The 288,358-nt window shown below is 42.9% G+C and overlaps 1 protein-coding gene across 1 annotated transcript; it reads left to right on the top strand.

The window, feature by feature from the left end:
• The first annotated feature begins 57,313 nt into the window (after positions 1 to 57,313).
• Positions 57,314 to 268,775, top strand: LOC149298595 (rho family-interacting cell polarization regulator 1-like). The gene is made up of 23 exons (XM_089487331.1): positions 57,314 to 57,460; positions 58,088 to 58,197; positions 66,420 to 66,572; positions 69,607 to 69,685; positions 72,300 to 72,323; positions 73,501 to 73,554; positions 73,645 to 73,794; positions 79,946 to 80,009; positions 82,109 to 82,152; positions 89,475 to 89,600; positions 105,027 to 105,175; positions 133,711 to 133,837; positions 147,552 to 147,756; positions 147,799 to 148,038; positions 153,049 to 153,199; positions 166,596 to 166,770; positions 183,991 to 184,126; positions 196,152 to 196,313; positions 196,832 to 196,990; positions 211,227 to 211,423; positions 230,089 to 230,172; positions 252,945 to 253,032; positions 268,678 to 268,775. The coding sequence occupies exons 1-23, from the start codon at positions 57,314 to 57,316 to the stop codon at positions 268,773 to 268,775; spliced, it is 2,922 nt and encodes a 973-aa protein (XP_089343457.1).
• The last annotated feature ends 19,583 nt before the right edge of the window (positions 268,776 to 288,358 follow it).

Raw genomic sequence — 288,358 nt, 5'->3', positions numbered from 1 at the left:
AATATGCTACTCTACTAATCAGATGTCCCCTAATAACACATTTGTATGTGCACCAGGTATTTGCATAGGTCGTCTCACTGGGTTTATTTTCCTCAAAAAACTGTTTGGTAATTTTCTCCGGTTCCTTTTTATATAGTTCATTCGTCAATACATTTTTTTAATCTCCATGGAGGTTTTATAATTTTATTAGTTCCTTTTAATTGGATCATTATTGAATCATGATCGGACCAAGGAATCTCCTTTATCCATATTTTCTTACATTCTCTTATCAATGGAGCAGTAACTAAAATCATATCTATTCTAGAGAATGAGTGATGGCAACTTGAATAGTAAATATAGTCTCGTTCTTCTGGGTGCAAAGACCGCCATAGGTCGTATAATCTGTTTTTCCTTAAAAAGTCTACTACACAGTTAAAATCTCCTGCAACTATTAACATATCTTGGATATATTTCTGATTTTTTTTCATATGGCTATTCAAAAATGATATCTCTTTTTTATTTGGAGCATATATGTTTATTATCGAGTATATTCTATCATTTAATCTACAGATTAGAATAAAAAAACGACCTTCCTTATCTCGGTGGACATACATCTTCTCATATTTTATCTCCCTTGCAATAAGAATTGCTACTCCTCGCTTTTTTTTATTTTCTAATGAAGCATATTCCATCACAGGATATTTCCTAAAAAAAGTTTCTGTGCAAATTGATTTGTCCAATGAGTTTCCTGGATTAGTCCCACCTCAATTTTATTCTCTACAAGATGGTTAATTAATGTTATTCTTTTTGGGGGAAGATTCATACCCTGTACATTTAGTGAAAAAAAACCTTGAAACCATTTCTTTAAAAAACGATTATTCCTTTTAGTTTTTTTTATAAAAGGGAGAAGAAGGCAGTCAGAAACCCACTTCGGATTGAGAAAATTACCATACACCACATATAACATAAATTATACAATAAAAAACATAATTATCCCTACATCTATCTTGTGTAGGGTAACTATTCCCAATTGCCCTATCACAATTAAATAGTTGGTTGAGGCGATGCCAACAAAAACCGGGGGAGAGAAAAAAATAAAAAAAAAATTAATTAGTGTAGTGTAATAAATATAAAAAAATTGTAATTACATTTAAATCAATTATATTTGTGAATTACCTAAATATATTATCAGGTTATTACTTCTATAATTACCAGTGAAAAGGAATATAAAATTTGTGTATAATTAAGTAAAAAGATTAATAAATCTCTTAACGGTGATCCGTGTATCTATTTTATATAAAATGATATATAAAATTATATATTTTTAAATTAGTGTACTGTGATAAATAAAAAAAATTGTAATTACATTTAAATCAATTATATTTGTGAGTGACCTAATTCTATTATCAGGTTATTACTTCTATAAAATATAAATGAAAAGAAATATTAAATTAGTGTATAATCGAGTGAGAAAATTAAATAAAAATCGCTTAGGCACTGTCACCAACCTGGATCAGCGGCCGCTGGTACGGAGGAGAGGGAGACCGCCCTCTGCCAGCCTGCAGCCACAGCAGCCTCCACGGAGGAGAGGGAGACCTCCCTCTGTCAGCCAGCAGCCACAGCAGCCTCCAAGGAGGAGAGGGAGACCTCCCTCTGTCAGCCAGCAGCAACAGCAGCCTCCAAGGAGGAGAGGGAGACCCCCTTCTTCTAGCTACCAGCCACAGCAACCTCCACGGAGGAGAGGAAGACCTCCATCTACCTCCGCAGCCCTCTGGTGGTTAGACCCAGAACCGCAGGCACCTATACTTATAGGCTAAGGCAGGGGCGTCCAACATGCGGCCCGCGGGCCAAATGCGGCCCGCGAGACCTCAAGGTGCGGCTGGCGTAAGATCGGCAGCCAGGGCAACCGATCGTAAACGGGCCGTACCTCGAGCCCTGCTACAACAAGAGCCCTGCTACTTACCAGGCTTTTGTACTGCAAAGGGGAAGCGGAACCCAGCAAAGTTCACGTGACATCACATGACTCTGCTCCAGTCCTGCTTCCTGTGCAGTACCAGAGAACACAGAGGGAGGCCGCGCCCTCTGCTGAAGTCTGTGAGCGGCATCGAGGAGCTGCAGTGCAGGTAAGGGGGTGGGGAGGGTGTTTGAAGGAGTATGCGTGATTGAGGGAATGAATCTGTGAATGAATGAGTATATGAATGAATGAGTGTGTGTGATAGCATGGATGTGTAAGTGCTGGAACCTAGGCATGATGGGACTGTGATTGCTGTTAGCAATCACACTCCTATCATGCCAAATCAGCCAGTACATGCTGAAACCTAGCTAGCTGCCCCCTTTGTGTATTGATCCTGCCAGCAGTATGGGGTCTGCACATCACTTACAGCCACCCTGTACCATCATGTACTGGCTGACTTGGCATGATAGGAGTGTGATTGCTAACAGCAAGCACAGTCCCATCATGCCTAGGTACCAGCATTTACTTGTTGCCTGGGTATGATAGGAGTGTGATTGCTGTTAACAATCACACTCCTATCATGCCAAGTCATTTGCTAATTTTTTTGTCCAATTGTGGTGTGTTACTACTTTTATTAAAAATGTGAGTTTTTATTATTATTTTTAAAGGTGGCTAAGTGAATGTTTTGGTCCAGAATTTTCATTTTGGTGCATCCCTAGAATAAATAGAACTATTTCATTTTTAATTATCCTTAATTTGTGAGGGTAAAGGTTTTGTGTCATTTACTTTATTTTAATCTGCATATTTTATTAAAAGCCATATTTTCTCACAGTGAAAAATGAGTGCGGCCCGTGCACGTATACAATTCTGATGAAGTGGCCCACTGCAGAAAAAACTTGGACACCCCTGGGCTAAGGTCTAGCCACACTCAAGATGGCTGCCGGATTCCACCAAACAGGAAGTGACATCAGCCTGTTCAAATTTTGGCGCCAATTGCTCCAATTGGTGCCTAGTCACTTCCTCTTCCTTTATAAACTCCCAGTGGACATTCAGACCTTGCCCTCTGATGGTTGTACCTATTCCTATAGTGTTACTCCTCAGTGCGCGTTCTGGTTCGTGTTTCCTGTTATTGACCCCGGCTTGTTATTCGTTTCTCCTGACCTCTGGATTCCTGACCTCGGCTTGTTATTCGTATTTCATGATCTCTGGTACCCCGACCTCAGCTTGAACCTGACCTTGTACTTATCTGTGCCTTGTGTCCTACCTGCACCTCCGTCTCCTACCTCGCTGTGCGTGACAGGCGCATGGCAAAGGACAGTATATCAATGGTCAATGTATGTTATACAATTCTATCTCAGTGATATGTGTTGTTGTGTATATATTATTGTGACAGTAGTTACTACTTAGTGTGACATGTGAAAATATTTATAAGGATAATTGCAAAAGTAAATTAAAAGTGAGGAGAAAAAAAAAACTCCTGTATTTCTTCGAGTCTCAAACCTTAACGGTTATTTATTTAGCATCAAGTTCTTTTTCCATCCAGTCTTGCACTTCCTTGGGATTTCCAAATACATTAAGCCTATCATTAATCTGAATATGGAGCTTTAGTGGGTAAGCCCACCAAAATTTTACGTCTTTCGGTTTCATCTGCTGTACTTTATCCTGGAAAAAGTTAAATAAAAAAATAAAAAGGCCAAAAATAAAACTGTAATAAATCAGGATCCAAAAGAGCCACAAAATAATGGGGCGCAGATGCATATCAGGGAAAAGAACAAAAAATAGTATAGAGTGTAAAACCAATAGTATGTATAAATTAAATGTTGCACTCACAGAGAAAATGGATGATTCAGACCCATCTAAGTTGAATGCAAAGTGTCTTTAATATTCTTCGTTGATTCTAAAAAAATTTCTACACCCTGAGGAGGAGTGTTCGTTTTTGGGCCGCTGCAGTCTTATTAGGGAAGTATTATTTGTATTACTTGTTTTCTTTACACACAGCAGGTTATTTTCATATAAATCAGGATCCACTCAGAAATGGTTGGACTGAAACCTGGACTGAATGTATTTTTAGGCAGTGGTATCTTCTGTTTAAGTCCTGTGTAATGCCTCATGTAATTGTGATTACATTAAGACTAACTAGGGCATAACGTTGTAAAGTAGTAGCATGTAGAAGTACATTAAAACTCCATTGGCCTCTGTTTATTATTAAAAAAAAAATCTTCCAATAAATATAATTTGGCTGTTTTTTTAGATGATCCTATGGGAAAATGTGGTTTCCAGGTATTCATTCCATTTCCCATCCACCCTTTTCCTTTTCCTGTCCATTCCCAGTTACTCTGTTTCTTGTAGTATACTATTATATAGAGGTGAGCCTGTCTGCCTGCAACTGTGACTCATGTATATATATATATTATATATTAGGTTACACTTAGTACCATTATTTCAGGAATTAAATATATATATATATATATTTAATTCCTGAAATAATGGTACTAAGTGTAACCTAATTATTAGTTAATAATGCTAAAGGTACAACGTCTACTTAGAAAATGCATATAACTATGCATTTGCCAACCTCTTGAGCATCCACTTTTGAGGACTACAACGCCTATCTCAGGCATTCATATTCTTGCTGACAGTGCTTGGTATAGAAGTCAACAAAAGCTCTTTTTTTGGTTAAAAAAAGTTTGATTTGTGTTTTATGCACACAACAGCACTTGCTGTCGCTTTTCCCCACCCCTCACCCCCAAGATGATCAGACTTATTTCCGTAATACAGAGTTTTCTGTTATTTCCCTTTTTTTAAAAAGTTTACTATAGTCTTAATATTATTAGGCAATTAGTGTTATAATGGAAATACAAGTCAAAATAATGCGAAAACATATGCAAATCATACAGGGCTGCCATCAGTGATGTACAGGGCCCAGTCTCCCCACTCCCTCAACCAGTAACTGAAGTACCCATCGAGGTCACGTAATGTGCATTTCTTTACCCCGTTTTAGCAGAGACGCAATGGTGTGGCAGCTCGCACTCAAGGGAGACAGGACCTAAGAGGAGGAGGGAGCTGATTAAACTGATATGCATACATACATACATACATAGTGTTAGATAGTGTATGTATATGTTTATGTATAGTGTTAGTGTGTGTATTTTATTATTGAAAGTACGGTGATGCTTTATTTTGAACAAAAGTTCTATTGATTTCTTAATTTTTCCATTGCCTATTACTTTTGACTGCTGCAGTCAAATTGACTGAAATTTTGGATTCCTCATCAGACTGCAATTTCATGCAAATCCGTTGAGTAGTTTCTGAGACCCAAAGCGCAGGAAAAAATATTTCCATATGGTGCTAAATACTATAATTCTGCCCCCATGTGGTATTTCCGACATCTTTAAAGCCCATTAAACCATATTTTTTTAATATTAGACACCCCAAAGTATTTCAAATGCTGGTATTTTAACCCTCTCAATGCACAAGATTCTACCATCTGCCTTTGTGGTGGTATTTTTTTTTTCACACAAATTGTACTTCAGGTACGAATGTATAGCTCCTGGTATATGTCACAGTCAAACACTCCAATATGTGTTCAGCAACATCTCCCGAGTACAGTGATACCACCAGTGCATAGGTTTGTCAGGTTGTTTGGGAGTGCACATTTTTTAACTTGGAACTTTAACATCTGGTCCTTCTGCCACCATATCCTATTTGGGATCTCTTTGATGCTGGTCAGTTCAATTTACCCCATCAAATCATATATTTTTGAAAACTAGACGGCCCCAGGTATTTCAAATGCCGGTATTTTAACCCTTTTCATGCACTTATTTTACCAATAGCATTTGTCATAATTTGTGGTATTTTTTTTTCTTTTCGTTTTTTTCCCCACATTGTACTTAACTTACCACTCCTGGTCTGTGCCTATGCCCTATTAGGGACATCTTTGAACCCAGCCACTCCAATTTTCTGAACCAAACCATTTTTGTTAAGTAGACATCCTGTGGGTATTTGAAATGCTAGTATTTTAACTCCTTCCATGTCAGGTTTTTCAGAAGAGAAAAAGAGAGAAGGAAGAAGAAACAAATAAAAATAAAAAAAGAAGCAAAAACTCTGGCGATCAACAATATGTTGACAGGGCTACTGCTCTGACGTGGTGAAAACCTAGCCTCGACTAAAAGGCCATTGTTTCAGGCAATAGATGGACCATTAATGGTCAAAAGGGAGAACTAGCCTTCAGTAGCCCTAGGTGAGGTTAAAATATCTCGATAGGTGGGGCGTGGTCGGCTTGCGGACAAGATGGACGTGTGAGTCCGGAGCTCTGGTACACCCGGCCCGTATTATAGCATTTATTCGGCTGCTAAACGCACGATGGGCAAAACAAATAAGCCACATTCTACCCCGAAGACTTCGGGACCGAGGGACAGGGGTTCGCTTGCCTCGGTTCGCTCGTACTTTGCCGCCTCCCCGGACCGAGATTCGAGGGATTCTGATCACAGGCCGCCTTCTCCCGCCGCAAGCCTGGATAGCGTGGCGACTGGTGTGAGTGCCCGGAGACCGCGGCTGCCTTCCCCGGGTCTGGAGGATCTCTCCTGGAAAGAGAGGTTCGATTTACTCCCGACGAAAGCGGACATCGCCGATATTGTTGACCAAGCGACCAAAGGGATACGCTCAAGCCTTACCGCGATTCAATCGGATATCCGCCATATTGGCGAGCGTGTGGCGACACTGGAGGAAGACCAACCCCGAGTGCATGCGACAGTGGACTCCCTGACCTTACATCTCCGAGAGCAGTCCAGTCTCATACAACACCTGTCTCGAAAGTTGGAGGATCTTGATAACAGGGGACGCAGGAACAATCTCCGGGTTCGGGGATTGCCGGAGTCGGTGGCGCAGGAAGAGCTCCCTGCCACTCTGCGGGCCATCTTTAACAAGATCCTCAACCGGGAGGACGCAGCACCGATTGGGTTCGACAGAGTGCATAGGGCCCTCAGACAGAGGCCTTCTGACTCGCTGCCTCCTCGCGATGTGGTTTGCTGTCTGCAGGATTTCCCCTTAAAGGAGGACATTATGCGGGCGTTCAGATCTCGCCCTACGTTTACGTGGGACTCTCACGCCATTTCAGTTTTTCAAGACTTGTCCCCCGCCACGCTGCAGAACCGACGTGCGCTCCAGCCACTTACCAAGGCTCTTCGCGCAGCGAGCATCCCCTATCAGTGGGGCTTCCCCTTCGCCCTGCTCGTGCGGAGGGGCTCTACCACGCACGTGGTCCGTCGACCCGAGGATGTTCCGCATCTCACAGAAGCTTTGGGTCTGCCGCACTGTGAGGTTCCAGCCTGGGAGTACTCCTTCTCTCCGCCTGCCAGCCTCTCCGACCCTGCCAGGGAGTGGTCCCCGAGGCCTCAGCGCCCTAAGCGCCGACGACGCCCGGACGACGCCATGCCCTGATAACACCCGTTCCGCTCTTCAGTGGTGCAGTCTTCATTCTTCTGGCGGAGCTTCTCGTGGACGCCGTCGTCTCCCTGTTCTGCTCTTTGGAGGATTTTCGCTGTGCGCCTTACCTGCTGGATGTCGCCGTCCTTCGATCATCCTTCCCGTCGCCCTCTTCCCGGCCTCTCTGGACCTTTCCCGGGACTTTTTTCGAGGAACCGTGAGTGGGACAGCGGGTGTGGGGACTGGATGAATTGTGGCTCCCGCCAACTGGAGTGTCCTCTGCGCCGGTTGTTGCCCGTTTGACCGTTGCGGACAGGGGCACCTGTCTGTGGGCACTGTGATGTCCTTTTTATGGCCATGCTCGGGGCGCTGCCCGTTTGTCCATTTTGCTCTCTCCGTTCCTACGCTATGGAGGGGCAGGCTCTCTCTTACGATTTTGTGTTCTTTTGTTTTATTTACCGCCGCGGATCGACTCGTTTCTGATTTTATTTTGCCTTTTTACATATATTTTTCCGTTCGCACCCGTTCGTTTTTCCATACGTTCCCATCCACATTCACACTTGCACTCATTCACGTACGCTCGTTCGCAGGCATTGCCTCTTTCACATTTACGTGGTCGTGTGGCCTATGGCGCATGGCCCTCGTAGCCCTTTCTCGCACACATCGCTTCATGGGTTCGCCCCTACGGTGTTCTGTTGCACTTGGTTCCTGCAGTTAGGCCCTCCGTGTGGTCTCAGGGCCGGGTGTGCCTCTCCTCTCCGATGTGAATCCGTTATGGTTCCCTTCTCCACCCCCCGGAGCCGTCCTGTCTCCCTCTCCTGTTGGAGTGGAGTGCAGGTTGTTGACCTTCTGTTTGGTCGTTGGGCTCGTTACTTGGTGCCTCGGCACCCGGGGTCGCTTGTGGCCCGTGTTGTGTCTACATTTGACTCTCAAGGTTTATGTTTACAATTTTGGTTTTCTTGGTTTTATCTTATTTTCTCAGTTTGTACACTGCAGGAGTCTCATGGCCTCCATTGCTCTCTCCAGGTCTCCTTAGATGGTCCCTGATATAGTTAATGTTGCCTCTCTTAATGTCAGAGGCCTCAATAAGCCCCAGCAACGATCCAAATTGCTTCACAGTCTCCACCTATTTAAGACGCATATCGCGTTTTTACAGGAGACCCATTTCAGGTCTTCACGGGAATTTAAACTTACAGACCACCGCTATACTCAGGTGTTCTTCTCTAGCTCTCCCGACTCCAAGACTAAGGGGGTGGCTATTGTGCTTCATAAGTCGCTTTCTTTTCGGCTGTTGGACCTTTGGAGGGATGCAGATGGCAGAGCTATATTCCTGAAGGGTTTAGTTGGTAATTGTAAAATTACTCTTGGCACTGTTTATGCGCCCAACCGCGGGCAACACCTTTTCCTCTGTCGTTTGTTGTCTAAGTTTGCGGAATTTCAGGAGGGTTTAGCTATTTTTGGAGGGGATTTTAATATGACCCTCGACCCTTTAAGGGACTCCTCGGCGCACTTCTCGCATATTCCCTTTACTCATATTAAGAAAGTGAGGAGGGCCCTGCATTCTTGTCAGCTGGTGGATGTCTGGCGTTCGCAGCACCCCCAGGGGAAGGACTATACGTTCTACTCTGCAGTTCATAACCGTTACACCCGCATAGACATGCTTTTTCTTTCCCATCACCATTTACTGCACTTATATTCGACTGACATCGGCATCCGCTCGCTCAGTGACCATTCCCCAGCCCTTCTCTCTCTGAAGTTGTCTCCGTCCTTTCGCAGGCCCTGGAGTTGGAGGCTTAACGAAAATTTGCTGGATAATCCCTCGTCCTTGGCTGACCTTTCGGGCCACCTCACTAACTATTTTAAAGATAATGACTCAGATGCGGTTCCCTTTCCCACGGTTTGGGAGGCGCACAAAGCATTTATTAGGGGGCACCTCATAAATCTTGGTGCCACGCTGCGGAAGCTTCGCTTAGCCGACATTATGGCCCTGACCGCTCGCATTCACCGCCTGGAGCTTTCCCACAAAGCTACGTTGGACGCGTCTGTGTTGTTGCAGTTACAGGCTGCTCGGGATCAACTGGCCTCCCTCCTAGACGCCAGGGTGAAGCGGTCTTATTTGCTGACCAGGAAGCAATTCTATGAGCTCGGCGACAAGCCGGGCAAACTGTTGGCTCGCGCACTTAGAGCTAAGAGGTTAGCCGCGTTTATTCCTAAGGTGCGCGATTCTACGGGTTCGCTTCGGTTTGAATCACATGAGATTGCCCGTTGCTTTCGTGACTTCTATAGTTCCTTATACGCTTTGCCGCCGCCGGATTTGGACGCGTCCCGTCACTTGGCTAGGATGAGGGAGTATCTCCATAAATATCTGCCTCGGCGTTTAGATGTCGATGCCTTAGCCGTCCTAAACTCCCCAATTACGTGTGACGAAGTCAAGACAGCGCTGAAACTCACCCCTTCGGGCAAAAGTCCGGGCCCCGATGGTCTGACCAGTGGTTACTACAACCACTTTTTCTCGGTTCTAGGGTCCCCCCTAACGAAATTTTTCAACCAGCTCGCTAGCGGTCGCATCCCCGATCCCCACACTAACCTTGCCCACATTGTCGTTATCCTCAAGCCGGGTAGAGATGCGGATTGTTGCTCCAACTACCGCCCCATCTCCTTGATCAACACAGATCTGAAACTGCTCGCCAAGGTGATGGCGCTTCGCTTCCAACAATATATACCGGGCTTGATTCACAGGGATCAGGTCGGCTTTGTCCCCGGGAGGGAGGCCAGGGATAACACCATTAGGGTGCTGAATTTGATGACGTACGCCCATGCCCATAAGCTTCCCTATGCGTTAGTATCCATGGACGCCGAGAAGGCGTTTGATAGGGTTGCTTGGCCCTTCCTCTTTCAGACGCTGGATGCTATTGGCGTGTCGGGGTACTTTCTTAATCTGATCAAAGCCTTATATTCCAATCCCACAGCTCAAATCAAGGTTAATGGTGTCCTCTCCGAAGCCCTACATATTCGCAACGGTACGAGGCAGGGGTGCCCCTTGTCCCCGTTATTGTTTATCCTGACCATGGAGCCCCTTGCATGCGCCCTGCGGGAGAACGCTGACATTACTGGCATCTCCGTCGCCAACCATGTCCACAAGCTCGCTATATACGCGGACGACATGCTCTGCATGATCACGCAGCCACACTCCTCCCTTCCTCAGATTGTGGCGGAGCTTGATTCCTTCCAAGAGCTTTCGAATTATAAAATTAACCTTCAGAAGTCCGAAATCCTGGGCATTAATGTTCCGGACCCGATTAGGGAGCGCCTTTCACGTACCTTTCCCCTTAAGTGGCGGCCGGTGGCGATTAAATATTTGGGGCTGATGCTTCCCTCGGACCTGTCCCAACTTCGCCAGTTGAACTTCGATGCATTGCTTTCCGCGGTTATCGCGGATCTCCGTAAATGGTCGGTCCCGCACATATCCTGGTTTGGTCGCACTGGCGTCCTGAAAATGAACATCTTGCCCAGATTTCTGTATTTGCTTCAATGCCTGCCGATCTCTCTCCCCAGGGCGTATTTCAAGACCTGCCAGAGGGTGTTTCGTAGGTATATTTGGGGGAATCGGAGCCCCCGGTTGGCCCTCGCTCATATGGTCAGACCCAAGCACAGGGGGGGTCTAGGGGTCCCGTGTGTGGAGTGGTACTGGATGGCGGCTCACCTACGCCGCATAGTGGAGTGGTCCTTGGAGGTCCCGAAGCTTTGGGTGCCCCTGGAGAACTCCTTCCTGGCGCATCACATTGCGGCGGTGCCGTGGCTGCCGGACCGATATCACGCTCTGACGGTGTCTACTCATCCCACTATCACGGCTACCTTACGTGTTTTTAAACGGCTGTCCTCCCGTCGTCTCGTTTCGTCGTGCCCCAGTCCCCTTTTTCCCCTCTCGCATAATCCCGCTCTCGATCGCAACATCCAGGCTGGTCTCCAGAGTTTCTGTACACAACTTCGTACCAAGCTTGTACGCATTTATCAACTACTCCAGGGTTCTCAATTTCGCCCCCTCAGGGTCCTCTTGCGACAGGCTCCGTCCTCCTTTTCCTGCGTTTTCCTGCATCACCAAATTAAGCATTTCATTGCCTCGCTGTTACCGAACGCTCATCTCACTAGACCTCTTTCCCCTTTTGAAAACCTATGTGTGGCTACTAACGAGCCCTCACACCTCCTTTCGCAACTCTATAATATTATGGTGGACGAACATTGTACGACCAAGCCGTTCTTCCTTAGCCTGTGGGAGAGGGATCTTGCCTTGCCTGCCCCCTTCTCTGAGGCGGAATGGGATAAGATCATAGCGCTGATACATAAAGGCTCGATTTCAAGCAAGGTTCAGGAGTGCTCCTATAAGTTACTCTCCCGATGGTATAGGGTCCCCCAGGACCTCCACCGCTACGTACCTCAGGTTTCTCCTCTATGTTGGAGGTGTGGCGTGGATGTTGGCTCTTATATCCATCTTTGGTGGGAATGTAGGGACGTCAGGCCATTCTGGGATACGGTGGGCACGGTGATCAGGGAAGTTGCGGATCCCGACTTCGTTTCTTCTCCGGCGGCTTTCTTGTTCCACCACAATCGCGCTTCTTGTGGCTCCTATAAGCGGTCCCTAACCTTCCACCTTATCCAAGCGGCTAAGTCAATTATTCCACGTTTTTGGAAAACCCCGGGTCCCCCCCCATCCAGGCCTGGGTTTCCAGGGTGAACATGGTCTCCCAGATGGAGGATATGGTTGCCTCCGCCAGAGGGGAGGAGTATCGGAATTCCCTTCGGTGGTTACCGTGGTCGATGTTTCTTGCTTCCTCTCGCGTGCGGGTCCTGGGTCTGGTTCAATCACCTCCACCCTGAATCGGTCCTCTTAGCCGTGTGGTGTCTTTGATATTGGCTGGGCTTTTCTTCTCGGATGGAGATTCTGGTCATATTTTATGTGCCGCCCGCACACTGGTGTGGGTCGCCGTGTCTTTACCGAGGCGATCGTGCAGTGTACTTTTTTCCTTTTATATTTTCTCTTTTTACTTTTTCCTCTCTGTTTTGTATTTTCTTTGTTACTCTCTCTTTGTTAGGGTTTCTTTTTGTTTACTCAAATGTCTCCAGCATTCTCCGCGTTTCTCTATGCTATTATACAGCGGCACTTCCATATTTGTGTGCTTCTCGACCCTGGTGTGCCGGTTATATTTTCACGCGACCCGGTGCTCCCTACCTATGTACTGACCGCGATATTTGGCTCTGGGTCGTCTCTGGAGCGTGTTATGTATGTTTGGTTTTTATTGTGCACGTTATCTGTACGACTTCTCTGTACGCTCTTGTTTTTATTGTAGTGCATATTTTCAATAAAGGAGAATTGACAAAAAAAAATATCTCGATAGGTGAAAAATCACAAAACGGGAGGGCGTGGCCAACTGAGCTCCAAGATGGACGTGTGAGCTGTGAGCTCCGTCTACCCTCGTTTCTTAAACTCACCGAACGACTCATTTTCGCCGATGATGGGCAAGCCTAATAGAGCTGTGGCCACCCTGAAGTCACAAGGCTCGAGGGAGAAGCAATCACTCACCTCCGTCCGCTCCTACTTCCACGGAGCCGCCGACCATGATTCAAGGGACTCCTTCCCTAGGCCTCTCTCTACTCCTGGCAGCCCGCAAAGTGGTGCGTCTGAAGAAAATACCTTCACACTTCCACCTGATGATCGGGGAATTACTCCACAGGACTCTTCCTGGAAGGATGCTCTCAAGCTCCTGCCTACAAAAGCGGATCTTCTGTCTGTAGTTGACCGTGCAACACGTGGCATCCATGAGGTCCTCAATGAGATTAAATCGGACATGAAACACATTGGCGACCGCGTGGCCACACTTGAAGCAGACAACACTAAAATCGTCGACAGTGGATCTCCTTTCTACCCAACTCCAAGATCAGGCGAGTACTATTGTGGGCATTACCTGGCACCTTGACGATATTGATAACAGGGGCCGTAGAAACTATTTACGAGTCCGAGGGGTCCCGGAGACGGTAGAACTACCCGATATCATACCTACCTTGTGCACGATTTTTAACACGCTGCTGCAGCGGCCTTTAGACACTCTGATTAAATTCGACCGAGCCCATCGGGCTCTGAGGCCGCGATCGACTGACGCTCAACCACCTCGTGGCATAATTTGTCGGATACACGATTTCCCTACCAAGGAGACTATTTTGGCGCGCTACCACCCGACGAATTCGGTCATGTGGGCAGGCCACAAGATCCTGCTATTTCCTGATCTCTCGCCGCAAACATTACAGTTCCGACGCTCTCTCCGTCCTGTCACTTTTACGTCGTGCTACGATCCCTTATCAATGGGGTTTTCCGGCGGCTTTATTGGTCAGAAGGGACGGGCGTACTTTTTCCATTCGGCAAGTGTCCGACATCCCGGACTTCCTGGACCGTCTCGACCTACCTAAGGTGCACGTAGATGACTGGGAATACAATTTTTCAGCTCCGCCACGCTTATCTGACCCTGCCTTGGCTTGGACCCCTGGTCCACAACGCCGTAAGCGTCAGCGCAACTCGAAGGACCCATCCTCTGCTTGAACGCCGCGTTCTCCAACTCCATCATCCCATTTACGAAGTTCCTCGGCTACTCTTCATTTAAGATGGCACTTACTCTACCCATCTCCACCATCTCCTGGCTCACGTTCCTCTGTTCCTCAGATCCGGACGGATTCCTGTTGTATCCAGTGGGTAGATCTACTCATCTGCACGTTCACACTACACATCTTCTACACCTTCGGCTTTGTTCCGGCCGACCCTACCTGGACTTGTACCTGGAGCGCCCTCCTACCAAGTCTTCTCTACATACTCATCTTGCCGGGCCGTCTTCCACTGTTTCCTTCCTGCACCTCCAGCCTGGTTCGGATGCTCCTACCGGGTCCCGACTATTTGCTCCTTGGAGGACAAGTTGTGAGCATCATTGTTAAGTGGACTCTCTCCTCATTGTTTTATTATTTTCTTATTGTTTTTTTTTGTCCCCCCCCCTTTTTTTTCGATACACCTGTTCATACTCACTATACAGGGGCTCTGGGACCCTTGTCTGTGACCTACTCAGTTACACTACACATGTTCCTTACGCTGTACTAGGAGATGGTTGGTGTTTTTTTTTTTGTTTTGTTTTTGGTTTTTTATATTGTGCCATACGCATACACGTTTTACACTCATTATTTTTCTCCTCCTTTTCTCCCGTTATGTTCCGTTCGGTGATCTTTTTTCCTTTCCTCCTCCTTCCTCCAATAGAGGGTATTTATGCTTTGTACGATGTTTGTACTGATTTCCGTTGGCCTCTGCTGCCCTGCCAGAGCCCGCCGCCTCCAGGCGCTCCGCTTGGTGGTCTTGGTCTTAGATCGTATTCTCGATCTACTGGCTCACTTCTCAATTTGCATTTGACGATTGCTTCGTCTCGGTTCTGTTCTCTTTTATTTTGGGTTTTGTTCTTTTTGCTTTTATTGAGCAGTGTCGATATTGCTCCTAAGGGGTCCCTGCCATTCTCTTTATGTCTCCTGACTTAGTACAATTTATGTCTCTCAACGTTAGGGGCCTTAATAAACCCCAGCAACGCTCCAAATTATTATATGTCCTACGATCCTTGAAAACTAAGGTAGCTTATATTCAAGAAACGCACTTTTTGGCCACCAGTTTAACTTGTCTGATAGATACTTCCACACGGTGTATTATGCTAGTTGTCCGGATTCTAAAACCAAGGGGGTTGCTATCTTGATCCATAAAGATATCCCCTTGAAGGAACTTGAAGTCTAGCGGGACCCTGAGGGACGTTGTCTCTTACTCCAACATTAACAAAGTGAAACGACAACTGCACCTTAGTCAGTTAGTTGATGTGTGGAGGGCACAGCACCTTAGGGATCGGGACTATACGTATTTCTCGGCGCTCCATAATAGATACACCAGAATTGACATGTTCTTTATCTCCCATCACCACCTACCTCTCCTTCTCAAAACAGACATGTGTAAACCTTAAGCGATCACGCCCCTGTGCACCTTTCTCTTACCCTCCCTGACCTCCCAGCCAAGTTGTGGTCCTGGCGCCTAAATGAGAATCTTTTAGGTTGTCCGCAAAGTGTTGAAGCCTTGTCTAGTAACCTTCGTAATTATTTTCAGGAGAATTTGTCTCCTGGAACCCCCTTTCCCACCGTCTGGGAAGCCCACAAGTCAGTTATCCGGGGACATCTGATTAAACTGGGAACTGGAACTGTCCAATATTCTCACTCTCACCCAACGTATTGCTCAGTTAGAGACGCAACATAAACGCTCTGGTGACGGGGCTCTCCTGCTCCAGTTGCAAACACTTCGGGACCAATTGGCTTCCCTTTTAGATGATAAGGTGAAACACAATTTCCTCCTCCTGAGGAAACACTTCTACGAACTACGTGATAAACCCGGTAAGTCTTTGGCCAGGGCCCTTCGTCATAAACGTTCTGCTACATATATATCTAAAATACGGGATGCACACGGCTCTTTACACTACCACTCTGAGAAGATTGCACAGTGCTTTCAATATTTCTATCAAAAATTGTACAACTTACCTTCCTCTCCTGGCGACTCTATGCGGGTTGCGCTGGACGTTCCTGTCACTTTGGATGAAATAGATCAAGCCCTGAAACTCCTGCCTTGGGGTAAGTGCCCTGGTCCAGATGGTTTCACCCCGCTTTACTATAGGAAGTTCTTTCCGGTATTGGGCCCCCAGTTGCTAACCCTTTTCGGTGCCCTTTCCACTGGTGCACCACTCCATCCCTCCTCCTACAGCGCTGTGATTACTGTTGTCCCCAAACCTGGTAGGGACTCTGAGAGTTGTGGCAGTTATCAGCCAATATCGCTGATAAATACAGACTTGAAACTACTGGCTAAGATACTGGCGCTTAGGATACAACCTCTGATTCCCGATTCGCCTACTTAATTTGATTTCTCACTCTCAGTATCAAAAAACTCCCTTCGGTGTTGTTGTCCATGGACGCCGAAAAAGCCTTTGACAGTGTTGCCTGGCCCTTCATGTTTGCTGTCCTGGCTCGGGCGGGCTTGGGTCCGACTTATATATCTCTCATTAAATCCTTGTACTCCAGCCCATCTGCCCAGGTCAGAGTCAACGGGATCTTGTCAGGTCGGGTTGCTCTGTCCAATGGTACCCGTCAGGGATGCCCCCTCTCCCCTTTATTGTTTATTTTGTCCCTAGAACCGCTTCTCAATGCCATCCGTCTTAACCCATCCATTTCTGGCTTGCGGGTAGGGGACATAGAACACAAGGTCATGGCTTATGCGGACGATGTGCTCTGCTTCCTGCGGAACCCTTTTGACTCAGTTTCCCATCTACTTCACGAATTACGTGAATTCCAGGTAATTTCCAACTATAAAATGAATCACCAAAAGTCGGAGGTCCTTGGGCTTGGCATAGCTGACTCGCTCCGGGCCAGATGTGTTACCTCCTTTCCCTTTCAGTGGCGCACTGAAGCAATCAAATACTTGGGCCTCTTTATCTCCCCCTGCCTACCTTGCCAACCTCAACTTCACCAGGTTCCTCTGCTCCATTGACACTGATTTGAAGCGATGGTCATTCCCTCACCTCTCCTGGTTTGGGAGGATGAGTGTCCTCAAAATGAACATCCTTCCCAGGCTCCTATACCCCATTCAGACTCTCCCCATTTTCTTGCCAAAAACCTTTTTTAAGAACTGCCAGAGGATTTTTACGAGATACGTCTGGGGAGGCAGGATGCCCAGGCTCTCTTACTCCCACTTAACTAGGCCAAAAATGCAGGGGGGTATGGGGCTCCCCAATATCGAGCTTTATTGGATGGCCTCCCACCTTAGGCGCCTTGTGGAGTGGTCCCTATATGCTCCCAAACTCTGGGTTCATATTGAGCACTCACTATTCACCCAGCATATCTCTACTGTGCCATGGCTTCCCGAGCCATTGCGACTCCCGCTTATCCCACGTCATCCGACTATTTCTCCGACCTTGAGAGTTCTTAAGCGGGTCCTGGCTAGGGGTCATAGCCTTTCCCACCCTAGCCCTCTCACGCCCATCTCACATAACTCTGCTTTTGGTCCAGGTCTGTCCTCTGCACTGCCCCGGGCTCTGCTGCCACCTGGTGCCCACATTCTCCGACTACACCACGTATTACACGGCTCCTCTCTGCGTCCCCTACATCATCTCTGTAAACTTCGCCCCATCCCTAAACATTTTAATTTTTTTTATTATCAACTTAGACACTTTGTTTCTGGTCTGCTCAGGGATTCCTGGGTGCTGCATCCTCTCACGCCCTTTGAATCCTTTTGTGACGCGGGTAAGGAGACCCCTCATCTTCTATCCCTCCTTTACTCCGCTCTTTTGGACACCACTTGTAAGACTTAACCTTACTACTACAGTTTTTGGGAACATGAGTTGGGCGTCCAGTTCTCTGACCTGGAGTGGAGTAATATTGCCTACCTAACTCACAGGTGGGCCATCTCCAGCAGGACGCAGGAACTAGCTTTTAAAATACTCACCAGATGGTACAGGGTTCCTGTGGACCTCCACAGGTTCCTTCCCCAGGTCTCTGAGTTGTGCTGGCGCTGTGAGTCCCACGTGGGCTCCTACGGCCACATCTGGTGGGATTGTCCCCTGGTCCGTCCATTCTGGTCCAAGGTGTCAGCGGTTATTAAGGAGGTCTGCGACCCTGACTATCACCTGACTCCCCAGTTGGTCTTGTTGCAGGCCCCCCCTATTCCGATTGGCAGCTACAAACGCTCCCTTACTGTGCACTTCCTAAACGCAGCCAGGGCCCTCATTCCTCAATTTTGGAAATCCCATTCCACTCCCCCGATCCAGGTTTGGCTTAAGAAGATAGTCTTCACCTGCCGTATGGAAGACCTTGTGATGTCCTCGGATTTAGCACATAAGCATGAGTTACGCTGGTTCCATTGGAAGGTCTTCCTTCTATCTCCGCGATTCTCCACCATTGTGGGGGTTGACGCCCCTCGATCCACATGATGGGTTTACCTCTGCTGTTTACCGCTATGACCTCTGTTGCCCGTGGACTCTACTTTACCTTTAATTTTTTAATCTTTTTTTTTTTTCATAATGATAATGTCGATGCCGCTCTTGTTTTCGTTTTTCTTTTATTATGATTTGTTAATTTTTGAAGTTATTTCTGTGACTCTGCACACTGAGGCAGTACTCATACACTTGCTGCCAGTGCTGGTCTCCTTTGGCCTTCACATGTATTACCCTTGCTCATCTCATTGAACCACGTTCTGTTATACTTACCTGATGATTTGACGCCGCTGTGATTCTGTGTACCCAGTCATTTCTGACTCTCTCATCTTTTACCATGCAGGCGTGTCTTTCCTGTTGCATTTGTCTTAACACTGCTTTTGATTTCAGTGTCATTTACTCTGTTTCGTGTGTTTTTGCGATTACTGTATGGTTTCCTGTCATTGTGGTTCGTTTTGCAATAAACAGAATTGAAAAAAAAATAAAAAAATCACAAAACGGTTTGGGTGAACATACAAGTCAATAATGTAAAAAACAGCAACGATTAACACCCCAAGATATGGCTGACAGAAGCAAAGTCCTTCCTCTCAATAAGTCCACAGATAAGATCAAGTCAGGGTGTCGAGCAAAAAACATAAATAAAAACTTAGCTGTCCCAATTCCTGGTCGGCTTGGCAAACAACAACTCGCTCTGTCCCAAAAGAACTCTCCAGAGTGTCTTATGCGTGGAAGTCGAGAATGTGTGAAAATCGATTCCTTGGAGACCAGATCGGCGGCAATGTATCATTCTCCCGTAGGTAGTCGGTGTATATAGATCCGGTGCGTAAGTGAAAGGCTTACGTGTAGAGGTGTGTAGAGTGGACTGGTATGAGCCTCTCGTGTCCGTTGATTTTGCCAAGCGGATTGTGCACCAAAGTCGACAACCAGGCATAGGTGTGGATGTGGTCACTCCGATAATCGACTGTCCTCGGTGTTACGCGCGTCTCTCGGTCGGCAGGAATCTCAAACCAATCTTCTGTGTTTTGGGGACACGGTTCTTGTCTACTTCTTTTGCGGCCTAGAGACAGTGGCCGTAAGTCTAGCTCCTGTAGCAGGTCTTTGGCTTCTGTCAGGGACTTAATAGTACTGCTCCTATCTCCCTTAATTGCCTGTAGTGCAAATGGGAACCTCCAGCGGTAGGTGACATTTTGAGCCCTAAGGTTAGTGGCTTGAGGGCTCTGCGTCGCTGAAGTGTTCTAGGAGACAAATCTGAGTAGATCTGAATCTCAGTATTGTCAATCCTGGAAGACATTGTCCGAGCCGCTTTCATAATTTCCTCTTTCACGGAGTAGTCCCTTAGCTTCACTATGATGTCCCTCGGTCTCTCATTGTTCTTCGGTGTAGGTCTCAGTGCTCTATGTGCGCGTTCTGAAATCTGAAATCTGTTTCACCGGAGTATGGGGGGAGAAGTTGTAGAAAGAGACGATTCAACAATTCTTCGTTTCCGGAATCCCTCTCAGGCAAAAGTTTACTCTCTAAGATCTGTTTTCGAGATCTTCTTGAGCATCTTGGTTAGCTTGCACCTCTCTTTTGATCGATTTTGGCTGCATCCATTTTACAGTGGTCGCGTTGCATGGTGGTTTGAGTACGTACCAGTGAGTCGGTACGTGTCCCGAAGTCCGTGATGTCTTGTTTCAATTCTCGCAGTTCGGTGGGTATGTGATCTTTCAGATCATGTTTGACATCGATATCTTGTCTGGTACAGGTCGCCACCGCCATGTCAGCTTGGAGGCCCGAACTCGCAGATGTAGGGAGAGCGGGAAGCTCTGTTGTGGAAGTTTTCCTTTGAAAGATATCTGGTACCATTTTCTGACACTTTATCTGGTACACCATTTTCTACACGTCCATCTTGGTCCACATCCAGCCACGCCCCCAGCTATTTTTTTTTTTTTTTTATTTCACTTATTTTTTTAATTTTTTACTAATCACATTGTGACAGAGACCCGTACTCGGACTGAGTAGCTCTGGTGCAGAGATCTTCCTTGCCACTGAAAGCTTAATTGATCAAGGTATTAACCCTTCATATTCTCCCAAGCACTAGCCGTGACTCCACTTATTGAGGACAGCACAGATATTTATAACATATGATATGATTAGGGGTATAACTCATTAACCACCAGACAGCATGGCACAGCCATACAGTTCTATGGCCAGCAATGCCCACCCAACAAAGTCACTATTTTGGGGTGATCCCGAGGGAGTGGCGTCTTACCCAGTAACAATGGAGAGCTCAGGGTCCAAAGATGTCATAGTCCAAAAATCGTTGTGATCTGAAGTCAGAAACCTGAGTGACAGCGTCGGAAACCTCCCCAGGAATAGTCAGCGTGGTAGCTGGCCAGAGTTCCATAGCCGTGACTGGGTTAACCCCGGTCCTATAGATTGGTAATAAAGCCATGAATTTGCGGCTAGGTTAAGGTCAAGCGCAAAGGGGATGGTGGAATCCGACCAGCATTAGGGGTACACAAGGTCCGTGAACCCTTAATCCTTGGGAAAAACACAGGGATGGGGTGTAACACATGAAAACAGGTATGGGGACAAGTTAACATAGGGAATAAACACATGGGCAGTCACACACAGGGCTGGCCCTGCGAAGGAGCAGAGTGGGGCAGTTGCCCCAGGCGGAACTTTTGAAGAGACGGCACTTTGCCGCCCCAAGTGCATTTTTGTTGTTGTTGTTTTTTTTGAAGCGGAGGAGAGAGAGGGGCGCCGAGTGGTTTTCGCTTATCAAGTGTTCAGTACCCGCTCGGCGCCCCTCTCTATCTCCTCTGCGAGCCCTCTAGCTCGGTCTCGGTGCTGGCTTGTAATGCTTAGCGCCGGAATATGACGCCATTTCCGGCGCTCATCAGTGAAGCGGTGCACACCGCGGCAGAGCAGGGAGACTTGCTGCAGGACTGCTGGAAGGTAAGTGAAGTACAAAGGGGGGGTAGATAATAGGGAGGGGGGTAGATAATAGGGAGGGGGGGGTAGATAACAGGGAGGGGGGGTAGATAATGAGCAGTGGCTCCAAAGACTTGCATGGTTGAATGCAGTACTTGTATTCAACTTGCAGGGTGAACTCAGAAGGGTCTCTGGAGAGAAACTATGTTTCCCCTTGCAGGTTGAATACAGGTACTGTATGCAAGTCAATGGACATGCAAGTCAATGGAGCCCAGCTTTCTTATCACAATGTGATTAGTAAAATATTTTTTAAAAAATTAATACAAAAAATAAAAATTGCAAAAAAAATTGTTTTTTAAATGTGGTCAAAAATAATGATACAGTAATATCACCGTCAGGGGAACCATTCAGTTCCAGCAACAAAACAAAAAAAATAAATCAAATAAAAAACAAAAAAAAGTTATTATGAGCCAGTGCTAAAATTAGTGCTGTATCTTCCCAAAATTCCTGACATGGAAAGAGTTAAAATAAAAGCATTTCAATACCCGAGGATGTCTACTTTAAAAAAATGAATGGTTTGATGGGGTAAACTCGAGTGGCCGGGTTTAAAGATAGACACAGACTGACCAAAATAGAAAAAGCACACTTCCAAATGTGGCCATTTAGCCCCCAAACAACCAGACAAACCCCTGCATGGGGGTATCACTGTACTTGGGAGATGTTGCCGAATACATATTGGACTTGGATTGTTTGATAGTGACGTATACCAGGAGCTATAAATTCATACCTGAAGTACAATTTGCGTGATAAAAACCCCCGAGAAAACCGACGTGACCACTAGAGATAGCCGACCGAACCACATTGAGCGGTAAGATTTACCGCCCTTAAATAACTCTGCCGAGAAATTGAGAACGGTAGAGATGCCAAATGGGGATCAGCCTGTCGTGCATACACCAAGACCGCCAAGCTCTCCAAGCTAACCAGTATGACTTTTGGGTACCAGGTGCCCAAGATTCCCTGAGCAGATCCTGAGCTTGCACCGATAACTCTTGGACTGCTCCTCCTTCCCCGTGACCGTCCAAACCACCAAGGACAAGTGCTTCTCTATAATCAGAGGGTGCACCTGACCCTCTGGACCCACCAGGAGAGTCGAAAACATGGGATCTTGGTAAGATATCTCCAGAAGAGCCGGGAACCATGGCAGAGAGATGTCTGAGTCTGACGGAGATGATAGATCACCCTTGAAATGAGGGTGAAGGGCGGGAACACGTAGGCTCCCTTCAGAGGCCACTCCTGAGTAAAAGCATCCGTTGCCAGAGCCTCCAGGTCTGGTAACTGACTGAAGAATCTCTTCGTCTGGCCCTTTGGCGTGGAATTTCCAGGACATGAAGGCAAGTTGAGATGGCACGTTGTCCTGAGACAATCTATTCGCTCTGGGATTGTCATGTCCCTCTCACCCTTACCTGCTCTCCTCTGCTCCAATACCGTGGCATCTACCCGGAATACTACGGCCTAAAGTTTCAGCAAACCCCAGAGAGGACTTCCAGGTGTTGCCCAAACATCAGCATAATGCAGTACACCTATAGAGGGGAGGTAACACCTGTAATCCCCATTAAGTATCCACCAATGAAGGCCACATACAGAACTAATGAACCAGGTGCTATGGATTCATCCCTGCCTGGTAACCAATCCAGTAAGGAGCTTGCACAGGGGAGGAGTAGATACCTGCAGCACTAGAAAAAAACAACCCTCCAACTGCGAACACTTTACTCCAGTGTTCCAGAACTTTGGTTCATGTATGTCCGTGGACTTCAGCTTCTTGTTCTCCTCTGCTACATACCCTCTATTGGATTCTTTGTTACTTGACCTTTGGCTTCCCTATTGGACTACCCCATTTGTCTGGACTGCCGTTTACGTTGATCGCCACCTGCCCCTGACCTATTGATTTGTTTACTGACACCGTTTTGGACTATCCCCTGCTCTTCAGCTCACAGCCCAATCCTGACAATACACTGGAGTCTGATGGAGCTAGCAGGGATGGTCAATGCTATCACGGCACTGACACAGCAGCTTACCACACTATCCCATACGGTACAAGGTATACAAGAAAACCAAGCTACCTTACAAGCCCAGTTTCAGGGCCTGCAACTGGCCCCAGTACAACCTCCAACACTAAATCAACCACCTCCAGTTCCAGATGTGGGACCTCCTGTTTTCGATGCTGTTACTAGTTCTGAACCACATGTCAAACTACCTGCTTGTTTTTCGGGTGACCGAGCCTTGTACCGACCGTTTATTACTTCCTACGAACTATTATATACATTGAAACCCAGGACATATGCCACAGACTATGTTAAAGTCTGTACTGCCATATCACTGCTCACTGGCACTCCTCTATCATGGGCGCATCACCTGTTACATACCAACAATCCTATCCTTGACCCCTGGATGACCGTTTGTCACGCTATAGGTGCCCTGTACGATGCCCTCCCATAAAAGGGTCACTGCAGAAGCCACAATAAGAACACTAGGACAAGGGCATCGTCCTGTGGAGGACTATGTACCAGACTTCCGGAGGGTAGCAGTAGAAACAGAATGAAACAAACCTGCCTTGCGTGATCAATTTCACTTGGGCCTTTCCGAATCCCTAAAGGATGGGTTGGCTCATACTGGAATTCCGACACATTGGATGATCTGATTGTTCTGGTAACCCAGATAGATCGGAGACTCCGGGAGAGACGTATGGAACGATCTACCAACCTTCCTCTTTGTTCAGTTTCTACACCACGCCCTCCCATGCCTGTTTCCTCTACACCAGTTACCGCTACACGAGGAACCCATGCAATTAGGTGCTACCCGTGGACCTCTTACCGAAGCTGACAAGGCCAGAAGAAGACGGATGAACCTCTGTTTATATTGCGGTGGACCTGGTCATCTTATTTGTCTCTGTCCTGAGTTGGCAGCCAGAGGTAAGCCAAATCCTATACAATACCTGTTACTCCTAGGTGGGATGGCCCCTCATTTATCTCTCCTTGTCTCCCTACAGTGGACGCATAACAAGATTCCACAAAATGCTATCATCAACAATGGGGCCAGTGACTGTTTCTTGGACTGAAATTTAGCCAAAAAATTGAACATACACGACTCAAGAGGCAACCCCTGACGATACTTCTCGTCGATGGCAGCAACATCAGTTCAGGACCTGTTACCACGGAGACAGCACCTATTACCGTATGCATTGAAGAGAAGCATAAAGAGATGCTTAGTTTCAATTTGGTACAATCTCCTTTATTTCCTTTGATCCTTGGACTTCTCTGGCTGAAAGTTCACAACCCCGCCATTAATTGGGCTACGGGACATGTTACTTTTGCATCTCCACACTGTTTCTTACATGCTTTAGTTTCTACCCTAAATGCCACATCTTCTGAGAACCCCGAGATACCAATACCCTACCGAACTTTCAGTAAAGTCTTTGGCAAACAAGAGGCTAATAAACTACCCCACACCGTCCGTATGACTGTCCTATAGACCTACTTCCTGGGGCCCCCATACCATTTGGATGCATATACCCCCTCTCTGAACCCGAATTAAAGACAGTAAAGACTTACATCGAAGAGAATTTAAGAAATTAATTTATCAGACCATCCATTTCTCCTGCCGGAGCTGGCATTTTTTTCGTTGGGAAGAAGGACGGAGGTCTTCGTCCATGTGTGGATTACAGGGAACTCAACAAGGTCACTATCCAAAATAAGTACCCTCTACCTTTAATTTCAGAATTAATGGACAGACTTTCACAAATCTTTTTGCGAAAGACTTTTCACAGAGATTCACAAATTTACACTAAACTAGACTTACGTGGTGCATATAATTTGGTACGAGTAAAGGAAGGACACAAATGGAAAAAGGCTTTCCGATCACGGAATGGCCACTTTGAATAATACCAAGTCATGCCGTTCAAGCTCTGCAACGCCCCTGACACTTTTCAGCACTTCCTCAAACATGTGAAACGTGTCCTTTCCCGTCTCCAGCAACATGGACTCTATGCTAAATTAGAAAAGTGCATTTTTGAAACCACCTCTGTTGAGTTCTTGTGATTCGTGTTAACTCCAGGGAGCATCAAGATTGATCCTGAAAAGGTATCAGCCATCTTGGACTGGCCCGTTCCTACCTCCATTAAAGCCGTACAGAAATTTGTGGGTTTTCCGAACTTCTATAGGAAATTCATTAAAGGCTTATACAGGCTCATAGCTCCCATCGCTCAGTTAACCAAGAAACATGTACCGTTTGTTTGGTCCCCTCAAGCACAGTAAGCTTTTGATGAATTAAAACAACATTTCACTACGGCTCCTATTCTTGTCCTACCTGACCCTAAGAAACCATTTTTTTGTGGAATGCCTCAGAGACTGCAGCAGGTGCTATCCTGTCCCAACGAAAAGGTGATGGAGAGACATTCCATCCTGTATCTTTCTTCTCCAGACAATTCTCCCCAGCAGAGATTAATTACAGCATGGGGGACAGAGAACTATGGGCCATAAAGATGGCACTAAAGGAATGGCGTCATCTTCTCGAAGAGGCTAATCATCCGGTTACTGTTTTTACTGATCACAAGAACTTGGAGTATCTGCAAGGGACTCGTCATCTATGTCCTAGACAAGCCAGATGGGCTCTGTTTTTCACTCGATTTACATTACATATAACATATAGACCAGGTTCACGCAATGGAAAGGCCGATGCCTTAACCTGATTACATGGACCACATACAGACTCTAAGAAAGATACCATTCTCCAGCCTGGTCATTTCTTGATAACCCATAGTTCACTAAGAAAAACCCTGGAGACACACTCTCAAGTGGATTCCTATCTATCCCAATATCCTTTTTTTAATTATCAAATTACCAAAAACAAGGCCTTCTGTACAAAGATGCGCTTCTTTTTGTCCCTCCTGCTGTTCGTACCAAAGTACTACATACGGTACATGATCACCCATTGGCTGGTCATGGAAGTATTAAGAAGACACTAGAACTCACACAACGATCGCTTTGGTCGCCTAACATGAAAAAAGACATTGAACAATACATACGATCATGCAATGTATGTGGGGATCCAAAGGCACCAACTGTCAGGTCCCCACCGCGGTACTCACTGTCTTCCCGCGTCGCGTCCTCCTTCCAACACACGCCGACGACATGGTGACACACGAAGAGGGGTCCGGTGTAGTAGATCCACTCACTCCCGGGTGATGGCGGTGCCGCGATCTCCTTCCCTTGGCACTGCGGTCCTCAGGACAGCCAGAACACGAGTGCAGGGCCGTCCCAACAGAGACAGAGAACACGTTCCATCTCTCGTCCGTCTCTCGCCCTCTAGTGGCGCGCGCACATACCAGACAGGTTTGGGAAGAAGGTTTAAAAGTGAAAGTCTCGCTGACAGAATGGTGCTGGGGAGTCCAGGCTGTCAAGAAAGTCAGGACGTATCGGTACGTCCATAAGAGTTTCTTGCGATGCTTTTTCTGGGCATACCGATACTTCCATAGAGGACTGAAGGGGTTAAGGTGTTACAGGATAGAAGCCTTTCAGTAAATAAATGAGCAATTTTCTTGTCCCTTTGCAAAACGTACCAATACTGACTAACGATCTTGCATACTTGCGATGACCTGCAATTTACCCCATCAAACCATATATTTTTGAAGACTAGACGCTCCAGGGTATTTTAAATGCTAGTATTTTAAATCTTTCCATGCACTTATTCTACCACCAGTCTTTGTTTTTTCACACACATTTTACTTCAGGTATGAATTTACAGCTTCTAGTATATGTCCCTGTCAGTGGCGTCACTAAAGGGTCGCAAGGGGGGGCAATTGCCTCTCTAGGTTATTCCTTGCACCCTCTGTTGCCCCCCGCCGAATTTGGAACCACCCATTGGACACTGTATATCCAGATTACCCGGGACAGTCCGGCAATGGGACTTTAAATCCCGGGCAGCCTCATTGAAAGCGGAAATGAAACACTGTCTTTTTTTAATATATTTATAGAGAGAGAGGAGCGCCGAACGGTTGCTCCTCCGCAAGGCCTCTACCTCCGTTGCGGTGCTGGCATTTCATGCTGAGCGCCGGAATAAGACGTCATATACTGGCGCTCAGCAGTAAAACAGCGCGCGCAGTGGCAGAGCAGGAAGACAGAAGCCTTGTGCTCCCGCCGCAGGACTTAAAGGTGAGTGAACTACAAAGGGGGGTAAATAGTGAGTAGGTAAAGGAGAGGAGTTAGAAAGCGATAAGGGAGGGAGAAGGGGTAGAATTGTGGGAATTCCCGGCAAGGGAGATTGTTAAAGCACATCGTGCAGACGTTCCAGCAGCGAGAGGTTGTTAACGCTTGCATCGCCGCAGCCGGTAAACGTCTGCGCGATGCACTTAGACAATCTCCCATGCCGGCACTCCCCCCATTGAAAGTGCCGGCAGGGGAGGCTGTCTGAGCGTATCGGAGAGTAGGATTCAGGTCCCCTGTACCGCTGCAGGGGATCTGTATCCTAACCCTGCTGCCTGCCCGGCGCCAGGAACTGCATGTCCCGGGCGTCGGGCGCTAGACCCCGAATATAGGCCGCACCCCCACTTTAAAGACTTAAAGTGGGGGAAAAAATGTGCGGCCTATATTCAAGCCAATACGGTATATTTATATATATAAAGTCCAAAGTACACAATTGCACACCAACCTTAATTACTCTGCCCGGTGCATGGTAACTGAAGCAGTAATGCATTTAGATTCCAAAAATAGTTACCGGCACTCCTGGGACTTGGTTTCAATAAATCTCTCAAAGCTGTGTGTTACAAGTCAATGTTTCAGTCTTTTATTTTCAGACTTTCATCAGGACATAACAGAGACATAGCGTGGCTAACATTTATACTATGTGTAATTACAATCATTAGGAACAGAACTTACTGCACCTGAAGTGTTCACAATTACCTAACTCGGCGTGTATCTCAACAATGTGCACATGCGCGTGACGTCATGGCAACGTTTACTAGGATTAACTAGATAATTAGTCTAATATAAATCTGTGCCGATAGGGAGATCTAAGTGAGATGCCCGTGTATTGTTAGTGTCTAGTGATATGATGCCTTATTAAAAAAACTAGGCTCATATATATATATATATATATATAACATAAAAAGTGACTTATGAATTGTAAATCTATAATTTATAATGCTGTGAAAAAATGTGCAAACCTAAGCAAACATAAATTTATACCTGATAAAGTCTACTAGCTTATGTCTATAGACATTTTAATTATAATATACCCAATAACCATCCCCAATTAAAATTATGCACTCACTGGCATAGTGTATAGTTGCAGTGATTATATCCACCAAGCATATACTCTTTGTGGATCAGAAAGGGATGTAAACAATAAATCACTAACCCCTTTAAAGGGGCCCTCATATTTACCATAGCCTTAAGCCAATCTGATATCTTAGCATTCTAGCTATCAATACCACTTCTCAAAGTATTCAAGTGGTTATTCACTTCACACACTTGACTGAACTGTAGTTTCACTTTACATGTATTTAAAAATCACATATCAAATAAATGAGGAAAATTTCAATTTGGCATTCAGCCCTGCTGGGGCCATAGTTTTCGATTGTACAATCCAAAATGTCTCTCGCTGTAATAAGGTTTTACCTCTGTCACCCCCTCTTCGGGACTCGGGGACATGGTCAATCGCTATGAAGCGAAGAGAAGACAACGGATGTTTCCAGGGAACACTTGTTAAGTACTACAGTCCAATCTTTACATACTTGGGCTTATCCAAGTCTATTTCTTTGTTCTTTAGCCGTAATAATTGTGTCCCCACATTTTTACTACTGGTGTCAATCGGTAGTTCCAAACTCGTAGTGTCCCATAGTATTTCTTGTACTTCATCTTCTGTGAAATACAGTGTATCAGCTTGTGTGGCAAGCGCACCAGCCCGTTGCATAAAATCTTCCATCTGTCTCAATTAGTTACACAGGGTCCACAGGAATGTTCATGCAGCAAACAGTTACAAAGTTGATATTTCTCAATGCAAATATACAATATGTGTGCAGTTCAGTCCTGAATTTGAATTAATATATCAATACGGGGGTGCTAATTGTATAAGGAGCTGCCACTCCAAACCAATACAAAGTCCAAAGTACACAATTGCACACCAACCTTAATTACTCTGTCCGGTGCGGGCAGAGTAAAGCACTTTCAAAAGATGGTTAGCACTCCAGGTCTTTAAATTAACAATTTCTCTTTATTCAAAGTCAAGTCGACGTTTCAGTCATTGCTGACTTTCCTCAGGACATACTAGCACCAGGCTTGGGAAATTTGGAATGGTGTGCAATGGACTTTGTGAGTAAATATATACAGTCCAAAATATACAATTGCACACCAACCTTGAATTCTCTGCAGCAGTAATGCATATAAATTCCAACGATAGTTACCGGCACTCATAGGATATATATATATAGTAAGATTAAGTGTAAGGGAATCAGAGGACTGTTTTAGGCCACTGATCCAAGGGACCAATCAATAATCAGTAGTCTAAAGTGTCACTAATAAGTGTATGTATTAGTGTATTAAAAATAAAATGTTTTGTTTTTTTTATTCTTAATTTTTTTCATTTTTACTTTGGATGACCCCTCTCTTATGAGGAGGGACATCAAGTGACTCATCATAATGATTGGGTCACTCCAATTGGGTCGGTGGGGGTGCGGCCTCATTTATTGCTGCTTGCCTGCCTGGACCCTTAGGCGGACAGCACTGTCAACGCCTCTGTGATCGTGGTGACATTTTGTAAAGTAACATGTACTAGGTAGGCCATTGGTCAAGAAAGGGTTGATAACAACTAGTAGGTAGGGTAGAACATTGACTTAACTGGTAGAAAATTCTTACATTGCATTTAATTTAGTGCCAGCAGATTCTGCTGTTACAACAGATTTAGCACAATTTCTTAAAATCACAAACAATAACAAACTGGTGCTAAGGAAGAAGTGAAATGGTAGGAGAAGTGTATATGCTAGCTAAGTGTCACTTTAACCCCTTAACATCCAATGAAGAGTAAGGCACGTCACACAAAAGTGGTCAGTGAACGACCAATGACGTGCCTGTAATGTCATGGCATTAAACAAGATCTACAGCATCAGGGGTGTAAACATCCGCCATACACTGTATGGCAGCGGACGCCCGTATTAAAAGAGTTTAGGAGGTGATATACGTTCAGCTCCTAAACTTCAATAGTGTAGCTGAAATGCCTCGATAGCGAGGCATTCAGCAACACCCACCCCAGGATGTGCTGTGACCACTCCAGAGAGTAGTCACAATCGCCACTGCGAGTAATTTTGCCACTCAAAGATGGCACATAACCAAAATAACCAAGTTGCGAAAGTTTCTAAGAGGATCTCTCCAGACCCTCCTGAGAACTGCATTCAACCTGGCAAGTCAATGTGATTAGAAAAATAGAAAAAAAAATAATTAAAAAAAACTATGGAAAAAAATAAAAATAGCTAAAATAAAATATGGTGAAGTCGCCATCAGGGAACCGTCCAGGTCCAGCAAAATGTAAATAAAAGTAAAAAAATAATAAAATAAATAAAATGTATTATTATTGACATGGAAAATGTTAAAATAAAAGCATTTCACCATTTTTTTTTTTTTTTTTAAAACCAAACGATAGACCATGAAGCGCATATATATGGGGAAAAAATAAACAACAATAATAGTGCAATATGTAAACACCAAAAGGATAAATTTAATAGGGTGTCAGATCCACTTACAAGCGGGCTGGATAAAACAGGCTCGTCAAAGGATTCAGTAGAAATTTAATAGCTTCTACAATCTATAAAAACAAGAGAACCAGGAATGGTGCAGTATTTTCACAAACATGGTCCATTTAAAAAAAAAAAAAATTATTTGATGGGGTAAATTGGAGTGTCTGGGTTCAAAGATAGGGCAAAGGCACAGACTGACCAAAATGGAGAAAAAAGCGCACCAACTCTGGCCTTTTAGCCCCCCCCCAAACACCAGACAAACACATGCATGGGTGGTATCACTGTAATCAAAAGATGTTGCTAAACACATATTGGGGTGTTGTTTGACAGTGACATATACCAGGAGCTGTAAATTCACACCTGAAGTACAATTTGTGCGATATTTTTTAAAAAAAAAACATTACTACCACAAACGTTAGCAAAGGCTAGAGGTAAAATTAGTGCATGGAAAGGGTTAAAATACCACCATTTGAAATACTCTGGGGTGTCTAGCTTTAAAAAATATATGGTTTGATGGGGTAAATTGAATTAACAGTAAGACCAGATGTTAAAAGTTCCAAGTTGAAAAATGCGCACTTCCCAAATGTGGCGTTTTACCTCCCAAACAACCCGACAAACCCATGCATGGGTGGTATCACTGTACTCAGGAGATGCTGAACACATATTGGGGTGTTGTTTGACATATACCAGGAGCTGTAAATACATACCTGAAGTGCAATTTTCATGATAAAAAAAAACACAAAATAAATTCCACAAAGTTTGACAAAGGGTGGTAGTAGTATTAGAGCATGGGAAGGGTTTTCCAGATTTGGAAAAAAATTGGTTTTCAAATAGCAAAACACTATTTGTACTTATTGCCCAATTACTTGTAGAAAAAAGCAAAAAAACAAACAAACGTAAAAACATTGGGTATTTCTAAACTCAGGACAAAAAGTAGACTCTATTTAACAGTTTTTTTGGAAGATTTTTCAAATAAAAGTCAGAAAAAGGGTTTTTTTCAATATTTCATATTTTTATAGGACATTAGATATGATCAAAAAATTTATTTATGTGAAGAAAGTCCTTCTTGTCCTGAAAAAAACAATATATAACTTGTGTGATTTAAATAAAGGGGAGAGGAGAAAATCACAGCTAAACACGCGCACCACAAAAGTGTTAAAACAGCCTTGGTCCCAAATGGTACAAAAAATTTAAAAAACAGCCCGGTCCTTAAGGGGTTACTAAGCACAGTCCTGCATCTGGCTTGGCTTGTGCCCTAAAAAGTGCATATATTGAAAAACATTACTAGTGCATTCTTAAATTGGATGAATATTAAAACCCTAGCTATATGTGGGCTTCTTTAGGGTAAAGTTTAAGTCATATATAAGGTTTTTGCTTATATAAACCGCTAAGAATTGACCTGGCCTACAGAGTGCATAAAACAGGAAATTATTCTGGTTCTGAAAGGGTTAATTAAGGAGAACAGGATGTAAGAAGCAATTTCCACTGTAGATTTGACAGGAGAAAGCTATGACTGCATGTTTTCATTGGTATATGCTTCACTAGCTAAGGAAGAAGGAACACTGGTCTGATGACCCTCCACAAACAAAGGTATGAACTGTGTTATAATGGATGGAATTGTAATTCCCTATTTTCTTTGCTCCGGTTCCTTGGATATTCCCTTTAGTGTGTTAGTGGTTTTGCATGTCCTCCTCTTACCGTGCAATGTTTATGGTTGTGGTTGTGGTAGCGTTTTCGAATCTTTTACCTATTGTATGTGTAGCATTTGTTAAAGCTTTTTTTAGCCACGGTTAGCAAAGGAGGTATCCAAGCTCTAACAAATAAGGATGACGGAAGTGCCAGAATGAGCAGGCATTCTGGATTTCTTGAAGCAGTGTCTCATTCAAAAGGATTGTCCTGCATCCTGGACAATCATTTTCTTCGACTTAAACAGTCCCAGAATGAAAATGAAAACATAAAAACTAACACTGACAGTGACAGAGGAGTGTCAGGATCTGTGTGATCTGCCAGTCGTATACTAGCAGCACGTCCAATGAAGACCCGTGCTGTAGACATGTGTTTTATGCTTGGATGTGTGAGGAAGCAGATTTAGCAGGGTTGTGCCTATAGGAGTTCTGCTTCCTGCTGGTTCGACGGTTCTCGGAGACACAAGAGAGAAATGTAGAAGATGCAAGCTGCGCCAAATGTGAGGTTGCTTTGAGGATGGGCCTTGGCCATTTTTTTGTGTTGTGTAGGGGTTATTTAGCGGTATTCTTTATTGAGTGATATCTTTATGACAAATCAGCAAATCTCTTTGCTCGTATTTGCTTTCCCCGCAGCTGCTAGGGGGATCTGTCTTGTGTGTTTACACATTCCTGATAGCTCAAGCGAGGGGGGGATACGGAAACAGGAAATAAAGCAGCTCCACAACACTATCTAATAGTCTTCATGGTTAGGCATACATAAAACCCAGTCCAAGTGCCCCAATACGTATAAAACTCACAGGATGTGGACCCTTATCTCTTGGACAAGTGACAAACCCTCAGATTCAGATAATCTGCATGCAAGGAGAAACATGATACTATTTAAACAATTTAGGGTTTAAATATATGAGAGCATATGAAACTATATATATATATATATATATATATATATATATATATATATATATATATATATATATATATAGCACTTTGATGTGTGTGTGCATCCTTGCAAAAATTACTGCAGTCAGACAACACATGTGGCGCCAATGTAATCCAAGCATCATGTGACACAGTTTCATCAACATATTTGTTAGAGCTTGGGTACCTCCTTTGCGGAAAGCACTGAAATCATACAGTATGACATTTAATTTAATAGTGGGTGTTTTAACCACGTAAGGATTAAGGTATTTTATACACTACATATTTTTGCCATGTCATTGTTCAAATTGAATGTACGCTCTCATGTGATTACCGTATGTATTGCTTTTTTGAAACCATGTACATCTATAAATTTCATAAAATAGATACAGCTGATTTTTTTTAGATATAAAACCCCCACATTATTGAAAATGAGAAATAAAACCTGAAAACATATTCTCATAACTATCCTGAATTTGGATATACCTCATATGCATACCTGGGAACTCGTAGTAGTAACTTGTACTACTGATTGGAAATATAAAAGTATGATCGTTGGATAGATATTTACTGCCATTACATCGAGGTTCCAGATAGGGAAAATGTGAAGGCTAATTATATTAAACAGAGGCTTTACTATAGTTTTTTAAATTACATAGTTACGTAGTACATAAGTTTGAAAAAAGACATAAGTCCATTAACTTGAACCCTTCTACCTAACCTTCCTACTCTTGATCCAAAAGAAAGCAACAAAAAAAACCCTAATTAAGCTACTCCAAAGGCAATCGGATTTATCCTTGGATCAAGAAGCTCTAAAGTATTAATTCTATTTATAGCCCTGTATGTCATGTCTTTCTAAAAAAAAATATCCAGACTCCTTTTGAAGGCATCTAATGGAATGATAACACCATCTCCCTTGGCAGTGAATTCCATACCTTTATTGTCCTTACTGTAAAGAATCCCTTCCTTTGTCGTCTATGAAATAAGTGCTCTTCCAGTCTCAGAGGGTGACCTCTTGTTCTTTGTACATTTCTGTTATTGAACAGGTCACTGAAGAGCTCTTTATATTGGTCCTGCATATGTTTATATGATGTTATAATATCCCATCTAAGATGCCATTTTTACAGTGTAAATCATTTTAACTTTTTGAGTTTCTCTTCATAACAAGTATCTTTGAATCTCCTTATTAATTTTATAGCCCTCCTTTGCACATTTTCTAGTTCCATAATGTCCTTTTTATGGACCGGTGCCCAGAATTGTACCGCATATTCAAGGTGAGGTCTTACCATTAACCTGTAAAGAGGCAAGATGATATCCTCCTCCCGTGAATCAATACCTCGTTTTATGCATGCCAAAACCTTGGCCCTTGCAGCTGCTTCCTGGCATTGCTCACTGTTCTCAAGTCTGCTGTCTGCCATTATTTCTAAGTCCTTCTCATTGGTAGTTTCCCCCAAGGATATTCCATTCATAGTATAGGTTGAATTTTGATTATTTTTACCATAATGCTGGGGCGTCCAACGTGCGGCCCTCCAGCTGCTGCAGGACTACATCTCCCATAATGCTCTTCCAGCTAAGGGGCAGGCTGAGGAGTATGGGAGATGTAGTCCTGCAGCAGCTGGAGGGCCGCACGTTGGACGCCCCTGCCATAATGCATTGTCATGCCACGGCATGAGTAACTGGAGCTTGGCACTGAATGGGTTAAGGCATTTGACTGATGCTAAGTCCAGTAACATTTGTTCACACCTTTCCTTTTGGAGCCAGAACCCAAAATAAAACTTGATTACTCCATGCTGGGTATTGTCACCTTGGACAGGAAGGGATTCCTGTGGAAGAGTGAAAGGCCAGACATCATGGCAACATCTCCCTGGGGTGTGGAGACAGGGTATCAATAGACACAGGGTAAAATTATTAAATGTATAATGTCTAAAATATGATGGGTACATAACTTTTGGGCCCCATCGTACACTGCATCCTTATGCCTGCAACGTGCTGGTTTCAGGGAGACCAAACACGCCATGCAGGCATGACCATAACAAGTGTTATGCGAACGTGTCCTTGTGCCAACTGATACAGGTGTGGAGTTTGGTATGAAAATGATCACTAGGACCAGAGAATTATGATGATCCTGGTGTCATAATTATGCCAAGCTCAGCCAGCGTCATATTACATATTTTGTGATCCCAGACCAAAGATGAGAAGATATAACCCCGCCTTCAGAAGGTCATAGTTCTGAACCCCCTACTCCCATCCCCTTGCTCAGGTAACAGGAAAAGGGCGGTCTTGGGGGGGGATAAAAAGGTGGGCAATTGGTAATGGGAGAGAGCCTGTTTTTACCATCACAGAGACAACATCAAGGCTCCAAGGAAGTATGGTATGATACTCTGTTTTATCCCTTTTATTTTACACTGTTTTGTACTATCTAAGTCTATGTCTCTTTTTATATGCATTTTTATGTAACAGCACTGTGACCCATTTTATACTCAGATTAAACATTTTTAATCAGTTCTGTCTTTGTTCTCTAATCGAATTCAGCCTGGAGATAGCCTTTTGTATACATATAAATACGTCACGTTACTAAGCGGTTAACTATATAGATATCAGTTTGGGGATTGTGTAGTTATCGCGGTCTGACTGTTTTTGGGTAACCTAAGACGCCCGGTTTTAAAGTTCTTGGTGGTGGCAGCGTGGTTTACACTGGGAGTTTTGGGGTGACTGGTTGGGGTTGGTGGTGGTTGCTTGGTGCCCTGCGGGGAAAGTGACCAAACGCGCCGGAAGTCTGGTTGGCGTTTAACCCTTGGTACCCCCATACTCTCACGTCGCGGCTCGGCCGATAGCCCTGCCCGTGACATGCATAACTTTCCATTTATCTATGTTGAACCTCATCTGCCACTTGCATGCCCAGTCCCCAACTCTGTCTAAATCATCCTCCAAAGAAGAAACACCAAGATTAGTCTGAAATACCCTGCCTAAATTTTTGTCATCTGCAAAAACTGACATGGTTTTCAATGCAGCTTGAGAGATCATTTATAAACAGTCTGAGAAACATCCATTCACAACAACTCTGCATTGTATCTTTTATTCAATTTCCGACCCAAATACAGACATTTGCCCCTAAGCCTATTTCTGTTCATTTGTAGAGTAACCTTTTATGTGGAACCGTATCAAATGTAGGGCTGAAACAACTAATCGATAATAAAAATCGTCAACGAATTTCATTATCGATTAGTTGAATACATTTTACGGACTATAAAATGAGGGTTTTTTCAGAGCAAATGCTCAGATAATAACACTAAGATCCAGATCCCCTGTAGCACTGCAGGGGACCTGGATCATCCTCTATGGCAGCCGTTGGGCGTCCAGACATCCCCTGCTTCTGCCCTCCATTTACGCTGGGGCATCTATGACTGAGCGTCGGCTTCACATGACTTTCCGATACTCCATCATAGAAGTCCCAGCGGAAGTGAAGGGCAGTAGCGGAGGTTGTCTGTCACATTGCGCAGATGTCCACCGGCTGCCAGAGAGGAGGATCCAGGTCCCCTTCAGCGCTGTGGAGGATACTCCTATCTGGCTGCCGGTGGGCAACCTCCTCTAACTCCCTTCACTTCCGCTGGGGCTTCTATGATGGAGCACCGGCGTCACCTAACTTTCCGGTGCTCAGTCATAGAAGCTCTAGCGAAAGTGCCGGCCAGCAGTGGAGGTTCCCCGGCTGCCCCCACTAGACACCAGGGAGTATGGGAGGGGGGGCATAAGGCATATCTGGGGGCAGAGTGGCATATCGGGGGATATAAGGCATACCGGGGGCACATTGGCATAAAAGGATATAAGGCATATTAGGGGGGGGCAGAGTGGCTTATAGGGGGGTATAAGGCATATCTGGGGGGCAGAGTCGCATATAGGGAGGTATAAGGCATATCTGGGGTGGCAAGCCTGGGGTCAGATGTGCATAACTTGGGGCAGGTTGGCAAATAAAAACAAGAAATGCATTTTTCTCCATCATGGTTTTTAATAAATATGAAAAAATAATTTACATGTGAATTAATATTTTCTTGTAAAACTTTTTTAGGTATTAAAACCTAGTTTGAGAAATATTGTGTTTTGGGTTCTTGTACTTGCTTAAAATATAGCTTTTATTTGTTATGTCAGTAAAATAAGAAGGCGATTAGAGAAATGCCATTGTGAAAGTGTTGTGGCACGTTTATGTAAATTTTACTTTTTTTTATTCTGATGCTTGTTTTTAGCACCTAGTTTGTTTATGAAATAATTTTAAAAAAACGAAAAATTAGCATATATTTTTTTAATCCGATTAATTGAAAAAATAATCGGCCAACTGATTGATTATGAAAATAATTGTTCAAGGTGATTGCAGCAATCACATGCTTAAGCTTTCACTCTGCCTTGCTCCCAATGCAGTGAAGATGGTGTCAAAGTGATACACGTGTTTCATCGATCGTTACAATGTCTTGCACGATAGTATGACTCATTCCACAGAATAATTTACCGTATTTGCTCGATTATAAGACGAGGTTTTTTTCAGAGCAAATGCTCTGAAAAATACCCCTCGTCTTATAATCAGGGTCGTCTTATAATCAGACCTCAAATAGGTCTGACTATGAGATGACTAAGATCCAGATGCCCCGCAGCTGCAGGGGACCTGGATCCTCCTGTTGCCCCTGCCCCACTTACCGGTGCTTCTGAGTCCCCGGTGTGCAGCCGGGGCAGTGTGTAGATGTCTACGCGATTCACGTAGACAACTTACGCTGCAGCCGGAAGGAGGTGTGGCTAGCAGCGGGGGTTGTCTGCGTCTATCGCGCAGACTTTCCCCGGCTGTCAGAGATCAGAATCTCTCTGACGGGGGGCAGGGGAGTGTTAAATGGGGGGCATAAGGCATTTCTGGAGGCAGAGTGTTCTATGAAATGCCTTTTAACCCCCTTAATGCCACTCTGCCTCCAGAAATGCCTTTGTAATGCTCTATACGCCACTCTGCCTCCTGAAATGCCTTAAACCTCCCATAATATGCCTTTTAACCCCCTTAATGCCAGAGTGGCATATAGGGGAATAAGGCATTTCTGGAGGCAGAGTGGCACATAGGGGGTCAAAAGGCATATCATGGGGCACAGTGGCATATAGGGTTAAAAGGCATATCATGGGGCACAGTGGCATATAGGGGGTATAAGGCATTTCTGGGGCAGATGTGCATAACTGGGGGGGCAGGTTGGAAAATAGAAGGAAATAAAACCAAAATATTTTTCTCAATCATAGCTTTTATTAAAAAAAATAGTTTACATGAATTAACATTTACTGGTAAAACTTTTTTCCTATAGGGTCGTCTTATATTAAGGCTTTTTCTTTTTTTCCTAAATTAATATTCAGATTTGGGGGGTCGTCTTATAATCAGGGTCGTCTTATAATCAGGGTCGTCTTATAATTGAGCAAATACGGTACTACAAAATTCAATCTGATCGCAGACTTCGAGTGTTCTATTGATTTACCCCCAATTACAGAGATTCCTGATGTCAATAATCACATTGTCACAAATGCGGTGTGCAGGGCCAGACTGGTCATGGTACCATTTGAAAGCCTGCAGCCGCCTGTGGACGTAGGGGTGGCAGAAGGATGGAATTGCGTGGCCACACATTGCATTTTCATTCTCTCACAGATTTGGCACATTTTATGACAAGTTTTACAAACTCACAGAGGTGGCACAGACAGGCTGTTTCAGGGGCAGAGATGGCATAGGCAGGCTGTTTCAGGGGCAGCAGTGGTACAGGCAGGCTGTTCTAGGGGCAGAGGCCTACCATGTCAATGTCTGGCTTAGTGTATGGTGATGAAGGTTATGCTGCACCACCGTGGTCCCCCACTTGGTATACAGTTTTGTCATAAATCAACTCACCCTCTCCCCGGCTCCAGCGTCGGCAGGTCTCGGCGTCGGGTTACCTCTCAGCCTCTGCTCGCCGACACAGACACGAGCAGAGGCTGCGTGCAGGCATGCCCCCTCCACTGCCAGCACAGACCAGCAGGGAGGAGGACGCGTTCCCAGGTTGCTATGGAGACGCGTCCACTCCCTGCTACTGCTGATAGACGCCGGCAACGTAGGAGTTGTGTACGCGTTGCCATGGCAACCCGTCTCTCAGTCTGACGTCATTTTGGCGCCAAATTCAAACTATAAAAGCCCCTTCCGCTGAGAAATCATTGCTCAAGTATCAAGCTAATTATTGCCTCTGTACCTAAGCGTTCCTGATTGATTCTACTAGTGTACCAGACCCTTCCTTCTGATTTTTGACCTACGTTCCTTGCTGCCTGCCTCGACCATTGCGTGTGACCTGACCTTGTTTCTGGATTATCGTTTTGCACCTCGCCTCGGACTTTGTGGTTGCCATCTGCTATTAGGAACCATCTACCTTTTTGGCTCACGGGTCAGCCGTGATAGTATACTTGAGCCATGACCATGGTTCCTGCAGGGCTTCAAAATACGCTTTCTGAAATGAACGATAAAATGGAGAGATTGGCCCAGATGATGATGGATATGCAGGCGCAGTACGGCAGTTTACGCAAAGAAGTCTCGGATTTGAGAGATCAAGCAGCTTCTCCACCTACGCCTCCTGCTCCCCCTGCTCCTGTCGTATCTGGACCTGAACTGTATCATTCATTTGAACCGCAAGTTCCGTTACCAGTTAAGCTCTCTGGGTATCGTAAGACATTCCGCAGGTTTGTCATGAACGGTGAATTTATGTTTTCTGTAAAACCCCGTACTTACAGCACTGACATGGTGAAGATCCGTTTTATGATCCTTCTACTTGAAGGTGTGATTGGGCTCACAGATTGTTGGAGAATGACGATCCTGTTCCTGACTCCTACTCCTCCTTTGTTACGGCTTTGTCTTCATTATATGATGATCCTCACCGCCGCTCCACTGCGTGTTCTGTTATGAGAGCCCTAGTCCAGGGCCGTCGTCCAGTAGAGGAATATATTTCTGAATTCAGGTGTCTAGCCACTGATTCCTTAGTGGAGAGGAATCCCCGCAGGGATAATAATTTACGCCTGTACTGTGGAGGAGATTCCCATCTTTTGTCATCCTGTCCGATACGGCCTAAACAACCCAGGGGTGAGTTTCGTCACATACGCTCTTGTGTATCCTCTATCATGTCTGAGACACCTACTCATTTGTCTATTACTCTACGTCTGCAGAGGGGAACTCGTCATCTTTATATTCAAGCCATCATTGACTCCGGGGCCAGCAGCAACATTATGGACAAATTATATCTCACTAAACACAATGTCCCTACTTGTTCCAAGAAACATGCCGCATTTATTCAGACCATCGATGGCTCCCCTGTGTCTTCAGGACCCGTCGAGTCAGAGACAATTCCGCAGTCCTGTTCCATAGGGGGAAGACATACCGAAAAGGTCTCTTTTGATATTATCCACTCTCCGTTATTCCCTGTCATCCTGGGGCTTCCATGGCTGAAAAAACACGATCCAGCCATCCAATGGTCCACAGGACGTATCACGTTTTCGTCTCTGTTCTGCACATCACACTGCTTGGGCACAGCCCATACCACGTTTGACGCCCCTATCTCAGGGTTACCATCCCACTACACAGAATTTAAAGAGGTTTTTGACGAGAGAGGAATCGAGTCCCTTCCACCACACCGACCCTATGATTGTCCTATAGATCTCCTACCTGGATCTAAAATACCCCCTTTCTGATACCGAACTCAAGGTTTTGCGAGAATATCTCGATGAACACCTGGCTAAGGGGTTTATCCGCCCTTCGACCTCACCAGCCGGGGCAGGAATCTTCTTTGTGGGCAAAAAGGATGGAGGTTTGCGGCCTTGTGTGGACTACAGAGAACTTAATGCCGTCACTGTAAAGAATCGGTATCCTCTTCCACTTATTTCTGAACTTTTTGAACGTTTAAAACAAGCTACTGTCTTCACTAAACTAGACCTTCGAGGGGCGTATAATCTCGTCCGTATTAGGGAGGGTCATGAATGGAAGACAGCCTTCCGTACCCGGTACGGTCATTTCGAATACTTAGTGATGCCATACGGACTCTGTAACGCTCCAGCTACTTTCCAGAACTTTGTCAATGACATTTTCCGAGATTTATTGGATACATTTATGGTGGTGTATCTAGATGACATCTTGATCTTTTCATCTACCCTCCAAGAACATCGTGACCATGTTCGTCAGGTCCTTGCCCGTCTTCGCACCCACCATCTATTCGCTAAGTTAGAGAAATGTCAATTTGAGGCTACCCAGATTGAGTTTCTGGGGTTCTGCGTTTCCTCTAAGGGTATTGAAATGGACAAGAACAAGGTACAAGCTATTGAACAATGGCCACAACCACAATCCCGTAAGGAGGTGCAACGTTTTATCGGTTTTGCAAATTTCTATAGACGTTTTATTCGTAATTTCTCCAAGATCGTCCTACCTCTCACGTCCCTTACATCTAAGACTGTCAAGTTTCTGTGGAATAAGAGTGCTGAGGAGGCTTTTACCACTCTAAAACAAAGATTTGTCTCTGCACCAATCCTCGTTCATCCTGATCCTGACCTACCTTTCGTGGTGGAAGTGGACGCTTCTACGGTGGCTGTAGGCGCTATCCTTTCCCAAAGGCAGGGAAGTAAAGACTTGCTTCATCCTGTGGCCTTCTACTCACGTAAATTAACGTCTCCGGAGAGAAATTATGACGTGGGGGATCGGGAGTTGTTGGCAATAAAGTGTGCATTGGAGGAGTGGAGGCACCATTTGGAGGGGTCACAACACCCATTTCTCATTTTTACCGATCATCGTAATCTAGAATATCTGTAGAGAGCTAAGAGATTGCGCCCTCGTCAGGCCAGGTGGTCCCTCTTCTTCACAAGGTTCAATTTTCATATCACATACAGACCAGGAAGTAAGAATGGCAAAGCTGATGCTTTCTCCCGTCAATTCTCTAATGAACCTGATCATCCTAACCCGGCTCAACCAGTGATACCTCCTACACGTTTCCTGGTTACGAAAAAAGACTTTCTCAACTCCCTTCGGGATTATTTTCAAAGCAGAGAGAATCGTCCGACTCAGCTTCGTACTGTAAAGCGAGAGGGCCTTTTCTATTATCAAGAAAAATTGTTGATTCCACCTCCATTTGTGCATGAAGTACTACAAATGTGTCATGACGCACCTTTGGCGGGACATCCTGGGATAACAGGAACCCTTAATCTACTCCGTCGCCGCTTTTGGTGGCCCCACATGGTATCTACTGTAAGAGACTATGTAAAGAAATGCCAGACCTGTGCCCGCAACAAGTCTTCGCACCAACGCCCTCAAGGGTTGCTACAGCTCATTCACGTTCCTCGCTCTCCATGGTCTTCAATCTCAATGGATTTTATTGTGGATCTACCCGTGTCCAATGGGCATACTGTAATCATGGTAGTAGTGGATAGGCTAAGAAAGATGGCACATTTTATACCTCTGCAACATCTTCCCTCAGCAGCAGAGACGGCTGAAACATTTATTAAAGAAATTTTTCGGTTACACGGAGTTCCTCTCCAAGTTCTGTCTGATAGAGGTTCCCAATTTACATCCAAAATTTGGAGAGCTTTCTGTAAAGGACTAAGGATTGACCAAGCCATGTCCTCCGGTTATCACCCCCAGACCAATAGACAAACTGAAAGAGTAAACCAAAGTCTCAAACAGTACTTACGATGCTTCACTACTTAACTGCAGTCTGATTGGTTCTCCCTATTACCCATGGCCGAATTTGCACACAATAATAACAAGAATGCGTCTACCCAAGAGACTCCATTTTTTCTTTTATATGGCTACCATGCTCCTGACCTACCTACCCTGATCCCATCTGTGCCGGTGCCTGAGATGCAACAAAGGTTAAGAACCTTGCAAAGGGCCCTACGAGCAGCTAGGCTCAATCTGTTACAAGCTCAACAACGATATAAAGGGCAAGCAGACAAACATAGACGGGATGTACCTGTCTACTGTCCAGGTGACAGAGTTTGGTTGGCCACCAGACATATAAGGTTAGCCATTCCCTCCTTAAAGCTAGGACCCCGATTTATAGGTCCCTATACCGTCACACATTGTATTAATCCTGTTACCTATCGTCTCGCCTTACCATCGTCTCTTAAGATTCATCCCGTGTTCCACGTGTCACTACTCAAACCAGTAGTGATTAATAGATTGACCAGACATTCTCCGTTACCTCCTCCGCCTGTTTCGGTTGAGGGACACCCTGAATATATTGTTCAGAACATTTTGGACTCACGTTTCCGGGGAGGTCGTCTTTTTTATTTAATTGATTGGAAGGGTTATGGACCCGAGAATAGGTCTTGGGAACCTGCGTCCTCGGTCCATGCGGCTGCCTTGGTTCGACGTTTCCATAGGAACCATCCATCTAAACCCGGTCCTATCGGTTCCCGGAGGTTACCGTTAGGAAGGGGGTACTGTCATAAATCAACTCACCCTCTCCCCGGCTCCAGCGTCGGCAGGTCTCGGCGTCGGGTTTCCTCTCAGCCTCTGCTAGCCGACACAGACACGAGCAGAGGCTGCATGCAGGCACGCCCCCTCCACTGCCAGCAGAGACCAGCAGGGAGGAGGACGCGTTCCCAGGTTGCTATGGAGACGCGTCCACTCCCTGCTACTGCTGATAGACGCCGGCAACGTAGGAGTTGTGTACGTGTTGCCATGGCAACCCGTCTCTCAGTCTGACGTCATTTTGGCGCCAAATTCAAACTATAAAAGCCCCTTCCGCTGAGAAATCATTGCTCAAGTATCAAGCTAATTATTGCCTCTGTACCTAAGCGTTCCTGATTGATTCTACTAGTGTACCAGACCCTTCCTTCTGATTTTTGACCTACGTTCCTTGCTGCCTGCCTCGACCATTGCGTGTGACCTGACCTTGTTTCTGGATTATCATTTTGTACCTCGCCTCGGACTTTGTGGTTGCCATCTGCTATTAGGAACCATCTACCTTTTTGGCTCACGGGTCAGCCGTGATAAGTTTACAAATGTGTAAAATAAATATTCTGTCCAACATTCATTTTTTTTTGTGTAGGGGGGTGGTCCAACATACAGGATATGCCCCGGGTGCCAAATACTCTAGTACGCCCCTGAACACTAGTTCCGTTGGATGCAATACATGCCCATGCCATAGCATGTTTCACAAATTATGTGGTATGTTCTAGATCATGATTCCCTTCTCCATACGCCTTTAAGTTGATCTTAGTTTTATCTGGGTAGAGGTTTTTATATTATCTAGTCTAGTCTAATATGGCCTTCCTATTCTTGAGGTTTACCAGTGTTTTGCACCTTGTGGCAAACCTGTATTTTTTTCACGAAGTCTTCTTTTGATTGTATTATTTGACAGTGATCAGGGCCGGCCCAAGGCATAATGCCGCTTGGGGCGAAGTTTAAAATGCCGCCCCCCCCCATTATCTACCCTTCCTCTCCCAACCTCCCTATTATCTACCCTTACTCTCCCTCTCTCCCTATTATCTACCCTATCCCCCCCTTTGTACTTACCTTTCATCTTCCGGCGCTCAGCATTACAAGCCGGCACCGAGACCGAGCTAGAGGGCTCGCAGAGGAGAGAGGGTCCCCTCTCTCTCTTCCCCTTAAAAAAAATAAAATAAGAAAAAAAAAAAGGTCTTGGGCCGCCCCTTCAAAAGTGCTGCCTGGAACAATTGCCCCACTCTGCTCCATGATAGGGCCGGCCCTGACAGTGATATGCCTATGTCCTGGAGATATTGACATAGATAGGTGTTGTGAAGGGGGTTTTCTTAGAGAAGAAATAATTGTGCAATCATCCATTACTATTGTTCAGGCCTTTAGATGTAATTGAGCTCACCAGTGCTTTTGTTTTTGGATTATACCAGATTGTTGATTTACCCATTCGTTTTTTTTTTCTGATGGGTTTGGGTTTTTTTTTCCAGCCTAATAGTGGGCCTGCTTTACTTCTTTTGACAGCTCTTTTGGGCTTCATATTGAGAGTTAAGAGCAACAGCTTCCAAATGAAAATGTTACATTTGCAATTAACCCAGACCTTTTAAGTGCTTAATTGTTAATGAAATAATAAGGCACTAGATATAACAAGCATATGACAGGAGACATGACTGGAGGGGTAAACTGGGTCTTAGAAGTAACAATGGTTCATCTAGCTATCAGGTAGATAGGGGTGTTTGTGTTCTCCATGTTATTACAAACATTACCAATTACCCCACAGTTATTAACACAATACCATAATAACAAAATCTGACATATTAAAATATCAGGCATAAATGAATGTCTTATTTTGAATTCATAGCTTTCATAGAAAAACAATAATGTACTTTCTAATTAGAACGCTGTGCTTTTTTTTTTCTTTTACTAAATTGGGATTTTACATAGTTTAGGTAGTTCAGGGGGCTATCCAAGCCTAAAATACCTAAGGCTCCCTTAGGTATTTTCAAAACCTTACGTAGAACTTGGTGGAGGTTGTGAGGTGAACTGGTTTGGGGGATAAAATGCAGTTAATCTGGGCCCTGTACGCTAGTTTTTCTGTTAACGCTTTCACGCCCATGACCCCTAACTGACAGGTAATGGCACCATGACAATGTCCTTCCCCTCATAAATGCAAAAGGCATACCCTTTCTCATATTTGCAAGAGAGCTTGAACTCGTAACTTACCTTCTTGTAAGATATGTATTGCCTCTCTATGTATTGCCTCCTCTGTTAGCCTTACCATGTATTGCATCAGGTACACCACAGTACAGATTCTGTTATGGCGTGTAGACATCTGAAAATAAATTGGACTGTTTATTTACAACCTGCCTGTTTTGCAGCGTGCGGCCGCGCAAATCCATCCTTCTGCCACACCTACATTATCAGGCGGCTACTGGCTTTAAAGTAGTACCATGACCAGTCTGGCCCTGCACACCACATTTGTGGCAATGCGATTATTGATATCAGGAATTGCTGTAATTGGGGGTAAAGCAATAGAACACTCGAAGTCTGTGATCAGATTGAATTTTGTAGTAAATTATTCTGTGGAATGAGTGATACTACCGTGCAAGACATTGCAACACAATCAATGAAACACATGTGTATAACTTTGACACCATCTTCGCTGCATTGGGAGCAAGGCAGAGTGACAGCTTAAGCATGGGTCCCTGCCATGAGAAGCATTGGGTGCATGCATACCACTACTGAATATATGATGTTCTATACTGTAACTATAGGTGAGTTGGCTGCTTGAAGCATTTAATTGGCAGAAAAGGAAATATAGAAAAGGGGGCTGCACATAATCAAGAAAAAAAAGAAATAACACAACCAATAAATATATGCTATAAAAAAAAAAGGTTTTATTCACAGCAAATAGATGAAACATAACAAAAAGTAAAGAGACTTATATTCAATATAGATAACATTTGTGTGTGGCAGAAGAGTGGAAACAACCTAAATATATAGTAAAAAGTAGACTTGGGCACGAGGGAGGTCTTCGTGTTAGTCTTTGTGCTTGTCTTTGGCAAAAAAAAAAAAAAATCTTCGTATTCCTAGAATATTCGCCCGTTCCTGTCGTCTCTTTGGGCGAATATTCGTGGACATTCTTAGTGTTCATTTTTTTGTAAAGGGGGATAATAAGGGGTTAATGCGTACCGCAGCAGCTCTGGCACCAGGAGTTTAAATGTCCGTATGAGCAACTCTATTGGTCGCCAGCAGGGGGCTCGTCTGCCATCAACCGAAATCCTGGTGCCGTAACTTGGCCAGGAGAGACCACTGGTCTCCCTGCTGCAACAGTTAAATGTCCGTACGAACGACCAATAAAGTCGCTTGTATGGACATTTAACTGATAGAGCAGGGAGACCAGTGGTCAGGTTGCACCTTAAGGAGTTAAGGGGCTGTGCGAGTGAGCCTATTGGTCGCTTGCACGGCCCTTTAACCTACGGATTTCCGCTCCCGTTATCTAACGCAGCATTGCAGGGGTTAACGGGAGTGGAAATCCGTAGGTTCGCTGTCAGGCGTTAAAAAGGCTGTGCGAGTGAGCCTATTGGTCACCTGCAGGGTCTTCCTCTGGCATCAACCAATTGGTTGATGCTAGAAGAAGACCCTGCAGGCGACCAGTAGGCTCACTCGCACTGCCCTTTAACCCCTGACGGCAAACCTACGGATTTCCGCTTTCGTCGCCTCCCGTGATGCCGCAAAGATAAGGTAGGCTAGATGGGGAAGGGAAAAGGGAGATTAGTAGACAAAGACAATCATGAAGATTCTTCATGTTGTGTATCTTCGTCTTACTGCCGCTTTCTTCTCTTCTTCATGTCTTCGGAACGAACACGAAAACGCACTCTTCGTGTTCGTTTTCATGTTCGCCCGAAGACGAATGCACAAGTCTAGTAAAAAAAAAGAGTAAAAGGACAAGAAGTTAGCATTTAGTAAATATTAAAAATCCTAAATGAGGAAGATAGACAGATCTTTAAGATTAGGCAGAAAGAGGCAAAGCAAGTTAAAGGAGTTGCCAAAGCACACACACACACAAGAGAGAATTTCATAGTCAGTAAAAAGGAGATAATGTTTTTAGATATATAAATGAAAAAAGGAAAGTAAAACAAGGAGTGGTAAGATTAAAAACAAAAGAGTCATTAGATACATATGAGTTTATCGAGGCGGAGGTTCTACTTCAGTTGTCTATGGTAAAGACAAATAAATCGATGGGGCTTGATGGGATACAACCCAAGTTATAAAAACAGCTTGGTGGTGTACTAGCAAAACCGTTAACGGATTTATTTAACGAATCATTGTTAAAAGGAGTAGTCCCAGAAGATTGGAAATTAGCGAATGTTTTGCCCATTCACCAAAAAGGCAGTAAAAGGAGCCAGGCAACTACAGGACAGTAAGTCTTACATCTGTAGTGGGGAAGTTAATGGAAACTATGTTAAAATACAGGATTATTGAACATCTAAAGTCAGAAAACTTTCAAGATCAAAAACAACATGGGTTTACTTCAGGAAGACCTTCTAGTTTTTTGGATTGGGCGACTTAAAAAATTGATCAAGGTGGTGCAGTAGTAGCTTATCTAGATATCAGTAAAACTCTTGACACAGTCCCACATAGAAAACTTTTCAATAAACTGAAATATCTGAGTTTAGATCCCAGTATTGTTGAATGGAGTAGGCAGGGTTGTAATCAATGGAGTATATTTTGAGCAAGGTCTTGTTACTAGTGGGGTAGCTCAGGGATTTGCACTTGGGCCCTTAGTCTTTAATATTTTTATTAGTGATATTGCAGAAGGTCTTGATGGTAAAGTGTGTATTTTTGCTGATGACACAATGATTTGCAACAGGGTTTATGTTCCTGGAGGGACAAGCCAAATGGCAAATGGTTTAGGTAAACTGGAAAAATGGTCAGAGCTATTGCAACTGACATTTAAGATGGATAAGTGCAAAATAATGCACGTAGAGCATAAAAACCCAATGACAGAGTATAGAATATTTGATACTGTCCTAACCTCAACATGTGAGGAAAGGGATTTAGGGGTAATTATTTCAGAGGATTTAAAGGTTGGTACAGGTTGTAAAAAGAAACTCAAAAAAGACAGCGCTCAGATAAATATAATATAATATAATTTTAATACATATAAAGGCAAAAATACAAAAAGGAATACACAATAGAATCAATAAAAACGACAAAATATAAAATATACATAAAAAATGTCACCAATATAAATACGCAAATTAATAAAAAAAAATTAAAATAGTAGTATAGTAGTCAACCTGCCCACCAAGGGTTAAACAATATACAGGAAGAACAACAACAAAGGTATATAATAAAAAATATATATCTAAATTAGTGGAATTTAGGAGATTTTGTCATTCTTTTTTGCCCGTTTCGTTGGAGACCCTCGTTGTTATTGGCAATTCATACAAGTACATGAAATTAACACATTCAGTTAAAAATTAAGTTTGTACAAATCCGAATGCACAAGTCTATTAGACAAACACCCTTTATCATACTGCGGTATACAATACAGTGGCTTGTGATTTAATCACCCAGCAAGACGCTCTGACTATTGAATGCCTGTGTGGGAAGGGATTTCATTGCATTGGAATAAAGAATTAGCTCAGTGTTGCAATTGTGAAGGGAAAGTGACCCACAATATTACATGACTAACAAAATTAAAACTAAACTAACAAAACTAAATTTGTATTGTGACAAAATTAAACAAGGTTCTATATATAGCACTGTAAGCGTGCACTGAAAAATCTATATTGTTTTCCGTGGGACTCCCCCTTTAATGGTGGAGTGATACAAGTTGACTCTGAGGATTTCTTCTTCACAGGTGAATATTTAGTATATGTACACCAATTACATAAAGTGACGTAAGTGATTGCTTCGGTGTCGGGCTCATCATATTGCAGCCCTTAACTGGATGTTGGAGTCCAGAGCGCAGGAGTGTAAGACAGGGCTTGACAAATTTGTTGTGAATCTAGGCGCCAGGTAAAAAAGTTAGGAGCCAGGATTTTTTTTAAACTAACAGTTGGTTAGGAGTGATCGGATCATCATCAGCCCACTTACTAAACTCACAGCGTTTGACCTGGAAGCACCCTGGACTTTCAGGTCAGTGCTGTTTTTTTTTTTTATTAATTATAATTTTTTTAACTCTTTCGATGCTGATGTTCCATTGGAGCACAGCATTGACTGATATTTAGTCCCCACAAGCTTGTGGGGAAAAATGTTAACCCCTGCAATGCCACGAATGTGTCATACATAAGTGTGGCATTGAAGGGGTTAACGCTGCACTGTCGCTCTCATGGAGCGATCAGGCAGCAGGGGGGTGTTGGGGCTGGCCTCCACACTCATGTGGAGACCAAAGAACCCTCTCCCCTGTCCCTGAAGCTGCCTCTGGCAGCTGGGACTCAATTGCTGGTCTATAGACCAGCCATTGCAGGGAGGGGAGTCTTTGATGACTGCTGTAGGCTTCCATGCCTACAGGAATCATCAAAGGGTTTGTGGGGACTCGTTTTTGCTGTTGCTGGTCTGCCTGGGTTTCCAGGCAGACCACCAGCAGCAGAGCCCCATACAAAACGGGAATTAACCCCTAAATGCCGCGATCGCGGCATTGAAGGGGTTAACGCTGCACTGTCGCTCTCATGGAGCGATCAGGCAGCTGGGGGGTGTTGGGTCAGGTCCCCACACTTGTGTGGGGGCCCAATCAACACACAACCCCCTTACCTGAAGCAGCTGAAAACACGATTGCTGGTTTTGCAGCAACCGCGGTTTCAGCCTACAGGATCACTCCGTGGGAGGGATCTCAGGCTCGGGGGCGGGCTCTGAGTGGCTGTGCTGTCTGCCCAGACTATTGGGCAGACAGCAGCAGCGCCCCCGTGTGGTTACTCAGCCTCTTACATCCACATTTTTTTATGTATGTAAGAGGCTGACAAAACCCAGGACAAAATTCTCTGTCGCCATGGCGACCTGGCGCCTGGGATTTGTCGAGCCCTGGTGTAAGAACACAGTGATTGAAACAAACTTCACAAATGACACAAGCGGAATGTTTGGTCATAGGTTATATTACACAAAGCAAAGCAAGACATCTCACCAAAAGCAGCAGGTAAGTAATCAAAAGGGTCTGGGACAGGTACAAGCAAAAAGGGGAAATCCATTAGGCAGTCCGGGTCAAACAGGTAACAGGCTGGCAAAAGGGTAAATCCAAAAGGCAGTCCGGGTCAAAGAGGTAGCCGGCAGGCAGGCAAATCCAACAGACAGATCCAGCGTCTGGCATGAACTATGGCTCCAAAGAACTTAATGAAATTTAAGAACTTAATGAAAATTAATGGTACAACCAAACATGATGGATTGTTATTGAATTACAATCTAATTCTGAACATCTGTGTGTTTGAGTTATGACCTAGTGATACAGTCAATGGAATGTTTTGCCATGTATTGGACACCTTACATGTAAACTTGGTGATATACCTGTGGCCGAAATATATTGGCCGAAAAGGGCATTATCGGCAAAATGCAGAAACAAAAAAAAAAAACGGCCGGAAATAATCGTCTGCAGGGGCTGCTTACTTGTGCATTAGTTGCACAGTGCACGAGTAACGTCTCTTGTACCGGCCAGGAAAAGCAGGAACTCACCGCAGTCATGTGAATGCACATCACATGACTCTGCCCCCTTCCTTCTTCCCCTGGGGGTGGGGCTAGAGAAGTTGCTCGTACAGCCGGGACCCTGCAGAAGTCTAACACTACTAATATATATATGAGTAACAGCAATCACACTCCTATCATGCCAAGTTAACCCGTACATGCTGGAATCTAGGTATGCCTTGGCATGATAGGAGTGTGATTGCTGTTTAATCATATATATTTAATGTTGTTGATTTTTTTGTCTAATTTTGGTGTGTTACTTATTTTTAATTTGTTTAAAGGTTGGGGTCATTTTCAGGTTTCAATTTTCGGCCAAGTGAATCCTGAAATTTTAATTTCGGTGCATGTTTAGTTAAATGATTTTAACACAATGTTGCTACCTACTATTGAGGCTGATATGCTCTGTTTGAAAATTAGGGATTAACCTAGCCTTGGTGTAGAGTTAATCTAAATTTTATTAAAGACAGGAGGCGAGTATTTTGCATAACCTTCTTTACTGATTACCTCCAGCAGCAAAGGAGTTAACAACAAACAATAAAAAACAACCAATCAGAAACAAGTCTATATCAATCTCAGCAAACTGCAGCTCCTCCTCTTTCTTTGCGAAGATGCCGAAACAGGAACAGAACGAGAATGGAACCGGAACCATCGAAAGTGAAGGCAAAACCTCAGCATCCCGCAGTCAGCATACTAAGTCGCAGAAGGACGGCCTGAAAGGAGAAGTGCAGAAATGAGAGCACCAAGCGAACTGAACAGCCGCGCATGCATAAAAAACAAACATAAGAGCAACCACATGCAAAGCGGCAAACAGCCCGCACGAAACGAGACAAGAGAATATACGCGAAAAACATATTCCATAACAACCAAGAACAGAGAACAAGGGCAGGGCAGAGCAAGTAAAGGGGGGAAAATACTCGCCTCCTGTCTTTAATAAAATTTAGATTAACTCTACACCAAGGCTAGGTTAATCCCTAATTTTATAGCAAGACAGGAGGCTTCATATTTTGCATTTTTAACGCCCCGACAGAAGAGAAAAAGCAGCATGCGCGTCGGGACGAAAATAAAAGGCTCGGAACGTAGATTCCCGAGACCAGTCCGCCGCCGCCAAAACATCCGACAGGGAAGAGCCCGCAGAGAAAGCAGCCGAGGCTGCAGCGCCCCGGACCGAATGCGCCCCAAAAGTCCCGTCGATACCGGCGAGACCAAGGATCCACCGGATCCACCGAGCGAGAGTGGGAGAAGAAACCGGCTTAAAAGGGCGAACATAGGAGATAAACAGCCGACCGCCAGAGGAGGAACGAAACGGAAGAGAGACGGAAAATACGGGTACGAGACCGACAAGGAATGAGACTTGGTCCGGTGCCGGACCGAAACCAGGACGCCCACCGGGGAAAAAGAAAACGAATTAACATCAAAAGCGCGGATGTCCGACACCCGCCGGAAAGACACGAGACACAAGAGAAGCGCCGTTTTAGCGGAGAGTTGCCTGAAGGACAGACGGTCGTTATCCGGCCAACCCTCCAGAAAGTCGAGAACCCGCGAGACGTCCCAAAAGGTAGAGTACCGAGCAGACGGAGGGCGCGCAACGCGAATGCCGCGAAGGAGACGATAAACCGACGGGTCCTTGCCAACCCCGAAACCGTGCAACGGGACATGAGCCGCCGAGATGGCCGAGCGAAATAAATTGATAGTGCGATAAGACTTGCCCTGAGAGAACAGATGGGCAAAGAAATTTAACACCGCCACTATAGGTGCCGTAAAGGGATCGAAGTGCTGTGCCACACACCAGCGACACCAGACGCCCCAAGCCCGGAGGTAGGACCTCCTGGTGCCGGGAGCCCAGGATCCCCAGAGTAGGTCGCGAGCCGCAGACGATAAGCCCGACACCTGCCAGGAACCCCTGAAACAGTCCAGGCCACGAGAAGCAACCGGTCCTGCAGGACGAGGGGATGAGGGTTCCCCACGGGATCCAGGAGCAGATCCCAAGAGCACGGAAGAATCAGAGGATCCTCGCAAGACATCTCCAACAAGAGGGGAAACCAAGGCTGAGACCTCCAAAGCGGAGTCACCAACACAATCGTCACCCCCTGCCGACGGAGAGCGTGGAGAGTCCGAAGGATCAGGGCAAATGGGGGAAAAGCGTAAGCTCCCTGTGGTGGCCAGGGCTGGAGAAACGCGTCCACTGCCAGGGAGAGAGGATCCGGCAGCCAGCTGAAGAAAGCGTCGGTCTGCCGGTTGGCCCGGGTCGCAAAAAGGTCCAAGTGGAGAGGACCGCGAGAGAGGTGAAGGGAGTGAAACACGCTGGGAAGGAGACGCCAGTCGCTCGCATCCCTCCAGTGCCGGGAGAACCAGTCCGCCACCTGGTTGTCCTTGCCGGGAAGGTATTCCGCCCTTATGGACAAGTGGTTGTCCAGGCAGTATTGGTAAAGGTCCTTGGTAAGCTCCGTAAGGAGCTTGGACCTGGGACCCCCGAGGTGGTTGATATAACGCACCGCGGACACGTTGTCCATGCGAAGGACAAGGGAACAGTGGGTAACGTTCTAAGTGAAACTGCGCACCGCGAAAGTCCCGGCCAGCAACTCCAGGCAGTTGATGTGCAAGTCTTGGTCCTCGGGGGTCCAGAGACCCCCGGTAGCAGAGTCGCCGCAAGCCGCCCCCCAGCCACCCAGGCTGGCGTTGGAATCGAGGACGAAGTCTGGGGACGACCCGAAAATGGCCCGGCCGTTCCAGGCGTCCATGTGAGTCAACCACCAGCGAAGCTCCAAGTGGGCCTCGTCCGACAGGGGAATCACACGGTCGTAGGAAAGGGACTCCCGAAGGCGCCGCGTCTTCAGACGCTGAAGGGCCCTGTAGTGCAACGGACCCGGGAATATGGCCTGAATGGACGCGGAAAGCAAACCTATCACCCTGGCCAGGTCCCGGAGGGACACAAGGGGGCGCTTGAGAAACCGCCGAATCTCCTTCTTGATGGAGATGACCTTGGCAGGAGGGAGCCTGAGCACCGCCGCCACCGAGTCCACGGTGAAGCCGAGGAACTGAATGGTCTGAGTGGGGACTAAGACGGACTTCGCCTGGTTGATGACAAACCCCAGGTCCTGAAGGAGCTGTACCGTAAGGGAGGTGTCCCGCCGAAGAGTATCCACGTCGCGCGCCATAAGGAGCACGTCGTCGAGATAGATGATGGAGCGCACGCCGCGGGCGCGGAGGGACTCCATGACCGGCTTGAGGAATTTGGTAAAACACCAGGGTGCGGAACTCAGGCCGAAGAGGAGGCACGTGAACTGCCAAAGCCGGCCCGACCAACGGAACTGGAGGAATCTCCGGTCGCCTGCATGAATGGGCACTGTAAGGTAAGCATCCTTTAGGTCGAGGCGGGTAAACCAATCGTTTTCCCTGAGGATGTCGCGCAACAGATGGATGCCCTCCATCTTGAAATGCCTGTACACAATGTTCGAGTTGAGGGAGCGCAGGTTGATGACAAGGCGGAACTCGCCCGACTTCTTGCGCACAAGAAATATGTTGCTGAGGAAGCACGGGGGCCCCGCAACCCGCTCTATTGCCCCCTTGTCGCGCAGGGAAGCAAGCACTGCGTGCACTAACGCCGCCGCATCGCGAGAAAGTCTGGGGAAAGGTGGAGGGAAGGACTGAAAAGGAGTCGAAAGGAACTCGAGACGAAACCCCCCCACGGTCTGAAGGACCCAAGGGTCCGAGGTGAGGGAAGACCACACATGAGAGAAGTGAGCCAGACGGCCCGCGACAGGTATATGAGGGAGGAAGGGAACAAAGCTTACCAGCTGATGATCTCCCGCGGAAGGACGTGTAGCCTCGTCCTCTGTAGGCGCCACGGGTGTCAGGGTAGCGGTACTGCGTGCGGTACGAGGTGGAAGCCTCCGTCTGGAAACGGGGTCTTGCGCCGAATGAGGCTGCTCTGCTGGCGGCACGACCCCTCTGCCGGCCAGCCTTGGGGGAAAAACGATTCCCAGACCGGAACACTCGCCGCATGGACACCTGCGCCTTGTTGAGAGAAGTAAACGCGTTGACGTGTTGGTTAAGGTCCTTGAGGAAACGTTCACCAAACAACAGGCCGTTGGCGTCGGGAGCCAGCTCCGCTAACTTGGCATCCATCTTAAAAAGGGTCGTTCAGTCGAGATGGCGCAATTGGCATTCCCCAACAGGCAAACAGCGCGTTGGATCCAGTCACGGACCAAGCCCGGGTCGAGCGGTGAACCATCAGTCAGAGCTTCATCGGCCATTTGAAAAACCTGGGTGAGCGGACCAGCTACATCCAGTAGTTTGTCCTGCGCGGTACGCAGGCCCAATTCAATCCCCTTGCGGGGGTCTTTGCCATTCCTGGTCAGGAAGGTCACAAAGGTCTGGTCAAATTCAGGTGTGTTAGACACCTTAGCCAGGATGGTCGGGCGCGGGCACTCAGACCAGAGCCTCTGACGAACCTCTTTGTTGAGTGGGCGACGGAGCCAAAACTTGAGGAACTCCGCGATGTGCGAAGAAGGGGTCCACTCCGCCGAACGAGGATCAAACAGGGGCAGACCAGCCTCATCCGTGATGTTGAAAGGTTGATCCTGAACGGCCGTAGAGGGACCGGCGCGTTCCGGAACGGGGACCTTGGCTGGATCCGCAATAGGAGGGGAGGCGAGGCCCGAGGAACCCGCATGGTATTCATCGAGGGTCTCATATTCCGCGGCCAGGTCGTGGAATGGCGAGGCATCGGGCTCCTGAAAGGAGGGAAGAGCCACGCTCCTGACCTTCTTTAATGGGGCTTTGCCCTTGTCTGCAGTTGGAGGAACGTCATTCCAGGCCCTTTTGCGTGAGCCCTCTGGGTCTGCCGGGGAGAGAGAGGCGTCCGCCTCAAAACCATCGCCCCGAGCGGGGGAGGCAAGTGGGTGATCCGGGCGTGCAGACTGAACCTCGGCCAAAGCAGAGTGGAGCCAGGCCTGAAAGGCGGCAGGAATCTGTGTGTTGGATTCCTCAGACATAACGCACGTAATCTAATGTGATTCTGTGGTGGAGAAAACACAAACAGAACACATGGTTAATGCATGAATCTTGGGGGTTCACCCCTGAAGCGTGCGTGGGGTTCACCCAGGAGAAAAAAGCTTGTGGCAGACAAGGAAAAGAGGGGGGTTCACCCCTGCAACAATTCAGGTAAGGGCTTTAGAATAAATGGCTGCAGATAGACAGGGGCAGTGTGGCGCAAGCTGGGCCGAAGCCTGGACACATACAGGGTATAGGGGTCACCTATATCCATGCAAAGCATGTAGGGGTAGAGTAGAACAAAATGCAGAAAATGAAACCTAAAGAAAAATCAAAACCTGCCAAAGAACAAAAGAAAAAAACAAAATATAAGCAACAGACCCACCAAAAAGGGTCTGCAAAGACCACGTGGGACGAGGGCCAAGAAACGGGAGCGCAAGGCGGCAGATAAGCCCCTAGCGGCAGAAATAAGGCCCAGACACGCGGTGCGGTGGCGGGAACGAACGCACGATGTGCGGCAACGAGGGATACCGCCGACCGCGGTCCGGAGCTGGCACCACGCCGCGGAGGACAACACGACCACGGGGCGGCCGAACAAACGGCCGCGCGAGGGTCGAGGAAGAAACAGTAACAGTAACAGTAACAGTAACGGTAACGGTAACGGTGCCGGTGCGGTCTTAAAAAAGGCCGCGCGGCACTGCACTAGACAGGGGACCTACCAGGGCAGAACACTGCCCACGGGAGGGGAAAAAGAAAACACTCACCACCGGGCGGAAGAGCCGCCGCGGGAGGAGAGAGGAAGAGCACGTGGGCCGCAGGGACCACGGAGGAGACAGATAAGGGTAAGGTAGGTACGATATGACAATTAAACAAATGAAAAAAAAGGAAATAAACGGTAGATGGAAATGAAGGCCAATAGTATATTAAGGAAAAATGAAATAAAAAACGCACAATATACGCAATGTGTCATATATTAATAATATATAGACATGGAAAGTTCTCACCTTTGGAGGCAAGCAGCAAAGAAAGAGGAGGAGCTGCAGTTTGCTGAGATTGATATAGACTTTACTTGTTTCTGATTGGTTGTTTTTTATTGTTTGTTGTTAACTCCTTTGCTGCTGGAGGTAATCAGTAAAGAAGGTTATGCAAAATATGAAGCCTCCTGTCTTGCTATAAAATTATTCACATGTGCATAGTTTGCTATTCCACATTGTAGGTGCGGAAATATATGTTAATACAACTGACGGCAGTAACATTTCCTATTTTTTAGGGATCTCTGCCAAGGCTCATTCTACAGTATCACTCTCCATGTGGCCTCAAAGAAACAGCAACTCTTGCATGATCTCTAGGAGTCAGTCATTCACTGGTGTCAGCTCAAAAAGCGAGAGAACAAGGTATGTACCTTTTGCATCTCATGATATTCTTTGTTTATTTTCAAAACACAAAAGCAGCAAAATAGTATTGGACAGTTTTGAATAGCAGCATAAAAATTGTGAATTCATTAATTTTCCTTGCACTGGGATCAGGGCCGGCCCGACAATGGAGCCGAATGGGGCAACCGCTCCAGGCGGCACCTTTGAAGGGGCGGCAAGCCCTTTTTTTTTTTTTTTTTTAAAGCGAAAGAGAGAGAAAGGGGCACCGAGTGGTTTTCGCTTACCAAGCTGTCAGTACCCACTCGGCGCCCCTCTGTCTCTCCTCTGCGGCGAGTCTCCCTGTTCGTCTCGGTCCCGGCTTGTAATGCTGAGTGCCGGAAAATTACCTCATTTCCGGCGCTCAGCATTACAAGTCGGCACCGAGACCAAACAGGGAGACTCGCCGCAGGACTGCTGAAAGGTAAGTACAAGGGGGGGGTTAAGGGTAGATAATAGGGAGGGAGGGAGAGGAAGGTTAGATAAGGGGGGGGGCGGCATTTTAAAATTCGCCCCAGGCGGCATTTTGTCTTGGGCCGGCAGCAAGTTCCGGAAATTGTATACGCGTATTGTGTAGATGTCCCCCGCCGGCCCCGCAAGACACCCGGGAGTCTGCTCTGGTAAGTCTTGGGGCAGAGGTAAAATGCATCGTGCGGACGTTCACTGGCTGCGGCGATGCGCGTAAACAACCTCCACTGCCGGCACGTCTGCACGATGTGCTTTAACAATCTCCCTTGCCGGGACTCCCCTCGTGGGAATTCCCGGCAAGGGAGATTGTTAAAGCACATCATGCAGACGTGCCGGTAGTGGAGATTGTTTATGCGCGCACTGCCGCAGCCGGTGAACGTCTGCACGATGCGCTTGACCAACCTCCCGTGCCGGCAGGGGAGGCTGTCTGAGTGTATCAGAGAGTAGGATACAGGTCCCCTGCACCGCTGCTGGGGATCTGTATCCTAACCCTGCTGCCTGCCTGGCAGGCTAGACCCCGAATATTCGGGCCCCCTATATTCGGGCCAATAAGGTACTACCACAACAAGAGGACATCGTCTTAAAAAGGTTTAAAAGGTAACATCAGGAAATATTACTTTACGGAAAGGGTAGTGGATGCATGGAATAGTCTTCCAGCAGAAATGGTAGATGTTAATATAGTGAAGACATTTAAGCAAGCATGGGACAGACATAAGGCTAAGCTAGATATAGGATAAGCCAGGTACTAGAGAAAGTATTCAGAGGTTTGGCAGACTAATTGAATCCCTATACACTGTAAACAATGTACTTTCACACTAAACTAAAATATAACTTGTATTGAAACAGCTAAAAACTATTGTGTAATGCCAACAAACTGAGAACAAAGACACCCCTCACATTTATTGTAATGCCACCAGGAACTCACATTGAGGGTGCCATTGAAGAAGCCCGGCAAATTTTTTACATCAATGTGAGATTGATTCTTAGTGTTTTTCCTGTAACACCGTTCAGTAGACATGTGCAAATGGACCAAAAATGGTTTGGACAAATTGTTTTATTTTTGGCAAACTCATTTTCGGACAACAAATTTGTTTTCAGGTGAAACTGGGAGCTTTTTAAATTCAGTGCCGGGAACTCTGATCTCTGACAGCCGGGGAAAAGTAATCGCCTCACCTTTCCAACGGTATAAGGCTTGTGAAAAAAGAATAAAAAATTTTAAGTTAAAAAAATTAAAATGTACAAAAAAAGTAAAAACAATGATTTGGGGGTCTCTAAAGGCAGATAAATAAAGATCAAAATTGCCTAGAGACCCCCAAATTAAATTATCTAAACATAAACTAGTTTAACTTAAAAAAAAAAAAAAAAAAAGTTTAAGTATTCTAGCTAAATGATCACTGTGGTAGCCAATGTTACCACAGTGATCATATAGCTATAAAAAGTCACATTCCCTTTTTAAAAATGGCCGATACTAAATTTCAACCCCATGATCCCTTTGACCATGGGGTTAAATTTAGCCAATGGTAGAGGAAGGCAATTTTTGAAATCCTGATAAACTGTAAATATTATTAAAATCAGCCATTTAGCCTGTGCGGTACGTGAGTAACCATCTCATCCCTGGAACTCCTTGTAAAACTTATTTTTGCTGTAAAAGTGATTTTTTTTTTTCTCCCTTTACCATCATTCCTTTCGGATTGTAAGGGGAAAGAATGGTGTGTGTGTGTGTCTGTAAGTGAATGTATGGAAAGTATGGTGTGTGCTTCTGCGAGTGAATGGAGATATGAAAGGCGTGTGAATGGTCAGTAATTAGGGTTGAAGTAATTAGTTTTCAGAAACTACACCCCTTGACGCATCAAATGAGGGGCTGCATGTATTAGTAGCACAAGACTGGAGTGCGCAAGACATAAATGAACTTGTCGCTTTAAATGTTTTTATTTTATTATTTTTATAAGTGTGATATTCAATTATTTGTTGTGCGCGTCAGATTTGTGATACAAATACAAATAAGACCTCATTTGCTGCGGCTGGGGGTGTAGTTTCTAAAAATATATAGTTTTGTTGGCATATTTTAACATCCCAGGCAGCTAGAGCTGTTTAGTTGAGGGCAGCCATGCATTACATTTAAAGATGTCTTTTGTGATAGTCTAGTAAATGTAACTTTTAGCAATAAAATATTAGAAAAACACAGTCTACTGTTCTCAATTTCTGTTTATTTTAGACCGGTTACTTACTACAAATTTTTGGCTTTATTTTGCAAACCTAATGAGACATACACATATAAAAATGGTATATTTGGAATCTGCTGGGTGTGCTGAAAAAAACAATATATAGTTTGTATATACTCTGCCCCATGATGTGCCTTTTAACCCTCTATATGCCACTCTGCCTCCAGAAATGTCTTATACCCTCCTATATGCCACTGTGCCCCATGATATGCCTTTTAACCCCCTATATGCCCCTCTGCCCCATGATATGCCTTATACCCCTATATGCCACTCTGGCATATAGGGGGTTAAAAGGCATTTCTGGAGGTATATATATATTATATATATATATATATATAACTGCTAACAGCAATCAAACTCCTATCAAGCCAAGGCAGCCAGTACATGCTGGAACCTGGGGATGATAGTAGTGTGATTACAGCCTCCCTATGCCATGCTACCCCCACCACCCCCCTTACACATCCATGCTATCACACACACTCATTCACAAACATTTAAATACTCATTCATTCCATTAATCACACATACTTGCTCAAAAACCCTCCCCCACCCCCTTACCTGAACTGCAGATCTCCCACTCGCAGACTTCTGCAGGGGCCCGGCTGTGCGAGCAACTTCTCTGGCTCCGCCCCCAGAGGAAGGAGGGGGAGGTAGAGTTATGTGAGCACTTTGCTAGCTTCCTGTCCTCCTGCTGCTAGTAGCACAGATGCTGCTCGCGACCAAAGCCCGGTAAGCAGCCTGACCCCAGCAGAATGAGGTCTGATTAGAAGATGACGTCGATTAGAAGACGAGGGGTATTTTTCAGAGCATATATGGTTTGATGGAGTAAATTGTAAAAAAAAAACGGTTTTGAAATTGCAAAACGCTCCTTGCCCTATAACTTGCAAAAACATTGGGTATTTCTAAGTAGAATCTATTTAGCAGGTTTTTGCATTAGCTTTTAAGGATGAGTAAAATATTTTTCAAGAAAAAGTCCCTTTCTTTTCAATTTTTTTAGAACAGTCCTAGGAGCGATCAAATGGGCCTCATGGCTTTTTTGTGTTGCTGAATGCCTTTAAATGCCTTTATAGCCTCCCATCCCACTCTTACAACCGAGATATTAATGCCATTTCTAAAAAAAAAAAAAATTCAAGCTGTTTTATCAATCAATCTGTTGCTTAAATTTGTAGTTGTGTTCTTTTAAATTCATTTTAACACACATTATTTTACTTTGGTGATTTTTTTCCTTCAATTAAAGAGTAAGACCATGGAAACCAAGTTTGCTCCAAGCTACCTAATTTTTTATGTTAATGAGTGGGAACGTAACATCTGGAGTTACAATCCCTTTGGCACCAACTTGGTGCTCTGGATGACATATCTAGACATCACTTGGGATGGGGATTTTGTTTTATTACAGGCATTCACTAGTTATATTAGCAATAATCATTATAATCTAGTATTTATACCGGTTATAGACACATAGGCTATTTATTTTTTAGATTTCACACATGAAGTAGTTAATTCTATTTATGCAAAAATGTTAAGGCTACTGATGGTAATAGCTACATTGACAATTCTAGCTGTCACCACCCTTGGTGGCTTAATGGTTTACCTAGGCGTCAATTCACACAATATTAGGCACAATTGTATAAAATATATAATATAATATGATGAAATTGGAAAAATAAACAGAAATACCTTAGTTGTAGACAAAAGTTGTTTAAAATCAACTCAATATAGTGCAAAACTATTGGGGTGAAAAAAAAATCTTAGAAAATGGTTGGCCTATTATACAACTCTTTGAAAGATATAGTTCCTAATAAACTACAGGTAATTTTTAGAAAACTGAAGAATTTAAAAAAATACATATTTGAGCTCCCAGTGTCATTAAAGAAGAAATCTAAGCAGAAAAAAATAAAAGGTTTCTTTAAAGATTACCGTTGCAATACCTGTACTTTTCCCCTAGATGTACAAACATTTTCTCCAGTTTCGCCACTGGAGAATCATTTGAAATAGGAATGAAAATGTCTTTAGATATGTCAGGCTCATCATATTGCAGCCCTTAACTGGATGTTGGAGTCCAGAGCGCAGGAGTGTAAGAACGCAGTGATAGAAACAAACTTCACAAATGACACAAGCGGAATGGTTTTAGGTATATTACACAAAGCAAAGCAAACATCTAACCGTAAGCAGCAGAGTAGGAGGCATATCATACATACAGACTGCTGGGGAGCATGAAGGTGGAAAAGTCCAGATAAGTATCCAAAAGGTTCTGGGACAGGTAGCAAGCAAAAAGGGGATATCCAGTAGGCAGGCCAAGTCAAACAGGTAACAGGCTGGCAAAAGGGTAAATCCAAAAGGAAGGAAGGTTGGTTGGTCGGTCGGTCGGTCGGTCGGTCGGTCGGTCGGTTGGTCGGTCGGTCGGTCGGTCGGTCGGTCGGTCGGTCCAATAGACAGATCCAGAGTCTGGCATAAACTGTGGCTCCAAAGAACTTAATGAACTCATAACTCTGTTACTGGGAGGCAGAGATATAAAGCATGTTCATTAGGTCAGGTGTGAGTGGTCTAGGCTTCAGGTGAGGGAGGCAGGGTAATAGCATAACAAAACACAGCTGAACAGAAATACACAGCACATTCATTATAGCAAACAAAGGGTAAAACTTGAACTATCCTGCAGTCAGGATAGAATCTAAAAATGTAATTTATGAATGCGTAGGGTGCAGAAAAACACAGTCACTGTTTATCATTGTAAACTGCAGTGTCTGTAGATACAGGGTCCTGGTTTCTCCAGATGAACAGAAGGTAGTGTGCGTTGATCCACGAAACCCTGGCTAGTGCCACAGTTTTAAGGTGTTTTATGCAATTAAGCACTTGAGCTGGTATCAATGCCTCACTTAAATGTAAGTGTGTAAATAAAGCACGTGTATTAACCCCTTAAGGACCAGGCTCATTTTTCGTTTTGTACCCTGTGGGACCGCAGCTGTTTTGACACTTTTGTGGTGCTTGTGTTCAGCTGTAATTTTCTCCTCACCCATTTAGTGAACCCACATAAGTTATATATTGTTTTTTTCAGGACAAGATGGGCTTTCTTCGGATACCATTATTTTGATCGTATCATCTTATTTACTATAAAAAAAATAAAAAAAACATGGTGAAAAATTGAAAAAAAACACATTTTATGACTTTTATTTGAAAAATCTTTTACTCACCTAAAAAAGCAAGTAAAAAAACTAGCTAAATAGATTCTACTACTTGTCCTGAGTTTAGAGATACCCAATGTTTTTATGTTTTTTTGCTGTTTTTTGTAAGTTATAGGGCAATAAGTACAAGCAGCGTTTTATGATTTCCAAATCTTTTTTAACAAATCTGGTCATTCTGCCTCCATCTCCTCTTTGGAATATCTTTGAAGCCGGTTAACTCAATTTAACCCATTTAAACCATATATTTTTGAAAACTAGACACCCCAGGGTATTCCAAATGCTGTTATTTTAACCCTTTCCATGCACCAATTATAGAACTACACTTTGTCAAACTTTGTAATAGTATTTTTTTTTTATTTTTTTTTCACACAAATTGTACTTTAGTTATAGATATACAGGTTCTGGTATATGTCACTGTCAAACAACCCCCCAATATGTGTTCAGGAACATCTCCTGAGTACAGCGATACCCCACATGCATGGGTTTGTCAGATTGTTTGGCTGGTAAAAGGCTACTTTTGGGGCATGCGTAATCCAGGTGGTCATTTGGTCATTCTGCCTCCATCTCCTCTTTGGAATATCTTTGAAGCCGGTTAACTCAATTTAACCCATTTAAACCATATATTTTTGAAAACTAGACACCCCAGGGTATTCCAAATGCTGTTATTTTAACCCTTTCCATGCACCAATTATAGAACTACACTTTGTCAAACTTTGTAATAGTATTTTTTTTTTATTTTTTTTTCACACAAATTGTACTTTAGTTATAGATATACAGGTTCTGGTATATGTCACTGTCAAACAACCCCCCAATATGTGTTCAGGAACATCTCCTGAGTGCAGTGATACCCGACATGCATGGGTTTGTCGGGTTGTTTCAGATTTAAAATGCCACATTTGGGAAGTGCGCTTTTTTTCTCCATTTTGGTCAGTCTGTACCTATGCCCTATCTTTGAGCTAGGCCACTCCAATTTACCCCATCAGCCATTTTTTTTATATATTAGACACCCCTTGGGTATTTGAAGTGCTTTTATTTTAACTCTTTGTTGAGATTTTTGAGAAATTTTAGCACTTGCTCAAAATAATAAACTTTATTTTTTTATTTTATTTTATCTTTTTAATACTTTTTTATATTTTTTTACACATTTTGCAATGTACTGGATGGTTCATCTAGTGACATCACTGCATAATTATTTTTAAATGTTAGCACATTTTTTTTATTTTTTTTCCATTTTTTATTTTTTTTTTAATATTTTACTAATCACATAGTGATTAGAAAGCTGGGCTCCATTGACTTGCATGGTTGAATGCAGTACCTGTATTCAACCTGCAAGTGGAGCCAGAGTTCTCTAGAGGGTCTGGAGACCGTCTAGCTAACTCTATCATCTTTATTGTTTATTTTCCCGGACCGCCGCCATCTTGCTTGATGGCGAAGATCACCGGCAGCTGCGGCTGTGACCGCTCTCCGGAGCGGTCACAGCCCACCCAGAGGTAAGTGTTTGGTGTCGCTGGATGCCTCCTGATTGAGGCATTCCAGCGACACCATTTAAGTTTAGGAGGCGATCGTCGATCGCCTCCTAAACGCTTTTAAAACGGGCGTCCGCCGCCATACAATGTATGGCGACTGTTGACGCCCCGGGGAGGGGCCAGACATGGCCCCCGATGCCGATCTCGGCGTTACTGAATGCCTCGACATCGAGGCATTACAGTAACGCCGTTTAAGCGAAGAAAGTGATCGTTGATCACTTTCTAAGCTTATTTTATTTTATGACGGTTCAGGACCGTCAAAGGTCATTTAGCGACCTTCATGTCATGACGGTCCTGAACCGGCAAAGGTCGCGAAGGGGTTAACTTTACCTACATGTCTGTGCTTTCTTCTCTTTCTCCATATACCTTTGGAACATTTGTGGGAAAAAGTCCGTTTTGTCCATCCATGTAAAATGGAATTTCTCTCTTTTTTTCACCTAACTGTGGACAAGATGGTTTTTTTGCAGAATATTCAGGAATAAAATTGGCTATAAGGATGTCATTAGTTATAGCTTGTTGATCCAGTGAGAAATTAGGTTTTGAAGTAAAGATACATTGGATCAGCAGCACGGTTGAACTTGTGTTTTTTTCCAACCTCAATTATAATGTGTTTTACTATGTTACATCATACAGCCCGGTATCTGGGGATGAGGAAAGAGGAATTAGCATATAGGGAATTCTGCAGAGCACTCTAAGCGCTTAAAGGACCACACAAGACTTTAAAGGAAGCTGTCATATGTATTGCTGAGCTGACACTTAAACTGTATATTCATTTTAGAGCTAAACTGGCTTTACTCTGTTTTCCTTTACAGACATTTAGCAGCCTTCCACACCCCAACGGTTTCTCGAAAGGCTGGTTCTAGAGTACGCAGGATGTTTTCAGTGTCACACAAGTCACCTCTTCCGAAGGTGCCTCAGCCTGAGAGAGTGGATGAAGTGTATGATGCCCTAAAAAAGGGCCTGGGGTAAGAAACCTGTATATTGTTAAGGCTTTCTAATATAAGGTGACTCCGTAGAAAATATTTAGCAAAGAACAGGATTAGGATCAACTGGGACTTGTATAGACCTCTGTTTAATGACAGAATAGTAAGGTAAAAGCTAGGTGTTTTTCATACAAAAATCTCTTTTGTATGAAAAAAAATCCAGCGTTTACCTAAACATCAGGCACACATGGTAAATTATTTTTGTGCAAATGTTCGTTTTTCATGTTCGAGTGGATGTTTAGAGACACCACAAGTGGTCTTATCAATAGGATAACATCACAATTGAACCTGTCAGTACCATACATCATTAGAGAATGAACGCAGAGCAATTGCTTTGCACGGCTTCATAAAGGTTCCTTAATGGTTCCATTGCATATTGCAATGATAACGCAAAACCACACTGATAACCAAGACTTTTCAACTGCAACATCAGATTTAAAAATAAAAAAATATTGATGTGGTAATTTGTAGTGCAATTAGTGTACATTTTAAAGTGACATTTGTGTTGTACCACCTGGTTTACTAAATGTGTGAGAACATGCAAAACCTTGTAAGTTCTCATTTTATTTTCCTCTAGCACAATATTTACAATTGAACCCTTCAGTTGGCTAGCAACTGTTAGAGATAGGTGCTCTTTATGGTTGTGCCATAACACTAACGATGACACATACTTTTGGATTCTGGCTGAATTTTAATTTAAACATTTTTGTTAAATGTGTTAATTCATATAAATGTACGAAAATGAAAACAAATGAAATAAGTTTATTATTTTTATTTTTACACTTTGACTGGGTGTTTTCAAAGAACTCAACAATCTCTTGTAACCGAACTATGTGCTTTAAAATATCGTGGTGACATGGGATCCGTAAATTTAACTGTACTGTATTGTACTATATTTAAAACCTTTTTTTAATTTTTTTATGAAACTTTGCTTTTCCTTCTTGTCACTTTGACCTCCACTGTGCATTACTCATTACAGTAGCTGTGACCACTCAGCATTGGGGATCTGAGCAGGGTCTGGATAGCAATTCTGAGAACTAATTTTTCATTATAGAGAGATTAACCCCTGTATCAACTGGGACATTTAGTAGCTAGTGCAAAGACCTTATGACATAATATTATGTTCTAAAGTCCTTCAGGACATTATTGTACCTCCTAAGGAGTAAGGAGTTAAGTAAAGCCTTTATAGTTCGGTGTAGTAAATACACCTATGTCATGGTATTCCTCATTAAGTTATTACTTGCCCATTCGTGAGTTGGTTATGGTTTCTAATTAGCTCTAGCAGATAGAACACATTGTTCCACCAATCTCTGCATTCTTGTGATAAAGTCTTTTATTTAAAATGATTAATTATTGATGAAATAATGCAAGTAATCTCTGAAGGTTGAAAATTGTCTTTAACCTATTGTGGCCAATGACATGCTAGGTACTTTATGAAGAAATGGTACCATGATGCCGTGATTACATGGCCATCAATGTGCCTGCTTGCTCAGTGTGTCATGTAATTTTTTATGTACATCAGGTTAGTTAGTGGGGAATTAGTTAGATAAGGTTAGGTTTTGGGTTATGTAGGGGTAAAAAAAAATAAAGAAACTAGAAAACCTATATGCCTGTGAAACTGTTAATAATTGTGTTTTTTAACCTCTCCCCCATAAAAGAATGTCTTCATATAAGCCTTATTGTCCCATTGTACCAATATATATATTTATATATTTTTTATATACATATACACTCACTGGCCACTTTATTAGGTATGCATGTTCAATTGCTTGTTAACACAAATAGCCAATCATATGGCATCAACTCAATGCATTCAGGCATGTAGACATGGTCAAGACAACTTACTGAAGTTCAAACCGAGCATCAGAATGGAGAAGAAAGGAAATTAAAGTGATTTTGAATGTGGCATGGCTGTTGGTGTCAGACTGGCTGGTCTGAGTATTTCAGAAACTGCTGACCTACTGGGATTTTCACGCACAACCATCTCTAGGCGACAGAGAATGTCCGAAAAAGAGAGAGTATCCAGGGAGCGGCAGTTGTGTGGACAAAAATGCCTTGTGGATGTCAGAAGTCAGAGAAGAATGGGCAGAAAGGCAACAGTAACTCAAAGACCACACCGGGTGCCACTGCTGTCAGTTAAGAACAGGGAAATGAGGCTACAATTCGCACAGGCTCACCAAAATTGGACAATGGAAGACCGGAAGAATGTTGCCTGGTCTGATGAGTCTCCATTCCAGTTGCTTCTTTAAGATGGCAGGGTCAGACTTTGGCGTAAACAACATGAAAGCATGGATCCATCCTGCCTTGTATCAATGGTTCAGGCTGGTGGTGGTGTAATGGCGTGGGGGACATTTTCTTGAAGCACTTTGGGCCCCTTAGTACCAATTGACCATTGCTTAAACATTACAGCCTACCTGAGTATTGTTGCTGACCATGTCCATTGCTTTATGACCACAGTGTACCCATCTTCTGATGGCTACTTCCAGCAGGATAATGCACAAAGATCACATCATCTCAAACTGGTTTCCAGTTCACTATACTACACATTCACCAGATATTAATCCAATAGAGCACCCTTGTGATGCGGTGGAACGGGAAATTCACATCATGGATGTGCAGCTGACAAACCTGCAGCAACTCCGTGATGTCATCATGTCCATATGGACCAAAATCTCTGAGGAATGTATCCAGCACCTTGAAGTAAGTATGCCACGAAGAATGAAGGCAGTTCTGAAGGCAAAAGGGGGTCCAACCCAGTACTAGCAAGGTGTACCTAATAAAGTGGCCAGTGAGTGTATATATAGTGGGTACACTAAAGGGGAAAGAAGAAAATAATTAAAGAAAGATATAGCAAAAACACAAACAATGCTCTGGCCCCATAGCCGTGGTCTTGAATAGGACATTTAGAGCAGTCATATAAAACAAATGTCAAGATTTAGAATAAAGAAAAATTAATTTTGATCCACAATAACCGAAAAAGTAATGTGGCTGCTGACTTTACTTTTTGTCTTTATAGAGCCTACCTAGAAGTTCACCAGATGGAATTGGATAAACTGACAGGTCAAATCAGAGATTCAAAGAGAAATTCTAGACTGGTAAATATTATACTGACAGTATTTTGCTTCTTATTTTGGCTTCTGTAAAAATGTGTAATATCCTATGACGTCTGGAAGTACATTTTTCCCTGTGATTTCCTGCTCATAAAACTTTGCCTAGAACCTTAACCCTAGAACCCTAACACAGGTGCCAATTTACATGCTGTCTCAGAGCTACAGCAGGTTCACACAAATAAATTTGACCAATGACTCTCTGCAGGCCACTCAAGTTCCTCCACACCAAATTCATCAAACCTATGGACCTTGTTTTGTTCAGAAGGGCAGAGTTTTGCTGGAACAGGAAAGGGCCCTCCCCAAACACAAAGTTGAAAGCATACAATTGTCTAAAATATCTGTGTATGCTATAGCATTAAAATTAACATTACTCTTTACTAGAACTAAGGGGCCTAGCCGAAACACCGAAAAGCAGCCGCAGACCCTTATCCCTCTTCCATCAAACTGTGCAGAAAGCACTATGCATTCCGGTAGGTAGTATTTTCCTGTCATCCGCCAAACTCATATTCATCCATATGACTTCCAAGACGTCGTAGTCTAAAACTAGAGGGTCAGAGACTCAGATGTAAAGTAAGAAAGTTATACTTTACCAAGTGGGTAGCTGATAAATGGAACAGTATCCTAGCAGAAGTGGAAGAGGCTAATATAGTGAGGGCTTTAACCCCTTAACGACCAATGACATGCCAATTCAGCATGGAAAAATAGTTAACAACTAATGGCATTAAAAAAGCTTGGAAAGTGACCTAAGATCCCTTTTTTTGATTGGTATTGCTGTTGCCTTGATGTCAAGGCATTCACCAACAGCAAAATTTACTGCAGGGGATGTGGCCCCTCCCTGGGGCATCAACATCCAGCATATACTATATGGTGGCGGACATCTGATTTGAAAGCTTATGAGGTGATCAACGATCCAGTCCCTACGTTGATTCTGACTGATCATAAGAATCTCCAATATATCGAGTCAGCCAAATGCCTTAATCCTTGGTAGGCTAGATGGGCTTGTTTTTTATCCTGGTTTCTGTTCGTGTTGACTTACCATCCGGAATCTAAGAATACAAAGGCTGACGCACAGTCCTGGATGTATGCGTGTTGCATGGTTCCAGAACAGCTGTCTACTCCAACCTCTCCCTTGTCCTGAGCCGCTTCTGGTGAGAATTTACTAAAACTCTGGGAATATTTCTTGCCTTCTCTTCAGTTTACCTTCCTCAGACCAATGGAGCAGCCGAAAGAGCTAATCAACACCTCGGGCAATACTTTTCATTAATGATCATCAGGATGACTGGGTTCACCTCTTGCCATTTGCAGAGTTTGCTCGCAACTCATTACAGGAGTCCACAGGAAGGTGACCCTTCTACTGCCTGTATGGTCTTCACCCACAACCCTTTCTAGGTCCTCTTCCCGCTCTCTTTCTTCCGGATCTGGATGAGAGGCTTACTACCATCCGCTCTACTTGGATGTCAGTCCAAGCAACCCTAGAACGGGCTGCCCAAACTCGGGAACAACAAGCCAATAAAAGATGTTCTCCTACTCGCTTACCAGGGCATAAGGTTTAGACTAAATGCCTGCAGCTCAAACATGGTGCTAAAAACACTCCAGTTCCTTTTTAAGCTCTCAGAAACCATTGAGGGCTGTGCCTATGTTATAGTGCCTATCCTCTGTGTGCATTTCTCTATACAGTCTTCTGTGTTTGATACCGGTTTGTTATTTCGCTGATCTTGACATCTGGTACCCTGACCTTGGATAGTTATTCGTTCTTCCTGACTTCTGTCTCCCTGACCTTGGCCTGACCTTGTTTCCGAATCATCCTTGTGGTCCTGCCTGATATTGTGTCTCCTATTACATTGAGTGTGACAAAAAATAAAAGCTTTTTTATGAGCAAGTGCTAAAATTAGCTCTGTATCAAAATAAATTACTTACACAATGTTTGAGAAAAAGCTAGTAAGATTAGTGCATGGAAAGTGTTAAAATACCAGCATCTGAAATACCTTGAGGTGTTTAATTTAAAAACATATGTGGTTTGATGGGGGTAAATTGCACTGACCAGCTTCAAAGATCTCCCAAATAGGGCATGGGGACAGGATTGCCAGATTGGATAACATTTTTTGAAATAGCAAAATAGTACTTGTATTTATTGCTCTATAACTTCCAAAGAAAACTTTGGGTATTTCTAAATTGCGGACAAATCGTAGAATATATTTACCGGTTCTCATTAGCTTTTATAGATGAGTAAAATATTTTTCAAATAATAGTAAAAAAAAAAAGTGTTTTTTCCAAATGTTCACTATAGATAGAAAAAAAAAACAGCCTGGTCCTTAAGGTGTTAAACAGGCATGGGTTATACATAAAGCTATCCTCTCTACAGGACCTGACCAAATCCTCTTACATCAAGAACAATGGGCAGACTAGATGAGCCAAATGGTTCTTATCTGCCATCAAATATTTCTGTTTACATGATTATTCACGATTTTCATGATGTATATTTAGATTATCAGTTATCTTTTATTGGATATTTAATTTTTTTATTAGAGAAGTATGGCATGACATATATTTATATACTTAAAACAATATAACTACTCTTATATTTTTTTATTTGCTATAGGGCTTTCTGTATGATCTGGATAAGGTAAGAATATTTCCTAATGAATGCTCAAAGAATTTAGTAAATTTAGTTTGCAACAATTTAATCTAAAGCAGAAAAGAATACACCTGTCACATACACATACAATTATAAAACTGAGCACTGTAGTTTGTCAATTTTTTATCTGTCCTGTGTAGGATATTTTGTAAAGCTGACCTGACTTCTGCGCATTTAATTATACATCATGGCTTCATTAGGATGTAAAGTTTACATTTACATAGATTCAAAGCAAAAGTACGAAGTAAAACACAATGTGGGAACAACATAATTTACACATGCTGTTTTAACACTTTTAACATATGTTTAATGTGTACGTACCGTATTGGCTCGGATATAGGTCGCACTCGAATATAGGCCGCCCCCTAAAAGTTTGGTGCATTTTTAAAGAAAAAGTTTTGTAATAGATATGCCACTCTGCCCCCCCCACCCCCGAGATATGCTGCCACTCTGTCCCCCCCGAGATATGCTGCCACTCTGTCCTCCCCTCGAGATATGCTGCCACTCTGTCCCCCCCCCCCGAGATATGCTGCCACTCTGCACCCCCCCCCCCCCGACTCACCAGAGCAGACTCCCAGGGTGTCTTGCGGGGCCAGCGGGGGACATCTACACAATACGCGTATACAACTTCCGGTGTCGGCACTCAGCTCTGGTAAGTCTTGGGGGCAGAGGTAAAACGCATCGTGCGGACGTTCACCGACTGTGGCGATGCGCGTAAACAACCTCCGCTGCCGGCACGTCTGCACGATGTGCTTTAACAATCTCCCTTGCCAGGACTCCCCTCGTGGGAATTCCTGGCAAGGGAGATTGTTAAAGCACATCGTGCAGACGTGCTGGCAGCGGAGGTTGTTTACGCGCGCATCGCTGCAGCCGGTGAACGTCTGCGCGATGCGCTTAGACAATCTACCGTGCCGGCACTCCCCGTGTGGGAAGTGCTGGCAGGGGAGTCTGTCTGAGCCTATCAGAGAGTAGGATACGGGTCCCCTGCACCGCTGCAGGGGATCTGTATGCTAACCCTGCTGCCTGCCGGGCGCCCGGAAGTGCATGTCCCGGCTGTCGGGCGCTAGACCCCGAATATAGGCCGGAAAAAAAGTGCGGCCTATATTCGGGCCAATACAGTATTTTTCTACTTCTGTTCCTCACTATTTTTTCTATGTTCTTCTAGCAAGTGAAGTCCGTTGAGAGGTTTATCTGCAGGCTAGAATTTCACACAAGCAAGGTTAGTGATAAACGTATAACATAATAACTTATTTACTGTAGTGGCAAAACATAACTGCATAGTTGACCTTTATTATTTGCTCATTTTCAGATTGATGAGTTGTATGAATCATACTGTATTCACCGCAGACTGAGGGATGGAGCCCATAACATGGTAAAAGCTTACAGTGCCTCCCCTGGAAGCAAAGAAGCCCGGGAGTCACTTTCAGAGGCTGGAAAAGGCTACAAGGAATACACAGAGGTGTGGCCAATTGTGTGTATTTGTATATATTTGCTGTTCTTGTGTTAAATTTAAAATCACTATGATGTTAGTTGTGTGAATTGCTCATGCAACAGTCAATTGTGATCTCTGTTGTTAGCCTCTTCTTTACTATGGATATTTTGCAACCCTAAAACCTCGAATTATTGTCATTTTACCGTATGGGGGAAGGATAAGTAAGCAAGGAGCAGAATAAGTTGAAGGGGGAGGGGGAAAGAAAAACATTCTATATATGAATACATATGTATCTTTTACTGTTTCTCTATTTCTTCATCTGTGAAACTCCTGGGGAGAGGACCAACTTAGCTAGATCTCATACAAGCCGAGCGCCCAACCTCTGGGGTAGAGCAGATGGCAGAAACCACCACTCTGTAGTAGTTAAAGCCAATAGAATCATATGGCTCTGTGTTTCTCCATATGATCCTTAGAGTTTTGTGAGATCTCTTCAAAGGGTCAGATCTCCTCCACCTAAATGACCATATCCTTTAGTGTTGGGGGGAGGAGTAGATCTCTATCAAAAGGATATCATGAGTTTGACACCATTCAGTAAGTGTTTAACTATTGACTTCTTACAGCAAGAGATCTGTCTATTAGTGTGGTGTAAAAGGTTTGCTGGACTGAATTGGGGAGGGTTATCTGTCAAAGACATCTCTTATTTGCTCCCAGTATGGCTTGATTCACCTGCAGCTCCATTATATATGTGTCACGGTATAGATAGAAGAGTTGGATCCGACTAAGCAGACAGGTACCTTATCTCCAACAGGAGGACGCAAAAGGCTCCGCTAAGAGACAGATCAAATACACAGTCCGTGGTCGAGGGCAGCGAGGTCAAACAAATCCGAGTTCAGGGCAAGCAGAACAGGAGCAAAACGGTTAAACGGTCCGGGTCGTAGGCAGGCAGAGCAAAATCGTAGTCGAGAAACAGGCCAAAGGTCAGTACACAAGATCAAATTTATAGTAAAGCACAAAAACAGCACACCCAAAAGCAGTATAACGCTTAGAACGGGCAAAGGACACAGCAAGACTGAGGAATTTATAGGAAACAGGTACTCACGTCACGGGCCTCGCCGATGTGTGCATCGGGTGCCATTGGGAGCGGCTCGGGCCGTTGTTACGTCGCCACCGGGTTGCGGGTGTCCATGCGCATTTGCGGCCGAGGGCAATAAAGCTGGGTCGTGATGCCGGCGTGTGTCCGTGTCGGAGGCTGGGCCGCGACGTAGACGTGCGGAGGAGGAGTCCGAGACAGGGTTGCCGGCGGCGCGCGAGCTGGCGCGATCGCCAGAGATCGGAGCCACGGTGCGCGTGACAGCAGCGGAGGTAGGAGCTGCGGCGCGCATGACAATATGTAAAAAAGTTCCCCACTGGGTCACGCTTACAGCTACGGATTGATTATGGAAGGTAGCACAGGGGTTTTATACCAAAATGTGAGACGCTTGAATGCATTTTCCTGTATTAGTGTAAAGAAGAAGCATTGCTGAGTAAGCAAAATTATTTTGTCCCATTGCTATTGGGTCAGTTGGTGCAAGGGTCTCTTCCCATTTCATAGCAAACTTTACGATATATGTGGGTATTTTAGCATATAATAAATGTTGGAGATACTCATGGCTGGAACAAAATCTTAGCAAAGGTTTTCAAAGGGTGAGAGGTCTCTTGTTAATTTATGTCTCTGATTGATGGAGTAGAAAAAAAAATTCAACTTCAGGTATCTCACAAAGACCGAAAGAGAGAGAGAGAGGTGGAAAATGCGATCAAAAGAGCCATCAAGGCCTGAAGGGAACCAGGGGTTACATGGCACTATGCTTATAGGGGAGGCTAAGGTAGTAAGATCAGATTTATGCCAACCCCAGGCAAGAGAGGGTTGCCCACAGGAGAGACCGTGCCACTCTCTCTATGTCAGTAGACAGTAGGAGTAGGTGGTGGCCCTCCCATTGTATTGCCTGCATGGCCTCCAGTGCCTGAACGATGTTATCCTTTGCCTCCCTCCCCCAAGAGAAGCCAACTTGGTCAGCATGCACTAGGAGGGGTATGCAAGGTTGGAGTCTCAATGCTAGTATTTTAGCCAGGTTTTTATGTCAATACTTAATAAGGGAATTCGCCAGTAGCTTTGCAGTAGTTCTGTGTCTTTTCCCTCCTTAGTGGTCGGTGTAATTATTGTCATTATAATCCTCATTTGAGCATCTAGGTGTTAACCCTTTAAATGGGATAATACTTTGGCTAGCCATGGAAATAAAATATCTTGGTGCTTTTCTGTTTTTTAATAATAATTAAATTAAATAATAATTTTATTGGTGTACATTCCAACGTATAGCTGTATCCTTTTAGAAGAATTATAAAGTTACATAGTAGACCACCAGATTACTTTACATAGTAACAGGGACATTGGAAACCACAATGATGAAGGATGGTGAAGTCTGCAACACCACACATTAGGCCAGAGATCTGCAAGCTTATCTAACTACCCACAGAAGAGCCTCCTTGGATCCTGCGGTTACACAGAACCTGGAATTACCCATAACCATTGGAAGAATTAATCCAAGCTTTTAACACCACTGTCTCTGCCAGGACTCCCGATTCGGTTTACATTGACATATTATAAGCCTCTATTGATGTAATCCCTAAACCTGGAAAAGATCCAGCCCAATGCACCAGCTGGCCAATTTCCCTTTTTAAACATAGAGTTTCATGTGAAAATACTGGCCTTACAGATACAACCTCATCTCCCACATTAACCCCTTAAGGGCAGAACTGTTTTTTTTAATTTTTCATGACAATGGCGGTTTTAACAGTTTAGCGGTGCTCACGTTTACCCACAGCAACACCGAAAACCCACCCCAGGGTGCAGTGTGACCGCTCTGGAGAGGTGCCCATTAAAAAAACAAACAGGTTCCCAAGAAGGTCTCTCCAGACCCTCCCGGGAGAACTCAGGTCTCCGAGTCCCTCCACCTTGCAGGCTGAATACACGTACTTTATTCAAATTACGAGTGACACTAGGCAGGGATGCCCTCTCTCACCACTTCTGTTTATACTTACTCTAGAACCCCTCTATAGCTTAAATAAAAAATTAACATTTCTAAATCTGAAATAATAAACATTTATATCGCACTCCCAGAGGCTGAGAAACTCCAATTCCTTTATTTTTTCAGATGGTGTTACCAGAAAAAAAAATATTTGGGTATCTGGCTTACCCAGACACTACTTCACTGTTCACAGGGAACTTCTCTTTAAACTTGTTGATTAAATAAGGGCAGATTGGGCTATTCAAAAAGGGGCAGATATTACCTGGTTAGGCCGAATAACGCATTTTATACCTCTTTCAATGCATCCCGTGCAGGAGCTCTACCAAATTACAATACAGAACTATTTTTTGCCCCAAACATGGGGGAGGCCTTGCACTCCCTAACAGATATTACAAAGCAAATTGATCTCCAAAGAGTAGCCAAATGGATCTCTTACTCGATGCAGAAACATTGGATAAACTACAATCACTCCTTTGGCTCCCTTCTAGTGAAACATACCAAATATAATTCTTACATCCCACCATCACTCCTACAATTTAAAAATGGGGCGACGATTGAACAAAAGATACCAATGGGCGCCCTATCCTTCTCCACTAATTCCTTTACTAGACAATCCTCTGTTATCATCACTCAACTCCAAAACCTACATGAGATCAAACATTCTAAGAGATCAAATACTCAACATGGGGGTCTGTTGTCGACTCTTACTTCCAACTGACAATTTATGGACTTTGAACATTTGGAACCCCCACCCTCCACACACACACACACACAGTGAATCTCCTACTTGTATTGTGTCTGTCTGCAGAATACACATCTCCGGTACCAATGGCAAAATATTGTATACCGTATTTGCTCGATTATAAGATGACCATGATTATAAGATGACCCCCAAAATTTGAATATTAATTTAGGAAAAAAAGAGAGAGCATGAATATAAGACTACCCTATAGGGAAAAAGTTTTACTAGTAAATATGTAAACTATTTTTTCATATTTAATAAAAACTATGAGAAAAATGCATTTTTTGGTTTTACTTCCTTTTGTTTGCACATCTGCCCACAGGCTTCCACTCTGCCCCTGATATGCCTTATACCCCCCTATATGCCACTCTTCCTCCTTGATAAGTCACTCTGCTTATACCTCACTGATATGCCACTCTGCCCCCCCCCCCCCCCAGATATGCCTTATAGAGTAGCAGACTCTGGGTCTGGGAGTAGTGACTCATTTACTGGCCAGGTGCACATTGTGGGAGCATACACTGAGGAGTCAATCCGTAGAATCAAAAAGTCATGTTGGGTCAATGTAATAGGCCCATATCTGACTTTCTCCATTATTGGCTGTATAGCTTGAAGAAATAGTCTAACTGGGATGTGAGTTATGTACATAGGAGAAAAAAGCATAATCTCTGATCTCCATGTGCATGTACCGCCATTTGTCTGCCAGGTACAAGTCTGCCAGTTGTCTTTTCGTTTCGTTTAGAGTTCTGACAGGGACTTTAGTAGGTCTACAGGAAGTATCAAGTCTTAGGTTCAAAGTCTCCCTCAAGAATAAGTGAGTATCAGCAAGTGTGTAAGTATATATGTATGTTAGCATGCATGTGTATGTGTGTGTTAGTTTGTAAGTTCAGATTGTGTGTAAATATGTGTACCTGTGCAAATGTTAGTTATAGAGTAGGGTGAGGGACAGATGCCAGCCCTCCCTTGTATGGGAGAGGCTGTGGAATGACCGTACTAGAGAATATTGTTGCAGGGTCAGTGAAAAAGAAGGGGGATGCCCAATAGTAAAACCTGTTTGTGGTTGTACAAAATAAAGAGACATTAATCATGTTAGGATATGCTCCTGATTTGTTTCAGCTTGTTGGGTTCTCTCAAGCGGTTGTGTATGATGTAGGTTTGGTTGGCTTTTCTATGGTAGGGTAATCTTGATTTATCCTCCAAGGGGGTAAGTACAGCCACCCTTGTATGTGCTTTGGGTATTGGAGCTTTGTAGCATCTGTGGGGTTGTCTTCAGCCTTTTTGCATTTTGAAAGGTTCTTACTGCCAGCATGCCATTATTGCTTGTTGTAGAGTGGCACTGTTTAGGTAAGTCTGTGAGAAGGTCTTAACAACACTGGTACCAATGTATAAATAGCAGAACAGCACTCCAATATTTCTGGTGCTTGAACTGGGCTCCAGCAGCACCCCAAAATATTACAAATAAAGTCGCTCAGCACTCCAGTAGTTCAGTGAGTTATATTTAATTCAGCAACACAGGCAAAGTTTCGACCTTACGATCTTTATCGAGCCATGGCAAACATGAATGCAGTGAGTTTATATAGCAAAAAACAGGTTAATTTCAACAATCCTTAACCATGTGTGCAATTTAAAGTGACAATGCAAACATCAGATTAAAGTAGGTGATTCTATACACATGGGAAGATATTAATTTATAGCAAAGTAATATAATGGCATCAGTATTATTTTATAATATATAGAGAAACAATATATATATAGTGTCAAATATAAGTGATTCTTATTGTTCAAAGTAACAATTGAACCAGGTGATTCTATACACATGAGGAGATATTGATATGTAACAAAGTGATACAACTGCAGCAGTATTATTTTATAATATATAAAGAAACAACATACATATTGTGTCCAATATAAGTCATTCTTATTGTGCCACACACATTTAAAACCATTGCTTTCAGAGATAGGAACTCATATATATATACATACCAACAAGCATGTCGTGCAATATCTAAGAAAAGGACAGGCATGTCTATATGGACATTTAAATGCTTGTCCAAATATATATATATGGGTTTTGAGTATGCAACTGCTTCCCACAGCACAATTTATCAGTCATAACTGTACTGCTACGGGAACAGCTGTGCCGAAGATGAAAAAATAAGGCTGATAACTTCAATCTGTAAAACACAAAAGACAATGTTCTACCTTACTACAGCGTTCTTTTGAAAAATGGACTAACGTTAGTTGATATGCATAAATCAAATGCTATTTAAGACAAGATATAAATGCAGTCTCCTAAATCCTTTTTATCTTCTGAATTATTCAGAAAACTGACATGCTTAAATTTGCTTTTAATACATATATTTTATTACTTACTTAGAAAATGTGCGTGTTGGAGAATGACCTAGAAAGCCAGCTTGGAGAATTTCACATTAAGATGAAAGGTAAGAATTCTTGCTGTCTACTTTTGATATTATATTCTATCCCATATCCTCTCCGATATCCCATCCTATAAGATATATGCTATGCAAAAATAAGACAGACTCTTAGGATCATGTGTTGCATTATGTATATCTTAGCACACATTATAGTGGCACATTCATCTTGCAAGGTATGCTCCAGGTTGGTTGGACATAACTTGTGGTTCACAAGTTTCAAGTTGTGCAATAGATTTTCAGTGAGATCATCTGTTTGTTGGCAAGTCAAAAAATTAGGTAAATACAACCTCAGATAAACAAAAACACATGACATATTACACAGCATCATGATGATATTTATGATATCGTTTACAACATTACTTCAGTTGATTGAGGTTTGCAGGTATTTGTTTATGCGCATCTTTGTTAAGGTCCCGCCACAGGATTTCAATCGGGTTGATATCTGGACTGACTGGGCCATTTCCACAACTTGATTGTTTTCTTTTTCAGCCAATCTGTTGTAGATTTGCCTATTTGCTTGGGATTGCCCTGTTGCACAACCCTATTTTGGCCACGCTTTAGCTGTCAGACAGATGGCCTCACATTTGACTCTAGAATACTTTGGTATTTCATGGTCTACTCAATGACTGCAAGTTTCCGAGGTCCTGTGGCTGCAAAACAAGCCCAAATCAACACCTCTCCACCACCATTCTTGACAGCTGGTATGAATATCTCCACTTTGGTCTCATCTGTCCAAATTATATTGTTCAAGAAGGCTTGTGGTTTTGCAATTTTGCAAATCGAAGCCATGCTGCCTTGAATGTTTTCCTCTTTTGAATAATCTTTCTCACTGTGGAATGATGGACTTACTTGGAATTATTTGGAAATGGCCTTATAACCCTTCCCAGATTGATGGGCAGCAACCATTGCTTCTCTAAGAATATTGCTGATGTCTTTCCTCCTTGGCACCTGTATGCTCCAGACCAGGAAACTGCTAAAACTTTAACTTTTATAGAGGTGGTTCACACTTGATCAGTTAATCAAGAGCATTTAATTAGCACCACCTGTCTGCTACCAGTCTGTCTACATCTTAATTCCTATGGAAGCAGTAAGGGTGTACTCAATTTTTTTTGCACATGGCTCCTCCCCATTTGGGCTTTATTCTTGTTGAATAAATCATGACACGGTGTAATATGCCATATGCTGTTCATCTTAGTTTGTATTTACCTAATTTTTAGACCTGCTAAGGAACAGATGATTGTTATGTCCTTATATGTAAAACCATAGAATTCAAAGAGGGTGTATTTTCTTTTTCATGCAGCCGTATATACACTGTATTGTCCTGATTATAGGCCACACTTTTTAGGCCTATAGTTGGGTTTAAGTGTCCCCCTACCTTTTCTGCTTCCATGTCGTCTCTGCTTTTTATGTTGCATCTTCTTGCTCTTATGTCGTCTTTCCGCTTGTCCCCATGTCTTCTGTAAGGCCATCCGGCACACTTCTGTAAAAACACAGACCATCCGGGTACACCAGCTCTCCCAGTTTAAGAAACAGGGGAGAGGCTGTCCCTGTGACTCAGCTCTTATGCCGAAGTACTCTAAAATAACAGAATATTGCAGACAGATTTGCGGAGAAAGAGAGGTTCAGAAACACTTACCTTATGGAACAGCCTCTCCCTCATTTCTCTATTTGGGGGAGCAGGTGTGCCTTGAAGCTCCGCCCTTTAGAAGAAGTGCGCCTGGTGGCCATGACAGAAGACACAGGGAAAAACGCACCAAGACTGAAGACAGAAAAAAGAAAACAGAACCAGAAGATGCAAGAGAAGAGCTGTGGTGTGGGAAAGAAGACAGGGTCACAGAAGCGGTTGGCGGAGAATATAGGGAGACATCTCACACATCTGTAAGAGAGTATATAGAGACATAGAGCTATAGAGAGGCCTATAATCAGATGTGGACTATAAACAGGACAATATACTATATTTAATTTACTCACATCTCAGGTATGCACAGAATTATTGACTTAAAGATTGTGACAACCTGGTATTTTAGTTAGCTGGAGTTGTAATACAACTTTCAGAATATTTTGCATCATGAAAAAATAAGAAAACTAAATTATTTGTATTTCAGGATTGGCTGGATTTGCAAGGCTGTGTGTGGGAGATCAATATGAGGTAAAGTGGAACAGTTTACATGAGAACCATTTTTAAGGGGAAAGGCTATATCATTTAGCTATTACATGTTAACAAACAGTGCTGTTTATTACAAAGTATTGCAAATTAATTTCATTATTTATGAAGAAGATATTTATAATATATGAGAAGGATATATAAGGTATTATTTTTCATATTTAACCCTTGACGACAGTTGACGTGCCAGACGTGTCACAGAAAAACATCTCTTTGGAGACATTTGATGCGCCTGGCACGTCATGAGTTTAAAGTCTAAGATCGCTTTCTTCTCCCAAGCGATGTCTATTCATTCAGCAACACCCAAATCTGCAGCTGGGGTCCCATCTGATTGGTCCACGGAGCATCAGTGTGTGCGCCATAGTACGCAACAGTGTTGATGAAATGCCTTGATAGCACCATTTTGCTTCTCGCAATGTAATGAAGCAAACAGTCCTCCTTACCTGAACAACCTCATATTCACGACACACAAAATGGTATGACTGTGCACCCTCAGGGGTGCAAGAACCCACGTGTACACGCACAGTGTGTTTCCTGCCCAGGATCAGTGCAGTGAGTGTCTAATGGACACACCCCTGCCTGCTGCAAATTCCATAAGTTCCCACTGATCAGCCACTCCTGTATTCCATGGACAACAGGTTGCGTTCCTTTATTTTGTGGGCTTTAAAGCCCAGCCTGTTCCTTACTTCTTTGCTGAGTTATTCTGCTGCCTTTTACACAGAGAGGCCAAGCACTATAATCTTCCTCCACTCCTGTTACCTTCCCCATATCATTGGATTCCCTAGATTTTCACCCTTGGCTTCCTGTTTTGACCCTGCATCTCTGCTGCCTACATTGACCATGATATCTCTTATGCCCTTGTCTGTTACTACATTCTGGACTATTTTATTTATCTGGTTCTCTGCCATCAGTTTCCGTTCCTGCTATAGGGAAGCTCCCCTTCCGTGACATAATAGCTTAGCTTCTATCATAGAGCCCGCAAGAACACCTGACCCACTTGCAGATTCACACAGCACCTAACTGCTATGATGCGAGCCATAGAGGAATTCCAAGCCAGCCAGAAGGCCTTGCTGCGCAGAGAGAGGGATTTTAAGAGGCAATCTGCTGAAGCTGCTGCTCTGCCTCCTTCCTGCACAGCCTCCACTACTGTACAATGCCGGTGATCCTGCTGTTGCCATGCCTGAAAAGTTTTCAGGCAAGCGCTCATACTACTGTGCCTTCATCGCATCTTGTAAACTCTTGTTGTCTCTGAAGCCACCATGTGCCTACACCTCCTATTGTACGCACAGCCATATCCCTACTCACTGGACATCCACAGACCTGGGGGTACCAACTGCTCCATAATGATAGTCCTGTATTGACAACATGTCCTTTGTGACCCCCTCTATGATGATCCTCTGCACTCCTCCACAGCACATACTGCCCTCAGTTCCCTACATCAGGGGAAGAGGACTACATAATGGAATTTCAAGAATTGGCACCTGACATTGCCCTAAACGATGTTGCCCTCATTGACCAGTTTCGCCTTGGACTAACCAACTTCCTGAAGGATGAGCTGGCACCCTGGAAGACCTGATCCTCTCGGTCACCCATTTGGATTGTCATTTCTGTGAAAGGAGGCATGAAAAACAAAACTCCTTACCGCCGTTACCCTATGGGCTTCCTGTTCCTGTCATATCCCCGTCTGTGGGGGCTGCCGGTCAAGTTGAGCCTATGCAGATAGGCTGGGACTATGGACCGCTTTTAGCAATAGAAAAGGCCAGACAATGAACACTCCATCTCTGACTCTACTGTACCAAACCCAGTCATGTCCTGAAAGACTGCCCAACGAGACCTCAGATGGGTATGTCAGTCTATATGTCTCAACTTGCCTGTATATAATGCATCCGCACATCTTGCCATTCCTGTTACCTTTCAGCTAGGAGACAACTCGACTGATCTTACGGCCATTGTGGATGTGTTGCCAGCTGTTTCCTGGATTCTTCTCTCACTACACAGCTTGAAATTCTGACCTGCCCCAAAGAACACCCCTCCTTGTTAAATGACGGATGGCAGCATGTTTAAAAGCAGACATTGCAAAAATAGCATTTGGGACATCATTATCCAGGGCATCACATAGCTAAAAAAGCATAACCCCTCCATGGACTGGGTAACCGACAAACTGACTTTATGTTTTGACACAACCTGATATGCTGCTACCCTTTTATCTGGAGGCTGATGGGTCTGAAATAGCATTAGCAGCTGTGCTATCACAAAAGATTGGGGCAAAAGAGGTCCTCCATCCCGTTGCCTTCTACTCCTTTAAACTGACTAGTGTCAAACTAGCAGAGGGAACTGCTCGCCATCTAGACTGCTCTGGAAGAGCGGAGGCGCTGACTTGAAGGTACCAGATATCCAATCATGGTGTTTACGCATTACAGAAACCTTCAATAACTGCGGTCAGCAAAACACTGACTCTATGACAAGTCTAATGGGCCCTTTTCTTTTCCCGTTTTGATCGACAGATCACATTCCGCCAGGATGCCACTAAACCAGGATTAACAGAAACCATCCTACAACCCTCCTACTTTCTGGGTTCACACCAGTTCCTCATTGCAGCTTGTAATGATACTGATGCGAGCAGGTTTTGGAGTCCAGCAGGCAGATCAGCAAGGTATTTTGCCAGAAGTAACCACTCGTTACCCAGGTGGTTGAGCTCCTGAGTTTAGATTGGCAATCTGGTCTTTAGCAAAGTTGAGAGGCTGGGCAAAATGTGTAGTCAGGCAAGCCAAGGTCAGTAGGTAGGAGAACGCAGCCTAGTCAGCGGTACAGAATCGATAACAAGTAAGTAGAGATCAGTAGCAGGCTGTCACGGGACTGGGTCCATACAGACGACTGTAATGACCCAGAGTGCCTAAAGATGGTGTTCAGGAGATATTGCGCAGTAGCGGACAGGGCCTGGTGCAGGGTGACTGCACTCTCCAGGGTGTTGAGCACCTAGGGTTCTGCGGCCATATATCAGGGCCCTGACATAGCAGCAGATGTACAGTTCAAAACAAAGTGATATCCTGCAGGCACCCTGCAGCAGGCATGAGGCATAGCTCAACAGAGAAATGTGCAGGATGCTGCAGGCTGGGAGTAGGGAAGCTAAGCAGAGAAACAGCAGAAACATAGCAAGCAAGGGGGACAGAGCACGGAACAGGTGGACAGAGCAAGGAACACAGGGGATGGATTGAGGAGCCGAGATCCTCAGACACGTCTCCTTAAAGCAAGGATAAGACTTAACTGGGACATGGGGAGAGGAACCGAAAACCTCAGCTGATTCAGGGAAAAGAGGGGAAAGGTACATAAAAGACAGACACACATGAATACATGACTAGCCGAGGACTATATGATAATAATTAGAGATTTAGTTACATTTTATGGCCATAGTATGCTTAGCCCACCACTATGCCCATATACAGTGGGTCCTAGTGCTAATCTCTGCCTACTGAATTACTAATAAGATGAAACTAAACACAGAACAGAGATGGACATACCTTTAGACTGCAGACTGAGACAAACATAACAAATGCGTGGAGCACACCTTATAAAGGAAACAGAAGCTGAAGCTAAGAGCAGGACTGAAACAAAGTGTCAGAAATACGGCAGAGCGGCAGAGCACAAGGAAATCCAGGAATGCATTACAGCAAAGGGGGAACTGTAGCGAGACAGTGGAACTGTAGCGAGACAGGGGAACTAGAGAGAAACAGCTCCGTAGCCTGAATGGGACCTGACACAGGCTTGATATAATGCAGACAGGAACCACAATAATCTGGCAATGGTATAGTGACAGGAAGCTGCTTTTTATAGGCAGAGTCAGAGAGTCAGACGCAGCTGAGGAGAGTTGGCAATTATAATAAGGCTTGTATTTTCATGGTTACCAGAACTGAGAGGCTAAGCTGTGAAAGAGGCTGGCGAACTGGTACAGAAGAGAGCCAGTAACATGGAACTCAGGGTTCAAGTCCCGGCAATGTTAGTTCCTGACACAGCTATCAAAGAATCTAGTGTCACTGTTCCTCCCAAAGCCTCCCATTTACTTATCAAATCTATGTACAGCCTATCCATCCTACATCATCATCACGATAACCCTATGGCAGGTCACTGCGGCACCCACAATACCACTGAACAAGTCCAACAAAGTGTCTGGTGGCCCTTTTTTATGCTAATTATGGATGGGGGTATGGTCCTAAGGAGTGTTCATGGGAGCCTGATGATGCAAATGTGCAGGCCTTCCATAGGAGAAATCTGTGACAGGGCCAGGTTAACTGGCTCATATTTTCATGTGAAGTGCAGCCAGTTTGTGTCCAGTTTGTGATACCGTGACCCGGTAATATCTTATAAGGCATTTTATTTTGTAACTGGCCCAGAGACTGGATGTGGCTGCAGTTCCACCCTTCAAAGGAACAATCTTGTAACCTGGCTGGGGCTCTTAATCAGCCAGCACAGCCCTGTTTGCCCAGACGGCACCCTCACTACAGGGGGATAACACAAGTGGGGGAAAAACATTGTATTCCTTATCCCCTCACCTGATACATTGCCTGTATACTGATGGGATTTGTGATTGGATGTGGGTGATGGGATTGGGGGTTGGGTGCACATTGAATTAGGGATATTTGTGTTGGAAATAAAAGAGTTCTTGTTTTACTACAAATGGTGGTCTGACTGATCCTTGGATAGCAGGAGCTATCCGTATGGTGATTCCTTAGCCCTCAAACAGGGGTACCCAGCCTTGGGTACGGTGACCCTGTAACAAAATCCTGACAGACCTGCCCCGGTTTTTTATAGTAAATTTATTATTTCATAATAATAAAAAATGTTAAATCAAACTGCAATGCTGTACAAGGAAAACGAGACCCAGTTGCTTACATTTAGCGACTGAATAGGTCAGTGAGGAATACATTTATTTTTTAAACTTGGCTTCTGGTCATTTACATGGTTACATATTAATAAATGGACATAAGGTCATTATATAAAACTTTTTTCACATCACTATTTATGCATTTGATCTCTAGGAAGCAAAGAATTTTACTACCAAATATGAAAACATCATATTTTCACTTGAATCACCCGCATATCTGCATTTTTATTACTTTTGATATTGTATATTATTTTTCTGGTCTTAACTGATTATAAGATGACCCCCAAAATTTGAATATTAATTTACGGGGGGAAAAGCCTGAATATAAGACTAACCTATAGGAAAAAAGTTTTATTAGTAAATATTAATTCATGTAAACTATTCTTTCATATTTAACCCCTTCGCGACCTTTGCCGGTTCAGGACCGTCATGACATGAAGGTCACTAAATGACCTTTGACGGTCCTGAACCGTCAAAAAGTAAAATAAGCTTAGAAAGTGATCAACGATCACTTTCTTCGCTTAAACGGCGTTACTGTAATGCCTCGATGTCGAGGCATTCAGCAAGGCCGAGATCGGCATCGGGGGCCATGTCTGGCCCCTCCCCGAGGCGTCAACAGCCGCCATACATTGTATGGCGGCGGACGCCCGTTTTAAAAGCGTTTAGGAGGCGATCAACGATCGTCTCCTAAACTTAAATGGTGTCGCTGGAATGCCTCGATCAGCAGGCATCCAGCGACACCAAACACTTAACTCTGGGTGGGCAGTGACCGCTCCGGAGAGCAGTCACAGCCGCAGCTGCCGGTGTTCTTCGCCATCAGCAAGATGGCGGCCGTCCTGTAAAAGAAACAAACAAGTTTTTAAAGTTCGCTAGATGGTCTAGAGAACTCTGGCTCCACTTGCAGGTTGAATACAGGTACTGCATTCAACCATGCAAGTCAATGGAGCCCAGCTTTCTAATCACAATGTGATTAGTAAAATATTCAAAAAAAAAAAATGTGTAAAAAAAAAAATATAAAAAAAAAAAAAGTATAAAAAAAATAAAATAAAAAAATAAAGTTTATTATTTTGAGCAAGTGCTAAAATTTCTCAAAAATCTCAACAAAGAGTGAAAATAAAAGCACTTCAAATACCCAAGGGGTGTCTAATATAAAAAAAAAATGGCTGATGGTCGTAAATTGGAGTGGCTGAGCTCAAAGATAGGGCATAGGTACAGACTTTCCAAAATGGACAAAAAAAGCGCACTTCCCAAATGTGGCATTTTAAATCTCAAACAACACGACAAATCCATGCATGTCGGGTATCACTGCACTCAGGAGATGTTCCTGAACACACATTGGGGTGTTGTTTGACAGTGGCATATACCAGGACCTGTATATCTATAACTAAAGTACAATTTGTGTGAAAAAAAATAAAAAAAAATTACTATTACAAAGTTTGACAAAGTGTAGTTGTATAATTGGTGCATGGAAAGGGTTAAAATAACATCATTTGGAATACCCTGGGGTGTCTAGTTTTCAAAAATATATGGTTTGAATGGGTTAAATTGAGTTAACCGGCTTCAAAGATGTTCCAAAGAGGAGATGGAGGCAGACTGACCAGATTTGTTGAAAAAGATTTGGAAATCATAAAACGCTGCTTGTACTTATTGCCCTATAACTTACAAAAAACAGCAAAAAAAACATAAAAACATTGGGTATTTCTAAACTCAGGACAAGTAGTAGAATCTATTTAGCTAGTTTTTTTACTTGCTTTTTTAGGTGAGTAAAAGATTTTTCAAATAAAAGTCATAAAAGTCATGTTTTTTTCAATTTTTCACCATGTTTTTTTAATTTATTTTATAGTAAATAAGATGATACGATCAAAATAATGGTATCTGAAGAAAGCCCATCTTGTCCTGAAATAAACAATATATAACTTATGTGGGTACACTAAATGGGTGAGGAGAAAATTACAGCTGAACACAAGCACCACAAAAGTATTAAAACAGCCTCGGTCCCACAGGGTACAAAACGAAAAATGAGCCCGGTCCTTAAGGGGTTAATAAAAACTATAGTTGAAAACATTTTTTTTTTTAAATTTCCTTTTATTTACAACTCTGCTTCTTCTTATAATCGAGCAAATATGGTACTTAAGTTATTCATTATTTTAGCTGCTTCTAGTTTAAATAAACCATATTTATTGCTCTTTTCATTGTTTTCAAGTTCTTACATACAGTTTATTAATATTATTGCCCACCTGTGTACTTTTTCTAATTGAAATATACATTTATTTTAAATGTTGTTGTTGATCAAATGCAACTGCTTATGCAATAGCATTATGTTAATAATGAGCCAACCAGTACATGAATATTACCGTGCACGTGCATACCACACACACATATATATTTAAACAAAAATAAGAGACTAATATGGAGCTGTGTTTCTCAGATATTTATGAAGTATGGTCGACAACGCTGGAGGTTGAAGGGACGTATTGAAGTGAATGGAAAGCAGGTGTGGGACAGTGAGGAAATGGTGCTTCTTCCACTCATCACAGAATTTCTTTCCATAAAGGTATAAAATAATAATACATTCCATTTTTTTATCTGCTTAAGAATCCTTTCATTTTAGATCAGTATTTTGCTTCATTTGTTGCCTGCTTTAAGATGGGTATCACCTTACTCTTATTCACACTCCTAATTGCACTCTCACTCACTCCTACTCATGTTCTCACACACTCTCTTTTGCTCTTATTAACTCTCACAAGCTCTCACTCTCTCTCTCAATGTCTCCCTACCTTCTTTGCATTGTGGGTATTTTACCAGCACCGGCTACGTGGCAACCCTAATTTCTGTAAACTATTTATTTGCTCTGCCTTACTTCATCCTCCTCTTTGGACACCCTAATTTTTGCCTACTGTGGGATTAGTTCAGTTTATTAGTCTCCTTGCTTGCAGCACTGCTTTTGTCAACTGTGTCTACTGATTTAACCCACTGTGTGAAATATTGGCCACACTCAGTGTGCTGTCTCCCCATCTTTACTCTGTGGGCACCTGTTTTTCCTAGGCTAACCCTGTGACAGCAGCTTACCAAAGGGTGATTTTAGCTTAATTTATAGAACCCAATGCTGCATGGAAATATCTAAAATATGAAAGTTAAATGTGAGATCTTTTTTGGACAAAAAAAGAAAAGAATGAGGTTGTCACCAAATGCTGTCACTTTTATCTCTTGTTTTCCTGTCCTAATTCCTGGAGTTATGTTAATATGTAAAGAAACAATAAATAACCGGCACTCTGTGGGGTGGCTAAGCCACGTGTGTGAATGAATAAAAAAAAAAATACGGGGGGGCGTGTCCGGCCACCAGGGAAGATGGCCGCTTAACCTCTCTGCTCCGCCGCCGCCCGCCAACTTATCGATGACCGACTGCACGTACCGGCCATGGGTCGCACCAAGAAGCTGCCTGCCGACCCTCCCACCCCGAGTGACCGCTCCCGTGGGTCTTCCTCGTCGCTCCGTGAGTTTTTTCGCACGCCCGCCGACCTTGCTTCCCAGGCCTCGGAGGACCACGAGGCGCGGTCCCCTGCCAGCCTGTCTTCTGTTGATGATGGCGCGCCGGCGCCGCTCCCGCTGCCTGACTCCCTTGCACCGGAGATCTCCCGGATTTTTTCCTCGGCACCATGGAGGAACGACTTCTCCACCTTGATACTGGAGTTAACGCAGGTGGTCCGGGACGAGGTGTCGGCGCTTCGTACGGACCTCACGTCCTTACAGCACAGAGTGGGGGCTTTGGAGGATGCCTCAGCACAGCACCAGCTGGCTCTACAACATGCCCGGCATTCTGCAGATCATCATCTCCACTACCTGCAGCTCATACGGCGCAGGGTCGAGGACCTGGACAACAGGGGCCGCCGCCACAATGTGAGGATCCGTGGGGTGCCTGAGGCCGAGCCTCCTGAGGATATCCATGCCCTTTTGACAACTCTGCTCTCAGACCTCATGGGCAGATCCATTGATGCAGAGACTGCCGTGGATAGGGCTCACCGTTCCCTGAGACCTAGGGGCTCCGCTGCTCACCCCCCCAGGGACATCATCTGTCACTTCCGTGACTTTCGTTTAAAGGAGGCCATAATGGCCCATGCGTGGGAAGTTGGCACATGGCCCTTGGAGGGTCATACCATTTCTTTCTACCAGGACCTGTCTGACTTGACCCTGCAGACGCGCAGAGCTCTGCGATCCCTGACAACAGAACTTCATACCATTGGGCATATCCCTTTGCCCTGTCTATCCGTCACGGCGACTCCTCCATCGTCTTGCGCTGCCATCAAGATCTTCCTGGCATCCTGCAGGCACTGGGGCTGCCAGACCTTCATATTCCTGATTGGGCCCTATTGGGCCTGGAGCCTGGCGGTGCCCCTCCTAGACCTCCTCTGCCGCGTCGCCCTCGCCCCTCTGCAGCACCTGGACGTGCCCCGGTTCGGCTCGGGACTGCCCGCGGCCCTGGATCGTCTCATCCCGCCAGGGAGGCTGAGGAGTGATCAGTGACTGCTACGGTTTATTTTGCCCTAAGGGGGCTCTGTATATATGTGTTTGTTTCCACGTTGATTTCTCAGCTCTTATTGTGGTTTACCACTGCGGTGACCCTTCCATGGGTGCTGCTGATGTTTGCTAAATGCGTTCCTTGGCGCATATGTTTTATCACCCACTTCATGGCTGCTACCGCAATCCTTAATGTGACTCACCATTGTGTTGACTTTTGCGCGTGCGGGGTGCGTTCGCCTGTACCATACCTGCATCATTTCTGCACATTGTTTTTTCAGCACTTATTGTGGTTAACCATTGCGGTGCCTCTTCCAGGGGTGCTATGGATTTTCGCTACACGTGCTCTGCCTCATGCTGTTGATGTTTGCTACCTGCGTTCCTCGGCACGTATGTTATGTTACTCACCTCCTGCCTGCACCGTTGATACCTGCTGCTACCGCAGTTATTACTGTGGCTCGCCTTTGCGTTGCCTTCTATGCGTGCGCAATGCCTCCATTCGCACTGTGCCTGCACCATTTCTGCACATTGATTCATTAGCTCTTATTGTGGTTAATCATTGTGGTCCCTTTGCAGCAAGGGTGCTATTGATGTTTGCTACCTGCGTTCTTCGGCGCATATGTTATATCACCCACTGCTTGGCTGCGCTGTTTATACTCGTTGCTGCCGCAGCCCTTAATGTGACTCACCATTGTGTTGACTTTTGTGTGTGCGGGGTGCATTCGCATGTGCCATACCTGTACCATTTCTGCACGTTGATTTTTTAAGCTCTTGTGGTTAACCATTGCGGTGCCTCTTGCAGGGGTGCTGTTATCCATTGCGGTGGCCCTCGCAGGGGTGCTATTGATGTTTGCTACATGCGCTCCTCGGTGCATATGTTCTATTACGCACCCCATGACTACTTTGTCCTGTCTGTTGCGCGTTGTATGCAGTTGCGGGCGGCGGCTCGCGTTTGGTTCTGTTTGTTGGTTGTTTATTTTCATTTTTCCTTATTTCGCATAGTGGCCCTCTTTTTTCTCTGGGCTGGTTCTCCCCCTTCACGGTAACGCCCGCAAAATACCGGTTTTGTTTCCCGGTGGGCGTGGTTGGTGTTTTCTCTATTGGTTTGTGAGCTACTTGCTCCTCCCCTTTCTCTCCTCTTCTTCTTCTCTCCTCCTTTCCTTCTTATCCTCTCCCCTTCTTTCCTTACCCTATTTTCCCCTCCCTGTGCCCCCTCTTTTTTTTTTTTTTTTCTCCCCCCTCTCTTCCCTCTCTTTCTCTGTTTGTTGCGCATAGCCCATCATGTCTGCTTCGCTTAAGTTGCTCTCTATTAACGTCCGTGGTCTGAATACCCCCGAAAAACGCTCCACCCTCTCTCGCGAACTGAGACGGGGACGGATCGATATCGCCTTTGTGCAGGAGACACATTTCCTCGAGACCCCTGCTCCTAACTTGACCGGCAGGTCCTTCCCCATTGGTTTTTATAGCAATAATCTGTCATCAAAGACTAAGGGTGTGGCTGTGCTCTTCTCTAGTCGTGTCCCCTTTCGAGTGTTGGATACCCATGTCGATCCGGAGGGGAGGTTCCTTTTGGTGAAGGGGACGATTCTGCATCAGTTGTACACTTTTGCGAATGTGTATTTGCCCAATCGGGGACAACATATCACCTTACACACTGTTTTGCGGAGGCTGGAGGGCTTCCAGGAGGGGATTCTGGTGCTGGGAGGTGATTTTAATGTGGCCCTGCATCCTCCTCTTGACACGTCTGCGGGTTCTACGAGAACGCCCCGTCGCGTCTTGTGGTCGATCTCTTGTCTTCTCTCGGACCATAAACTGGTCGACTGCTGGAGGGCCCTACACCCTGCCGATAAGGATTTCACCTTTTATTCTACACCGCACCATTCCTATTCCCGCATTGATTATTTTTTTCTCCCCTGCCGTCATGCCTCCCTTTTACGTAGCTCTTCTATCGGGGTTGCCACCTGGTCTGATCATGCCCCAGTTTCCATATCCCTGGCCTCCTCTCTCGCTCGCCCCTCGGGGCGCTCCTGACGTCTCAATGAGGCAATCTTATCTGATGCCACGGCCCGGGCGGAGGCTTCTAAGTTACTTGCTAGTTATTTTGCTGAAAATTTGGTGCCGGGGACCCCAGGGTTAACTGTTTGGGAGGCCCATAAATGTGGGCTCCGGGGCCACTTTATCAGTGTCTGCTCCCATCGTAAACGCCAGGAGGCGGCTAAGATTGATGAGCTTTATAGTCGAATAGCTAGGGCTGAACAGGCTCACAAGGCTTCTATGTTGGGGGACGACCTGCAGCTTCTGGTGACCCTGCATAGGGAGCTAGCCACAATCCTTAATCAGAGAATGCACCGGTCCTTCCTGCGCACGAGGGCCTTGTTTTATGAACATGGTGATAAGACGGGCAAATACCTGGCGAGAGCCCTCCGGGCCACTCGGAAGCCTGCCTATATTTCCAGGATTCGCTCCCCGGATGGTCAGGTCCGCTCTCTCCCTTCCGACATCTCTGCCTGCTTTCACAATTATTTTGCGCGGCTGTATAATCTCCGCTCCGGCGATTCTGGCCCGACGCCTCCTGATGGGTCAGGGGAGATTCGATCCTACTTGGAGAGGACGATCCGTCGGAAAATCACTGCAGATGAGGCGGCTTCTCTTGACTCTCCACTCACGCTACCTGAGCTTATGCTGGCTATAGCGTCCTCACCCCCTGGCAAATGCCCTGGCCCTGATGGATTCCCTCTGAAATACTATTCGGAATTTAAGGACCTCTTGGGTCCCCATTTCATGGGCTTTTAACTCCATTTTAGACGGCGGCCAAATTCATGATCATACCCTGATGGCTTCCATCACTCTGCTTCCCAAGGCAGGCAAGGACCCGGAGCAATCGCCCTATTTCCCTGCTAAATGTTGACTTAAAGCTATTCGCCAAGATCCTTGCCAATCGAATAAAGCCTCTTATGACGTCCCTGATCCACCACTACCAGACTGGGTTTATCCCTGGGCGTGAGGCCCGGGACAGTACCATCAGAGCCCTGTGCCTCATGCACTATGCGAAACTTAACCGTACTCTGGCTCTTCTGTTGTCTACGGATGCAGAAAAGGCCTTTGATAGGGTGAACTGGTCCTTTATGTTATCCACCTTGACGCATATGGGTTTTGGCCCTGGTCTACTTACCTGGATCCGTTCTCTATATTCCACCCCTTCAGCCCGCATCCGAATTAACGGTTCATATTCGGCTCCCTTTCTTATCCGTAATGGGACCCGTCAGGGTTGTCCCTTATCCCCCTTGCTGTTTGTTCTCTCCCTGGAGCCCTTCCTTCAGGCTGTGCGGTTGAATCCGGACGTCAGCGGCCTTCGGGTGGGGGGCACCCAACATAAGATCCTGGGATATGCGGACGATCTCCTGTTCGTTGTCTCCCGCCCCAACATTTCACTCCCCAATATCCTCCGGGAGTTCTCGCTCTATGGTGCCCTCACGAACTTTCAAATGAACGCATCCTAATCGGAAATCCTTAATGTGACCCTGCCCTGTGGTGAGGTTGATTCCTTAAAGTTGTCCTTTTCTTTTGCCTGGTGTTGCCCTAAACTGAAGTACTTGGGGATATGGCTCTCTCCCGACTTCCCCCAGCTGTTCCATTATAATTTCTCACCCTTACTGTCAACGTTGCGGACGGATTTATTATCGTGGCGGCGTCTGACGATTTCCTGGGTAGGGAGGATTAATACTCTGAAAATGACCATCATGCCCTTTCTCTACCTCTTTCAGACTCTCCCCATATCTATACCCCCTTCTTTTTTCTCCTCCCTATGCACTGCCTTTGCGCGATATGTATGGGGCCCTCGGGCACCACGCATCCGTTTCTCCACGTTGATACTCCCCAAGTCTAGGGGGGGTCTGGCCCTACCTTGTCCCCGCTCTTATTACAGGGCGTATCCCCTACTTCGAGTACTCGAGTGGTCCCATGGACCCCGGTCTAAGCAATGGGTGGGTATCGAATCTGAGTTGTTAGGTCTCCCCGCAGGGGTCTTACCATGGCTGCTCATCCCGACATGAATGTTTATTCATGCTACTTTGGGCACCTGGTTTTCCATTGTCCGGAAGACCCGGCTGTCTACCATCCCCTCCCCCCTTACCTCTGTCAGGGATAATCCTGATTTCCCTCCTGGACAGGGCATTACTCTCTTTTCCACCTCCTCCCCGACGCAGTCCTCGTGTATTCGCTCGTATGTGTCCCCGACCGGTCTTTCCTCTTTGGACCAGCTTTCGTCTCACCATCCACCTACTTTCTCGGAGGTCTTCCGATATGCTCAGCTGCGCCATTTCTATCGGTCTTTGCCTCAGAAACACAACTTGTCACGTGCCCTTTCGGCTTTTGAGGAACTCTATGTGGCCCCTACTCTTCCGGCCCATGGCGTTTCCCGCCTCTATGGTCTCCTCCTTGATGCTTTCAATCCTGCGCCCCCATCGCTCATGGGGCGTTGGGAATCCGATTTGCAGGTCTCTCTCACAAAAGAACAATGGGACAAGATTTGCACTCTTACTCACCGCTGCTCGCGGAGCACTAGAGACCAGGAGATGGCCTATAAACTTCTGGCTCTCTGGTACCGCCCACCTGCGGTCATCTCCGTGTACCGTGCGGATGTGCCCAACCAGTGTTGGAGGTGCGACGCCACTCCGGGATCTCTTCTTCACATATGGTGGCATTGCCCACTTATCACCCCTTTTTGGGAAACTATCTATTCCCAGTTCCATCACTTTACAGATGAGATCCTCCCCTTCACCCCGGAATTCTTTCTGCTCCACCTCACGTCTCACTCAATTAGATGGTTCCGGAAATCGGTGATCCGCCACCTCCTGGTGGCGTCTAAGGCCTTGATCCCTCTGCATTGGGGTGATCCCGCCCCCCCCACCTTCAGAGACTGGGGTCTTCGAGTTGAGCAAATACGGATGCTGGAGGAGTTGAGTCTCTCTGCTGACGGGGGGCATGAGCGCTACTTGGCCACGTGGTTTTATTGGCTGTCGTATGTACAGGATCCTCTTATCCGCCCCCTGCTTGCGTAATTCTTTGTTTGTATTGTCCCTTTCTCTCCCCACTCCCCCCCTTTTTTTTTTCTTCTTTTTTCCCTCTTCCCCTGGTCTCCTTTTGCCTCTTCCCAGCAACTGTACCCCTGTTTCCCCCTTGTGGATATGCTCTTGTTCTTCTTCCCCTGACCTCACTCTGTTCCTCTTGACTCCCTTGTCGTTTTTTCCTGTGGCTGGGGTCATCTTCGTCTCTCTCGTTGCCTACTCCCACGGCCGTGCTTGCCGGTTGGGTCACATTGTTCATCAGTATTGCCTGATGCTCACTTCCTGTTCTCCTCGCTTGTCGTCTCTCTTCGGGGCGCAGCCGCTGCGTTTACACCTGTGGTATGTTCTTGTAACCGTACTGGTTTGATATGTTCTATTTTACGCCAACTCCAAGGTGTACTCCTTGCTATTGTGCACCTGCTCTATTCACTTACTGCCTCTCTCTCGAGCACAAGGACGCTAGGGTTTCGTCTGTTGAATGCTCTTGTGACCGTCCTGGCTAGATGTGTTATATTTTATGTCAACTACGTTATGCACTTCTTGCTATTCAGCTCATGCTGTATTCACTTGCTGGGAGCATTGTTGCTCTTTCTTGTATCTCGATTGAATCCTCATGCCATTTTCCCCTTCCCCTCCCCCCTTTTTTTCTTTCTGTACCCCACTCCCTTCGTTACGAAACTTCAATAAATATTGATTTACCCTAAAAAAAAAAATACATACACAACAAATCTTTGAAGTGCTGGAAGAAACTCAAGTGTATCCAAATGTATAAAAAACAGAACATGAACATTATATAGTGTAGTAAGTAGATAAGTGTGCAGGATATAAATACAAATGCATCCCCTTACATGATATACGCCATAGATTAGCCCTTTCAAAAGGATCTGTGTTCTTCTTGGATATGGACTCCCTGAAGGCAGTATACGTAGAAGACAGAAAGCCGGAAGGTAAGTAGAAAAATATTTATTCGATAAAAAGTAAAGTTTTTTTTATCTTACATTGGAGATTCCACACTTTTTTTTCTCTGCGACCGTATAACTAATCCATATAGTAGCGTCCCGCTAAAGGCAGATATCGGTCCCCAGTGGCTCTGTGTACTTCCTCCTTCTGATGCCGATGCTGCGTCCCTTGACGTCATCACATACCACACAGACGCATTTCGCTGGAGCAGCTCTGTCATAGAAGCTCCAAAGGAAGTGCCGGTAGCAGCAGAAGTTGTCATGTCACGTCATGCCGGTGCTCTGTTATAGAAGCCCCGGTGGAAGTGACGGCAGCATCACGCAGCGGTGTGGAGGACCTGGGTCCTAACCCTTCTGTTTGCCCGCAGAGCAAAATGAAAAAGAAAAAAAAAAAAACTGCCCGGCGCCCGTAACTGCATGTCCTGGGTGTCGTGCATCCTGCGCTTAACCCCGATTATAGACCGCACCTCCACTTTAAGCCTTTAAAAAAAGTGCGGCCTATAATCGGGCCAATACGGTAATAGGAAGATAGCATATAGTAGTTAAGCAGTTATGAACACAGCATTAACAGGCTGAACTCCACTATATAAGAAAGAGTAAACCAATATGACTTAAAGAAACAGGATAATCCAACTAAAATCCAAGTATGGGTTACCACTGGAGCTAGAGGATTAATACAAGTTAGATTTACAAACCTTAAAGTGGGGCTTAGCTGGAAGCCCGGAATCAATAGTTAAATGGTATTAATGTGAAATGCAAGGGTCAATAAAGAGTCGAAAAATTGTAAGGTAATATGCAAGTGTTCATATCTACTATATTCGCAAATCGTTGTAGTTGATTTACATGCAAAGCAGCTCTCTTCATTATGTAGGCATACTTGGCAACAGTTATGCTCCAGCTATCCAGAGCCGTCCCGGTTTAGGGTCTGCTGATGTAAGTCGATTGTCCTGCTGACATTGATGTCAAATGCTGATATGGGTGGGCAGCCCTGCTGAGTGAAAAATGTAAAGTGGTAGGTGGGGATGTGTGGTTTGCTATGAAAAGCCCTCTAAAAGACAATAGAAACAGAGAATCTGATGGCAGATAATAACCATTCAGCCCATCTAGTGTGCCCATGTTTCCTGATCTAAGGGGTTTAAAATCAGTCTTTGTTCAGGTCCTATGGTGAGGAAAGTTTGTGTATCCCATGCCTGTTTAAATTCCCTCACTGTATTAGCCTCCACCACTTCTGCTGGCAGACTGTTCAGTTTATCAACTACCCTCTGAGTAAAGTAGAACTTCCTTATGTTACATCTGACCCTCTAATTTTAAACCATGACCTATTCTTCTAGCATTGCTGTGCCTTTCAAAAAGGCTTGACTCCTTAAGATCCTTCAATCTTTCCAGATAATTTCTGTCCTGCAAAGAATTTACCATTTTTGTAGCACTCCCCTGAACTATATCCTTCTGGAGATGAGGGTCTGCAATAGGGGAGGCCTGACCGGAGATGTGTAAAGTGGCATAATCACCCCCCTCTTCCTGGTGTTAACTATGCAACCCAGCATCCTGCTTGCTTTTTCAAATGCTTTATTGCATTGTCTGCTTACCTTTAACCCCTTAACAACCAATGATGTGCCAGGCATGACACACAAAAACAGTCAGTTAACGGCCAATGACGTGGCATGTCATGGCATTAAACAAGCTTTCTTCGCTTTAATGGTGTTGCTGTAATGTCGATGTCGAGGCATTCAGCAACACTGAGATTGGCATCAGGGCCACGTCTGGCCCCTCCCGGGAGTCAACTTCTGCCATACAATGTATGGCAGCTGATGCCTGTTTTTAAAAGAGTTTAGGAGGTGAATAACGATACAGGTACTGCATTCAACCATGCAAGTCAATGGAGACCAGCTTTCTAATCACAATAAGATCAGTAAAATATTTTTTTTAAAAATGGGAAAAAAATAAAAATTGCATAGACACAGACTGATCAAATTGAAAAAAAAACAGTTTCCAAATGTGGCCTTTTAACCTCCAAACAATAATATAGTGATATATACCAGAAGCTGTTAACTCATAAGGTATTTTTTTACAAATATATGGTTTGATGGGGTAAATTGAATTGACCGGTTTCAAAGATGTCCCAAATAGGACATGGGGCAGTAGCACCAGATGTAAAAGTTCCAAGTTAAAAAAAATGTGAACTTCCCAAACATGGCATTTTACCTCAAAAACAACCCGACAAACCCATCCATGGCGGTTATCAGTGTACTGGGTTGCTGAACACATATTTACGTGTTGTTTGACAGTGACATATACTCCGAGCTGTGCATCCATACCTGAAGTACAATTTGTGTGATAAAAACCACAAAATAAATTACTACCACAAAGTCTAACAAATTAGTGCATGGAAAGGGTTAAAATACCAGCATTTGAAATACTTTGGGGTATATTTTAAAAAATATACAGTTTGATGGGTAAATTGCATTGGCCGGCTTCAAAGACGTTCCAAATAGTACATGGGGCAGAATGACCAGATTTGGAAAAAGAATGGTTTTGAAATAGCAAAACGCTACTTGCCCAAAAAAAAAACAAAACATAAAAACATTGGATATTTCTAAACTCAGGACAAATAGTAGCAGATTTTTTCATTAGCTTTTTTAGATGAATTTTTTTTTTATCATATTTAATAATTTTTTATAGGAAATGAGAAAATCAAAAACAGTATCAGTATCTGAAGAAAGGTTCTTGTCCTGAAAAAAACAATATATAACTTGTGTGGGTTCACTAAATGAGAGAGGAGAATATTACAGCTAGACACGAGCACCGCAAAAGTGGTAAAACAGCCTTGGTCATAAAGGGCACAAAAGGGTTAAGTAATCAGAAATACCGTGTTTGCTGATTATAAGACGACCCCCCCAAAATTTGAATATTAATTTAGGAAAAAAAGAAAAAGCCTGACTATAAGACTACTGTATGGGGAAAAAAGTTTTACTAGTAAATATTACTCTTTTTTCATATTTAATAAAAAAAAACTATGATTGAAAAAAAATATTTTTTTGTTTTTATTTCCTTTTATTTGCCACTCTGCCCCAGTTATCCACATCTGCCCCCCAGATATGCCTTATATGCCACTCTACCCCCCCAGAAATGCCTTATACCCCCTATATGCCACTCTGCCTCCCTAATATGCCTTTTAACCCCCTATATGCCACTCTTAGTAACATATGGCAATCAGAATAAATCCCTGGATCAACGTTTTGTCCCTATTAATCTAATATCCATAACTTGTAATATTATTGCTTTCAAGAAACACGTCCAGGCTCCTTTTGAACTCTTTTATTGAGTTTACCATTACCACTTCCTCTGGCAGAGAGTTCCATAATCTCACCGCTCTTACTGTAAAGAACCCCCGTCTGTGCTGGTGTAGAAACCTTCTTTCCTCCAACCGTAGAGGATGTCCCCTTGTTATAGATACAGTCCTGGGTATAAATAGGTCCTGGGAGTGATCTCTGTACTGTCCCCTTATATATTTATACATAGTTATTAAATCCCCCATAAACCGTCTTTTTTCCAAACTAAATAACCCTAATTCTGATAATCTTTCTGGGTACTGTAGTCCTCCCATTCCCCTTATTACTCCGGTTGCCCGTCTTTGAACCCTCTCCAGCTCCACTATATCTTTCTTGTACACTGGTGCCCAGTACTGTACACAGTATTCCATGTGTGGTCTGACTAGTGACTTGTACAGTGGTAGAATTATTTCCTTGTCGTGGGCATCTATGCCCCTTTTGATGCACCCCATGATTTTATTTGCCTTAGCAGCAGCTGCCTGACACTGGTCGCTACAGGTAAATTTACTGTTAACTAAAACTCCTAAGTCCTTTTCCATGTCAGTCGTCCCCAGTGTTTTCCCATTTAATACATATTCCCAGCCTGGATTTTTCTTCCCCATGTGCATAACCTTACATTTATCTGTGTTGAACCTCATCTGCCACATCCCAGCCCAAGCCTCCAACCTATGCAGATCCATTTGTAATCGTGCACTGTCCTCTATTGTGTTAACCACGTTACAGAGCTTAGTATCGTCTGCAAAGATTGATACTTTACTATACAATCCCTCTACAAGGTCATTAATAAATATATTAAAAAGAATAGGACCCAAAACTGACCCCTGTGGTACCCCACTAGCAACAGTAACCCACTCAGAGTATGTACCATTAATAACCACCCTCTGTTTCCTATCACTGAGCCAGTTACTTACCCACATACACACATTCTCCCCCAGCCCAAGCATTCTCATTTTATGTACCAGCCTTTTATGTGGCACCGTATCAAATGCTTTGGAAAAATCAAGATATACGACATCCAGCGATTCAACCCGATCCAGTCTTGAGCTCACCTCCTCATAAAAGCTGATCAGGTTAGTTTGACAGGACCGATCCCTTGTAAACCCATGCTGATATGGAGTCATACACTTATTTTCATTGAGATACTCCAAAATAGCATCTCTTAGGAAACCCTCAAACAGTTTACACACAACAGAAGTTAAACTAACAGGCCTATAATTCCCCGGGTCACTTTTTGTCCCCTTTTTGAATATTGGCACAACATTTGCTATGCGCCAGTCCTGGGGAACAGACCCTGTCACTATTGAGTCCTTGAATATTAGAAATAGGGGTCTGTCTATTACATTACTTAACTCCCTTAGAACGCGGGGGTGAATGCCATCTGGACCTGGTGATTTGTCTATTTTGATTTTTTTTAGGCGGCACTGCACTTCTTCCTGGGTTAGACAGGCGACATGTACTGGGGCAGTTATCTCATCCTGCTGTATATTACCTGGCATTTCATTTTCCTCTGTGAATACAGCAGAGAAGAATATATTTAATAGATTAGCTTTTTCCTGATCCCCGTCTATAACTTCTCCCTCATTACTTTTTAAGGGGCCAACGCTTTCATTTTTAACCTTTTTACTATTTATATAGTTAAAGAACATTTTGGGGTTTGTCTTACTCTCTTTGGCAATGAGTCTTTCTGTCTCCACTTTTGCTGCTTTTATCTGATTTTTACATATTTTATTTTTTTCCCGATAGCTTTTTAGTGCTTCCTCACTGCCTTCCTGTTTTAGTAGCTTAAATGCCTTTTTTTGCCATTTATTACCCCCTTTACATTTTTATTTATCCACATTGGTTTTCTCTTGTTCCTGACTCTTTTATTCCCATACGGTATGTACCTTTCACAGTGAGAATTTAAGATATCCTTAAAAATCTCCCATTGAGTGTCTGTACTCTTGTTTTTGAGGACATTTTCCCAATTTACAGTGTTAAGGGCTTCTCTTAGTTGATCAAACTTTGCCTGACCGCATTGTCAAACATGGAGGACATCTTGGCAATGGGGATAGCTCAAATAACTGGCAAAAACAGACAGTAAGGTGCAATATATATATATATAAATATGTGGAATCACAAGGATTTATACTTTACCCTCCTTCTTGCTTTTTAACTCCTTCTTTGCTTGTAACTCCTCACTTAGAGATGTCACTTAGGAGATTCGCCCCAGCTCAGGATTCGCTTGTGTGTCCAAGCTAAATGCAACTGCAAAAGCCAAGCAGAACTCACAGAGAACTCTTACCTCCCCATGCCACTCTTAACACCCTCCCCCGACTTACCAGTGCATCCCTTTACTTGCGACCCGTGCTTCAGACTCCCTGGTGTCTAGTGGGGCAGCCGGTGGAGGTCTGTGCTATGCAGACCTCTGCTGCTGCTGGCCAGTACTTCCGCCGGGGCTAGTGCCGGCAGCAGTGGAGGTTGTCTGTGCACATCCCGCAAAAGGTTCACCGGCTGGGGGATGCGCAAAGTTAACCTCCACTGCTGCCGGCACTTCCGCCTGCTCCTCTATGGTAGAGCACCGGAAGGTCATGTGATGCCGGTACTCTGTGCTTGTTGTTGGGCGGTAAAGCACTGTATTTCTATGCTTCTGTATACGACAGTGCCGCTGAGGTTCCTGCTGTCTTCAACGCTAATCCTTCCGGATGGTTGAAGTTTCGTGTGCCCGGTGGCCATGGGGAGAAGGAAGAATGGTCTGGCGGGTGTACTCACCCGGGAACAGGTCGTTCCCGTCACAAGGAGTAAGCAGGCCTACCTCACTACCGCGCACATCAGGATGTAGTCACCCCTTGAACTCCACCCTGGACATGATGGAGCAGATCCTAGAGTAGCAGTGTGTCCTTCACTCCACGTCCTTTGAGCAGAGCATTATGGTGTCCGGCCCATTGGGCAGAGGGCAAGGGGCATTAATGGGGCAGGTGGTGGTGGTGGTCCTGAACGCATTTAGAGATGTGACTGAGGACTTAAACCAGGGCACTGCTACTTTGGGACAGGTCATCCCCTTACTTAACTACCTTGAACAACACATGCATGACTTACTGGAACAAACTGAGGTGTTTCCAGGCAAAAGATTGCAAGTGGAGGTCTCAAAGCTAATTAGTAGGCTGATAAAGATGCTGGCATTTCCTCCTCAAAGTATGTGTTTTAGAAGCAGGAAAAATGGGCAAGCTTAAAAATTTGAAAACTTTGAAAAGGGACAAATTGTGATTATGAGCATTTCCAAAACTGCAGCTCTTGTGTGATGTTCCCGGTCTGCAGTGGTCAGTACCTATCAAAAGTGGTCGAAGGAAGAAAAGGGGGTGAATCGGCGACAGGGTCAGTGGTGGCCAAGGCTCATTTAGGCATGTGGGGCGAAGGCTGGCCCGTGTGGTCAAATCCAACAGATGAGCTAATGTAGCTCAAATTGCTGAAAAGGTTAATGCTGGTTCTGATAGCAAGGTGTCAAAACACACAGTACATTGCAGTTTGTTGCGTATGGGGCTGCATAACTGCAGTCAAGCTGCCCGAATATCGATGTATATATCTCTAAATGTGTTAATCCAGAAAACAATTAAGAATATGCAAATGTTTGTCCTGGCACAAGAAAATTCATTTATGACCCCATACTGAGTTAGAAACATCCCAGGATTCATATATTTAAAATTATCATGTGTGCCACTGAATCTGTACCATTTATTTTTAAAGGCCTCTGCAGTATTTGTGGTTTCCACTTCAGCTGAAGTCTCCTATTTATCTCAATTTGGTAGCTCTTTGTGCTTTTTTGTTTTTACATATGAATATATAAGTGTATAGGAAACAATACATTTTTATTTTCTTTAGTTGTGCCTTAGGTTTACAATTCCCAGTTAATATTTGGGTAGTTAAATCCAACCCATCCAGATATGTATGCTTATAACAAATTATTCATCACGTTATTTCTTTATATTACTACCATTGTTTTTTACTCACAGAACTTTCACGTTATTGTAATGTCCTTATACACAACCTATTCTAATGTTTTCTTTGCTGAAACAAACATATCTTTTTAAATTAACAGAATACATATTAACATATTAAACCAAATATTTTATTTTAGGTTTCAGAAGTGAAGAGCCTTGCAAATCACGTGTTGGTGGGCAGTGTGTCATGTGAGACTAAGGATTTATTTGCTGCTCTCCCTCAAGTGGTAGCAGTGGACATAAATGACCTAGGCACAATCAAGCTCAGTCTGGAAGTCAACTGGAAGTAAGTGGGACTGTGATCTATATTAGAAAAAGTTCTTGAACTTTGTAAAAGCGGGTTTTTATAAGAACAATTACTTTTAAAGGGATTTTGTTAAAGCTTTTCCCAAACAAACAAGGGTTCTCTTAGTCATAGTTTATACCCATTATTGGGCCAACATAAGAAATAAAGATTTGGGGATCTCAGAGGGGCCCTGAATAGTATCTTCTTGAACTAATAACTTCCCTTGGACTAATACTAAGCTATATCCATTTATTCTTGTTTCAAATAGATAGGCAGAGACTTGAAATTATGGAAACTAGCTAACTCTTCCACCTGCTAGACTCTGTGTGGTAAAAGTACCTTTTCCCATACATCCTTAAAGTGTGCAATATATTTATCAAGATATGCAAGTAATAGGAAGATGAAACGTCCATGTGTTCCATTTGTGGCTTCATTTGTGTTGTTTACTGATGCAAATAAATGCTATTACCGGTCAATAAGTTACTCTATAATTGGAGGATGTGTGATGACGCAGATACGTAAGACATAACGTCCTGTGTCTGTGCTGGTGTATTGGCATACCTTACCAGCAAATGTGACATGCGGCCAATGCGGAGAAGCACCCAGAACTCAAGATGAGTTAATTATACTTTCCAAACAGCTTTGACGGTGTGAAAGGGAAGAAAGGGGAGGGAGAAGAAGAAAGGGAAGACAAAAGTGGATGAAACGACTTACCGTATTTTTCGCTCCATAAGACGCAGTTTTTTTCCTCCCAAAGTAGGATGAAAAATCAGCCGCGTCTTATGGAGCGAAGATGCAGGCAGGCAGGGAGGGGGGGGGGGGGGCAACGATATACCGTATTTATCGGCGTATAACACGCACTTTTTTAACTAAAATCCGGAGCTTAAACCCTACCTGCGTGTTATACGCCGATAAATCCGGGGTCGCAACTGAGGCAGGCGGCGGCGGCCGCCAGCAGAGGAGTCCTGGATTTCTGCCAGTCAGGGGGGCCCAAGGGGTGCCGAGCGGTTGCTGAAGACAACCGCTCGGCAACTCTCGGGCCCCCCTGCCTGACAGATATACAGGAATCCTTTGCTGGCCGCCGCCGCCGCCTGCCTCAGCGCTTCAACTCCTGTGTTGGAAGCGTTTGTCTCGGGTGCCGGCGCTTTACGCTGGGCGCCGGCATATGACGTCAGACGCCGGCGCTCAGCAGTGAAGCGCCGGCACCCGAGACAAACGCCTCACGCTTCCAACACAGGAGTTTAAGGTAAGTGACCGGGGCGGGGGGGGGAGATCCTGAGAAGGGGGGGTTAGGGAGTTAGAGGGGAGATCCTGAGAAGGGGGGGGTTAGGGAGTTAGAGGGGAGATACTGAGAAGGGGGGTTAGGGAGGGAGGTCTTACTGTGTGTGTCTTACTGTGTTTGTGTGTGTGTGTCTTACTGTGTGTGTGTGTGTCTTACTGTGTGTGTGTGTGTGTCTCACTGTGTCTGTCTTACTGTGTCTGTGTGTGTCTTACTGTGTGTGTCTTACTGTGTTCATAGCTTATTCAGTTATTGTAATAAATATTTTAGCCCATTTTTTAGCTCAAAATATTTTTTCCTTTTTTTTCTCCTCTAAAATCTAGGTGCGTCTTATCAGCAGGTGCGTCTTATAGAGCGAAAAATACGGTATATAATTTGCCTGTCCCTAAAAAAGCACAACTAAGCACTAAAAATGTACTGCAATATCATCGAAATTAAGTACAAATGAACAAAAGTAATTTGAAACAATCATTTTACAGTCTAGATCCTTTACTGATCTGATTGAGAAAAGTTGTAATATATACCTGTTGTTGCTATGTGAATAATCAACCTCCAGCTACCGCATAGCTGAGTTTTCAGAAGACAATATACATAATCCTTCCAGTTGGAAATTAGACACTCAAAGATACGTTGATAAAACTGCTACTGAAGGTGTCAAAAGGGAGGGATAAGAAGAAAGGGAAGATGAAATGACTTATATAAACTGCCTCTCTTTAAAAAGCACAGTTAAGCATTATAATTTACCACAATATCACTGAAACCATATATAAATGAACAAAAACAATCACTTTCACAGGGAGTTTAGATCATCTATTGATTTGATTGAGATAAGCTACAACACAAACTCACTCGCTGTTATTTGAATAATCAACCTCCAGCTATTGTACAGCTGAGTTTTCAGAAGACAATATATATATAAACTTTCTATCTGGAAACTAGACACCTAAAGACACACTGATAAAATTAAGTTAAAGATGCCTCCGAAAAAATAATAAGAATCATCTTACCTCCAGACAAATCGAAATCTATGAATTTGTTTTATCCCTCTAAGTCTCCCAATAATACACAAAAGGATCTGAGCAAGGATATATCAATCACATTAGAAGAATCCACTCACTGAGTCTCCCCAACCTAGCAAAGTCTCAAATATCACTCAACTATATGACAAACTGAGCAAAAAATTTAGAGGCTCAACTAGATATAATTAAAAAGCTTTTTTTCCTTTTTTTTTTCTCACACACTTCAAACGTTTATTCAATTTACTATTGTACTTAGCTATTTACTAAATTGAAAGAAGGGGAAGAGAAAGGGAATATCACGGAACAATAAGATGCACCTACTTCTCTTCAGTAAGATATGACACTCTTATCACTTAGTATTACACTGTGTCTATATAAACACATATTAAATTCTTTTTTTATGCCAATCACTAAATTACAAGCCTTACACTTTAAATACTTGTTCATTCTTTAAATTGAGTTAGCTATTTATTAATGTAAGGGAAAGGATAAGGGAAACATTATGGAACAATAAGATACATATACTTCTTGCTGTAAAATTATATTCTTATCACTTGGTATTACATGATGTTCACATAATCACTTAAATAATTTTTTTCCCCGAATAATAAGAAACGTTTACTTATCTGCCACAACTATGACACTTTGTCTCTCAGTATTATACTGTGTTTGACATATTTATTGAAAGTAAAGGGAAATAATTTTTTTTATGCTAATTGGAAACTCTTAAATGTTCTCAGTGTCTGTATAGCACTCGAATATGGCCTAATTTACTATCTTATTATATGTCCTGTTATATATATATGCCCTAGTAGCCGCGCCTCCCGATACCTATACCTACATATAAAATGAGACATGGACCGCATAAATCCAATTTGTATGCGGATTGGTTAATTGAGTTGAATGAATGTATAAGTGTGTGATCACGAGGGGGAAGTTTAAAATGGGGAGCCTTTGGAGCAAGCAGAATAGAGATGCTATATAGGAATGGCGATTAGATTTGCCTCAATAAATTCTTGCGGTTTGAATTCCCCATATAAAAGGTAATTTTTATATGATTTATTAATTGAACAAAAAAATAGATATTTGCTTTGCCCAGGAAACTCACTGGAATAAAGCATCAGTTAAATTATGGAAATATAAAAAATTCCCAATAAGATTTTTCTATTCCCTAGAAATAGCTAAGAAAAGAGGTGTTGCAATTTTGATGGGCGATGGGATTAAGTTTGAATAGTTACACAACGTAAAAGACCCTGAAGGTAGATTTCTGATTGTTATAGGTAAAATCAACTATGTAACGTATATTTTGGTGAATTTATATTTACAAAATACTTCACCTATTAAGTTCCTGCAGAAAGTGTGGCCTAAAATACAGAGCCTTCGGAAAGTGTATCTGATTATGGGAGGGGATATGAACTGCATACACGATTATAAATGAGATACATGTGTGAGAACTGGAGTTAAATTGGATCCCAAAAATAAATCATTAGCAGCTACCTTTTCAAGATTTTTGTTTGATAATGATCTATACGATGTTTGGACAGTGCAGAATCCATAAGAGAAGGACAATACTTATTACTCCGCTGTTCACCACTCATATTCTAGAATAGACTTGTGTTTCACAGATGGCAATACCCTTAAGAAATGTAAATCCTCCCATATTGGGAACATTGTATGGTCAGATCATGCCCCAGTCTTTTTTTCAGTTAAAAATAATCCAAATTATAAACTCAGAACAAAATGGAGATTAAATTAATCTTTATTATGTTCGGAGAAATACAAAACAAACTTAAATATCCAGGCGAAAAATTCCTTGAGAGAAAATAAGTCAACAAACAAATCAAATATTAAAACTGTTTCAGACTCAACATTATGGTGCGCCATGAAAGCCACGCCACGAGGCTATCTAATTAAATTAGGCTCTCAAAATAAGAATAAATACGGACTACAACTAGCTGATTATTATTTAGTTTTAATTGTTCTGTTGCCTTCTTTCTTTCTTTCTTTCTTTCTTTCTGTGTAGAGTCATTTTATCTCTTACTTATTTATTTTTTGTGCGTCATAAATAAATATATATATTTTGATAGCTGTAGTGTATCAGCACTTTATGTAGGAGCTAGGCTCCTTTTACACTCCATACCTGTGTATTCCATGAATTGGGGAGCTGGAAGAAACTAAGAAACTTTGAAATCTTGGAACAAGGCTTAGGACAACAGTTAGGGAGCATGGCTTACTAGTGATTTGATATCAGACATTACATGACTTTAGTGGGGGGGTCTATAGCATTGTACCAGTGGATGATCCTGAAGAGAAGTCAAAGTCCCACACCACATAGGTCAAAATAAAACGCAGTACACAGGGCAAAGCTAGTTCAGGGTCAAAGTCCATGCCAAGGGTCAAATCTGGATAACAACACAAATAGTTGTACGCCACGGGATATAACCAGGGCCAGAAACACAATCCACTAGCAAGGCCCTAGGAGCATGATTAGCAAGTCACATGTGAGGCAGAGGCAGGTATGCAGTCAATGAGTCACAGGTGTGCCAGGCAGGCTTTCAATGAGTCACAGGAGAGGCAGAAGCAGCTATGTATCCAATGTCACAGGCGAGGCAGAAGCAGCTATGTATCCAATGTCAATGGGGAGACCAGCAACCTTAAAGCTGCCCCAATGCTTTGGCGGAGTACCTACCAAAGGCATGGCCACTGGCTCAATCCCCAAAGAGTCCTGACACAAAAATATTGGCTCAACCCTCTTATTGTCAACCTCAGCATGCCAGAATAGACACTGTGTTCCCACAAGAGAAACCCTGTCAGTCTCAGAAGGGTTCTTCACCCTCCATCCAGTTCCCCTCCGTAGTTGAGCTTTGAGTGGGCTTGAGTGGTTCCAGGTACACCTGCAGAGTAGTCAAGACAAGCTGTAGTCAGAAAGCTGAACCAAACCATATCAGTGCCAAGGTCAGGTAGTTAAAGTTCAGATTGTAGTGTAACAACGCCAAGGTCAGGCAGCAAGAATACAGAATAGTCAGGATCAAGCTGGGCCGACCACAGGAACAATGATATAGAACAGACTAGGATTAAATACAGTAAGGCATGCACTGATTTGACCATCAGATGGCAAGGTGTAGTGGGTTACTGGGGTTTATATAGGGCTAAGAAGGTGAAAAGGTGTAAGAAGGGAACCATGTTGCTGCAGTGTCTCTGGCTCCTCCTTACAGTGGAAAAATTATTTGATCCCCTGCTGATTTTGCCCACTGACAAAAACATGATCAGTCTAATGTTAATGGTTGGTTTATTTGAACAGTGAGAGACAGGATAACAACAAAAAATCCAGAATAACACATTTCAAATAAATTATAAATTGATTAGCATTTTACTCAGTGAAATAAGTATTTGATCTCCTATCAATCAGCAAGATGTCTGGCTCCCAGGTGTCTTTTTATTTTTATTTTTATTTTAAATATTTATTCAAGAATTTTCAAATAGGGATACAGAAGAAAAGAGGTGAAATGGTGAAGATAATACAGTTCAGTACACCACACGCAGGTGGGAAACCATTCCGCATCACGTTACAAATTGTATTGCCATGAAATCAAAATATGTAAATAAGAAATGGGGAAAGTTCAGCAGAAAGGAGAAGATGGGTAAGAGGAACAAAAAAAAAAAGGAAGAGAAGAAAAGAAAAGAGACGGAAAAGGGGAGGGAAGGGGAACAAAAGGGAACCCTAGAACGATTCCTGAACCTTAATAAACCGAAAAGGGAATTAACAGTCCTGTGATGTCACATGCAATTGAACACGGTGCGTAGTTATGAAGTCATACAACTCCAATGGTATGGCTGTCATGGAATTATACGGCGGCATGCAAAAGAAATTGATATCAAAAAAGAAAGCGATGAAGTAAAATAAAACAAATAAAACACAATAAAATAAATGCTGCATCAATTGCTAGTCATAATATACAGGTAGAAGTGGACATATCTCAGTGGGGGTAACATGTGCAATGTAGGAAAGTGAGGGCCTGTTACATAGAAGAACAACCCCCACCGGAAGTGTAACGTATCCAAGGGGCCCAAATTTTGTGATAGCAATGGTACTTCCTACCCAAGCTGAAGGTGAGTTCCTCCAGACGTCGGATACGCTCAACCTCCGCAATCCATTCCTTGACAGTAGGAGGCTCAGAATGTCTCCAGTGTCTAGGGATAAGTATCTTAGCTGCATTGAGGAGGCGAGGGAGTAGGGAAAATTTATATTTTCGGAATGATAGTGGTGTAAGGTGAAACAAAACGGTTGCAGGAGTGGAAGGCACTTCGAAAGAGGTAATCACTGTAACCAGCTGTCTTATATTAGACCAAAAGGTCCCGAGTGTCGGACATGACCACCATATGTGGGCAGGAGTAGCGGGTGATAGACCACAGCGCCAACACTCAGCCGTCTGTGTCGGGTTCATTTTATGGAGTGTGTCAGGTGTCAGGTGCCATCTGCAGAGTTTTTTGAAATTCAGAAGGCGAGTGTTAGAATCAGGAGAGGAAGATGTCATCATGGATGCCGCCCTGTACCATTGCTGAGTAGAAATGTCACAACCAAGGTCCCGCTCCCAAGCCCTCATATAAAAGGGGGAAGAGTGATATAAGGCTTTACGTATCAAGGCATGGAAAGTGGAAAATGGCCTATTTACCCTTTTGTGATTTGTGCAAAGCCTTTCAAAAGATGTATAATGGAGACCATTGGTAGCACGTTGGAGTATAGGTGTGATAAAGTGGAGAATCTGGTGATATAGAAAGCCTATATTACCTGAGCTCTCCTTGTCACCCAACAGGGAGGGCAGCGACTTCAAGCTCCTATCGTCCACCACTTTATACAAGGAAACATAGGGAGCCTGAGGATCTCGAAAGGGGCCCAGACCCTTAATACCAGGAAGAAAAAGGGGGTTGTGAGATATTGGGTTGAGCGGGGACGTGTCCGTGGACCAATTCATGTCTAGTTTGTGTTTCCTCCATAGCAGCAGTGTTGGTGTAATAGTGGGATGATCGGCTAACCCTAGAGCAGCCGGCGAGGCAGATTGCCAAGGGAGGGACTGTCTGGGAACTGTGGAAAAAGAATCCTCTATATCTAGCCATTGTTTACTAACATCGGACCTAGTCCAAAGATACAATCTAGTAAGCATATTGGCCATATGGTAACACCGCAAGTCGGGTAGATTTAAACCCCCCATTCTCAGAGGGCGGGCCAACAGATCATAACGGACCCTTGGACGTTTATGAGCCCATATGAATCTCGTGAAGGCAGAACAGACATCGTCAAAGAAGGCAGTCGGGATATGTATAGGCAGTGTCTGCAGGAGGTAAAGCAAACGTGGGAGTAGATTCATTTTGATGATATGTATTCTACCAATCAAATTAAAATGGGGCATCTTCCATTTCATGAGATCGGCCTTAATTGAGGAAAGTAGGGGAGGAAAGTTGAGATCAAAGAGGGATTGTGTAATAGCAGATAGTTTGACACCCAAGTATTTCACCGAAGCTTGAGCCCAGGTAAATGGGTATAGGGACTGGATTCGGGACACCTCGCCCTTCGGCACCTTTAAATAGTGCCCGTATCCATGTCTGCCAGCAAGACCCGAAGCCCATGGCCTCCATAACACCGAAAAGGAAGGGCCATCCCACCCTGTCGAACGCCTTTGCAGCGTCAACAGCCATCAACAGAGACGGATCCTTTAAAGATTGGGAAGCATGGATGAGGTTAATGATTTTGGTGGTGTTATCTTTGGCTTCCCTACCAGGAACGAAGCCTGATTGATCAGGGTGAACCAGTCCCCCCAGAAAAGGCCGAAGGCGCAGGGCCAGGATCTTGGCAAATATTTTTAGATGTATATTAATCAGCGAAATGGGCCGATAATTTTCGCATAGTAGGGGGTCCCTGCCAGGTTTGGGAATTACTGCGATTGCAGCTTCAGTGAGACTGTGGTGTAGTGGTGTGGAGGCAAATGGAGTTATAAGCCAACAGGAAGTGTGGGGCTAAGTCTTGTGCAAATTGTTTATAATAGTTAGCCGTGAAACCGTCGGGGCCCGGGCTTTTCCCCAGTGGGGTGGCTTTGAGTGCAGCATAAAATTCGGTTAGGGAGATAGGAGAATCAAGATGTTGTCTCACATTAGGCGGTATGGTAGAGCGCATGTGCTTCTCTAAATATGGTTTGATATCGTGTATGTGTCGCGGCGGAGTTTGAGAGGGCCATATGTTATAGCGATTCCGATAATACCTATGGAAAACCTGAGCAATGTCAGGTGTAGAATGCTTAAGAGAGCCATCATGGGCCCTGATCTTCGCTATGTATGAAGATTGCCGTTGCGCCTTAAGAGCCTTGGCCAGCAGTTTACCACTTTTGTTGCCATGTAAATAATAAGTGTTTTTAGTAAGTAACATGCTACGCTTAACTCGATCAGAGAGCAGTATGTTTAAGTCAGTGCGTGCGGCCGTCAACAATTTGTAGTGATCAATAGAGTGGGAATGTTTGTGGTCGCGTTCGAGTGTAGCTACACGTTCAGCCAATTCTTTAAGTTGCTTTGACCTATGTTTCATGAGTTGCGAGGTAAGTTGGATCAAACATCCGCGCACAACGGCCTTATGGGCTTCCCAACAGGTCATGGGGGTGACTTTATCATTTTCGTTGTAATGGCGTAGTTCCTCAGATACTTTAGTTACAACAGTAGCGTCATTTAATAAGTTGTTGTCAAGTCTCCAGTGCCTCCTAGGCCTAGGTATTGCGGACAAATTTACAGTGATGGAGATAGGAGTGTGATCTGACCATGTGATACTGCCAATCTCAGCCTTAGTCAACATAGGTAAAGCATAATGTGAAAGAAATAGCATATCTATGCGTAAGTAGGTATGTCGGGGAACTTAAAAAAAGGTGTAGTCAGTATCCGTCGGGTGTAATATGCCCCAACAATCAGTTAACTGTGCTTTATGTAGTAGTTCCGTTGCTCGGATAGTAAGGGAGGATGGTTGGCATGGCACGGCCCTGACGGAAGTATAATGTGTGTCTAAGGTAAAGTTGCAATCACCGCCAAATATTAAGTGTCCCTCTGCAAAAGTGTCGCAAATCCTAAGTACTTTAGCCAGTGCATAACATTGTGAACGATTGGGTAAGTATACATTAATAAATGTGAATAAAGTGTCCCCGATCTTCCCTTTCAAAAAGATATAGCGACCGCCCACATCAGATCTATGATCAAGGTACGTAAATGGGAGAGCCGCTCGTAGTAAAATAGCCACTCCACGGGACTTACGGCAAAGTTGGCAAAGTAGCCTTCTGGGTAGTAACGATTATGAAGCGAAGGGGCACTTCCTTCCTTGAAGTGGGTTTCTTGAAAAAATATAATGTCCGCTTTTTGGCGGTGTGCTTCCTGTAAGGCCATAGTCCGCCTTTCAGGGATGTTAAGTCCCCGCACATTAAGAGACATTCATTTAAAGTTGGCCATTTATGGAAAAAAGTTATACAATGGTGGCAAATAAGACCGCCCGGTGAGAACCATACCATGAGTTCTTATGAACCGAAAACATACAAGAAAACAAACAATATGTAAAGAAATTGCAGCGGCAGCTGCCGGAATCAATGTATAATCCCGAGCAGCAGCAGGTAGTGGAGAGCATACACTTCTGAGGGGGGAACTAACAGATATATCAGTAAACATCTCTGCCTCAAAAAACCACACATTCAAAAAGGACCAGAGATTGATAAGTGCAGAAGTATAGAACCCTGTAGTGCGTAAGACCAGAAGAGTCATTCTACAGCTTAAAGTAGTACGTGTAAACAAAAATGTGAAGTAGAAGACCCTCTCTCATTAATCATAAGAACAATAGAGAGAGAGAGCAATCGCTGTAAACACAAAGAAACATGCTGATATCATGGTAATAAACGCAAAAGTCCGTATAAAAAAAAAAACAGAAAAAGTTAATAAAGTCATATTATAGTATACTTGCAGTCGGGTGTTGGAGCCGACGCCAAGTTGGTGCGGTGCATAACCCAGTCCTCACAGGTGTGGAAACTCGCTATTCTCAAGTGGTCTTGGTCCATGAGGAACGTGCAGGTGAAACAGGACGCGCCTGGTACTGAGGTGATTTTCGCTTGCGTTGCGTCGTCTGCCAGCGCTGTCTCTGGGGCTGCGGCTGGAATGAGGACCGTAGTGGGAGATCTGTCCAATCCGTGATAGGTATGTCAGGCAGGTTAAGAGCTTCAGTAAAAGCCGGAACATCTTGAGCCTTAGTAACCACATACGTGCGTTGATGGTGGAGCACCGTGAGTGAGAATGGGAAACCCCATCGATATTTAATGTTGCGTTCCCTCAGCACCTCCATTAAGGGTCTAAGGTGTCTACGTGTTTGAAGCGTGATCCAGGACAAATCCTGGTAGATACGTGCATCAACTCCTGTGAGTGCTTGGATGTCAGCATTAAGGGAGGCTCTAAGGATCGCCTCCTTATCCGTAAAATAATGCAGCCGACATATTATGTCCCTGGGTGGTGACTGGTCACTAGGTCTTGGGCGCAAAGCCCTATGAATCCTGTCAAACAGCAGCGGTGTGGAAGGGTCACGTCCCAGTATAGCATTGAGGTAAGCAGCAATGAGTGTAGGAAGGTCTTCAGTCTCCACTTCCGGGTAGCCCCGTACGCGCAAGTTATTGCGCCTATTTCGATTGTCGAGATCTTCTAAGTGTATAGATTGAGCGTGTACCTGTTCAGTAAGACGATCCATTCGATGAGACATGGCCTGCATCTGGACATACACCTGGTCTTTATCAGATTCCAAGTCCACTACTCGTTCACCCAGCTGTGTGATGTCCGCCGTAAGTTCAGACAGTTTGGAGTGAAAGGTGTTTTCAAGCTTGGACATCATAGTCTCCATGTCGGCTTTGGAAGGTAAGAGTTTCAGCATTGTGCGTATGTCTTGCTCCTGGGTAGCCTGTGAACAATCCGAAAGCGGGCTGCTCGCACGGGATGAAGCTGAGCACGCTGCCGGCACCATATTGGATCCTGAGTCCTCGGCCCTCGTTGAAGTGTGGTCTCGGAAATAAGTCGCCAGAGCGGCCGATTTAAGTCCCTGCGGCACCTTTGGGGTGCCCTTGTAATCTGGTTCCTTCTTTTTATTGCCCATGGTCTCTCTCGGGGTTCAAATGCTTAAGTTAGCGGTATAGTGTGTGAGGAGCTCCGTCAACACACAACCATCTGCCGCTCGTGCGTAGCCACGCCCCCTCCCAGGTGTCTTTTATACAGGTAACAAGCTGAGATTAGGAGCACTCTCTTAAAGGGAGTGTCCACAGAAGCAATCAATCAATCAGATTCCAAACTCGCCACCAAAGAGCTGTGCAAGGATGTCAGGGACAAGATTGCAGACCTACACATGGCTGGACCATTGCCATGCAGCTTGATGAGAAGGTGACAACAATTGGTAATATTATTCGCAAATAAAAGAAACACAAAATAACTGTCGATCTCCCTTGGTTTGGGGTTCCATGCAAGATCTCACCTTGTGGAGTTTCAATGATCATGAGAACGGTGAGGAATTAGCCCAGAACTACACGGAAGGATCTTGTCAATGACCTCAAGGCAGCTGGGACCATAGTCACCAAGAAAACGATTGGCAACACACTACGCTGTGAAGGTTTGAAATCCTGCAGCGCCCGCAAAGTCCCCCTGCTCAAGAAAGCACATGTACAGGCCCGTCTGAAGTTTACAAATTAACATCTGAATGATTCAGAGGAGAACTGGGTGAAAGTGTTGGGGTCAGATGAGACCAAAATCAAGCTATTTGGCATCAACTCAACTCGCCATGCTTGGAGGAAGAGGAATGCTGCCTATGACCCCAAAAACACCATCCCCTTAGACATCTCTTTTCAAGTGAAAACAAGTTCATTTTTTCTAGTCTTTCGCCATAAGTAAAATTCTCCATTCCTCTAATTAACTTTGTAGCCCACCTCTGCACTTTCTCCAGCTCTATAGTATCCCTCTTTAAAACTGGTGCCCAAAATTGCCCTGCATATTCAAGGTGAGGCCTCACCATTGCTTTATAAAGAGGTAAAATTATATTTTCATCTTGTGATTTACCGTATTTGCTCTATTATAAGACGACCCTGATTATAAGACGACCCCCCAAAATCTGAATATTAATTTAGGAAAAAAAGAAAAAGCCTGAATATAAGACAACCCTATAGGAAAAAAGTTTTACCAGTAAATGTTAATTCATGTAAACTATTACATTTTTTAATAAAAGCTATGATTGAGAAAAATATTTTTTTGTTTTTATTTCCTTGTATTTTCCAACCTGCCCCCCCAGGTACGCACATCTGCCCCCAGGCTTGCCACTCCAATATGGCACTGTGGCCCATGATATGAATTTTAACCCTCTATATGCCACTGTGCCCCATGATATGCCTTTTAACCCCCTATGTGCCACTCTGCCTCCAGAAATGCCTTATACCCCTATATCCCATTCTGGCATTTAGGGGGTTAAAAGGCATATTATGGGGCAGAGTGGCATATAGGGAGGTATAAGGCATTTCAGGAGGCAGAGTGGCGTATAGAGGGTTAAAAGGCATTTTTGGAGGCAGAGTGGAATTTAGGGGGTTAAAAGGCATTGTATAGAGCACTCTGCCTCCGGAAATGCCTTATACCCCTATATGCCACTCTGGCATTTAGGGGGTTAAAAGGCATATTATGGGGCAGAGTGGCATATAGGGAGGTATAAGGCATTTCAGGAGGCAGAGTGGCGTTAAGGGGGTTAAAAGGCATTTCACAGAGCACTCTGCCTCCAGAAATGCCCTATGTCCCCACTTAACACCCCCCCACACACACACTTACCGGTGCTTCCAATTTCCTGTTGTATTGCCGGGGCAGCGGGTTGACGTCTACGTGATTCGCTGCACCCGGAAGGAGGTGGAGTTGGCAGCGGGGATTTGTCTGCGTCCATCGCGCAGACCTTCCCCGCCTGTCAGAGATCAGAGTTCCCCGCACCGGTGCGGGGAACTCTGATCTCTGTGATCTCTGACAGTCGGGGAAGGTCTGCGCGATGGACGCAGACAACCCCCGCTGCTAGCCACACCTCCTTCCGGCTGCAGCGTAAGTTGTCTACGCGGATCGCCTAGACGTCAACTCGCTGCCCCGGCAATACAGCAGGAAATTGGAAGCACCGGTAAGTGTGTGTGGGGTGGGGGGGGAGACAGAAGGATCCAGGTCCCCTGCAGCGGTGCGGGGGATCTGGATCTTAGTCTCATAGTCAGACCTCTATTTGAGGTCTGATTATAAGACGACCCCGATTAGAAGACGAGGGGTATTTTTCAGAGCATTTGCTCTGAAAAAAACCTCGTCTTATAATCGAGCAAATACGGTAATACTCCTCTGTATGCATGCCAATACCTTACTGGCTTTTGCAACCATTGACTGGCACTGCACTTTGTTGCTAAGTCTATGGTCTACAATTAAACCTAAGTCCTTCTGATTTTCTTCTTTTCCCAACCGCTAAGTTGCATACTTATTTTTGGTACCATCTGCCACTTATTTGACCAGTCCCCTAGTTTATCCAAATCATTCTGAAGAGACGCTACATCCTGATCAGAACCCTGAGGCACCCCACTTACCACAGTTGTCACTAAGCCAATTGCTAATCCAAACACAGGCATTTTCTCCAAGACCTATTTGTCCTAGCTTATACAATAACAGTGAGTGTGGAACAGTGTCAAATGCTTTTGCAAAATCAAAATAGAAAACATCTACAGCAACACCCTGATCTATACATTTACTCACAACATCATAAAATGCAATTAAATTGGTCTGACATGATATATTCCTGTATGCCATCTCTTAATAAACAAACAATTTCACCACCACAGATCCTCACAGGTCTGTAGTTCCCAGGTTCAGATTTGGATCCTTTTTTAAAAATGGGAACCACATCAGCTTTCCACCAATCCTTTGGTGCCATTCCCGACTGGAAAGAATCTTTGAAAATCAAAAACAGTGGTCTGGCTATTTCTTGACTAACTTACCTTAGTATCCTTTGTCTACTTTAAGTTTACTTAAATGTTTAAAAACTTTATCTGGAGTCAGCCATTCCCACAATTGACTTAAGGTTTCTGTAGTGCTGAATTGCTAATCAGCAGGTAGTGGCTCTTCTTTGTTATATATACAGATGAAAAAAAGGCATTTAGTATTTCTACCTTTTCCTGATCGTCACTAATTAACTTACCATCTCCAGATTTCAAAGCGCCTACATTGTCACTCCTAAATTTTGTGGCATTAATGTACTTAAAAAATATTTTGGGATTTGTTTTGCTCTCCTTGGTTTTCATATTCCTTCACTCAATTAGATCGGAGATGTTAGTAATACCTTTTTGTGACCAAATTCTTAGGTCTAGATTGCTAACATTGTTTGATATCACCTTTATTGGGAGGATTGGACGGAATTTATTAGTGGCCTGTGCAGCACAAAAACCCCCTAAGCATCCTATGATCCATTCAAAGAGCAACCACAAGTGCCATCATTCAAAGGCATGCTACCACTTACAAGATCGTGGCACCTATTAAAAAGCAAGCAAGAGGGTCTGTCCAGTCAGTGGAGCACAGCTTATATATATAGAGAGAGAGAGCAAGTCCTAAAATTGGTGCTGTACCTTCCAAAAAATCATGGTATGGAAAGTGTTAAAATACCAGCATTTGAGAAAAATATTACAAACTACACTATATGACCAAAAGTATGTGACCACCCCTGCTAATTATTGAGTTTGTGTTTCATCCATTGCAAACGGGTGAATAAAGTCAAGCACATGGGCATGCTATTTCCATAGGAAAACTTCTAATAGAATGGGTCATATTGAAGAGCTCAGTGACTTTAATCTGTCATAGAATGCCACTTTTGCATGAGAATCTTCCTATATCTGCCATAGTCCACTGTAAGTGCTATTATGTTGAAGTGGAAGCACCTTGTAAATAACTACTCCACCACAAAGCGGTAGACCATAAACACTCACAGAACAAGGCTGCCTAGTGCTGGAGCGTGCAGGAGTGATGAACTACTCTTCACTATCTGGAAGTCTGATGGAATAATGTATTTTTGGCAGATGCCAGGAAAGCACTGCCTACTGGAGTGCTCACTATAAAGTTAGGTGGAGGGGGCATAATGGCCTGGGGCTCTTTTTTCAGGGTTTGCTCCTTAGTTCAAATGAAAGGTAATGTCAATAGTTAAGCATACCAGTACATTTTAGACAGTTGCATGCATCCAAATATGTGGCACCAGGCCCCTTCCTGTTCCAGCATGACTGTGCCCCTGGCTTCACAAATGTACTTTTGGCTGAATGAAAACATATTCCAACAGACACACTCCAAAATCTTGTGGAAAGATTGGAGAATAGTGGAGGCTCTTATACCTGCAATGAGGTGGAGGGGCAACTCCATTTTGATGCCCAATATTTTGTTGTTATTATTATTATCTTTATATAGTGCCAACAATTTACGCAGCGCTTAATGCAATATATATATTCAAGGGGTATGACAAGACAAGAATTGATAGACTAAGACAAACTGATACGTTAGGTGGAGAGAGCCCTGCTCGCAAGCTTACAATCTTGAGGGAATGGGGTGACAAACATAAGGCACAGAGAAAGGTTAAGAGGTATTGTGGTAGTTGTATCAGTGACAAGGAAGCTCTAGCAGCTAAAATGGTATGCTTCTCTGAAAAAGTGACTTTTGAGATGTTTCTTGAATGTTGGTAGGTGAATGCTGAAGAATGCTGAGATTCCAGAGATATGGGGCAGCCCGAGTGAAATCTTGTAGACTGGAAAAAGAAGAGGTGATAAGTGAGGAGGAGAGCCTTAGCCCATGGGAAGAACGTAAGGATCGAGTAGGAGAGTATTTGCTTATGAGGGCAGAAATGTATAGAGGAGCAGTGTTATGGAGGGCCTTATATGTCAGTACCAGGATTTTAAATTAAATTCTAAAGGTAAAAGGGAGCCAGTGGAGGATTTCACAGAGTGGGGAAGCAGAAGAGGATTGGTGTGCAAGGAAGATAAGCCTAGCAGCAGCATTTATGACAACCTGGAGAGGAGAGAGTCGAGACCAACCAGATGAGTGTTGCAGTAGTCAAGACGGGAAATAATAAGTGAATGAAAGAGAGTGGATTTTTGGGTGGATTGTTGGGCGGATGCTAGAGATGTTTTTTAGATGCAAGAGACAGGATCTGGTGAGGGACTGAACGTAAGGGATGAAGGAGAGGTTTCAGTCAAGGATGACCCCAAGGCATCGGGCCTTGTTAGTCGTTGTTAATGGTGATCAAGAATTCAGGTAGTAGAGTAGAGATGAAAGGAGGGAAGATAATGAGTTCAGTTTTAGAAAGATTAGGTTTCCGGTAGCATTGTGACATCCATGAAGAAATAGCAGACACGCAGTTGGTAATACGGGACGTGAGAGATGAGGAGCGATCAGGAGAAGACGGGTAGATTTGGGTATCATCTGCATATTGGATTTTCTGAAGTAGCGTTCAGCAATGCGGCAGCACTTGTTGATTTAGAGTTTTTGAGAGAAAAATTGCTTCTTTGAAAAGTCAGTAAATACATTAAATCATATACAGTTGTTTAAAAATATTGTTTAGAAGGAACCAGAGCTTTCCATTAACTCGGACCAACTAAGAGAAAGTTTCACTTTCTAGGTGTATTGCTTGGTATCCTTTTACTGCTGTTTTCGTACTTGCAACGGCTATCTGACTGAAAAACACAAACATGGTTTTCTTTGCTTCTCACGTGTTGACAGGCATATCAACGACAGGTTGTATTTATCACTGCCCTTTTCACGTGTAGTTACTGGAGCTATGCTGTCGAGAGATGAGGCAAATGTATGGTTATGAAAAGATGTTGCTGCGTCTGGACAGGAAAGGGTTAATATGAAAGGTAAGAGAGGTTCTAGTGAGGCAGTTGGGTATGGGTATTATCTGGTAAAGGCCTTCAAATATGAGTGCTGCAACTTTGTTTTGTTAGGGGTTAGCACTGGAGAAAAGGTTAGAAAGTGGTGGTCAGACAGAGGGAAGGGAGAGATGGAGAAATCTGAAAGGGAGAATGATCTGCAGAAAACCAGATCAAGTGAGTGTCCCTCCGTGTGTGTGTAGGGGAATTATTCCATTGAGTAAGACCAGGAGAGGATGTCAGCGAGAGGAGTTTGGAGCTAGCAGAGTTGTTAGATAGATATATCTAAAGGAATGTTAAAGTCACCTAGGATAAGACAGGGGATATTAGGAGAGAGGAAGAAAGGGAGCCAGTCACTCAATCAAAAAAAAACAAAACAACAGTTCCAGACTTTACACTTTAGAAATTATATCCAGAGCCCATCTGTCCGTGGTAACAAGAGCGCAATCCTGCAGGATTACTCTTGGTGTCATGCCTTCAAATCAAATGGATTCTTATGCCTTTTCCCACGGAGAGTCGAAATCTGGAAGTATAAGGTCTAACTCAAAATCTAGGAGAGGCTCTCAATGTATCTTGACCTTTTGGGGCTGTAAATGGATTTGATTGAAAGTGAGGCAGCCACTGTCTCCTAGGTAGATAATGCTTGTCACCTGTGGCTCTTTCAAGGTCAGATTCTAGCTCCTTCCAAAACGAACACCACACAGGCGGCTTTTGGAGGCATTGTCAGCTGAACAAGTCTTTAGCCATAATGCTATATGCTATTTTGGTCCCTACTGAGAAAGCTAAAGTTGCATTAAAAAATATTAGCAGTACTACAGAGGATATCGTCTTCTGGATCTTTGCTTGTCTGCTATTTCTTCATGGATGTCACAATGCTACCTGAAACTTAATCTTTCTAAAACTGAACTCATTATCTTCCAACCCATCATCTCCACTCCACTACCTGAATTCTCTATCACCATTAACAACACGACTATCTCTCCTACTAACTAGGCCCGATGCCTTGGGGTCATCCTTGACTCTAACCTTCCTTCATCCTTCACATTCTGCCGCTTGCACATAAAAAAACATCTCTCGTATCTGCCCATTCCTCACCCAAGAATCCACAAAAACTCTGGTTCATTCACTTATCATTTCCCGTTTTGACTACTGCAACACTCTTCTGGTTGGCATTCCACTGTCTCGACTCTCTCCTCTACAGTCTGTCCTAAAGCTGCTGCTCCTCTTCTGCTTCCCCACTCTGTGAAACCCTCCACTGGCTCCCAATTACCTTTAGAATTAAATTTCAAATCCTGGTACTAACATATAAGGCCCTCCATAATACTGTTCCAACATACATTTCTGCCCTCATAAGCAAATACTCTCCTACTCGATCCCTACATTCTTCCCATGGGCTAAGCCTCTCCTCCTCACTTATCACCTCTTCCTTTTCCCCATCTACAAGATTTCACTCGAGCTGCCCAATATCTCTAGAATCTACTCCCAACGAACCTTCAGCATTCACCCTCCCTCCCAACATTCAAGAAACATCTCAAAACCCACTTCTTCAGAGAAGCATACCATCTTAGCTGCTAGAACTTCCTTGTCATTGATACAACCACCACACTACCTCTCACCCTTTCTCTGTGCCTTATGTTTGCCACCCCGTTCCCTCAAGATTGTAAGCTTGCGAGCAGGGCTCTCTCCACCCTTTCTCTGTGCCTTATGTTTGCCACCCCATTCCCTCAAGATTGTAAGCTTGAGAGCAGGGCGCTCTCCACCTAATATATCGGTTTGTCTTAGTCTGTCAATTCTTGTCTTGTCATACCCCTTGAATATAGGTATTGTATTAAGCGCTGGGTAAACTGTTGGCGCTATATAAATTAAAGATAATAATAAAATAATATATCAAGAAAGATGCAGTAGACCGTGCATAGTCGACATGATAAAGGAAGAGAATTTATCTAACCCCTTACCGACCAGTGACGTGCCAGGCACATCATGGAAAATAGTCACTTAACGACCTTTAACCTTGGCATTGAACAAGCTTAGAAAACCATAATTTGATATTAACTGGATACCAGTGCGGTAGAACCTTCCCATAAAAAATAGATACAAATACAGGGTCACCCCTCCCCTTTCTTGCCTTTTGGTTCTTTTCTATATAAAGAGTACCCTGGTATTGCTATGTCCCAGTCATTTTTCTTCTTATATCATGTCTTGGTAACTGCCGCTACATCAACATTCTCAGTGGCCACTAATATTACAAGTTCATGAATCTTATTCCCTGAACTGCGAGTATTTGTAGTCATGACCTTTAGCTTGTCATTTAGCACACATGCTGCAAGCACTTTCTGTCCTTGTTTTGGGGGGCAAAATATATGCTTCTTCCTATTATCTGTACAAACCAAGCCCCCAGATCCACCCACCTGGTGACTAACTAAAGAGCCTTCCCTTTCTATACTGTCTAGCCCGGTATTTATTCCCTCCCCCCAATTATTAGTTTAAAATCTCCTCCAAACCGCAAACCATCCTCTCCCCAAGCACATTAGACCCCTTTGCATTCAGGTGCAGTCCATCATGACTATACAGATCGTACCCCAAAGCAAAGTCAGCCCAGTGCGCTAAAAACCTTTGGGTTTTTACACAAAGATTTCAGCCATGCATTTAGCTACCTAATCTCCTGCTCTCTTTCTGGTATAGTGCATGGCACAGGTAGTACCTCAGAGAATACTACCTTGGAGGTCCTTTTTTTAATCTTAATCCCTAAAATTACCTTTAAGACTCCCCATGTTCCTCTTACTATGTCATTGGTGCTGATGTGCCTTAGAGGGGATAATATAACGTATAAATATGTTAAGGGCCAATATGAAGAACTCTCCAGTGATCTGTTCATTAACAGAAATGTAGAAAGAACATACGTTAATCCTCTGAGATAGGAAGAGTGAAGATTGCATAGACCGCAAGACAAGGGATACTTTATAGTTTGGACAATGAAGTTATGGAATTCACTACTAAGAAATGTGGTGCTATAAAATACAATGGCGTTCTTAAAAAAGGGTCTGGATATTTTTTGTAGAAAAGCACAACATACAGGGCTATAAATGATAGAATAAACATTAGTATTTTAGAGCTTCAAGAAATCTGATCCTTTTTGGAGTCAAGAAGGATTTTTCCCCCTTAGTTCTTGAACTTGAAGGACTTTTTTCAACCTAAATTACTATTATTTTACTAGGAGGATCGGCATTTGGGACAAAAATCATGTGTCACAACTTGACAATTTAAAGAAGGATTTCCTCAGCAGAGAATTTTTTTTTTCTTGAAGACTGGAGTCTGAATATGGTTTCAGTTGGGCCTCGGGCATGCTGGGCATAGATGTGATGACATCCATACACAACAAAATGGTGAAGACTTTTTTCCCGGTTGTCGCTGACCGGATTGAACACATTCACCCAGGCATGGTTGTTTAGAATGAGCTATGTGTTCCCACAAAAACCTCTTAAATACATCCACACATTAACAAAATCATAACCAAGTAAAATAAATCAATATGTTATATAATATTACAAAGTAATGCCCATCAAATCATGGTGAAGATAGGCACAAAGACAAGTTGTACAAAAAGTGTGATACATCAAAATGCATGCCCAGGGCTTCCTGGTTTCTAAATGGAAAATCAAATACACTATCCTTTTACATGGTATATTGTGTCTTATCTCCTTCTTGCTTAGGCCATTTAACTCTTTGTATACCTTCATAAAAAATAGCTCAAGTTACCCTTTTTACACATTTGAAAGTGTTTATATATGAGAGGTTTTTCATTTTTAATTCTAATATTGGACAAGTGCTCCCTGATATGTTCTGTAACACTCCTTTATCTGTGGCAACGATATTCCATCTTGCATTTTAGTTATGTGATTTGGTAAACAACATTTAATCTTGCAAGTTTACAATCTAGTCGGTGGTTGAGGGGGAAGTGAAACGATGGGAGAGGACTGCTTTAGGGCTGCAACAACTAATCAATAAAATCGATAATGAAAATCGTTTCCAACAAATTTCATTATTGATTAGTTGAATCGATTTTATTGAATATAAGATGAGGGTTTTTTCCAAGCAAATGCTCTGAAAAATACCCCTCGTTTTATAATCTGACCTCAAATAGAGGTCGGACTATAACACTAAAATCCAGATCCCCGCAGCGCTGCAGGGGACCTGGATCCTCCTCTGTGGCAGCTGGTGGGCGTCTGCACGATGCACGCAGACATCGTCCGCTACTACCCTCTACTTCCACCAGGGGTTTCACGACGGAGCACCAGGGTGATATGACCTTCTGGTGCTCCACCATAGAAGCCCAGGCGGAAGTACCGGGCAGCAGCAGTGGAGGTTGCCTGCGCACATTGTGTAACATTTGCTGCCTGCCAGAGAGGAGGATCCGCCACATCTCTGGGCGTCTGTGTGTTGCACGCAGACCACCTCCACTACTACTCGACACTTATGCCAGGGCTTCTATGATGGAGCACCGGCGTCACATGACCTTCTGGTGGTCAGTCATAGAAGCTCCACGAAAGTGGCGGCCAGCAGCAGAGGTTTGTCTACAAGCATCACGCAGACATTCACCTGCCGCCCCCACTAGACACCAGGGTGTCTGAAGCGGGGGGGTGATCTGAGCGGGGAGGGCGGAGTGGCATATCTAGGGGGGTAGAGTAGCATATCTGGGGGCATTTTTCTTAAAGTTTTTTTATTCTGTTTGTTTTTACCATGATCTGTCCATAAAAAACTATATTTATCAGATTTTTACTTGGTGTTTTACTTTGGGAGACTAGAAGAGATTCTGTGGACTGACCCTGTTTATATGCCCTGTTAATATCCTTAGGGTTATACTGTCTCTGTATTAACCTCTGTTTTAATTCACCTGGTTCATTATCAAAAGATTCTATGGTGCTGCAGTTCTTTTTTAACCTAAAAAAAACCCAGCTATAGGTACCCTCAAAAAAACATGGTGTGGATAAGAACTCGTGACTAAAAGTAATCTATAACTTACCTTGGGGCTTTCTGTTGGTATGGGTAAGAATACATCCTTTCCCCTAACCCACGTCTTTTTTTACCTTAAGACCTAAAAAAAACACTTTCCTCCTTATGATTCGTAATGGGTTTTAATTTTAAATTATTATAATTCACATTCTTAAATTAAATTAACTGATCTTCATTACCATTCCATATTAAGAGAAGATCATCAACGTATCTACCATACGACACGGCATGGGCAATGTTCCCTATAATTTTTCTTAGGTGGTGTGCGCAGAAAATTTCTCTTGTGCAAAAATTTTCCCAGAGCCAAAATTTTGTGCGCACAATATGCTTCTGCAAACGTTAAATTTAAATTGTTATTTTATATTTTTGGTACAGCTCGCTCATGGTTAATAACACTACATTATAGTGTGATAATGTAGTATTAGTTACACAACAGTATTACTTACTGTAATGTTTTTTTAAAGGTGAAATTCTCACTGCATAAGTAAATTATGAGCGAATCACGAATGGAGGCTCCAGGCCGCATAAAGGATAAAAAAAAAAATTGGGAAAAACTTTTGCGCGCAGGGGCGTACCTAGAGTATTTGGCACCTGGGGAGGATCCTGTATGTGGGACCCACACACACACTTTAAAACTACATAGCTTCTAGCGTTAGGCATTATCATTATATACTGAGGCAAACATTGACGGTGGTACAGCATATCACTATACTATACATTGAGCCAGACATTGACAATAATGCAGCATAACCCCAAACACTATATACTAAGCCAAACATTGATGTGGTGTAGGCCTACCACTTTAGTGTCTGGCCTAGTATCTATCTATCTATATATATATATATCTATATATATATATATATATACACGATATATATATCTATATATATATATATATATACACGATATATATATCTATATATATATATATATATACACGATATATATATATAGGGATGTACCGAAATGAAAATTCTGGACCTGAAAATTTAGCATTCACTTGACTGAAACCGAAAATGACCCCCCCCCCACACATTTAAAAACAAAAACAAAAAAAATACTTTTATTAAAAGTAAAACCAAAATTAGACAAATCAATAACTATATATATATATATATATATATATATAATTAACAGCAATCACACTCCTATCATGCCCAGGTTCTAGCATGTACTGGTTGCTTGGGCATGATAGGAGTAGGATTGCTGTTAGCAATTATATATATATATATATATATATATATAAAAATTATTATTTTTATCAAATTTTTCTGTCCAATTTTGGTGTGTTACTTACTTTTAATAAAGGTGTGGTTAACACACCAAAATTTAACAAAAAATATATAATTGCTTCCAGCAATCTCACTCCTATCATGCCCAGGCAGCCAGCACATGCTGTAACCTGAGCATGATAGGAATATGATTACAGCCTCCCTATGCCATGCTATCCCCCCACACACACACTTACACATCCATGCTATCACACACACACTCATTCACAAACATTCAGTTTAAACTACAGCATAACACCCATCACTCTCACACACTTACTAATTCACTCTCACAGAATGTTTTCCTACCTTTTCTCTGTCACTTTTCCTCCTCTTTGTTCTTCCTCTTATGTGTCCTCTCCTTCCGGTGCATTAAAGACAGTGGGCGTGGCTTCAGTGCTGTGCGCCGGGATCTGACATCAAATCCCGACGCACGGCATCAGTTGCCACGCGCATTGCAAGGGAGCAGGATCGGAGGTCTGTATTAACAGACCTCCTGCTCCCTTGATTGATTTTAAGCCAGTTGGAGGGAGATCCTTGCTCCTCTAGCGGCGGACATTACTGTCCGTCTCTGGAGGGGTGCTGTGCACACAACCGGTAGCGGACCGCCCCCCTTCGGTGCGCTCCCTCTGGAAGCTATGTGCGCGCGCACAAGCGCACAGTTTAGAGGGAACACTGGGCATGGGATATGAATGGATTATGACTCCCAAAGACATGGCACCGCTCCCACCATCCCATATACAGATTAGAATAGAAGGATGCAAAGTGTGCCCCCATGGGCTTCTGTGACATTGTAATTACGTGTTGTGTGGTGACCCATGTATATTCCTCACTCCACATCATGTATTTTAGCTGCAACAAAACATGCTGAGTATCCCTAATGTAGCCTTTTAGCATTTTAACAAAATGTTGAAGCCCTGGATCAGACCGTTCTCCTAATCCTTCTCTCAATGAACCTATGGCAGGTTTTTTCCTCTATAAGGCACAGAGAGATACCTTCATCAATAAGTCTTTCCAAATCATTATTACCGTATACATTTTTATTGGATAAAAAATTTAGCCTATAAAATGTATCATGGTCATCCAATTGTCTCCTTGCTTCTTTAACATAATCTGATGTATCTAGTATAACCACATTTCTGTTTCTATGAGATTGTTCAACAGTAATTTATAGGTTGTTCCTCTAATTTGTTTAATTCCTTATACTGTATTTGCTCGCTTATAAGACGACCCTGATTATAAGACGACCCCCCCCAAATCTAAATATTAATTTAGGAAAAAAAACAAAAAGCCTGAATATAAGACTACCCTATTAATTCATGTTAACATTTTTTTCATATTTAATAAAAGCTATGATTGAGAAAAATATATATTTTTTATTTCCTTTTATTTTCCAACCTGCCCCCCCAGTTATGCACATCTGCCCCCAGGGTTGCCACTCTGCCCCCAGAAATGCCTTATACCCCCTATTTGCCACTCTGCCCCATGATGTGCCTTTTAACCCTCTATATGCTACTCTGCCTCCAGAAATGTCTTATACCCTCCTATATGGGAGTGGCATATAGGGGGTTAAAAGGCATATCATGGGGCAGAGTGGCATATAGGGGGTTAAAAGGCATTTCTGGAGGTATATATATATAACTGCTAACAGCAATCACATACCTATCAAGCCAAGGCAGCCAGTACATGCTGGAACCTGGGGATGATAGGAGTGTGAGTACAGCCTCCCTATGCCATGTTACCACCACCGCCCCCTTACACATCCATGCTATCATACACACACTCATTCACAAACATTTAAATACTCATTCATTCCATTAATCACACATACTTGCTCAAAAACCCTCCCCCACCCCCTTACCTGAACTGCAGATCTCTCACTCGAAGACTTCTGCAGGGACCCGGCTGTGCAAGCAACTTCTTTGGCCCCGCCCCCAGAGGAAGGAGGGGGGGGCAGAATTATGTGACACTCTGCTAGCTTCCTGTTCTTCTGCTGCTAGTAGAAGAGACACTGCTCGCGACCAAAGCACCGGTAAGAAGCCTGGCCCCACCGGACATTTTTTTGAGGTCTGATTAGAAGACGACCTCGATTATAAGACGAAGGGTATTTTTCAGAGCAAATGCAAACCTCGTCTTATAATCGAGCAAATACTGTACTTCAGAATATGTTGGGTTTATTTTCTTGTGATTTTTTTTACAATTATTAAACAAATTGGTCAAACCCCTCGCCACTAACTCTTGGAAAAGCAGTTAAAATGTCTCCTTTATATGAATGGGATAAAAATTGGACTTTTTGTCGCTGTACATTCATCAAAATTAAGATCCACACCCCTTATTCTACTTCTACTTCAATGACACTTAAGGGAGACAGCTCCTTCTCTACTGGTCTCCTTATACTTAGCGGACAAAGGGGTCTGTAACCCACATATATCATCCTTATCATTAGAGTAGGTTGACATTTTTGAGAAATTAAACTCTTCTTTGTCTCAATAGCCATCAACAAATCATCAATTTTAGTTATTACATTGGTCACATTATCTTCATTTTTAGTTTGTACATATTAGGGATGCACTGAAATATCAGTGTCCGAAATATATCTACCGAAAATGGTATTTTCAGCAAAACGCCGAAATAAAAAAAAACTGCCGAAAATCCGGGGGCGGGCTGGGCAGGGGGGAAATTGCTGTGCTTACGGTGAGCAACGTCTCTTGCTCCGTCCAGGGGATGCAGGAACCCAGCAGAGTCACGTGAATTTATGTCATGTCACATGACCCTGCCCCGTTCCTACTTTCCCTATGGAGGAACAAGAAAAGTTGTTCGCACAGAGTGCAAGCAACGCAGAGGGAAGCAGCAGCCCTTGCGGAAGTCTGCAAGTGGCACCAAGATCTGCAGTTAATTGAAGGGGTTGGGGGAGGGTATATGAATGAGAATGCGTTATTGAGGGAATTAATGAGTGTCTGTGAATGATTAGTAAATGCGAATGAGGGAATGAACGAGTATCTGAATGATTAGTATCTGAATGAGGGAATTAATGAGGATCTGTAAATGAGTGTTCGTGAATGAGTAAATGAATGAAGATGTGTATGATAGCATGGATGTGTAAGTGGGGAATGGCACAGGGAGGCTGTAGGGGATGTGCAGACCCCATTCTGCAGGGCAGCATTTTATCTGTGCTGGCAGCATCAATACACAAGGGGGGCAGCTAGCCAGGTTTCAGCATCTATTGGCTGCTTGTTTATGATAGGAGTGTGACTGCTATATTACATATATATATGATTGCTAACAGCAATCACACTCCTATCATGCCCAGGCATACCCAGATTCCAACATGTACTGGTTGTCTGGGCATGATAGGAGTGTAATCTGTTAGAGCAAATAAAGAAGATTCTTTACAGTGTTCTTTGCTCATATTTACCAAGGGTGCAAACCCCACCCCCAAAAAAAGAATACCAGCCGTAGTTATGGGTTGATGAGGGCTTAGCTTCAAAAAGGGTGGAATCGCAAAAGGGGTGGCACCACTCAATGTTATGTGACCCTAAGAGATTAAGCTTCAGGCTACTCTGTACAGGTACTCCCTTAAAATGGTACACTACAACTCCTATCAGTATATAGTGAGGCAGACATAGTCAATGGTACGGCATGACTCCTTTCATTATATAGTGAGCCGGACACAGATGGGGTACATTATAACTCCTATCATTATATAGTGAGCTACATGGTGGTACGGCATGACCCCTATCATTATACATGAATACAAACACTGAAGGTGATGCAGCATGACTCTTATCATTATAAAGTGAGCCAGACACTGTTGAGGGTGGTACAACATGACTCCTACCAATATATAGCAAGCCAGACACAGACAGTTGAACAGCATACCTATATACTGAGACAGACATTGACGATGGAAGACCCTAACTTCCTAAAAAAAAAAAAAAAAAGGCAACAATTCAGCTCATAATATAACTCTCATCATAATCATCATTTTGCACTCTTACTAACGCTTACATGCCCTCTTACACTCTTACTCAGGCATCCTCACTCTCTCACATGATTTTTTCTGCTCAGTGCCAGAGATACATAGCTGAAGGTTACTAAACAGCCTGTCAGGGTCACTCATCTGTCTGGTAATTTCCTCCTTATTTACCACAGCCACTGTTCTTTGGACCAGCCCATTATCCAACCCACAGTCAGCCCCTTCAGGCTATTTAAACGAGGGTTCACGTTCACTGTCTCTTGGACCTTGTTTTGTTTTGGATGCTGTGCAAGACCTGGCTAATCATGATGACCCTTCTGGCTTGTTTCCTGACTTAGTTATTATTCTTCGTTATCTCACACTCTCACTCTTATTTACACACTCGCTCTCTCTCTTCCAATCTCCCTACCTTCTCCGTGGACGGGTTCCACGTCTCCTTTCCTACAAATTCTCTTCCTCATCAACAGCCTATTGCCTTGTTCCTCCAATCAGGGTTGAGGGTGTGCTTGGAGGCTCCCCCTTTTGAGGAAGCCTATTCCCCACTCACCCTGCTGCAAAAAATACGCCTAACCTACTACAGCTGTGCTGGGAAAATACCATCCAGTTACATGTCTTTGCTAAGTGCACACATAGACTCACTGGCCACTTTATTGGGTACACCATGCTAGTACAGGGTTGGACCCCCTTTTGCCTTCAGAACTGCCTTAAATCCCCTTTCCCCCCCATTCTGATGCTCGGTTTGAACTTCAGCAAGTTGTCTTGACCGCGTCTACATGCCTAAATGCATTGAGTTGCTGCCATATGATTGTCTGATTAGTAATTTGTGTTAAGCAATTGAACAGGTGTACCTAATATAGTGGCCTGTGAGTGTATATCTACATGATACTGTAAAGCTTTATATTTGTACCATCATATGCACCCTACAGTAGAGAGGTGCTGATGAAATTTAAAAAATGTTGCTCAAATTGCTAGCCTAATTTCTTACAATGTGTTAAACAAACTGTGCTAAATTGATTGATGTATCACTTTTTCTGGTTACAGTCCATTTGACAAAGATGATCAAACATCTGCTTCCAGCACTGTGAATAAATCAACTGTAAACAAGCGGTTATCCACATATAATCCTAGCCCACCTGACACGCCCTCATTGCGAGAACAAGCTTTCTACGTAAGTAATTAATATACTTGTGTGTTTGCCAATATTTGTGTTATATCTTGCTTTAAATGCATGTTCTTAAATAATTTCTCACCTTCTTGGGGATTAAACTAGCTAGTAGTTATTTTGAACCTTAAAGGAAAACACCTTAACCCCTTAAGGACCGGGCTTGTTTTTTCTTTTTGTACCCTGTGGGACCGAGGCTGTTTTAATACTTTTGTGGTGCTTGTGTTCAGCTGTAATTTTCTCCTCACCCATTTAGTGTACCCACATAAGTTATATATTGTTTTTTTCAGGAAAAGATGGGCTTTCTTCAGATACCATTATTTATCGTATCATCTTATTTACTATAAAAAAAAATAAAAAAAAAGGTAAACAATATAAAAAAAAACACATTTTATGACTTTTATTTGAAAAATCTTTTACTCACCTGAAAAGCAAGTAAAAAAACTAGCTAAATAGATTCTACTACTTGTCCTGAGTTTAGAAATACCCAATGTTTTTATGTTTTTTTGCTGCTTTTTGTAAGTTATAGGGCAATAAGTACAAGCGTTTTATGATTTCCAAACCTTTTTTAAAAAATCGGGTCAGTCTGCCTCCATCTCCTCTTTGGAACATCTTTGAAGCTGGTTAACTCAATTTAACCCATTCAAACCATATATTTTTAAAAACTAGACACCCCAGGGTATTTCAAATGCTGTTATTTTAACCCTTTCCATGCAACAGTTATACAACTACACTTTGTCAAACTTTGTAATAGTAATTAATTTTCACACAAATTGTACTTTAGTTATAGATATACAGGTTCTGGTATATGTCACTGTCAAACAACCCCCCAATATGTGTTCAGGAACATCTCTTGAGTACAGCGATACCCCACATGCATGGGTTTGTTACATTGTTTGGCTGGTAAAGGGCTACTTTTGAGGCAACACAGACTTTTAGCATCTGGTCATTCTGCCTCCATCTCCTCTTTGGAATATCTTTGAATCTGGTTAACTCGATTTAACCCCGTCAAACCATATATTTTTGAAACCTAGAAACACCAGGGTATTCAAATTGCTGTTATTTTAACCCTTTCCATGCACCAATAATACAACTACACTTTGTCAAACTTTGTAATAGTAATTTGTTTTATTTTTTTTTTCCACACAAATTGTACTTTAGTTTAGGGCTGCAACTAACGATTATTTTCATAATCGATTAGTTGGCCGATTTTTTTTTCGATTAATCGGATAAAAAAAATGAATGTAAATTTTTCATTTATTTAAAATAATGTAATAAACAAATTATATTAAATACAAACAGCATAATAAAAAAACTTTGATAAAATGCATTTCTTGCCTTTATTTCGCAACCAGCCCCCCCCAATTTATGCACGTTTGAGCCCAGGCTTGCCACGCTGCCTCCCAGACATGCCACGCTGCCTCCCACATATGCCACTCCACGCTGCCCCCCACATATACCACTCCACGCTGCCTCCCACATATGCCACTCCACGCTGCCTCCCACATATACCACTCCACGCTGCCTCCCACATATGCCACTCCACGCTGCCTCCCACATATGCCACGCCACGCTGCCTCCCACATATGCCACTGTGCCTGATACGCCTTATACCCCGATACACCACTCCATCCTCCCCAGACATGCCACGCTGCCTCCCAGACATGCCACGCTGCCCTCCCCACATATGCCACTCCACTCTACCCCCAGATAAGCCACTCCACTCTACCCCCAGATATGCCACTGTGGCCCCAGATCTGCCATATACACCCTGATACACCACTCTGTCCTCCCCAGACATGCCACACTGCCCTCCCCACATATGCCTTATATACCCTATATGCCTTATACCCCCAGTTATGTCACTCCGTCCTCCCCAGATATGCCTTATACCCCCAGATATCTCATAGTCCCCTCATAGAGTCACAGACCATACTTTTATAAATAAGTACTGGGTTAATCTTCACTGCCCCCAGGATTTAGATTCCCCTTAGTTTGCCCCCCTTTATCTCTAACTGCACCTTAAGTTAACTTTAATAAATTAATAAAATTAACCCTCAGTCCTCATCATTAAATTAACCCTAAACACCCCATTAACCATAACTGCCCCTAAATTAACCCTAAAGACCCCATCAACCACAACAGCCCCTAAATTAACCCTAAACATACCATTAACCAAAACTGCCTCAAATTAACCCCAAACACCCCATTAACCACAGCTGCTCCTAAATTTACCCTAAACACACCATTAACCATAGCTGCCCCTAAATTAACCCTAAACACCCTATTAACCATAGCTGCCCCTAAATTAACCCTAAACACCCTATTAACCATAACTGTCCCTAAATTAACCCTAAACACCCCATTAACCATAACTGTCCCTAAATTAACCCTAAACACCCATTAACCATAACTGCCCCTAAATGAACCCTAAACACCCCATTAATCATAACAGCCCCTAAATTAACTCCCACCTCCCCTAACTTTCAGCAGCCCAAATATTAATTTTATACTTACAGTTAGATGAGTGTCACAGCCATGTGGTTCTGGCCTTCTGGGAGAAGGAAGGGGGCGGGGCCAGTTGTCACAGTGATTACATGGAGGGACTGGTAAGTAGGAGCTGCTGCTGTGAGTCAGACTAAAAGGATTATATAATGAGGGGTATTTTTCAGAGCGTTTGCTCTGAAAAAACCCTCATTTAATAATCGATAAAAATCGATTCAACTAATCGATAATGAAATTCGTTGGCAACGATTTTCATTATCGATTATTATCGATTAGTTGTTGCAGCCCTACTTTAGTTATAGATATACAGGTTCTGGTATATGTCACTGTCAAACAACACCCCAATGTGTGTTCAGGAACATCTCCTGAGTGCAGTGATACCCGACATGCCACATTTGGGAAGTGCGCTTTTTTTCTCCATTTTGGTCAGTCTGTACCTATGCCCTATCTTTGAGCTCTGCCACTCCAATTTACGCCATCAGCCATTTTTTTAATATTAGACACCCCTTGGGTATTTGAAATGCTTTTATTTTAACTCTTTGTTGAGTTTTTTGAGAAATTTTAGCACTTGCTCAAAATAATAAACTTTATTTTTTTATTTTATTTTATTTTTTTAATACTTTTTTTTATATTTTTTTTACACATTTTGCTGGTACTGGATGGTTCATCTAGTGACATCACTGCATAATTATTTTTAAATGTTAGCACATTTTTTTTTTTTCCCATTTTTTTTTTTTTTTATAATTTTTTGAATATTTTACTAATCACATTGTGATTAGAAAGCTGGGCTCCATTGACTTGCATGGTTGAGTGCAGTACCTGTATTCAACCTGCAAGTGGAGCCAGAGTTCTCTAGAGGGTCTGGAGACCATCTAGCGAACTCTTTCATCTTTATGAAATGGCCCCCGATGCCGATCTCGGCCTTGCTGAATGCCTCGACATTGAGGCATTACAGTAACGCCGTTTAAGCGAAGGAAGTGATCGTGATCACTTTCTAAGCTTATTTAAATTTTTGACGGTTCAGGACCGTCAAAGGTCGTTAAGCGACCGTTTTTCCATGACGGTCCTGAACCGGCAAAGGTCGTTAAGGGGTTAAAACTGAGTAGTTCTCTGTACATCATTAAAGGTGTAATCTTGATGAAAAGTATACAGTAACTTACATTTTTTAATTTTACAGTTAACTGCATTTCATAAAGCTAATATCACATACTTACCTATTGCCTCTCCTGTACAGGATATTCCCGTTTATACCCCATTTTCAATGCTGGGCTGTGCCCTATGTGGCTATTCATGACTTCCTTGTTTGAAAACAGGCTCTTTGCATCATGTTTGAAAACTCCACAGGGTCTATTCAACCCTGTGCTCATTCTGTAAACAGACTTTTGTGCGCCTGGATGTGACTTTGTATCTGATTCGGCTTGTCACAAGATCTAGTTTGTTATCACCCGCCCTAACCGTGCCCTGTTTCTCATTTGATTTTGGACTGTCCCTTGGCACTGTGTATCTGGATCTCTGCTGGCTACGTCTTCTAGCTGGAGATTTTCTCTGTGATTCCCAGTGTTGTGGTTTTGGATGAGCTATAATTTGTTTGCGCAAGGATAGGGGGAATAGGTTTCACATTAAATGAATAAACCGCAAAATTTAAATAAAAATGTGTGAGTGCAAAAACAGAGTAAGAGGTAGAACTCTAAACCAATCACGTTGCGTTAACTCACCGCTCAAAATGGCTACTGTGTGTGATTTTTCCAGAATGGAAGTAACCGTGTGCTTGGGGAGTAAATATACCCAATTACACGCAAATAATTCACCAAATAAAAATGCTTGCAGTATTGCTTATACTAACAAACACTCGCTAAAGGCAAAATATACAAGTAGGATACTGGAACCAAATGCACTTGCAATCACCCAAAAGCAGATTTGCTTTAGTGCAACCGTTTACATGTGTTCTATGGCGGCCGCCATCTTGACATAAAAGCATAACTTGACGTCATGACGTCACACCACCTCTGTAGTGCGCATAAACTAACCGTTATTACGGGGATATAGCGGTCCCAACATTATACTTAAATCAAAAAATAGCAGATTTGCCTACTTCTGAAATGCAAGGCAATGAAACACTGCATGTGCCAGACAATCGAACACAGTTAAAAATACACAGTGGAAAGTTAAACAAAACAGCAGAAAATATTCAAATCATTATCCAGGCATTTGACCTCACATGGTACTCTTTGTATGTTATATTGTTGGACCCTGTTTTCCCTGCCCTGTGCTAGAAAAAGTTGTTCACCCCCGCTGCTAGCTTGGAAAATCTCCATTTTGCTGGAGAAAATATGCTAAACGGTTACACTTTATTTTTGTAACTCAGTGAGTTTTTGAGTTGTAGAAACTTGTATACAGTATTTAGTCTAAAGGCTGGTTTTACAGATAGAGGATAAAGAATACCAGGGGTTAAAGCAGAATATATGGTCAGATGCAGCCAGGTTCTTTACACTAAACAGGTAGTCATACAAGTCAAAGTCTAATACAAAGCGCAGGTAGTCAGACAAGCCAGGTACGATATGCAGGTGCGGGAGCGCAGGAACAAAATCACTAAGCAGGAGAGTAGTCAGGCAAGCCAAGGGTCAATAACTCAAATACATAGAATAGCTGGACCACAACAGGTTGTCTGTGCTGAGCACTTACGGATTATTTTTGTGATGATATAATGGGCCATGGCTGCCAGACAAGATCAGCAAGGTCAGATGTTTTTGCTCAATTATAAGACGACCCCCCTCCAAATCTGAATATTAATTTAGGAAAATAAGAAAAAGCCTGAATATAAGACGACCTTATAGGAAAAAAGTTTTACTAGTAAATATTAATGCATGTAAACTATGTAAACTGTTTTTTGTTTTTTTTTAATAAAAGAATAAAAAACTATGATTGAGAAAAATATTTTTTTTGTTTTTATTTTGTTTTCCAACCTGCCCCCCAGTTATGCACATCTGCCCCCAGGCTTGCCACTCTGCCCCAGAAATGCCTTATACCCCCTATATGCCACTGTGTCCCATGATATGCCTTTTAACCCTTTAAATGCCACTGTGCCCCATGATATGCCTTTTGACCCCCTATGTGCCACTCTGCCTCCAGAAATGCCTTATACCCTTATATGCCACTCTGGCATTTAGGGTGGTTAAAAGGCATATTATGGGGCAGAGTGGCATATAGGGAGGTATAAGGCATTTCAGGAGGCAGAGTGCCGTACAGAGGGTTAAAAGGCATTTCTGGAGGCAGAGTGACATACAGGGGTTAAAACGCATATCATAGAAATGCCTGCAGCGCTGTTGGGGATCTGGATCTTACTCTGGATCTTAGTCTCATAGTCAGACCTCATTTGCGGTCTGATTATAAGACGACCCCGATTATAAGATGAGGGGTGTTTTTCAGAACATTTGTTCTGAAAAAGACCTTGTCAGAAGATATGCCTTATACCCCCTATATGCCACTCTACTCCCCTTGATATGCCTTATATCATTTGTTCTGAAAAAGACCTTGTCTTATAATCGAGCAAATACGGTATATAAGGAGAAAATATAACAGGGATTCCGTTGACTACAAATTCATGCTTTGCACCTATAACTCTGCCTCTCTCTCGCTAAACAACTCCACTTCTCTACTCCAACGCCTTTTTTCTACTTTCAACTCCCTTCTCTTTCTCTCCATACCTCCACTGGCTCTCTATTACCTTTAGACTTACATTTAAAATCCTGGCACTAACATATAAGACCCCACATAAAACTGCTCCTCCATACTTTTCTGCACTCATAAAGAAATACTCCTCTACTCGATCTGTATGTCTGTATGTTCTTCCCATAAGCTAAGGCTCTCCTCCTCACTTATCACATCTTCTTTTTCTCGTCTACAAGACTTCACTTGTGCTGCCCCATATCTCTGGAACCTACTTCCACCGAACCTTCGGCTTTCACCCTCCCAACATTAAAGAAAATGCTCAGAGAAGCATACCACCTTAATTGCTAGAACTTCCCTGTCCCTTATGTTTGTCCTTACCCCATTCCCTCAAGACTGTAAGCTTGCAAGTAGGTATCTCTCCATGTAATGTATCGGTTTGTCTTAGTCTGTCAATTATAGTCTTGTCATACCCCTTGAATATATGTAGTGTAAGAAGCACTGCATAAATTGATACACAACATATAAATAAGAATAATGCATTTCAACAGAGCCAACAATTACCGTTTAGGAGATAGGGTCATCCATCCAATTGTGGAGTTCTTCAATTATATGACACCTTTTCCAAGAATTGGTTCCCATCTTTGATCTGCCAATAACTTATGGTGGGGTAAAGGTGATGGAAAACCCCTCCACTTAAGCTAGGAATGGAATTCCTATAACTCAGGATCCTTATCAGTTGGGCCATGGAATCACCACAGGGGTCCTGGGAAGATGAGACCTCTTGCCAGAACAGATAAAGAGGGCATGCACAAAGAAACTGATTTAAATCAACATCAGATTAACTCATTGAAAACACAGAGGATAAAATATGCTTATCATTTTGTAAAAATGACAATAAGATTTAAAGGACCTGCAAAATGATCAACATCAACATTAATCAGCCCAAAACGCCAGTATCTTATTATGTACTGAAAATTTATAAGAAATCTTAACAACCTCCGGGACGCCCATAGTTTCTGGTATTGATTTACTCAAGCCTCTTATTTCAGAATATATTGGTACACTGCTACAACTGTAAGTAAAATGTGAACCAGCTTACTTAAAAGACACCACTGATATCTTGAAAATGTTAAGACACAATATGGCAAACGCAATATGGCAAACATATGGCAAGTACATTTTGGTCACAGGTAACATTAAGTTCCTCGACACTATAATAGAACACTCTAGAGGATGCAGAGCAGTTTCTGAAATTTTAACCAAGAAAGAATATCTTATCCCCGTTCAAATACAATACATAATAGAAGGAATAGAACTGGTGGTGACACACAACTATTTCTGGTTTTACGTTTTACATACAAAAAAGGCGAACGGCAATGGGGACAAGATCTGCCCGCAGTTACGCAAATCTGTATATGGTGCATTAGGAGATGGAGTTCCTACACAGCTTAACAATAACCAATTACTGGAAGTGAGAGCTTTAGATAGGGGGTTATTATTACATCACAAAGACCCCCAGACATCAGTGGGTTCTCATATTCTTCCGCTTATTTTGAATTTTAAAGCAGCTTAAAATAAGATAAGAAAAATTATTAATAAACTCTAGTCCATACTATTAAAAGAAATATCTAATATGCAATTAATATTAAAAATTCATAATTAGTTTCAACATTTTATATATTTAACACAACAGGCACTAATGGTAACATTTCAAATTTGTATCCTTTAAAAAAATGAATTATCCTTTATAATCAGATAAATAATTTCAAATTCATTAACCCATCATAAATACATTTTAAAAACATATCTGTTCACCTATCAGGTATTATAGGCATTATTATTAGGTATTATAGCCATCACGTATATATATACAAGATAATATATTAACACCACAATTTGTTTTGTATATATATATATATATATATGTATATACATACGAATATATACATACATCACACACACATATACACACATCGTATTTGCTTAATTATAAGACACAGATTTTTTCAGAGCAAATGCTCTAAAAATAGCCCTCATCTTATATTCGAGGCCCTCTTCTAATCAGACCTCAAATAGAGGTCTCACTACAAAACTAAGATCCAGATCCCCCGAAGCGCTGCAGGGGACCTAGATCCGCCTCTCTAGAAGCTGCCAGCACTTCCTCTGGGGGCTTCTATGACAGAGAGCCAGTGTCACATGGCAGAAGTACCGGCCAGCAGCAGTGGAGGTTGTCCACATGCATCGCGCAGACATTCGTCGGCTGCCAGTGAGGAGGCTCCCCCGCGGCGCTGCAGGAGATCGGGATCCTCCTCTCTGGCAGCTGGTGAACGTCCCCCGCTGCTATGTGACCTTCCGGTACTCAGTCATACAAGCCCCCGCAAAAGTCCCGGGTGGAAGCTGAGGTTGTCGGCGCGCATTGCACAGATGACCACCGGCTGCCCCCTCTTGATCCCAGGGAGTCTGGAGCATGGGGGACAAGTCTATGGATGCATCGGTAAGCCAGGGGGGGTTATAGGGCATATCTGGGGGCAGAGTGGCATATAGGGGGAATAAGGCATATCAAGGGAAGTAGAGTGGCATATAGGGGGTATAAGGCATATCTGGGGGGCAGAATGGCAAGCCGTGGGGCAGATGTGCATAACTGGGGGGCAGGTTGGCAAATAAAAAGAAATAAACAAAAACTGCATTTTTCTCAATCATTGTTTTTATTAAATATGAAAAAATTGTTTACATGTGAATTAATATTTAATAATAAAACGTTTTTTTCTATAGGGTTGTTTTATATTCAGGATTTTTCTAAATTAATATTAAAATTTTGGGGGGGTCGTCTTATAATCAGGGTCACCTTATATTCGAGCAAATACGGTATATCAAAAAGCACTGCAACTGTAAACACCTTCATGAGAGTTGACCTGCCATACATCAACGTGCCATCATATAATGAAGGGTTAAATTTGAAAGATCCTGAAGTCAGGATGGAATCCTGACAATTGCCTTTAAGAGGTCTTGGGAGATAAGTTTAATTTGAGGCAACAAGAATTCTTAAAGAGGTCCATCAGGGAAGATGAACCGACATTTCCCATTGGCAAACATTTTTAAACACATCCAGATGGGGCGGGTGCCTCCCATTGCCTAGTCATTCAATGTGTAAGGTCACCAACAAGAGGACGGGATAGGTATTGTCTCCTTTTTTCAAGGATGGTGGGTTTGTATAAGAAAATTTTGTTTCCATTACTTTTATTATTTGGTTTTGAATATGGGGAAATATTTGTTTTGTTGAGGGGTTATCATTTTATGTTGTGATCAGATTTACTTTTTGAGAATGTTAACCTGAGTGAATTTTTTTTATAAAATGTATAACATTTTCCTTAGGTAAGGTGTAAATGGTTAATATAGCTGTTGCCTAAATCTAACTATATGAATATTTACCCAGTTGCAAAAGACGAAAAATGTCCCTCCACTCAAAACAACTCTAAAGGCTTTCTTCCTTGCTGCATATGTATGGAAATGGTTTATTCTGGAGATTTGGCAAGCTTTAAATTTCCACAATGTGAAATGCAAACTAAGAAACACATTTTTTTTTAAACTTTTATTTATTGATATATAACATTACACTAATTTTATCCATTTGTAACACAACTTCAAAAAGTAGGAAAGTCAGTGAGTTATTTTACAAAACAACAAGACAAGTACAAATATCACATTACGTCGTCCATTTGCCAAGCGGATATGAATATGAATAAATATAATGCCCAAACGGGAATATCTTTTTTAGTATGCTCGCGCTTGCCGTGCCCAAATCTTGGCTCGAGATGGTTCAGACGAGCTTTTCCGCATTTGTCTGGAGAGGAAAGAGACCTAAAATCAGTGCCAATATATTGGCTAAAAAAACCTAAAGGATTAAATTATCCTTTAATAAATCAGATGTATCAAGCTAATATGGTGGTTCATAGTTAAAAACTTCAAAACCCATGGTATACTCTGGAATCTGATGCCCTAGGAAAAAATGATTTAGAATATTTTATTTGAAAGTGATTGTAGATCACTTTCTAAGCTTCTTTAATGCCATGACTGGTATACATAGCTCCAAGAGCTTAATGGATGTATCTGTAGGGCATAGGCCTTTTTAATTTATTTCTGACTCTCCACCAGAAATGTAATAATCCGTTCATCAAAAAATTATGATGCTTTGATTTAAACCATTCTCCCTTCCGGTTCACCGATAGGATTAGACCTATGTTTTGTAGTTGTAGGTCTTCTGCCTCTCCATTTTATAGTATGTATTATCATAGCTGCATCATGATATCTGAATATATCTGGGAGGCCAATGCCCCCCTGAGTTATATTTTGAGACAGAATGGAGGTGCCAATCCGAGGTCTTATGTTAGCCCCAATATAATTCATCCTTAATGATTTAGTCACTGGAGCAAGATTTTCGAGTTAGTCTTGTATAGTAACATAGTAACATAGTTCATAAGGTTGAAAAAAGACCAAAGTCCATCAAGTTCAACCTATATACATATTGTGTCCCTACTGTGTTGGTATGGTAGGGTAGGCCTTGGAAAATCTTCCTTATTGTTTTGTATGGATCAGTAATGACTGGAAGAGAATGATAACGTCTCTTGGGACTTTGGTGTTAGGTTAAGGAGTTAGGTTTGGCTCTATGAAACCGTTCCATTATAGAAATGTTTTTGTCAAATTTAAGACCCAAATCTAGAACATCTTGTTTTATGTCTTCTGGGATATTCCAGATCCGTATATTCAGCCGTCTTGATCTGTCTTCTAGGTCACTTAATTTTTGTTCCACGTTTATGATTTTGGCTTTCATCTTCTCGATTTGATCATGTGATTTCTTCCAGTAAAACATATGTAATCACTCTTCTCTTCTATTGATTTATCTTGCATTTATCTTTGAGATATCCTGTTATCTTTGAGAGATCATCCAAGCAAGGGGATATTTCTGTTTTTATTTATTCTAAAAGAATATCTAAGCCTTTTTTCAAATCGTCTGGTGAGATGGATGTTAGTTCTTTAGGTTCAGTGATATCGCCAGTTACAGCTACCGAGGATCTTCTGGGTTGGATAAAGTGATGTTATTAGAACTAGCTATATTTTCAGCAGATAGTAAGGAAGCACGAAAGTGCTGCGTTGGGACATTGGAGAAAAAAAGCAGGTACATTTTTCTTTTTTTTTGGTCTTGCATTTTTCTTCCTTCTTTTCTCTCTTAGAAGTAGGTTTATTATCTGCAGGTTTTTTTGTTAACCATCTTAGGAGAGAAGGTGAGTCGGATAATATCAGATAATATCCAAATAATAGTTTGCCTCCAATTAGTAGCTGTTCTGCTAGGCTGATCTCTTAAAGAAAAAAATTCAGGCTTAAATAGATCTAATAAGTATTGCTTTAGCCTTCTGAGAACGGCCCAATTATCCCAATATAAACTATGTAATTCAGGAAAAATATATGTACAATTGTTGCAATAATATGTATTTTTTTAGTCATTTTTTTTTCATTTTTCTATTGTATCAATCAGTATTTCCATCCAAGAAGATATATTACTCACTGCGACCTTAAGAGGAGATATGCTTCAAAGGCAAGGTGTGTTCACTGTAGTTTTCCTGTGAGCAGCAGAGCCTCTCAATTGCTAGGTGTAATGGTATGGTGAGGTAGGACCCCAGATGGCGGAGTGGGCCAGGCCAAACAGGAACCAGAAAGTCAGAGAACCAACCGGGTCAGACAGGTAATCAGGATAAGCCAAATCAGAATCCAGAGACGAGGTCAACAAGCCGAATCAATACCAGACGAGCAGGAATCAGGAGCCGAATCAGGAGACAGGAACGAGGTCAACAAGCCAAGTCAAACCGGAGCAGTCAGTAACAATATAATGCGCAAGCAAATAGCAAAAATACACCAACCAAGGGTGATCCAGAAGAGGAATTCCGGGTTTAAATAGGGAGAGGAGGAGGCGTGTCCTGCATGAAGAGGTCACCCGAGGTATAAAGGCATGTTACAAATGTAACGTGCAATATTAAGTTTTTGTACCTGTTTGCCGCGTGGTAAACGCAGACCGGGTAGCAGTGGTACTCGCTGCCCGGGAAGCCTCCTGAGGAGGAAGCGTCGCGGGAGCAGCCATGGAGCGGGACCAGAGAGGCAGGTAAGTCCTTACACTAGGATTATCTCGGGTTAAAACTCCTTTTCTCAAGGAGCTCTTTTCTGAAGCTCTTTCCGTCGTTAATTGCTGGGGATGCCGGGGAGGCATTAGCCATTAAAAATGGCATGGCGAACCAGGCGACTCCACACTCCCTCCCGCCCTGCTCCCGGGAAGCGACAGCAGCAAGCGATGTCAAGCCGCGCAAAGGCAGAGTTAACTCTCATATCGAGCCAGGCAGGGGAGGCCAGGACGGCACGGATGGAAGGGGGGTAAGTTTTTGTTTTTTTTTCTTTGCTCCGCCTCGGCACTCACTTACGGAGAGTACTTCTTAGTTCTTAGAGCTCATTTAAATTGGACTTACCTTCTCCCCCTCATCTATCTGTATGTCCACCCACTTCCTGCTACTAGGCCGTAAGCTCTATAGGGGAGGAGGTAAACTTCCTTTCAAATGTATTCATACCCATTGTACCATAGTCAAAATGCCTATCGAGTACTGTACTTAATACATGACAACACTTACATTCAGTGGCGGCTGGTGGGTAATTCCAATGGGGGTTCACATGCTGTTGTTCCCTCTCCACGAACACACAAAATAATGTCACTTTGCACCTTGCGTCGTTAGCCCTGCCTCCCCGCTCGCATCAGTCACTGGGGAGGGCGGGAAGACTCTGGGCTGGACGGTAGTGTGTTGGCTGGGAGCTCCTCCCCTGTTCGCACAGCCTTTACTGTGCGAACGGGGATCAAATGGGCGGCTCTGAAGCAGTGCGATAGAAGAAAGAACTATAAACAGGCTGCCTGTTCATACCTCTTTCTTGCATAGGCAGGCTGGCTACATCAGCGGACAGGAGGCTTCATATTAAATCTATGTTTATTATAATACATTTATTATTTCTATTTATATTAAAATGGATTTTTGATGAATTTTGCAATTTTTTCCTTTTGCGCTTGGGGGTTCATGTGCGCATGTGCTCCACTGCTTACATTCGTTAGTGCTTGAATAAAAATATATACATCCGCTTGTATCCCCATGAACACTTAAACAGGTAAATTATACAATCCAAGGTATAGATAATGTATTGTTTACTTTTGAAGCACTTGCCTGTGGATGGATGTGAAACTAAATATTTTCATGCAGCAGTGCTGGCGGCACAAAAAAATCATACACTGTGCCTTTATCAGCCAGCTTGCCTTTCAAACAAGGGCCTTTGGTAAATTTGCAAATTATGGTAATTTTTGGTTTCCAAGAATAATGCTAATCTCTTTACTCAATGGAAATCCAGTGTCATATATAATAATGTTAACGATATCAGCTTTATGTGCTCCACTGTTCACCTGTCATATTTAATGTATGTGAATTATCTGTTTAAAGCACTTAATTGTTGATGTGATATTTTTTAGAATATGATACGCCGACAGGATGAGCATGAAAATGGTGCTGCATGGTCCATCTCATCAGAATCGTCTGATGATTCTTCTAGTCCCCAGCTATCTAGCAGTGCCCGCCGTGCCCCAAAAGAAATTGTTCAACCAGAAGTTCAGGATTCTCCTCCAGATATAGAAATAGCTTTTTTGGAGCGGGGTGATCGTTGGAATAGGACCGGTTGTGCTGCCACACAAGATGAAGATGATTATGGCCAAAATGTAGCAAGAGAAACGGTTGTGATGAAGAAAGGAAATGTGGCCAATGGCTGTATGCCATATTCCAGGACATTAAGCCATATTAGTGAAGTTAGCTTTGATGCTGGAGACTCCCACACATTGGATGGTCCTGTTATCACTCGGCCTGACGACACTGTTAAAATCTCACTAAGCAATGAAGACGCCGCTGTTTTGCCCATCACTGAACAACCCCAGTTTGCTCAGGAATTTAATTTTACCACACTAAGTACTGAGATGGAAGCTAATCTAGTCCAGGATAGTATTCAAATATTCCTGCCTATGACTACTGAGAGATTAAAACCGGAATCGTCCTCAAGTAGCGAGGCTGTTACTTTGGTTGATGCATTTAGTAAAGATTTAAGGGATACGCACGTAAGAAGCATGTCTGTATCTCCGTTTCCATGTTTGGATACTGTTCTTGAAAAGCACGAGAGTTCCATTATAGACATAATAAACGCTGAAGCAGTTAAGACAAAACCTGTTGACATTGGTCTGAATGAAGCCTTCAATTCCTTGAATGCCTCACTGGATGACTACAGAGGACAGTTCCCTGAACTGCAAGCTCTTGATCGTGGAGTCCAACATTTGGAGAAGATACTTATGGTGAGTATATTAAGATGTGATTTTTGCATTTATGTTGTTGTTAGCTTTGATGTTACTTTACACCTGTATTAAATTAACATATATAGTTCACAGTTAGTAATGTGTATCAACAGATAAAGTAACTTTTAGAAAAATGGCATAATAGCATATATGTGACAAATACTTTTCTAAATGTTAGAATATACAGTTTGAAGAACTTTTGCCTATGTAATGCCCATTTCAGAATGATATATTTAGCGTAGGAGTAGTATTGTGGCTTTTTTTTAATCTACATTCCATCGGTTGACTTTGAAAAGGTTAAAATGCCACTGATACATTGTGTGTTTTCCTCTCTGTGCATGTGTTTATTTTGCTTTTCTATGGTGTGTTAGATGTCTAAACATTTTAAGATAACATTTTTTATGAATTCATCTAAATTGTGATAACTTGTGTATAATATTGACTCACTTCTCAAAGAAGAAATTGTTTTCTATTGCTCTGTTGTACAAATTGTATGGCTAGCAGTGTAATCTGCAACTTAATATTTTATATGGGGGTGTAACACCAATAAAGGTATAGACAGTTTTTTTAATTGAACCCCATATAGATACATCTGACTCATCATTTAGTATGGGAAAAAAATACCTTTTCGGTTGTAATGTGTACACACTTAGTGTAGTTCAAAAATAGCCAATCAATTCACCGCACTTAAACTATATCCTTAATAAAAAGGTTACAAAAATGCTACCGGATGTACTTGTGTACAACTGAGTACACTGACCGCAGTAAATTGGGACATATCCTAAGGAATTAAATTTGATGAGTAGGAGGGATATTGTTTATTTGTAAAACTAAGCCTACCGACCAATCCACCTCTCAATTACCAATCCACCCCAATTTATAACAAAAATCCCCCCAAAATTTACAAAACAGGAAAAAGTGTTTTTGTCAGGACTCGGGTGATCAGGTCAGGTAGGAGCCCATGCGCAGGGGATACTTGGGGTTCAGTATGTAACCCACGGTGCATGATTATGCAAACAAATACACCACAAACAGAAATCCAGGTAATGCAGTGTATTTCATGTATATAACAGGCCCAGCAAATAAGGGTAATATAGTCTAAGCAAGTAACCGGACGTATGGCAAAATAAAATACAGGTAATAAGTCTTTTGGCAGGGAGCCCGCTTGGAAGGGCGCGACAGACAGAGAGCCCGCTTGGAAGGGCACGACAGACAGAGAGCCCGCTTGGAAGGGCACGACAGACAGAGAGCCCGCTTGGAAGGGCACGACAGACAGAGAGCCCGCTTGGAAGGGCACGACAGACAGAGAGCCCGCTTGGAAGGGCACGAAAGGCACACAGCCCGCTTGGAAGGGTACGAAAGGCACACAGCCCGCTTGGAAGGGTACAAAAGGCACACAGCCCGCTTGGAAGGGTACAAAAGGCACACAGCCCGCTTGGAAGGACACAAAGCAGGGAGTCCACTTGGAAGGACACAAAGCAGGGAGTCCACTTGGAAGGACACAAAGCAGGGAACCAGGAACAGTACAGGTGCAGAGCCACAGCAGGAAGGTCCATAGACTTCAATACAAAGGCCCTGACTGAAGGGCAGGGCAGGTTCATAAAGGCAGGGTACTCCAGGTAACAAGACCCAGCTGGATGTAGACTAGGGCTCAACCCAGGTAACAAGGCACACCTGAGTTCTGAGTGCTCCAGAGGGCGGCCACTAGTGCTCGCAGATGTAAATGCCACAGGTATAAAAAAGCCATGGTTCAGGCAGTGAAAAATTGGTTCCTGACAGTACCCCCTCCCCAAGGAGCGGTCACTGAACGCAAACAGACTGAACAAAATCTGTACACCTTTAATAAACTGAGCAGAAGGGTGTACTTAACGTGATTTCTTCTTCTTTTTTTTCGGTAAAGCTTGTTCACAGATCTCCAGGTCTTCCTTTCTGATTATATTGCCGTTAGAGGTAATAACACAATCGAAGGAAAGGTTATCTGTGGTGCAATTGTAGGTTAAATTAGGACTGGATGCTGAAGAAGTTGAGGAGAAGCTATGATTCAGTGCTTTCTCTTTCCATGTACCAGGGGTCACATAGCTGCCCTGTACCCAGGGCACCACTGAGGGCAGTTCATTATGGGAAGCATTGATGGAAGGCCCCTTCTTACCCAGAGATGGAATAGGGTCATGTATCTTTGCTATCAGTTGTGAGGAGATATTAGGGGCTATGGTAGTCTCTGGTGTATCACACTTTGCTGAGGTAGCAGTGATAGGAGTTGCAATCACAGCTGAACAGAAAGCAATAGGAAGTTCATCCATATGGGAGGAACCCACACTGCCACAGACTGTAGGATCACAGAAGCTGCATTCCATCACAGAACAAGCATCATCAGGCTTCAGCTGGACATCCACCAGAGTTTGAGAAGCACCAGGAATCACCAGGGTTGGTATATACTCCATGGGTTCACTGTCCTGGGGAATAAAGTTACTTCCCCTTTTAGGAGAGCTCTGTGGTTGTGACGTAGACTGTTCAATCGGTACAGAGGGTTTAGGAGGTTTCAGAGGACATTGGGTGATCCAGTGTCCCTTTTTGCCACAGTAAAAGCAAGATTCCTCATCACGCCTTTGTTGTAATTCGGTTGTGGTAAGGGGTTCACGTTTCCTAGAAGATTCCTTTTTAATACTGGTAACAGGCTTGTTGGATTTCTCAGGTGATGTAGCAGGTGTAGGTGAATGGTCTTCATGAGAGTGATTGGAGTTGGAGTCCCAGATTTGCATTAATAATTTGCACAGTTCAAGCAAGCATTCTCCTATGACTTTGAAGACTGAAAGTAACCCCACAGACTCCTTGTAATGGCCTTTGTATTGTCAGGACTCGGGTGATCAGGTCAGGTAGGAACCCATGCGCAGGGGATACTTGGGGTTCAGTATGTAACCCACGGTGCATGATTATGCAAACAAAGACACCACAAACAGAAATCCAGGTAATGCAGTGTATTTCATGTATATAACAGGCCCAGCAAATAAGGGTAATATAGTCTAAGCAAGTAACCAGACGTATGTCAAAATAAAATACAGGTAATAAGTCTTTTGGCAGGGAGCCCGCTTGGAAGGGCGCGACAGACAGAGAGCCCGCTTGGAAGGGCACGACAGACAGAGAGCCCACTTGGAAGGGCACGACAGACAGAGAGCCCGCTTGGAAGGGCACACAGCCGGCTTGGAAGGGCACGAAAGGCACACAGCCGGCTTGGAAGGGCACGAAAGGCACACAGCCGGCTTGGAAGGGCACGAAAGGCACACAGCCCGCTTGGAAGGGCACGAAAGGCACACAGCCCGCTTGGAAGGGCACGAAAGGCACACAGCCCGCTTGGAAGGGCACGAAAGGCACACAGCCCGCTTGGAAGGGCACGAAAGGCACACAGCCCGCTTGGAAGGGCACGAAAGGCACACAGCCCGCTTGGAAGGGCACGAAAGGCACACAGCCCGCTTGGAAGGAAACAAAGCAGGGAGTCCACTTGGAAGGACACAAAGCAGGGAGTCCACTTGGAAGGACACAAAGCAGGGAGTCCACTTGATCAGGACACAAAGCAGGGAACCAGGAACAGTACAGGTGCAGAGCCACAGCAGGAAGGTCCATAGACTTCAATACAAAGGCCCTGACTAAAGGGCAGGGCAGGTTCATAAAGGCAGGGTACTCCAGGTAACAAGACCCAGCTGGATGTAGACTAGGGCTCAACCCAGGTAACAAGGCACACCTGAGTTCTGAGTGCTCCAGAGGGCGGAGGGTGGCCACTAGTGCTCGCAGATGTAAATGCCACAGGTATAAAAAAGCCATGGTTCAGGCAGTGAGAAATTGGTTTTACTCTCCCCCAGCCTCACAATCAGTGTGAGGCATTGGCAGAGATGAATTAAACATAATGATTATAGTGACAGGACAGAAGTGTTACTTATGCATTTTTACCTACATAATATGTGCTTATCTCTTTGAAGTAAAGACCGTGATTGAAATATAATTGGGGATTACTCTAACCTAGTGTAGAGATAATCTAAATTTTATTAAAGACAGGAGGCGAATATTTCCATCATCTTCGTTACTAAAACCTCCAGCAGCAAAGAATTGGTTAACATAAGGAAAACAAAGAACCAATAAAAAACAAGTCCATAAATAGCCCCTTAGAACTGTCCATTTCCTCTTCTTTGATGTGCTGAACAGGTAGCACATGATCCTATCCAACAACCAGAACCGCAACAGCCAAGTTCCCCTCTCTCATCAGATCTCATAAGAGATTAATCCCCATCCATCTTGAAGTGCCAATAGGTAATGAAAGCATTCAACGCACATAAGATTTATGACTCCCCGCTCTTCTTCCGCACCAAGAAGATACTGCTGACAAAAAACGGCGCGCCCGCCGATTTAATTCCTTAAGGAACTTGTCGCCAAACAACAGGCCGTTGGCATCAGGTCCCAGCTCTTTAGGAGTCAACTCTGCCAGCTTGCTGTCCAGCCTGAACAGCACAGCTCTCCTACATTCTACGGAAATGGCCGCATTCGCATTGCCCAATAGGCAAACTGCGCGTTGAGCACACTCTCTGATCAGGAACGGATCCGTTTGGGTGCCTTTGACCGCTGAGTTATACGGCCCTGCCACCAGAGGCAGAGCCAGACAAAATGGCGGACCGCTGCGAGAGCGGCGGGAATGGCTTTGAGCAGCGAGGATACAAGGCAGCGGTCTGCAAGAAACCCACAGGAGGTCAGACACAGAGGGGCAGAAGCACGGCACCCCCTGGCGGACAGCAGACCATGTGAGGCCCGAACTGCGGCCCCACAGGCACAAATGCAGAGCACTGCGCAGCAGGCCAAACAGCTAGAGCCCAGGTAAGGAGAAAAATAAAATTAGGGAGACACTAGAAAGATAAAGTAAACAAAACCAGATGAGCCACTATAAAAAACCCTAATGAAAAAAGGGAGGAAAAGATCCACAAAACCAAAGACAATACGATACAATGAAACAATAATAATAACCCATAGAATAAATCAATAAAAACACCCAAAATGAAACCTCACAAATTACAACGTGTAGCACACTATAAAAGAGGGTGCGCACCTTAAGGCAGCAGCAAAGAAGAGGAAGTGGTGTCAGGGTCCGCAGCGCGAGAATCCTTGCCACAGTAGCTCACCTGAGTACCCGCCGATCCAGCTCCTCCTGGATCCAGCTCCTTCAACTGTGTCTAGGCACGCACACGCACGCACGCACGCCCCTCCTGCCTTTTCTAGTTTCCTGCACGACGTAGCCTGGGGAACACACGTCAACGGCACCACGCAAGGCGGTGGGGCGACATTTAGTGGAGGATTTAAAAACTGGCACTGAGCTTCACTCTGCTCAGTTATTTTCCCAGACAGAGCTATTTAGTTTGCGCTCCCGATATTTGTGATTCCTGATTTTGACCCTTGGCTTTGTACTTCGCTTATCCTGTTTTCTCTGATCCCGAATTTTGGCTTTTCTTACGGACTTCGCTGCTCTCTCCCGCCCTGATCTTCGGACTGTCTCTGATATTGCCTTGTCCACTAAACCTTCCCTCATCTCCTGGAAGGTAGCCTGCGTACTGGGTTCCTCACCTCGCTCCTACCAGCCTGACAAGTGGACAGTTCTAAGGGGCTATTTTTTGGCTCTTTGTTTTCCGTATGTTAACCATTTCTTTGCTGCTGGAGGTTTTAGTAAAGAAGATGATGCAAATATGAAGCCTCCTGTCTTGCCATAAAATTTCAAAATAACAGCCCAACTGGCAGTTAGTTTTCATTCTTTAATATTAGACCCTGCTGCCGATATATATTATTAGGCCCTGCTGCCAATATAAATTAATATTAGACCCTGTTGCCAATATATTTTATATTGAAACAATTGGACCCTAGGAAAGCATTGAGAGGTCCTCTCCCCCGTAATCATCTCCAGAGTCCCTTTGTCCCCTCATTCACTAAGTCACACCTCTCTTTTAATTACTCCCTATAGTTCAGGTATAGATCAAATATACAACACATGTAACCAGCATGTGCATGTATAGATCAACTGAATAAGACATACAAACCCTGTGTTTGCAGGTATACATAAATAATGTATGGAAGCATACCATAGCAGGTATAGATCAACAGAATAACACACAAACCCAGTTTTGCACGTATAGATCAACTCGAAATCACATGTAAACTCAGCACTGAAGGTATAGATCAAATAAAAAACACATAGAAACAGCACTGCAGGTAGTGATCAACTGAATAAAACATACAAACCCTGTATTTGCAGGTGTACATAAATAATGTATGGAACTGTCGGAGAACTTCTGAGTACTTCTAAATCTTGGGGTTCCAAATTGTATAGGTATCCTGATCAACCAATTTGAGAGAAATCAGATAAACAGACAAGAGTGTTTGTATAATAAGATTCCTGTTTATTATGATGCATTATGGATATATTTATATGATCATTTATCAGTGAAGCCGGAAATAACGCCCTATCCTAAACCAATCATAATGCATAAAATAGTACTATGCCCTTATTAGTAAACATGTTTATACAACTAATAGCGAAGAGGGTCAGGCTGACTACTTGATGATGTATCCAGACAAACCTTGTACTTAATATCCAAACAAACTGGTCTTACCAGAGAACAGAATATGGGACACAGATCATCCTGTATTCTTCCACAGAACCATAACATAGCAGATATAGATCAGCAGAATAACACAAAAACCCAGCTTTGCAGGTATAGATCAATTGGAATAAAAGTGAGAAAAAGTAATTTTTTTAACAAAAAAATCACCATATTGTATAATTTAAACTAATGTTAGTGTTAGAAAGCCCTCAGCATGGTAGGGATGTCAGGCATGCCTTTGCCTGCCTTGCAAGGTTCTTTGTACATCACTGCACGCTTTACTCTGTCCATTTTGGAGCCCCAGATAAAGTGGAAAACTGCTCTGTTGATGGCTCGGTGTATGGTGACCAGCACGGGCCAGGCCTGAGCCACGTACTTTCACTTCAATGGTAAGGTCTCTGAGGCTTCACAGTGCAAATTTCTGCTTTACTTTAGCGAGTCTCTCCTCCCAGCTTTTCAGGGCCGCGCTGTCTCTGCCTAACCAGGCTCCCAGGATCTTTAGGAAGTCAGGCTTGATGGGAAACGGTATTGGGTTGGAAGTCAGGTCCCACTGCCCGAACAGCATGGTCTCCGACTTCCCGCAGTTGACCTTTGCAACTGAAGCTTTGCTGAAGTCGTTGCACGTCTGGACGAGCATTCTCACCGACTGGCGGTCTGCACAGAAGATGGTCATGTTCTCCATGTCCACTGAGGCTTTTTTTTTTTTGAGAGCCCGAGGTCGTGCTCTTTGGTCGTCTTCTGTCGTGCGTCCATCAAATTGTGAAGGCCACAATGGAGCCAGTCCCCAATCTTCGTCTTCTGGGGCATGCACTCCCCGAAAGGATATACCCATGGTGGGCCGGATCTTCTAGAATCTCCCCGAAAGGAGATCCACTTAAGTCTTCTCGTCCTCCCGTACGAAAAACTTACTAAGGGGAAGTGGGTACCAGAAGGCACATACCACTACCCCCACCAATACTGGTCTGAGTCTTCGGGGGCTCAGCTTCACTGTGGCTTCAGGCAACCCAATGGTGTTTAACTCATCGGAAACCTGAATCCGAAAAAAACGAAAAGTGTCAGTGCCAAATCAAAGTGCCAGTGAAGGTATCACATGCCCCAGCCAATGGCCACCGAGGCTTACCCCAATAACAAGATGGAACTCGTATTGAGGTAAAATAGGAATTCACTTTATTGAGGTAACAATCACCACCAGCCTCCAAGAGCCTTTCAATAGGCTGGTGGTGAGTTATGACCAGCATGCATCACACCATATGTAGAACACAATATGCAGATCATATGCAAATTAGCTATAACAGAAAACCACATTTACACAATCCTGCCATCAATAATACTGGTCAGAGGTCAAAAGTGCACCATGTGATGAGGACAGACACATTCCATGTGGTGTCATTCACATGCATGAACTAAGTCAAGGATTACCGCTTCTGCAGTTCAAGGGAAATACCTGCATTGGGTAGTCTCATGGAGTTGGATGGCTCCTACAGAGTGGGGGGATCTCAGAGGACCTCCACAATGTTTAGTAAAGCCATTTCCTTCAGAAGCCTTTATCTACACTTTGTTCAAGACACTCATTTTTATCTGTCGTGCACCATATTTTCAACCAACGATCCAGAGGAGGGGGCTAATGTTTTCAGACATTCTTTTTGGCACATTTAGTGGACTTTCTTTAACCCCTTCGTGACAAAGGCTGATTTTACTTTTTGTACCCTTCGTGACAATGGCCGTTTTAACATTTCTGCGCTGCTCATGTTTAGTTGTAATTTTCTTCTTTCCCGTTTACTGAACCCACACACATTAGATATTGTTTTTTTCAGGACAAGAAGGGCTTTCTTTAGATGACATTGTTTTGATTGTATCATATTATTTACTATTAAAAAAAGTATAAAATATGGTGAAAAATTTAGAAAAAAAATGACTGTTTCTAACTTTTAGTTGAAAAATCTTTTACTCATCTATAAAAGGTAATGAAAAAATACTAAATAGATTCTACTATTTGTCCTGAGTTTAGAAATACCCAATGTTTTTATGTTTTTTGCTTTTTTCTACACATTATGGGGCAAAAAGTACAGGTAGCGTTTTGCTATTTCAAAGCCATTTTTTCCAAATCTGGTAATTCTTCCCCCCATGTGCCATTTCAGGTATCCTTGAAGCCGGCCAATGCAATTTACCCCATCAAGTCATATATTTTTGAAAACTTTTTTTTTTGCATTTGTTTTTTCACACACATTTTACTTTAGGTATGAATAAACAGGTTCTGGTATATGTCACTATCATAAAACACCCCAATATGTGTTTAGCAACATATCCTGAGTACAGCGATACCTCACATGAATGATTTTGCCTGGCTGTTTGGGGGCAAAAGGGCCACATTTGGGGCATGCACATTTTTCAATGTTGAACTTTGGCATTTGGGGATCCACTGCCCATGCCCTATTTGGTACATCTTTGAGCCGGGCCATTTCAGTGTGCCCAACAAAACCATATATTTTTGAAAACTAGACACCCCAGGGTATTTCAAATGCTAGTATTTTAACTCTTTCCATGCACCATATCTACCACCAGTCTTTGTCAAACTTTGTGGTAGTCATTTTTTTGCATTTGTTTTTTCACACACATTTTACTTCAGGTATGAATTAAAAAGTTCTCGTATATGTCACTATCACAAAACACCCCAATATGTGTTCAGCAACATCTCATGAGCACAGTGATACCCCACATGAATGATTTTGCCTGGCTGTTTGGGGGCAAAAGGGCCACATTTGGGGCATGCACATTTTTCAATGTTGAACTTTGGCATTTGGGGATCCACTGCCCATGCCCTATTTGGTACATCTTTGAGCCGGGCCATTTCAGTGTGCCCAACAAAACCATATATTTTTGAAAACTAGACACCCCAGGGTATTTTAAATGCTGGTATTTTAACTCTTTGCATGCACACATTTTACCACCAGCATTTTTTCAAAGTTTGCAGTAGTATTTTTGTGTGTGTATTTTTCCCACACACCTACTTTATGTATGAATTTACAGCTCCTGGTATATGCCGCTGTCACACGACACCCCAATATGTGTTCAGCAACATCTCCTGAGTACAGTGATACCCCACATGCATGGGTTTGTCATTTTTGGGGGGAACTAAAAGGCCACATTTGGTACGTGTGCATTTTTCTAATTGGAAATTAGATGTGTGGCCATCCTTCCCCCCCGTGTTAATTGGGACATTGTTGAATCTGGCCAATTCAATTTACCCCATCAAATCATACATTTTTTAAAAGTAGACACCCCATGGGCATTTAATATGCCAGTATTTTAACTCTTTCCATGCGAGAATTGTTTTAAGCTAATGTGCTAATTTTAGGACTCACAAAAATATTTTTTATATATATATTTAAATTTTTTTTTGCCTTTTTTAAAACATTTTTAACATTTTTTTTTTTCAACTTGAAGGTTCCCCTGATAGTGACATCAGAGGGAAATTATTTTTACATTTTACTGTTTTTTTACAATTTTTTTTCTAATTATTATAAATTTTATTTTATTTTTAATTTATTTTTTCTAATCACACTGTGATTAGAAAGCTGGGCTCCATTGACTTGCATGGTTGAATGCAGTACCTGTAATCAACCTGCAAGTGGAGCCAGAGTTCTCTAGAGGGTCAGGAGACCGTCTAGCGAACCTTTTCATCTTTATTATTTTATTTCCCGGGCCGCCGCCATCTTGCTGATGGCGAAGATCACCGGCAGCTGCGGCTGTGACCGCTCTCCGGAGCGGTCACAGTCCATCAAGAGGTAAGTGTTTGGTGTCGCTGGATGCCTCCTGATCGAGGCATTCCAGCGACACCATTTAAGTTTAGAAGGTGATCGTTGATCGCCTCCTAAACGCTTTTAAAACGGGCGTCCGCCGCCATACATTGTATGGCGGATGTTGACGCCCCGGGGAGGGGCCAGACATGGCCCCTGATTCCGATCATGGCGTTGCTGAATGCCTCGAGGTCGAGGCATTACAGCAACGCCGTTTGGGTAAAAAAATCGATCACGGATCGATTTTTTTTTTTTACCCGTTTTAACAAATGACGGTCCTGGCACGTCATTTGTCGTTAATGACATGTTTTTCCGTGACGTGCCCGGACCGTCAATTGTCATCAACGGGTTAAGCCTGCATTTCCAGATAGCTTAAACATATTAACATAGTTAACTATTCAACCCACATGTGGGTTTTGATCAACAGCAATGAACAGATATGGGAAAGGCTGAACTTGATGGACGCATGCTTTTTTCACCCTATGTAATGTATGTGCTTCAGAAAGCCATCCCCTGCTCTGGTTTAATGCTCACTTGATATGGACAGTGGGAACCATGTGAACAGAAATGCCATACATTCTCAAGCTGGATTTGGATGAGGAAAAAGACACTGGCTTTGGTTGAAAAGTGCTGCCAGCAATGATCACATGACTCACATTTCTCCATTCAATCGTAGGTATTCTGCTTTGAGTCATGAAGGACAATAGCTTTTTTTGTGAATCAAAATGTATTCAGTTTCAGAAATAAAGAACTTAACAACAAGAAAAAAAGTACAAAGGTATCTAATGAGCAGGAGAAATGCAAACAGCAATCAATGAAAATTAACAGGTATATTATGCTGCTTGCATTCACCCTGCTCAAATGATACCTCAAGATATCTTCCTGATTTCCCATGGATCTCTGGGGGGGGGGGCAGAGGACCTTCTCAATCCATGAGGATTTTCTAGAGAACAGAAAGTCCCCAGGGGGGAGTCTGCCTTGCTAGCAAAGCTTCTCAAAGGCTGTCAGCTCCCTGGTCAGTGTATGCTTATAGGGAAAAGTCCTAACCTAATGGGACCTTAAGTAAAGCAGAGTCTCTTCAACCCTGTGGGTCATATGTCAGGAACTAGCTCCATCATTCTATCCTGGGAAGGGACCAGGGAGCCATCTTGAGGAAATTCAATGATCCCCTCTCCATGCCTGCCAGAAAATCTAGATTGCAAAAGAGAGGGGCAGCATAGGTGAGGGGCATGATGAGAAATGTCCACCGACCTGCCCAAACTGCCAAATGTGAAGTGTTACCCAGAAAAAGGGGTGCAGAGGGATCACCCTCCTAACCACCTGAGACGTGAGCCAAAGATCCCAAGGAGATTGCTCAAAGCCAATCCACAATTTACATGGCGGACCAGCACACCACTAGAGAGTCCAGAGCAGATGGGTAGCCTAATAATATTTTTGAATGTCTGTAAGAGCTAGACTTACACTTAGCTTAGGGAGAGTTAATACGCTAAAGTACAGCCTGGGAGCCAACCCAGAAAAATTTAAGCAGTTTTGGTTTGTGCTCCTTGAAAAATACACTGCATGCAGCGTGGAGTAAAAAGTGAAGTCCATTTCATCTGTATGCCATGCCTCCATCAATTAACTAGGTGTTAGTTATGCTGCATAGAAGGGATGTCCATCCTTGAGTCTGATGGAATATTGAAATTCCCTCCCAGCACCAATATGCCCCCTTGAACTCGGCAAGGAACTTAATGATAGAGGAGAAGGCCTTATGTTTCATATTTGGGAAGTATACACTGGCTAAAGTTTAAAGGGTGCCCGCTATAGTTCCGTGGACAAAGAAGAACCTGCCTCCTGAATCAGTTAACTTATCAAGCAGCACAAAGGGATGTGCTTTGAATAGAGAATTGCTGCAGCCTTAGATTTGTGTAGGGGGTTATTGCTATAGAAGGCTAGAGGAAAAAGATGATTGCGCAATATCGGGTTAATTGCCTCCCCTGAAGTGTGTTGCTTGTAAAAACCACAGAGGCCTTTCTGAATTTAAAATCTCTCAGTGCCCTGGACTGTTTCTTTAGTTGGTTGAGACCCTTTATTGCATTGATGGCGTTTATTGTAACAAAGGTTATATCTTCCCGGGCAAATGCCATCTCCAGCCACGATGCTAAGGAACTTGGAAAAGAAGGAGATAAGTGACAGTAGAGGATGGATAAAAAAGGGAAGCAAAAAGGGCGAGAAAAGGGAAAGGAGAGAAAATCTAAAATGTATTTAGGCAAGGAGGGAAACCCCATGTTACCCAGGAAGGGAGTATGTTGTCAGTGGAAGGCAGAGGCTCGCTGTACTTTTGTAGATATTTATAGGTTCCTGCCTGTTTATTACAAATTAGCAAGCTGGAATTATTGACAGTGAGACATAAAAAATGACATCATTAATAACCTTACTAATGATGTCACTGGTAATAGCACAAATAACAATTACAAAATAAATCACCTAATCAGTGACATCACTAGCAACATGAAAGAGCCAGCGCCATTAACTTTACAAAGCACTATTGCAGATCATCTGACAACACTAACTTTACAATTATTTAAAACTCTAGTAGCACTTCAGTTCAATCCAGAGCACTGACAGTATGCCATTGATATAAAAGCCACCAACCCAGAGTCACTGGCAGTGCAACAACCTACATAGGTACCCTCTTGATAGTAAAGATGCACCAATAACCAGTCACTCAAATCAAAATGTTGCACTGTAGTTTAATTTCTGCCTCATAATCTAACAAAAACTACCTCTGATAGCCCTCAGTTCAACAGTTCATAGACATGCCAGAATTGCATATGACATCATATAATTTCAGCATCAACTTTCAGTGCCATTGATGATGTAATGTTTTATGTCATCATTGTATCAAATCTGATGTCATTAGCAAAAGCACAAGGGGGAGAGAACTTAATTTCAAATAACTTTATCTTGTGTTTCCTAATTAAGAAATTAGTTAAAGTTTGCCATTCACAATAGTTGTAGATCATGACACATGCCAACAGGGGCGGATCCAGAGCAGGAGGTGCACTAACACACACCCAGACACTCATACAAACATAGCAAGACAAAGACACACTAAAATGCACACACCAACACACCAGGCACTCTGTAAGGCTCATACCTCACAACCTGGCCCCATACATCACTCCAGAAGTCATCCAGCCATTGAGTCGTCCTGGAATGAGGCACCTCTCTGGACTCTATCTGGATTACCGTATTTGCTCGATTATAAGACCAGGTTTTTGCAAGAGCAAATGCTCTGAAAAATACGCTCGTCTTATAATCAGGGTCGTCTTATAATCAGACCTCAAATAGGTCTGATTATGAGACTAAGATCCAGATCCCCCAGAGCGATGCAGGGGACCTGGATCCTCCTGTGTTATGCCCCCCAACTTACCGGTGCTTCTGAGTCCCCGGTGCTTAGTCCGGGGTGCTTAGAGCTCTACACGATACAATCGCGTAGAGCTCTACACGCTTCCCGGACTAAGCATTGGGGACTCAGAAGCACCGGTAAGTTGGGGGGCATAACACAGGAGGATGCAGGGGACCTGGATCCTCCTGTGTTATGCCCCCCCTCCAACTTACCGGTGCTTCTGAGTCCCCGGTGCTTAGTCCGGGCAGTGTGTAGAGCGATTCGCGTGGAGCTCTACATGCTGCCCGGACTAAGCACCGGGGGCTCAGATGCAGGGGACCTGGATCCTCCTGTGTTATGCCCCCACCTCAGAAGCACCGGTAAGTTTGGAGGAGGGAGGGGGAGTGTTAAATGGGGGGTGTAAGGCATTTCTGGAAGCAGAGTGCTCTGTGAAATGCCTTTTAACCCCTTTAATGCCACTCTGCCTCCTGAAATGCCTTTTACCTCCCTATATGCCACTCTGCCCCATAATATGCCTTTTAACCCCCTAAATGCCAGAGTGGCATATAGGGGTATAAGGCATTTCTGGAGGCAGAGTGGCACATAGGGGGTCAAAAGGCATATCATGGGGCACAGTGGCATATAGAGGGTTAAAAGGCGTATCATGGGGCACAGTGGCAGTTAGAGGGTTAAAAGGCATATCATGGGGCACAGTGGCATATATGGGGTATAAGGCATTTCTGGGGCAGAGTGGCAAGCCTGGGGGCAGATGTGCATAACTGGGGGGGCAGGTTGAAAAAAAACAATAAAAAGGAAATAAAAACAAAATATTTTTCTCAATCATAGCTTTTAGTAACAAACAACTGTTCACATAGTTTACATGAATTAACATTTACTGGTAACACTTTTTTCCTATAGGGTCGTCTTATATTCAGGCTTTTTCTTTTTTTCATAAGTTAATATTCAGATTTTGGGGGGTCGTCTTATAATCAGGGTCATCTTATAATCGAGCAAATACAGTAATTCTGTTTCGGTCTACCAGACACCTTGAAAGATCAACTAGGCTGTTTCGGAGTGCCCCACCACCCTGGAGAGACCTATACAAATAGATAGTTATATGAGCATTGACTCGAGTGAGCTATGGTGCATAGACCACCCAGGAAACATCCCATGTTCAATATCACTCCTTTGGCAGCTCCATCACTACCACACCAACAGAAGAGCCAATGCAAATAGGTATTTTCAGGGGGCTGCTTACTGCCACTGAATGAGTTAAAATGAGGTCCTTACATATTTGCCTATACTGTGATAAGGGAGGCCACATACTATGTTATTGGTCTGGATGTCCCTCTACTGGGACCCACAGCTCCTGCTCCTCCCCTCTCTGTCTCTCTTTCACTACAGTAGAATAACCAGCTCTACACCTACATCTGAATGGTTGACTCTAGAGCCAGTGGTTGCTTTATCGAAATGGCACTTGCAGTGAAACAACAGATTCCACGCCCCCCAAGACCTGCCCCATGCATGTTCAGTTAGTGGATGGCTGACCTCTGGTCCTGTTTCTCATGAAATTCTTCTGAAATTTTTGTATTACTCTGGGTACTAGTAATCAAGAACTTCCCAAGTTTGATTTGGTGCAATCTCCTCTTTTTAGATTATATTTGGTCTTCCATGGTTGAGACAGCATAACCCAGGGACATTTTCTTGGGGAGACATTGTGTACCTGTAGCTCATCAGTCCCCCAGGGAATTTAGTGCAGCTTGTATGTGTTCCTCAACCAGCACTTCCAGAGGTCCTTGGTTTGCATCACGCTGCTGTACTCACAGGACACAGAGAAAGACTGAAGAACTTATAATGAAAACATTTTGGTGGTCCACCTTGCGACAAGATACCGTTGCTAATGTATCTGCTTGCCAAGTCTGCCCCTCTCGCAAAGAATCCAGACATAACCCTGCAGGCCTGTTACAGCCTCTGGCCATTCCTTCAAGCTCATGGGAGGACATTGTCATGTACTTCGTATTTGAATTACCACCACACAAGACTACACAACTGGTTTTGGTAGACAGGTTTACCAAAATGGCACATTCTATTTCAAACCGAGAGACTATCGAACGCTGCAGCCAGGTACAGGGTGTCTCCCTGTTCATTGCCAACTATGGTTACTGCCCTATCAGGTTACCTGATTCACCTATACCTGGACCAGTTCCTAAGGTAATTCAAGCGTCTTCAAGAACTGATATGTAATTTCAGTTGTCTGTGTTGTTTGCTGAACAAAGCACAAGAGAGTGGAAAAAGTGTCCCATATATATATATATATATATATATATATATATATATATATATATATATATATATATATATATATATATATATATATGACCCTTTACTGTTCTATTGACTTCACTACCGTTTTTCCTTTAGTTAGATGACAACTACCATATGTATTCAGTTTTTTACATCTCCTTAGTGACACCACACATGGCGCTGTTTCTTCCACATCTGCCTTTAGTTGCCACCTCTGCCATCTAATTCTTTGCTTCTTCTGTTATCACAAGGGATTGGAGTTGCCAAAGAAGAGGAGGGCAGGCTTACAGCCAAGCATAACAGCCAAGAGGGTGGGGTCTGCAGCATCATTAGTGAGGTCACTTTCAGCAGCCCTATATAACTTCTCAGTTCCCTGCATATGGTTCTCAGTTATTGTAATGCTCTTGCTGTGTTACACTGTGTCTTTTGCTTTATACTCTTGACCTTTGGTTTGCTTGCCGCCTGCCATTCTGAGTCAATTCTGGATTGAGTTACACAGTTCCATCTGCATATGGATTACTTTATTACTATAGAAGCCCAGGCGGAAGCGCCGGCAGCAGAGGTTGTCTAAGGTTGTGCAGCACTGGGTCTGGATCCTAACCCTGCTACTTATCCTCAGCAGGGCTAAATGAAAAAGAAAAAAAAAAATCATCCGCCCGGGCGACATGACCTGCGCATCCCTGTGCTAAACCATATATTCGGGTCAATACGGTATGTGTACACACTGACATACCCAGACGCCCACACAAAAGATACCCAGGGACAAATGTTCACATGCTAACACACACTTTCACTAACATACCTGGACACACAAAAAAACATACCTACATGCTAAGATACCCAAAGACACATGTTTACACACTAACTTACCCAGACATAAACATTTTCGCTAAAGTACCCAGTCACACACACACACAAACATACCCAAAGACATATGTGCACATACCCAGAGACAAATATTCACATACTAACATACACAGATACACACATAGCATACCTACATGATAAGATACCCAAGGGCATATGTTCACACACTAAAATACCCACACACACATACTCGGACACGCACACACAGGTCACTCAAAGAAACATGTTCACACACTAACACAACCAGACATACAAACATACCCAGAGAAAGACATATGCTTACACACTGACATACCCACACACACACCAACATGCCCAGAGACACATCCCCAGAGACACATGTATCTTTGATGCAGCTTGCCCAGCAAGATGCCATGGTACTCCCACAGGGTCATGCAATGTGACGTGCAACGTGATGCAACTCCAGGTGTAAAGTACAGGTGTCAGGACTACCTCATTATCAATACTCCCGGCGCATGCTGCTGTCTATATCAAGGGGGGGATTGTCTTGGATCCCTAGTGCGACACAGAAGGTTTTCAAAACATAAAAAATGTAGTCTGTAAGTCTTGGTCATTCTGATTTGTGTTAAATTAATACAAATTTGAATTGATATTATTAATAATTCCGTAGCATAGAACAAAATACTGCACCCTTGGTGATTTCTTTAAAAAATGTATTTATTTCATCTCTGTTTTATACCTACAGCTGAGGAAGGGGGTATTGAGAAGCCGTGTACCAAGTCTTACAGTGGAAAATGTGCTAGAGAGTTTTGATTTCCTAAACACTGTATCTGATATAGATGACTCTGAGTGCTCAGAAGAGGAAGGTGCTCGGAACGTGAGGTGTGTACTGTATTTTCCTAATAAATCTTCAAATGCTAATCTAAAAAATACATTGCTATTATTTGTATATTTTTTTTATTTGTAAATGAATTCTGCTGGGCATTTATTTTTTTATAATTTGGCAAATGAAGATGAATCCACACATTGGGACCATATTAATAAGAGGAGTTTAAAAAGGATAAGGGAAATGGATTATAGCACAGCAGGGGACATAAGGAGAAAGTCATCAACTTCTGTAGACAGAATTCTTTGAAGTCCAATAATTGTATGTGGTTATTGTGAGGCAAGAAGAGGAAATATTATCTGTCTAGCAATTACTCTCTGCTACTTAGAACAGTGACATTGCAAAATTTCATTTTTATTTTTTCAGGAATATGAACATTGGTCAGTTAGCTGAGGTAACAGACTCAGAATGTGAAGGTTCTACACAAGATAATACAATTTGCAGTGATGTTGAGAGCAACCTGGAATCTCTGAGCACCGGAAATGAACATCTAGATGAGGCATTAGTCATGCATCTCAATAACTGTAGTAGGCTGCTACTGGTAAGGCAACATCACTAAGAATAACATTTAGAGACTAACCGGTTCAAATAGTTGCTAAAAACAGTGTTTGAAATCTATGCCTAAAGTTAAAAAAAAGTTTTGCAGTTGAAGGGTAGACTCTTTGTGGGTAGGAAGTATCTGTCAAGGTTACCCAGCTGATGACTTAACAAGCTGCATTTCCTTCCCTGAGTCAGGTTACTCAGCTGATGTATAATAAACTGCTTTTGCTTCTCGTTACCATGGTTACTCACATGGCTGCTATCAGCCAACCCCTTCTAGGCTTTGTAAAGAGTTGGGCCCATTTCCTCCCTGCCATTGTGTTTGTTTTACTTCCCAGTACATTCTTATGTATTACCTAACTTCGTCTGATTATGTACTTTGGTTACTGACCCTGGCTTGTTTCTTGGTTTTCGTCTTTGGTAATTTTGATAAGGGCAGGTCCACATGGACATGTTAGAACTGGCAACGGTTTTAAAAGGCCAGCAGATTTACTGTGTGGTTCTTTGTCGGTAATGTCCTTACATAAAGCATGCCACTAAAAGACTCTTCTGATGAGTTCTTCTGTCTTTTTGTACCCGCCGGTGTACCCGCAGGTGTTAAAGTAGTTGGTATATAGACTGGTTACAAGAGGCCATCATGGTTCACTGGCTGTGGTACTTGTTGTTGGGGGTTGTTGAGCACTGCTGGCCCATAGTTTACAGTGTGTGATGAGTGGATAGAAAATGTCCTTTGTGTGAGACAGTTTTACTTCTCTCAGTAGGGGTCTCAGTTGTATCCGACAGTCAAGGAAGGGCATTGGCTTTACCATTTTTGGAGCCCGGTCGATAAGTGATGTCCAAACGAAGGACAGGGCCCATTGTGCTTGACAGAGTTTTAGGTGTTTTGCTGTATGGAGGTACTCCAGGTTATGGCGGGCTGCCAGAGAGGAGGATCCGGGTCCTCTGCAGCGCTGTGGAGGATCCTCCTCTCTGACAGCTGGTGAATGCCTGCGCGATGCGCATAAACAACCTCCACTGCTGGCCGGTACTTATATGGTGGAGCACCGGAAGGTCATGTCACGTTGCCGCTCATAGAAGCCCCGGCAGCAGCGGAGGTTGCCTGCGCAAATCGTGTGAAGATGTCTACCGGCTTGCCAGAGTGGAGGATCCTCCGCAGTGCTGCAGGAGACCCAGATCCTCCTCTCTGGCAGCCCGTCGTAACTTGGAGTACCTCCATACAGCAAATCTGGATCTTAGTCTTGTAATCAGACCTCTAGTTGAGGTCTGATTATAAGACAACCTCAAATATAAGATGGGTAATTTTCAGAGCATTTTCTGAAAATCGAGCAAATACGGTATATATATAGTGTATATATACACCATATTGGCTCAGATATAGGCCGCACCCTAAAAGTAGAGGTGCTTTTTTAAAGAAAAAAATTTCGGCCCCCCCCCAAAATATGCTTACACTCTGCCCGCAAGATGTGCCCCCCCGAGATATGCTGTCACTCTATCCCCCCCAATATGCTGCCACTCTGTCCCCAAGATGTCCCCCCCCGCCAGACTTACCGGTGCAGACTCCACGAGGTAACGCGTATTCAACTTCCGGTGCCAGCACTACCGGCAAGGAAGATTAATGTACATCGCGCAGACGTTCACCGGCTGCGGCGATGCAAGCATAAACAACCTCCACTGCCGGCACGTCTGCACTATGTGCTTTAACAATCTCCCTTGCCGGGACTCCCCCCGTGGGAATTCTCGGCAAGGGAGATGGTTAAAGCACATTGTGCAGACGTGCCGGCAGCGGAGGCTGTTGACGTGCATCGCCGCTGCCGGTGAACGTCTGCATGATGCGCTTAGACAACCTCCCATGCCGGCACTCCCCCCCGTGGAAAGTGCTGGCAGGGGAGGCTGTCTGAGCGCATTGGAGAGTAGGATGCAGATCCCCTGAACCGCTGCGGGGGATCTGTATCCTAACCCTACTGCATGTCCCGGGCGTCGGGCGCTAGACCCCGAATATAGGCCGCACCCCCACTTTAAAGACTTAAAGTGGGGGGGGGAGTGCGGCCTATATTCGGGCAAATACGGTATATTATATGAAATATATAAAAAATAAGAAACTACAAAATAGTTTTTTTTAACAGTTTGGAAATTAGGGTGTGACAGGGCCAGGCTAGCTGGCTCATGTGTCATATGAAGTTTAGCCGCAATCCCAGTTGGTGGTTTGGATTTCACCCAAGTCGTGGGATTCATCCCACCGCTGCCAACCAATGTTACAGGGTCACCGTACCCAAGGCTGGGTACCCCTGTTTGAGGGCTGAGGAATCACCAGTCAGTCCCTCATACGGATAGCGCTCAGCTATCCACGGATCATCCAGACTAGGGCTGCAACAACTAATCGATAAAATCAATAATAATCGATAATGAAATTCGTTGCCAACGAATTTCATTATCGATTAGTTGAATCGATTATTATCGATTATAAAATGAGGGTTTTTTCAGAGCAAACGCTCTGAACAATACCCCTCATTATATAATCCGTTTAGTCTGACTCCTACTTACCAGCCCCTCCCTGTAATCACTGTGACAACTGGCCCCGCCCCCTTCCTTCTCCCAGAAGGCCAGAACCACATGGCTGTGACACTCATCTAACTGTAAGTATAAAATTAATATTTGGGCTGCTGAAAGTTAGGGGAGGTGGGAGTTAATTTAGGGGCAGTTATGGTTAATGGGGTGTTTAGGGTTAATTTAGGGGAAGTTATGGTTAATGGGGTGTTTAGGGGCAGCTATGGTTAATGGGGTGTTTAGGGTTAATTTAGGAGCAGCTGTGGTTAATGGGGTGTTTGGGGTTAATTTGAGGCAGTTGTGGTTAATGGTATGTTTAGGGTTAATTTAGGGGCTGTTGTGGTTGACAGGGTCTTTAGGGTTAATTTAGGGGATGCTGTGGTTAATGGGGTGTTTAGGGTTAATTTAGGGGCAGTTATGGTTAATGGGGTGTTTAGGGTTAATTTAGGGGCAGTTATGGTTAATGGGGTGTTTAGGGTTAATTTAGGGGTAGTTATGGTTAATGGGGTGTTTAGGGTTAATTTAACGATGAGGACTGAGGGTTAATTTGATTAATTTAATAAAGTTAACTTAAGGTGCAGTTAGAGATAAAGGGGGGCCAAACTAAGGGGAATCTAAATCCTGGGGGCAGTGAAGATTAACCCAGTACTTATTTAAAAAAGTATGATGTCAGTGTGATGCGAACAGGTCTGTGACTCTATGAGGGCACCATGAGATATCTGGGGGGTATAAGGCATATCAGGGGAGGACGGAGAGACATATCCGGGGGTATAAGGCATATACGGTATATAAGGCATATGTGGGGAGGGCAGTGTGGCATGTCTGGGGAGGACGGAGTGGTGTATCAGGGTGTATAAGGCATATCTGGGGCCACAGTGGCATATCTGGGGGTAGACTGGAGTGGCATATGTGGGGAGGGCAGCGTGGCATGTCTGGGAGGTAGTGTGGCATGTCTGGGGAGGATGGAGTGGTGTATCAGGGGGTATAAGGCGTATCAGGCACAGTGGCATATGTGGGGGTGGAGTGGCATATGTGGGAGGCAGCGTAGAGTGGCATATGTGGGATGCAGCGTGGAGTGGCATATGTGGGAGGCAGTGTGGAGTGGCATATGTGGGAGGCAGCGTGGAATGGTATATGTGGGAGGCAGCGTGGAATGGTATATGTGGGAGGCAGAGTGGAGTGGTATGTGTGGGAGGCAGCGTGTAGTGGCACATGTGGGAGGCAGCGTGGAGTGGCATATGAGGGAGGCAGCGTGGCGTGGCATATGTGGGAGGCAGCGTGGCGTGGCATATGTGGGAGGCAGCGTGGAGTGGTATATGTGGGAGGCAGCGTGGAGTGGTATATGTGGGAGGCAGCGTGGAGTGGTATATGTGGGGGGCAGCGTGGAGTGGCATATGTGGGAGGCAGCGTGGAGTGGCATATGTGGGAGGCAGCGTGGCGTGGCATATGTGGGAGGCAGCGTGGCAAGCCTGGGCTCAAACGTGCATAAATTGGGGGGGGGCTGGTTGGAAAATAAAGACAAGAAATGTATTTTATCAAAGTTTTTTTATTATGCTGTTTGTATTTAACAATTTGTTTATTAAATTATTTTAAATAAATGAAAAATTTACATTCATTTTTTTATCCGATTAATCGATTAATCGAAAAAATAATCGGCCAACTAATCGATTATGAAAATAATCGTTAGTTGCAGCCCTAATCCAGACCACCATTCGTAGTAAACCAAGAAGAACTCTCTTTATTACAAACACACAGAACTTATATACAATCTCAATGCAATGAGTACCGAACCCAACCCCCAATCCCATCAGCCACATCCCATCACAAATCCCATCAGTATACAGGGGATGTATCAAGTGAGGGGATTACAGAATACAATGGATTCCCCCACCTGTGTTATCCCCCCTGTAGTGCGGGTGCCGTCTGGGCAGACAGGGCTGTGTTGGCTGATTAAGAGCCCCAGCCAGATTATAGGATCGTCTCTTTGAAGGCTGGGGCTGAATCCACATCAGTCTCTGGGCCGGTTACACAATAAACACAATATAATATATTACCGGGTCACGGTATACGGAACCGGACACAAAAGTGCTCCGTGACCCGGCTAAACTTCATATGACACATGAGCCAGCTAGCCTGGCCCTGTCACATAGGGGTAATAGGTAAGTATCCTTAATAGTAATATGATTGACCCTGCAGTAGTTAATGCAGGGTTGAAGGGCTGTGTCACAAAAAAAATACAGCACCAATTAGGGAAGTGATGTATAAACCTTTGTGTGTTAGTCTCCTCATTTCCTGAAGACATCTGCATGTACTTGATAGGGCAGATGAATACAGGTCTTGTCTGTGGAAACTGCAGCTTTAGTGGTTTTACGGGCCAAATTAACAGTGTTATGAAGATAGTTCTCACAAATATAGGTCATCATCTTACTTAATTGTTTACATTTCAAGGGATAATAATTTTCCAGAAGAAATATTGCAGACTTATTAATATAATAGATGTGGCAGCATGTCCCCATGACTATATTAATGCTTGATGTTGAAAAAATGTTTGATAAAGTGAATTGGGAATTTTTTCTTGAATGTTGGGAGGAAGGATGAAAGCTGAAGGTTCGGTGGAAGTAGGTTCCAGAGGTATGGGGCAGCACAAGTAAAATCGTGTTAGATGGGAAAATGAAGTGGTGATGAGTGAGGAGGAGAGCCTTAGCCTATGGGAAGAACGTAAAGAACAGAAATGTATGGAGGAGCAGTGTTATGGAGGGCCTTATATGCTAGTACAGGGATTTTAATTCTAAAGGTAACAGGGAGCCAGTGGAGGATTTCAGTGAGGAAGCAGAAGAAGAGTGGCGTGCAGTCGAGACAATGGAATGCCAACTAGGGCTGCAACAAATAATCGATAAAATCGATAATAATCGATAATGAAAATCGTTGCCAACGAATTTCATTATCGATTAGTTGAATCGATTTTTATCGATTATAAAATGAGGGTTTTTTCAGAGCAGACACTCTGAAAAATACCCCTCATTATATAATCCGTTTCAGTGACTCACAGCAGCAGCTCCTACTTACCAGTCCCTCCCTGTAATCACTGTGACCACTGGCCCCGCCCCTTCCTTCTCCAGAACCACATGGCTGTGACACTCATCTAACTGTAAGTTAAAATTAATATTTGGGCTGCTGAAAGTTAGGGGAGGTGGGGGTTAATTTAGGGGAAGTTATGGTTGATGGGTCTTTAGGGTTAATTTAGGGGATGCTGTGGTTGATGGGGTCTTTAGGGTTAATTAAGGGGATGCTGTGGTTAATGGGGTGTTTAGGGTTAACTTAGGGGCAGTTATGGTTAATGGGGTGTTTAGGGTTAATTTAGGGTAGTTGTGTTTGATGGGGTATTTAGAGTTAATTTAGGGGCAGTTATGGTTAATGGGGTGTTTAGGGTTAATTTAGTGCTGAGGACTGAGGGTTAATTTAATTAATTTAATAAGGTTAACTTAAGGTGCAGTTAGAGATAAAGGGGGGCAAACTAAGGGGAATCTAAATCCTGGGGGCAGTGAAGATTAACCCAGTACTTATTTATAAAAGTATGGTGTTAGTGTGCTGCGAACGGGTCCGTAAGGGGACTATGAGATATCTGGGGGGTATAAGGCATATCTGGGGAGGACGGAGAGACAAATCTGGTGGTATAAGGCATATACGGTATATAAGGTATATGTGGGGAGGGCAGTGTGGCATGTCTGGGGAGGACGGAGTGGTGTATCAGGGTGTATAAGGCATATCTGAGGCCACAGTGGCATATCTGGGGGTAGAGTGGAGTGGCATGTCTGGGGAGGACGGAGTGGTGTATCAGGGGGTATAAGGCGTATCAGGCACAGTGGCATATGTGGGGGGTAGAGTGGCATATGTGGGAGGCAGCGTGGCATATGTGGGAGGCAGCGTGGCATGTCTGGGCTCAAATGTGCATAAATTGGGGGGGCTGGTTGGGAAATAAAGACAAGAAATGCATTTTATCAAAGTTTTTTTATTCTGCTGTTTGTATTTAACATCACTTGTTTATTAAATTTTAAATAAATGAAAAATTTACATTCATATTTTTTATCCGATTAATCGAAAAAATAATCGGCCAACTAATCGATTATGAAAATAATCGTTAGTTGCAGCCCTAATGCCAACCATAAGAGTGTTGCATTAATCAAGACGGGAAATAAGTGAATGAACCAGAGTTTTTGTGGATTCTTTGGTGAGGAATGGTCGGATGCGAGAGATGTTTTTTAGGTGAAAGCTTGTGTGGGTTCACTAAATGAGAGAAAAGTGAGATAAAAGTTTACAGTTAAACAAGAGCACCACAGAAATGTTAAAATAGCCTCAGCCCAGAAGGGTACAAAAAGGGAAAATCAGCCTCGTCCTTAAGGGGTTAATGTTATTAAGGCAAACATACTTACCAAATGGAATTATTTCTTAAGACTTATCTCTTTAAGATTCCCATGTCTTGAATATAGGGTGACCACATTTTATTTTTGCCATTTAGGGACACACTATGAAGTTCATTAGATTACTTACGCAGGTATATACCGTATTGTTTGGAAACATAGATCAACAGAATAACACAAACACCCAGCTTTGCAAGTATAGATCAATTGGAATTCACATAAAAACTCAGCATTAAAAGTATAGATAAAACCCCCTAAATTAGAGGCATAGATCACTGCCCACATAGAACCTGACAAATTTACATCTGCACCGATTCTCGTCCTCCCCAACCCATAGTCTCCTTATTTCGTAGAGGTGGATGCCTCCGGCAGTGCTTTGGGAGCCATGCTCTCGCTAAGACGTGGTGAGAGACAACTTCTCCACCTAATTGCCTACTACTCGAGGAAACTATCTACTGCAGAATTAAATTAAGACGTGGGGAATAAGGAACTTTTAGCTTTAAAGTTAGCTCTGGCAAAATGGCGTCACTTACATTGACCAATGTAATATGGAATATCTTAGATCTGCACAACGTCTTCACCCTCGTCAAGCTAGATGGGCATTGGTTTTTTTCACGTTTTCCAGCTCCACTAAGCTGGATTTGGTAGGCCTCTGCCCCAAATCAGCCTGCCTGTGCCACCACTGCCCATTTAGCAGCCTGCCTGTGCCACCTCGGCCCCTGAAGCAACCTGCCTGTGCCACCTCTGCCCCTGAAGCAGCCTGCCTGTGCCACCTCTGCCCCTTGAAGCAGCCTGACTGTGCCATCCCTTCCCCTGAAGCAGCCTGCCTGTACCACCTCTGCCCCTAAAGCAGCCTGCCTGAGCCACCTCTGCCCCTAAAGCAGCCTGCCTGAGCCACCTCTGCCCCTAAAGCAAGCCTGCCTGTGCCTCTTCGGCCGCTGAAACAGCCTGCCTGTGACACCTCTGCCCCTGAAGCAGCCTGTCTGTGCCACCTCTGTCCCTAAAGCAGCCTGCCTGAGCCACCTCTGCCCCTAAAGCAGCCTGCCTGTGGCACCTCTGGCCCTAAAGCAAGCCTGCCTGTGCCTCTTCGACCGGGCTTCCAGGCAGACCACCAGCAGCAGAGCCCCCTACAAAACGGGAATTAACCCGAAGGGGTTAACGCTGCACTGACGCTCTCATGGAGTGTGGGGACCTGATCCAACACCCCCCCCCTTCCCTGAAGCTGCCTGTGGCAGCTGAAACCGCGATTGCAGATTTTTCTGCAATCGCTGTTTCTGCCTACAAAATCACTCCGTGGGAGTGATCGTAGGCTTGGGGGCGGGCTTAGACAGGCTGTGCTGTCTGCCCAGGAGTCCTGGGCAGACAGCAGCAGCAGCGCCCCCACGATCACCGCGATTGTGGTGATGTGGGGGCATTTTTTGGAGGAGACGTACCTGGTACGTCCCGGTCTACCGGTGACTGTTAACCAGGAAGTATCAGGTACGTCCCGGTACTGAAGGGGTTAAAAAATCGAATGACATACCAAATAGAAATGGAAAAGGGTTGGAATATGACGTCTGATAAAGGCTGGGTGAAATGGAAAAAATATATTGTGGAGGGTGAAGTTCCATAAGAATGAAACATAGTAACATAGTTGAAAAAAGTCCATTAAGTTAAATCCCTCTATCTATCTATTCTTTCTGCTTTTGATTCAGAAGAAGGAAACAAAACAGATTTCATAATTTTTTGCATTTTATCACTTTATGGGGCAAAAATCCTTCCTGGCTCCAAAGGGCAATCAGATATATCACTGGATAAAAAAATTGTAAAATATTAATGCATATTTAATCATTTTAGCTCTCTGTATGTTCTGTTTTTCTAAAAAAAATACACAGACCCTTTTTAAAGACACCCATTGTATTTGATAGCACCACCTCTCTTGTCAGTGAATTCCATACCTTTATTGTCCTTACTGTTAAGAATCCCTTTCTTTACTGTCTATGAAATATTCACTGTTCCAGTCTCAGAGGACCACCTTTTGTTGTTTGTGCATTTCAGTTATTGAACAGGTCACTGGAGAGCTTTTTATATTGTACCTGCTTATATTTACACAATGTTATAAAATCCCTGTAAGACGCTGTTTTTCTAGTGTATATAGATTCAACTTTTTTAGTCTTGATAACTAAGATTTTCCAACCCCTTATTACTTTTGTAGCTCACATTTTGCACACTTTCTAGTTCCATAATGTCCTTTTTAAGGACCCTCAGGGTGAGGTCTTACCATAAAGAGGCAAGATGATATCCTCCTCCCATGAATCAATATAATCGGACCTCAAATAGAGGTATAAGGCATATCAAGCAAGCAGAGTGGCAGAGTAGCAAGCTGTGGGGCTGATGTGCATAACTGGGTGGGGGCAGGTTGGTGAATAAAAGGAAATAAAATAAAAAAATGCATTTTTCTGAATCCATAGTTTTTATTAAATATGTAAAAATAGTTTACATGTGAATTCATATTTACTAATATAACTTTTTTGTTATAGCATAGTCTTATATTTAGGCTTTTTCTTTTTTTCTAAATTAATATTCACATTATGGGGGGTCATCTTATAATCAGGGTTGTTTTATAATCTAGCAAATACGGTACTTACTGATAACCCACATTAGTCTTAAATAGCGTCTTTTGCATTTGTTTTCTAAACGTATGCATTAATATGTGTAATTTGTGCTTAAACTAGGGCTGAAACAACTAATCGATAAAATCGATAATAATCGATAATGAAAATTGTCAACGATTTTCATTATCGATTAATCGAATCGATTTTTATCGATTATAAAAACTAGAATCCGACCTCAAACAGAGATCGGATTATAACACTAGAATCCAGATCCCCCGCAACGCTGCAGGGGACCTGGATTCCCCTCACTGTCGGCCGGTCTCTCACTTCCGTCTCTCTCCCCCTCCCATACACCCCTCTGACTCCTCCCCCCTCCCATACATCACTCTGCCTCTCTACCCGGCTTCGTTACTGACTTCATAGAAGCCTCAGCGTAAGTGAAGGGCAGTAACGGAGGCTGTCTGTGCGCATCCTCTCTGTCAGCCGGTGGGGGTCTGCATCGCACAGACAGCCTCCGTTACTCACCTTCACTTACGCTGAGGCTTCTATGAACCTGCAGTGAAAGTTCCTGTCAGTAACGGAGCCAGGTAGAGAGGCAGAGCGATGTATGGGAGGGGGGAGGAGTCAGAGGGGGGTGTATGGGAGCGTTTTAAAAGCGTTTAGGAGGCGATCAACGATCACCTCCTAAACTTCAATGGTGTCGCTGGAATGCCTCAATCAGGAGGCATTCAGGGACACCAAACACTTACCTCAAGACGGGCTGTGACCGCTCCGGAGAGCGGTCACAGCTGCCACTGCCGGTGATCTTCGCCATCCGCAAGATGGCGGCCGCCCGGGAAAAAAAATAATAAAGTTGAAAAAGTTCACTAGAGAACTCTGGCTCCACTTGCAGGTTGAATACAGGTACTGCATTCAACCATACAAGTCAATGGAGCCCAGTTTTCTAATCACTATGTGATTAGTAAAATATAAAAAAATAATAATAAAAAAAGGAAAAAAAAAAAAAAAAAAAGCTTAAAAAAAACATGGTAACATTTAAAAATTATTAAGCATCAGAGGAACTATCCAGTTCCAGCAAAATGTAAAAAAAAAAAAGTCCAAAAAGAATAAAATAAAAAAATAAAGTTTATTATTATGAGCAAATGCTAAAATCAGCGCTGTATCTTCCCAAAAATCCTGACATGGAAAAATTTAAATAAAAGCATTTCAAATGCCCAAGGGGTGTCTAATTTAAAAAAAATAATGGTTTGATGGGGTAAATAGGATCGGCCGGGCTCAAAGATAGGGCATAGGCACAGACTGACCGAAATGGGGAAAAAAAGCGCACTTCCAAAATGTGGCATTTTAACCCCAAACACCAGACAAATCCATACATGAGGGGTATGACTGTACTCGGGAGATGTTCCTGAAAACACATTGGGGTATTATTTGATAGTGATGTATACCTGGAGCTATAAATTAATACCTAAAGTACAATTTGTGTGAAAAAAATACCCAAAAAAATACTACCACAAAGTGTGGCAAAGGCTGGTGGTAGAATCTCATGCATGGAAAGGATTAAAATACTAGCCTTTGAAATACCTTGGGGTGTCTAGTTTTCAAAAATATATGGTATGATGGGGTAAATTGAATTAGCCGGCTTCAAAGATGGTCCTATTAGGACATGGGGGCAGAATGACCAGATGTAAAAGTTCCAAGTTAAAAAATGTGCACTTCCTAAATGTGGCGTTTTACCTCCCAAACAACCCGACAAACCCATGCATGGAGGGTATGACTGTACTCGGGAGATGTTGCTGAACACATATTGGGGTGTTGTTTGAAAGTGTTTTATAAAAACACAAGAAAAGAAAACACACACCACTAGTGTAAATGAATAAGTAATACTTTTAAACCAGGCACAGGAAAGTCCACCGTCCAGCAGCAAGAACTTTCACAATATATCCCTCTCTCTCTCAACGCGTTTCACCGGACAACCGGCTTCCTCAGGAGTTGAATCAGGATTTTCCTTTGCAGCTTGCCCGAAAATCTAACATAGACCACCTTCCTTATAACTCAACAAATCCAGAGAGAGGTATATATTGTGAAAGTTCTTGCTGCTGGACGGTGGACTTTCCTGTGCCTGGTTTAAAAGCTGATTACCTTGTGCACGCTTTTGTACATTTCGTCTGTTGTAAGTGCAATATTTTACCTTATCCACATGACCAAGTGATACTGTGCCATTGCTGCTGTGTTTTTATATTTTTTAGCCACAAAGAATTAAAGAATATTTTATGATGAGCGCATTTGTGTCCTTGGAAATGTGAGTGCACTACTTACTTGCAGTATTGCTAAGCCTTATTTGCATACAGAGTCACACTATATTTTTTTCAAAAATCTTTTTTCCCCTATGTGGATGTGCGCCCCATTTGGAAGAATTGAAAGTGTTTTATACCAGGAGCTGTAAATCCATACCTGAAGAGCAATTTTAGCGATAAAAAACACAAAATAAATTACTACCACAAAGTTTGACAAAGACTGGTGGTAGAATTAGTGCATGGAAAGAGTTAAAATTCTAGCATTTGAAATACCTTGGGGTGTCTAGTTTTCAAAAATATATGATTTGATGGGGTAAATTGCGTTGGCCGGCTTCAAAGATACCTGAAATGGCACATGGGGGGAAGAATTACCAGATTTGGAAAAAATGGTTTTGAAATAGCAAAACGCCACTTGTACTTAATGCTCCATAACGTGCAGAAAAAAGCAAAAAAACATAAAAATATTGGGTATTTCTAAACTCAGGACAAATAGTAGAATATATTTAGTAGGTTTTTTCATTAGCTTTTTTGGATGAGTAAAAGATTTTTGGGGTAAAAGTCAGAAAATGTGGGGGGTTTTTACATTTTTCATCATATTTTATTATTTTTTTTATGGGAAATTAGATAATATGATTAAAACAATGGTATCTGAAGAAAGCCCTTGTCCTGAAAAAAACAACATATCATTTTTGTGGGTTCACTAAATGAGTGAGGAGAAAATTACATCTAAGCACGAACACCTCAAAAGTGTTAAAACAGCCTCTGTCCCAATGGTACAAAAGGTAAAACACAGCCTGGTCCTTAAGGGGTTAAATAAACTTTCTTCCTTTATCATGTTGACTCCCTTTAAGTATTTAAATCTTACTATCATATCTCCCTTTCATGTCTTTCTTCCAGGCTATATATGTTAAGATTCTTTAACCTTTTCTGGTAAGTTTTTTTCCTGTAATCCATGAACCATTGTAGTACCCTTCTCTGAACTTTCTGCAACGTATTTATATCATTCTGGAGTCTCCAGTACTGTACACAATACTCCAAGTGACGTCTCACCAGTGCACCAGCATGAGCACTTCCCTCTTTCTACTGCTAATACCTCTCCCTATACATCCAAGCATTCTGCTAGCATTTCCTGCTGCTCTATTGCATTGTCTACCTACCTTTATGTCCTCTGAAATAATTAACTTTTCCTCAGATGTTGAGGTTATGACAGTATCAAATATTCTATACTTTGGTAACCTTGGTTTTAAAAAAATAGAAATGCAAAGTCTACTACACCACTTTGATCAATTATTTTATTCACCCAATCAAAAAATAATCAATAAGATTCTTCCTAAAGTAAACCCATGTTGTTTTTGTTCTTCAAACCCATGGGATCTTAGACTCACTGGCTTGTAGTTGCCCAACTCTTCCTTATTGCATTTCATGTGAATGGCCACAACATTTGTTAATTTCCAATCTTCTGAGACTACTCATGTCGACAATGATTGGTTAAATAAATCTGTTAATGGTTTTGCTAGTACACCATTAAGCTCTTTCTATAACTTGGGGTGTATCCTATCAGGCCCCATCAACTTATTCGTCTTTACCTTAGACAGCTGTGAGGCAGAACCTCTGTCTTTATAAACTTGCATGTATCAAATCTCTTTTTTCCTAACTGAGGTCCTTTTCCTTCATTTCAACTGTAAAAACATAAATTTTTATTAAAGAAGTCTGCTAATCCTTTATCCTATTCTTTGTACAGTCATGTGAAAAAGAAACTACACCCTCTTTGCATTCTATGGTTTTGCATATCAGGACATAACAACAATATTTTGTTCCTTAGCAGGTCTGAAAATTAGGTAAATACCTCAGGTGAACAAAACACATAACCTATTACACCATGTCAGGATTTAGTCAACAAAAATAAAACCAAAAAGGAGGAAACGGTGTGTGAAAAACTAAGTACACCTTATGATTCAATAGCTTGTAGAACCACCTTTATCAGCACTGCTAAAACATCATCTTTTATAGTGGTAGTTACGCTTGCTGATGCTCAATGAATAAAGGGCATCTGGTTAGCAGCACCTAATCTCCTACTTAGCATCTTAATGCCTATGGAAGCAGTAAGTGTGAATGCAGTATTGGCAGTTATCACTAGACTTGTACATTCGTATTCGGGTGAACATGAAAACTAACACCGAACATGGCGGAGGCAAAACGAAGACGCACACAACACAAAGAATCTTCGTGTTCGTCTTCATCTTCGTCTACTAATCTCCCTGGTCCCTTCCTCATCTAGCCTACCTTATCTACGCATCATCGCAGGGGTTGACGGAAGCCGAAATCCGTAGGTTCGCCATCAGGGGTTCAAGGGCCGTGCGAACAACTCTATTGATCGCCTGCAGGAGCCTCCTCTGGCATCAACCAATTTTTTTTTCCTGCAGGTTATTAAGCAAAACCATTTTTTTCAAAGTCTGGTCATTCTGCCCCATGTGCTTGATTATAAGACGAGGTTTTTTTCCTATATTCGAGGTTGTCTTACAATCAGACCTCAAATAGAGGTCTGACTACAAGACTAAGATCCAGATCCCCGCAGGGAACCTGGATCCTCCTCTCTGGCAGCCAGTGGACGTGCAGGAAACCTCCGCTGCTGACAGGGCTTATATGATGGAGTGCCGGTGTGACATGACCTTCCGCTGCTCCACCACAGAAGCCCCGGCGGAAGTACCGGCATGCAGCAGCAGAGGTTGTCTCTGCGCATCGCACAGACGTTCACCGCCTGCCAAAGAGGAGGGTCTCCCACAGCGCTGCAGGAGACCAGGATCCTCCTCCCTGGAAGTCGGTGAACATCTGTGCGATGCGCGCAGACAACCTATGCTGCTGCCGGCACTTCCACCGGCGTGATATGACCTTCCGGTGCTCTATCATAGAAGCCCCTGAAGAAGTCCCGGGTAACAGCGGAGGTTGTCTGCGCACATCGCTCTGACGTTCACCACCTGCCCCCACTTGACACCAGGGAGCACAGGGGACAAGCCTGGGGATGCATTGGTAAGTCAAGGGGCATAAGGCATATCTGAGGGACAGAGTGGCAAATATCAGGGGTACATATCAGTGGGGTATAAGGCATATCAGGAGGGGGCTGATTGGTATATAGGGGTATAAGGCATATCAGGGAGGTAGAATGGCATACATGGGGGTATAAGGCATATCAGGGGGCAAAGTGGTAAATAGGGGGAATAAGGCATATCAGGGGGGGCAAAGTGGCATATAGCGGGGTATAAGGCATATAGTTAGGGTGAATCAAGCATTTCCCATATCTGTTTATTTCTTGCTGTTGATCTAAAAGAAGACAAAAAAGGCAGTTGTGGCTCTTTCCAATTTTGCACAAACTAGGGAATAAAATTCCTTCTTGACCCCAAAATGGCAGTCAGATCTCTCCTTGGATCAAGAAGCTGTTTCCCCATAATTTAAATATTGTATCCCTGAATACATCCAATTGTTGTTTAAATGTCTGGGGTGCAGAGTGGCATATAGGGGGTGTAAGGCATATCTGGGGGGTAGAGTAGCAAGCCGTGGGGTAGATGTGCATAACTGGGGGGGGGGGGGGCAGGTAGGCAAATAAAAGGAAATAGAAAAAAATTCTCAATCATAGTTTTTATTAAATATGAAAAAATTGTGTACATGTGAATAAATATTTACTAATAAAACTTTCTTCCTATAGGGTAGTCTAAAATTCTGATGTTTTCTTTTTTTCTAAATTAATATTCAAATTTTGGGGGGTTGTCTTGTAATCGAGCAAATACAGTATTTTTGAAAACTAGACACCCCAGGGTACCATTTCGATGCACTAATTCTATTTGTCTAACTTTGGGGTAGTAATTTATTTTGTGTTTTTTATCACAAAAATTGCACTTCAGGTATGAATTTGCAGCTCCTGGTATACGTCACTTTCAAACAACACCCCAATATGTTTTAGCAACATCTCCCAAATACAGCGATTTGTCGGGTTGTTTCGCAGGTAAAATGCTACATTTGGGAAGTGCGCATTTTTTAACTTGGAAATTTGAAATCTGGTACTACTGCTCCATGTCCTAAGTGGGCCATCTTTAAAGCCAGCTAGTTTATTTTACCCCATCGAACAATATATTTTTGAAATCTAGACACCACAAGTTATTTCAAATGACGGTATTTTAACCCTTTCCATGCACTAATCTTACCACCAGCTTTGTCAAACTTTGTGGTAGTAATTGTACTTCAAGTATGAATTTACAGCTCCTGGTATATGACACTGTCAAACAACATGTTTTTAGCAACATTTTTTGATTACAATGATACCCCCCATGCATGAGTTTGGTTGTTTGGGGGTTAAAAGGTCACCCTTTGGGAAGTGCGCTTTTTTTCCATTTTGGTCAGTCTGTGCCTATGACCTGTCTTTGAACCTGGCCACTCCAATTTACCCTATTAAACCATTCATTTTTTTTTAAAGTAGACAAATCTTGGGTATTTGAAACGCTTTTATTTTAACTCTTTCCATGCCAGGATTTTTGGGAAGATACTGCACTAATTTTAGCACTTGCTCATAATAAACTTTATTTTTTAGTTTTATTTATTTTATTATTTTATGACTTTTTTTTACATTTTGCTGGAACTGAATGGTTCCCCTGATGGTGACATCACTGTATATTTTTTAAATGTTATAACATTTTTAAAAAAATTTTAGCTATATTATTTTTTTCCAGATTTTTTTTTTTTAAATAATATTTTACTAATCACATTGTGATTTGAAAGCTGAGCTCTTTAGAGACCCTCTGGGAAATTTATTTTTTTAAATGATGTGCCGTGGAAAAATCTCTCACAGTGGCAGTTGTCCTGGGGTGGGTATTCAGTCCAATTGTTAATTGGCTCCTTAACTGTTTTAAAACAGGTGTCCATGTTGATGCCCCGAGGAGGGGCCAGATATGCTCCCTGATGCCAATCCCAGTGTTGCTGAATACCTCGACATTTAAGTGATCATAGAGCACTTTCTAAGCTTGTTTAATGCCATGACGTGCCAGGCACGTCATTGGTCATTAACTGATCGTTTTTGCGTGACGTGTCTGGGGTTAAAGTAAGAGGTTAAAGTAAAGAGAGACATATATTTTGGCTGTGTAATTATGTACAGTATTTTTGTGGTAATACAATCACAAAGTTAATATTTATGGAGAAAAACTGGCTTGATTAAGATTAAGCCAAAGTATGTGTGTGGTTAACACTAAGCAGTGTAGTAGTAGTATTAATAATAACCAAATTCTTCTGTATGTGAACGCTTGATCAATTTCCTGTAGGATGATTATCATTTTTTATCTTTCTTATTTTTATCTTCTATGTTTATTTTCTCTTTTGTTATAACTAGAATTTAGGCAAATATGGACCCCTTCGATGTCGTGAGATGTATGCCCTTGATAAGCTGATGAGAGAGGCCCAGAATCTAGAAGTTATCAGCAGACTGTCAGCGGAAAAATCAAAAGTTGTGATCACAGCAGAGGACGGTGAGAAGTGTGAAATGTTACACCAAGGAATGTATCCAAAAATCTACCATAGAACATGTGGGATTACCGTATTTGCTTGAATATAAAACGAGGTTTTTTTCAAAGCACAGGGGACAAGCCTGGAGATGCATCGGTAAGGCATATCAGAGGGACAGAGTGGTAAATATCAGTGTGGTATAAGGCATATCGGGAGGCAGAGTGGCATATAGGGGGGAATAAGGCATATATAATGGACAGAGTGGTAAATATCAGTGGGGTATAGGGCATATCAGGGGGGCAGAGTGGCATATAGGGGGTATAAGGCATATCGGGGGGCAGATTGGCATATCAGGGAGGTAGAATGGCATATAGGGGGGTATATGGGATATCAGTGCGGCAGATTGGCTAATAGGGGGGAATAAGGCATATCTAGGGGGCAGAGTAGTAAATAAGGGGTATAAGGCATATCAAGGAGGCAGAGTGGCATATAGGGAAATATAAGGCATATTAGGGGGCAGAGTGGTAAATACCGGCCAGCAGCAGCGAAGGTTGTCTGCACGCGTTGCACAGACCTCCACTGGCTGCCCCCACTAGACACCAGGGAGTCTGAAGCACGGGGGACAAGTCTAGGGATCTATGCATCGGTAAGTAGGGGTATGTGGGTGGTAAGTAAGAGTGGCATAGGGGGGTATAATGGTTTTCTGGAGGCAAAGTGGCATAAAGTGGGTTGAAAGGCATATCAGTAGGGCTGAAACAACTAATCGATAAAATCGATAATAATCGATAATGAAAATCGTTGTCAACGATTTTCATTATCGATTAATCGAATCGATTTTTATCGATTATAAAAATTATAATCCGACCTCAAACAGAGATCGGATTATAACACTAGAATCCAGATCCCCCGCAACGCTGCAGGGGACCTGGATTCCCCTCACTGTCGGCCGGTCTCTCACTTCCGTCTCTCTCCCCCTCCCATACACCCCTCTGACTCCTCCCCCCCTCCCATACATCACTCTGCCTCTCTACCCGGCTCCGTTACTGACTTCATAGAAGCCTCAGCGTAAGTGAAGGGCAGTAACAGAGGCTGTCTGTGCGCATCGTTTAGACCCCCACCGGCTGACAGAGGATCATCCTCTCTGTCAGCCGGTGGGGGTCTGCATCGCACAGACAGCCTCCGTTACTCACCTTCACTTACGCTGCGGCTTCTATGAAGTCAGTAACGGAGCCGGGTAGAGAGGCAGAGCGGTGTATGGGAGGGGGAGGAGTCAGAGGGGTGTATGGGAGCCACCCTCCCATACACCACTCTGGCTCCTCCCCCTCCCATACACCACTCTGGCTCCTCCCCCTCCCATACACCACTCTGCTTCTCTACCCGGCTCCCTTGTGTCTTGTGAACATCCGAGGCTTACAGGAGGACGAGTGGAGTATGGGAGGGGGGAGGAGGCAGAGTGGAGTATTGGAGGGGGAGGAGGCAAAGTGATGTATGGGAGGGGGAGGGGCCAAAGTGATGTATGGGAGGGGGAGGAGCCAGAGTGGAGTATGGGAGGGGGCAAAGTGGTATATGGGAGGGGGAGGAGGCAGAGTGGAGTATGGGAGGGGGGAGGAGGCAAAGTGATGTATGGGAGGGGGAGGAGGCAGAGTGGAGTATGGGAGGGGGGAGGAGGCAAAGTGATGTATGGGAGGGGGAGGGGCCAGAGTGGAGTATGGGAGGGGGCAAAGTGGTATATGGGAGGGGGAGGAGGCAAAGTGGTATATGGGAGGGGGAGGGGCCAAAGTGATGTATGGGAGGGGGAGGAGCCATAGTGGTGTATGGTAGGGGGAGGAACCAGAGTGGTGTATGGTAGGGGAGGAGCCAGAGTGGTGTATGGGAGGGGGAGGAGCCAGAGTGGTGTATGGGTGAGTTATAGTGGTGTATGGGGGGTATTATGAATTTCAGGGCATATAGGGGGTATAAGGCATATCTATATTAGGCATATCAGGGGGGCATAAAACATATCTGGGGGTAAAAGGTATATCAGGGGGCTCAGTTGCATATCACTGGCATATAAGAGGTATAAGGCATATATGGGGGCAGAGTGGCAAGCTGGGGGTCAGATGTGCATTTAATAAAAAAATAAACAAGGCTTTTTTCTCATAGTTTTTATTAAATATGAAAAATAGTTAACATATGAATTAATATTTACTAATAACTTTGTATTAAAACCTAGTTTGAGAAACACTGTGTTTGGGTTCTTTTAGCTTTTATTATTATGTCAGTAAAATAAGAAGGTGAATAGAGAGAGGCCATTGCAATAAAGAGATGAAAGTGTAAATTGTACGTTTTTTATTACATTATTTTAAATTGAAAAAAAATAAAAAAAAATTATCCGATTAATCGAAAAAATCGGCCAACTAATCGATTATTAAAATAATCGTTAGTTGCAGCCCTACATATCAGGGAGTCAGAGTGGCATAAAAAACTTTTTCTCAATCATAGCTTTTATTAAATATGAAAAAATTGTTTACATTAATATTTCATAGTAAATCTTTTTCCCTATAGGGTAGTCTTATATTCAGGCTTTTTTCTTTTTTTCTAAATTAATATTCAAATTTTGGGGGGTCGTCTTATAATGGAGCAAATATGGTACTTTAAAACAGGTTAAAGGATATAATGGAACATTTAAAATGATGAAATGTATTAATGCAAATTACAATTACAAAAGTTATGGTGGGTAAAAGGTGATGGAAACCCTTCCACTTAAATTTAAGGGGTAAATAGAAGTATTATTAAACACCCATCTACACACACCAGACAAGCCAGAAGGCTTGTTTTTCCCTCAGAAATCTCATGGTGCTTTCACAACCACAAGGGATTCTGGGTAGGCACATGCAAACAAGGTTAACATTAGGTGATAATTGTTAACCTTGTTTGCATGTGCCTACCCAGAATCCCTTGTGGTTGTGAAAGCACCATGAGATTTCTTTTTTTTTTTTTTTTTTTTTTTTTTTTTTTTTTTTATTAGACCACATCACATACAGTATATAAAAAAAGGAAACATCATATATATCAATTGAGAGTACATATAATAAATATAGCAGCATATAAATACAAATATTCATAATTCCCATTCATTTTACACGAAATGAGCAGCAAGTATTTCCAACGTTTTTTATATAAATAAGTTATTGATGCGTCTAAAATTGCAGTATAAGACATATACAACACGATTAGACCGGGAATACAACAAATCTTCCCAGTCTATAACCCGCAACAAAAAAAAACAAAAGAAAAAAAGAAGAGAAAAAAGAAAAAAAAAAAAAAAAAAACCCATCCACACTATCCATTCACACTGTCAAGCCAAATTAATGTATTCAGTAAGTTTATATATTGTATTAAATCGATTGCTATCAAGGAAGAATATCAGGGTACCGAGTCAGCCATGGTCTCCAAATGTTATAGAATTTCTGTAGACACTGATGAGAAAGAAAAAAGCCGCGTTCCATCAAGCATTGATGGCTGATTTGATTCACAACGTGATCCAAAGAGATAAATGATGATTGTAGCCATTGTCTAGCCAGAATTATCTTCATGGCTAACAAGCATTGTACTATAAAAGCCCTTTGATTAGACCGAAATTCTTTTAAATCAAGATGTAGTAGGGCTCTTTGCATGGAAGGTACTACCTTTTGATTCAAAGTATCAGAGATAAGCTTAAAAATATCTTGCCAAATAGGTTGAATCTGAAGGCATTCCCACCAGATATGAGAGAATGATCCTAAACAAGAGCGACATCTCCAGCAAATAGGGGAAACATTAGAGTTAAATTTACATTGTTTCGCCGGGGTTATATACCATCTCCACATTATCTTGTAATGCAATTCAATCATATTGAGACAGTGCGAGATTTTATTAACTTCTAATAGACTACCTATCCATATGTCTAAATCGATCACACACTTTAAATCTGATTGCCATGCTTTTAATGCTGTATGAACAAGGGGAGTTTCTATTTCTTCAAGCAGCATATAACATTTTTTTAGGCTTTTAAAAATAATCTCTGTAGAAAACAGATCGCATATCTTTTGACTCAGAATAGAAGAGGACTGCACATACAAATGAGATCTAACATAAAAGGTTATCCTAAAAACATTAAAGGACTCCAGATTGCCGAGTTCAAATTCCACTAAGAGCTGGGAAAGAGTTTTTATTTTGTCCTGTATCAAGATATCTATAATCCTTTTGTTCCTAAAATTAGACCAATTTCTCAAGCTTAATTGGGAAACGTTATACTGAAGAATTTCAAGCGGGGCTGTTAAAGCTATTTTATCACGGAGGCCTAGTCGAGGCTTAATATATTCCCAAAACTCCATAGAACTGTGGAGAGTAATTGGAAGATTATTTCTAATTGATTTCAACTTAGACTGATGTAGCCAGAGTATGCATTCCAGGTTTGAAAAGCCTGTCAATTCTTGCTCAATCACAAACCAATCTATATTGTTAATATTTTTATATTGTAATTTCAAGATATGTGAGAGCATACTTGCTTGAGCATATCTCTCTAGCGATGGAACATTAAGTCCTCCTTTACTTTTACTCGCTGCTAGTGTTTTCCGTGCTATTCTGGCTCTTTTACCCGCCCAGATAAAGTTATCAATATTTTTCTGAAAAACCGTGGACCAACACAGCGGGAGCCTGACCGGAATCATTTGGAGAAGATATAACCATTTGGGAACTATATAAGATCTAATAACATTCATTCTGCCAAGCCAGGAAATAAAAAGGCCTTTCCACTCTTTAGTTTGCTTAATCAGTTCATCACGTAATTTACTAAAGTTAACTTCTATGATTTCCGAAATTTTAGTTGGAATTATAACCCCCAAATAATCGATCTTATCGGTCGCCCAAGAAAAATCAAAAGATTCCTGAATGCTCATTTTGAATGAAGCCGAGAGATTCATCATTACAGCTTGTGTTTTAGTAATGTTCAATTTATAATTCGAGAAGCTGCTAAATAAATTAATTTCGGCCATCAAGTATTCGACTGAGTTTAACGGATCATACAGAGAAAGTAAAATATCATCCGCATATAAGCAGAGTTTATTTTCCAACTCGCCGATTCTTATTCCTTTAATGCTTTTATTAAATCTAATTCTCGATGCTAATGGTTCTAATGTAAGAATATATAACAAAGGTGCCAATGGGCAACCTTGTCGAGTCCCGTTATTTAATCTAAAACGTTCTGATTTAAAGCCTTGGCCAACTACCATTGCGGTTGGTGTTGTGTACAACGCCATAACAGCTCGAATAAAACCTTCGCCAAAGCCATAGGATCTCAGTGTCTGTTCTAAAAAGGACCAATTAACCCGATCGAAGGCCTTTTCCGCGTCCAAAGCCAGGAAGATTGAGGGAATTTCATGAGTGGTTACATATTCAACTATGTCAATAATCTTACGAACATTATCACTAGAATATCTTCCTTTTATAAAGCCAGACTGATCTCTACCAATTAACTGTGAGCACAATGGTTTTAAACGGGCAGCTAATATTGAAGAATAAATTTTAGTATCCAAATTAATCAAAGAGATTGGCCTGTAGTCGGACACTTTCAAACACTCTTTCCCAGCTTTGGGTATAGGAAGAATAATCGCCTCCAACATACCGTTAGGAAAGGACCTATTTGCGCTAATTTCATTGAACATGTTTGTTAGATGCGGCACTACCAATTTGGACAATTTTTTGTAAAACAATGCTGTATATCCGTCAGGGCCTGGGGCTTTACGTACTTTGTTTTTTTATCGCCTCATTTACTTCGCTCTCCAAGAAAGGAGCATCCAATTGTTCTATCAATGTGTCAGTCAACTTCGGCAATCTGGAGTCCTGCAGATACTGTCTCATCTGTGCATCATCTTGGGCTTGGCCTACAATGTTATACAGAGATGTATAAAACTTACCAAAGGCTGTCCCAATATTATCAGGACTTGAGATATATTTATCCCCATCTATAAGTTTAAGGATTCGATTTTTTAAATTTCTATTTTTTAATTGGTTAGTAAGCTGTTTCTCTGCCCGGTTCCCAACGTAGTAGAATTTTTGCTTTAATTTAATCAAATTATAATTTGCTTTACTTATTAAACGGTCCTCTATTTCTTTTTTTAATTTAATCATGTTCGTAATGTCTTGTTCTTCATGAGATTGACCGCACTTTCTTTTTAGATTACTCAGTAAAATATATAAATCTGACAATTTTTCTTTTCCTTTTTTCCTATTATATGCGTCTTTTTTAATTAAATATCCTCTCAGGACACATTTATACGCGCACCAGATATTACCCAGACTCACATTATGCGTCAAATTCTCAGAAAAAAACTGAGTGGTCGTCTGGGATATATACTCAAGAGAATCCTTACAGCCTAGTAATGATTCATTTATCCTCCAAGGACGTGAGGTTAAATGAAATTTCTTTTCTATTTCTAAGCAAACTGGATCATGATCTGTCCAGGCTGCATTTCCTATACTAATGCGCTTACAATCTGAGATCACGTTTGCTGTAGTTAATATAAGATCTATGCGTGAGAAGATCTTATGTCGGCCTGAAAAAAAGGTATAATCTTTATCTGACGGTCTCAACGTCCTCCAAATATCATAGAGTTTATATTTACCAAGAGTAATACTGAAAGCGTTAGATAAATTAACTTGGTTACTATTAGGAATACGACCTCGGGAGCTAGTGGTGTCCAATAGTGCATCAGGAGCACAATTAAAGTCCCCCATACACAGAAAGGTTCCCTGAATAAACTTCTGGACTTTTTGTAATGTGCCATTTAAAAAGTGGTTCTGTTTGTAATTAGGTGCATATATGTTCAAAATAGAGAATAATCTCTCATCGAATTTGCACACTATGAAAACATATCTAGCATGAGAATCCTTCTGCTTATAAATCAACTCGACTTTGATTTTATTTGAAATTAGAATAGCTACGCCTCGTTTTTTCTTGCTAGGTAACGATGAATGTTCGAGGACAATATATCTTTTATTATTCAATCTGCAGATATCTGCATTTTTCAAATGAGTTTCTTGAACACAACATACGTCTATATGATGATTATTTATATAATTGAATAGCGAGTATCTTTTATGAGGCAGATTTAGTCCTTGAACATTCAGCGAAGTAATCTTAAATAAATCTTCCATGTTTCAAATTATTGTGGCTGACAAAAACATGATACGGCTTGACACCCTCACAATCCATACATCCTACATCCATACACAAATAACAAAATTTAAACAAAATAATGGAAACCCAATTACTATTCAGGCATCGGAGAAAGAACCCAACATTCTCCGAGGACATAGTAACTCCACCTTATTGAGGAGCTATACGGGAACTAATCTATGTCTATGTTAGGTAAATAAGTCAAATGGGAGGGAAGAGAAAAAAAAAATAAAAAAAATAAAAAAAAAAAAATCAATCAATCATTAATCCTAAGTAATTGAGAAGAATAAGATAAATTTCCCTAAGAATATAAAAAATTTAAGTTATAAATATAATTATGTATTAAAAAACATATAATGTGAATTTATGGAATTAGAAACACCATACACCAGGTGTCACGTAATACTTAAAGGAGGTAGGATACTTCTTATCCATATCAAAATTAATCCTACGTGATTTAAAGAGAATTAAATAAATTTCCCTCGGAATATAAAAGATTAAGTTACAAATATAGTTATGTGTTAAATAGCATATATCGTGAAATTATGGAATTAGAAACACCATGCTCCAGATATCGCGTAGTGCTTAAAAGGGGTAGAATACATTTTATCCATATCAGAATTAATCCTAGATGATTAAGAAGAATTAAATAAATTTCCCTAGGAAAAAAATGTAAGTTATAAATATAATTATGTGTTAAATAAGATATATCATGAAATTATGGAGTTAGAAACACCATACTCCAAGTGTCACGTAGTGCTTAAAAGAAAAAAAAAAAAAAAAAAAAAAAACACCCCCCCCCCCAAAAATCGCGCATCCGCGAAATTATTACTGCAAACCATGTACAACATTTCCTTTAAGCCAACTCCTAGCTTCATCAACCGTTGATAGCTTAATTGGTTGGTGCTGAGCGGACAAGATAATCAATTTTACTGGGAATCCCCACGAATATCTGATATTTTGCTCTCTCAAGATCTTGGTCACTTCTTTAAATTCAAATCTCTTTTGTCTGGTAAATAAAGAGAGATCTTGAAAGAACATTAAATTTTGAAATTTATCTACTTTCGGAGCATATTTGTTTGCTGCCAATAATATTTTCTGTCGCATAAAGAAAGTTGAGAAACGGATAATTATATCCCTGGGTTTTCCTTCAGCAATATTCTTTGGTTTTAACGTTCTGTGTACACGTTCAATCATATCGTCTCTATCAACGTCGCGGATGCCCATATCTAAAAACAATTCTTTCAGGTAAGATCTGATAGAGTCCTGCTTAATGTCCTCCGAAATGCCACGTATTCTTAAATTCTTCCTGCGCGTACGATCCTCGGCATCATTTAATTTTTGTTCCAGATTCCTTATGATATTCTCTTTGTGGTTAAGGTCATCTTTAATTGATTTTAACTCTAATTCAAGAAACTCATTCTTTTGCATAATTAGATTCAGACATTCTTGCGTTTTTTTAAATTCACTTTTCCACTCCGTGTTCACTTTCATAAGTTCCTCTTTAAATGAGTTCAACTGAGATTCCATGCATAATTGCAAATATTCTTTGGTAATCATTTGAGTAGATTGTGCTGCAGGACTTAAAGAGTGTCTTCCAATTTCATCTATAGTGGAATCAGATAGACACACAGATTCCTCCATTTTCCTATGAGCCTGGGGTGAAAATAACGTAGAAATCTTTTTTTCTTTTTTTTGGTCTAGGTCTCTTGTTTCTCTTTTTTTTGATTTTGGATCCTCTCTTTTGGAAGCCATCGTGTCCACTTTAATTTTTGTGAGTTTCAAAATAAACTAATAAAAAAAATATGACTATATGTAATTTTTTTTCTTTTTTTTCCCTTTCTTTTTTCTCTCTTTTTCCTTTTTTCTTATTTTCTTCCCTTTTTTTTCTCCTTTTCTTTTCCTCTTTTTTCTCTCTCACCTTTTTTTTTTTATTTTTTTTTTTTTTCCCTTTACTTCTTATAACCACAATATCAGTAATACGTGATAATCAGATATTTATAAATTCATTAATGAAATATATATCGCAGTGAAGATCAAAGTATATTAGTCCAAAATCCGTTATTTATATATAGACCATGATCCACTTGTTCATCAAAATCACAAATACAAATCAGATTTCACCTCCCTCCGGGCTTAATTAAATTAAGGTGTCCAATTCCAGCATGATTATTATAATTCAATAATTAAATTAGATTTCAACTTGATTAGAAGATGCAATCCGTTTCACATAGTGGAGATAAACTAAATCAATTAATTCCATCCAAATCTAAATTCATATGTGTAGATAGTAATGATGACATGATTAGTAAAGTTGAATTAATAAGGTTTGTATCGCAATATTGATCAAAGTATATAAGCCCAAAAATCAGTTATTTATAAATAGACCATAATCCACTTATTAATCAAACTATAATCAAATTTCGCCTCCCTCAATGCTTAATTAAGTTAAAGTGTCCTATTCCAGCATGATTGTTATAGTTCAGTAAGTAAAATAAATTTCAACATGATTAGAAGATGCATCCGTGTCACGTGGAAAAGATAAATAGGATCAGTTAGTTCCATCCAAATCTAAATTCATGTATAGAAATAGTGGATTGATAACATAATTAATGACATGATTGGTAAGGTTATGTTCATGTAAAGTGGTCAATTTTCTTTCTCCTGTGTAACTTGATTGCGTTATAAAGTCTATTCACAACATAATTAAATTATAGAATCTGTTCCAACATGATTATTGTCCTTTCAATAGGATTTTTTGTTTTTTATTTTAATTTTTTTCAGTGGTAATCTCATTTAAGTAAATTGTCAGATTAGAATGTCCTCCATCATGATTATAAATAAATAGATTCCAAAATAGATCCAATCATGATTAGCAAGAAGAATAAATAAAAGGTACTTTTGACGATTCCATGAACTCTGGAGGTCCCGCTCGATCTGCTGCCACAGCACCTCAGGATCAAAAATCTGTAGCGCTTTTTCCCACCAGGGCCATCAAATATCAAATATTAATTTCTCTCGGTCTTACTCCCGCTTCCACCATGTCGGCAGTATAGCCGAATCTTTCAGTATGGAACATCAATCGGTGGCTGCCACACCACAGGATATTCTCCCGGGGTTGCTGCAATCGACGAGTTTTCAAAGAAACCAGTGGACGGAGCTTTCAGACCTCAATCGCCCGGGGAAGGAAACCATGCGGAGGCCACACGCTAAAAATTCGCGGCTGGATCATCGGGCATATCGGAGAGGCAGGTCCCAGGACGCCATCACCTAAAATTCATCCCGCTCGCTCCAACGCTCCACCCCGTGAGCGTCTCACGTCATCACGCCCCCGCCAGCACCATGAGATTTCTGAGGGAAAAACAAGCCTTCTGGCTTGTCTGGTGTGTGTAGATGGGTGTTTAATAATACTTCTATTTACCCCTGCAAATTACAATAAATACATAAAAACAGCCTTTCCAAAAAAAAAAACAAATATTAAGGCACCAAAGTCTCTTTGCTTTTCAGGACACGCAGGACTTTCTTTAGATACCATCTAATTTACAATAAAAAAAATATAAAATATGGTGGTATGGTATTTCAAATGCTGGTATTTTGACCCTTTCCATGCACTAATTCTACCTCTAGCCTTTGTCAAAGTTTGTGATATATGTCACTGTCAAACAACACCCCAATATGCGTTCAGCAACATCTCCTGTTCACATGCATGGGTTTGTTGTGTTGTTCGTGGACTAAAAGGCCACATTTGTGAGGTGTGCATTTTTCAAATTGGAATTTTGACGTCCTATTTGGGATATATTTGAACCCAGACAATTCAAGTTACCTCATCAAATCATATACCGTATTTGCCAGAATATAAGCCTATAATCGGGCTTTAGCGCAATTCGTTTTTCTTTTTCATTTAGCCGTGCAGAGTTAGGATCCAGATCCCCCGCATCACTGTAGAGGACCTGGATCGTCCTCTCCGGCAGCTAGTGGACGTCTGTGCGATGCGCGTAGAAAACCTCTGCTGCTAGCACCTCTGCATCGCACAGACGTCCACTGGCCAACCCCTCTAGACACCAGAGACTCTGGGGGTGCATTGGTAAGTCTGGCGGGGGGTGGCATTTCTTTGACAATGCTGTAATAAAAAACTGTCCTACAAGCGCTTCAAATTTTCAATGTGAACTTCTCACCTACAATTCTTGTGAAATTACAACCCCCTACCATTTAACCAAGGAAGGTGATGATTGCCTCACAGTTGGGTGGAGGGTAATTAAAGAAGCCGATGGGGGTTTAAATAATAAAAAGTCACCCCCAACTAATGCATAAATGCCATTTGGAGGGGCATGCCCCCATCTCATTCATGTCCTGTGGAAAGAAGGTGGTCATTGATAAGTTCTCTTGGTAGGTGATATATCCAAGCACCCCTTGGGTCCCGTGAGGTTGGGTGATTAGTTTTAGCTTCAACCCTCATTCCATGTAGTATAAGCTACTGCAAACCTTAGTTTTGCCAACTTGCAAGCACTGGTACTTTGGTAAATAGTCGCAAACGAACACGAACAGGTGTTTTGTCATTTAATTTGGCTTATTTTGTCATGTTTTGCTGGGGATTTCTGCATTTACGCTTTGGTGACATTTATAAACAAATGTCCAGGTCATTCATGCTTACAGTCCAACTAAATTTGTTTCTTCTAGCTTTGTGTAAGTAATGCAAGTATGGGAATGTTTTCATAATTTTTTTTATTTAATTAAAAAGGGTTGATTGTTTCAACTATGTTTTTTGTCATTATTTCCTCTGTAGTGTTGCCTTCCACGGTATACTTACACGTTAGCTATGCTAATTTATTTCAAACTACTCTTCTTTTTAGTGGTGCAATTTTCTGTTGATAAGGAAGGGGTCATGCCTTTCTGGAATGAATGTGTTCAGCCACCAGATGTCTACATAAGCCTAGTGGAGACATTTGTACGTATCTTGAGTTCACATTATGCAGAACAAATCAACGCGCAACAGGAAGGACTTGCAGACGCAGGTATGTGTGGTTCCTCTTCCACATATGAATATAAGTAATGCTGATTGTATTTTGCTGTGAGCATGGTTGTTTCCTCGCTCTATCTTATTAAAATAAAACATCAAATGTATTAGTGTATTTCATAAAATGACTAATAAAAAGACACCAGTGGATATCAGAGACCTGTAGATCTGTGTAGATTTATAATGCGCTAATCCGTAAAAATGTAATCAATCGTTTATTATTCACATTGTTCACTCTCTAAGAGGTCAGCCACTGATCTATATTCCACATATCTGAAATCGAAAGCTACAATAAGATCTAGAAACTGTGGGAATCTCTGATACAAGTTTTGCTACTGCACAGTGCAGATTCTTCAGGACAGATATTACGTTATATGTATTTAAATACTTTGTACATATCATTTAACCAGAACAAGTCAGAAACCAGTACTACTTTCTTTTAGTAAAGGAGAATCACATGCTATTCTCTTGCATATTTAGTCAATTTATTAGCACATATTTTTATCTTCATTGCAGTTTTCACTCGGTTGGTGGAAGAGATTTTAGACCGGAAGCTGCCCAAGCAATTCAGGACTACCTACAGAGAGAGACTGACAATCTTTCAATACTGGCAACACTTTGAAGCTCTCAGTATTTCTAGTCTTGATGCTTACATTCAGGAACTGGCATATGAAGGTATAAAGGGGTACATATTCATCAGTTCACATATAAAGCATCCATGTAAAATATCCGTGTCTATATGCGTGAAATAACAATATCCTTGTTTAACAGTGGTTTTTCTGGGGGAGGGAGCAGGTGCCTTCCTTTGCTTGTACCCTTCCAACAGTGTGTGGCTATCATTAAGGGTTACTGAGTAGTTACAAGAGAGACATTTGATTCATTGGTGACTGAAGAAGCTGCAGCAAGTTAAAACAGCATCTCTCCCTTCTCTGTGGCAGCAGTACATATAAATATGGTAAAAAATTATTTGAAGTTTTTTGGTTTTGAAGTTATTCCTTCTTCTGAGACAACTAGAGCTGTAGACAGGAACACCACTATACTGGAGCCGCTATGGCGCTGTAGCTAGCCTTGGCTTATACAGTGAGTGAGCCCCAAACATCAGGCAGAATCAATGTTGGGGGGAAAACAGAACACTTTATTGGAAAAGCACACAGACTTGCATACACCACGGAATCAGAAAAGGAGCATAATCACATTATGAAATTAATACCCTGCCCAGGCAGTCTAGCGTCACAGTCTGGCCTTAAGTACAGTAATGCCGGTATGACCCTTGGTTTCATAGTGATCCTAAGGGAGCCGCGGTGATCCAGATATGTCGCTGGATATCTCAGTATCCATAAATTATCCATTCCAAAAAGCACCCGATCCATGGGCAGGACTCTAAGGGGTAGCAGTTGAAAGTTCCCCAGTACAGGCTGTGATGCAGCCGGGGATCCATAGCTGCGGCTGCTGAACATTTCAGTAACCACTCCCACCCCTACCCCACTGTGTATCCAACAGATCCACAAAAGGGCGCTGTAGTGGGGCAATAGGTGTCCAAGATATCCAGGGTCAATCATCAGCTGGCATGATTTAGTGATACATTGCTTCTAGGCTATATATGTTAAGATCCTTTAACCTTTCCTGGTAAGTTTTATCCTGTAATCCATGAACCAGTTTAGTAGCCTGTCTCTGAGCATTCTCCAACATATCTACAGTTGTGGCCAAAAGTTTTGAAAATTACACAAATAGTAATTTTCCAAAAGTCTGCTGCCTCAGTTTAGATTATGGCAATTTTCATATACTCCAGAATGTTATAAAGAGTGATGAGATGAATTGCAAACAATTGCAAAGTCCCCTGTTTGCCATGAAAATGAACTCAATCCCCAGAAAACATTTCCACTGCATTTCAGCCCTGCCTCAAAAGGACCAACTTGTTACACCTACCGTGTCCGCCGGGACACCCGCGACAGTTACACTATATCTGTGTCTATCGTGTACTCTGCTGCCTGTCCCGACCTCGGATATCCTCGACTTTGCTTTTGTGCCGCCTGCCCTGACCTTGGGCTTCCCTGTTTTTGGCTTTGCGCTACCTTGTGAGTCTGCTATTCCGTTTCTGCTACGTGGGTTCAGCTACCCCAGGGCCCCGCATTAAACTGCTGACATCATGTCAGTGATTCTCTCGTTAACACAGGTGAGAGTGTTGACGTGGACAAGGCTGGAGATCACTCTGTTATGCTGATTGAGTTAGAATAACAGACTGGAAGCTTTAAAAGGAGGGTGGCGCTTGAAATCATTGTTCTTCCTCATTCGTTACCTGCAAGTAAACCCGTGCTGTCATCGTTGCTTTGCACAAAAAGCAAGGATAATGCTGCTAGTAAACTTGCCACTAAATCAACCATTTATCGGATCATCAAGAACTTCAGGGAGAGAGGTTCAATTGTTGTGAAGAATGCATCAGGGCGCCCAAAAAAGTCCAGCAAGCACCAGGACCATCTCCTAAAGTTGATTCAGCTGCAGGATCAGGGCGCCACCAGTGCAAAGCTTGCTCAGGAATGGCAGAAGGCAGGTGTGAGTGCATCTGCACGTACAGTGAGGTGAAGACTTTTGGAGAATGGCCACTTCTCTCCAGGAAAAGCATCAGGGACAGACTGATATTCTGCAAAGGTACAGGGATTGGACTGCTGAGGACTGTGGTATAGTCATTTCCCCTTTCCGATTGTTTGGGGCATCCGGAAAAAAGCCTATGCGGAGAAGACAAGGTGAGCGCTACCATCAGTCCCGTATCATGCCAACAGTAAAGCATCCTGAGATGAATCAAGAATGGGCTGCCATCAGTCAGAATGTGGCCCAGAGGTTACTTGACAGCATGCCAGGGCAGATTGCAGAGGTCTTGAAAAAGAAAGAATTTTGCACTTTTTATCTTGGTTTTTTTTTTTAGTTTTTGTATTCTGTTTAATGTTTGTTACTGACTATAGAAGAAAAATTGTCTTCCCAAAATAAAGCTAGCCCCTCAAAAGGAAACTCAGAGAAGATTGCGACGATGAAGACTAAAATCAATAATATTCTGATTGAGGAAACTAACAAAAAATTGCAATATCTAAATATAAAGTTTTATTATTTGGGCAATAGGGCCCACTTGTGAGGCTTCCAGGAAAACCGCAATCACACTCCCATAATACCCAGGCAACCAGTACATGCTAGAACCTGGGCATGATAGGACCGTGATTGTTGTTAGCAATCACATTTCTATCATGCTAAGTTAGCCAGTACATGCTGGAATTTGGGCATGATAGGATTGTGATTTCTGTTAACAATTATATATATATATATATATATATATATATATTAGGGCTGCAACTAACGATTATTTTCATAATCGATTAGTTGGACAATTTTTTTTTAGATTAATTGGATAAAAAAATGTTAATTTTTCTTTTATTTAAAATAATTTAATAAAGTAATGTAGGATGTAAAAAACAAACAGCAGAATAAAAAAACTTTGATAAAAATGCATTTCTTGTTTTTATTTCCCAACCTGCCCCCCCCCCAGTTATTCACATTTGAGCCCAGGCTTGCCACACTGCCTCCCAGATATGCCACATACCCCCAGATATGCCACTCCGCTCCTCACGTATGCCCTATATGCCTTATGCCCCCAGATATGTCACTCCATCTTCCCCAGGTATGCCGTATACCCCCCTGATATCACATAGTGCACTCATATATTTGCAGACTCGTTCACAGACACAATAAATAAATACAGGGTTAATCTTCACTGCCCCCAGGATTTAGATTCCTCAGTTTGCCCCCCTTTACCTCTAACTGCACCTTACGTTAACTTTATTTAATTAATTAAATTAACCCTCAGTCCTCAGCATTAAATTAACCCTGAAGAGAAGACCCCATTAACCATAACTGCCCCTAAATGAATCCTGAAGACCCCATCAACCACAACTGCTCCTAAATGAACCCTGAAGACCTCATCACCCCACAACCCATCAACCACAACTCCTCCTAAATGAACCCTGAAGACCCCATCAACCACAACTGTCCCTAAATTAACCCTAAACACCCCATCAACCACAACTGCCCCTAAATTAACCCTAAACACCCCATCAACCACGACTGCCCCTAAATTAACCCTAAACACCCCATCAACCACGACTGCCCCTAAATTAACCCCATTAACTATAACTGCCCCTAACTTTCAGTATCCCAAATAATAATTTTATGCTCACCACTTAGATGAGTTCTTGAGCCATTGGGAGGGTATGGGAAATCGGCGGGGCCTTTCTGGGTCCCTGTCCCTCCCTGCAGTCACGCCGATAGGACTTTCTCGCTGTGCCTCCTTGCAGCCAATCGGCAGTGACTGCAGGGAGGGACTGGAAGAAGGAAGTGGGTGGGCCAATCGGCAGTGACTGCAGGGAGGAACTGTAAGTAGGAGCTGCTGCAACTAATCGATAATGAAATTCGTTGTCAACGATTTTCATTATCGATTATTATCGATTTTATCGATTAGTTGTTGCAGCCCTAATATATATATATATATATATATATAATATTGTTATTGCTTTTATTGGCTAATTCTGGTGTGTTACTTTTAATAAAAGTGTTTTTTTTTTTTTTTAAAAGGTGTGGGGGGGTCATTTTTGGTTTTCGGCCAAGTGAATGCTTAATTTTTGGTTTCGGTCCAGATTTTCGGTGCATCCCTAAACTAAGCCAGACACTGAAGTGGTAGGCCTACGCCACATCAATGTTTGGCTTAGTATATAGTGATAGGGGTTATGTTGTATTATTGTCCATGTCTGGCTCAATGTATAGTGATATTAAGCTGTACCACCATCAATGTGTGCCTCAGTATACAGTGATAGGTGTTATGCTATACCAACGTCAGTGCGTGCCTCATTATATAGTGTAAGGTGTCATGCTGTACCCCCGTCAGTGTTTGCCTCAGTATATAGTGATAGGTGTTCTGCTGTACCACTGTCAATGTGTGCCTCAGTATATAGTGATAGGTGTTATGCTGTACCAACGTCAGTATGTGCCTCAGTATGTAGTGATAGGTGTTATGCTGTACCCCCGTCAATGTCTGCCTCAGTATATAATAACAGTTATGTTGTACCCCTGTCAATGTCTGCCTCAGTATATAATGATAACAGTTATGCTGTACCCCTGTCAATGTTTGCCTAACAATAGAAGCTATGCAGTTTAAAAGTGTGTGTGGGGGTGTGCCACATACAGGATCCGCCCCAGGTGCCAAATACTCTAGGTACGCCCCTGCTACTTTGGAGGTTCTTTTTTTAATCTTACTCCCTAAATCCTTAAAATTACCTTCCTTTTACTATATCTCATTTGTGCCAATGTGCACCAAGACAGCTGTATCTTCTTCAGTGCCTCCCAATAATCCGTCCACTCTGTCTGCAACATACCAAACTCAGACACCCGGGAGACCCCAATCCATTTGGTTGTTGCAGTCAGAGACAGATTACCCTGTATGTTCTCTTAATAATAGAATGCTTTACCACCACAACTTGCGTTAACCTCCCTTCCTTCTGGTTCCCCGGTACACTGGATGAGCTGCTTTCCTGACTGTTTACCACATCTGAGTCTGCCTCCCGAACATGCTCTTAAATGGGCAAATTTGTTGTGATGGAAAACTATGTCTAACTGTTTCCCAACTACATGCCTGGCTCCCTTCTGACTGATCTCCTCCCACATTGCTAGGGGCCCCATCTAAACTCTGCTCAGTGAGCAAGAGACTCCTCTCAAGATTGTCAATCTCTCTCAATGTTCCAATATGCCTCTTTAGAACTCCAATCTGTCACACTTGCCACAGCGATATGTACTAAGGGACTGCTGTTCTAAGCATGTATACATATGGCGTGATGCACACTGAGTGAGATCCCCAAGCTTCCTCATACTTTATGGAGGTATGTGTGTTAAAATTGAAACAATTTCTGGCTTACCTTGGTTTCTCTTACAATTCTTGTGTTATACTAACTGCTGTGGTGCACAAACTGACCACTTACAGAAAGCAAGACTTGCTATTTTCACTCTCCCCTCACACACTCGAGTTTAAAATCTCTTCCAACCCTCTAACCATCTTTTCCCTCAGTACTGCTGCCCCCTTAACATTGAAATGCAGTTGTATATTAGATATTATAGTAGATATTTATGAAGTGATTTATGATATATACGTTATTTCTCACGTTTTGTCCATGAGAAAAAATACTTAGAATCTTTTGGGCAGATTTAGAGTATCATGGGCCTGGTGCTGAGGACTAAAATAGACAGAATCTAAACTCCTCGGCATCAATGTGTACTGGATAAAGATGATGTCAATGCTAGGCAGATAATATAAGATAGAATCTTATGTGATGGGATTGGGAGTACATCAGTACACTAAAAAAAAAGTCATCATACGGGACGCCTGAAGCCCCAATTTAGTGCCACAAATCCTTTTCAATAAAATATGTAGATTGAAATAGAGTAAATAACACAAAACCTCTCACTGATTTCTGGGCCTAGAAAGTTTTGTCCTCTGGTGACTACAAATTCAGGAGGGTGTTTTATCGCTGAATAAGTGAAAATTAAATAGTTCAATGTATTCCTACAGTAAGTAAAGTGCTCATAGTAACATAGTAACATGGTTCATAAGGTTGAAAAAAGACCAAAGTTCAACCTATATACCTATTGTGTCCCCACTGTGTTGATCCAGAGGAAGGCAAAAACCCTTATGAAGCAGATGCCAATTGCCCCATACCAGGGGGAAAATTTCTTCCCGACTCCAAATATGGCAATCGGAATAAATCCCTGGATCAACGTGCTGTCCCTATTAATCTAATATCCATAACTTGTAATATTATTGCTTTCAAGAAACACGTCCAGGCTCCTTCTTTTATTGAGTTTACCATTACCACTTCCTCTGGCAGAGAGTTCCATAGTCTCACCGCTCTTACTGTAAAGAACCCCCCTCTGTGCTGGTGTAGAAACCTTCTTTCCTCTAGCCGTAGAGGATGTCCTCTTGTTTTAGATACAGTTCTAGGTATAAATAGGTCCTGGGAGTGATCTCTGTACTGCCCCCTTATATATTTATACATAGTTATTAAGTCCCCCCTAAGCCGTCTTTTCTCTAAACTAAATAACCCTAATTCTGATAATCTTTCTGGGTACTGTAGTCCTCCCATTCCCCTTATTACTCTGGTTGCCCGTCTTTGAACCTTCTCCAGCTCCACTATATCTTTCTTGTACACTGGTGCCCAGTACTGTACACACTATTCCATGTGTGGTCTGACTAGTGACTTGTACAGTGGTAGAATTATTTCCTTGTCGTGGGCATCTATGCCCCTTTTGATGCACCCCATGATTTTATTTGCCTTAGCAGCAGCTGCCTGACACTGGTCGCTACAGGTAAATTTACTGTTAACTAAAACTCCGAAGTCCTTTTCCATGTCAGTCGTCCCCAGTGTTTTCCCATTTAATACATATTCCCAGCCTGGATTTTTCTTCCCCATGTGCATAACCTTACATTTATCTGTGTTGAACCTCATCTGCCACATCCCAGCCCAAGCCTCCAACCTATGCAGATCCATTTGTAACTGTATTGTGTTAACCACGTTACAGAGCTTAGTATTGTCTGCAAAGATTGATACTTTACTATACAATCCCTCTACAAGGTCATTAATAAATATATTAAAAAGAATAGGACCCAAAACTGACCCCTGTGGTACCCCACTAGTAACAGTCACCCACTCAGAGTATGTACCATTAATAACCACCCTCTGTTTCCTATCCCTGAGCCAGTTACTTACCCACATACACACCTTCTCCCCCAGCCCAAGCATTCTCATTTTATGTACAAGCCTTTTATGTGGCACCGTATCAAATGCTTTGGAAAAATCAAGATATACGACATCCAGCGATTCAGCCCGATCCAGTCTTGAGCTCACCTCCTCATAAAAGCTGATCAGGTTAGTTTGACAGGACCGATCCCTTGTAAACCCATGCTGATATGGAGTCATACATTTATTTTCATTGAGATACTCCAAAATAGCATCTCTTAGGAAACCCTCAAACAGTTTACATACAACAGAGGTTAAACTGACAGGCCTATAATTCCCCGGGTCACTTTTTGTCCCTTTTTTTGAATATTGGCACAACATTTGCTATGCGCCAGTCCTGGGGAACAGACCCTGTCACTATAGAGTCCTTGAATATTAGAAATAGGGGTCTGTCTATTACATTACTTAACTCCCTTAGAACGCGGGGGTGAATGCCATCTGGGCCTGGTGATTTGTCTATTTTGATTTTTTTTAGGCAGCACTGCACTTCTTCCTGGGTTAGACAGGTGACATGTACTGGGGCATTTATCTCATCCTGCTGTATATTACCTGGCATTTCATTTTCCTCTGTGAATACAGCATTACTTTTTAAGGGGCCAACACTTTCATTTTTAACCTTTTTACTATTTATATAGTTAAAGAACATTTTGGGGTTTGTTTTACTCTCTTTGGCAATGAGTCTTTCTGTCTCCACTTTTGCTGCTTTAATCTGATTTTTACATATTTTATTTTTTTCCCGATAGCTTTTTAGTGCTTCCTCACTGCCTTCCTGTTTTAGTAGCTTAAATGCCTTTTTTTGCCATTTATTGCCCCCTTTACATTTTTATTTATCCACATTGGTTTTCTCTTGTTCCTGACTCTTTTATTCCCATACGGTATGTACCTTTCACAGTTAGAATTTAAGATATTTTTACAAATCTCCCATTTAGTGTCTGTACTCTTGTTTTTGAGGACATTTTCCCAATTTACAGTGTTAAGGGCTTCTCTTAGTTGATCAAACTTTGCCTTCCTAAAGTTCATAGTTCTTGTGGCTCCTCTAAGAGTTCCCTTATTGAAGGACAAGTTATAATGTATTATATTGTGATCACTATTTCTTAGGTGCCCCCTGACCTGCACATTAGTTACTCTGTCAGGTCTGTTGGTTAATATTAAGTCCAGTAGGGCGCCCCCTCTGGTAGGGTTATGTACCGTTTGGGAAAGATAATTATCTTTACTTATAGTCAGAAACCGGTTTCCTTTATGAGATTTACAGGTCTCGGTTTCCCAGTTTATGTCGGGATACTTAAAGTCCCCCATAATAACCACCTCATTGTGATTTCCTGCCTTGTTTATTTACCTTAATAATTGATCTTCTGCTGCTTCCATTATATTTGGTGGCTTGTAGCAAACCCCAATCAGTATTTTATTATTTTTCTTTCTATATATTTCTACCCATAATGACTCCACATTATCATTTCCCTCACATATATTCTCCCGCAGTGTGGCCTTTAGGCTGGACTTTACATAAAGGCAAAGTCCTCCCCTTTTTCGTTTTTTCGATCTTTCCTGAATAGACTATAACCCTGTATGTTAACCGCCCAGTCATAGCTATCATCCAACCATGTCTCTGTTATACCCACTATGTCATAATTTTCTTCAGACATTATTAACTCCAGTTCGTCAGTTTTATTGGTCAGACTTCTGGCATTAGTAAGCATGCAATTTAGAGGTGTATGGTTTTTTTTTTCCTATGAAGCCTATCCCTATTAACTATTCTAACCCCTCCCTCTGCTCCACCCCCAGGTACATTTATAAGCCCCAGCTCTCTATCTACACTATCTTCCCCTTCTATATTGTAGTTTCCCTCCCCCCCATTCCCTAGTTTAAACACTCCTCCACCCTTCTGGCCATCTTCTCCCCAAGCACAGCTGCACCCTCCCCATTGAGGTGCAGCCCGTCCCTACCGTAGAACCTGTATCCGACAGAGAAGTCGGCCCAGTTCTCCATGAACCCAAACCCCTCCTTCTTACACTAGCTTCTGAGGCACTTGTTTAGCTCTCTAATCTCCCGCTGCTTCTCTGGTGTGGCACGTGGTATAGGTAATATTTCAGAAAATACTACCTTGGAGGTCCTTGCCTTAAGCTTGCTACCTAAGTCCCTGAAATCATTTTTAAGGGCACTCCGCCTACCTTTTACTTTGTCATTGGTGCCAATGTGCACCATGACTGCTGGGTCTTCTCCAGCCCCTCCCAGTAATCTGTCAACCCGATCCGCGATGTGCCGAACTCGAGCGCCAGGCAGACAACGCACTGTTCGGCGATCCAGGTCTTTGTGACAGATCGCCCTGTCTGTCCCCCTAATAATTGATTCCCCCACTACCAGCACCTGTCTGGCCTGCCCTGCGCTCCTCCTTCCCTCCTTACTGGAGCAGACACCCCTCTGGCAGTGACTTGCTGCAGTACTGCTAACTCTGAACTAACCATCCCCCTCATCTGCCAACCGGGCAAACTTGTTGTCTCTACCACACCCAACACACACACCAGGACAGGCTCTGCCACACTGATACCCGCACCAGGACAGACTCTGCCGACACCCAGACACACACCAGGACAGGCTCTGCAGCACCGACTCCCAAACACACGCCAGGACAGACTCTGCCACACCGACACCCAAACACACATAAGGACAGGCTCTGCCACACTGACACCCACGTCTGAACGGGCTAAGCTATTTTCCACGCTGCTTTGTCGTTAACCCTCCCTTTTTGTGTTTTTGCCCCCTTGTGTATCAACCCAGCCAGCACTGTGTGTATTTATGCCCCCAGCCTGCCCCTCGCTTTAGTATTGATGTAATGGCTCCAGCTGCACCCCTTGTGTGTTGATACCGCCAGCCAAGATAACATACCGACTTGCAGTATGGGGGATGTATATCTGACTAGTTGGTTCCCTTCCATTGCATGGTCAGCAATATGTAAAAGTGATGTTTCCTTGAAAACATGGACAATGTGGTCACCCTTGTGTATTGCCCCCCACATTGTATATTAATCCCACAACCCAGCCCCCCTTTAGTATTGATTTATGTGATGCCCCCAGCTAGCCCCACATTTTATATGTGACCAAACCTTCCATCACTGGGGTCACTGGAGAGGCCTGACAGCCAGCCTCCTCCCTATTGACTATGGGTCCTGACTTTGAAAAGACTTCTGTGGCTACCCCAGCAGTATATCATCCCATCACTTGTTTAGGGGATTATCTCTGGCAGACAGCCAGGATCTGCAACCAGGGAGTGACCACTATTGTTTTAGTTTAATGTTGTATAAATCAGCCCCCCCCCCCCCGTTCCACCATGACAGACATTTACACCGGCCAAACCTTGGAACTGATTTGGGCCAGTAATAGATAGTGGGGGCTGGGACCCTATTGTATTGTTAATCCCTTTATTGCCCCTGTTGTCTCTGGGAGGCAGATTAGGGGGCGGTTTGTATCCCAATATCTTGTTTTATGTTAATGTGTGTTTTACTGGATATATCCAGCCCTGTGTGTGAAAAATAAAGTAGTCTTCGTTTTGGTTATACTGAGTCTCGGCTAGTGACTGGGAAACCGGGGAAAGAGTGTGTTGTCCTAGGCTAAGGGAGCACAAGTCAGCGGAGGTAGGCCTGTGCCATGCCTCCGTCCTACTTACACATCCATGCTATCATATTCATTTACTCATTCACAAACACTTATTCATTCATATACTTATTAACAGATACTCATTCATATACTAATTTACAGATACTCACTCATTCCCTCAATCAAGCGTACTCGTTCATACACCCTCCCCCACCTATTTACCTGAACTGCATATCACTTTGTGCCGCTGCTTCCCTCTGCGTTTCCCTTACAGAAACTGCAAGCAACTTCTCGTGTCCCGCCCAGGGGAAGCAGAAACGGAGCGGAGTCATGTGACGTGGCGTAAATTCATGTTACTCCGCTGGGTTCCTGTTTTCCCTGGGCGGGTTCAAGACACGGTTAAGCAGCAGGGCCCCTGCGAAAATTAATCCGGCCCTACATCCGGGGACATGTCCGGGAACGTACCATATTTGCTAGATTATAAAACGAGGTTTTTTCCAGAGCAAATGCTCTGAAAAATACCCCTCGTCTTATAATCGGGGTCGTCTTATAATTAGACCTCAACTAGGTCTGACTATGAGACTAAGATCCAGATCCCCCGCAGCGATGCAGGGGACCTGGATCCTCCCGTCTCCCACCCCCAACTTACCGGTGCTTCTGAGTCCCCGGTGCTTAGTCCGGGCAGCGTGTAGAGCTCTACGCGATTACGCTGCAGCCGGGAGGAGGTGCGTTTAGCGGCGGGGGTTGTCTGCGTCCATCGCGCAGACCTTCCCCGGCTGTCAGAGATCAGAGTTCCCCATGATCTCTGACAGCCGGGGAAGGTCTGCGCGATGGACGCAGACAACCCCCACTGCTAAACGCACATCCTCCCGGCTGCAGCGGAAGTTGTCTACACGAATCGCGTAGAGCTCTCCACGCTGCTCGGACTATACACCGGGGACTTTGTATGTCTTTTTCAGTTGATCAATAGCTGCAATGCTGTTTCCATATGTTGTTTATTTGATTTATATCTTCAGTGCTGAGTTTACATGTGATTTTAAATTGATCTATACCTGCAATGTTGGGTTTGTGTGTTCTGTTGATCTATACGTGCAATGTTATGTGAACTGCTACTATTTGGGCGCTCGTTTGCTGGGCGGACTTGGTGATAGAATGATGGAATCAACAGGGGGAGGGTGACCCAGGTGAGCAGATGCAGCTGGTCATCAGCATACAAGGTACTGTGATCTTACAGGTGGCCTCTAGAGGCTGCAATGGACATGACACCTAAATAAATACAGGATGGAATCATGATACTAGCCTGGTTTGCTAATGATTGGATGGGTTTGCTTGGCAGTGCAAATTATGCACCAAGTGTCATGCATATTAGCTGTGGTGTCAGACATCAGATTGCTGTCCAAGGTACAGATAACTGTACTTTCCATGGATTGGGACCATCCTTGGTAGTATTGTGTCTTAATTATAGATGGAAAGTACCCAAGGTAAGCATAGGATATAAAAAATAATCTTTATTAGTCTTCATAAAGATCCATAAAGTGCAATATAATAACCAAAATGTAGGTAAATGCCTCACGCATTTCAACTGAATGCCTTAATAATAGATGATTACCTACAGCCTCCGCCATATTTTTAATAATGAACCAATCAGAAAGCTTCTTCAAGCGGGATAATTGACTACCTTGGGGCCCTGTATAACAGGTCATTCTGTCACAATTCAGAGATGGCTCCAGCCTGGCTGCCAAACAAAGATAGCACAGGCAGGAACTCCATTGTGTAAACAAATCCCATTAACAGGATTGCTGCCAGGGGGAGATTCAGTAGCTAAAGGGGATTAAAGGTTGGGTTGTCTACATATACCTGTTTATCAATGTTAATGAAATTTTGTGGATATATAAGGCTATATTTTACAAAAAAACAATGTTCAATTTGTTCTTCACAATCATGGTGGTCGTGATTACTTTTGTGATCTAAGACAAAGATCCATCTATTAGCCTTCTGAGGCTGGAGACTATCCTGAGGGACAGACGAAGGATTCATAGGGTATCTATAGCCCTAACTAAGCAAACCATTACACTGAACCATTACACTGCTCATACAACTAAAACAATTATTTGTTCCAACAATCAAAAGAGATTGAAAATTCCAGATTAAATCAATTGTAATGCAAAAAATGGTGTCAGGCATACTAGTCGAATTCTGCAAGAAAGAATGAAAGAACATATTAATGCTATATAATTTATAAAATCTCTAGTAAATAGACATTTTGAAACGTGTTTGTGGCAATACTAGATTTTCCTTATTTAAATGACAGATGTAGACATGCCAAGGATTCAATACATTTAGAATCCTATGAGATAAAGTGCACTCAGCACCATATAAATTCACCTCAAAACAGTGTCAAATCTATCCATCTATGCAGGGCTGCTGTCAGATGGTTGCAATCAGTCCCTGCATATGGGGGCCAACGACAGATTAAGGAGGCCATTTTACAACTAATTTTAGAAGAGCTGAATGGTTTTATAAGGTTTAATCGAAATATATGATAACAGCACAAGATCAAAAGAGATATGTGAAAATTCTGCCGTTGTAGTGTGCATGTTCCAATTTTTACTTTTTAATGTTATCAAAACAGTTGGGACATTTGTAAAATGAAAAGGATGTAGTTCAATAAAAATTGAGTTTTTTCCTGGATAGAAAATCACTGCAATGTTCTTGTAAAAAATGAAAAAAAATGCTGGGTTATTAGGTTTTAAAAATATGTATTTTTGTCAGGTGTTTTGAAGTTTTTAACCTCTCCCATTCCAGCATATCAAATTTTGAAAAACCCTAGTTACGGAACAGAGATGCGCATCTTTTCATTTGCCATGTAGGTTTTAAAATAGGTAAAATTTTAAGGCTTATGAACACAAAATCAAAAAATGTAAATTAATATATTTGAGACCTCATTTTGCATTTTAATACGTTTTGTACATTTTGTAATTGGTAACACTTTGAAAATGTTAAATATTTTCAAAATGTTTTTTTGACTAATTACAATAGTTAGTGTATATGAGTATATTATCAAAAGGAAACCACGACACTTCCAGAACAAAAATGTTTCATCTGTATGGTTTACATTAAAAAGGGGGAGGGGGGGGGGTTCTGAAAATGTTTTCATCTCTGTACAAGTGCCCATTTTATTTTTTGCATTTCTTTTTTGCAATATTTGTACTAAATGTTGTGCGTATATCTAAAAATTATATTAAAAGAAAGTTCAAGTGTCCTTGAAAAAAATATATAATTTGATTGGGTGCACAAGCAATTTAGGAAAATCATGGTTAAGGAAATACAGTGTAAAAATGCTAAAAAAGTTTCAGGCTCTTACCTACAAAACACCCTAGTAAAGAAGAAGTTAAGCATTTACCAGGTTATATTTTTATAGGGGGCTCTTCAAAAAAAAATCCAAATTGACTCAGTTGCCTGCACTCTGAATAATTATTTAATGTATTCCCTTACCAGAGCTCTTCATCCAGAATGTGAACTCAGATGACCAAACTGTGGTTCTTAAAGCATTGAAGAGAGTGTCTGAGAGTATCATTCAGAAAAAAGGGTTCAAAACTCTAAGTTTACTACTCACTAATGGAAGTATTAGAGTGATTGCAGCAATAACTTCTCTTCTTAGAGGCTTCTCGGAACACCAGAAATTTAGAGAACGGGTAAGTACATATAAATTTGATTTTGTGATCTTTCCATCTTTAATACCATTAACCCTGCAACACTGAGCTTTAAATAGTTATGCCTACCTATTTGATGTTTTTCACTGTTCAGTATAATAAGGTGTGTTTGATGAAGTGATCATTGTTTTATGCACTTCAGGAATAAACAGGGCTATGACTGATCGATTCACAGTTATTTTAGTGATATGCATGTTGGTGGTATCATAACCAGTGTAACAAAAACTAGGTAGTCTTGTAACTGGAACCAGGTAGACTGGGCATGGAGCTGTACCACAAGTAGTGATATGACTAGGGCTGAAACAACTAATCGATAATAATCGATAATGAAAATCGTTGTCAACGATTTTCATTATCGATTAATCGAATCGATTTTTATCGATTATAAAAAGAGGTTTTTTTCAGAGCAAATGCTCTGAAAAACTCCTCTCCTTATATAATCTGACCTCAAACAGAGATCGGATTATAATACTAGAATCCAGATCCCCCGCAACGCTGCAGGGGACCTGGATTCCCCTCACTGTCGGCCGGTCTCTCACTTCTGTCTCTCTCCCCCCCTCCCATACACCCCTCTGACTCCTCCCCCCTCCCATACATCACTCTGCCTCTCTTCCGACTCAGTTACTGACAGGCACTTTCACTGCAGCTTCATAGAAGCCTCAGCGTAAGTGAAGTGCAGTAACGGAGGCTGGCTGTATGGGAGGGGGGAGGAGGCAAAGTGGTATATGGGAGAAGGAGGAGGCAGAGTGGAGTATGGGAGGGGGGAGGAGGCAGAGTGGTGTATGGGAGGGGGAGGAGCCAGAGTGGTGTATGGGTGAGTTATAGTGGTGTATGGGGGGTATTATGAATTTCAGGGCATATAGGGGGTATAAGGCATATATATTATATTATATATATTAGGCATATCAGGGGGGCATAAAACATCTGGGGGTAAAAGGTATATCAGGGGGCTCAGTGGCAAATATGGGGTATAAGGCATATCGATATTAGGCATATCAGGGGGGGCATAAAACATATCTGGGGTAAAAGGTATATCAGGGGGCTCAGTTGCATATCACTGGCATATAAGGAGTATAAGGCATATCAGGGGCACAGTGGCATATCAGGGGGCACAGTGGAATCTGGCATATAAGAGGTATAAGGCATATATGGGGGCAGAGTGGCAAGCTGGGGGTCAGATGTGCATAACCGGGGGCAGTTTGGTAAATAAATAAAAAAATTAAACAAGGCTTTCTTCTCATAGTTTTTATTAAATATGAAAAATAGCTAACATATGAATTAATATTTACTAATAACTTTGCATTAAAACCTAGTTTGAGAAACAGTGTTTGGGTTCTTGTAGCTTTTATTATTGTGTCAGTAAAATAAGAAGGTGAATAGAGTGAGAGAGAGGCCATTGCAATAAAGAGATGAAAGTGTAAATTGTACGTTTTTTATTACATTATTTTAAATTGAAAAAAATTGCATTTTTTTATCCGATTAATCGAAAAAATAATTGGCCAACTAATCGATTATTAAAATAATCGTTAGTTGCAGCCCTAGATATGACACACCAGTCAGGATAGAAAGTGACGGCAGATAAGAACCAGTAGGCACATCCAGTCTGCCCAACCTCTGAGTACTTTACCCTTATCCTATATCTAGCTATGGCCTTATGCCTATCCCATGCTTTACTGTATTAACATCTACCACTTCTGCTGGGAGGCTATTCCATGCGTCCACTACCCTTTCCGTAAAGTAATATTTTCTGATGTTACCATTAAACCTTTGCCCCTCTAGTTTATGCTTGTGTCCTCTTGTTGTGGTAGTATTTCTCCTTTTAAATAAACTCTCTTCCTTTACCTTGTTGATTCCCTTTAAGTATTTAAATGTTTCTGTCAAATCCCCCCTGTCCCGTATTTTTTCCAGGCTATATAGGTTAAGAACCTTTAACCTGTCCTGGTAAGGTTTATCTTGTAATCCATAAACCATTTTAGTAGCCCTTCTCTGCATTTCTATATCCTTCTGGAGATATGGTCTCCAGTACTGTACACAATACTCCAAGTGAGGTCTCACCAGTGATCTGTACAACGGCATCAGCACTTCCCTCTTTCTACTGCTAATACCTCTCGCTATACAACCAAAAATTCTGCTAGCATTACCTGCAGCTCTACTGCATTGTCTGCCTACCTTTAAATCCTCAGAAATTATTACCCCTAAATTCCTTTCCTCACACGTTGAGGTTAGGACAGTACCAAATATTCTATACTCTGCCCTTGGGGTTTTATGCCCCAGGTGCATTACTTTGCATTTATCTATATTAAATGCCAATTGCCACAGCTCTGACCATTTTTCCAATTTTCCTAGATCGTTTGCCATTTTGCTTCTTCCTCCAGGAACATCAACCCTGTTGCAAATTTTTGTGTCGTCAGCACATAAACATATCTTTCCATCAAGTCCATCTGCAATATCACTAATAAAAATATTAAAGAAAATGGGTCCAAGTACAGATCCCTGAGGTATCCCACTGGTAACAAGACCTTGTTCTGAATATACGCCATTCACTACAACCCTCTGTTGTCACTCAGCCACTCCTTAATCCATTCAACAACATTGGGATCTAAACCCAGAGATTGCAGTTTATTTATAAGTCTTCTGTGTGGGACAGTGTCAAAGGCCTTACTGAAATCCAGACATGTCTACTGCACCACCTCGATCAATTACTTTAGTCACCCAATCAAAAAAATCTATAAGATTTGTTTGGCAAGATCTTCCTGAGGAAAACCCATGTTGTTTTTGATCTTGAAACCCATGTGACTTCAGATGTTCAACAATCTTTAACCTTTAACATTGTTTCCATTAATTTCCCCACTACAGATGTAAGACTAACTGGCCTGTAGTTGCCCGACTCCTCCCTACTGCCTTTTTTGTGAATGGGCACAACATTCGCTACTTTCCAATCCCCACGGACAACCCCCGTTACCAATGATTCATTAAATATATCAGTTAACGGTTTTGGTAGTACACCCCCAAGCTCTTTTAATAACTTGGGGTGTATCCCATCAGGCCCCATCGACTTATTTGTCTTTACCTTAGACAACTGAAGTAGAACCTCCGCCTCGATAAACTCACATATTTCAAATGATTCCGTCTTTTTTCCCAGCTGAGGTCCCATTCCATCATTTTCATCTGTAAAAACTGAACAGAAATATTCATTGAGGCAGTCAGCTAAACCTTTATCCTTTTCTACATATATTCCTTTTGTTTTTAGTCTAACTAATCCTTGTTTAACTTTCCTTTTCTCATTTATATATCTAAAAAATGTTTTATCTCCATTTTTTACTGAGAGGGCAATTCGTTCTTCTGCATGTGATTTGGCAGATCTTACAACTTTCTTTGCCTCTTTCTGCCTAATTTTATAGATCTGTCTATCTTCCTCACTTTGGGTATTTTTGTATCTACTAAAGGCTAACTTCTTGTCTTTCACGATTTTGGCCACTTCTGCAGAGTACCACAGCAGTTTCCTTAATTTTTTACTCTTACTGACCAGCCTAATACAATTTTCTGTTATCTTCAATAAAACAGCTTTTACAAAATCCCATTTCTCCTGAACGCCATTTAAATTGTGCCAGTCTGATAATGACTCCTCTATACATTTTCTCATTTTAGAAAAGTCAGCTTTTCTAAAATCTAAAACTTTTGTTTTTGTGTGGTGTGACTCAGTCACTGTTTGTATATTAAACCACACAGACTGATGATCACTAGATCCCAAATTTTCACCTACAGAAATATTTGTTAACAAATCTCCATTTGTGAACACTAAATCCAATATGGCAAGAGAACACACACACATTTTTGGGCATGCGACTGGGTATGGTTTATCTAGCCATTTTACCAGGGGAAGGGGAGTTGATATTCAATAGGGAACAGCAACAGATTACCATAACACATAACTGTAGTAATGACCCTGGTTAATTTCCAGGTTACTCTAGGTTATTACTCGGATATGCCCTCAATGGCAACTGAACGCCCTCCCACACTGATTTTATATGATTAATTTATTATCTTTTTTTTTTAATATATATATATATATATACCGTATTTGCTCGATTATAAGACGACCCTGATTATAAGACAACCCCCCAAAATCTAAATATTAATTGAGGAAAAAAAGAAAAAGCCTTAATATAAGACGACCCCATAGGAAAAAAGATTTAACAGTAAATGTTAATTCATGTAAACTATGAACAATTGTTCGTTAATAAAAGCTATAATGGAGAAAAATATTTTGTTTTTATTTCCTTTTTTTACAACCTGCCCTCCAGTTATGCACAGGAGGCAGAGTGGCAGTAAGGGGGTTAAACGGCATTTCACAGAGCACTTTCCCCCCAGAAATGCCTTATGCCCCCGTTTAAAACTCCCTCCCCCTCCCTCCTCCAAATTTACCGGTGCTTCTGAGTCCCCGATGCTTAGTCCGGGCAGCGTGTAGAGCTCTACGCGATTCGCGTACACAACTTCCGTACGCGAATCGAGTAGAGCTCTACACGCTGCCCGGACTAAGCACCGCTGCGGGGGATCTGGATCTTAGTCTCATAATCAGACTTATTTGAGGTCTGATTATAAGACCACCCCGATTATAAGACGAGGGGTATTTTTTAGAGCATTGGCTCTGGAAAAAACCTTGTCTTATAATAGAGCAAATATGGTATACATTAGGGCTGAAACAACTAATCGATAATAAAAATCGTTGTCAAAGATTTTCATTATCGATTAGTCGAATCGATTTTTATCCATTATAAAAAGAGGTTTTTTTCAGAGCAAATGCTCTGAAAAACTCCTCTCCTTATATAATCCGACCTCAAACAGAGATCGGATTATAACACTAGAATCCAGTTCACCCGCAACGCTGCAGGGGACCTGGATTCCCCTCACTGTCGGCCGGTCTCTCACTTCCGTCTCTCTCCCCCCTCCCATACACCCCTCTGACTCCTCCCCCTCCCATACATTACTCTGCCTCTCTCCCGACTCCCTGGTATTTTGTGAACCTCCGTTGCTGACAGGCACTTTCACTGCAGCTTCATAGAAGCCTCAGCGTAAGTGAAGGTCAGTAATGGAGGCTGTCTGTGCGCATCGCGCAGACTCCCACCGGCTGACAGAGAATCGAGGTCTCCTGCAGAGGATCATCCTCTCTGTCAGCTGGTTACTGTGGTGTATAGGAGGGGGGAGGAGGCAGAGTGGTGTATGGGAGGGGGGAGGAGGCAGAGTGGTGTATGGGAGGGGGGAGGAGGCAGAGTGGTGTATGGGAGGGGGGAGGAGGCAGAGTGGTGTATGGGAGGGGGAGGAGGCAGAGTGGTGTGTGGGATAGGGGAGGAGGCAGAGTGGTGTATGGGTGAGTTATAGTTGTATATGGGGGGGTATAATGAATTTCAGGGTAGCAGAGTGGTGTATAGGGGTGTAATGAATTTCAGGGAGGCAGAATGGCATATCTGGGGGAGCTAGAGTGGTGCATAGGGGAGGTAGAGTGATGTATGGGGGGTATAATGAATTTCAGATTGGCATATCTGGGGGAGGCAGAGTGGTGAATCAGGGAGTATAATAAATTTCAGGGTGGTGCAGGGCATTAATGGGGAGCAGAGTGGCATATCAGGGTGCACAGTGGCATATAGGGAGGTATAAGGCATAAATGGGGGCTAATGGCATATTGGAAGTTATGAGGCATATTAGGGGGCACAGTGGCATATAGGTATTACGTTGGTACAGGTGAGGAAACCAGGATGCAGGAGAGCGCGGTCACTAGGCAAGCAGAGGTCGGCACCGGGTATCAGGCAGAGAAGGGTCAGGCAATCCGGGTCAGGAGCAGAGAGGTCAACAAGGTCACAAGGCAAGCAGAGGTTGGCACCGAGTATCAGGCAGAGAAGGGTCAGGAGCAGAGAGGTCAACAAGGTCACAAGGCAAGCAGAGGTCGGCACCGGGTATCAGGCAGAGAAGAAGGGTCAGGCAATCCGGGTCAGGAGCAGAGAGGTCAACAAGGTCACAAGGCAAGCAGAGGTCGGCACCGGGTATCAGGCAGAGAAGGGTCAGGCAATCCTGTTAGGGATATTAATGAGACAAAATAGGTAAAACCAATATTTTATCACACACGCAAAATAACGACGCTCCCAAGGATTGTAGTACCACATCCACAATATTAATTTAAGGAGATACCCTATATTTTATCTCCGATCCTAAATCCTTTCAGATCGCCGAAAATTATAATTCAAATTAGATATATATCACCACGATAATCAATCAAAATTATTATTTATTGTGAAGGCAATTTATAACATTTATATATAAGTCACACAGTGCAGAATACAAAATACAAAGTTCTTAAAACATGTCAAATTGCAGTATATCCAAATACGGTATATTATCGAAAGTTATCAATATGAATTAATACTTTATGAGTCTAACACAGCATTAATTTCCATCCCACTCAGCAACCAAAAATGATAATCAGGGCGGTAATAAGAAGATCACTAACTCTATTATATTAGTTTAACTAATATGACAATTTAAAATAATTTAATAATGTCTAAGAGTATTTAGTGAAATTCCTAATAGATGCAAATAATGTCAAACTTCATCTACAGGTAAAAATACCTTTTCATTATTGTTATTATCACGGGTTATAAGCTGCAGTCTCACAAGCCGTCATATACAATAATGCAATATACTATTTCCCAGAAACAGGGAATTCTATACGAAGAAGACAAAATTCACCTCTAGTTAGAATAATAAAACAATTATATTTACCACCACTTGTTGCTGTTGTCCAACTGGTCCTTGTAGAAGTTAATCCAGGTTCAGTGGCAAGAAATTAAGTGGAAAGAAATAACTTACTAAAAGTTATATAGGTTGGGACTCAAAGTAATTCTAAGAGTAAGATTATGGTGCCAGGATCTTAAAATTCCAATTCTCTGGGGTAAATTTAAATGAGTCCGTCAGGGTCTGTCTGTTTCAGGTCCGTTTCTTTTTAAGGTGAGCCTTAGGGTCCGTCCCTAATTATTAAAGACATAAGCTTTTAAAGACAGGGCTTATTATCATAGCCTCCACCTTTTGATTGGAATTATCCAATCATAACGGTGGGTTTTACCCATTATAATTAGGACTTCCACTCATTTTTACATCCTTGTAATTTCTTAATTTACCTGCGAGAGACGCTCTGGTTTAAGAAATAACTTAAGACCATTACATATGTGTTAGGAATTCATTCACGGTCACCCTTATCTTTAGATGTTACCTCCTATATAGTAAATCAGGTCTTTGTAGTCACCCATATCTCCAGATGTTGCCTCCTAGGTAATAAATTAGGTTTTGGTGGTCTTACGACGTATCCCCCATTCCAATTTACATTCCTAAGGATATGTAGTGTCTACTCCTTAACTTTCTCATGGAAGATAACATTAATTGGATCATATATACTGAATACTTCTTTGTTCTCAATTATAGAGGGAACAAAGACACACAGAAATAACCGTTATATGATTAAATAAAATAAAATGGCTCTGACTCCATTTTGTGTTCATGTAAAATACAGAATATATAGAATACATGTTTTCTAGCATAAATATATCTGACAATCCGGGTCAGGAGCAGAGAGGTCAACAAGGTCACAAGGCAAGCAGAGGTCGGCACCGGGTATCAGGCAGAGAAGGTTTTGGCAACAGGTAAACATACAGCTAGTTGTAAGAACAACTGAGCACTGAACAGGTATCAGTGCTCAGTTTTTAAACTAGCCGCCCTTCTAAGTCCCGCCCCCATCAGTGACGCCGTCCAATGGATGTTAAGTCTCCTCCATTGGAGACTAGAAGCTGAAGGGAGGCGTGGTGTATGATGCCGTGGGTGTCTATCATTGTGCGGCGGTTCTTTCATGTGAACCGCCGCGTATGAAGACACACCGTTGCGGCATCGGTCCTGGAGGGGTAAGTACCGAGTACCCGCTACTCGTGGGTACTCGGGAGAAGCACTCCTCACCGGAGCGAGACGCCACGAGCACCCGGGCGACATGTCCCGGACGGGACCATGATGCCGCGGGTACTCGGGCGACACGCTCCGTATGAGATCCCGTCGCAACGGGTACTCGGGCGACGCGCTCCGAACGGGAGCGCAACGCTGCGAGCACCCTTGCGATGCACGCCGGCCGGGATCGTGACAATAGGGGGTATAAGGCATATCGATATTAGGCATATCAGGGGGGCATAAGGCATATCTGGGGGTAAAAGGTATATCAGGGGGCTCAGTTGCATATCACTGGCATATAAGGAGTATAAGGCATATCGGGGGCACAGTGGAATCTTTGGCATATAAGAGGTATAAGGCATATATGGGGCAGAGTGGCAAGCTGGGGGTCAGATGTGCATAACTGGGGGCAGTTTGGTAAATAAAAGAAAATATAAACAAGGCTTTTTTCTCAGTTTTTATTAAATATGAAAAATAGTTATCATATGAATTAATATTTACTAATAACTTTGTATTAAAACCTAGTTTGAGAAACACTGTGTTTGGGTTCTTGTAGCTTTTATTATGTCAGAGAGAGGCCATTGCAATAAAGAGATGAAAGTGTAAATTGTACGTTATTTATTACATTATTTTAAATTGAAAAAAAAATTGCATTTTTATTCGATTAATCGAAAAATAATCGACCAACTAATCGATTATTAAAATAATCGTTAGTTGCAGCCCTAGTATACATATATTATGTGTAATGTCAAACCTAGGAAAGTAACTTTGTCGTGTGGAATCTGCGATTACTTCAAAGACACTATGTATCCTGCTTTATACAAGGTTTCTAGGACTTGTGTAAGGGTTGTAATGTATTCCTCTTCACTATCATGCGATAGGTAAATATTATCAACGTACACCTCAATATTATGAAATTCAGATAACAACGATACTACATTGACTGTATACAAAGTTGGAGAGTTAACAAACCCTTGCAGTAGCTGAGTCCACACAGATTGTTTCCCTTGCCAAGTAAAAGCTGTATTCCAGTAACTATCTGGATCAATGAGGTGACTCCAAAAACCATTCGCAAGATCCAATGTTGTTTTAAAACTTTTTCGGACCAAGCCTTGTAAAATTAAAATAGAATCTATGTTCTGAGCAGAAACTATGGGGGTTACTTCATTTACCTCCCTGTAATCCAAAACCAATCTCCAATTACCATTCGGTTTGGATACAGGATAAACAGCAGTATTCATCTGTCTGTACTGTTCTTTAATGATCCCTTGTTTAACAAGATCATCTATAACTATTTGAATGCTGGGTATTGCAGCATAGTTAATCTTATACTGGGACTGGCAATTTGGATTAACAGTTCGAGTGGCAATGTGATGGAGAATCTCTCTCCTATGTCCAGATTGGTTTTCTCATTGCTGGAATACCTGAAAATGAAGGCATGAAGCCAATTTATCCTTATCTACTACAATGGACTGAGCTGTTTGTTGTTTTATAAGACAATCAACATCTACTTTAATTGTTAAATCAGGTATTTGTCTTTCAGTACTTTGAGATAGCTGAATAAATCGAGCTACATCTTTAAAAAATTAGGACTTGTGTATCTAAATAAGGATGTTTAACCCCTTAACGACATGGATGGGCTTGTAGTGCAATGCAATAACGACAAAGTACATGTACCGCTGCCGTTAAACAGCTGCATCGCTGCGATCGCAGCTTTGCAGCATTCACGGAAGCCCCACAAGTGAGGTTGACCGTGGATCTGGGGAGGAAAGCCCTCCCCACAAGAAAAATGTCCGGCAGGCTAAAACAGCTTAGGAAGTGATCGGAATTGCTTCCTAAGCATAAACGGTGTTGCTGACATTCCTCCATATCGACCCCCCCCCCCCTACCCCGATAGCCTTGTGATTGCTCCGAAGAGCCACAAGTGCCATTATGTAAATTACATTGCCGTCACTCACAAGATGGTGTCACCAACAGAAAAATCTATCCAGACCCTCTTGAGAACTCTCGAGCTCCTCCATGCCAGGTCAATGAAGCCAGCATTTGAAATACCTTGGGGTGTCTAGTTTGCAAAAATATATGGTTTGATGGGGTAAATGTAATTGGCCGGCTTCACAGATATCCAAAATAGCACATGAGGCAGAATGAAAAGCTTTGGGGAAAAATTATTTTGAAATAGCAAAACATTACGGCTACTTATTGCCCTATAACATGCAGAAAAAAGCAAAAAAAAATACATAAAAGCATTGGGTATTTCTAAACTCAGGACAAATAGTAGAATCTTTTTAGCAGGTTTTTTTCATTAGTTTTTGCAGATGAGTTAAATATTTTTATTTTTTTTAAAGTGAGAAAAAGTCATTTTGTAAAAAAAAAATCACCATATTTTATCTTTTTTTTATAGTAAATTAGATGATATGATAAAAATAATGGTATCTAAGGAACGGAGGCGCATTTAGGGTATGGCACCTATGGCTCGTGCCATAGGTGCCATTTGAAAGGGGGCGCCAGTGAGTGGGTTTCAAACGCCGTCTTTTTTTTTTTTTTGATGCGGAGGAGAGAGAGGGTGTCTAGCAACCGCTCGGCACCCCTCATTCTCCTCCACGAGGCCTCTACCTCCTTCCCGGTGCCGGCATTTCATGCTGAGCGCCGTAATATGACGTATTACGGTGCTCAGCAGTGAAGCAGCGGGCACCAGCGAGCAACAGTGCTGGAAGATAGAAGCCTCGTGCTCCCGTCGCTGGACTTCAAGGTGAGAGAACTACAAAGGGGGAGAGGGTAGATAGTGAGTAGGGGGAGGGAGAGGGGTTAGAAAGTGATAAGGGAGGGAGAGGGGTTAGAAAGTGATAAGGGAAGGAGAGGGGATTAGAAAGTGATAAGGGAAGGAGAGGGGATTAGAAAGTGATAAGGGAAGGAGAGGGGATAGATATAAGTAAAGAGTGTGGATGCATTGAGTGAATGAGGGAGAGCATGAGTTAATATGTGGATGAGTTGTCTGTATGAGGGAGAGCACGAGTTAATATGTGGATAAATTGTCTAAATGAGGGAGAGCATGAGTTGTCTGAATGAGGGAGAGCATGAGTTAATATGTGGATGAGTTGTCTTAATGACGGACAGCATGAGTTGTCTGAATGAGGGAGAACATGAGTTAATGTGTGGATGAATTGTCTGAATGAGAGAGAGCATGAGTTAATGTGTGGATGAGTTGTCTGAATTAAAGTGTGAATTATTGAGTGACTGTAAAAGTGTTTGTGTGCATCATAGATGTATAATTGTGGAAGGGCAAAGATGGCACTAGCAGGAGGTTTGAGCCTTGGGGACCAAGATGGCACAGGCAGGGTGTATATGGGACAAAGATGGCACAGGCTGGACTGTTTGGGGACAAAGTTGACTTGTGCTGGGCTATTTGGGGACAAAGATGACAAATCTTATGTGTGTTATCTGGGCGCTGGTCAGGTTCTATGTGGGCAGTGTGGACACCAGGGCTGGCTTTGGGGTGTGCAACCTGTGATCTATGCCTGTAATTTAGGGGGTTTTAAATATACCTTTAATGCCGTGTTTTTATGTGAATTCCAATTGATCTATACCTGCAAAGCTGGGTTTTTGTGTTATTCTGTAGATCCATATCTGCTATGCTATGTTTCCATACATTATTTATGTATACCTGCAAATACAGGGTTAATATGTCTTATTCCGTTGATTAATACCTGCAATGCTGTTTCCATGTATTTGATCTATACCTGCAATGCTATGTTTCATATATTGTTATTGTATACCTGCAAATACAGGATTTGTATGTCTGATTCTGTTTATTTGATATATACCTTCAGTGCTGAGATCACAAGTGAATTTCAATTGATCTGGGTTTGTGTGTTGATCTATACCTGCTATCGGCAGCAGGGTCTAATATTTATATATATGGGCAGCAGGGGCTAGTAAATTGGTTTTAGATATTTGGACAGGGGCGCAATTTCAGTGCTTGCCATAGGCGCTATTTTCAGTAGATACGCCTCTGCTAAGGAAAGCCCTGTTTGTCCTGAAAAAAACAATATATAATGCGTGTGGGTGCACAAAATGAGAGACAAGAAAATTACAGCTAAACAGAAAAATTTTAAAAGAGCCATTGTCCCAAAGTGTACTACACTCGTAGTACACTTTGGGACAATGGCTCTTTTAAACAGAAACGGTCTTGTCATTAAGGGGTTAACCAATTCCAAAAAACACATTTTCCATTTATCTTTAATTTGTATAAAAAGATGGATATGACCCTTCTCCTTTTAAAGTTTGTACAGAAACGTAATGTAACATTTTTTCCAGTAAAATATTTGGTTGTACTAATGAAATGTCTGCTTGTGTATCAAGAAGTCCAGTATAAAAATTGTCTTTGTACAGTATTTGTAATTTTAAATTCTCCATGACCTGTTTGGGTCAGGCAAAAGTTTTTTTATGTCTGTAACATGGGTTTTTGGGACCCAGAGAACACTGTTTCTTTCTGTTTTCTCTCTCTTTCTCCAGCTCACAATTACAGTGAGAATGAGAGAGACAGAGACTTACAGTATCCATAGTGTTGTATTAGCAATCACATTTTCATGATGCACCTAATACAACAAACTGGTGCTGCCAGTTCTTCTTTGTGTTTTGCTTGTCTTTTGTTTTAGTGATGATGTGAAAATATTGGGTTACAATAACAGAGCTAGAACGCATTACTCCTTTGCAGTGCCTGAAAGCATTTAATTATGCAAATCTTGGACTGTTTTAAAAACTGCACAATATTTTTAAGGCTTATTTCATATGTTACTAGTTATAAAACATTTTGGTGTCTTTAAGAAAAAAAATATATACCGTATTTGCTTGATTATAAGACGACCCCCCCAAATTTAAATATTAATTTAGGAAAAAAAACAAAAAGCCTGAATATAAGACTACCCTATAGGAAAAAAAGCTTTACTAGTAAATATTAATTCATGTAAACAATTTTTTCATATTTAATAAAAGCTATGATTGAGAAAAATATATATTTTTTTTATTTCCTTTTATTTGCCAACCTGCCCCCCCCCAGTCATGCACATCTGCCCCCAAGGTTGCCACTCTGCCCCCAGAAATGCCTTATACCCCCTATTTGCCACTCTGCCCCATGATGTGCCTTTTAACCTTCTATATTCCACTCTGCCTCCAGAAATGTCTTATACCCTCCTATATGCCACTCTGCCCCATGATATGCCTTTTAACCAGAGTGGCATATAGGGGGTTAAAAGGCATTTCTGGAGATATATATATATAACTGCTAACAGCAATCACACTCCTATCAAGCCAAGGCAGCCAGTACATGCTGGAACCTGGGGATGATAGGAGTGTGAGTACAGCCTCCCTATGCCATGCTACCACCCCCCCCTTACACATCCATGCTATCACACACAAACTCTCATTCACAAACATTTAAATACTCATTAATTCCATTAATCACACATACTTCACACATTAATCACAAATAACCTCCCCCACCCCCTTACCTGAACTGCAGATCTCTTACTCGAAGACTTCTGCAGGGGCCCGGCTGTGCGAGCAACTTCTCTGGCCCTGCCCCCAGAGGAAGGAGGGGGAGGCAGAATTCTGTGACACTTTGCTAGCTTCCTGTTCTCCTGCTGCTAATAGAAGAGACGCTGCCTGCGACCAAAGCACCGGTAAGCAGCCTGGCCCCAGCGGACATTTTTTTGAGGTCTAATTAGAAGACGACCTCGATTATAAGACCATAACCATAGCCCCTCCCACAACTACAGGCTAATATACATCAGCCTTCACATTTGTGTGAGGGGCAAACGAATAGGATTAGTGGAACGGAGAACCAAAGACCCAGAGAGGGTCCATTCGGTCTGAGGTGTGCCATGACCGACGTACCAGGTAGGCCTATAGAGGGCAAAAAGAAGAAGACACAAAGTTAGTCGTACCATAACATGACAACACGAGGAGTTCCATCTGCCTAGCTTTTAATCACCTGGGCTGGAACTTATTCTTAGACGCTGCCCCAATTATGCGAGCGGGTTAAGGCCAATCCTGGTACGTAATAACCTAACACATCTGATAAACATGACTGACGACAACAGCTCCCTGGGGAAGGGCAAAAGAAGACTGGCTTTCGGTTTCCCAGTCAAAAAACCAACAACAAGGCTCCCAGGACTGCAACTGGGCACCAAACTGAGTCGGTAAGAAAAAAAAAACAAAACCGTAATTCGTGTACTTTGCCGGACCGATTCGTTTTCGTATGACCGAGGGACAGAACGAAATGATCAGCAACAGAACACAAGTCCGAGACTTCAGAGATGACGAAGAATAAAGTGTAATGGCCAGTACCCTCGGTCGCATGAACCAACGAATGCTGACTTACCGTCCCAGTAAAATAAGGACTGCAACTGGTTACCTGGGGACATTGGTAGGAAGCAACAGTGTACTCGGACCGGATTGATTCGTTTTGTATGACCGAGTGACAGCTCGTAATGATCAGAAGAACCGAAGCTGAATTAAATACAGTAGCCAGCTCACCAAGCTGCCTGCATCCGAAAAAATTACATGGAAGCTTAAGCACTAAACATGTACCAGGACTAAACAGGATGCCCATTAACATTAGCAAAGCTCTTACTCGCCATCCATTGGTAAATCAGTGGGGGACTTCACTGGCTTGACCTTGCAGACCTCTAATACGTTATATCCGGGTGAGAAGAAACCAGAGAGGTTCTTTAGAACTACAATATTGATCTTAGACTTCTGTCAGGAAAAGCTTCATCGCTAAATGAAAAGGCTTAACTGTGCTCACCGTGAACTAATAGCGGATACGGTCAGATTGTCAGCTCTGAGGGACAGTTTGCGTATAATTGTCAATGTGTGAATATGAGTGGATGATGACAGTCGCTGAGCGAGACCAGAAGGCTCACACTGAATCCTCTCTCTAACCGTCCCACTCACTGGAGCTAGAGCCTGAGAAGCAGACATGTAACGGACACATGGATGCGGAGCCTGAAAAGCAGACGCGTAACGGACTCACGGATGCGGAGCCTGAAAAGCAGACGCGTAACGGACTCACGGACGCGGAGCCTGAAAAGCAGACGCGTAACGGACTCACGGACGCGGAGCCTGAAAAGCAGACGCGTCACGGACGCGGAGCCTGAAAAGCAGACGCGTCACGGACGCGGAGCCTGAAAAGCAGACGCGTCACGGACGCGGAGCCTGAAAAGCAGACGCGTAGCGGACTCACGGACGCGGAGAAGCAGACGCGTAGCGGACTCACGGACGCGGAGAAGCAGACGCGTAACGGACTCACGGACGCGGAGAAGCAGACGCGTAACGGACTCACGGACGCGGAGAAGCAGACGCGTAACGGACTCACGGACGCGGAGAAGCAGACCTGAAAAATGGACTCACGGACGTGGAGCCTGAGAAGCAGCCATGTAACAGATTCACGGACATGGAGCGACAACCATGATCTTAACCCCCCCCCCACCCCACCCCACATTGACTCTGGGCTGAATACCCACAGAGGCGCATTTAAAGGAAAACTCATCAGCCAGAAGGAGGGAAACTATGATGAAGCTCGTATGGGAAACAAGGCTCAGGGAGCTTCTGGAGGTACAGCCATAATTACCTGTAAAGGAACCACATGCTAAACCCTAATCTGGAATTACGGGGAGGGATGAAAAACAGCAGCTTCTCTTAAAACCGGATTCCACACTTAATAGGAGATAGACATTGCTTGAGAAATAATGCCCCGGGGCACATCGCTTTGGTAGGGCCTAATGGCATCCGTGCAAATATGATGTAGCATGAATAGACTAACATGGCAACCGGTGGTGGCAGGGCCTGCAGGAGAGGAAGGGGGCAGGCCTGCCGGTGCAAGATGGGCTTCCAAAATTGGCTAAACTCTCGTGAATTAAGGAGACCGATGCCACCCACTAGCAAGGTGAGCATGTCCCTCATTGCACCCTGTCCACAAAACTAGATTGTGGCTGGCTGGATCTATGAGGAGGAGACAGGGGACTAGCAAACGGTGGGTAGAAAAATTCCGCTATGCTGGCCGAGGCAGAGAAAGGAATGTATCACCTTGTTAATACAGCCGTCGATTTAGCAACAGACTGAGCACGGAGGGAATGTGAGGCGGCAAAGTCTGACCCAGGAGCGTGCGAACAGGGAATGGAGGACCTCTCTTCTTGATCGGATAGGAATGAGAAGTCTATGCAACGGAACCTGGACATATACCCCGGACCTAAACCTGAACTAACTGAATATCTAACCGAGCTCCGTGCTGGAGCGGGATGAAACGTAGAGGGAGGCCTAATTAACTAACAGTGAGGCAGGAAAACTAGCTCGTGGGACGTAACCTCCAAGCGAGGAGGGGAGATTGCCTCGGGGTGGGGCGGGGGGGCCCAACTGCCTAGTTCAAGGAGGCCATCTATCTAAGTGGGGACGTAACGAGGTCTCGAGAATATTGCCTCCTATCTGACTCACTAAACCTGACACTCTAAGGTTAGCAACCCCATGGAACATCTGTTTCTTCCAATTATTGGAAGAGGGGCCCGGTTGTAATGACGGGAACCGACCTGCCGGTAATCTAATTATAGGAATGGGAAACCAGACAGTGAGATAAAACAGAGTACCTCAATAATAAACGTGAGCTGGACACTGTAATCGTGTAAAGCAACGAGAAGAAAAAAATTTGAGCGGGACAGTTGATACGTGGAACTGCCTCCCAGCAGAAGACAACCATTAATATCTGAATTAGCAACAAGAGGCAAATAGCAGTACCTAAGGTGGCAGTCCGCCCGGGAACTGCTTAAGCGGCGACTAGGTAGAGAAGACCTATAGCAGAAAGTACTGGAAGACCAATAACAAACCACTTGACCTGGACACTTATCCTAAATAACACGCCACACAGTGAAAACAAACAACCTACATGACTTATCACACGGCCAAGCTGTAATCGTGTACAGTAATGTGAAGAAAAATCCGAGCGGGACGGTTGATACGTGGAACCGCCTCCCAGCAGAAGCGGTAGAGGCCAACAATGAGTATCTGAATTAGCAACAAAAGGAAATAACCGTACATGACTAGACGACTAGTTAAGAAGACGTTTAACAGAAAGTACTTGAAGACCAAACGCAACAAATATTGCGTTTCGGGGGGCCAGCGAGAGTTCGGGGGGCCAGCCCTTCTACCAGAAATACACAACAAATGTAACCTGCACATACAAGAACCAGCACAGAGACTACATAAGAACAAGACAGACCTATCCCATGGCCAAGCTGGATAGTGTAGAGAAACGTGAAGAAAATTCGAGGAGGACCGGTTGATACATGGAGCAGCCTGCCAGCAGAAGCGGCCAAGGGCAACAGACAGTTCCTCAATTAGCAATAACAGTGGAGGCGACCAAAGCAACAAATTATATACACATACAAATCATGTGACCAGCCTAAATAACTTGCACTAATAGTGAACAAAGGGTTAATGAAAAAAGTGGTTAACTGGCAACCTTTATCTGACTCTAGCAACAGAAATTCCTCAACCAGGGCCAGTTGATACATGGAACAGTCTACCAGCAGAAGCGGTAGGAGACCAACAGAGTAAACTAGGGAATGTAGCTTGTATGCTGATTGTTATCCACAAATTGTGTGTACATGAATTAATTGGAGTTAAGTATAATTTGAAAGTACTCCAACAACCAATGTAATTGACCAGCTGTAGCATACGAGTAACTCCAAGAACAATATAGCAAGCGACTGAAAATACACTTGGATAAGGAAATGAACCTCCATAAAAGTGCAGACATAGTAACATGAGCTGAACAGTATAAAAGCATGAAGGAAAGAGAGCGTGCTTAATGTGTAGCGCAGGACTAGAGGTATCCAACAGGTATCGGTAGTAAAAGGGTTAACAGGCTTAGTAACGATTGAGTATGAGAAGTGCACCTGTGTGGCCATGCATACATATAAACAATCAGAATCAAGAGAAGTACCCAGCATAGCTCCAGTGAACTGCTACCTTTAACACAGATGTTGTAATTAGGTACTGTTAGTAAAAGAAACATATAGAGATTACAAAGGAAGTGAAAACAGGCTTGGGAAGGTTTAGGATTGATTAACAGCACCTGTGCAGCGCCCTGCATACACAAAGCAGTCTGTAAACAACAACAACAAAACCCCACGTAGACCCCGTAAATGAGTTAATAAACGACCAAGCAAGCAACGAGAAAAGTATAACCAGAAGGGGGGTGCCCCCTCTCGAATAACCCCGAAAAAACCTGATTTGCAGGAGTCATTTGGCTCCTGAAACCCAGACATGCCACACTGCCAATACTAGCTGAAAACTGCAATGTTCCTTCCTGAAGTTCCGTGACATCACTTCCTGTATAGCATCAGCCAACGTTAGGAGCTGTAACATAGCTGTGGAAGGGAGAGGCGTTGGTTAAATAACCATAGCCCCTCCCACAACTACAGGCTAATATACATCAGCCTTCACATGTATCCCAGGAGCCATTTTACCACATGTCTGGTCTACTCAACAATTCATAAAAATACCCCACTATATACTGCTTTTAATACAAATATATATTCACTCCTCTACTCAGCTTTATGTTATTTCAAATATGAATATTATTAAATACCTTTGAACATTCTCATGTTTTACAGGCCCTTGCGTGTTTCCTGTTGCAGCTCGAAGATGAAGACACGAAAACAAGGATTGCAGGCTGTGCTGCATTGGGCTGTCTAAAGGTATGTTTGGTGGAATGATTGTCAACATAATTTTCAAATCTCTACACAATTTTGTTATCATTTTCCAAATACTTAAGCTATTTGTTGGCAACAGAGAGGAGTGTGAAAAATAAGATAAAAATGTGGTATTTTTTTTTGCATGTATAGGCGATATACAATCCTCGCCTAAGGATGAAATAGCAGCAATAGTGTGGTTAAAATCGTGGTTAAGAGCAATTTAAAGGTTGCTCTTTCCTACAGGTGTAGGTGGTATGATCCCCACCAAGGATATTGGAGCAGCAATTGCCCTTCTTGATAAAAAAGGAAATGATCCCAGGGGCAATGTAAAAAGGTTATTTATTTATACTTTACAGAATAAAAAGTATAAAATAATATAAAACAGCACGCTACGCATTTCACCTTTACAAAGGCTTTTTCAAAGTTTATATTATTTTATACTTTTGGATTGTATCGTTCATTTTGGATAGCTCCAAAAAATTGTGAGTACCACAAATTGGCAGTTATGTCTTGCGGGTGTTGTCGAGGTATAGGGCCGATTGGTGAGATCACTGATTTCCCTCTAACTGGCCCAAAATTAAGGGAGTCTGTTTCTTCCGACTTCTGCTTCAGTTCCCTAACGCTGTGGGCCTGGCGATTGTTGCTAAGTGCCAGAATATGACAAAACGCTCAGAGGCCTAAAAAAACAGGCATCGCGCTCCAATCACAGAAGAAAAATGCAGAGGTTGAAAGACAAGAGATGGGGGGAGAGGCACAAAGAAAAGCGATTGGGAGAAGGTGAGGCAGAGGGAGAAAGAAAAGTGATAGGGAGAATGTGAAGGAGAAAAGAAAGATGGGAAGAATGGGGGCAAAGGGAGAAAGCAAAAAGATGGGGGCACAGGTGGAGGAAGAAAAGAGATGGGGTTGGAGGAAAAAAGAAAGATACAGCTTGCTTCATGTAGTTTAATGTAGTACATTAACTAGTGATTTAACGTTCTGTTACTTGTGGCGTACCCCAGGGATCAATATTGTGACCTGTACTTTTTAATATTTGTAAAATTACAGAAGTTCTTAATGCCAATGATACAAAGGTCTGCAGCAGGTTATACATTCCGGTTGGAACAACTCGAATGGCAAATTTACACCGGTGAACGAGCCCCTCACACCAAATAAGTGTGAAAATAAACAAAGTAAGTGTAAATATATATACACTACCAACAGGATGTAGCATAAAAGACTCCTAATGGTATGCCATCTATAAACATTAAAAAATAAAAATGGGGGGGGGGCGTGGCCGGCCGAACTCCAAGATGGACGTGCAGTGAACCTGCTCCTCCACGACACCCTATAATTTGCACTGCTAAAGGCTACCTACCTCGATTTTTTGCTCACTACGTGACAGCCGAGACACCCGGCATGACTGGGGGCTCTCGCAAGTTGCCGAAGAGGAAGACAGTGCCAGCTATCTTCCAGAAGAAGACGCCTGAGGCCGCAGCTCCCGCGCTTCCCATGATGGCGGCGTCGGGCCTAACCGCGGACGACGCTTCGGTTTCCTGCACTAAGCGAGACGTGGAGGAACTTAAAGATTTGGTCTTATCGGTCAAGAAGGACCTGATGGAACACATCCACGCCGAATTGCGCCAACTGACGCATGAAATCACAGCAATTGGTTCCCGCACGGATGTACTGGAGCGCACCCATACTGATCTGCGGCGGGGACAACACGTGCTGGAGACGGAGGTGGCGGCTCTTCGCCTCGAAATTGATGCGCTTCATGATGCCCAGGAGGACCTGGAGAATAGGTCCCGGAGGGCTAATTTTCGGATACGGGGCGTTCCGGAGACGTACCAAGACGCCGATGAGGTGCTGCGCAGGATTCTCCTACAGCTCTTACCTGATGTCCCAACGTCAGAAGTTGCAGTGGACAGGATCCAAAGAGCGTTGCGGCCTAAACCCAAGACGACTGACAATCCCAGGGACATTATTGTTAAACTACGCGACTACGCACTCAAGGAGGACATCATGAAGGCAGCTAGAACTGCACAGGTGCGTCTCGACAATGTTGATCTCCAACTTTATGCGGATCTATCGCCCAGGACACTCCAACGGCGCAAGGCTCTCCAGCCTGTTACGGTTCACCTGCACTCCCACGATGTGCCATATAGATGGAGATTCCCTTTCGCACTCCAGGTCCTTAAGGAGGGTACCAGCTTTCTCCTTAGGTCCCCGTCGGAGGCCGTGGAGTTCATTCATGCTCTGGGTCTTCCCCCCTTAACATCGGGCCGCAAAAGGAGTCGCCAGGACCGCAGACCCACCCCGCCGGACGACTGGACGGACGTCCCGAGTTCCTCCCGAGCAGCTCCGTAGGCTGGGATCTCTCTAGACTTCGGCCCTCGAGGTGCCACATCGCACCGCTCCGGCTCTCTTGCTGACCTGCCCACCCTGGGCTCGACCACCTGGCTGTAGTGCTCCACACTTCTGGCGCCGTCTCGCTCTTCGACAGCCCCCGCCGCAGACGGGCTCTCTAGCCTGCTCGTCGCTTCGGTGCTTCGTCCACTTCGGGGAGACCCGTCACGCTTCAGGACTCACTACCAGCTCGGTATCCTTTGGGGTATTGGGGGGTTGCGGACTCCGCTTGCTGTGCTGTGGCGGGCAGCCCCTACCGTGTCGCTATGCCTACTAGGTCCCATCTGGGTGGCTTCGATATAGGGGCCTGCTCCGGATCACTGTAGCTATTATTTACTGTTCTTATATTTTATGATTTATCGGCATTTATTTTCGGCGTTCGTACATAAGTTTGTCTTCCTCTGGCACACACCTTCACTTCCCTGCCTAGAGGTAGCATCACGTTATTGAGGGCCATGGAGGCCATTGAGGTTGAGCGTGCCGCTTGTTCCCCTTTAAGACCGATGCTGGTCTTCACACAGTCTGGCGCTAAGCCTCTGCTACCGCCGATATCTCGGAGGTTGCTAGCCGGGTTGTTCTGTTATGTGCAGCCGTGCACACTATACCGTTATATGCATCATGTTTTGTGCTGTATGCTCTCTGTTCTACTCTTTCTTTCTTTTTCTGTTTCTTTTGCTTTCCTCTTTTCCCCCCCTCCTTCCCTCTCACCTTTTTTTTTTTTTTTTTTTTCTCGTCTCCAGGCGGCCTTTCTCAGCTTTCTCCCCACCGGGTTAAATGTCTGGTGATGTGAAGATTGTTTCCCACAACGTCAAGGGGCTCAATGCTCCCCAGAAACGGAGACTGGCGATGACCTACTACCACAAACTCCATGCCGACATTGTCCTCCTCCAGGAAACTCACCTACGCTCCTCTCACCTCCCCCAATACTGGGGTAAGCGTTTTGGTACCCACTTTCATGCCACTCACCCCTCACAAAAGAAGAACGGAGTCAGCATTTTTCTCAACACGACGCTTGGCTTTCAACACCACTCGACCAAGAAGGATAAATGGGGCAGATACCTCCTTGTCACGGGTCTCTTGCACACTAAACCGGTAGCAATTCTTAACGTTTATGCACCTTCTCCTTCGGCGGCCTCTTTTTACTCCACCCTAGCGGACTCCCTGTTGCCTCTGAAAGATCATCAACTATTTGTTGGGGGTGACTTCAATACGCTCTGGGATCTACACTTAGACAGACGGGGCCCTGCTCTGCTGGCCCACCCTCCACTCAATTCTAAACATCTCAAAGATTTTGCAACGACATCAGCTTTAGTTGACGTGTGGCGTCTCCTCAACCCGCGGGCGTTGGACTATACTTTTTTCTCACATCCTCACCAATCCTACTCGAGAATTGACTATCTGTTTGTGGCCCAGCATCAAGCTAATGTGGTCCGCTCCTCAAAGATTCACCCTATTATCTGGTCCGATCATGGAGCTGTTGAATGCATCTATCGCCTATTTGATTGGCACCCGGGTCCCAAACACTGGAGGATGGACGAGTTTCTGCTTACGGATCCATCGGTGCTGGAGGAGATTTCGGGCGACCTGGATGAGTTTTTTTCGTTTAACGACACGCCTGACATGGACCCGCTTTTGATTTGGCAGACGCATAAAGCGTGTATTAGAGGCTCCTTTATACGTATCAAAGCACGTCGCAAGAAGCTGCGCCAAGAGGCTATCACATCCCTTACCAACAAAGTGAGCGCTTTGGAAGCGAAGCACAAGGACTCCTTGGATGCTGCTGCGCTGCGCAAATTGATCCAACTAAAGGGGGAATTGAACCTTCTCCTTAGTGATGCCGTATTGCACTCGCTGAATACCACTAAACAGCGATTCTTTGAAAAGGCCAACAAACCCGACACGATGCTGGCCAGGAGATTGCGCTCTCAGAGGAAGGCACAAAATATCACAAAGATTATTGACGCGAATGCCAAAAGCTGGGTCCACCCTCGCGATATAGCGGACCAATTTGCGTCTTTTTACCAAACCCTCTATGATGGCAAGAAGGCTCCCCTTACAGCCCGGGACCCGACTCATCTTCGCGCTTTTCTGGACTCGGTATCCTTGCCCAGGCTATCGACGGCCCAGGTGGAGCGACTCGGCGAGCCCTTTAGCGAAGAGGAACTTCGTGTCGCCATTGCCTCCCTCAAGGCATCTAAAGCCCCAGGGCCTGATGGCCTTCCAGGTTCTTATTATAAGAAATTCCAGCGTCAGTTACTGCCTCGTCTGCTCTCAATGTTCAACTTGTTCCTTACAGGAGTGCCCCCGACTCGAGAAATGCAAATGGCCAAAATCATCGTCATACATAAGGAGGGGAAGGACCCCGCTAGCTGTAGTAGCTATCGCCCCATATCCCTCATCAACGCGGATATTAAGCTGTATGCAAAGTTGTTGGCGACCCGCTTGGGGACTGTTCTCCCCTCCTTGGTGCATCCGGATCAGGTGGGGTTTGTTCCCAATAGGGAGGCTCCAGATAATATACGCCGAACGGTCAATCTCATTGACGTTGCCGGACTCACCAGCCAAGAATCCCTGTTGTTGGCTTTGGACGCCGAGAAAGCTTTCGACAGGGTCGACTGGAGGTATATGTGGGAGGTTTTACGGAAGTTTGGCTTTACTGAAGGCTTCCTGAGGGGTGTTCGTACGCTCTATGACCAACCTTCCGCCACGATAGCCCTGATGGGCTGTGAATCTTCCTCTATTAACATCAAGAACGGTACCCGTCAGGGGTGCCCTTTATCCCCGCTCCTGTTTGCACTCTGCATTGAACCCCTGGCAGCGGCCATCCGACAACACCCAGATATCACGGGGATCGTGGTCCGGGACGCTCAGTACAAGTTGAGCCTTTTTGCTGACAACGTTTTGCTTACGCTTACCAACCCTGTGGTTTCCCTTCCTAACTTATATGGCACTCTTCAAGAGTTTTCACGGATCTCCGGGTATAAAATCAATGAGACCAAGTGTGAGGCACTTAATGTCAACTGGACGGATCCAATCCACTCTTCTATTGCGACTTCATTTAAATTCGCTTGGCAATCCTCCTGGTTGAAATATCTGGGTGTCTACCTCACCAATGACTTTCACTCCTTGTACAGGGCTAATTATCCTCCGCTCCTCGCAACCCTTTGGAAAGAGCTTAAACGTTGGTCCCAATACCCTATCTCGTGGTTGGGTCGTATCTATGCAGTAAAAATGACTCTCTTGCCCCGTCTCCTCTACCATTTCCGTGCTCTTCCATCGCCAGTCCGACGGGACGAGATTGACTCTTTTCAAGCATCTGTATTCCGCTACATATGGGGCTCCAGGCGATCGAGGATCAACAGATACACTATGTATAAAGCAAAACACTCTGGAGGCCTGGCGGTTCCCAATTTCTACCTGTACTACCTGGCGGCCAGGATATCCCAACTGGAAGCCTGGTCCCTCCCCCCAGGTACTCTCCCCTGGATCGACGTGGAAAGCCGATTTCTGCCTTGCACAGACCTTCGTGTGGTCCCCTGGCTGGACCCTCTGGTTCTCCCGGGGGCTCCCACTTTACCGGCGATCACCACTACTCTTACCATTTGGCGCAAATGGAGACGTAAATTATCCCTCATGGGCTCCGTATCCCAGATGTCGCCCTTGTTGCACAATCCCCTATTTCAGGATGGTGTTCAAGCGTCTAAATTCAGGTGGTGGCGAGATGCGGATTTGACCAGGCTTGGGGCATTGGCTAAAGGCAATACGGTGCTCTCCTTTCAAGCACTCCAGGAGACTAAAGGTGTCCCCGGTTCGGAACTGTTTCGCTACTTACAGTTGCGCCATTTTGCCCAATCCCTACTTCGTGCCAGGGATCTATCGGCCCTCACGACCTTCGACCTCTATCCTCAGCCGCCGGCCTACAGATCTTTATGGCATAGGGAACTCCAGGAGGAAATCCCCAGACGTATCGTGGGATGAGGCCGCGGAACGCATCCACAAGCTCACCGCCAACGCGGTCACCCGTGAAAGGTCTTATAAAGTTGTAGCCCACTGGTATCTATCGCCTGTGAGACTCTCGCGCATGGCCCAGGAGAGTGCCAGCGGCTGCTTTAGGAATTGCGGGGAACCTGGTACCTACCTCCACGCCTGGTGGGCGTGTGACCATCTTCGCCCGATTTGGTCCTCCTGCTTTGACATGTTGTCACGAGCGCTTGGCATTATCATCACGCCATCCCCTGAACTTGCACTGTTGTTCGTGGACACAACGGACTCTCTGTCCCCCACCGCTTCTCGCCTTATTCACCGTGTATGTGCGGCGGTGAAACAAGCAATAGCCCGACACTGGAAGGGTCCTCCCCCCACGCAGAGAGAAATCACAGCTAACATCTGGCATATCTTCACTATGGAAAAAATTACAGCTGCCCTGCATGATGAAGTGCCAAAATTCGAGGCGATTTGGGACCCTTGGATATCTACCTTCATGGATCCTGTTAGGGTCCATTCCGTTCTGTGCCTCTAGGTTCCTGGAGACCCTTTTTTTTTTTTTTTTTTTTTCTTTTTTCCCTCTTTGTTTTCCCTCTTTCCTTCCTACTCCCCCTTCTCTCCTTTTCTTCCCTCTTTGTCTCTCCCCTCTCGTTCAGGAGTGGTTTCTCGCCACTTCTGTGTAAAAATAGAAAACCGCTTTGTTGTCACCATATTGTTTTCATGGTCGACTGAGCATTCGTATGGTTGGACCTTCCTGGTTCATCTCTGTGTATCCGACATATTACGCTATACTCGGCGCTTCTTGTTATACACCTTCTATGTATGTGAGCGTTGACTTTACTAATGCTCTCCATGTATGTTTTTGACCTTGGGCGCGCACTGTCCCTGTTTATTGACCGTGCGACCATTGAATTTTATGTCATTTGTTTCTGCTTGGTGACCAATGCTAATAAAAAGATTTAAACAAAACAAAAAAAAAAAATAATAAAAATAGAACAAGAATAGTGTAATATGTTAAAAACAGGCTTCCAAAGTTGAAAAAAATGGACTCTTACGTTTAGTAGGGGTTATCCCAAGCCCATGTATGCGCGTATGAGTGCAAGCGGGAGGGTCTTTTTATCTCCTGAATGCCCTTCTTTGATGCTTCCTCGTAATAGGCAGGTGGAACTTTAAGGTAAGGATGGAAATTGGAAGTGCTGAAAGTTAAAATCTTTAATGAAACTAATAACATAAAATAAAAAGGTCTGGTAATATCTTCAGACTCGCAGCGTTCCGCGTTCCTCTGTCAGTCAAATAAACGCTGCCTTTCTCTTCCCACGTCACCACATACGACGCGTTCTGCTCAATGCTTCTTCAGGTACGTAGAAGCGGACGTCTTCCTGTGCTTGTTATAAAGGTTCATGTGCACTCCCATGCAGAGTAATTGGAATCATCCATATAATAATAATGGGTAATAATAATATCCTGTAAGGGGGTTAAATAACATCCAAATATATTATAAAAAGATTTCATATGTAAAGTTCCCCCCTGCCCCGTTAAGCCATAAGTTTAAAAAATACTACCCTATAGGTTACTATATGTAAGGGATGGATATGGCCATACCTGGGAACTCTCCGGGTTTCCCCGGAGATTGCTGGTCTTCACACGCCCCGCTCCCCGCCCGTTTTCCCTTTAAATGGGGGTGTTTGCCACTGCCATCAGCAGGAACGCCCCCAGGGGACCTCGCACTGACGTGAGTGGGGACTCCCACCCAGGGTCGTAACTAGACGCCTCAGGGCCCGGGTGCGAGAATCTGTTAAGGGCCCCCCCACCCCCTCACCCCCCCCAAAAAAACATGATTTTTACCCAACAATTTTTTTTCAACAAATTCAATTTACATATTGAATCATATCTGTAAAAAAATCAAAGAAAAAGGGGCGCATGTACAAAGGGCATAATCCAGGGGTGTCCAAGTTTTTTCTGCAGTGGGCCACTTCATCAGAATTGTATACGTGCGCGGGCCGCATTCATTTTTCACTGTGACAAAAAATATGGCCTTTTAATAAAATATGCAGATTAAAATAAAGTAAAATGACACAAAACCTTTACTCTTCCTCTCACTGATTTCTGGGCCTTGAAAGTTTTGCGACTACAAATTCAGGATTCCCTAGATTTATTCTAGGGATGAACTAAAATGAAAATTCTGGACCAAAACATTCAGGGTTCACTTAGCCAAAACCGAAAATGACCCCCACCTTTAAAAATAATAATAAAAACTCACATGTTTAATAAAAGTAGGTAACACACAATTGGACAAAATTAGCAATATGACTTGGCATGATAGGAGTGTGATTGCTAACAGCAATCACACTCCTATCATACCCAGGCAACCAGTAAATGCTGGTACCTAGGCATGATAGGACTGTGCTCGCTGTGATTGCTGTTAGCAATCACACTCCTATCATGCCAAGTCAGCCAGTACATGCTGGTACAGGGTGGCTGTAAGTGATGTGCAGACCCCATACTGCTGGCATTGCTAACAGCAATCACAGTCCCATCATGCCTAGGTTCCAGCACTTACACATCCATGCTATCACACACACACACACACACACTCATTTATTCATATAATCATTCATTCACAGATTCATTCCCTCAATCACACACACTCATTCAAACACCCTCCCCACCCCCTTACCTGCACTGCAGCTCCTCGATGCCGCTCACAGACTTCAGCAGGGGGCGCGGCCTCCCTCTGCCTTCTCTGCTAAAGCACAGAGGAAGTAGGATGTCACGTGAACTCCGCTTCCTCTGTGCAGTCCAGTAGACCCTCCCACAAGTAAGTAGCAGGGGTTGAGGTGCGGCTCGCATAAGATCGGTTGCCCTGGCTGCCGATCTTACGCGGGCCGCACCTCGAGGTCTCGCGGGCCGCATGTTGGACGCCCCTGCCTTATTTAAAAAAAAAAAAACGGAAAAAAGATTTCGGGCGGCCCCTTGGCTTGGGCCCCCTGCCGCCGGGGCCCGGTCGCAGTCACAACCCCTGCGACCCCAGTAGTTCCGCCACTGCTCCCACCGACGTCAGAGGACCGCCCGCTGACGTCAGTGGGCAGTCCTGGCCGCGTCGGCAAGGGAAGGCTTCGGGTAGCCAGAGCCCAGAAGTTCCCAGGTATGGATATGGCCCTCTAAAAAGAGGGGGGGAAAAACTAAGGATGTGGGGTATTTCCGTAATCAGCTGAACAATTTTGGCTGGGTTTCTCTGCTGTAACACATACCCTGTGCAAAAAATTCTAAGCAACATTTTGAAAGTGATTAGTAGCCAAATAGCTGCATGAAGAATGCCCAAATACCCCTGATATGATAGTCTGGGTTGTCTGCTTTACAGAAATATATACTTTTGTGGGTATTTTTGGTTTATTTATTTAAAAGAGTTGCAATCCCATCATACCTAATGTAAAAATTCTACAGCTTTGTAAAGAATAATGTACACCTTATAGTATGTTCCCTATAAGTGCTGGAAAAGTATGGAAATTCTATATAAATTAGGTATTTCTGAAATGAGGATACCTGAATAGATAAACTTGAAGAGGATTTTCCATCACTTTACATAATTTTGTGAGGATTCAGAGGGGAAAATATATAAAAATTTGTTTTTTTTCTAATTTTCGCTAGTTTTTACTAAATTTCTCATCCTAAATTTTCAGCTAATTATCTAACTATGGTATCATAAGAAAGCCTTCTCTCTCCTTGAAAAAACAATATATAGATTACATGGGTACACTATACGCAGGAAAGGGGAATAATCGCTGGAACTTTAGGTGAATTGGTGTGGTACATTTTCAAGTATTTCATAGCTGTGATGCAAAGTGTCCCTGTAATTGTTTTTCTCAAATGTGGCAACTATGCAAAGTGAATTGTTAGAGCATAAATATCTATGATCATTTGCAGTTTTTTATAAGCTGCTAGGATACAACATCTATGAGAGTTTATGTTAAAAGGCGATAATTTTCTCTGCACCCATTTAGTTTACCCACACAAGCTATGTATATTGTTTTTTCAGGACAAGAATGGCTTCTTCAGTTACCATTTTTTGATCATATCTAATATCAGAAGAAAAAAAAAATATGATAAAAAATTTGGGAAAAAACCCACTTTTCTCACTTCTATTTGAAAAATCTTTTACTCATCAAAAAAGCTAATGTAAAAACCGGTAAATATATTCTACCATTTGTCCTGAGTTTAGAAATACCCAATGTTTTGATGTTTTTGGGCAATAATTACAAGTAGCGTATTTGAAAACCATTTTTTCCAGATCTGGTCATTCTGCCCCATGTGCTATTCCGGGTAGGTATCTTTAAAGCCGGCCAATGCAATTTACCCCATCAAACCATATATTTTTTTAAACTAGACACCCCAAGGTATTTCAAATGCTGGTATTTTAACCATTCTATGCACTAATTCTACTACCACCCTCTTGTTTTGTGTTTTTTATCACAAAAACTGAATCTCAGGAATGGATTTACAGCTCCTGGTATATGTCACTGTCAAACAACACCCCAATATGTGTTCAGCAGCACTTCTTGAATACAGTGTGTGACAGAATAACCTGTCATACAAGGACATCCCCTGGGTTAGCCCCCCCATATTAAGAATTTTTACAAAAGATCATTGCATTTGTTAGATCTTTGTTAGATCAGGTTTGATCAACTGTTTTTTTCGTTAGATCTACTCTAAAATAGGCAATATTAACAATCTTTTTAAGGGGGGGCTAACCCGTAGCCAGCCCCCACTCAACAAAAATTTCAACAAAATGTTACTGATTATGATAGCTCTGCGTTAGATCAGGTTTGATCAGACAAAATTTTTGTTAGATCTAGTCTAATTACTGAGATATTACATATTTAATGAGGGGGGGCTGGCCCCCCTCAACTGAAATTTGGATTTTTTTTTTTATGGATTTTGGTAGATATTCGTTAGATCCGGTTAGATCAACAGTTTTTTTCGTTAGATCTATCACGCAGGAGGTGGTATTCACAATCCTATTTTGTGTGCGGGGGATGGGTATGCATACAAGTTGGCCCCCCCTCAACTGAAATTTGGATTTTTTTTTATGGATTTTGGTAGATATTCGTTAGATCCGGTTAGATCAACTGTTTTTTTCGTTAGATCTATCATGCAGAAGGCGGTATTCACAATCCTATTTTGTGTGCTGTGGGTGGGTATACATATGGGCTGGCCCCCCCTCAACTGAAATTTGGATTTTTTTTAATGGATTTTGGTAGATATTCATTAGATCCGGTTAGATCAACTGTTTTTTTCGTTAGATCTATCATGCAGAAGGCGGTATTCACAATCCTATTTTGTGTGCTGTGGGTGGGTATGCATACGAGTTGGCCCCCCCTCAACTGAAATTTGGAATTTTTTTTATGGATTTTGGTAGATATCCGTTAGATCCGGTTAGATCAACTGTTTTTTTCGTTAGATCTATCATGCAGAAGGCGGTATTCACAATCCTATTTTGTGTACTGTGGGTGGGTATACATATGGGCTGGCCCCCCCTCAACTGAAATTTGGATTTTTTTTAATGGATTTTGGTAGATATTCGTTAGATCCGGTTAGATCAACAGTTTTTTTTGTTAAATCTATCATGCAGAAGGCGGTATTCACAATCCTATTTTGTGTGCCGTGGGTGGGTATACATATGGGCTGGCCCCCCCTCAACTGAAATTTGGATTTTTTTTATGGATTTTGGTAGATATTCGTTAGATCCGGTTAGATCAACTGTTTTTTTCGTTAGATCTATCACGCAGGAGGCGGTATTCACAATCCTATTTTGTGTGCTGTGGGTGGGTATACATATGGGCTGGCCCCCCCCTCAACTGAAATTTGGAAAAAAAAAATTGGATTTTGGTAGATATTCGTTAGATCCGGTTAGATCAACGTTTTTTTTCGTTAGATCTATCACGCAGGAGGCGGTATTCACAATCCTATTTTGTGTGCTGTGGGTGGGTATACATATGGGCTGGCCCCCCCTCAACTGAAATTTGGAAAAAAAAATATGGATTTTGGTAGATATTCGTTAGATCCGGTTAGATCAACTGATTTTTTCATTTTATCTATCACGCAGGAGGTGGTATTCACAATCCTATTTTGTGTGCGGGGGATGGGTATACATACGAGTTGGCCCTCCCTCAACTGAAATTTGGATTTTTTTTTTATGGATTTTGGTAGATATTCGTTATAATTTTTTATAAGAATACGGAGTAGGGGGTCCAAAGCCAAATCAAAGAGGAGAGGAGAAAGAGGAAATCCCTGTCTAACCCCCTGGCCCAAGCGGATAGACTCAGACGCCATCCGGTTTGTGATGATAACTTTTTCTGGACACGTATATAAATTGTGTATAAAGTTTAAAAAATTTTGTCCAAAGAAACGTTTTTTTAAGATCCTGTAGAGGTAAGGCCAAGCTACAGTATCGAAAGCCTTTTCTGCGTCTCGACTTAATAAGGCTCGAGGATGGTGATTTGGGTCAGAGTTGGATGTTATTACGGCTCCTAGGACTGTACGGATACCTCTGACTGAATTATGACCTTTTATGAAACCCAATTGGTGATGGATTAATAATTTTGGTAGGAAGGATTGCAGTCTGGAGGCAATTCATTTAGTGAGAACTTTCAAGTCTTGGTTGAGAAGCGAGATGGGTCGATATGATTGAACTTTTGTAGGGTCTTTGTGTGGTTTAGGTATCAGTATAGTGGTGGAAAGTGTCAAAGACTGTATAGGGCAATTATTTTGAAAAATATCATTGTATAAGACAGTGAGGGCTGGCACTAGGTGTTGTGAAAGTATCTTATAGTATTCAGCGGAGAAGCCGCCTGGGCCAGGAGCACGACCGTTGGACAGGGAGTGAATAGTGTGTTTAACCTCTTCTTCTGTTATGATAGCATTTAAGTTGTCCCTTTGTTCATTGGTAAGTTTTGTCAGTTTTGCCTTGTGTAATAATTGTATGCCTGACTCTGTGTTATCTTGTGCTGGAGTATATAGGTGTGTAAAAAAAGTGGAGAATGCATGATTAATATCTTTAGGTTGAAAAACGCTATTTCCCGCGTCCGTAACGATTTTATGAATAATATGTTTTGGTTTGCGGGATTTCGCCATATTGGCCAGTAATTTACCAGCTCTGTTGCCCCATCGGAAAAATTTGTTTTTTGTGTAGTCTATTTGAGTTTGGGCTTTTTCTAATAACAAAGCGTCTAAGAGTTGTTTACATTCCGTGTATTTGATTTTGTGAGAGTCATCTTTATAGACGGAGTAGTCAAGAAAAGTGCGTTGCACTTCTGCAAGTAAGGAATCATACCTCTGGTACCAGCGTTTACGTTGATTTGCCTCATAAGATATGATGTTACCCCTTATTACTGCTTTAGAGGCTTCCCAGAAGAGCATGTGATTATCAATGTGTTCCAAATTGTCATCTTGATAATTTGCCCAAGATGTTTGTAACATGGTGGTAAAATCGTCCAATGTCTATGTGACCTTTGTGTGTTGGGTAGTTGGACCGTAAGACGAATGGGTGCGTGATCCGAGACTACTATTGTGTCTATGTGAGCGTCAGATATAAACGGTAAAAGCGAAGATGATGTAAGAAAAATGTCGATCCTAGAGAAAGAGTGGTGTACTCTAGAAGCATGAGTGTATTCTTTATGTGTAGGATGTGTGACACGCCATGGGTCCACTAGGTGTAATGAGTTGGTGAATAGGTGAATACCTTCCAAGGGGGTCATCGAGTGTATAGTCTGTCCCGTCCTGTCCAAATTGTCATCTAGAACTGTGTTGAAGTCACCGCCTATGAGGAAGTTGGAGGAGAAAGAAAGCATTTTTAAATGATAAGCATTTCATAAAGGCGTACATAAAATGAATGATTCGGGTAGTTAGGAGGATATAAATTAATAATATTAAACCTCTGGCGATGTATGGTGAGATCCAAGAGTATGTATCTGCCATTAGGATCAATAATTGTATTATGGATGTCATAAGGTAAGGATTTACTAATTAGGATTGCCACTCCCCGAGATTTAGTTTTATAAGGGGCTGAGTAGCAGGCTTCGATCCAGTAATCCTTTAGTGTCGATTAGGGCTGCAACTAACGATTATTTTAATAATCGATTAGTTGGCCGATTATTTTTTCGATTAATCGGATAAAAAAAATGCAATTTTTTTCAATTTAAAATAATGTAATAAAAAAACGTACAATTTACACTTTCATCTCTTTATTGCAATGTCCTCTCTCTATTCACCTTCTTATTTTACTGACATAATAATAAAAGCTACAAGAACCCAAACACGGTGTTTCTCAAACTAAGTTTTAATACAAAGTTATTAGTAAATATTAATTCATATGTTAACTATTTTTCATATTTAATAAAAACTATGAGAAAAAAGCCTTTTTTTTTTTTATTTACCAAACTGCCCCCGGTTATGCACATCTGACCCCCAGCTTGCCACTCTGCCCCCATATATGCCTTATACCTCTTATATGCCAGTGATATGCAACTGAGCCCCCAGATATGTTTTATGCCCCCCTGATATGCCTAATATCGATATGCCTTATACCCCCTATATGCCACTGAGTCCCCTGATATATCTTTTACCCCCAGATATGTTTTATGCCCCCCTGATATGCCTAATATCGATATGCCTTATACCGCCTATATGCCCTGAAATTCATAATACCCCCCATACACCACTATAACTCACCCATACACCACTCTGGCTCCTCCCCCTCCCATATACCACTTTGCCTCCTCCCCCCTCCCATACTCCACTCTGGCTCCTCCCCCTCCCATACACCACTCTGGCTCCTCCCCCCTCCCATACACCACTCTGCCTCCTCCCCCTCCCATACATCACTTTGCCTCCTCCCCCTCCCATATACCACTTTGCCTCCTCCCCCCTCCCATACTCCACTCTGGCTCCCCCCCCTCCCATACTCCACTTTGCCTCCTGTCAGCAACGGAGGTTCACAAGACACCAGGGAGCCGGGTAGAGAGGCAGAGTGGTGTATGGGAGGGGGAGGAGCCAGAGTGGTGTGTGGGAGGGTGGCAGGAGAAAGCCTCTTCTCTCTAAAAAGAATGTGGCAGTACAGGTTAGGTTTCAAATGGTACATCTGAACAAACCACAACATTCTGAAACAATATCCTTTGGACAGACAAGACCAACGTGGAGTTTGGCCATAATGCACAGTGCCACTGTGATGGGACACCCTGCACTCTGGATGGCTATATCTGTGTATTTGTCTGGATATACTTACGTTATTTCCTTCAGGAGTGTGCTGTCAAACTATGCTTCCTCCTGCTGGGGCACCAGCGGTTAACCCCTTCAGCGCCAGGCAGAACCAGCGTTGTAGAGAGAAGGAGGATGCCACTGCACTGGAGCTGCGTTGTCGCTGTTGCTAGGAGTAGCTTAGCATACTCGGCTCATGTACTGTCCTGAAAAAGAGTTATTACAGAAGCCCACCCCAAGCATCAGGCCACCAGCGTTGAGGTGAAAACAGGACTCAATTTTATTAAAAACACACCAGTATTTAAACAGTACAAGGAGAGGTAATTAACGTATAGTAGACCACACATACTTCTCATAATGCCTCCTTTTCACACAGCCCAGTATTTGCACTCAGCCTAGTTGTGGCTCGCTATGGTAAACACAGGCGGTTTCCCTGGCTGAAACCTGCTGGATATTAGATCTTAGTCCAAATGCTAGTGCAAATGGAAGTATCAGGATTCACGGGGATTTGAACCAGAAACCCGATGGATTCCAGATGAATCAGCTATCCACTACTCCACCAGGTGAATTGTGGGTTGATGTTTCCTCTTGCCTCTCCTTGGCCATGTTATTCCTGCGTGCTCTTGACACACGTGCCCCACTTTCGAGCAATTAAGGCCCACTATAAACCAGGCATTATCCTAACCACCGTGCTAGAGCATTGTGTTCCTGGCCTTGTACACTGAGTTATTGATTTGCTGCATCTAATCCGTCTTCTGTGTTTGACTGTTGGCTTTCGACTCTGACCTTCTTCTAGTTTTTGTCCCTTGGTACCCCGCTGATTGTGATATCCTGTTTTTTGACCTTTGGCTTGGACTGCGACTATTCTTCTGATCATTCTTTGTAACGTGCATTGCTCAGCATCCACTGCTGCCCCCTGCTAGTCTGCTTCCAGCCATGCTCCTGCCGTGTACCCTGCCAGAGGGCTTCCAGCCGTGCTCCTGCCATGTGCCCTTCCAGAGGGCTTCTAGCTGTGCTCCTACAGCGTGCCCTGCCAGATGGGTTTCAGATGGGTTTCAGCCGTGCTCCTACCATCTTGCTGATGCGCTTCCAGTTTCCTGCCGATGCCCTTCCAGTTTCCTGCCTGTACTGAGCTTGTCACCCCAAGTTTATATCCTGCTCGTGCTCCGAACACCTATAGATGGCGCCTAAGGGAAAGCCCAGCCCTGAACTAGATACATCGTCAGCTTGCCTACGGGCCATGCTCTGAATTCGAACCTGACCGAGACTCCTACCTGATCCCAGACCAAGGAGGTCTTTTTCCTGGATATCCTCACCTGATGGAGAGTAACACCACACATAAACCCCCTCCCAAAATGCAAGTGCCCCAAATCTGCGTCCAAGCTCCACGGTCTTTAGAATCTTTGGTACTTGGGGAAACGTGGCACTCTGGGGTAAAAAGTAGTCCCAATGGACCCTCTGTACCCTCCTCCCCAAAAACAGAACCCCTTTCAAGACCAGGGCCCATAGTCTGATGGAAGGAGGCTTGACGTCAGGATCCTCCAGGAGTCCATGGCACGGAGGCTTCCATGACAGCCACGGTTGACGAAAATCAAACATATCATATCAGCACATACACCTCATACCAACTGTCTAGATTTGGGTTTGTTTTGTAGCCACAGGACCTGGGAACCTTACAGTCATTGAGTCGACCATTAACTCCTCTGTAAACCAAAATATTTTAGAGTCAAATGTGAGGCCATCTGTATGATAACTAAAGCTTGGCCAAAACTGGGTTGTGCAAGGAACACCAGCAAATATCCAACAGAGTGGCTGAAAAAGAAAAGAATCAAGGTGTTGCAATGGCCCAATCAAAGGTCCTGCAACTGGACCTTAGGAGAAGAGTGCATTAACTTAATCAACTTTGTAAAGAAGTGTAGGCCAAAATTCCTACAAATTCCTGGTTCTACAAGCTATTGAATCATAAGGTATACTTAGTTTTTCACACATGGCTTCTCCATTTTTGCTTTATTTTGGTTGAATATATCATGACACTGTGTAATATGGGATGTGTTGTATTTTCCTAAGTTTTAGACCTGCTGAGGAACAGATGATTGTTAATACGGTATATAGTATAAAATTCTAAGAGAGTGTACTTTCTTTTTTACATGACTATATGCATGCGCATATATGTGTGTGTGTGTGTGTATGTGTGTGTATGTGTGTGTATATATATATATATATATATATATATATATATATATATATATACACACACACGCTTTATGGCCAGTAGTATTGGAACATGTGATCATTACACTGTCATGCAGACAGCTCACCCTCTTCAGCCACACAGACTCACCAACACCTTGTACATATGAGTTCTGCCGTAAATTCATTTAAGTTCAGCCTCAGTGACCATTATTTGTAACTGAAGAACAAAAAAAACGTGAGCAGATATCTGCAGCACACTCCGGACGGAAATAACGCAAGTATATCCAGACAAATACACAGATATAGCCAAAGCATATATACGTGAATACAGAATCATGAAACTTATAGTAAGTACCAGGAAAGGTATGAATAAATATATAAATAGAATAAATGTCAAATCTAAGTATATATATATATATAATATAGAAATGAAAATAAATATATTGTAATAATTTATATCAATAAAGATGTGCGTGTATATATATACCGTATTGGCTCGGATATAGGCTGCCCCCGTATATAGGCCGCACCCTAAAAGTTTGGTGCTTTTTTAAAGAAAAAGTTTTTTTCTTTAAGAAAGCACCAAAAAAACATGCTGCCACTCTGTCTCCCCCCCGAGATATGCTGCGACTGCCCCCCCCGAGATATGCTGCCACTGTCCTCCTCCCCCCCGAGATATGCTGCCACTGTCCTCCTCCTGCCCCCCGAGATATGCTGCCACTGTCCTCCTGCTCCCACCCCGAGATATGCTGCCACTGTCCCCCCCCCCGAGATATGCTGCCACTGTCCTCCCCCCCACCCCGAGATATGCTGCCACTCTGCCCCCCCGACTTACCAGAGCAGACTCCCGGGTGTCTTGCGGGGCTGGCGGGGGACATCTACGCAATACGCGTATAAAACGTATTGCGTAGATGTCCCCCGCCGGCCCCGCAAGACACCCGGGAGTATGCTCTGGTAAGTCTTGGGGGCAGAGGTAAAACGCATCGTGCGGACGGTCACCGGCTGCGGCGATGCGGGTAAACAACCTCCGCTGCCGGGACATCTGCACGACGTGCCGGCAGCGGAGGCCAGGCCCGGACTGGCCATCGGGCACACCGGGCAAACCCCTAAGGCCGGCCCTGGTGGGGGCTTCCCGGCCCCTTAGAGCAGGACCGGCCTTTGGGGTGTGCGACCGCACAGGGCGTCACACTCTAGGGGGCGGGGGGCGGTCCGCACCGGGTGCCGCTCATCAGGGGGTGCCAACTTGCGGCACCCGGCACCCCTCCAGAGACGGACAGTAATGTCCGCCGCTGGAGGAGCAGGCTCGCAAGGGAGCGGTATCGGAGGTCTTTAACAGACCTCCGGTTCCCTTGAGTGATTTTAAGCCGGGTTCAACCCGGCTTAAAATCACTCAAGGGAGCCGGAGGTCTGCTAAAGACCTCCGATACCGCTCCCTTGTGATCCGCGCGGCAACAGCTGCTGTGCGCCGGGGTTTGTTATCAGATCCCGGCGCACAACACTGAAGCCGCGCCCACCGCTGTCCGTGCCCTCTGAACCGGAAGAAGACAGAGAAGACAGAAGAACTGAAGAAGAGGAGGAAAAGGAGCTGTAAGGACAAAAGAGGAAAGGTAGGAAAATATTCAGTGAGAGTGGATTAGTATATATGTGTGGATTGGTATATATGTGTGGATTGGTATATATGTGTGGATTAGTGTATATATGTGTGGATTAGTATATATGTGTGGATTGGTATATATGTGTGGATTGGTATATACGTGTGGATTGGTATATACGTGTGGATTGGTATATACGTGTGGATTGGTATATACGTGTGGATTGGTAAGTGTGTGAGAGTGATGGGTGTTATGCTGTACCATTTCCAATGTCTTTTTCATGATCTAATTATGCTCTAAAAGTACATCATAACTCCCATCACTCTATACTGTTCCATACAGTGGTAGAGCTGGGAGGCAGAGGCCTTGCACCCTAACTGCAGGACTCCTGAAAGGTAAGTGAACTTCAAAGAGGGAGAGGGTAGATAGTTAGGAGGGGGTAGATAGGGAGAAGGGCGTGAGATGGGGGAAAGGGGGTAGATAGGGAGAAGGGGTAGATGGGGCAGAAGGGAGTGAGAAGGGGTAGATAGGGCAATCATACTCCTATCATGCCAAGTCTGCGAGTACATCCTGGAATCTGGGTATGCCTGGGCATGATAGGAATGTGATTGCTGTTAACAATCATATATATATATATATATATATATACATATAATATTGTTTTTTAATTGTTTTGTCCTATTTTGGTGTGTTACTTACTTTAAATAAAAGTGTTTTTTTTATGGTGTGGGGAGGTCATATTCGGTTTCGGACAGGTAAATGCTGCATTTTCGGTTTCAGTCCAGAATTCGTTTCGGTGCATCCCTACTACTAAACCAGACAATGAAGTGGTAGGCCTACACCACATCAATGTTTGGCGTAGTATATAGTGATTGGGGTTATGCTGCACTATTGTTAATGTCTGGCTCAATGTATAGTGATAGGGATTACGCTGTACCACTGTCAATGTGTGCCTCAGTATATAGTGATAGGTGTTATGCTGTACCACCGTCATTGTCTGCCTCAGTATATAGTGGTAGGTGTTATGCTGTACCACCGTCAATTTCTGCCTCAGTATATAGTGATAAGTATTATGCTGTACCACCGTCAATGTCTGCCTCAGTATATAATGATAACAGTGAGAAGAGGCAGAGGTGGTAGATAGTGATACAGGGGGATAGATAGTGAGAAAGGGGAGTTTTGTTACAAGTTTTTATTCCTTTCTTTTTTTGGGATGGGGGGGCACCAGAGGAGTAGTCCGCACAGGGCGCCAGAACACCTAAGGCCGGCTCTGCCTTAGAGTGGCGGACCCGGTTGCAGTTGCGGCGGGCTTAAGGGGCTCTGCGTTAATGCGGCCATATAGGCCCAGTCAGTCCGGTCCTGACTGGGCCTATTTTAAGGTAGGAGCCTGGAGCTGCAGCTCCATCAGCCCCTAAGTCAATCCTGCCCTGCCACAGGCGCGGTCGCAGTTGCTGCTTGCTCTGGCAACAAGGTAAGTAGGGTGAGGGAAGGGGCTGCAGTGAGAAGGGGCAGAGGGGGGTTAGGTAGTGAGAAAGGGGGAGAGGGGATAGATAGAGGCGGTACATATTGAGAAGTGGGGAAGGGGGTTACATAGTGAAAAGGGGGAACATAGTGAGAAGGGGCAGATAAGATGATGAGAGGGGGTAGTGTGAATGCGTATGAGAATGAATGAATGAATAAATGTGTGGATGAATTGTGTGAATGCGTATGACAATTAATGAATTCATGTGTGGATGAATTGTGTGAATGATTTGTGTGACTGCATTAATGAATGTGTTAATGATTTGTGTGAATGATTAAATGCAAAGATGGTACATGAAGGGTGGGCTTTATGGAGGGTGCGGCCTATATTCGGGGTCTAGCGCCCGGTGCGTCGGGCGCTAGACCCCAAATATAGGCCGCACCCCCACTTTAAAGACTTAAAGTGGGGTAAAAAAGTGCGGCCTATATTCGAGCCAATACGGTATATATATATATATATATATATATATACACAATGTCAAAAAATAGAGTATTGCAGAGTATGCGGTGATACCTTTTTTATTGGACTAACATAATATTAAAAAGACAAGCTTTCGAGAGTTATCCTCCCTTCATCAGGTCTGAAGCAATACTAATCAACATGATAGAGGTTACAACTTAAAACAAGTGATGGTATAAGAGGGGGGGGGGGTTGAGTGGGGTGTCGTAAATAATAGGTCTGGAGGTGAGAAATGCAGAGAGGTAGAGAGATAACCCAGGGACAGAACAAATAAACTTAGGGAACCAATAACCACAGTAAAACATCAAAGATAACAGCAATTAGACATTGGATGACTAGATGAAGTTCATATGAAGTTCTGGTAGTGTGTAAGGAAACCAGAATCCACATTAAGTCCCTCTTTTATGGTGTTAAAATGTGTAAATACATTATCATTATAAATTCATAAACAAGTAAATTCAAAATATAATATTTAAATCATAATATGATAATATGAAAAAAGCTAATAATTCAAATTACACATATGTCTATACACATATATACACATATGTCTTCTGACACTAAGGTTGATTTCTAAACTCAGAACAAATAGTAGAATCTATTTAGCTGGGTTTTTTTGAATGAGTAAAAGATTTTTCAAATAAAAGTGAGAAAAAGTGGGTTTTTTAAAAAAAAAAAATTATAAGAAATTATATCTGAAGAAAGCCCTTATTGTCCTGAAAAAAATATATAACTTGTGTGGGTTCACTAAATTGGCGAGGAGAAAATTACAGCTAAACACAAGCACCGCAAAAGATGATAAAATAGCCTTTGTCACAAAGGGTACAAAAATAAAAAAAAACAGCCTGGTCCTTAAGGGGTTAATGCATATGGTGGCTGCATGGTCCCTTTAAGTGTTCCTTGTTTGGATTTGCTCCTCCAGTTAGCTCCAACCTTGGCTTGATGGACACTGTGGGCTATGGTCCGTTTAATCCTGTGTGTGAATGTGTGAAAACTAGCTTCATGCAGCCAATTAGTTGAGAAATGCCATTCCACAGAGGAGGATGGCAGCTGCTGCCTATTCCCTTTATTAAGAATGTATATCAAAGTAAAGTAAAAGGGTACTTTAATATACATTATTCTTTGGTAAGGCTGCAAGTGATAGTAAACTGTTGCTTTAAACTTGCATCAAAACTACTACTGCTGACTAGTGTGCAAATGTAGGTGTTTGCTGCTTCAGACTATTTTACTAACTCACAAGCACCCGCAGTTAGGTGAATAGACTTCCCTGAATGTGTGTGGAAGGATTCACGAGTTTGTGTATCATTAATGATTTTTCAAGAAAAGGTGTGCTTAAGATGAGTTCAACTGAATGGAAATTTAATATAATGTTCTGTTCTACCCTACAGGCCAAAGAGAGCATAGACCAACTAGTCTTTCTGTGCCAGACAGACAAGGATGTAAAAGATGCTGCCATGCACAGTCTTATGCTGTTAGGTAAGTCTAATTATAATGTTTCAAAATCAGACAGTTTCAAAAAAGTGGTCAAGCCATTGGACACGTTTTGTTATATTTTACAATATGGTATAATTTTACTGTGGAAATGAAGAGATACAGCACCCCAAATATCAGCCTAGTATGTGACAGTAGTGTCACGTATACCCCCCCGCTAATGTCTTAGAATATGGAAAAGATATAGCGCTCCAAATATTAGTCCATTGTTTAGAAACTCACATTTTTCTATAGCCTTTATGGGGTTAAAACTAATTCCTCCATTGGACCAATATATTTACACTGCAAAATTCCCAAATATCAGCCCAGTAGTTAGAAACTGGTATTTTTCAACATGCTACATAGGGTAAAAAAAAAACATAGTACCTATATTTTATATCTTACAATATCAGTCCAATAGTTAGAAACTGGCATTTTTCAACATTCTACATAGGGTAAAAAAAAATCCCACATGGGGGGGCGTGGCTAGCTGCAGACGAAGATGGCTGCTTAGGCACTTTGCTCCACAGACCCTCTCCGTGTTTTTTTTACGAAAAAGCGTGTTCTCTGTCACTATGGGCAAGACCAACAGAGCCCCCGGCACCCCGAGGCCTTCGGGGAGCAAGGAGAAGTCTTCACTCACCTCGGTCCGCTCCTATTTCCAAGGAAATCACGACCAGGATTCCAGAGATTCCTTTCACAAGATGGCGCCTTCTCCCGCCGGCTCGTGCAGCGACGGCCCAGAGGACTCTGGTGCTGACTCCAGGGAATACTCCTCCCTTCAAGACACTCTCCGGCTACTACCTACAAAAGACAAAATGGTGCCACTTATAGAAAAAGCTACTCAAGGTATCCGTGATGCTCTATCTGAGCTCAAGGTGGATGTCCAACAACTTGGTGACCGCGTGGCGACGGTCGAGACGGACGCGGCAAAAGTCGCTGAAACCGTGGACACTCTCTCCTCAAGTATCAGAACACTCACACACGCTGCGAATCCTGGCTCGCAAACTGGAAGACCTGGACAACCGAGGCAGACATAACAATCTCATGGTACGGGGTGTCCCAGAGGAAGTCACACACACCGACCTCGCCTCGACCCTACAGGCCATCTTCAATGACATCCTACAGCGCCCTGCGGACACGCCAATTGAATTTGATAGAGGTCACAGGGCTCTCAAGCCGCGTGGCGATGCTGGAAGCCCTCCAAAGGACGTCGTTTGCCGACTTCACTGCTACTCCCTAAAGGAAAGCATACTCAGAGCCTGCCGGGTGAGGGGGTGTCATGATTAACTCATATAACGTAGTGGATGCATGGAAGGGTAACCCAGCAGAGGTGGTTAGCTTCTTTGTTTAAGCATTCAATGAGTTAATCTGAGGTTGATTTAAATGTGTTTCTTTGTGCATGCCCTCTGTATCTGTTCTGGCTAGAGGTGTCATCTTCCCAAAGGACCCCTGTGGTGATTCATGGCCTCACAGATAAGGACCCTGAGTTATAGGAATTCCATTCCTATCTTAAGTGGAGGGGTTTCCATCACCTTTACCCCACCATAACTTATTGGCACATCAAAGATGGGAACCAATTCTTGGAAAAGGTGTCATATAATTGGACATGTGGTCAGAGGGGTGTTTTCTTGAAACAGAGTCTGATTTAGGGACAATGCAGCGACCTCAAAGGAGAACTCCATGATATACTCTGATCGGAACAACATCACAAGAAACCATCTGGACTTAAGGAGTTCCCACAGGCCTGCTTATTGGAGAAACTCGTGAGTGAGGGTCCTGTGTTTAAGTCCCTTTGTTTTTAAGAACTGTTTGCCGTTTTATTTTTCTTTTGTATGTCTTGTTTTTTGTAATTCTGGCACTGTGTAATCTTTGTCTTTTTGTTATTAAAATATTCATAATCTAAGTCTGTCTTTGGGCTCTAGTATTGATATCCACGAACCCTAAGAGAGGATAACACGTTACCATATTGTTGTTATTACGTTTTACTGGATATATATATATATATATATATATATATATATATATATGTGGGTTGATATATATATATAGAGATAGAGGTTCTAATTCGGATTTCTCACGAATCCGGTATCAAAATCGTGAGTGGTGGCAGACTACCTGGGGGGATACAGGCAGGATTTGGGGGTTAATTTGGTATAGCTTATGCCTTGTTAAGGGGTCAAGTTAGTAAATCCAGAGGCCTGGTGCTATTAACCCCTTCATGCCCACGCCCTCCACACAGTCACGGCTTGGCAAGTAGTCCTGACCGTGACAGGGGGGACCTCACCTGGAACGGACATACCATCTCCATCTTCCCAGACCTCTCCCCCTCGACCCTACAGGCGAGACGCATCCTGAAACCAATCACTACGGCCTTACGAGCAGCATCGATTCCCTACCAATGGGGATTTCCGTTTGCGTTGATCGCTCGGAAAGACGCTGATACGTTTATCCTCCGCCAAGCCTCGGATGCCCCGTCTTTCCTAGAGAGCTTGGGACTACCTCCTATCCCCATCCCGGATTGGGAGTCGGCCCTTTCTGCTCCCATGCGTCTACGGGACCCTTCTCAGGACTGGATGCCCAAGCTTCGTAGAACCAAACGTCAGAAGCTTCCGGCACCCTGAACGTACAATTCTCAATGAACACTCGCTCTCTGCCCCGTTTTTTCTTTTTCTTTCCACCCTTTTTTTTGGTTCACACCGGCCTTCCGACTCTGGTCCGTCGGCTGACACCTGCACTTGGAAGTCCTGCGTTGGAGGCTCTATCCTTCCAAGCCCTCCCATCCACATCTAACGACATCTCGTCTTCCTCTGTGGGACTTTCCTAGGGAAGTTTTTTCCAGCTGCTGCTAAGAGGTTCGTCCGCACCCTCGAACTCTGCTGGTCGCGGGGACCCGATGCCCTCCTCGACACACCGTTCCACCGGCTCCTGCACCGCGACGCCGGCCTGATGGACTCCCACTGGCCCCGGCCGGTTCCTCGGATGGGGACACCCCCCCCCCCGGCCAAGGACGCTCTTATGGGCGCTCTGCTGTACTGACCTCGTCCTGGGCCCCTCTGCAGATGATGCACGGTACACGGTTTATGCTATGTTTGTGTTACCTTATACATCTCCCCGTCCCTGTACCCTCTAACACCAACACCTTCAGCTCATACAGCACACACGGGGACTCTCACTACTCCCCTCGCTCTCCCGCATAAACACCGGCACGCACATTACATTCCAGGCGTCTCGTGCCTCTCTCTGCTCACACTGCTGCGATGCCATGCTCTAGCCCACTACGGGAGCCTGACTCCTTTACATGCATTCACCCACTGTCACCTGTTTTAGTTTCTGGGCTCCTTCAGAGCAATGCTACCTACCCTCATAAACTACCCCCCCCCACCGATTCCAGGCCAGTATACACCCCGACGCCGAACGCCTCTGCAATGCTACCTGGCCTGGTCTCGCTCCCTCTCGTACCCCCCACTGATCACCTATGGGGGACGGTTTTCCGTTCTTGCCGCCGTACTCCTGCAGCGTTGTGGGACATGTCTCCTCTCCCCCAACTGCCTCCCAGCCTCCCACCTGTTCTCTTCCCCCCCACACACGCTACCACTTGCACCTACACTGTTACTCAGAAATGGAGAGGGTGCTTCTGCATCCTGCCCCACCACCATACATCCACCACAGTATGACCTTTACTTTAGATTCCACACACCATCATCCACGCTACTCCATAACCCCCACCAGAGCCTACCTACCTTGCCCTTTGGGTCTGGACACTAGGTCACTGACCACTAGCATGGTCACTCGGCTCACAATTCGATGTTGCTACATCGGGCTTATCGTTGCCCAGTTCGACTTTGTTTTTGTTTTATTGCACGTGACATTATGTATATTTCTTGCTGTATTGTATCTTACTGGATGGCATGGTGCGCCGTTATCACCTATTGCTGTTTTTTGGATTTGCATACCTCATGGCTGCCACTCACTTTAAATGTACATCTCTGAACATCAGAGGCCTGAATAAACCCCAGCAAAGGTCTAAACTACTCTACCTCCTCCACTCTTTCAAAACCCACATAGCCTTCCTTCAGGAGACCCACTTTGTGGCCACGAAGGAATTAAAACTGACAAACAACCACTTCCACTCGCCATATTTCTCCAGTTCCCCTACCACTAAGACCAAGGGGGTTGCCATTCTCCTACACAAAAGCCTCCCCTTCCAACTCCTCGATGTTTGGAGGAACACAGACGGCAGGGGTCTAATTGTTAAAGGGTACCTGGGCATGCATAAGATTACGCTCGCCACTGTTTATGCTCCCAACAAGGACCAAATCCCATTTCTGGTTCGTTTCCTTTCCAAATTCGCAGACTATCAAGAGGGAGTGACGGTTTTCGGAGGGGATCTTAACATGGTTCTAGATCCCAGACTTGACTGTTCGATGGGCACATACCATCTTCCCTATGCGAAAATTAAGAAAGTAAAACGAATGCTCCTCCTCAACCAATTAGTAGACATCTGGAGGGCCTGTCATCCCACAACTCTAGACTACACCTTCTAATCCCCCCTCATAACCGCTATACACGTATTGACGCTTTATTTTTAGCCCACCATCACCTCTCCTACCTCCACTCCGCTACTATCGGCACTCAGGAGATCAGCGACCATGCCCCTGTTCACGGGACTCTGCGGCTCCCCTCACATCCCCCCAAAGTGTGGTGCTGGCGCCTCAACGCCAACTTGGTTAACGACCCCACTTTTCTCCCGGAGCTTGAGGAGCACCTCAAGAATTACTTCGACAACAACTCCTCCTGCGGCACCCCGACGGTCTGGGAGGCCCACAAGGCGGTAATGAGAGGCCACCTAATTGAGCTTGGTGCCAAACTTAAACGTTTAGACCATCTGTCCCTCATCTCCCTAACGCGCCAGATAGCGGACCTGGAACTCAGACACAAATTAACTCTGTCCCACGAAATTTTTGAACAGCTCCAAGCCCTACGCACCCGCCTTTCCTCCCTCCTGGACTCCAGGGTCAAGCGAAATTTTCTCCTTACCAGGAAACGCTTTTATGAACTGGGGGACAAGCCCGGGAAACTCCTCGCCAGGGCCCTCAGGGCCAAGAGATCAGCCACTTTCATTCCCAAGGTTAGGGACGCTTCGGGCACCCTACATCACCACACGAGAGACATTGCCCGCTGCTTCTCTACCTACTACTCCAAACTTTACAACCTCAATGGGGGTAAAGACCCCGATGAAAATGCACTTACTCACATGGCAGCCTATTTAGATAAGCACCTTAAGCTTAGACTCTCTGTAGAAGACAGGGCTGGCCTCAACTCACCTATTGACTTGGAGGAGGTGGAGAGGGCGATTAAGTTCCTTCCAAAGGGCAAAAGCCCTGGCTCGGATGGCTTCACCCCACTCTACTACAACAAATTTTTACGTATCCTAGGCCCCCACATGGTGTCCCTATTTAACACCCTAGCCACCGGGACCCCCCTGGACCCCCAAACCAACACCGCTCACATCACGGTCCTCCCGAAGCTGGGCAAAGACCCCGAGATATGTGGCAATTATCGCCCAATATCACTTATCAACGTTGATCTTAAAATCCTGGCCAAAATTCTTTCCTTTCGGCTTAACCCTCTCCTCCCCAGGCTTATACACAGTGACCAGGCCGGCTTTGTACTGGGACGGGAGACCAGGGACAATACCCTCAAGGTCCTGGACCTAATGGCGCTGGCTCACTCACGCAACACCCCCTTCCTCCTGGTATCCATGGACGCTGAGAAGGCCTTCGACAGGGTCTCATGGGGCTTCCTCTTCCAAGTCCTAGAAAAGCTTGCCGTTGGTCCCAGGTTCATTCAACATATTCGGGCCCTATACTCCTCTCCCTCTGCTTACGTCCGAGTCAATGGTAAGCTCTCCGACAAAATTACCCAGACAAGGTTGCCCTCTTTCCCCCCTCCTCTTCCTCCTATCACTAGAACCCTTGGCCAATGCCATCCGGGCAAACCCTTCCATCACAGGTCTCTCGGTGGCAGGCGTGGAATATAAACTATCCATATACGCCGACGATATGCTATGTCTAGTCACAAACCCACTCTCTTCTCTCTCACACATTACCACCGAGTTACGCCAGTTCCACGACCTGTCCCAATACAAAATCAATTTGCAAAAATCTGAAATACTGGGTATACATGTTTCCCCCTCCGTCAAAACGCAGATACAAACTGTCTACCCCTTCCGGTGGACGGATTCATATTTAACTTACCTAGGGGTTCATATCCCGGCGGACTTATCTACAATGGCGGAGGTAAATTTCGCTCCCCTGTTGTCCTCAGTCGCCAAAGACCTTAAGAAATGGTCCATCAGCCACATATCCTGGTTTGGGAGGGTGAGTGTACTCAAAATGAATATCCTCCCGCGCCTTTTATACCTACTCCAGACCCTCCCAGTCTACCTGACCCAATCTTTCCTTAAGAAATGGATCAGGACCTTTACGGGTTACATTTGGTCCAACTGCCCCCCTAGATTGGCCCTCTCATATTTGATTGGCACCAAGCTGGCCTGGGCCTCCTGGACGTCGAAGGGTATTAGGTCACCTCCCATCCCCGGAGAGTGGTGGAGTGGTCGTCCAGCACCCACAAACAAAACTCTCTTTTCCCCCTCGATATCGCTGCTATCCCGTGGCTGCCATGGCACCATAGCCGGCCCGATATCCCTAACCATCCGACCGTTACTCCGACACTACGCATCCTCCAGAGGACCCTCGCCAAGTACCCTCTCGCGACTCGCCCTGGCCCTTTCTCTCCTGTCTCGTCTAACCCTGACTTCCCCCCGGGCCTGAATCAGGCCGACATACAGTTTCTCCTGCCGGCACAGGAGCGGGTACTCCGGGCTTCCTACCTTTTCACTGGGGAATCGGTTCGCCCCATCTCGGACTTTGTACCTACTACCCTGATACCCTTTGGGACGACATTCCTATACCACCAAATTAAGCATTTTCTATCCTCCCTATCCTCCACCTCCGACCTGTCTAGAACGTTGACGCTTGAACTACTCTGTACGGACCCTTCTAGACACTCACATCTTCTCTCCACACTTTACAAACTCCTTTTGACATATCGCGCTTCTAGAAAGCCATACTTCCTCAGCCTGTGGGAAACGGACCTGAACCATTCGTTTGAGTCTGTGGAATGGGACAGGATGATATTACTCGCCCTTAAGGGGGTTACATCCGGTAAACTACAAGAATCTGCATACAAGCTTCTCACCAGGTGGTATAGGGTACCCGCTGACCTCCACTGCTTCCTTCCGCAAGTCTCCCCCCTGTGTTGGAGGTGCGGACCCGCTGAAGGCTCCTATATGCATCTGTGGTGGTCCTGCCCCCTTGTACAGCCCCTATGGGTGGCTGTGACTGCGGTGATACGAGCTATAGACGATCCTACCTTCCAGGCCTCTCCCGAGGCGATGCTTTTACATCACAGTCCCTCTAGCCTGGGCTCCTATAAAAGGTCACTCACCATCCACTTCATTACTGCGGCCAAGGCCACCATCCCCTGTTTTTGTTGTTACCTTGGAGGGAGTTCCTGGTCTCCCCCTCTTTTCAGGCCGTTCTTGGCAGCTTCGTTGACACCCCCCCCCCCCCTGATTTAGACTAATGCTGATTTGATACCTAGAAATCGCATGGAAATTTTAAGATATAGTGCCCAAAATATCAGCCCAGTAAAATCTTTCCATATTGAAATATATTATGGAAGTGGATGTGTGTGAGGTATATGTAGTGTAAAAACATTGGTCCAATGGGGATTTTTTTATCCCATGTAGAATGCTGAAAAATTGGGATAATATTTGGGGAGCTGTGTCTTTAAATTTGCACAGTAACATCTTTCCATATTTAAAGATATCATAAAAGGGGTGTTTGTATGTGGTACATACAGTGTAAATATATTGGTCCGATGGAGGGATTTTTTTATTACTCCATATAGGATATGGAGTAATAAATACGATATTATAGTACATGAGAACTCACATTTTCTTTCCACAAGTGTTAAACTGGTGTCCTGCCATAAATAACTTAAAATTTAAAAGAGCAAATACACACTTGTATGCAACTTCTAGTGCCCATGCTCGTCTTCTAACACAATGCATGTAGAATAAGAGAATCATGTTAAAACATCCTGCTTGCTCTAAAAATAGGTTTCCAATGCAGTCTTCTGTAAAGGGTCATGGGAAATGAAGGGAAATTTGCCGTAAATTTGCTTTTGAAAGCATAACTCTAAATAACTTTGAAATGTTAAATTAAAAAGTAATAAAAATCATGGTAATAACAACACAACAGAAATTACAGAAGGCTTCAATGCTGGAATTATTTAAAGTGGAGCTTTTTTTTATATATTTCTATATATTATGTCCTTCTCTACCTTATAATGCCAAATTGATAGGGGGGGGGGGGGTGGTACTGCTGCGTTCTGCCAATGCAGCAACAGGCAGCCACTGCCATTATTCAGCCTGTGAACACTCCTGTGGGAATCATGCAGGATTAACCAGTGATTGCTTCCTAGCCTCCATAGGCAGCTTCAAGAACAAAGCCTCAACCCTCCCTTGCTGTACGATCACTCATAGTGCAGTGTTAACTATTTTGTTGCCGCAATCACGTCAAAACTGCATTTATTAGTGAAGGCAGATTGAGGTCTGAAATACCAGAGGAAGACTTGGGATGTCAGTACAAAGAGATAAGGCAGAAACGAAAGTCAAAGCACGACAGGGATCTGGCACACTGTTCAGGATGCATTAATGATGGTACGAGGCAGGTCTCAAGACAAGGCAATTGCTGCAAAAATGTATTTGTCTTCTGTCTTATCTCTTCTATTTTTGCTTAACTGTGACAAACATTTAAATGTTTCTGATCATACAACTAGTTTTAATATACCACAAAGACAAAATGCAACTTTTAAATTTCACCCATGTGAAAAATTGCCTCTTAAAGCTAACAACTTGTGCGATCCTTGGCTGCAACAACTGCAGTCAAATGCTTGCCAGTCAATGAGTCTTTTACATCATCATGGATGAAATTTGCTCCACTCTTCATTACAGAATTGTTTTAATTGGAGGTTTTCAAATATGAACTGATTTTTTTAACATCATGCTACAGCATCTCAATCAGATTTAAGTCTGGACTTGAACTAGGCTACTCTAGAACCTTTGTTCTCTGTGTTTTGAGCCTTTCATATGTGGACTTGCTTCAGATCATTGTCATGTTGAATAACTAAACTGCACTTGAGCTTCAGGTCACAAACGGATGGCTGGACATTACCCTGAAAGCTTTGATGGTAGACCGCTAAATTCATGGCAAATCTCCATGCCCTATAGCACCAGACCATCACACTACCACCACTGTGTTTGACTGTTGCTATGATTTTCTTATTGTACAATGCTGTGTTAGTTCTATGTCAAATGTAACAGGATCCATTTCCTGTTGGGAAGCAGAACAGCGGATGTGTGCGAAAGGTAAGTACGGACACACCTGGCAACGTAGAGTTTGGGATCGTCAAGGGGATGGGGTATGACACAGATGAGGACAAGGACTTAGTTCTTGGAGAAAAGGAAATAGCGTTAGCGTCGAACGCCATAACATCAGACACTCAGCGAAAAGACAGAAGAACAGTAAGTTTAGGCGACAACTGTCAGAGGGAAAGAGACTCGTTATCCGTCCAAGCCCAAAGAAAATCCCACAGAAAACACGTCCCGAATTGATAATTCCAGCAGGTCTAGAACCCACAGTCCGCCAGGAGGTTCTCCAGCCCCATGAGATACTTTGCTTGCAAAGTGATGTTGCATGCCAGACAGAATTCCAAGATATCCTTCCTTACCTCCCTGAGGCGCTTGCATCGCGTGCCCCCCAAACGGTTGATGTACCGTACCACCGAAATATTCTTCGGGCGCCAGCTTAGTCCCCATAGCAGCTCCGGTTTTTGCCCTTTTCCAAAATGGCTACCGGATTCTGCCTTCTATAAGAGCCTTTATAATAAGTGATGCCCATATTGGACTAAGTTCAAAATACAGCCCATCGGAAGGGACACTTTGAAGGTTGCACCAGGGCCTAGCAGAAACGAGCGGATGCCCCAGAAATGATGCGTGTAACAAGCAAAGACGTGCATCGGAAGTGACGCGGATGTGCACGGGAAGCAACACACCGGAATTTTGTGGAATTGGTGCCAAAACCAGCGTCGGGCACATTATAAATATGGAACCTAGGGTTAAGGATAATACACTTAAAAAAGACAAAGTCGAAACGCGTTGTGTTTTTAAGTACACTGTAATTTATATTTTTAATTTATATTTGGGAAAATATAGGTTTTTATACCTAGTTCTCCTTATTTAAAAAAAAAAAATTGTATGAATAAAAGAATCCTGAAGGAAAAGAGCTGTGTGGATCCTTTACAGCCTGGAGTGGGTTCAGAAGGAAGGAATCCTTTAGTGTACACCCCACGTGGGCACCCTGAGTTGTTTATATAGAGCCTGTTCACGGCTCTATTTCATGGGAGTTTATTCTATACCCCATTAATATCTAAACTGCATTTATGGGTTACACTATGATCTCTCTGTGTCTCCATTTATAGGGCTAAAAGAGAGGTCTATATGCAAGTATATATAGATATACATTAAGGTTGTGTATTGGGGCATGTGCTCTTCACCTTTATGTTTATTGTTATTGGTGGTGGTCGTACATTTTCTTGGCACACTTTTGGGCCCCTTAGTACCAGTTGAGCATTGTTTAAACACAACAGCCTACCTGAGTATTGTTGCTGACCATCCCTGTATGACCACAGTGTACCCATCTTCTTATGGCTGTTTGCAGCTGGATAATGCACCCTGTGACAAAGCTCACATCATCTCAAACTGGTTTCTTGAACATGACAATGAGTTCACTGTACTCCAATGACTTCCACAGTCACCAAATATCAATCTAATAGAGCCCCTTTGGGATGTGGTGGAACGGGAGATTTGCATCATGTATGTGCAGCTGACAAATCTGCAGCAACTGCCTGGTGCCATCATGTCCATATGGACCAAAATCTCTGAGGAATGTTTCCAGCACCTTGTAGAAAGTATGTCACGAAGAATGAGGGCAGTTTTCAAGGCAAAGGGGATACAACCTGGTACTAGCAAGGTGCACCTAATTAAGTGGCCTGTGAGTGTATGTATGTATGTATGTATCTAATCACAATATGCTTTGACTGCCTCAAGCCAAATTAATTATATTTGAAATTGAACAGATTCCTTCGTGATTAATCAAACAGCCAATTGTGTTATGTTTGTAGTTCATTAGAATTCACTTTTAATAAATAAAAATAAAATAGGTCTCTGCCTATATTTCCAAAAAATAAATATACATATAACAGCAATCATCAGCTAAAAAGCGAGCAAATCAAGGAGTGTTTCAGAACACCAAGGAGCTGTCCCAAAAATAAAAAAAAGACACAGCAGATCCTTAGAAATAGATGAACTACTACTAACTAATGCCTGGTTCTTCACCAGTGGCAGACTTTTTTCTTTAGAGGACTTGAAAAAACAATGGTGAGGTAGAAGTATGAACTACTAATACTATTCAGACGGTTTAGGGTATATTAGGTACAAAACACACTATTCTGAATAAGCACACCTGCTAAACCGGTAAATTTACTTGTTTTAAAATGCAGTTCAAAGTTGGAGACACTTGTAGCCATAAAACATTTGTCTACTGCAATACCTTGTACTAAGTGTTCTGCTTAGGCATTTTAGCAGATATAAATGCTTTACAATACCTTCGTTTCTAAAGAAGTTTCCCAACCCGATAAAAGCAACGTGTAAGTTAATAGTATTTTGTTTGAGAATGGCAATGATATATAATGTAAAAAAGAGTATTGCGGTATGAAAAACGTATCTTCAAGTCTGAAGCAATACTAATCAATATGGCAGAGGTTACCACTTAAAACAAGTGGTGTTAGAGAAGGGAAGAGAGGAGGAGTTGAGTTTGGTGTCCTAAATGATGGGCCTGGGAGTGAAAACTGCAGACTGTTTGAGAGATATCATGTTACGCCAACAATAAATGTATCATTGCATACTGGGGCAGTCCTCCACCACAGCCCACATCCCAAGAAACATATTAAAGGGCATATTTGCCCTTAAGTAGACATCTCCAGAGTTTTTAATAGGTATAAGTGAAATCAAACTACAAATATCTGATATTTATCGTAAAAAGAGCACAGGATACTTCCCTGATTTGCCATATAATTATTACATCTAATAGCATTTTAGATTTAAAGTTCGTTAAAATATATTAGTATTAGATAAATTTTTAAACACATCCTAATATAAGTCTTCATTCATGAGAACATTGCCATACTTATCTTCATTCTACAAGGTATTGAAGTTTACAAATGTATTATGGCTACAGTGTCTCCACCACCAAATTTTAAACCGGGTCCCATGTTGTTTTTCTCGCCTTAGGTTATTCAGGGTATGCCCAGACGTGGCTCCCTGGCTCACTGCACCTGGAGGGATATCAGCAGTGCCACGTTGACGAGGCCTATGAGAGGTTGAAATGTACGTATGGACTGCCCTGATGGGTGGGACCAGTCTGATATGCTAATGGAGATGTCTCCTCTGTAATGGTGCAAGTGAGCAAAAAAAAAACGGTGATGCCCCACCCAAATAGGTACCTTCCTATAAGGCAAGCACTGTCCCTTCTTGGTCTAAGATGTTGTTTTTCTCTCATTAACTTTTAATTGACGGGTTTAGCAGGTGTGGTTATTCAGAATGGTGTGTACAGACTTTCTCCGTCATACGCAACTTTCAGAAGCTCTCTAAAAACCCAGTACAACCTTTCCTCCTATAACTCTCAACCATAATCCTAATCAAACCATCTGAACGACCAACAATCTCTACAGATCCAGACCCTATTGACTCATCCACATCCAAGCAGTCCTCTCCTAGTGTTCACCCCCTCAACCCCTGACTAGTCTGTAAGCTCACAAGAGCAGGGCCCTTTTCTCATTTTTTACCAGTTTCGCCACGATCGGCGGCTTTGCCACATCCACGGAATCCTCATAAGTGAGGCTGAACGTGGATCCGGGGAGGAAAGCCCTCCCCACAAGAAAAATGGCCGCCCAACTAAAACAGCTTAGAAAGCGTTCGGAATCGCTTCCTAAGCATAAACGGTGTTGCTGACATGCTTCGATATCGAGGCATGTAGCAACACAGCCACCCTACCGCTATAGCCTTGTGATTGCTCCGAAGAGCAACCACAAGTGCCATCATGCAAATGACGTTGCGCCATTCACAAGATGGCGTCTACAATAGACAAATTAATGAGTTCGCAGAGGGTTAATCCAGACCCCCTTGAGAACTCTCGAGCTCCTCCTGCAGGTTGAACTGCATTCAACCATGCAAGGTCAATGGAGCACAGCTCACTAATCAGTGAGATAAGTAAAAAAAAAAAATTACAAAAATCCCCACTGTCATCAAAAAAATAAACAAAAATTAGTTTTTTTATGAACAAGTCCTACAATTCACGCTATAGCTTCACAAAAATTCCCACATGGAAAGAGTTAAAATATTGGCATTATAGATGCCCATAGGGTGCCTATGAAAAATGTATGATTTGATGGGGTCAATTGAATTGGCCGGCTTCAAAGATGTCCCAAATATGGAACGTGGGCACAGACTGACCAGATGTCTAAATGGCAAAAAAGTATACACCTCACGATTTGGCCTCTCAAATAACCCAACAAACCAATGTGGGGTATCTCTGCGCTCAGGAGATGTTGCTGAACACATATTGGGGTGTTGTTTGACATGGACATATACCAGGAGCGGTAAATTTATACCTGAAGTACAACGCGTGTGAAAATAAAAAAAATAAAAAATTACTGCCATAAAGTTTGACAAAGGCTGGTGATAATATTGGTGCATGGAAAGGGTTAAAATACCAGCATTTCAAATACTTTGGGGTGTCTAGTTTTTAAAAATATATGGTTTGATGGGGTAAATTGTATTGGCCGGCTTCAAAGACACCTGAAATAGGATATCTGGGCAGACTTTTAGGCAAGTCAAAATTCCAATTTGAAAAATGCACGCCTCTCAAAAAGGGCCTTTTAGTCCCCGTACAAACTAACAAACGCATCCATGTGGGGTATCACTGCGCTCAGGAGATCTTGCGGAACACATATTGGGGTGTTGTTTGGCAGTGACATATACCAGGAGCGGTAAATGTATACCTGGAGTAAAAAAATGTTTACTACCACAAAGTTTGACAAAGGCTGGTGGTAAAATTAGTGCATGGAAATGGTTAAAATACCAGCATTGGAAATACCTTGGGGTGTCTAGTTTTTAAAAATATATGGTTTGATGGGATATATTTCATTGGCCGTCTTCAAAGGTACCCGAAATAGCACATAGGGCAGAATGACCAGCTTTGGGGAAAAATGGTTTTGAAATAGCAAAACGCTACTGGTACTTATTCCCCCTTAACGTGCAGAAAAAAGCAAAGAAAAACCATAAAAACATTGGGTATTTCTAAACTCAGGACAAATAGAATCTATTTAGCAGGTTTTTTCATTAGTTTTTGCAGATGAGTAAAAGTTTTTTTTTATTAAAAAAGTGATAAAAGGTCATTTTTTAACAAAAAAATCACCATATTTTATCATTTTTTTATAGTAAATTAGATGATATGATAAAAATAATGGTATCGAAAGAAAGCCCCGTTTGTCCTGAAAAAAACAATATATAATATGTGTAGGAGCACGAAATGAGAAAGAAGAAAATCACAGCTAAACAGCAACACAGAAAAAGAGCCATTGTCCCACAATAACCTACGAGTAAGAAACAGTCTTGTCATTAAGCTAGGGTGTTGTACTTATGCTTTGTAGTTTAGATTGTGTCTACAGCCAGAACTAAATGTATACCATTCTTCATGGAAGTCGAGGAGGTTTGTACATTTGTAAGATCTTACAATGATCTTACAATGATTTTGTTTATTTCATTACTCTCTGGCATTGCATACCAAGTTACTCCATCAAGTTATTTACCCACAACTGATACTATAATTTTCAGAATGTGTTTGCAGTCCAATAATAAATGTTCATGAGCTATATCATCCCTAAATATTAAAAGGGGATTTCAATTAACCTTATTGAGTGTCAAGGTTATCGGGATCTAGTGCCTTAATCTTGCATTTGTATAGTCTCCCCAAAACAGGTTTACTTTAGGATAATATATACACATAGTTGCATTCCTGTAAACGTTATAAATGAGCTATGCAGACCGTGTGTTTGTTCAAATATTAACCCATTTAATAAAACTAAAATGAGAAAGGATTCAATGAGATGACAGCCAAATTTTTGCTAAACTTAATAACGTGTCATGAGATAGAGCTATTTTATTCTTCATATATTGGTTAGACAATGGATGCCATTATGAGGGAAGACTATGAAGCTCCAGTCTGTATGAAATTCTGTTCATTCATTGTGGTACACACACATTGGTACCCTGGTACACTAAGTTTGATGAGAAAACCATGAGACTCTTGGTCAGACCCTCAAATTGGCAGAAATACATATCTGGGATCCAAGCATTTTAAATAAAAATAGTAATAATGTATTTTATTTTGTTTAATCCAGGAGAAGATGGTCAAATTGCATGCCGGCATTTAGAAGAGAACATGGAAAGCCTGCCTCGAATGTTTGCACCTGGGGCCATGGCACGCACAGCCTTTTGAAAAACCCAAATACTACATTTGTTTAATGCCACAGATATTACCAGAACTTGTGTTTTAATATTTGTGATAAAGAATGCATTTGACATCTATAGGAACGTGATCTGTATGCATCAGTATTAACATATTCCCTCACTACATAGAGCTCTGATGGCAGATACTGCCTGACCTGAGGAGTTTGGATGACCTGTCTCTAAGAGAAAATGTAACATAGCTAAAGAGTACTTTGGCAACAGAAAGTGGATAAATCGATAAGCAAAACAAATGAAACCATTATTTGCACCAAGCTTTAGACAAGTGCAATATGCAAAAACCCTTCATGCACCAATAACCATTTATTGCAAGACCTTTAACAATATGCAGGACACTGAAAGTATCTGCCTCAATTGTATTTTGTTAAAACTGTTACTTCATTTAACACAGCCCAGTACACTTTTATAAGAAATCCTACCGGGTACACATGTTATTGCAATATGTATTTTGTCATTTTAATAAATTACTTTTTAAATGTCACGTGTGATTTATTGTAGCTATTTAAATATTAAGCATTAGACTTGACCACAGCGAGCAAAAACATCTTGGCCGTGCCATGTTTTTTTTGAGCAACAACTTTTGTTTCTTGAATTTTTTATTTAGAATGAAATACAAGGGGAGTCCCAAATGGGGGGGGGGCTGAAACCTTCTAAACTCACCTTTCATTATAGAATTTTATTAACCCCTGAATGACAATTGATGGTCTGGGCACGTCACCCGAAAACGAAGGGTAAACGACAATTGACGTGCCAGGACCGTCATGACTTTAAACCCAAACGGTGTTGCTGTAATGCCTCGACCTCGACTAGGGGCCATGTCTAGCCACTCCCCGGGGCTTCAACATTGTATGGCTGTTTTAAAAGTGTTTAGGAGGCGGTCAACGATCAGGAGGCATTCAGCGACACCAAACACTTACCCCTGGACGGGCTGTGACCTTCCTGAAAAAAAAACAAAAAACAATGAAGTTTAAAAAGCTCGCCAGAGGGTCTCCAGACCCTCTAGAGAACTCTGGCTCCACTTGCAGGTTGAATACAGGTACTGATGTCACTATCAGGGGAACCTTCAAGTTCCAAAAAAAGGAAGAAAAAAAAAAAAGGGGGGGAAAAATAAATAAAAAAAGGGGAAAAAAAATGTTGTGAGTCCTAAAATTAGCAGATTAGCTTAAAACAAATCTCGCATTGAAAGAGTTAAAATACTGGCATATTAAATGCCCATGGAGTGTCTACTTTTTAAAAATGTATGATTTGATGGGGTAAACTGAATTGGCCGGGTTCAACAATGTCCCAATTAACACCGGGGGAAGGATGGCCACACATCTAATTTCCAATTAGAAAAATGCACATGTCCCAAATGTGGCCTTTTAGTTCCCCCAAAAAATTACAAACCCATACAAAGTCCTGTAGAGCAGTTTAACAAAACCTTAAAGGCAATGCTAAAGAAAGTAATCAAAAAGTAAATTTAATGTTTGCCAATAGGGAAGTGCCTCAAGCCTCTACAGGTTTTCACCTTTCAAATTATTGTATGGTAGGCGTCCCTGGGGGCTACTTGACATAGCCAAGGAAACTTGGGAACAAGAAGGTAGTTCATATTGTAGCATCATTTATCACATACACCAGATGCAGGACCGTATGGCAGCCATTATGCCCATAGTACGAGAACATATGGAAAAGGCCCAACAGGATCAGGAGAATAGTTAAAACAGCAATGCCAGGTGTGACGGTTCCTAGAGTCACCCTGCCCCTCCGCTATTGTTGCCCTGACTCCCAAAGTCCCCTCAGTTAATGTTATCTTGTGACATGAAACTCTTTAATGTGTTATTAATAAAAATGTAATAAAAATTTATATTATTGCCTTATTTTGTAAAAGTTTGCACACGGCACACTAAGGTCTGAGAAATAATCTTATAAAGATAATGTGTGCTCCTTATCTCCCAGACTTAGTGGTGCCGATGTTCTGTTGTATTGTTCGCCCCCCCCCCCTTACGGTGTCCCTTGCTATGAAAGGCAACAGCTGTCCCATAATAAACAGTTATTCCTATTGTTGTACCTAGTCTTGCCTGGTTATTTGGGTACTGGATAGCAATATCCCTTTACTTTGCTTGGGTATATTGCCTATGGATTGCGGGAAATTATTGTCCTGAAGGGAGAAGTCGATCTTGGCGGAGGTCCCTGGTTGGTCCGTCACACAAGGGTTCGGGTGTTTCAGCCTGGTGATAGCGTCCTGGTCCCCACTGTAGAAAATAAATTCCTAGGAACCTGGCATGGACCATATAAAATTATTGAAAGGGTGTGAGAAGTAAGTTACAGGATAAGACAGGATATATATATAGTTTTTATAGGTGAAACTGAAAATAGTTCCTAAAATAGTTTTCCTAATTTTCCCCAGATTTTTACATATTTTTCATACTAAATGATGCTGTATATATATATATAATTATTAAAAAGGAAGCCCTACTTGTTGTGAAAAAAACAATATGTATAATTTGTGTGGGTGCAATAAATGAGTTAGTGGGCAATCAGTGGGCAAGTTGAATGAAGCCATAGCAAAAGCACAAAAACTGCTCTGATCATTTAGTGCAATCCCCGATCCTCATGTGGTTAATATATCTTTCGGTAAATCTATTCTAGAAACTTACAGGCAAATGTTAGATGTGCATCGCTTTTTGCAAACTATATTCTTGCAAATTAGTAATAGTAGTAGTGCTCACAGATTCCAGAACCACCCCACAAAAGTATATTCTTTTGAAAAGCAGACAACCTAGGCTATTTAACAAGGGTCATTTTACCACTTTTTCATTACGCCGCTTTCCCACATACCTTTTCTTAAATATTAGATAAGAAGCATGTGCATTTTTCACGCCATTTCCTCACAGGATAAGTACAATTGCTGAAATGGCAAGAATGTCCTCAAGACAGACAGGATCAAGTCCTGGCTACGCATGCATCACAGAAAATAGATGATGTTGCTGACCTTCTAAGAACTATGGCCACGAATCTGTCACCAGCTGTCTCACAAGGAGCTTCATCTGACTAATCCTGACTTCCAATACCGGACCAAGGTACCACTGCAAGAAAAATGCCACTGCAAGAAAAATATTCTGGTGATTCACAAGAGTATAGAGGCTTCTTGAATCAATGTTCCTTACACTTCGGTACCCATTCTCACACTTTCTCGTCTCATTCCAACAGAGTGACATTTATTATTAATTTTTATCATACATTTTTTTGTAGCAAAATTCCTCCATTCTAAAAGAAGCTGACGCATTCATTCAAGGCTGTGTGATGCTTGAGGGAGACATGAGACTGTTGAATATAATTTAATGGAAATTCAACAAGGAAGGAAAAATGTAGCCCAGTATGATGTTGAATTCCGCACATTAGCCTATGAAACTGATTGGAATGATAGTGCCTTGAGATCTGCCTTTTGCAGCAGTCTAAATGAGTCATTGAAAGATGCTCTTACCTATTCTGACCTACCTCATGATCTGGAAATGTGATTGCTCTGTGTCTGTGGTTGAAAGCTACAAAAAGTAAAGAAGGTTTGAATGAGACAAAGAACAAGACAGAAGACCACGTCTGTTTTGGCCTCCTATGCGTCCTTCTATTGTTACACCTACATCTGCTGCTAGGTATACATAAATAATGTATGGAAACATAGAATAGCAGATATGAATCAACGGAATAACACACAAACCTAGTTTTGCAGGTATAGATGAATTGGAATTCACATAAAAACTCAGCATTAAAGGTATAGATAACCTGACCAGCACCCAGATAACACACATAGAACTTGCCATCTTTGTCCCCAAACAGCCGTCCAATGCCATCTTTGTCCCATAAACACCCTGCCTGTGCTGTCTTGGTCCCCAAGGCTCAAACACCCTGCTTGTGCCATCGTTGCCTTTCAACAAATCAATTATACATCTATGAAATACACAAACACTTTTACAGCCACTCACTGATTCACACTTTCATTCACATAATTCATTCACACAATCATTTATTCTCTCACTGATTTACACAAATCATTTACACATTCATTCGCAATTAATTCTCTCCCTCATTCAGACAATTCATCCACACATTATTTCATACTCTCATTCATTCAGACAATTCATCCACACATTAATTCATACTCACTCATTCAGTTATCCACACATTAATTCATACTCTCACTCATTCAGACAATTCATTCACACATTAATTAATTAATTCTCTAACTCATTCACACAATTCATCCACACATTATTTCATTCTCTCACTCATTCACACAATTCATCATCACACTAATTCAATCATTCTCTCACCCATTCACACAATGCATCCACACGTTAATTCATACTCTCACTCATTCACATACTCTCACTCATTTCAATATTCTTACTACCCCCCCCTATTTCTCACTATCTACCCCCTCCCACTTCCTTCTCACTATCTACCCCCTCTCCCTTCTCACTTTCTACACCCTCTCTCTCTCCCTTCTCACTATCTACCCCCTCTCCCTCCCTTCACACTATCTACCCTCTCCCTCCTTTGTAATTTACCTTACCTTCCAGAAGTCATGCGGTGGGAGCGTGAGGCCTCTGTGTTAGGGACCAGGAACCAGACGGACACAAAACGTAAAATGCAATCACCTTTATTGTAATGACAATAGTGAACAAAGCCAAATCGTGATCCAAAAGCATATACCAAAAGACAAGCCGGGGTCAGGAACCAAGACAGGTACTCAGACAAGCCGGGGTCAGGAATACAGAGATCAGCGAAGTCAGGAACAAGCCAGGAATCAGGAGCCGGGAGGTACGTCAGAGAAAGCCAGGTCATACACAGGAATTCAGGAACACAGCGATAGCACTTGCAGTCGGAAACAACACAAGGGCAAGGAGGAAGTGAAGTTTAGCTGCTTAAATAGCCAAAAGGGGCTGGCTGTGGGCTGGACAATGGGCTGAGTCACAGGAGTGACAGGAGTGTTGCCATGGCAACCCAGCCAGGCTGTATAGCCTCCAGCAATGCAGCAGAAAAGCAGCTAGACCATAACACTCTGTCCCCCTGCTCTGCCATGGTGCATGCAGCTTCACCACTGAGCGCGGTAATATGATGCTGGGAAGAAGGGCCAAATGTGCCCTTTTTGGATACACTTTTTGACTCACAAGTAATACTTTACATCAGTTTGGAACAAAGCACTGCAGCACTTTAAGAACTTAAAGGCACCTGAGGATTATCCAATTAGGATCATCCAGAAGCCTTGAAGTGTATCAGCTTTATGGCCTGTTAGCATACGTTTGAGTGTGCTCACCTTCCTGTAAGTGTAATCTTTTTTTTTTATTACATTTGGGGGAGATACTGCGCAATCTTGTCACTTCTCTCTATCACTATTATTATTATCTTTTATTTATATAGCACCAACGGTTTACGCAGCGCTTAATACAATACATATTTTCAAGGGGTATGAAAAGACAAGAATTGACAGACTAAGACAAACCGATACATTAGGTGGAGAGAGCCCTGCTCGCAAGCTTACAATCTTGAGGGAATGGGGTGACAACCATAAGGTTCAGAGAAAGGGTGAGAGGTAGGGTGGTGGTTGTATCAATGACCAAGAAGTTCTAGCAGCTAAGATGGTATGCTTCTCTGAAGAAGTGGGTTTTGAGATGTTTCTTGAATGTTGGGAGGGAGGGGGAATGTTGAAGGGGGGGGAGCCATGACGTGAGGACGCACGACGTGTTGCTCCATGAGTGAGGGGGGTTGAACTCGTCGGGACCCGAGACGCCATCGCACTACAGCGGCATTACAGCGGCTCTATACGGCTCTATTCGGCCGTTTCTTGGCTGATTTCCTGGCTGCAGCAGCCGTGATTTATTGGCGGTTACCGCGGTTATAGCCGCGGAAAATCGGCTGACATAGCTGTACCACACCGGCTGATACAGCCGCAACGCATCAGCTGAAACAGCCGCAACGTATCGGCTGAGTCAGCCGTGATATACTGGCTGATACAGCCGTGTTATGTTATTCTGTTTGATACGGCCGTGACGTTCCGGCTGAATAACCGTGACACTTCCAGGACGCATCGGCTGAAACAGCCGTGACCTACCGTGACCTATTGGCGGTATAACCGCGAAGTAGCGGCCAAATAGCCGCGACCTAACAGACGAGATAGCCTGAAACTGACCGTGACGCAATATTCATTGGCGGTATAACCGCGAAGTATTTTAATAGCCAAGATAGCTGATAGCTGAGAAAGCTGGGAGGAAAACCCTTGAAACGGCTGATAGAGAGGAATTGTTTGGGCGATTTTTTTTTTTTTTTTTTTTTTTAAATCTTGAAGCTGATAACCGTTTTTTTCTTCCTCATGACATAACAGAGACTTGTTCTTTATAAAGTATTTGTGTGTGTTTCAACATATGGTTTCGTGGATTTTTATGGAGTCTGACAACTAAGCTAACAACTAAACTGAATTTTGAAGTTGAGAAGTGGGCTTAATTAATACAGAACGGCTGAAGTCTTGAATCTCGAATATTGGAAATAATTAGAAGAAATTAGCTGATTATAACGGCTTTATAAAGAAGATTGTGTTTAGTCTTTTGGAGAAATCTGTTTTGCATGCTGAGTATTTTTGGATTAAATGACAACTCGTAAGGTACAAGAAATGAAGAAAGATAAGAGAGCCGTTAAAGATAAAGAACCAGAGCAAAAAAAAAAGAAAGACCATAATGTTTCAACTTTCTTTTCTCCAGTAGACTCAAGAGACTTTCCTAATCAATCAGGAAGCCCCAGTGTTTGGAGTAACGAAATAAATAAATCAGACCTGCTCAACACTGATGATTCACAGTTGGATTCTCTAGGAGGTGTAAGCCATCCACCTATTACTGCTGATCAAATGAATAACAGTCTGGCTCAGTTGTTGGATCAATTAAAATCAGAGATTTAGAATAATACGAAAGAAATAAAGAAAGATATCAATACTTTGGGAGAGAGAGTGACCAAACTAGAGGAAAAAATTGATATAACTTTATCTCAGGCAAATAAAAATAAAGAGGCCATAGGAATTTTAGAACACAGAATGGCCCATCTGGAAGAAAAAATATCAATATATGAAGACAATACGAGACGCAAGAATCTTAGGATAAGGAATGTACCAGAAGAGATCCCATTGGGAAATATAGAAGAATATCTTATTGAATTTTTTGAGAGTTTGGGTTTAAAATTTGAAAGAAAAGATCACATTTTTGAAAGAATTTATCGTATATCGAAACCAAAAGGTCTCTCATCCTCAGTCCCAAGAGATGTAATAGTGATATTTCAGTTTCTCAAGAATAAAGAGATGGAAGGTCATTACCCTCGTATGTATATCGTAGAGGTATAAATGAGAATTGAATTATAAATGTGTTAAATAGGAGTATGGTTTGAAGATAATAAGATGATAACGCGACGTGTGTTTTTTCTTTTTTTTTTTGTTTGTTTTTTTTTTTTACGCAAGCACATATTAGATACACTTTAAGCATAGTACACATATTTATTGGATCATCTTTGGATGACATATTCACTATTTGAAGTATTTAAATTATGATATATTTAGTAACTAGGATATTATGGTACACATAAATATAAATTTTTATTTTTCTATTTTTTAATATTCACACATATTAAGGCTCGTAATAAGCCTATTACACATATTATATGTATCTATCATATTTGGATGATGCACTTACACTTTGATTTATTGAATTTTTGGATTGAATCAATTTCTCCTATTCACATTTTTAGGATTGAGGAAACCTATTTTGGAAATAGGTCACTATGGAATATATAGATTTAGTCTATATATTTATATTTCCCTGAGGAAGGGCGAGACACTCTTTTTTCTTTTTTTTTTTTTGTGTCGCTTTGTAGCACCATACCCAATATAATATGAAAGAATGGAATAGGATATTCATGGATAATATATGTCAAGAGGATTTTCTTTCTATTAGTTAATTTATATTTAATCAATCCATATATGTTGAATATGTTCGTCCTATAATCGTAAGAGTTTTTTTTTGTTTGTTTTTTTTTTCTTCCTTTGGTTATAATCGATAGAGATGTTGGACGATACGAATTATATATCTTACAATGACGAATTATGGATGAAGTATATCTTGAATTCCGTATATGTTTTACTTTATGAATGGGCCTGATGAGCACAACCCTCCTCATTTCAGACTTTGATAGAGTCTATATACTCGCGCCATGTTGTGGGAGTATGAGAGGTTCTTCTCCTCATGTATTTATGTTGCATGTCGTCCAATTAATGTGGTGTTTTGATATTTGCGTTAAGGATAGGGAGTGTCGCCATACTAAGGTACTAAGAGATTGTGTCAATTTATGGTTAAATGGATGACTATTAATGTCCAAGGGCTAAACACAAACTATAAAAGAGAGATATTATCTAAAACTTTAAAGAGAGAGCACATTGATGTGGTTTTGATCCAAGAATCTCATTAGCTTAAAACTAATAGTAAGAAAATGAAAATAGGTGGCTATTCTGTAGTGGCAAATGCTTCTCTGGATAATAATAAGAAAAGGGGGGTGGTTATATTATTTTCAGAGGCAGTTAAGTTTGAGAATATGTATCAAGAGATGGATCCAGATGCACGATATGTGATTTTGATTTGTCGACTTAATGAGAAAGTATATACTATAGCTAATATCTATGCTCCTAATAGAACTCCAGCTCTTTTTCTAAAGAAATTAGTTAAAAAAAATGAAGAAATTAGACAGGGTCAAATGATATTGGCAGGAGATTTCAATATGGTAGTGGACACAAATTTGGATAAACAGTTTCCTATGGGTGCTAAATGTTCTGCGGATCTAACAAAGCAGGCAAAGAAATTTCAACAGTTATTAAAAGAACATGGTCTTTATGATATCTGGAGGGCATTTAGGCCGGGAGAACAAGATTATACTCACCTCTCTAAAGTACATTTGTCTTACTCTAGAATTGATATGGTTTTGGGAGATCAGAGTCTTATAAAGGATATAGATAAAAATTTTATTTTGGATATAACGTGGTCGGACCATAATGCGGTAGTAATGTCAACTTATGGAAGGAATTCTAAACTTCCTAGTAGAGACTGGAGACTGAATAATAATACCTTATATAATGAGGCCAATCAGGAATATTTAGCAAAAATGACAGATCTGTTTTTTAAGGAGAATGATACACCAGAAGTTTCGTCGTTAAATATATGGTGTACATATAAGTGTGTCATGCGAGGGCATTTAATAATGCTGAGTGCTAGGGAGAAAAAAACACTTTCACTTTCTCTATCAGACCTCTATTTAGATTTAAATCGACTTTCAAGAGAAAATAAACAATCTCCAACTAGAGAAACCACAGAGAAGCTTATAAATATTACAAATCTAATTAATGCTCAGCATATGTCCAAAATAAAAGAAAATCTTAAAAAGTTAAACCAGTTGTGGTATTATAAGAATAATAAGACTGATAGACTTCTTACAGCAAAATTAAAGAAGAAAACAGCGTCTCAACGAATTTATAAAATAATAGAAAAGGATAAGTCCTTTTATAAACCGCAGGATATAGGTGAGGCTTTTGGAAGATTATACCAAGATTTATATAGCATTCCAGATCAGGCAGAAAGTCCTTCTATACAAAATTATTTAAAGAAATCTAATTTGCCTAAACTTTCTAAAGAACAGCTAGATGAATTAAACTCCCCATTTATCCCAGAAGAAGTGAGACTAATAATTGATAAATTGAGGAAGAATGTAGCCCCTGGCCCAGATGGATTTACAAATTTGTTTTTTAAAATATTAAAGGAGAAATTGGCACAGAGGCTGTGTAAGATCTTTAATACAATAGGAAATCAGTCCCACTTTCCTCTGGAAATGATGCAAGCGAACATAGTTCCTATCTTAAAACAGGATAAGGATCCAGAAAAGATCTCAAATTATAGACCAATTTCTTTGACCAATACAGATACTAAAATATATGCCTCATTGTTAGCTGCAAGATTAAAAAATATAATTCCTTTCCTAGTGAGTAAAGATCAGGTGGGTTTTGTGGCTGGAAGATCTTCCAGCAGTAATATTAGACGTTTGATTCATATTCAGGATACAAATAAGAAGAGTGGTGAACCCATGATGACCTTGTTCCTAGATGCTGAGAAAGCATTTGATAGGGTTAACTGGAAATTTATGAAAGCATCATTAGAAAAATATGGATTTATTGGCAACATATTAAATAAGATAATGGCATTATATGTTTCCCCTACGGCGAGGATTATTGGTCAAGGCATATCATCTCAGTGGTTCCCGATTATGAATGGAACCAGGCAAGGGTGCCCGCTATCTCCTCTTTTATATATTCTTTCTCTGGAACCACTTGCTCAAAATATAAGAAATCACCTCTTTATTATGGGATGTCTAAATGAGGGTAAGAAAGGCAAAATAATGTTATATGCCGATGATATTGTTATTACTGTACAGGATCCAGTTACTTCAGTAGAATATTTATTAAAAGAAATTGAATCGTATGGTAATATGTCGAATTATAAATTAAATGTATCAAAAACAAGTGCAATATTGAGAAATTTACCTGATTCTATGACCCAGATTTTAAGAAATGAATATACATTTGAGTGGGTTTCTAAGGAAATAACGTACTTAGGGATTAAAATAACAGTAAACCCCAATAAATTGATAGAAACTAACTTTAAATTCTTATTAACCCATACTTCAGAAATTTTGAGGTCTTGGTCTAATATATATTCTTCCAAAATGGATCTATTTGTTTAAATTGGTTCCTCTTTCGTTTTCTAAATCGTGGTTAATGGAGGTACAAAGGGTTTTTACTAAATTTATTTGGGGGGGTAAAACCCCAAGAATCTCCATGAAGACACTTAAGAAAGATTTAAAAATGGGTGGAATAGCTTTCCCAGATATTAAAAAATATCATGACGCAGCTATGATTTACCACTGTTCAAAATGGTTAATAGATTTAAATCAAGATGAGGGCTGGTATAAAATAGAGTCCTCAATATTAAATATGGAAGACCTAAGTTTTTTATTGTCATCTAATTTACAAATTAATGATGTTGAAAATAATTAAATTTTACAGAATTTGTTAAAATTTTGGGGAGGTTTTAGAAAATTAAAAAAGGTAGGATGCATTATGATACCATCCACCTCCCTAAAATTTCTTCAGACGAATATTAGAGACTTAGTTATAAATAACTGGTACGCAAAGGGTTTAAAAAAATATCACCAGCTGGTTCAAAATTATAATGTTAGACCTTATGCGGAGTTGGTAGAAGAGTTCAACCTATCTTTGAAAGATGGGTTCACCTATTTACGTATTAAGAGTTATATAGAGTCTCAGAATAGATTACACAATTAAATTAAATCTAAGATTATAACCATGATGGAAAAAGATATAAATATTAGGACAGTGATAAAAAGCAGGATATGTGATGAAGAGGGCCCTCTCAATAAACCAAGAGCATATATAAAATGGCAGAATGATATAGGTCAAGAAATTAAGTGGGAGGATTGGTGCCGATCATTCTCTCAGTTAAAAAAAATATACACCGCTTAAGCTTGATGGAATTGCAATACAAAATAATGAATAGATGGCATTTGGTTCCAGAAAGGTTGAAAAAGATGTTTCCACGGGTTTCCAATTTATGTTGGAGATGTAATCATGAGAGGGGATCTTATTCCCATATATGGTGGAATTGTCAAAAACTTGATAAATTTTGGCTTATGGTTGTATCAGTTTTAGAGATGTTAGAGATTACTGGAATTCATCATTCAATTGAGAGTTTTCTTTTTCGTTTATCATGGAATAATGAAAGTAACATTCAAAAATATCTAGCCTTCCATATTTTAATGGCAGCTAAAATTCTTTTGGCTCGTAACTGGAAAAGTCAAGAGGTACCTCATTGGGAAAAACTGAAAACACAAATAAGCTTTCAATTACAAATGGAAAAAGGCCTCTTGGAAGGCAAACATGAAATAATAGCTTGTCAGGCTTTGAATAAATGGTTTCTTTTGTTTCCTAATGAAATAGTAGAACAAGGGTAGCCATAGGAGGAGTCTTTCCTTGAAGGAGAGGAATATATAGCCCTTGGACGTCTGTGTATATCTTTTGTATGGCAACCTCTATTATATGTATACAGATACTGAAATTTTTTTTAATTTTTTTTTTTGTCTTTGTTTATGTTTGTATATATTCTATTTTTTTGTTTATGTGACGTCATGTTGATATGTTTTGTGATGTGGATGATTGTTAAAAACTTATAAAAAGAACAATAAAAAAAAAAAAAATAAAGAACTTAAAGGCACCTGAGGATTATCTTCCCAATTAGGATCATCCAGAAGCTTTGAAGTGTATCAGCTTTATCTTTATGGCCTGTTAGCATACGTTTGAGTGTGCTCACCTTCCTGTAAGTGTAATCTTTTTTATTTTATTACATTTGGGGGAGATACTGCGCAATCTTGTCACTTCTCTCTATCACTATTATTATTATCTTTTATTTATATAGCACCAACGGTTTACGCAGCGCTTAATACAATACATATTTTCAAGGGGTATGAAAAGACAAGAATTGACAGACTAAGACAAACCGATACATTAGGTGGAGAGAGCCCTGCTCGCAAGCTTACAATCTTGAGGGAATGGGGTAACAAACATAAGGCTCAGAGAAAGGGTGAGAGGTAGTGTGGTGGTTGTATCAATGACAAGGAAGTTCTAGCAGCTAAGATGGTATGCTTCTCTGAAGAAGTGGGTTTTGAGATGTTTCTTGAATGTTGGGAGGGAGGGGGAATGTTGAAGGTTTGTTGGGAGTAGATTCCAGAGATATGGGGCAGCTTGAGTAAAATCTTGTAGATGGGAAAAGGAAGAGGTGATAAGTGAGGAGAGCCTTAGCCCATGGGAAGAATGTAGGGATCGAGTAGGAGAGTATTTGCTTATGAGGGCAGAAATGTATGGAGGAACAGTATTATGGAGGGCCTTATATGTTAGTACCAGGATTTTAAATTCAATTCTAAAGGTAATTGGGAGCCAGTGGAGGGTTTAACAGAGTGGGAAAGCAGAAGAGGACAGGTAGATTTGGGTATCATCTGCATATAGATGATACTGGAGGCCAAATGAGTTGATTAGTTTGCCAAGAGATGAAGTATAAAGAGAGAACAGCAGAGGGCCAAGGACTGAACCTTGGGGGATGCCAACCGAAAGTGGAAGGGACGATGATGTCTTGACAGAGAAGTTGACAGAGAAGGAACGGTTAGACAGATATGAGGAGATCCAGGAGAGAGCTGTATCTCCAATGCCTATAGAAGCAAGTGAGTCTAGAAGAAGGTGGTGATCAACAGTATCAAAAGCAGCAGAGAGATCCAATAGTATTAGAATAGAGAAGTGACATTTTGCTTTGGCAGAGAGCAAGTCCTTTTACTTTTACTTTACTTTTGTTAGAGCTGTTTCAGTAGAGTGAAGGGGTTTGAAACCAGACTATAGTGGGTAAGGCGATTATACACAATCCGTGTATTTGAGAAGAGTTTGAATATCACAGATTAATTGTGAGTGCAATACCACTGATTGACAAATCATACTTTTTATTACTGGCTACACTATTTTTATTTATATTTGTTGGTAGAGGACAAGTCACTCAAAGTCACTTTTACACATTGTTTGTACCGGTACCCTTGTCATTTCTCTTGCAGATGATAGGAACATGCAGCCCCGTGGAGCAGGACTAAATTCCTGCCACATTATTGAAATTGAAAAAAAACCATGTTTCTTTAAAGTAAATATGGTCAAAGAGGAGCCGGAGCAGTAGTAGAGCACTGGGCATGGGCAGGCAGACACTGGCAGATGATAGGAACCATGCAGCCCCATGAAGCAGGACTGAATTCCCACTACAAAGTTATTGGAAAAAAAAATTTACCCCAGAGTAAGGACCGTCACAGGAGCAGCAGTAGTAGTATTATAACGTGGTCCATACCTTTTATTCCCATTTATAAAGTTTTTAGCAGAGCTTATCATATAGGTACCAAATAAATAATTTTATATAAATGGTAAGGTCCCTTATTCATAATGAATAATTGAGGGCATAATAAAATAAAAGACTTGAGAATTGTAAACCAAACTTATGCTTATTGTGTATATATCCTACAAATAATGATTCATGTGAATCCACAAATTAATCTATAAAACAGAGAACATGAAAATAAGCATAATCCTTTCCATTAAAGACAATAATTTGCAACATACCACTAAGATACTGATAGTAAGCGGTGTATCCCACCCCCCCCACACACACTTTGCCACACGTTATGACCTTGACTATGTCACCCAAAGATGATTACAATGAATGGACATCTGCAAGACCTTGAACATTAGTGACAAAGTAAGATTGTGACACGAGCTGTGTCATACAAAAACTAAGTCATGAAGAAATTATACTCTTTATATTATCATAAGCCTATAACAGTAGTAGGGCACTGGGCCTTGGTGGCAGACACTGGCAGATGATGGCCATGCTCCATGGAGCAGGACTGAATTCCCACCACAACATTATTGAAAATGCTCCCCCAGAGTAAATACTGTCAAAGAGAAGGAGCAGCAGTAGTAGCAGTAATGGGCCTGGGCAGGCAGACACTGGCAGATAATGGACACATGCATTCCCATGGAGCAGCACTAAATTTCCACAATATTACAGAAATTTTAAAAATGTTCCCCAAGAGTAAGGATTGTCAAAGAGGTGCAGCAGCTGCAGTAATAGGGCAATAGGCCTGGGCAAGCAGACACAGGCAGATAATGGGGACATGCAGGCCTGTGGAGCGGGACTAAATTTCCACAATATTTTAGAAATTAAAGAAAAATGTTTCCCCAGAGTAAGGGCAGCCAAAGATATGCAACAAGAATGTCTCTCCAATGTTTTAAATTATTTTTAAGGGCCAACTTGCCTTTACCCTTTGGGTCACAGTGGTTGCCAGCACGTACTCAGGGGTGTCCATGATGGCTTGCATGCGACTGTTCAGCTCCTCTACCAGCCTACTGGTCGGCTTCGCAACCTCCACTTGTAATCTTTGCCTGGAAAGACCTAATTTTGTTCCAGCAAGTCATGCATTTGTTGTTCAGGGTAGGTAAGTAAGGGGATGACCTGGCCCAAAGTAGCACTGCACTGTCTGTAAATGTCTTCAGGACCACCACCTGCCCTGTTTATGCCATTTCCCTCTGCCCAATGGGCTCTCCTCAGTGCTCTCCTCAGAGGGCATGAGTAACATGAGTAAAAATATCTGCTCCATCATGCCCAGGGTGGAGTTTCAGCGGGTGACTATATCCTGGCGTAGACAGTGATGGGGTAGGCCTGCCTTCTCCTGCTCCTACCTCAGTTGCTTGTTTCCCTTCCCGCTGTGGTGAAAATGCCCTGCAATCTGGCAGCACTTTTCAATCAGTTTAGAAAGCCTACAGTGTCAGTCAGCTGGAATGGTTGCCCTTTCCATCAGGTGTTGTATATGTGCTGTGCAACGCAAACCGACAAAGTTCCCATCTCTAAACTCGTTCTGTCCCATTAGTAACCACCATTCCAATTTCTACTGCTGTGCCTGCCTGTCATCCAATCTACTGCACCAGCATCTTCCCGGCTGCCCTTCTGCTCCTGTTTCTCCTCCTATCATCCCATGTGCCTCTGCCTACACCAGCTATAGTGGTTCTGATCTTGGCCTCTAAATATTTGGGCAACCACTAGTGTGCTGTCAGTAAGGGACTGCTGCTTTGATGTGCCCCTTAAATGGAAAGCCCCAAAGTGTTCTTGAGTAGGCTGTTGGAGTGGATGCCTGTGCCTTACCTGCCTCTGGAAATCAGTCACACTCTTCGAGAAGGCTGAGGCCTCACCACTCCCTTTGCTCTGGCAGCTGCTGCTGCTGCTGGGGGTGCCGGCTGTTGTGGGTTTGCTGTTGTTGCCAATTCCTTCAGTTTACCCTTGCAGCAAAGCTTCACTGTGGTGTGTACATAGGTGTTGATTCATCCCAGAATTGGTAAAATGTCCTTTGACACCTTACAACACAACTTGCACTGTGACCATCTCCCACAGTCTCAAAATGCTCCCATACTTGTCCACCAGAGGAGGTAGCAGTGGTATTAGTGTTTTTTGTCCTTTTTTCCCATAAGTGTACTTGTTATGGTTGTGGTGGGGTTGCCAGAGCATGAAGGGGAACCAGTTGCATAGTTATGCTGCCTCTGCACATGGAAGAAAGAGCACATTTAACAGAGAATTGGAAGATGTGTTGCTTGACTCCATAATGGCTCATAATCTAAATCTAGGTCATTGTCGTCATCAAAATTGGCATCAAAGATGACTAGATCATTTTCCACCTGGGCAGAAGGTGGTGTAAGGTCTACTCCTGCTGCAAGAGTAGACCTTCTCTTTTCTTTCTTACTATCTTCTGGGGAAACAATAGATCTGCTACTATCATCAGTGCCACTGCTGCCCCTCTTTGCTCTGGAGAGTGCTGCCAGTGCTTATGGTACATTACATTACATTTATTTATAAAGCGTCGGCCGATTCCGCAGCGCTGTTACATTCATTAGAACAATTTATAAACACATACAATAACACATACAATAACAAACTGGTACAAAGGAGAAGAGGGCCCTGCTCTTGCGAGCTTACAATCTAGTCGGTGGTTGAGGGGAGTAAGACAATAGGAGAGGACAGCTTGAGTGAGGATGAGTTGATCTGCTTCTGATGTGTTGAAGCCGTTTGTTCCGATGGCTGTGATTAGGATGATGGTTGGGAGTACTGTAAAGCAATGTTGTACGCTTGTTATGGATGCACTATACAACAGCAAGAAACGCTTATTGCTTTAATGAATATAAGCTGGCCTCGACCAATAAAGGGTTACACCTCACGCAGATACGTGGGAGACGCAAGTAGCAGTGTATTCAATTATCTATGTTTTACTAACCACAAGCGCGATCCGGCTATATCTAGTTGCAGGAAAGTATCTAACATTTGCTTCTAACGGTTTTCTGCCTATTTCCGCATAGTTTCAGGATTAACCAATTAATAAGCTTTACGTAACCTGACATCTCTCTTTCCGGACACTATATAATCTATAATATAAACAAAATAAAGCAGAGTGATTTTGGACCTGACCCAGAGTGTGTCGTGTGTCTTATTTCTCTCTCCGTGCACGTACATTTATATTCACATAATTTGGAGCAGTTCAACAATTGAAGAAAGGCTTTATTGGAAAGCATCCAAAACAGTTGGCGCCCAACGTGGGGCTCAAGGAAGCCGTACCCATCGGAGGTCCCTCCCGGGGAGAGTTCCCGCTGTGAGCTGACGATTAGACCCTGGGACTGGAGTCCAGTTACAAGGTAAGATCGTTTCTTATCTACCTTGTGTGTCTCTCGTTACTCACGTGCGTATTCAGAGGAGCGAACTCAGGTGGTTGACGCACCCTCGAGAGGCAATAAAAGAACCCCATGTAAATATACTGTTGTAGTCACTTGTTGAACTGTGGTGCCTCCCTTTTCTGGCAAGCACACAATTCTGGGAAGGAATCGGTAAAGTGTTGCAAGTCTACACCTGATCAACCCAGTTGCTCTGATCCCAGACGGTGCCGTAAGACTAACACTATTTTGGACAGCCCAGTCGCCTGTCCCCAGTGCATAATATTACTACAGTGTGTGTGTGCCTCGCTCGTATCAGAAGATTTCGGACGGTTGCGAACAAGGCTACGATATCGTTGCGGAATGGGGAACGATAACAGCATTCCAAGTGGGTTCTGTACGCCCTCCCAATTAGTTGCCAACAGACGAGGGAAAAGATACATTATGCAATTATCTAAGTTGGAAAAACGATATAAAGTACCCAGAGGAGGAACCTTATCAATTTGCACCTGGCAAAACCTCCTAAATGAAAAAGCAGGAAAATTAGACGACGACGGATTGAAAGATACTGTTAAAATCTGGCTAGATTGTAGCAAAGAATTTAAATCGTTAGATGGCGAAGAAATGTATGATGAAAAGCACTCAAGATATCTGTGTAAAATTCCAATGTCTCATACGCCACCGCTCTATAATGGCACGAGTCGTCGGACAAGGGGTGGAGCTGCCCAGCCTGTAATGCAATGACGTCAGGAAGCCGTCGCTCTTGTCTGTACTGTGAGGCCCCCCGCCCCCTGTCTACTCCGGCTACTGTGTCGTGTCTGACACAGACACCAGCGCCATCTTGTGAAGCACTTCACCAACTGTCTTTAGTGGAAAATTCCCACCAATTGCCTGTCCCGTTTTCTATGTTATATCCGGTACAGGCATCGGCGCCATCTTTGTTAGCTGACAACGCCCAAAATTCTGGCCTACCTCCGGCTCCGTTGTCTTCTGTGTCTATTCCCACAGTGTCATTGTACCCAGTAGTTAATCCGGATGGCACATTTGTATTACCTACCCAGATTACGGCACCCAGACATATGGTCCCAATCATGATAATGGGAAACGGTGAGGAAACAAAGAAAGCAAATATATCTACTAGTGCTGTTATGCTTCCGGCCCAACACCAGGCTGAGAAAGGCCTACTACTCCAGGGAGGCAAAACACTAGAAAAAACCTCAAGCAGTACTATTTCCACCCGCTCCTCCTGTAGTTACATCCCCGGTACCTACACCCAACACTACTGTCCCGTTAATGATGATGGGCCCGGACGACAATGCAGAAGAGGAGGAAATAGATACGACCGAGGGCGCAACAGCTGCCCCGACCCAATCCGATGCCGACAGCGGTATGGTACTTAAAAAGGGAAAAAAATTACCTAAACCGAAACCAATAACTAAACCCCAAAGAAGAACTAAGCCCAAACACACACAGTCCCCCTTGGTGGGTTTTGACCCACCTGTTCTCCATGCTAAGGAGATAGGAGCTAGACCTAAGCACCAACCTATTTTCACTGATGAAGAAATAGGTACTCATAACAGTCTATCAGAAGAAGAGGGCTCAGAAGAGGAGGAGGAATCCTAAAATATTTACCAGGGCTTACCTTTTGTACGTTCCCCTATAGGCCATCGCCGTATAAGACATACTCGACAATCTGATACCGAACAGCCCTCAAGTACGTCAGCCCCTCAACCACCATCCATTGGGAATACAAATCCCAATAATCCGTTTTCTTCTCAATTCGCTGAAATTATATCTGCAGCTATAGTAGCCACCTGTCACGATCCCGGCCGGCGTGCATCGCAAGGGTGCTCGCAGCGTCGCACTCCCGTTCGGAGCGCATCGCCCGAGTACCCGTTGCGATGGGATCTCATACGGAGCGTGACGCCCGAGTACCCGCGGCGTCATGGTCCCGTCCGGGACACGTCGCCCGGGTGCTCGTGGCGTCTCGCTCCGGTGAGGAGTGCTTCTCCCGAGTACCCACGAGTAGCGGGTACTCGGTACTTACCCCTCCAGGACCGATGCCGCAACGGTGTGTCTTCATACGCGGCGGTTCACATGAAAGAACCGCCGCACAATGATAGACACCCACGGCATCATACACCACGCCCCCCTTC

The sequence above is a fragment of the Sceloporus occidentalis genome, unplaced genomic scaffold (genome assembly GCF_023333645.1).
Source record: "Sceloporus occidentalis isolate IW3139 unplaced genomic scaffold, rSceOcc1.0.p SCAF_32, whole genome shotgun sequence".
In the NCBI taxonomy this organism is placed as follows: Eukaryota; Metazoa; Chordata; class Lepidosauria; order Squamata; family Phrynosomatidae; genus Sceloporus; species Sceloporus occidentalis.
Note: the sequence above shows the minus strand (reverse complement) of the source record. Positions and strands in the feature narration are given on the sequence as shown.

What these genes read in the sequence shown, in the direction of transcription:
- LOC149298595 (XM_089487331.1), top strand. Translation starts at nt 57,314, where the DNA reads ATGTGCGGCAACGAGGGATACCGCCGACCGCGGTCCGGAGCTGGCACC. An exon ending in AGTCTGGAAGTCAACTGGAA is followed by an intron (nt 105,176 to 133,710) that starts GTAAGTGGGACT and finishes TTCTGGTTACAG; the next exon opens with TCCATTTGACAAAGATGATC. An exon ending in GCACAGTCTTATGCTGTTAG is followed by an intron (nt 253,033 to 268,677) that starts GTAAGTCTAATT and finishes TGTTTAATCCAG; the next exon opens with GAGAAGATGGTCAAATTGCA.